Genomic DNA, 236,905 nt, shown 5'->3' with positions numbered 1-236,905 from the left:
TATTTAAAAAAACATAAGTTTGGATCGTTACTCAAATCTCGAAAACGGCAAAGCTACAGAGTTGGTTAAATTATGACAGAATTGCGACATTTGGAGTTACATAAAGTGCCGCTTTAAAATTTAAAAAAATACTTCAAGAGATATCCGAAAAAACGTGATTTATAAAATCATTTGTTTTTATAATTTATTTGACTTGATGAGATAAATGAAATTAAAAGAACACACACTAATATTGCCTAACTTACCTAACTTTTTTAATTTTTTTTTCTAGGAGTTTTCCGCTCAAAATTTTGTCGAAAAACTAACTTTAGTAAGTTACCAAATTTACAAATGTCAGTTAAGTGGCCTAAATTTATAAGAATATTATGTTTAGATTGTCTGATTAGAGATTAACCTTCTAGGGATACTTTTAAATGATTCTAGAGCATTGAATTTGACGCCCTCTGGCGGCCAAACGGGAAAATGTGATAGCCTTATTTATTGTCTATTTAGGGTTCGACATATAATGTTATTGGGTTATCCTATGAACATGAACTGCGGACATATTGGTGTTTACACAACAAAATATTTTTTGTCTTCTTATACTAATTTTAACGATTCTTGTGCTAAAATTCGACGAAATTATCTAAAAACCATATAAGATTTTGATCTGAAGTTTTTGTGACGCAACTAATCGTATAACGCTATAACGTATCGTTTACCAGAATGTTTTTAGATCAACATACTCAAGAAGAAACACTTGTTACTTGTTTCCTTGTTTGAACTAACCTCCAAAACTGTAAAATGTAAAGAGCAAAAAAAATTGGTGTTTATGTTCGCTTTTTAGTAACCAGCAATCTTCACAATATATGTCTAAAAATAAATGCAAATTTTAAATTGTATATTGCAATTTGTTTTAAAATTATGACATAAAGTCCGACTTTAGAGAACCCATTTAAAAAGTTCCTAGCTCCCTTAGAAAGTCTTAAAGCATATTATGTATACAGGAACTTTTTTTTGGATATTTTTTCTAGAATCTGAGATCTGAGAACAGAACATAAGTACTTATTTAGATTCTTCAAGAATGTTATCAATTTTGTTGTTTAATGTATAATCACTTTTACACACAGAACATCTTTAATATATCTCACAAAAAACCTAATATGTCTTGTAGAATTACAAGAGCGAAATAAGTTGCAAAATAAACAGGTAATAATAATAAAATAGAAAGTTCTTAAAAATAATCATAATAATTTTAATTTCAAATCCAATCTTACAATCATTTTTTTATAACACATTAATAACAAAGTGAGGAAGAAGTTTTTTTGAGGAGCAATATTTCTTTTAGTAGCGCTTTTACTCCTATTTTAAATGTTTATACTCATATAAAGGATTCACTTTTACTAAACCTATTTAACAATGGTAACAGTTTATACTTAAAATTAGTAACGTTGCAATTGTCAAAAACTACAAACACATATTAAAGAAACAAACAAACTTATAATATCCTCAATAATATCTAAACAAACACAAAAATAATACAAATATATTCACAATTTTTATTGAAAAAATCTTAGAAGAAAAAATATTTTTATCAACTAAACAAAAAATAACAAACAATGCCGCTGTAATGGCCCGATCTTTTCACAATCAAAATTCATAATTTAATTGTTTGTAACACATAATAAACAAATAAATTATTTTCATTATGCTTAAAATGCAGTCATCATCACTCCGAAACTCTTAGCTTGCTGTTTATCAAAATAAAAACAAAGCTTGTTTAAGTAAGTTAAGTTTCTTAAAACTCTTAGGTAATTGGTACACTTGAAATCACAGAGTCAGAGCCCAACGAAATTTGTATTAATGACTAACAAGTCAGATCTGAATGATTTACGTTGGCCGAAAGCTCTGAACACCTTGCTGAAACTTTTTCTGACACTCTCCTGTGGATCTTAGCTTCCATGAAGAAGTCAAGGGTTTTCTCAAAAACGAATAAAGGTATAAGAGTTGTTGTCTGAAATAAGGGCTGATCTTTGGCCAGAAGGGTTTTAGTTTCTGAGGACTCCCCATTGCTATGTTTAGATTGGTCTCCAATCTCCAAATCAATTCGAGCTTTGACTATTTTACAATCATCACACAACATTTAAAACAAAAATCAACAATTTTAATGCCAGATTGCAAGAACGGTACAACTCTCGTTTCTGGAGAATCCCAACAGTAGGAACAGTGAAAGATTAAAAACAAAATAACCTTTTGACATTTCTTAAGTATCCCAGAAACTCTGACCACACGGTAACATTCATTTCTAAACATTCAAGACTCATAAGTATCCATAGAAAACCCTGATCTTTGTTTGATGCTTTCCTTCAGAATATCCAAAATAGAATTTTCTTCAAATAATCACCGGAAACCCTATTTTCTTTATATCTCTAAATATTGTAATTTTCATCTATTAAATTACAGAACATATATTAAACTTAAGTGTAAAAACATGTTTTATACTTAAGTATAGGTTCTGTAATTTCTTAGTTAATAACGACAATCGTTTGGAATGTAAAGAATATAAAATTCCCTGTAACAATTTGAAGAAAATTTTATTTTAGTTATTCTGAAGAACAGAATCAGACAAAGACCAAAGTTCCCTACGAATACATCTGAGTATTGAGTGTTCAGAATGGAATGTGACCGTGTGATCAGGGTTTCTGGGACATTTAAGGAGTGTGAGAGACTTATTTTGTTTTGAATAATTCACTGCTCTTAATGTTGGGATTCTCTAGAAATGAGATTTCTATGGTGTTGTGGCTTTAAATTCGTTCGTTTTTGTTTTAAGTGTTGTGTAATTGTAAAATGGCCGAAGCTAGAATTGATCCAAAGACGGAAGACAAAGCTAAACATAACTATATAGAGCCTTCAGACATTGAAACCCTTCCGGCAGAATATGAGCCCTTACTTCAAACACAGACTCTAATATCTCCGAGATTTCTTGACAAAACGCTTGACACCTTCATGATAGCTATTGACCGAAGGAGATTGTCGAAAAGATTGAGCAATTTGTTCAGAGTTTTCGGCCAGTGTAAATGCGGTTAACCTTCTTGCTGAGAATGTGGTATGTAATATTATCGATTTCTTGTTATTGATAAAGCAGGGACCGTGAAATTGCTGCAAAGAGATATCATTTTCATAACTAACTACATGGACTATGCGGAAATCGAGTATTGGGGAAAAATAATGTGCATTTCGCAAGCTTTAAGATCATGAGTTGATGATGGTTTTAGATTTATTTGTGAACTAGACTTCGACATACAGGGTGTTTCGGGAGGAAAGGAAAATATTTTGGGAATGCGTTCAGGAGGTTAAAATAAGATAAATGAACCCATATTGTTTAATTCAAACAATTAATTTAATTTAAACAATCCCCAAGCAATTCAGCGTACCACTCGACAGATTAACAAGCGTGCTGCAGCTTGTATTGAAGATGGTGGGGTACTTTCGAAAATATTCTAAATTAGTTTAGTTTTGTTGTTTAGACCATAATTATTTGTTTGTATTGCTTTTAAATGAAAAACAGTCACAAAAAACTTAAGGACCGATTATTTCAGCAACGGTTAAGAATCGGATTAAACAATATGAGTTCATTTATCTTATTTTAACCTCCTGAACGCATTCCCAAAATATTTACCTTTCCTCCCGAAACACCCTCTATATGACTGGAATAAAAAAATTAATTAAAAATGAAGAAGAAGGGAATAAAATACGGCATACTGTTTAGTTGAAATGTAGTTTATGTCCACCAAATGACGAGTATTCGATATAAAATCTGTGGAAATCGAGAAGGCGAATAAGCAAGAAGAGGTAGGAAATAGCACCAGATCTATGTAGCTAGTAGTAGGCAGTACTAATTTTAGTATTTAGTTAGTTGTACGGTTAAATAGTTGGAAATTTTAATAAATGTTTCAAACTAAACAAAGGAAAAGGGTAGTAGTAAATGTCTGACTCATGTAAAAATTCTTTTTTATCTGCTAGTTAAAAGCTAATGTAATTTTTCAATTGTGTTCAGTGGACATTAGTTCATAATAGCTTCCAAATGTAACTCGGTCAATAATAGTACGTTTATAATGTAAGTAGTGGAAAAAATATACCAGGTGTCCAAGAGTACCCTGGACCCCTGGACATAGGAGATTAACATGGGAAAAAGGTTTTGATTTTTTTGCGCCTGTACGGTTGATTTGATTGAAAAATCGTATTAATAAAAATGGTAATACGTATCACGGTCGGTAGTTTTCTTAATTTTTTTCAGATCTCTAACTTGAGTCCTTTCATCGTAAAACACGAACAAAAATGAGAAAATTTAAACTTTTAGCCTGCACTGTCGAGCAACGGATAAACAGGTCATTGTTGCTGATACGGTTGCTCGACAACCGCTTATACAGTGCAGGTAAAAAGTTTAAATTTTTGCATTTTTGTTCGTGTTTTACGACGAAAGGGCTCAAGTTAGAGATCTGAAAAAAATACAGAAAACTAGTCCGTGATAGGTACTACAACTTTCATTAGTACGATTTTTCAAACAAATCAACCGTACAGGCGCAAAAAAATCAAAACCTTTTTCCCATGTTAATCTCCTATGTCCAAGGTGCTCTTGGACACCTGGTATTATTTGAGAACCGAACGGGCACAAAGTAATAATTAGGTTAAAACGTCTAATTCCAAGATTCACAACAACGCGGTTCCTCTGGCAAAGGAGAACTGATATCTAATTCTAGATTATTTTGCTTAATATATTCACTTATGTCCATGTAACGAAAATACATCAAGTCCTCCAAGTTGGCAAAAACTTTTAGCTGAGGACAGCTATCTATAATCATTTCCGCGGTTTTCATATCCATATTGAAAGCAGGCGATATTCTTAGCTCTGTCAAGAACTTCATTGGATTATTCCTTAAAATATTTTGAAAATTTGTAAAATTCACAAATTCGACGGAGTACATATGGACGTATTTGATGTTAACGGCTTTGCTAAGAATAAGATTTAGGGGATTTTCGCAGAAGAATACTCTCCAAAATAGACTTTCTAATTTAGCAAAGGAGTGGGGCTCTGACACGGTGACAGATTCATCTTTCCTAATATTAGTTATGTCATGGAAAACTAAACTTCTTAAATTAGGACAATAGTTTCCAATTTTCACTATAGAGTCGAATGAAATTGATTGAAAGTTTTCCAAATGAAGGTGATCTAGGTTTTCACCAATTACCTTAATAACTTGTGTAAAGCTTTGTGAAATCTGATAACTTCCAAAAAGTCTCAACTTTCTTAAACAAGTGAAATGTATAAGCCGATTGAAATCTACAGTTTTATGGATATTGTTATTGATAGTTAAAGATAAACACTCAAGCTGTGGGAAAAATTTGACCAGCAAGCTTAATGTTTCGGCTTGCATTTCTTGTATAATTAACCTTTTAATATGATTGTACGGTGGCTGATCGAGATACTTAACAATAGTTTTCATGTTGTCACATTTACCGATATCTTGTAAATTTGGCAGATGTGAAATCAAACGAGCATATCCCTCTTCCGATATTGACGTGCCATACAGCTGTATTTTTTGTAATCGTTTGCATTTAAGCAAATAGTCAACACTTTGACAAGTAGTCGACCAAGATGCAGTAATATCAATAGAGCGGATTTGTAAATAATTTTCCGATATAGCCTTAACAATGTCGTCGTTACAGTAAAAGAATATGCAAACATGGCGTAAATTTGTCATAGTTTTAATACCGCTTAAAATTTTTCTTTGACGATCTGCAAAAATTGGGCCCTCTTCAAAAGACGTCAAATTTAGTGCCACTAAACCAGTCAATTTCGATAAATTATTATCAATAATATCATGAATTTCGTAAGGCCATTGCGGTAGGTACAGGTGTCTTAACTTACGATTCAAAATTACCTCAATTAATTTAACCGCTGCTTGAGTTTCGGATAGCCCTACGTATGGTGCCCAGGTGTCTTCTTCATATCTTTCTACAAGCTCCTCAAAAGCCTGTATCACCTCAAAGACAAGTGAATCATATAAGTTTACCGGAACGTATGTTAGCAGGGCGTCGCTAAGATAGTTTAAGAGTTTTTGGAAGCGTGGTTTGCTCCAATTATCCGACCCAATTTTGGATGGCAGGCTGATCAATGAAGTCGTGATGGTTTTTAGACTCATCATCTCCAACCTTGGCACCTCTTTGATTTGCGGCATGGTCTGAAACAATTAAAATCCTATAATTAATGAATTGCTGCATAATTATTGAATCAGTTTCAATACACGTAACCAAACGTTTATTTTCAAATGAAATGAATAAACAGCACAAGTCAGCAGCATGCTAATCTAATTAAAATAATTTCAATGCTCTAGCTCTTCCTGATGTTATATATTATTACATTATGAAAATTCCTGACCCTCATCTAAATTCAACTGTTTTGAATTGAAGTCTAAAAATGAAATTTTCAAAATTTGAGTGCTATAGCTCCAGAATGAGATAGAACCACGAGGTTTGTATGTTTCTATCTTAACTTTTTATTGCTTTTTGCGTTATGAGATTAGCAAGCATTCAGCAAGAGATTATCAATGCCCTGTTTACCAACAAAGGATTACATAATTTCAAAGCAACATAAATTTCTTTTCAAGCCAGTCGGTTTTTCTAAAACAACAATTTCGGTCAAAAGGCGCGTCTAAAAAGTCTGTATAATCAATCCACCAAAACGTTTAATCTCTGGAAAATGCTGTTGACCGCATCAATGCTACATTAACGTTAAATGAGGATTGTGAACTACTTGTATGCATAAGTAAATATTGGAAATGAAAAGAGCAGATGAAACAGTTAGCAATAGATAACGTTCAGTAAGTGCCAATGGTCTCCAGGGAAGAAGGGAGGCCCAGCAATATATTGCAAGAAAGTACTTAAATGTAAGTCTAGAACAAAAATAAACAATTTCTTCATTACATAGTGGGGTGTTTGATATCCCAAGCATATGATTTGGAAGAAAAAGTTGGATAAGTTTTAATAAAGGTAATATAATAAAATGGTTTAAATCTTACATCAATAACAAAAGACAAATGGTCAGAGTGATTTTCTTGTTAATTTTTTCTAATGATATAGGAATTGCAAAAGGTTTTATATTGGGTCCAATCTTGTTCATGGTATTTATTAATACGTTATGGCTGTTAATAAATTCATCCAGCCAGACTATGATTAAATATGCTTATGATACCAACTTAATTGTTGCGAGTAAAACTTTAGAAGAATTAATAACTAAGGCTGGGGAATATTCTTGGAATAAACTATCTTATTTATCTCTATTCATACCAAAAGAAGAAAGTACTTTTTTTGATAAATTCAAAGATTTTACAATTGTAATTAACTTCCATTTTGCGCTAATAAAAACTGGGGTGCAAGTACATTAAATTCTCTATACATATTGAATCTCTATACATACAACTTGCATGCAAGTTGATGTTTACACGTTCAAATTTAATTAACTTGCACAACATAGAAGTTTCCATTGAAGCAATTAACTCTTTAAATGTGTAAACTCTCCTTTTAAAAGGTACCTATCTTATTAAAAGCATTTTTACAGCTGGACTTACCTTCTTTGCGGTAGGAGATTCAGAATATACAATTCAAAATTTCAGATAGTTTTCAAATTCGAGAACAACTTTGCACCAGAACTAGCACTTTTCAGTTGAAAGGTTGTACTAAGACTGTTTCGTACTGTCGTAGTGTTACCTTAAAAGCTTATAGGTAAAGAAACCCAGGATACAAATAATGAATCATGCCAAGCTGTAAATAAGATTGCTCTGCCAGGAAGAACCATAAAAATAAAGAGCCCTAATAAATAGAGACCCTGTTATTCATATTCTGTCTAGAGTAATTATACCATTCATTTTAACATAAATTAACGATGATAACTATATGCTCATCTCCTTAAATATATCTCCACCATAGCAACAAAAGAATTATCATTACGTGTTTGATCGTGTTCCTATCTTATACAGATTAAAGCTAAGTTTAGCCATAAAAAAGCGTTTTTTTTAAATAAATTACCTTTTGGTTTTTACTTCCAAACAACTTCAGTTGTTGTCTGAACTTTAAAGTTTTGAGATCTAAGTGTAAGCACAGACTAGAATACATATGTGACATACATATGGATGTCTCCTGAATTTTTGTTCCAAAATGTGTTAATTAATAGCTATTTATGTAACCAGTTACGAAAAGTTCGATTTTGTGTAATGAATGAATGTTTGTAGGGCGAGCGCAGCGAGGTCCTACAATTTGAATGAGTTACACAATAAGACATTTTCAAAACGTGTTGCATACATAATTTTTTTTAATTTTGAACAAAAAGCTGTGAAAGCCATCTTTTAAAGTGATTTAACACAAATATTCACTTTCATAGCACCTTGTATAAACTGTGACAACGACATGTTATGATGGATGTCGCCCATATGTTTCTACGGAAATGCATAAAAACAGGGAGTGATGAAATGAACTTTTCATAACTAGTTACATAAAGTGATACTTTTCGAAACTAGTTACGAAAAGTAAAACGTTTTGTCTCTAATCAGTTTTGAAAAGTGTCACTTTATATGCCAAAATTACAAAAAGTTATTCTCATTATTACTCTGGTACATTTTTTAAAAACACTCAAAGTCTCATTGAAATTTGATTCATACTGGAACATTTTTTCGGGGGTAATATCCCTAGAGGGATATTTGGTAAGATTATTTCCTGAATTAAATAAACATTTTATTTTAATTAAAACAATAAGAACAATAATTAATAAGAACAATAACTTTCAAGCTAGAAAGGGTAACACTATTCTTTATGTTGCTGTGAGGAGTGTGAAATTTTTTCGAATTTTTTTCCGGAAAAACTGCTGACAGCTAAGTTGACAGTTGTCAAGTGATTTTTCCACTTAAAATTTACATTTGTTATACTAATTCTTGATAGCGATTGGTCAAAATTGATAGGAAGGAAATAATCAAGTCATATACCAGTGTGTAATATACAGGGTGTCCATTAAAACATATACTACGTCAAATTTCTTATTTTTAAATTGACAACTATCATTTTATGTAAATTTGTCTGAATTTTCACGTAAATTTGATATTACATTAACGGATTAGAACTTTGAAAAATTTCGCACTTTCATCAAAATCTTAAATTTTAGTGGTCACCTTTTTCAAAAAATTTAAATGTTTTCTTTTATTTAACAGCATTTGCCATTATTTACCAATGTCTATAACAAAAAGATGATTTTTTGTTTTTCAAATCAAAGTGTCTTGTCAAGAAAACCGTTAGGTAGACTACTAATATTGGCGTTTAATTGAAACACTAGATTTCTGAATTCTATTTGTTTTTAAAAATGGAATGTTGTATTAAACCAGAACAATAAAACATGATTTATGTGGAAATGAATGATAATTTAGATTTTGGCAAATTACATTTAAAATAAGCAAGTTAGGCCACCCTGTAAAGGATCATTCACTATAAATTACCCACTCTTTATCATCGTTATTATTACTCCTAGAAAAAAAAGTTGTATAATTTTACGTACATTTTCTTAAGCTGTTTTTGTGTATTGTATTTTAATGTAACTTGGTAGAATTGTCCAAAAAATTAATCATAATCGGGTGCAGGTAAATTGAGATCAAAACTATTAAGCATCAAAAATCAACATGCATTAATAGCTTTTTTTTTCATTAAAAAGTTGCCCTTTCCAAAAAAACAATAGCATAACTTTGTAAATGAAAGTGTGCCATAGAAAACATGTTATTAACATTTTGTAAGCATTATGCAACAGTGCAAACAACAAATAACGAACAATGAAAGCAGTACAAAAAAGTTATTTTTTGAAAAGTTATACCACCAGGTTATACCAAACTTATAATTATTATGATAATGCTTTGCAACTAGACTTACCTTCTTTGCAGGAGCAGATTCAGAACACAGAGTTAAGAATTTCAAATAATTGGAAAAAGCTGGAACAACTTTACACCAATACTAGTACTTTCCAGTTGAGTGGTTGTACTGAGACTGTTTTGTAGGAAACGGAGTGTTACGAAAAGCTTCTAGGACAAGAAACTCAGGTACAATAACGGCATCACCAAACAATGCAAAAAAAGAAACCATGCAAAACTACCTTTTCTTTATGGAGCCAGTTAAGTTGTAAATAAGATTGCAAGAAAGCAAGCATATTTTGTCTAGACTAGGTATAGTTGGAATTTTACCTTTCTTAAATGACGTCCGTTTTTGGCATCGTGATTTCTCACGTATACCTACAACACGTGAAATGGAAGATTTTAAGAATGGAAGAACATAATTAAATGGCAAAGTTATAAAATGTCGTGCAAGGGGAAAACACCATTCCTAATCGAAAATGTTCTATTTTTTTCGAATACGAAAAAGAGTCAAGAATGATAACTTCTTGATAATAAGAAGAATGATTGCTACAATAATATTATGTACTTTGAGAGTGTCCTACCCTATGTTGACTCAAAAAGAAAAAACGGAAAATGTCGATCAGAAAAACCAAAATAACTATTTTTTTATACATTTATGAAGAACACAATCAGAGATGAAATTTAAATTTTTGAATACTTGTGACGAAATTAAGTATGTTTGATGAGATATTCGCGTTGATAGAGCTGCTTTTTTATGGCGGCACTTTACGTGTCATACTGTATCTGTAACTATAATCAATCGTATAGTATGAAAAAAGGTTACTCCTAAAAACAATCGTCATAAAAGCGATTCTGAACTCTGTAGTTGAAAAAATATTCTATATTTTCATATATGCATCGCCAGAATTGATTATCTTTACGTAGGGATGAAACAAATACTAAAAAAGTCATCAAAGGGTATCATTACAGTTTTTAACATAATAAATTAAAGTTATGGTTTTACAAACTAGAATAAAGTGTGCTGTAGGATAGGAAATTAACTAAATTTTCCAGGTTAAAACTGAAAGTTTCAATTTATAGGTTCAATACAGTAGTCACAATTTAACCAAACTTTGAGCTGAAAGTTTTAATGAAACTCTGTTTAAGGCGGAATATTGATAACAATTCTGCAATCGGAACATGATTTTATCAAAGAATTGCAATTTAAACAGATACTAACATTCTAAATAGTTTCAGAAGAAGTTAATTTCCTAATCACTGAAAGTTAAAAAGTAGAAAAATTATATACCGTTATTTGTTATTTGGTACAAACTTCTGCAACTTTCGAATTTTGAACGCGCACGAATTTTGTATAAAAACTTTTCAATCTTTCATATAGAGTGTTCCACTATGAAATACCTGGATTGATAATGGGAAAAGGATAAATAAAAGAGTTTTCAAAATTGAATTGATGTTGGCATGCCTAATCCACTTTCCGTTGTACCGTAAGTCAATCACATCTTTGTTAATTTAAATAGATTTTCTTTTATATTAACTTTGTTCGCGTTTTTGATTATAAACTGTTTTGAATATGGGTTTGGACTATATGCACGTTAATTTTTATATAGTGCTGTCTATATAATCAGTACACAGCAACACATATCCCATCCATGTAGATGGCCCAAATCAGCTCGAGAACAGTTCCTGAACGGTTCATTGCCATGAACCCGAATAAAGCTGTTATCACATACTAGGATTGATTCAAAATTCTGTTGCATTCTAATACAGGGTGCCACAAATTCATGTGTAAGTATGGGGATCTCAAGGTTGATTAAATTACGGCACATTTGGGGTTTAATAATGTGCCTCTTTAAAATTTCAAAAATTCTAATTACTTCAGGAGATATCCGAAAAAACGTGATTTTTAAAATTAGTTTTTATATGATTTATTGGATGAGATAACTGAAATTAAAAGAACACTTTAATATTGCCACTTTTCCTCATTAACAATATCATAATTTGATATCCGACGTTTCGGTTTTTTGTTACTATCATCAACCTTACTTTACTGGACTATTCCAGAAGTTTGTCTTTTGAAATTTGCACTTATAAAGCTAATTTTAGAAGTCTACCTATTTTAAAAATGTCAATTTAGTTGCTTAAACTTACTGGAATAACCCTTTTGATATATTTTTTGTAGGACTTGCCGCTCAAAATTTGGTCCAAAAACTAACTTAGTACCAGATTTGCAAATGTCAGTTTAGTGTCCTAAATTTACAAGAATGTTATGTTTAGATTGTCTGATCAGTAATTACCCTTCTAGGGATACTTTCAAGTGATTCTAGAGGATTTGGACGCCTTCTGGCGGCCAAACGGGAAGATCTAACATATCGTGATAGCCTTATTTATTGTCTATTTTCCGTTCTATAATGTGTCTATAGAAAATGTTTCAAATAAGCGAGTTAATTTACGACTGAATGGGGAGATTCACAAAAAAGTGACCTCCCTAAGGCTTTCAATTGGGTTATCATATGTACACAACAAAGTTGTCTTCTTATACTAATTTTAACAAATAATAGTATAGCTAAACAAAATAGATTCAAATTCGACTTTTTTTCCGACATTATTGCAAATATCTCAAAAACCACCAAGTTAGTAATCTGAAATTTTTGTGACGCATCTTTACTATCTATGCACTTTAGTCGTACAAAGTACCTACTAGATATTTTAAAATGTTTAAAATGTTTAAAATATTTAGTACGTTGTAATATCTGTCTATTTATTGCAACTTGTTTTGAAATCATCACCTACAGAGAACCCATTTAAAAAGCTTCTATAATAGCTATTTATGATATGAGTGTTAAAAGTGTTTTTAAGGCATACATGTGAAAGTTTCTGCAATTCGCATAAATGCATTAAAATAGCATTTAATTATTTGTTTACTTTTAACAGTGCTTTAAAACGCTTCTTTAAAGCACTAGTTCGTTAAAATTCTATTTTAATCCGTTTGTAGAAAAAGCATTTTTCTAGCATCCATATTATGTTTACAGGAATTTTTGTTGGATATTTTTTCTATAATCTATGATAAAAGGGGGAAGGAGCATACTAATTTAGATTTTTCGAGAATTTTATCAATTTTGAGAACTCTGTCTCACACCGGCTACAAATTCTTTTTCTTACAAAATCCTAGTTTGTTTTCTAGGAATATTTGCAAATTAAATAAGTAATAATATTAAAATAAAAACTCAAAATAAATACTCATAATTATTTTAATTTCAAAACCAGACTTACAATTATTTATTAACGCATACGTTATAAATGAGTTTTTGGTACATTCTACTTAACTTTTTGAGGAACAATATTACTTTTAATAGCGCTTTTACTCTTGATTTAAATGTTTATATTCATATAAAGGATTCACTTTTACTAAACCTAATTAACAATGGTAACATTTAATATTTAAAATTAGTAACATTACAATTGGCAAAAACTACAAACACATTAAAGAAACAAACAAACCTATAATATTCTGGATAATATCTAAACAAACAAGAATGTACAAACATAATACAAATATATTAACCATTTTTTATTAACTATATTTTATTAATTAAAAATATTTTTATTAACTAAACAAAAAATAACAAACTATGCCGCTGTAATAACCCGACCTTTTCACAATGTAAATTCATAACTTAATTGTTTGTAACACATAATGCACAAACAAGTAATTGTTCAGTATACTAAAAATGCAGTCATTATCATTCCGAAACACTTAGCTTGCTGTTTATTAAAAAAAAAACAATTTTTGTCTAAGTAAGTTTAGTTTTTAAAAACTCTTAGGCAATTGGTACACTTGAAATCACAGAGTCAGAGCCCAACAAAATTTGTATTAATGTCTAACAAGTCATAGATCTGAATTAACTCACTCAATGTGACCAATTAAACGATTATACCTGTTTGTATTACTACTTTTCACTAAGTTTCCACCTTTTTTTCTGAGTCAGCAGTCTTTACATAATATGTATCACGCATTACAATTATTTCAGAACTCTTCTTCTGTCATGTCCGTTTGTAACCGGCAATGCGCGTTACGTGGATCTTCTGCATGATTTTTTAAAGTCATTAACCAGCAAAAACAAGAATTCAATTCGATAATAAATATTACTGATTCGTGTATACTTTACACGAAGCTTTACCGCATCTACGTTGAGCTCTGAACACCTTGCTGAAACTTTTCCTGACACTCTTCTGTGGATCTTAGCTTCCATGGAGAAGTCGAGTGTTTTCTCAAGAAAGAATGGAGATATAAGAGTCGTTGTCTGATATAAGGGCTGATCTTTGGTCGGAATGGTTTTAGTTTCTGAGGACTCCCCATTACTATGTTTAGATTGGTCTCCAATCTCTAAATCAATTCGAGCTTTGGCTATTTTACAATCACACAACATTTAAAACAGAAATCAACAAATTGAATGCCAGAACGCAAGAACGGTACAACTCTCATTTCTGGAGAATCCCAACAGTAGGAACAGTGAAAGATTAAAAACAAAATAACCTTTTGACATTTTTTAAGTATCCCAGAAACTCTGACCACACGGTAACATTCATTTCTGAACATTCAAGACTCATAAGTAACCATAGAAAACCCTGATCTTTGTTTGATGCTTTCCTTCAGAATACCCAAAATAGAATTTTCTTCAAATAATCACAGGAAACCCTATTTTCTTTATATCTCTAAATATTGTAATTTTTATCTATTAAATTACAGAACATATATTAAACTTAAGTGTAAAAACATGTTTTATACTTAAGTATAGGTTCTGTAATTTCTTAGTTAATAATGACAATCGCTTGGAATGTAAAGAATATAAAATTCCCTGTAACAATTTGAAGAAAATTTTATTTTAGTTATTCTGAAGAACAGAATCAGACAAAGACCAAAGTTCCCTGCGAATACATCTGAGTATTGAGTGTTCAGAATGGAATGTGACCGTGTGATCAGGGTTTCTGGGACATTTAAGGAGTGTGAGAGACTTATTTTGTTTTGAATAATTTACTGCTCTTAATGTTGGGATTCTCCAGAAATGAGATTTCTATGGTCCTTGTGTTGTGGCTTTAAATTCGTTCGTTTTTGTTTTAAGTGTTGTGTAATTGTAAAATGGCCGAAGCTAGAATTGATCCGAAGACGGAAGACATAGCTAAACATAACGATGTAGAGCCTTCAGGCATTGAAACCCTTCCGGCAGAATATGATCCCTTACTTTAAACACAGACTCTAATATCTCCGAGCTTTCTTGAAGAAACGCTTGACTCCTTTATCACAGCTATTGTCCGGAGGAGACGGTCGAAAAGATTGAGCAATTTGTTCAGAGTTTTCGGCCAATGTAAATGCGGTAAATCTTCTTGTTCAGTATGTGGTAAGTAGTATTATCGATTTCCTGTTATTGATAAAGCAGGGACCGTGAAATTTTCTGCAGAAAGATATCATTTTGATAACTACATGGACTAAGCGGAAGTCGAAATGTTTTACCATCTAAAAAATTTAAAAAATGAACAAGAAGGGAATAAAATACAGCATACTGTTTAGTTGAAATGCAGTTTATGACCACCTACTGATATTCATTTGACTTGAAAATGTCAAAGATTGCAATGTCCTTTATAACCGGTAAAGAGCCATACTGCGTGTAAGATGGATCTGCAGGAATTTTTAACGTTACGATCTTCGGGATAGTAGTCGTAACATAAATTGCATATGTCACATGTCTTAATAGACAAATAATAAGTAGGTTATAACGTGTAATTTCAAGATTCACAACAACGCGGTTCATATGGCACAGGAGAACTGATATCTAATTCGAAATTATTTTGCTTAATATATTCCCTTATGTCGGTGTAGTAACGAAAACCCATGTTCAAATTGGCAAAAACTTTTAGCTGGGGACAGCTATCTATAAGCATTTCCGCGGTTTTCAAATCCATATTGTTAGCACGTGATAGTCTTAGCTCTGTCAAGAACTTCATTTCATTAATTCGTAGAATATTTTGAAAATTTGTAAAATTCACAAACTCGAGGGAGTCTAATAGGACGTATTTGATGTTAACGGCTCTGATAAGAATAAGATAAAACGAATTTTCGCAGAAGTGATGTACTCTCCAAAATAGACTTTCTAATTTAGCAAAAGAGTGGGGCTCTGACACGGTGACAGATTCATCTTTCCTAACATGAGTTATTTCATGGAAAACTAAACTTCTTAAGTTAGGACAATAGTTTCCAATCTTTACTATAGAGTCGAATGGTATTGTTTGAATGTTTTCCAAATGAAGGTGATCTAGTTTTTCACCAATTACCTTAATAGCTTGTGTAAAGCTTTGTGAAATCTGCTCCATTCGAAAAAGTGTCAATTTTCTTAAACAAGTGAAATGTATAAGCTGAGTGAAATCTACAGTTGTATGGATATTGTTATAGATAGTTAAAGATAAACACTCGAGCTGTGGAAAAAACTTTACGAGCAAGCTTAATGTTTCGGCCTTCATGTTTTGTATATTTAACTTTTTAATATGATTGTATGGTGGCTGATCTAGATACTTAACAATAGTTTTCATGTCTTCACATTTACCGATATCTTGTAAATTTGGCATATGTGAAATCAAAGGCGCATATTTCTCTTCCGATATTGACGTGGCATACAGATCTATTTTTTGTAATAGTTTGCATTTAGGCAAATAGTCAACACTTTTACAAGTAGTCGCCCAAGATGCAGTAATATCAATAGAGCGGATTTGTAAACAATTTTCCGATATAGCCTTGATAATGTCGTCGGTACAGTAAGAGTGTAGGCAAACATGGCGCAAATTTGTCATGGTTTTAATACCGTTTAAAATTTTTATTTGACGTTCTGCTAACATTGAGTACCCTTGAGAAGACGTCAAATTTAGTGCCACCAAACCAGTCAATTTGGATAAGTTATTGTCAACAATATAATGGATTTCGAGAGGCCATGGCGGTAGATTCAAATGTCTTAACTTACGATTCAAAATTACCTCAATTAATTTAACCGCTGCTTGAGTTTCGGATAGCCATATGTATGGTGCCCAGGTGTCTTCTTCATATCTTTCTACAAGCTCCTCAAAAGCCTGTATCACCTCAAAGACAAGTGAATCATATAAGTTTACCGGAACGTATGTTAGCAGGGCGTCGCTAAGATCTTTTGAGAGTTTTTGGAAGCGTGGTTTGCTGCAATAATCCGAACCAATTTTGGATGGCAGGTTGATCAATAAAGTCGTGACGGTTTTTAGACTCATCATCTCCAACCTTGGGACCTCTTTGATTTGTGGCATGGTCTGAAACAAACAAAATCCTATAATTATTAATGAATTGCTGCATAATTATTGAATTAGTTTCAATACACGTAACCAAATTATTATTGTCAAATAAAGTGAATATACAGGGTGTCCCACGACGAAAGACATTTTGAAAGAGAAAGATTTTTGAAAGTTTGGAACTAGTCAGCAGTATGCCAATCCAATTAAAATAATTTCAAAGCTCTGTCTCTTCCTGTTATACTTGAAGTAGATATCAAGTTGCTTATTTTAAATAAAACGCCTCGTATATTATTACATTCTAAAGATTCTTGACATACATCTATATTCAACTGTTTTGTATTGACGTCTGAAAACGAAATTTAAAAAATTGCCATAGATTTAGAATGAGATAGAACCAAAAGGTTTGTAAGTACCTATCTTAACTTTTTATTGCTTTTTGCATGATGATATTGCAAAACTAACCGGGTGTGATTTTTTTACCGTTTCAAAATTTTTGTTTGACAATTCTCAAAATGTTTAATTGTTCCCGATTTGGACATGTTGGTAAACATTGTAGGAAAAAGACATGTTGTGAAAAATGTGGAGCAGAACATGACCAAACTAAAGACTGTATAAGTGATGTGATGATGAACATGTTCAAACTGTTCAATTCCAAAACTGAACCCTAAAAATAGTTTCAGGAAGAGATTATCAATGCCCTGTTTACCAACGAAGGATTACATAATATCAAAGCAACCATATTCAATCCACCAAAACGTCCAATCTCTGGTAAATGTGGTTGACCGCATCAATGCTACCTACATTAACGTTAAATGACTAATGAGGATTGTAAAATTGTTTGCATTAGTAAATATAGGAAATCAGAAGAGCAGATAAAACAGTTAGTAATAGATAACTTTCAGTTAGTGTCAATAATGTTCTCAAGGGAAAAAGGGAGGTACAGCAATATTTTGCAAGAATGTACCTACTTAAATGTAAGTCTAGAAGAAAAATAAACAAATTATCAATTACATAGTGCGGTGTCTGATAACCAAAGTATATAATTTAGATAGAGGCTTGTTGATTCAAAAGTTGGAGAGGTGGTATTAATATAATAAAAAGGTTTAAATCTTACCTACATCAATAACAACACAAATGGTCAAAGTGATTTTTTTGTTGGTTTTATCTAGTGATATAGGAATTGCACAAGATTGTATATTGGGTCCAGTCTTGTTGTCCAGCCAGACTATGATTAAATATGCTGTTGATACCAACTTAATTGTTGCGAGTAAAACTGTAGAAGAATTAATAACTAAGGCTGGGGAATTCTTTGACTTGATTACATGTTGATTTAAAACACAAAAACTAATTTTAACCAAAGATAAAACGAAGGTTTTAATGTTTAGAACAAAACAATGTAACATACCAAAGCATTTGTAGATAGTCTTGAACAATCTAGATATAAATAAAAATTTTAAATTTTGAATTAAATTTTTAGCTATTTATATCAATGAACACTTTGACGTTAATATCTCCTAAACGATTGAATATACTATACAGGGTGTTCTATATAAAATAATTGGTACCTACCTAATACCCTGTTCTAGCAGTAATTGATCACTTAACAGAAATGTTTACTTATCATTGTATCTTTGTAATTCAATCTTTAAATTTACATGAAGAAAAATTACTACTAAATGCATTAATGTGTTAATAACTTGATTACACATTTTAAATATTTTAAATTTGACTTTTTTTCAATAATTCGCCATGATGTGTCGTTCTTTGATCAGTTTGTCAGTAAGTAGCCATTAAAATAAAGAATTCCGTAACAGGAATTCTATATACTATATGCAGATATGCAGATATCAACAGATTACTATATGAATCTTTAAACATCATAAATAATAATAAATGCAAATGTATAAACTAACATAGGTCAAAAAATCTGACCAGCAGTTGAAATATTTTGTTCAATAGCGCTTGCTGCCTGCTGTATGACTAAAGTCAGTTCATTTAACATTCTAGTGGTACAGTTAGAATATGTTAGTATCTTCTTAGGCTTTTGGCCAATAAAGTTAAAGTTTATATAAAAATAAAGTTTTCTTTATTAAAAAAAAAACAGAAAATTATTACATTTGTTGTCCTACAACCTGGCCAGTAATTGACTAATAATATCTTAGTCAATTACTGGACAGGCTCAACAAAAACTAGAATTAGCGACTTATTGGGACTATAAAAATGCACTTTTATTTATTGCTTAAATTTTTGTTGACCTGATCGATTAGTGAATAACATATTTTTTTTGTAATTTTCAAGCCTTCTTGTAAGAGATTATCTAAAATATAACTGAATTTTATTTGTAAAATTGATTAATTTGTTCAATTTTGAATGGTAATTTGTTCAATAATATTTTTTTCTAGAACCATCCTAAAAAAAATTATGCATTTTTATCTTTTTCGTCATTGACAACAAATTTTTTTCTTTTTCTTTTCTAATTATTAATTAAAAGAAAAATAAGCAGCCGTAATAAACGGGATCCTATTATTCATATTCTGTCCAGACTAGTTACACCATTCATTTTAACAGAAATTAACGATGATAACTATTTGCTTAAATCTATCTCCACCATAGCAACAAACCAATTATCATTACGTGTTTGATTGTGTTCCTATCTTATACACATTAAAGCAAAGTTAGGCCATGAAAAAGCGTTTTTTTTTTCTGAATTCTATTTGTTTTTAAAAATGGAATGTTGTATTAAGCCAAAACAGTAAACATGATTTATGTGGAAATTAATGATAATTTAGATTTTGACCCAGTTGTCATAGTTGGTGTTTAAGGTGTCCTAATTTGCTTATTTTGATATGGAAACTCCCAAAACTATTAAGAAAATTAAAAATCAAAAAGGCGATACCAAGATATTACTTCAAGCTGAGTCGATGCTACTTTTCCACAATTGTCTTTTGATTTCTTGTACCTGACATATTATTATTATGAGAGTTTGGTGAAAATAACTAACTTACTATATTATGAGCTAGTTTTTAAGTAATAGCTATTTATGTAACCAGTTACGAAAAGATCCATTATGTGTAACGAATGAATGTTTGTAGGGCGAGCGCAGGGAGGTCCTACAATTTGAATGAGTTACACAATAAGACATTTTCGAAACGTGTTGCATACATAATTTTTTCTAATTTTGACCAAAAAGCGGTAAAAACCATCTTTTAAAGTGATAATAATAATAATAAACAATCTTTATTTCATTACGAAATGGGCTATCGACCGAAATGGTCTTTCTGCCCTTGTTTGTGTACATTTGTTGGTTTAGGCTTACTTTAAGTTGGTATAATATAATAATCTAAAATAAAGTATTGCAAACATTTATCTTAACCTAAAATTACATTTTGTAACATTTATTATTGTCTTAGTTGTGTTATGTTTGTAAGTGTTCGAGTAGAGTCGTTTTAAAGTGATTTAACACAAATATTCACTTTCATAGCACCTTGTATAAACTGTGACGACATGTTATGATAAAGTAAAGTAAAACGTTTTGTCACTCTAATCAGTTTTGAAAAGTGTCACTTTATATGCCAAAATTAGAAAAAATAAATTAAACTGCTTTTTTAAATACGAGTCATAATTTATTTTTCCCCCATTAGAAAGACTTTTTTACGTGTGTTTCCAACAGATCTTACTTATGTATTAGTAATGATTAATATGTTATTAATATAACAATAGATAAACCTTTGAACATTTTTTTAATCTTTTTATGTAATCTTTAGTTTACAATTTTTGTTTCACTATTTAAATCCTGTTCTTTGACCAAGCATTATTTCATACAATTAAAATTGCATTTGATAATATTTTTGGAACACCATTGTGTAATTAATTCTGTTCTGATGAATATTTATAAATGTACGCGAACTGTTCCTTTATTATCATATTTACCAAAAAAAAAGTTTTTATTAAAATTATTAAGCCAAATTTATCAGAAGTAATCATTTTAGTAATGGGACCAAAATAAATTATGACTGGCATTTAAAATAGACATGGTAGCATAAAAAATCAACATTAGCATTAATAGCGTCTTTTTTCATGACAACAATAGAAAACATGTGATTAACATTTTGTAAGCATCATGCAACAGTGCAATACACGAATAACAAAAAACAAAAACAGAACAAAAAATTAATATTTGAAAAAGTACATTTAAAAAAAAAATAAAAATTTGAAAATTTGGCCAATAAGTTATACCAAACTTTTAATAATTATGATAATGCTTTGCAACTAGACTTACCTTCTTTGCAAGAGCAGGTTCAGAACACAGAGTTAGAAGTTTCAAAGAGTTGTAAAATGCTGGAACAACTATAAATCAATGCTAGAGGCACTTGCCAGTTGAGTGGTTGTACTGAGACTGTGTTTTGTAGAATGTTGCGAAAAGCTTCTAGGACAAGTAACTCAGGTAGAATAACAGCATCACCAAACAAAGCAGAAAAAAGAACCATGCAAAACTACCTTTTCTTTATGGAGTCAGTTAAGTTGTAAATAAGATTGCTTTGCAAGAAAGAAAACCATGAAAATAAAGAGCTGAAATGAAAGAACAGTCTATGATTCATATTTTGTCTAGTCTAGCTATAGTTGGAATTTTTACCTTTCTTAAATGACGTCTGTTTTTACCATCTTGCTTTCTCACGTAGGTATACCTACAACACGTGAAAAGATTTTTACATATTTACACATTTTTACACGATTTTTACATAAAGGATTGGCAGGTAAATAGGAAGAGTACTATTGCTAATCGTAAATGTTGTATTTTTTTCAAATACGAAAAGAAACAGGGTCAAGAAGTCATCATTGATTGCTAAAATGATGTGTAGGATCGAGAATTAGCTTTGGTGTCCCAGCCTAAAAAAAAAAAAGGAATTTAAAAAAACCGAAAAATCTGACCTTTCCTATTTAGGAAAACCAAAATAACTACATTTATGAAAAACACAATAAGAGATGAAATTAATGTATGATAAAACAGAATTATTATGTAGGAGTGTAAGTGTTTCAAAAATAATTATTGGACCAAATTGGAGAAGATTTTAAAACTTGCAGGGCGATTTCTGCCTTGCAAATATGATACCAGTAATTTTAGTAAAATGTTAAAAATGTTGTTACTTACCAAGCTGTTAATTATGATTATATGTAGTTTTTTTTAACTCTAAAACTAGAGAGAGACAAAAGATCAAAGAGTGTGAATGAACGATAAGTGAACGTATGATCATACTTCTTGATGAATATTATTCAAAATTGGTCATTTCGGAACGTGCAATTATTTCAAAGCATTTGCAGGTTAAAATTTGTGATCTAATTCAAACAATGTGTGTTTTTTACGCACTTAACATCATTTAAAATTGGTAAAACTTTGAATATGCACCATTCATTTCAACTAAAATCCACATTGATAACTTTTCCTCCCTTCCTTCCTTCCTGAATCCCCTATCTAACTAGGGGAATATGGCTTCTGCTCCCTTTATTAGTCAATTTGTCAGGTTGATAACTTTTAGCTCGTCTCTTTAAATCAATCTACACTATAAAAACATTAAACTTACACGTCAAATACTGTATTAGTATACAGAGTGACCATTAAAATAAAGATTTTGAACTGCACACTAGTCTTCGATTCTGTGTGGATTTTAACGTTAATTGGATATTACATGCTTTTTACCTATCTTCGACCGTTTTGTTTTTTTTTAACTTAACTACTGCTCAATGATTAAATTGATGCTAACTTCGTATATACTGAAGTAGTCATAATTTTAAAATTAACAATTGACCTTTTTAACACTATTATTTCAGTTTAAAAATGTATAAGTTTAAACGAAATGTAATCTATTATCTCAAGTTAAGATTCAGTTCATTCTCTTGAGTTTTCAACTGACTTGGTCTGAAACAAACCACATCCTGTAATTTATAACCCTGAATTGGTTTTGAGGTCTATAAAATGTATACAGGGAGTTTTTTAAGGGTTAAAAGCAGAAGACCTAGGTCATACAATCAAACTAGAAAAGTAACATCAAACAGCGGAAATAACTGGACAAGTGAGACTCGCGTGGGTTGCTTTCGGTAAATTTAAACATGTACCTACTGAAGAACACTGACATCTCAATGAAACTGAAACGAGAGGTCTATGATAAATGCATTCTGCTGGTGACAAGTGAGTGCTGATCGTTTGAGGATGGCTCAGAGAGCTATGGAACGTGCTATGCTGGGGATTTTCCTTAGAGGTAGAGTAAAAAATCAAGAAATCCTAAGGAAGACCGGAGTTAAAGAAGTAATATCACATGTGACCGAGTTAAAGTGAAGCTGGGGAGGGCCTGTTGCTACAGTGAAAAATAGACCCTCTGGGTTGTACTTACGTAGAAGTAGAGGTAGGCCATAAAGGCGCTGGATAGGTGATATCAATGAAGAAGTAGATCGAACCGGATTTCAGATAGCACAAAACAATCAGATGTGGAAGAGACACGGAGAAGCCTATGTCCAAAAAACGGATAGAAGAAGGCTGAACAAGAAGAAGGGGTTGATCAGGAGGATGAGGATCTGGTCTGATTTTTGGTTAGAAAATGTTGGAATTTACGGACGAAATACGGGAGACATTAGGATATTCTGAAAAAATACAGGGAGTACGAAGTGGTACGAGAATATACCAGGAAGAAACAGGAAATTATTGAAAAATTTTTGAAAAAGTTTACATAAAAAATTATTAGAATTTTGTACGGAACAGGATAAACTTACAAAAAAGTGGAATTTCTAATTAAAAATAGTGGCTTTGATGGTATACATTTTTTTGGATCACCCTGTATAAATAAAAATTGGTTTCAAAAATCCGCAACCAAAAACAAAAATTGACGGGTCCAAGAAATTTTGGACAAATAAACACAACTTGATTTTTTTAAAAATTATATGCAATACATTCGCTGTATACAGAGTAATTCACGCTGATCGTATATTGGAACTATCTAGAGAAGGGCTCAATATTTTTCGTTGAAATTTGGAGTGTAGAATGGATCCAAACTCTCTTTCTAAAATATTATTTTGAACTTTGCATGCTTCTAGACCAGATTTCATACAAATAGTGGATTTGTCAGCAAAACGCTAGTCTAAATAATAATTAAATTCTCAAGTTCTGAAAGGTTTGCTGATGTGACCTTTTGTCCTCAGTTAGACAGTGGTATTGTCTAAATACCACATGGTTGAAAAGCCCAGAGACTGACAATTAAAAAATCCTACAGGATGGTCCTTTAAGTCAGAGAGATAGAAAAACTGTCTAAAGTTTGTTTTTTTTAATTGATCCATTAGTGTTTTATTAAAACATTAAATTTTACAAAAAATTAAATCGATATACAGTTTTCCTACAACTAACTTCCATCGTCCCTTATTAACAGTTGTTCCTTAAGGAGCGCATAAAATCGTAATCATATAATAATCTGAATACTAAACCCTGTTGGGCTTAATGACTAGCTTTGTTTTTTAAAACTACAACATGTTCTGACAGATATTTGACAAGTTTAACACTTGTTCATACTTAGCACAAGCAGGTGTTCGTATTCAGATGAGTATGGATTACAATTTTAGGTGCATTTCAAGGAAGAAATGGTAATAAGTCAGAAACGGTTGAAGTTAGGTCTAAGAAGAGTATAAATGGATTTCTTCTAAATTTAATGATATTTTATTACAAACCATATTACATTGTCTATCTCGTAAAATACTGACCTAGATATTTTAAATCTTTAAAATATTTCACAAAGTCACTGTCAATATTTGCTGCTTAGAGCATAAATATCCACATTTTAATGTTTGATTTTCTAGAGTGGTAACTTTGCTGTATGTGATACAATTAGGATGCATTCGGTTTAGATACAAACAAAATTTTGAGGGGTGGGGGCCAAAATAAAAGGGGGATCTCATCAATTACGCGAGCACTGTATAATAAATTACCACCATAGATAGGCAAAAGAAGCAAAAACTTTGCGATGCTTTAAATATAAAACCAAAACATGTTGATTAGGCTAGAACCATACAGGATAAAAAAATGGTTTAAGATAGGTTAGGTTAGTACTGAAATGGGGGGTAATTAATAACAGTTAGGTGAAACATAAATTTATAGATAATTATACCATATTAGAGCAAATTTTGCTAAGAGAAACATGGTAACAGCATGAGGTCAAACTCCTCATTTTGTTGACGCAATTTCACCCTGTTACTTGTAACAATTTTGAAAATCTATTCAATCGTTCGGTAAAAACTGTTGTAAAATAACGTTTGTGACCATCTGAAGTGAAAAGTATTGGCTTTCTAGAATCCTTCTAGTAGGTATGTGAAGCATTTGAAGGAGTTTGTATTCTCTTGACATGTACTAAATAATAACTAACACTTATTGGAAAAAGTTGATACTTACTCAGTTGCTTTCAAAGGCTTGTGATTTCACGTTGTTTCACTGGTTTCGGTTTTTGGTTATGGGACAACCTTCTGCTCGGAGCACGTAAACAAAATGACTATAGACACCTGATTGACAAAGGGTCCGAAGTTCGAAGGGATGCATACTCACCACCGGCGAGAACTTGGTAACGGGAAAACCGCCAGGTTCCGACTCTAAATAAATACTTTAAACTGAAACTTATGCTTGGCAATAGAACACCAGGCTGAAGTTAGATTGAGATTCAATAAGATTAACATTTTTACAGTACCGAGGGTACCGAGATCCATTAAAATATCACCTCAAAAGTGATATTTATCAAATTCTCCCTGTATCTCAAAAGAAAACATTTTGAAAGTTTTTCTGACATCATGTTTGGTATGTTTCGTTTATAACTGTAACAAGATTCTTATACTTGAATCAACTTTTCTAGAATCAACGGTTAAAGTAAAACGAATTTTAAATCTTTAAACATCATAAAACCAAACATTAGTTGCCTTTTCAACTTATACAGGGTAATTCAAATTCGACCCTCACCATTGGGATCTCAGAAACCATAAGAGATACGAGAAAGTTTAAATTGGGGCAAAGTTGCGCAAGTTAACTCAACCAAATTCTGTTTTAAAAATTTGAATTTTCCGAGTACTTCCGAAGATATCCGAAAAAAACTGAAAATTTGATTTTTTGTTTTTATTTATTTCTAAACTTATTTGAAGAGATATCCCAAAACTAAAAGCATCTTTTCATTGCCACTTTTTCCTAGCTATTCGATGATGGATTCAAATTTGCCACACGACGTTTCGTTTTCTGTCAGTCATCATCAACTTTCTTTTTTCTTATGGGCGCCATATTGGATTTTTAGCCCACCAAATAGTACGTTTTATTCTGATTTTAGTGATGTATAATAACTTATGATTTGCTTCATAAATAACAACATAATTCAATAAAAACTGTTTTTACTTTAGTTATTGGCTTTGAGTTAATGGGCCGTTTTAAAAAATGTCATTATTTGACAGTACTTGTCAAACTTGTCAATCATAGTTAAAAATGTATCTAGAAAAGAAATCCCCGCAGAAAATGTTATTATTATACAAGCATTGCTGAACTATTTAGGTTAATCAGAAAAAGAGATTTGTTAGCATTATTTCTAACTTAAAAGGCTTATTTATGTATCCAAGAGAAAGATCATCATTTTAGGAACTTCATTTTTTGCCAAATTTCAATTTTTTATAATGTTAAGTGCAAGTTTATAGTTATTTATACAGTAAGTGACAAACCATTTTTTATTCATTCATATTTATTCGAGTGAATAAACCGGTTTAAGTCACGTGTCTTATACAGTATTTTATTAAATTTCGACCTTCTATATTAAAAAAAAACTAAAATTACAGTTCTATTAAATTTGCACCGCGCCCCGTAGATGTAACATTGATGTTTGTTTGTTTACATCTGTAAATAGGCGAATGTCATTGAGAGTGATTTAATAGTTATTTATACAGCAAGTGACTTAAACCATTTTTTATTCATGAAAAGAACAACTAGGTCCACAAGCGTAGCGAGAGGCCTAAGCTCTTCGAGTGAATAAACCGGTTTAAGTCACGTGTACACCTTTGTGACTAAGTATGTTCAGGCCAATTGCGTGTGACAAGTACTACCAAGTAATCTTCATAAAACGTCTCATTAACTCAAAGCTAACTAAGGTAAAAATCTCTAAAAGCTCTAATGATCGTCCGAATTATCGTGTTTGACAAGTACTGTCAAATAATGACATTTTATAAAACGGCCCATTAACTCAAAGCCAATAACTAACGTAAAAATAGTTTTTATTGAATTATTTTGTTATTTATGAAGCAAATCATAAGTTATTATACACCACTAAAATCAGAATAAAACGTACTATTTGGTGGGTTAAAAATCCAATATGGCGCCCATAAGAAAAAAGAAAGTTGATGATGGCTGCCAAAAAACGAAACGTCGTGTGGCAAATTTGAATCCATCATCGAATAGCTGAGAAAAAGTGGCAATGAAAAGGTGCTTTTAGTAGTGGAATATCTCTTCAAATAAGATTAGAAATAAATAAAAACAAAAAATCAAATTTTCAGTTTTTTTCGGATATCTTCGGAAGTACTCGGAAAATCGAAATTTTTAAAACTGCATTTGGTGGAGCTTTACATTGCGCAACTTTGCCCCAATTTAAACTTTCTCGTATCTCTTATAGTTTCCGAGATCCCAATGGTGAGGGTCGAATTTGAATTACCCTGTATACAAATATGAAATTGGGACTCCAGAATGACTGAGTATCTTACTGTTTTCAAAACTCTCATACGCGAGGTTTGTGGGATTTATAGCAATTTAAAAAAATATTTATTTTATTAGCATTAAATTAGCATGTAATGATAGCTATTACTCACGAAGATAAAGTTTGCGACATGAGCCGAGTAAGCGAGTGTTGTAAATCATCGAGTGAGTAATAACCATTACATGCGTGAAGAATTGACAAAATTAAATAAAACAAACTGCACCGTCACACACAAATTAAAATATCATCTGCTCTCAACATGACAATCGCCTGTTCGGTTTGGTACCGAATAATATGACAGTTATTGCAAAAATCAAAGTAAATTGAAATGACGTAATAATGTAATAGAAAGGAAAATCACTATGAACCTCAAGTAAGAAACGTTACATTTAAAACATTTATGTTCTATTAACTGTTTCGACATTTCTTTTTGATTGGGATTACATTTATTGGGATCTCGGTAACTGTAAGAGTTACAGAGTCGGTTAAATGGGGAAAGTTTTAGAGAATTTTATGTGAAACTTATTTCCGGTTTACAAATTAAATTATCTTTCTCTGTTATCCGGAAAATTGGGAAAATATAAAAGGCTGCATTTTAAACAATTGCTTACAGCTCTTTAATAAAGCCAAAGAGAGTTACTAAGACATTATAAGGCACTTTTTTACGTAGAAAACGATGAAATCTATCGTCATTGGTTTCCGAGATATGGATGATACCTTTGTAAATTCTTATGGCCGTCATCTTGAATTTTTGCAAAGCATTTTTGGAAGGCGCTTGAAAAATCCTTTTCAATGATTTACTTGATGATGGTATTATTTAGTTTCTAAAACGTTTTTTAAAGTGTAAAAAAAACTTCTTCTCCCCGTTTAGCCGACTCTGTCGCTCTTACAGTTACTGAGATCCGAATACATGTAGAACCAATTTGCGACACACTGTATATCGCTGGTATCCGACGATGAACTGAACCAAGCAATGATGACTCACCGATTATCTATTAGGGATGGGTGTTATTATCTATTAAAAACTAGTCAGTAATAAGCATATTATTAGACAGTCACAGAAAAAAGTCATTTTTAAAATAAAAAATAGTAACAAAAAAAAACAGAATATAATTGCCAAAACCAGTTTATTTTCAAACCCGGTTTAAATTTAATTATGACAAAAGTTGTAAATGAATTTTTCACAATTAATTTTAACGATGAGGTAGATTTTTTTGAGGCAGAATCTTAGGATTTCTTGTAGTAGTACATTTACAAGTTACGGAACACATCTTTACTACATCTATTTAAAAATTATAGCAGTTAATAATATTTAAAATTACTGACATTGCAATTGACCGCTTAAAACTACAGAGATCACAAAACAACAATAACAAAACCTAATATACATATTATATACAAACATGTAAGTATGTACAAACTTAATAAAACTATTATATTTACATATTTTCTGTTAATTAAATATTTTATGAAGGAAAAACAAGACTATTACTCTAGTGTCGAAATAAACTATGCTGTTTTATGTAGGTAGACAAAAACTGGTAATCAAGAAGACATGTCGATCCGATGGAAGGAAATCTACTAAGGTTTTTTTATAACAAAAAGTATATTTGCCGTAATTTCATAAATAATAATGGCTTGAGGAGCAAAGATAATAAAATTTCCTGTAATAAGATGGTCTTTAAAAAAATCCCTTAGAATTCAACAATTTTTCAGTCTTCCATTATTTTAATTCTAATTCAATTATCTAATTTAATAATAACAACATAAACTGCTCACGAAACAACTAAGACAGCACAATTTTTGGTCATTTTCAACACCTCGGTGTATCCTAATCCTAACTGTATTTAACAGACCAAAAAAGCTGTTTTTTTTTTAGAATAAGTTTTTTTAATTGTCTGGACATTTCTTGCATTTTATTCCACTGCATTTAGTAGGTGGGATAATTAATTCCGAACATTCCTTTTCATGTTATATACCTACAGGTGATATCTCATTGGCAGTTTTCCAATATTTGACTTACAAACTTCTTTATAGCATGGTACGTGTTTGCTAGAAATGTTTTATTATCCATCAACCGATATCTATATCGTATAAAAACGAGTACACCTTTGGTAAACTGTCCCTAATTTATAACACCCTTATATAAAGGGTTGATTTTTGTAATGTGACAAGCTGTTGTGCCTGAATTTTTTTATTTAGAAAGGCTGTTTTGTATTAATTTTTTTCTAGTGCAGTGAAGAAAGGCAAATAAACTCATAAACTCATTTTAAGAAAATGGAGTAAACAAAATAAATAAAAATAAAACATAAATAGGAAAGTCTTGAAAGTTTGACGACATAGTAAAAACAGCATGTCCTCTGCAACTAAAACATTTTCAATGTTATGACACTTCCAGTTTTACCACAAGTAGGTACTACCAATCTATCTGTACATTGTAAATAGAACACCCGGTTATATATTTTTAAATACTCCCAACGATTTCATGTATCATAAGCTACACTTATATTTCACTTTATTCGATTTATTATGACATTTTTATATTTTGGAGTATTATATTCTAGCAAAGTTTGGCATATGTGTCATTTTTCTACTGTTATAGTTTCTACTGTTATTGTTTCTACTGTTTAAGTTTTTGACACCTGCCAAAAAGAAATATTTTACCGGAGTAGAAATCAAAAAGGTAAAATAGGTACTTACATAAGTTATTTTGCTCTGTCCCACTCTGTTTAGAGACTATAACAGTCCAAAATGTAAAAAATGCCAATTTTTGATCTTTCAATATCTCAAAAACAGTTGAATATCGTTTTAGGCTATGCTATACATAAAAAATACTTACTTGTATAATCATCAGCGGTATTCGAAAATTACAACACTGCTAAAGTTGAAAATATTTTGGAGACTTTGTATTTAGTTGATTTTCTTGATATGAAAAATTAATTTGATTTTTTAAACAGCATATTAATCATTACATTCACTTTATATAGCACGTTTTTTTTAATCTGAGACAGCGAAATATTATATTGGTGAACCAAAAAAGTGTAACGTCATGTGACATAGATTTTTTCAAATAGAAGGCACTGTACGGGTATTTACTAGATTTGGTTAGATCGTTTACTTTTTTTAATGTAAAAGTATTGAAGTTGTGAGACAAATTTGAACATTTGTTATATTTGATGTATCTATGAAAATTCAATATTCTGTAACTAGGACACATGGCAGAATTCAGGTAAATGTTAAGGGACAAAAAGAGGAGGGAATTTAATTTTCTACAAAATTTTGCCGCCAAAGGCGTCAAAAGTGAGTATTTCGAAGACTAAGATAAGACATCTGTGAGCCCCTGAAAAACAAATTCAATCTTCTGAATTTAGTTTTTCATGACAGAACTCAGCAAATAGTTAAAGGGAAAAAATCTAGCTAGTTTAATTCTCTATCATAACCTTAGAGTGATAATTTGTCCTGTCATCGATTTGTCAATAGTTAAATTAATAGTTATATTAACTTTTCAAAAAGGACAAAAAAAATCACTTTCACTTCAATCTCTTAATTACTCACTTTTTTTTCACAAGTTTCGGAGAAATCCATACAATGCAAATTTATCTTAGACACCCTGTACAACAAGTTTTTCATATTTCAGTATTTTTTTTATTTACCTCGACAATAATAATAGGATATTATTAACCAAGTTATAGACGAAAGCATTTATTGCCCATATGTCAAGACATAAGACATAAGGTCAATAAAAGCTGTCTAAACCGTGGATAACATACATTGATGGTCTTTTTATTGAACATTTCAAAACTTAGGATAACAACAAAACAACAACATGAAGAGACAACCTAATTTATCTGTGTCTGTCAAGTCAAGTATATTCCATATTATGTCGTACCTATGTCTTAATAGACATTTATTATTATTATTTACCTAGGTCAACGATATTTCCTTTTTTGTTGTGTTTGTGCCAGACTAGAACTAGAGATTATACTCTATTTTTGACCTAGGTCAACAATGACCATTAAGGTAGAGAAAACTAATTTCTCAAGTTATTAATGATATGCTAGTAGTGGAAAAAACATTTTTTTGATTGTAATCTGTAATTATTGAAAATCAATCTGCGGACCGGATCTCCCCTTAATTAAATTAAGGTATTTTGCTGATATAGCGAGTTTAAAAGACCAAAAATGTTGGTGAAAATAATAGAGACAAAGAGGTTAGTCAGAGAGAGTGTTACAACAAGAAGGTGCTTGGTCAAAAAATCCAGCGACAACTAAGTCTAAATTGTTTTTCCTAACGATTTTACTTAAGTCAAAGCAAATATCCGAATACGATATCCTGGCATAATTGGACAACACTTTCAACTGGGGACAGCCGTCTAAAACCATTTGCGCGACTTCCATTTCCATATCATACCTAGAACATAGTATTAGCTCTATTAAAAATATCATGGGATTAATTCTCAAAATATTTTGTAAAAATGAACAATTTAAAACGTTATTCAATACCAAGCTAACGTAATTAATATTAATGGCTTTGGTTAGAATGAGTTTGCATGCATTTTCCCAGTTGTAGTATATCTTGTAGACTAGCCTTTTTAGTTTAGTAAAAGCATGTGGTTCTGACTCAATGACAGGTATACGGCCATCAACGTTATTAATATTATAAAGCACCAAACTGCTCAAATTCATGCAAAAGTTTCCAATTTCTACTATAAAGTCTATTGAAATCGACTGACAGTACTCCAGATGAAAGTGCTCCAGTCCGGGACCCATTATTTTTAGTGCTTGGTTAAAACTTGGTGGCAACGTTGATAAGCAAAAAATTTTCAGTTCCTTTAAACAACGTAAGTGGATTATTTTATTAAAATCCAATTTCGTGTTATTTTTCATAATACACATACCTAAACACTCGAGTTGCGGAAAATATTTCACTAGCAAACCTAATGTTTTGGGCTTCATTTTATATGCCTGTATCTTTTTAATTTGATTATACGGACGCTTATTTAAGAACCTAACAATGCGCTTTATGTTGCCACATCCACCGATATTTTGTAGGTTTGGTAGATGTGAAATCAAACGGGCATGTCCTTTTTCCGATATTTCAGTGTTAGTCAGATGCAATTTTTGTAATTGTTTGCATTTAAGTAGATATTTAACACTTCGGTTACTAACCGAAGAAGAACTAGTAAGAACAATAGACTGGATTTGCAAACAATTTATCGAAATAGCCTTAACAATATTGTCGGTGCAGTAGTATTGTATACTAACATGACGTAAATTTTTCATATTCTTAATGCCGGCTAAAATTTTGTCTTCGTAGTCTGGAACATGCCAAATATCCCTATCCATCGTCAAATTTAGCGAGACTAAACCAGTCATTTTAGGATAGTTATCATCAAAAACTAATCGAATTTTTTCAGTCCATGGCTTTAGATCCAAATGTCTCAATTTCGAATTTAATAATACTTTAATTATCTTAGTTTCTACTTGATGTTGCCATCCGAATGTTGTCCAGGACCATGTGATAGGAAGGTGGTTAACCTCTTCTAGGTGTGGCTTCATAGCCGTTATCACGTGAAATACAAATAAATCATATAAGTTCGGTGGCACGCACATTAGCAGAGTGTAGCTAAGGTAGTCTAGAGCCGAGTTAACCTTCGTAACACTGAGTGACTGAGACCCCCTTCAACTACTAACTGGGGTAATTTTGTACCCCATGTTATTTTTGTTTCTATCTTCGGAAAAAAAGTGCAGACATGTTTTTTTACACAACTAATTTATTAAGATACATTTTTATTAACAAGAAAAACGTATGTATTTTAAACTACTGCAAAAAAACGTCAGTTTAAATTCAAAAGTCATGAGTTTAAAATATAACCTGTGGATTACTTTTCACACTGTGTACAAATGACTTTTTTCTTACTATGTTCCACACATACAAACTTTGCACACACCTCGCATTTATTTCGGGTCTTTCTGTCATTTTTTCTTGTGCAAATGTAACACCGACCACACCATCTCTGCGCGATTGGATTTATTTGGCGGTCACATTCAGGAACCACAGTCAGCATGTGATCACGGATTGGTTGTTGTAATCTATCCTTATTTTTATATCTTCTAATTGTGTGATTCTTTACAAGTTCCTTTCCCAGACATAGCAGAAATGTACGCCTGGCATCCAAATAAGAATCTTTCCAATCGGGATATTTTATTTTCCATAAAATGAAAGAGTTTAGCGCTGCGGTATCAATAATATGTCCAAAAATCACCATAGGATTAAAGATTTTGTACGTTATATTGGCTGTTTATACCAAACAGTGCCATCTTTACTAACAAAAGTAGGCATCGAACTAGAGTCTTCACTAGAATCCTCATTGTCGGTTTGATCAGCAACTTGTCCTTCAATCTCGTCGGGCTCGGAGTCAATTTTGTCCACATAGTCCTCTTCGTCGCTGAGTGACTCCTCAAATAGAGGTAAATCTTCCCCTAGATCGAGGTTTCCGTCGTGATACATTTGTATCTCCTGTTCCGTCAGTCAGTCAGTTTTGTTGTGCGGTTTGACAAGAATAAACAGGAAAAATCTCGCCGAAAGCAGTTTGCCGCTGACAAGTATAGACTGGCTCAACGCACTGACTGGGGTATTTTTGCACCCCAGGCTACAAAAACCGCTGTAAAAAAATAGTAGATTTTTTTTTCAAATATTCCTACATGGCTTTATATAGCAAAATACCTCTCTTTAGCATACCTAAAGAAACTTTAATTTCCTGTATGACAAAAAGATAATATTACAGTATTTAGAAAAAAAAATTTAATTGGGGTACAGAATTACCCCAGTCAGTATTACGAAGGTTAAAAGCTTTTTGTAAGCGTAAATTGGTCCAACATTCGGACACTATTCTGGACCGCAGGACAACTATGGAAGCCACGAGGGATTTTATGCATATCATATGCAACTTTGTCACCGGTTTGAGTTGTGGCATGATCTAAAACAATTAAAATTCTGTAATTAATAAACCTGGATTAGTTTTGGGGTTTGTAATACTATAGGGTACGATTTTTAAAGTGTTAAAAGACGGTATCTCCGAAACACACTGTAATTTCATCTAAATTAGAAGTAAAGTAAAATGCGCTTTTTAGTGCACTAGTTTAACAAAATGTATATGCCAATGGAGCCATCCTTGGATGGAAATTTAAAACTTTAACATTTATAGAAATGGTGAATGAACACTCAACCTTCTCCACAATATATTTATTAGACCCTCAAACTGAGACATAACTGCTCATCTTCAGAGACGAAGTGGGGGGGAACAGCCGCTGGCTGTCTTTCTAAAAGGGGGGGGTTAAATTTGTATAATTTTAAAACATATTAAAAAATTAAAGTTGAATCCACAAACAAATCTATTTTGGAGAACAAAACTGACGCACTAAACTAAACTAAGGGCTACATTGGCCCTGGGTCAAGGCGACCCCCAAAAATAATTTTGCAACAAATGTCCATATTACCTCTTTAGTTTATCATAATTGCGTTAGTTTTTTATGCTTCAAAATTATAAAAATTTAACCCGGCTCTCGCTGTGTTCACCTTTTTAGAAAGACAGCCAGCGGCTGTTCCTCCCACTTTAAGCCCCTGAAGATCAGCACTTATGTGCTCGAAACATGTTGGGCGTTACGACTGTTACCTCAGTTTGAGGGTTTAAAAAATATATTGTGGAGAAGGTTGCGTGTTCATTCATCATTTCTATGCTTTCGCCGCCACTGCGAGTACCATGGACTACTACTTCACTTTTTAACATTTATGCTTGGTTCTATATAGATTTTATTTAACGTCCGTGATCCAGAAAATATAATTTGTTTCACCTTTAATAGTCAATACATTTAAAAAGCTCAATTTAAAATTGAAATCTATTAATTTTCTGATTGGTTGTGACTTGTGACCACTTCTACGTAGTTGCGCCCTTAGCCAATTAAATGTTGCACAAGCCGGCAAAAAAATTCAAAAATTTCGGTTTTTTTCAGATATCTCCAGAAATAGTTGGAACCTTTGAAATTTTAACAGAGCATATTAGTAAACTCCAAATTCCGCAATTTAACCAAATTTGTATCTCTTACCGTTTTCGAGATCTCCATACTTACAATTTTTTAAAATAAAGTCCTTAATATCCGACAGGGCTATTATTTCAACAATAATGACACCTATTAAGGCCAATTATCTAAGAAATAATACCGGAAAAAATAAGGGCGTTATGTTTCATAATGCCCTCAGGTGAGGGCATTATTTTTTGTAATCGAAGGCCCTTGTGTTATACCCTATCGACCTTATGCATTATTGTCCTTATAATGCCCTTAGTATCTTAATTATTATTAGCATTGTTACTCACAACTGTTTTATGCTAAGTTTACATGTGCAGCATTTGCGTATATTTAAAACTGTGATTGTTACTCAAAGTTATATTTAAAAAAATAGAAAAATTTGGTTTTTCTCCTTCAATTTTCGGAAAAATCTTCTTGACACTTTTCGATTTAAGAAACCCTTTTATTGGGCATAAAATTAAAAAGTAGGCATCACCTATTTTATTTATTTTTCTTTTAAAATTTTACAGCAAATATACTTATGTATTAAATTTAACAACATGCCTTTTGTATAAGAGCAAAGAGCAATCATCATCACTAATTAATAATTCAGCAAATTCTAACCTAAAATTCAAAAGATTAATCAATTATTTCATTAAATAAGCTTACAATAAAATAAAAACATTGTTCCAAAATTTCGTATCTTTCGGATATTTCCGAAAGTAATCGGATTTTTTTAAATGTTAAAACAACATATTGTCTCCATATAACCAACTCTGTATCTTTTCCCGTTTTCGAGATCCCCATACGTATACACGAGATTGCGTGTATATGGCAATTTTAAAAAACTGTATTTAAATGAACAAAAACCAAAATACCTTCGATTTTTATAGAAAACTGTAAATAACAAATTTTAAAATTTCCATACTTTCAATCTTGCAGGATACAAAAATATGAAAATGGTATAATGACAAAAACAATGTTGCCAAATTGATAAGAAAAAAGAAAAAAAAAAGCCTTAATAGCGAATATCCAGGTTTGGGACAACTTGCGGCAACTTTGCTTTAACAGGTAGGAAACAACTGTTATACCTACTCAATTGTCTTCTAAATTACCAGAAAATGATATTGAATAAAAAATCAAACTCTCTCTGCTCTTTTTATCACTAAAATTTAAGCTGTTTTATCAAAATTCAACTTTGAATTCAAACAACATGTGAGTATCAGAAATAGGTATAAATAATTAACCAAAAACATAAAAAAAATTATGCATGAAATAGCTATTTAGGTAACCAGTTACGAAAAGTCCAATTTTGTGCAACGAATGAATGTTTGTAGGGCGAGCGCAGCGAGGTCCTACAATTTGAATGAGTTACACAATAAGACATTTTCGAAACGTGTAGCATACATAATTTTTTCTAATTTTGACCAAAACGCTGTGAAAACCATCTTTTAAAGTGATTCAACACAAATATTCACTTTCATAGTACCTTGTATAAACTGTGACAACGACATGTTATGATGGATGTCGCCCATATGTTTCTAAGGAAATGCATAAAAACAGGGAGTGATAAAATTAACTTTTCATAACTAGTTACATAAAGTGATACTTTATGTAACTAGTTACATAAAGTAAAACGTTTTGTCACTCTAATCAGTTTTGGAAAGTGTCACTTTATATGCCAAAATTAAAGTACCATAGAAAACTTTCTCTCTTTTGACTTTCTCTCTTATTTTGACAACTCTAATATCAATTCTAGGTAAAATGTTTTGAAGTATGACACATCATTAGTTTCAGGAGAGGGGTGTAGCTACTAAAAAAGCGAAATGAAGAGTGAGTGAAGGTATATAAAAAACGAAATGTCGGAGCTGAAAACTGGCATTGATTTTTTAAAATAATCTATAATAAAGAGGAAAAAAAAGATATTTGACTTTATTAGTTTCTGTCGGATGTCTCCGGATAGAATGGAAAATTTTTAATAAAAAAAAAATGTATTTAGCAAAAAATGAGCAACTTACTAAAGCTCTATCAACTATAGTTTCTGAAAGAGTGTGAATGCTTATAAATTTGTAACATCCTGTATATGTGTCTCATCCAAACATGTTCTTTTTTTAAAAATCTATGTTTATTTCGATATAAAACAAGTTAATGTAGTTAATGTTAGAAAATTCAAAAAAATTCAAATTCGAACAATTGTGCGATCCTGTATGTGTCCCATCAGTCAAGAAAGATTAGATTATTTTTTATAAGGACCATCTAAACAAATACAGTGTGTCCAGGATAAGGCCGGCCACTATGGAGATCTTGAAAACGGTTGGAGATATAACTTTGGTTAAATGGAAGAAAAGTTGCGTAATCATAACTTTAATAAAAGGAAATTTAGAAAAGATCCATTTTTCCGGTTTATGAGATATTTTGAAAAAAGTTTTTTTTTATTTTATGTTTTAATTTTTCTTTAAAGTGGCATTATCAGTTTTTCATTCCAGCGTTCCAGCATAAATATGGTCCTGATGAATTTATCATAGATTCTGAAAGCCTTTTTTATTCTGAATTCAATGATGAACGTGCGAAAATGATAACATTCTCGCACTAGGGTGCATCATATTCAAAATTAATATTCCATATAATAATTCCTCATTTATTATTAATATTAGCACAAATAGTAATTAGTAGATTAGAACTAATTTATCACATCAATTAATGGTGATCAAATTTTAAGGTTGTAATAAAGTTATTTTTGTACTTAATATGCTATTATATATTTTTTTCCAATTATTGGAAACGCTTGTAGAAAAAATATATCACGTGCGGAAAGTGCCTTCCCCGCACTTTTTATGAAAATATTTGTTTATTGTAGAAACACTGTTTTTGTCTAATTTTTAAGTTTAAATGAATAAAACCATTTAAATAACCTAAACCATTTATTAGCATAGGCAATGATCGGAGCGATTGCTCGACGGCAATGGGTGGGCCAACACGCAAGTTTTTTGATTCTTGATTTGAAAAACCGTTTATTTTCAAAGTTAAAATTTGTATTATAAATATGTCTCGCCAGGACGCAACTTTTATCATATACTCATGTAGAAGTAAGTTTAAAAAGGTCCTATTTAAGTAGAAAATAAAACCTTGTAGGAATTGGAATTTTAAGTATCTATCGCTATTAGGACTTATTGCACAATTTATTGGAAAAGTATTGTATTTCGTTGATTGATTTACTAACTTAGTGAAAATAAACAGGCCTGGTGTTATTAGTATGCATAATCTGTTTTAGTCCTAAAGTCAGTGCCTTTTGAGAAATAAGTGTTGTGGGTGCATTGCGCTATACCTCAAGAGTTCAATAATCAGGTTAGTTATTGTACTCACGGGTGTTTCTGTTTCTATTTCTGATAGTTACAGGTTTTATTGATTGAATAATTCAGGATAGTTAAGAGAGTTGATATTTTAGGCAATAAATTAATAATTAGAGTTAAATGGGAGATTAGTGATCCTATGCGTATGTTTAGGCTTGATAGGGCTAGGGCATTCACACATCTGATTTACTAGAGACTACTTTGTCGGGATAGAGAGCGCAGGCTCTCGCAGACTGGGTCGCCGTAAGGAAGCTCTGAGTAAGGCTCTGCAATAGTTAGGTTGCAAACTTTGGCGCTGTATTAGTTGACTGGGTCGAAAGGCTTGAGTCGGGTAACTATTGTAAAGGGAATGATCCACCATAGATCTCTGGTAGCATGGACAGTTTTCGCCCCAAACGCATGTGGACTTATCGCTGTCCGGTGGAAGGGACAGCGGGGAGATGAAGTAGTTGGTTGAAGACGTCATAGGTTGATTATGACGCACGTTTTGCGATGGAAGGCTTAAGTATTAAGAATGTAAATTGGTCAGATTGGACTATGATTGTTACTAGACGTTAGGAATGATTAATTTACAATGTTCGGGGCATTCAATAATTGATTAATTTAGTACTTCAATTAGGGAATAGAGCACTCACATACATTTTCTATTATAGCAATCAGATCGTGTACCAGTTTGACGTGTCGAGGGTTTGATGGAGCAAGTAAAGTGTCACAGTCACTACATAAATCAAAAAATCAGTATTCTGACGTATTACTATGAACGCCCTCTTCTTTCCAACCTTACACTCAATTGTCTTATAGAATGCACTGTTTGGCTGTAAAAAAACAGAAATTTTCTCTAGTTTTCCTGAAAGTTTTCCTAAAACAAATTATCATATAAAATTTTTTATATCGTTTTAACAAGGCAAATATTTTTCAATAGACGGTTTAATTTAAAAAATTAAATAAAAACTAGTTTTCAGATCCGTAATATGACATTTTTTGTTAAAGTCAAAAATAAACAAAAAATGAGAGTTTAAACCATAAAGTGTCGTACATTATTCAATTCGGAATAAAAAAGGCTTTCAGAGTCTGATATTACAAAATATGAATGAAATTTAAAAAAATGCGGTTGATGGTGGTTACGCCAAAACAAAACGTAGTAATGAGAAACTAATACATAACGCCACTTTAAAAGTGGCTGTGTAGTGTCATTAGTTTTGGTCTAAGTTCAATATTAACGTTACAAAAAAAAATAAAACGTGAAATAGAAAAAAAAATTCAAAATAACTCAAAATGCAAGTTTAACAAAACATTTAAACAAATCTGTACAGTGTTACAAATTCGATGCATTAGCATTGCTATCTCAGAAACTATAGTTGATAGAGCATTAGTTAAATGGAGGCAAAGTTGCGTATTTTATTGCTTAACATTTTGGTAAAAAAAAAATGTTTATTACATCCGGAGATATCCGACAAAAACCAAAAAAGTCAAATTTTAATTATTTTTGTACCACATTATTATTGATTATTTTGGAAAACCAATATGGCACCTTCTGGAGACACTAAGTAGAAATTTCACTTTTTCGGTTTTTGTCGGATATCTCCGGATGTTATTAGAATTTTTTTTGCCAAATTATTTAGCAATACAATGCGCAACTTTGCCTCCATTTAACTAAAGTTCTATCAACTATAGTTTCTGAGATAGTAATGCTAATAGATCGAATTTGTAACACTCTGTATATCTAACCGTTTTCAAGGCCACCATAGTGGCCCTCCTAACTTTTATATTTAAACGACAAAAAGCAATTTTATATACTATTTTCGAGAAACCAGCATAAAAAGTATAAACAGTTTCAGTCTGAACATGTGAAACCTTGAATTATGTTTCCAAGTAAATATCATACTATGGAACCTAAAAACATAGACCTGAACTAATTTTCAATATATTGCCTGTGGAAGAGAAATGGGACATATCCCAGCTAAATTAACCACTTACACTTAACCAGCAGATTTTTGAGAATTTTATTTGAGAAATATTACTCAATATAGTATTTTGACAGCCAAAAAATTGCAATTACAGTGGTTCCGAAAAGGTCAAGCTATGGGTAAAGAAACAAAGTACTGGCTTTTCTAAGGGCCTTCTATCATGTGAGGCATTCTAGTGGCATGTATTAGATAATAACTAACACGAGTTGGTACTTACTCATTTGCTTTCAAGAGATTTCACTTTGTTTGACTGGTTTCGGTTTTTGGTTTTGGACGACCTTATACTCGAAGCACAAAAAACGCAATGACTAGAGACTACTCAGACTACATGCCTTTTTGACGAAGGGACCGAAGGTCGAAGGGATAAATACACACAGGGCAGGACCGACTCTAAGTAATTAAACTGCTTGAGGGCGTTGTCAGTTACACTATTCTACATTGCGTAGAAATTTTGTCAAAATCGGACAGCAATTACGGCCCTGCAAATCTTTCTAAGTGTGATTTTTTGCTGCCCCATTACAAATTTTTGGGGGCTTGGACACGTTATCTAAAAATGTCGTCAAAATCAAACAGAAAATGTTTCTAGAACGTGTTCCCAATATATGAGAAGAATAAAAACAAATTTTTCCGTACTTGTAAGCGTAGAAAGAAAGGCGATTATAAGAATACATCAGAATACCAATTTTTTTTATTTATGTACTAACAGAAGGTCAACTCACCACTTCATTTGCTCAAGCAAACCTTTCGACCTAGTCAACTAAGGCTTTATGGCGTCAAAGTTTGCACTCTAACTATTAAAGCAAGGCAAAGCCTTACTGAGCCTCCTTACGACCCAATCTGCAAGAGCATCGCTCCCTATGTAATGTACCCTCAGGATACACCTATATATTTTTTTGCTATTTGCCAAATACCATTAGAAATCACTTAAGTCATTCAGAACTAATTAAGTAAAACCAAAGGTCCGAATAATGTTTAACTAGATAACCATCCCAATCCGCTACGCAAAGATAAGCTTGTATAACCATTGTACGCCGCTGTTCGGCAACTAGTATAAGTAATCATCGACCATCACAAGAGATCATTATTCCGATTCTAAAATGTAAGCTAACAACAGTGGTCAGCTAAACTCACGAATCCTAGTTCTAATTATTCTCTACTACAAAATCAGCATATCTTCTTGGTTAAATAATAGTGTTGTTGTTAAGTTATTAAAAGCGTATTACTCCACCCCGGTACACTACAAAAGTGGTGTCAGAAATGGGGTATAATAGAGATAAATTCTCTATCCGGTGTCCTGAAAGTGTCCGGTGTGTACGCAAACCTCAGCACTCCAACCAAAAACTAGAGCTAACAGAAGCCGCTGCCACAAGAACCAGATCTCGCAGAACCTCCAGAGACTTCCAGAACCTCCTACAGCTCTTCAGGTTCCGCCGAGAGATCTTTGTAGAACTTCCAAATCTTCTTCAATGCAGCAAATTCATTATCATAATCACGTAAGCGACCTACCTTATATTTTAAAAGTGTTACAACTAAGTTACATCTATTTGTGCTATTTAAACTTACAACATCCTAAATCTCTTAACATCAAAATCTTCTAAGAACCTTCTATCTCATTTACAAATCACACCATTGGGAAAAATGCTCTTACGAAATAATACATGATTTCGTATCAAAATTAAAAATTAAACTATTGTAATGCAAAAACTTGTTTGTAATTAGAAACTCTGGTATAGAAGTGAATATCTTTCATGACGTTTTAACAACACCAGATGATAGTCAGATTCCGACTTTACTGGAAGAAAATCGTTCTAGTCACACACAGTCTAGACATTCTGGTTATCACAAGATGTATGATCGCATTAAATAACAATAATTCAGATGGAAAAACATGAAGAATGACATTAAAAACTTCGTCAAACCCAGGAAAAAAAAACAAACAAGCTATGCAAAGTACTACGACGTCAGAAAAACCTCTTGAAAGGATCGTTTTAGACATCGTAGGCCCTCTTCCTTTAACTACATCCGGAAACACTATCATACGTTACTATAACAGGTAGAGCAGATAAAACTTTATTAGTTTTTTCTTTACAGCATGTAAATGTTATATGCAATTTGTTATAGCACTTCCTGCTGTATGATTATGCCTCTTACAATGATTCTTAATATAGATAAAAAGTATGAAGAACTTGATTTACTTGCTTCATCTATTTCGTTTCTTAAAATCTTTAATTTATGACTGGCTACATTGAGATTTTCGCGATCTAGTGATAATGAATAAAATTGTAAAGGAGTTTCAATGGTTTTATTTTCATAATTATTTCCTTTCTCACAACAATCGCCTTCAGTAAGATTGAAAGTTGGAAGATGGTAAGTTTGTTCGTATGTCTGGGATTTAGTTGCTTTTAACACTGTCGGGGCTGTGTATAATCGACAGTTTTTGTTCCTGTTTTAGTGAACTTATGGTCAACAGGTTGAGAATTTTCACAATTCAAAGTGACGATAGTTTCTTTTGGCAAAACATATAACCAAGAATTTGTTTTCTGAATTGGTTTCCAGGTTTCTACAACTGAGTTGATTACTCGAAGATCGTAGGATTTTGGTATTGGTTGTGGATTTAATAGTTTAACTTCACTTCACAATGGTTTAGTATACGAAGAATAAATTGGCAAGCAGTTTGAACAGAACATTGTACAAGTTTCTAGATTAGTTAGCGAGGTGTAAGTTGTTTTTTGCTCTGAGAAGGCTCACATGATGGTTTTATTCGTGGTTGGGTTGTTGTTAAGTTATTAAAAGCGTATTACGCCACCCCGGTACACTACACCTATCCCGACAAAGTAGTCTCAAATCAAATCAGATGTGCACTAGCCTTATCAAGCCTAACCATATACATATGATCACTAATCCCCCATTTAACTCTAATTATTAATTTATTGCCTAAAATATCAAATATCAAGTGTCTTTAGTTTCTTCACAGTAGAAGAACTTATTCGAATCTACCACGCTCTTTGATGATTAATATCTGAATATTTTTCAGTTTGCCTAAATCCCTTAACTGCAATTTCCCAAAACACACGTGCCACAAGCCACAAATATCATATTACATACCCACACTTACCTATAGCTTAACTAAACCAATGAATCTATTTACAACTAAAAAATAACTTAGCATAAACGAAAGCCCAACTAGATCTGCTGTCGACCAATATAATATATTAAACAAAAGGATAATTTATGAAATAATCGTCGTTTTGATTTCCACGCAAATATTATATTTTACAAAAACGAAGAGATTCGATACAATATCTCGACAACTCTTATGCCGTCCGATAAAGTGTCTGAGATTATATGTTGATCATTAGCCCCATTAGGAATTAAGGATTAGGAACCATTAAGATTAGGCTTTGAGTAACTTGATATTTTATTTTTCTAGGAATGACGACAAAGAAGCTTCTTTGCGCACACTGTTGTATATGCAAAGTAGCATTTTCTCGCACACTATGTGGGAAAGTTTTGTTGAAAATCGACTACGGTAGCTCAGTGATATATCGATGAATCCACAACTTATAAAAAAAGGATTAAGTAACAAGGTTTTAAGGTTTAGCCCTAAAAAAGGTTAAGCAGTTCCTAGTACTTCCAAAGAAGAGTCTATTTCTCCTTTTGCAACGCGACAATACTGACAAACCAAAAAAAATTTGGTTACGTCACAAGAACAAATTGTGCGTCCCTAGGTTTCCTTCTTCCCACCATTTTTAACCAATCAGATCGGTGTTTACCGAATGATGCGACATTAATGGGGCTATTTCTAGATTTGGAAACGCCATTTGTACTTTCTCACAACTCATAGAGTTGAGTACAGATGTTACCATCAGATATTGCACAACGACCATCATTTCTGGCATCCACTTGACTATACTGGAATAAGAGTTTTGTTCTTTGGTTATCAAGCCCTATAGCTTCTCTGATGAGCCGTAATACGGCGAAACCGGTCAGAGGATTGGGATTGATAAACATAAAATAAAACCTCACCATTTTTATACAGTCTTTTATGTCAAATTTGGGTGGTCAAACTTTAAAATGTTCCAAAATACGAGTAATCCTTTAATCCTACAACTTCCTTCTTATAGGGTGTTTGTAAGATTGCTCTGCGCCATTTAAATCCGTCTCAATTTCATCAACATGGCGATTTGATTAAAAAAAAATTTATTACAGCTTTCCTCTCCTTTGTTGGCATATTACCACAAGCATGATGCAAAAATGTATGCAGCTAAAATATATTGATATAATGCCATATTCCATATAGAGCTGTATTCCATATTTCATTATTGTATTGTATTGATGAGGGGGTTTTCTGACTGCCGAAAGATAGCGCGGGTCGTGCCTGTCCATAAAAAAGGCTCTGTGGATGATGTATCTAACTGTATCTATAGTTCCACTAGTTGGTAATTTCTTTAAATGTGCTTAAAAAAACCAAATTAGTAGTTTCTTAGAGAACTGTGGACGTTTTAACCTCCGTCAGTTTGGCTTTAGAAATAATATGTCAACTCGCACAGCAAGGTCAGCTTATCAGCTGCATCCAGGATTGCTTTGAGAGTGGAGCTTATGAACAGGCAACATTTTTCGATTTGACCAAAGCGTTTGACTGTCCCATGGCCTCTTGATACAGAAGCTTTCGAGATATCATCTTGGCACCCTAACAGCGTTGCGTTGCCCACGTCTTACCTGCAGGATCGTCAGCAGTACGTCTCCTTTAATAACTCTCTCGTATAGGAAGCCTATGATGCATGGGGTGCCTCAAGGGTCCGTACTGGGTCCGGTTCTCTTTTTACTTTACATAAATGACATAGGAAACTGTCTAACACCAGTCGGACTATACTACTGTTTGCTGATGATGCTACTTCTATAAATTGCTCAAAAAAGCTCGAACCACTTAAGAGTGTAGACCTGAATGCGCGCACATCAGATGTGCTGATTTGGTTTGGCGCAAATCGTTTCAGCATTAATGCAGCTTAAACACAGACTGTGGTCTTTGGTCTGTAAATACGTTTACAGACCCTGTGAGGTTTCTCGGTGTTCATATGGACTCAAAGCTGACCTGGAAAGAGCATGCCACTCAGGTGGCCAGTAAACTAAACTAAGTAGGAACATATACCTATGTTATTCGTGGTTTGAGGAATGTTGTTTCTTTTAGTGTCCTCAGGAGCGCATATTATGCCTTTTTTCACTCGCATTTATACTCTGTTGGGGGCACTCTGCCCATGCGGATGGGGTGTTTGCTGTGCAGAGGAGATGTGTTAGGGTGATGGCGGGTTTGGGGTAGTGGGAGTGCAGGAATGGTTTTGTGGTTCTGGGTATCCTTACCATGCCTTGTGTTATATAATTAATTGCTTACTGTACATAAAAAAAAATTACAACAACTACAGCCTTAACTCTGACCATCATGATTATAATACCAGAATGGGTAGCCATATAGCGGTTGTATTTGGTAGGACTGCCAGAGCGTGGGATGGGCGAAAGCACTACGGCATAAAATTGTTTAATGTGCTTCCACTTTCCACCACACATAAAAGACCTTACATTTAAAAGCTTTGCAACATAAATTAAACTGTATCTAAAGGTAGCTGGCTTTGTAGGCTTTCTACAGTATGACTGAATACTTGGGGAGTGACTTCTCCGATTTGTAGCCTCAGAGTTGTACTTTCCTGCGCTGATCGTTTTGTCGCCATTGCACTGTTGTGCTATGGGTGACGCTTGTGCTTGACTGTCTTTTTAACCCTGTGACTGTCTAAACAATCCTTGATTTTTAAGTGTGTTTGTATTGGAAACTATGTTTTTGTCTCTAATTTTAAGTTTGTGAAATTGTATTAATATTGGTACTTGACTTGTGAAATTGCTGTTGGCATGTGCTTCACCAATAAATATTGATTGATTGTATTATAATTTTATTGAAGAATACAGCAAAAATAAACTGTTGGTCTCCTATTTGCACCGTCGAAGTTTAAACGAAGCTTAAGTTAAGTGTGGTTCAGACTGTGTAGAATTCAGTAGAAAAAAGGCACAGTCTGGACCATGCTTAACTTAAGCTGAGCTTGAAGTTCAATGGTGCAAATGGTTATGTGTCAACTGCTGCATTAACTTTCATACAACGTGTAAACAAAAGCCCATCACAAATTACGCGCGTATGTGGAAGTGGAATGCAATCATTCGTTTTTGCAAGGTTTCTGAACGTACTCATTAGATTAGTTCTTTAAGAAACTGTCATCGTCAGCTGTTCTGTTACTTCTGTGATGCTGTTAATAGGAAAAAATTAGGTTAGAACTACTACTTGTTTATTCGTTTTAGCAGTTTTTTGTGATTTTTATATAAAAAATTAGTTGCTACGTGGCACTTAGGTGAGACCCTCTTTAAAATAGCTCTCTAGTTGATTTTGCTAGTTGCAGTATAGTGTGTTAGTGCGGTATAATAACAGGTTGTCCTACGTAAACATTGAATTATTAATTGTTTTCTTGAAATGTCAAGCATAATGTAATAACATCAACTGTCAAAATAAAAAAATTTTACCTCCCACCTCCCGGCCACAGACCAACATCAACCCTAATCAACACCCGGTGCAAAGAAACAATATTTTTCAACAAAATATTTGATTTAATTACTAAAAACCTTTGCAGTGTTAGTCAGGCAAGTATAAATATCCACGGTTACTGATTTCACAAGACCAGCGATTCAAATTTTCCGTCAAAACTGTAAATCAGTATAATTTGAGTGGGTGAAAAGTGAAAACTGAAAACTTTAACATAAAAATGGAAAATCAACTTTTGCAAGTCACAAAAGCTATAGAAAAACAGGTGGACGCCACTATCGAACAAATCGACAATTTGGATGTGAATGACCTGGAACAACTGAGAAAGAAAAGAGTAAAAGAACTGCAAAAACAGGAACAGAAAAAGCAAGAGTGGCTTCGAAACGATCATGGACAGTATGAGGAACTCCCTGAAGAAAAGTGTTTTTTTGACATAATAAAAAAGTCAGAGAACATTGTATTGCATTTTTATACTGATTCATCTGAGAGATCTAAGATTGTAGACAAACATCTGAAGATATTAGCTCCCAAGCATATTGAGACTCGATTTACTAAGTTGAATGCTGAAAAGTGTCCATTTTTGACTGAAAAACTAAAAGTCAAGGTATGATTCAATTTTACATTATATAAATAACTCAATAATATTCCAAAAATTGCACATATTATAGGTTATTCCAACTATAGTCTTAATACAAAACACAATTATGGTTGACAAAATAATTGGTTTTGCACAACTGGGAAACAGAGATGATTTCTCAACTGACGTGCTAGAGTGGAGAATTGCACATAATGGAATAATTAATTATGAGGGAGATCTTAATACTCCTCCAGATCAGCAAGTACAGAAAAAGTCAAAAAGTAAGTTTCAGCTGATTTACAGTGTAATTGAGCAAACTTAGTGTTGATTGTTCTACAGGTTATGGCAAGAAAATTAGGGACAGTGCTTATAATAGAGATGATGAGGACTTGGATATTGAAGAGGATGGACTGAGAAGTGATAATTTAAAATCTGAAGAATTGATTGGAACAAGAATGCCCGAACAATCAACTGAACTAACACCTGAAGAGCTAGCAGAACTTGAGTTGTTAGACTGAAAAACATGAATTTTTTTGAAAGTTTTAGTTAACGTATTTTTCATATAATTGCATTTTAATAAATTTTGTATTTTCGTATTTATAGTGGTTGCCTGCACATACTGTTATACTGACACTCACTTAATCACAATGATTTAACATTTAAGTTACAATTTAGTGTATATGAGCAGTGTGATCTTTTTAGCTTGAAACCATTTCTTTTTGCTATAACTTATTTAGCTGCTTTTGATGATGTGCTAAATATACAAAACACCATTTATTTTTAGACATATGAGAGTTTATTACAATTTTTTAAGTCCTATTTAATTTTAGTTGGTCAAATAAATAGCATTTAATTTTCTTGTTTCAATGACATACAGGTAGACGGCAATAAATCGGCCGATACACGTCTTTGACGTTTAACGCGCCAGGATGCCAGATGTTTAGATTTTTTATTAAAACCCTTACATAAATTTTGTTTTTATTTACTTATATAAAAGTTGACGCAGCCTTTTTGACAGAGAATTTTGAATAACAATATTCTAGTCCAGACAACTAAATACCTACATCATCGGCGTAGCATACCAATTAGCTAATTTTAAGTATTTTGAAAGTAGAATAAAGTCATAAACATGTAAAAATACAATAAATAGATATTTACTACAAAAAAATAATGGTTAGTCCAGGCAACGAAAAAGTATAGAGGGAAATGCTTGGAACACAATTTTTGACTTCATTCATAACTTTGTTTGGACTAGTTAGGAGATCAAAAGTCCCCGCCTCTAGCCCTTGAGCCGGGTGGAGGGGGGGAGTATGAAAGTCTTATTTTTCGGTTTCGGTTCTTTGCTTATATCTCGGAAACTATATGTCCTGCCGACGTTTTTTGATATCTTGTATAGTTTTCGAGATATCCGCTCTTGAAAGTCTGTGATTTCTAATTTTTCATATTTTTTTGTTTTTATTTGATCGGATAAAATTTTACCCATGCACCGAAAAACTAAATATATACTGACCATAGGGTTGTAGAGCATGAAAATCTTTTCGATAACGTACATTTCTTTACTACTTCATCAAATGTTAGCAGTTTCAGTGTTGAGCGTAAAATCTAAAGCTTTTTGAGTCAACTGTCGACTAATAAAAAAAAGTTTATTGTCATAGAAAATTAATTTAAAACATTACAACAGTAGGAAGAATTCGGTTAATTTCTGGTTTTCTTGAGGGGGGAAGGACTTTGATCTTCGTGTTCGTTTTCATCTTTTGTTTCGCTATCGTCTTCTCCATCGCGGACCCCTGTAAACAAACGGTCACAGGATCCTCCTGATCCTCTTCATCTTCGGAGTCAACTTGAGGGACCTCATTCAAGCAGTTCCCCTGGCAATTTTGGCATGCTTGGGAACCAGGCTTGCTTTTTTTTGCAGCCAGTCTTTCGTGCGACGGCAGACAATCATTTTAAGAATATCGTCCGGTGCAGGTGCTAACTCACTGTGCACGGGGACTAGGCAGTTGTTCTCAATCTTCCACCCATACATCTGAGAAGGCAGGTCATTTTCTAGCCACAGCTGAACTTGATGCAATGTTCTGAGGGAATGCTGTTTTACTGCTCCTTCGGTGGGAGGAAAACAAGAGATATCAGGTTTGATGGTGGCCACCGATTTCAAGAAGTAGGCATTCAGGAGACCTCTCGCTGGAGCTCCATACCACTTTGACATACAGGTTTCACCTCTGCCTTTCGTACTTGGGCGGTGGTAGAGAAAGGATCTAAAAAAACTTCTGATTCTTTCTGGATCTCTGGCGACTTCAGATACAACTTCGCAAATGCTACCTTGCTTTTTCGAAATGCGTTAGATGTTGTATCGCATCCAGTAAATGCATGCAAAAACAGCACGTCCTTGAAACCTTGGTGCTGAAGCTCTTGAGACGAGAATAAGGAATCTCTCATCATTCCACGTCCAGGCTTGATAAAAATAATGTCCTTATACGCATCAGCTTTAGCCATCAAAAGGACGATGAGGTCGACGTCTTCTCCCACAATGCAGACAGCTGTCGTTTACGACATTTCCACAGCCGTATCCACAATCAGAACGTCCGCACGTTTTGCTTGAAGGGTCCTAATCCCATTGTCCTCAAACTTCATCTTAAGCATTTTAATGAGTCTGCTTTTGTTGAACTGATTTGACAGAAAATCTTCTTGTTTGACGTTTATCTCGGTGTCTTCGCTGAAATAGATGTCTGCAGACTTCCTGAATCGATAGCGCCTTTGGTGCTCTGCTACTTTTGTGATTGAGATGAATGACGAATAACCGTCAAAGACTACAGTACCTACATCTCTTTCCGTGGTAGTTCTTCGTGATAAAGTGGATGTAGCTCTTGCAGATTGTCAATATCTTTGCACCTCTTTGCCAAATTACTTTATGAAGGAGAAGCCCTCCATCAAATACGATTTGTAGCTGTAACATGTACATATCCTTGGTCGTAATGTTGAATAGTTTGGACAGCGCTGACTTAGTCGCTTTCCTCATCCCACCTTCATTTTTTTGATGATGGATATACGTCGGAATAGCAAGAATGGGTCCACAGGAATCTTTTCGTCGTTGATTTGAACCGATGAGTCCACTCTATTGAAAGAGGAAGAGCTCGGTCTTTTCGAGCCAATTTGATGTTAGAAAATGTGGAATTGACGATTTTAGCCATTGCTTGCTTACCAACAAACCCTACAGCCAGCATTCAGCATTTTGGTGCATGGTTAAAGAGTTATCCCGTCAAAAAGAGCGATAATGTGAAGAAAAAAAATTAATTTTTCAAAATTACACACTTTCAAGAGCGGATAACTCGAAGTAGCTCTTGTAGCAAATTTAAGCAGCTTTCATTTTGTTTAGGGAGGTCTTGTCGGTAGGACACATAGTTTCCGAGATATAAGCAAAAAACCGAAAAATGGGACTTTTATTGATATGTTGACCTCCTAACTAATCCAAACAAAGTTGCGAAGTCGAAAATTGTGTTCCAAGCATTTTCCTCTATACGCTTTTTTGATCATTCATTGCCTGAACTATTAGTCAATATTGAGGTTTTTTTGTCTCTCTGTAAGCAGTTTTTAGTGAAGTCATCGTTGACCTTTTGAACTAGCAATCTGGCAACAACGCACACAACTCCTTAAACGTGGAGATCGAGAAGATCACGTTTGTGTAAGAATTGCATTCAGTGTTCAGTTAATAAGCGCCTGTGAGAAAGAAAGCGCTACAGTGTCGCAACTAATCGCCAAGCAATAGGAATGCATTTTCAAAACGTCAAACTCACTGATGACCTGCATCGCTCCCATTAGTGCCGCCCACAATACTGGGGGTTTTTTAATCATTAGGAAAAAATGTAATCATTATTGTTTTCACAGGGAAAAATAATGCCAGCTTGCTATATAGACCATATTTCAAAAAAGCTTTGTTAAAGATATACAATATGTTAAAACTGTTTAAGTTTAATTTTCTTTTAGTTTTTTTCTTATAATTTTAGAACTATCTATCTTATCATGTCATCATAGGATATGCCAACTTAATGCAAAACTCTACAGGGTGTTATTGAGGATAGAGAACAGGATCAATAAAAAAACTTACAAAAAACATAACTACTTTATTTTTGCTGTATACATGCCTCAATAATACCTTTTTCACTCTCACTTTCAGCCACTTCAAAAGCCTTACAAATATTTAACACATCTCTGGCACTGTTTGCATTAACCCAAACTTTACCATTCACCCCAATAACTACTTCATAAGGAAATTTCTTTGCAAGAGTTCTTAGTAATGGATTTTCAACATTCAAAAGTGAATATACTAGTGACAAACTTAAATTCACAAGAAAACCCTCATTTGAGAGTACTCCTAAACGGCCAGCTTTATAATATTGATCTACACACACAAGTTCAGGTTCCATTTCCTGGTGAGCATTCAAAACTCTGGCATAAACCACATCACCCACATTAACATCTGGTTTCATTTTCTTGGTAGCTCCTTCAAAGGCTAACATGGATAAATTTGCAAGTTCTGCACCTCCTACATCCACTCTAAGAGTATCACCCGACTTTTTTGTCACAACTCCTACCACAAAATCTCCTTTTTTAGGGATGTATCGATTTCTCTTACATCCTATCCAATATGTGTTAGGTGGTCGAAAACAAAGGTTTCCAGGCTGAGTAACTATTAATGTGTCAGAGTTTTCTTCATTTCTTCGAAGCCCTGGACCAATGATAATCTGTTTGTCTTTGGCTTTTAAATCCTTGATGATTTCCCCTGGTAAGAAGTATTCGCCCTTAGTATTGGAAGTGGACATTCTTGTACTAAGTTTCAGCTCAAAATTTCGATATTTTTTAATCAATGATAAAAAAAACAATAACTTTTGGCAATATTCTTGATCCAGACAAGATATTACACAAATATTAAATCATAAATAAATAAAATACTACAAAATTTAAAAACTAGAGGTTAGATTATAAGTTAGGTAAAATGTTAGGTTAGGTCAACTGTCAACACAAACGACTTCTCCTCTTCTTACTGGTTTTTGTGGCAAAGCTGCAGAACGGTTTTTTTTAATTATTTTTACATCTCTTTTTCGCTGCTTGGTCAATCTGGATGGGACCTACAGTTTATCATGGGTTCCGAACCACGGTCCTCGGTCATATTACTATGTAGTAAATGACGTATCGACTAGCCCCCATTTGCACCGTCGTAGTTTAAGCCTAGCTTAAGTTAAGTGTAGTCCAGATTGGGAATTTTTCCATCTGTATTGTCACAGTCTGAACCATACTTAATTTCGCTTCGCGTCGGGTCTCAAATTGTTTGCGGAAGCAAAAGTTGCATTTTCCTCCCTTGTTGCGCTAATAACTATTTTCCAGGACTCCTATAGAAAACTTTTCTGAATCATTTGAGGGATGAAAATATCACACCGCCATTTGTCGTACTTGCCAACAGTTGTACTGCTAACTTAAGCTGAGTTTAAATTAAGTGAGGTACAGACTTGTGATTTTTTTACCTGTATTTTCACAGTCTGAACTACCCTTAACTTAAGTTCAACTTGAAGTACGACGGTGCAAATAGGGGTTACTCACCAGAGAGTAAAACTGAAATCAATGCGTCTAACAATTATTTTTAATTCAAATCGTTCTACGTAAGCACCAAAAATATAGTGTTCAACTTTTTGTGAATTGTATTAAATTATTTGATCAAAGAAACGGTTTTGGGAGCACATCACATACTACGAATAATGCTGCGATTTACGTAAATTCCGCAAATGTGGACTAACCATAGTCCTAACTGTAATCATTTTTCTATTCAGGGTGAACTAATCAGTAATTTGAAATGCGTAATCGTAACAGATTAAAAACGGAACACAGCTCTAAACTTACCTAAACAATTTGTAATGACAACCTAACCTCACATTATACTCTGTTCTCTGTTGAGAGTTTGACATTTTTATTGTTGTGATTTGTATTTGTGTATTTTAATTCTCTACCCAGTTTTAAAAGGCTCTAGTATTATTTAATTGTTATGATTTTGTGAGTGAAATGTTAACTATTATATTAGTTTAATTTAACGTATCGATTATTGCAAGATGGGTATAATATTTGGTAAGAAGAAACCTGCTAGTCGAGTTACAGCACAAGATAAAGCAGTTCTGGTATGTAATTTCTGGATATTTAGTTTATTTTCAGTGCTTTTAACTAAAACAGTTTGGTAGTGGTAATATTAATGTAAAGGAGATTTGTGTATCTTCTGTCTTTTCCAGGCATAACTTGTACTTATTAATTATTGCTTACTGCCTGTGTAATTTTGTGTTTTTATCAGGTTTGTATTATATTTTTCAGCAAAAGCCTTTGTTATTATACCTTGCCTTGACTGATTATCACGTGACGGCTCTTCACAAATCATATGTCTAACCTGTAAATTGTAAATTTCATCAATTTCTATATCCCCACATTAACTATTAAAATTTAAGCCAGTTGACAGAGAAAACCCAATTGACTTCACAAAAACTTTATTTTTTCTGTTTAAGCCCTTTCTCTCAGATTTATTTTTTTTTGGTTGACCTTAGGGTTTCTTAAGGGCTAATACATTTTTTTAAATGCCAATAGTCTAGACCACTCCTACTTGTGCCTTGTGCTCATAATTAAGAGAAAGAAAGAAGAAACTTCTATAATATAATCTAACTACTTGTTATCTCATATCATATGATAACACACATTTAATTGTTTGTTTGTAGGTTCAAGTTATATCCTTTTGATATTGGCATTCCATTTTGCTTGTAATTCAAGGAAACATGGTTTTTTCAAGCTTGCATTTAAGTTTATCCTTTAATTATGAATCAAGCCTCTTGTACAGGGTGACCTAATTTGCTTGTTTTTATTGGGAAGGGAGTTGCCAGACTATGAAAATAGAATTATGTTATAGAGTTGCCAAAATTATAACTTTTTTTAGAAAATTATGTTACACTTTTGTTTCCACTTTGCCATTGTTTTACTTTGGAAATATATGCTGTTTTGTGTAGTAATTTTTCAGGTTGGTATTTCCATTGCAACATCAAAATCATCTGCAATAATTTGTCAGTTACACTTAGAACACCGAATATCCAAAATTGCAAAAAGTAAAATAGGTACCTAATTAGACTTATTTTTTAAGGCATTGCAATAATAAGTAAATAGCATAATATCTGGAAACAAATAACAACTTCATACCAAGAATATCTATGCTTCAATTATGTACTTCATTTTTATGAATATTGTCCATATATTCAGGTTAGCATATTTTTCTGCCAGGATTTCAATATTATACAACTATCAATTATGGTAGGTAATGCTGATTTAACACTTTTCTGAGGAAAATTATGTTACAATTCAATAATTATGTTACACTCTGGCAACACTGAATTAGGAAAACTCCCATCCTGTATGTTTTTACAGTTAGTTATATGTCGGAAACAGAAATTCTCTATTATATTTTGTTTTCTTGTAGCTGTCAACATATGGAAATGTAAGTTATTGGGAGAGAGTTTGGGAAAAAAGGTTTATTCTAATTAAACCTTACTTTTGTTGTGAAATACGGAATATGTTGTCCAACAAAAGATGATTTTTTGAGACATTTTTGCTACATTATTAAAAGACATGCTGACCCCAGAATATAGTGTTTTTTTTTAAATGCACGAAAAAGACTAAACAGCTGTTGTTGTATATGCACAAACTGGTTCACCCGTTCGGCCATTTCTGAAGCAAAACCTCAAAGTCACACATATCTTCACAGGAAAGGTTAATAATTGCTTCACAGTAAAGTGTAGTATTTTTTTTATTCAAATCTACAAGCATTCATTGAACATGTTCCAGTTTGTTATCTTTCTCTCAGAAGGCTGCTCTAAGCAAGAAATAGCATGGAATTACATGATAACAATGTAGAAACTTATTAATTACTTGTTATATAAACTTATTTTATTTAAGCAGGAGGAAGTACTTAAGTAGGTTTGAGGTGTACATAAATATTACCTGACTTAAATATAAGCAATCCATTTTCAATAAATCCTTTTTCTCCACCTGCGTGCACTATTATAAGGCGTTGTCCTTTAGAAATTGGTTTTTGTAAGCCTTTAAAACTTTCATCATACCATCCTTTGTCATGAATATGACTACTGTGAATGTATGTCTCATCTGTATGTACAATATTGCGACCTTCTGAGCGGTATTGCACCAATTTTTTTAAAAAATTTATTCGTTTTAAGCGAATGTCATATGATTCACACAAGAATTTTCTTTTGTCTGGTGTCTTCTGCCACCTACAAAAGATAAAGTTATTTTGATGTACATGATTGCCAAGATGTAAAACATACTTAAATCCAATGTTCTTAAGCAATCGCCCTAAGCTGCTTACACTAATGGATTCAGTCAAGATTTGCTGGTCAATAATTTTTTGCAAAATACCTGTAAAGATAAAAAATAATCCCATTTTAGTCTAAATTTTGTTGTTTTAAATTTTCAATTAACACATTATCAAGGTTTATACATATAGCAAACTAGGCTTACATTTAATTGTAAAAAACATGGTAAGTTCTGCTAGAAAAACTCTGAAGACTCTGTAGGTATACCTAATGTATTATAAACTTACCTTTTAATGTTGGAAGTTTTTTCTCAAGAATATAGAAATCATAAATAATTTCTCTGATTCTTTTGATTTCATCAGGTTTGATGTTATCCAATTTTAATTTTTTAATCTGTCCCTTCTTTGTAGGAGTGTGAAATGATGAGCTTGGCCCTCCCCATTCAACATGTAGTGCTTCTCTAGATATCTTCTGCACAGTAGATCTAGACACCCCTGTAGCTGCTATAGTTCTCTCTCTAAAATGATATTTATTATATTATTCAACGTTTTCGTCGTTTTTAATCAAAGACAATACCTGTAGTTATTCAAAGGAATGGAAACTCCTTCTGCCTCCTTCTTCATAAATTCTAAGACGTTACTTACAATTTCACGCCCTTGGCTGTGTATCACAACACCTTTCTTCCCAATCTTTTTTGGAGACATTGTGACAAATTAACGATTTTTACTTATAACACGTGAACTCAAACTGCGACCATCAACAATACAACCAAAACACCAGACTAAAACGGAAACTAACCTAACCTAATTTTTAAACTCAACCTGTCCGCCACTACATTTTTTTAAACTTGGCAACATCGTTTAGAGTGCCGGCTAGTAAAAGCATGTAAAAGGGTCCATCTGTCCCTGGCCGCACCCGCATTTGTTTTAATTGTGCCCAAGTAAAAAACCGTACTACGTTGCCAAGTGGCTTTTTGACCGCTTAAGAATTTATTTTCGGGAATATTTTAATAGGACGCCTCTGATTATATCTAATGCGACGGCAACTGTAGAAGGAGAAAGAAATAGTTTTAAAAACTGCGTCATTGATGATGCGGTGGCCTTTTCTCATCTGAATCGAGCTCTATAAACAACTGTACCACCTATTTTGCGCTATATTTTCTTTCTTAATACATAAAATTTTAAAGGTCTAATATTAATAATCACAAACGCATATTCACAGGTCGCACAGTCACAGGATATTTCACTATTTTCCTATTAAAAATAGGAAGAAAAATACACAATACTTTGCTGGCATGAATATAAAAAGTTAATTTGTATGCAAACTGGTTCTGATCTAGAAGAAATGGCCTTTTAAAGCTTCAGTATTAACAGTTCAATATTCTGTTAATTACAATAAACATTTTTTAATTTAAAAATATATTTGCAGCAACTAAAACAACAACGAGATAAGTTGAAACAATACCAGAAAAGAATAGAACTTACCTTAGCCAGTGACAGAGAGTTAGCTAAAAAACTGCTCGCTAAAGGTCAAAAGGAGTAAGTCTTTAGAAACACTTAAGTTTATTTTTTTAATTATCTTGCAATAATATAGTCGAGCGCTATTACTACTTAAGAAAAAACGTTACCAAGAACAATTGCTGGTGAAGACCGACGGCCAGTTAGAAAACCTTGAAAAGCTAACACACGATATAGAATTCGCTCAAATTGAACTTCAAGTAGTAGAAGGGTTGAAGCAAGGAAACGAAGCTTTAAAGAAAGTTAATGATGCTCTTAATATCGAGGACATTGAAAGGATTCTGGACGAGACAAGAGAAGCCAAAGAGAAGCAAGACGTAAGCAAACTATTTTATTGTATAATACGTAAAAAAGATATAAGTGGTGCCTTTACAGGAAATATCCACTCTTCTAAGTGGTGGACTAACAGCTGAAGACGAGGATGCTGTTGAAAATGAATTAGCCGAAATTTTGAAGGAACAGATGCCAATTATTCCGACGGAAGAAGTTATTGGGGATGGTGAAGCTTCAGAGGCTGAAGACGAAGGTGCCAAGCAAGATGTTAAGAAAGGTAATATGCAAAACAGTATTTTGTTCATTTAATGTAATGTTATTTCTGTTTCTAGAAAAATCGAAAAAGAGCAAAGCTACAGAACGCGTTGCGTTAGAGGCCTAAATAGTTTTAAAGGAATTTTGATTGTATTAAGAAACAGTTATTTTTTTTGGTGTTATTTTTACGTCAACTGAATTTTCACTGACCGTCAATATAACAAGCTCGATAACAAGTCTACTGTAATTAATGTTTTTGAAAATTGTAAATACCAATAATTGTACTTTAATAAATATATTTGTGATATTTATTTTAATAGGTGGGTTTCATTATTTTTATATTTGAAATATTTATGGCTTAAATTACAGATAATGTCGGGCTTGCATTTAAAGACTTTTGTTTGAAATCAAAAAAAAAACTTGAGTTTTAAATAACTAAGGTAGGTATCAATCAATAATAATACAAAATATATACTCATAATCATTTATTTTCTTAAACTTTATACAATAAAAAGTCTTAAATTAAAAAAATATTTACACTGCTTGCCTCGTCATCTATATTTACATTGTTTACTAGTGCATTTTTATAAACGTATACGCAATTAACGATATTAAATGGCAGTGGATACTTTGATTCCTTAAGGCTACTAAACGTTCCAACAGATTCTATTAAATTGCAGGGTCATCACTCATTATAAAGTTGCTCAATATTAAAATAACTGAAAATAATCACTTCAGTGCCTTCTGACTTTATTTGGTATGTACATATTTAAAAATTTAATTTGAATTTGGTTGGATTGGAAGGTTAAGATATTCACATCATTAATCAACACATCGCATTATTACTAATTTTGTGACGATTAATATAAATTTTCTAACCTGCACTCTGCAGTAAAGAATTTACAGTCAAATTGAAATCTGTTTATCCAGTTTATTGGCTTGAATGAAATTTTAAGAATCCTTACAAAACACTCTGTGTTCGGTTCACATTCAACAATTAACGCGACAGAATACAATTTACAGAAAAAAATGTTAAACACAGCTGACTCTATTTTGTCCACAAATATGTTCATTCAGGAAAAAATAATTAGTTTGAGAAAAATAACAAGTATCACCGTATTTCATTATTTTTATATTTGAAATATTTATGGCTTAAATTACAGATAATGTCGGGCTTGCATTTAAAGACTTTTGTTTGAAATCAAAAAAAAAACTTGAGTTTTAAATAACTAAGGTAGGTATCAATCAATAATAATACAAAATATATACTCATAATCATTTATTTTCTTAAACTTTATACAATAAAAAGTCTTAAATTAAAAAAATATTTACACTGCTTGCCTCGTCATCTATATTTACATTGTTTACTAGTGCATTTTTATAAACGTATACGCAATTAACGATATTAAATGGCAGTGGATACTTTGATTCCTTAAGGCTACTAAACGTTCCAACAGATTCTATTAAATTGCAGGGTCATCACTCATTATAAAGTTGCTCAATATTAAAATAACTGAAAATAATCACTTCAGTGCCTTCTGACTTTATTTGGTATGTACATATTTAAAAATTTAATTTGAATTTGGTTGGATTGGAAGGTTAAGATATTCACATCATTAATCAACACATCGCATTATTACTAATTTTGTGACGATTAATATAAATTTCTAACCTGCACTCTGCAGTAAAGAATTTACAGTCAAATTGAAATCTGTTTATCCAGTTTATTGGCTTGAATGAAATTTTAAGAATCCTTACAAAACACTCTGTGTTCGGTTCACATTCAACAATTAACGCGACAGAATACAATTTACAGAAAAAAATGTTAAACACAGCTGACTCTATTTTGTCCACAAATATGTTCATTCAGGAAAAAATAATTAGTTTGAGAAAAATAACAAGTATCACCGTATTTATGGAAGTAACTACATAATTTTAAATAAGTAAATTAATTTATTGAACACTAATATAATTTACTATGTTTATGTCGAAACTGCACCGAGTGCTCTTTGTGCTACGGTATCGGGTATCTGTATATTGGCAATAGATTTCACATTGATGTTTAATTATTTTATATACTTTTTCACTTTCTTTGTTGACTCGCAAATATATAGCATGAACATCTACTGTGTCAGTGTTGCCAGATACATTTAAAATACTGGTAATTTTGGAGTGCAACACAAAATAGTATGTACTGTATGTAGCGCTCGGTGTAGCCGCAAATTTACCCTTCTAAGCCTTATAATTTCTTTATTGTGCTCAAGTTACAATTTTTTTCTATTCATTATCTGCTTCAACAGCGACTTTTAACCTAATACTGTACTTAGATTTAAGTACTTCTTAACATTCTGAACAAGCAGTTTGTACCGGTATATACAAATAATTGAATAAACTACGTAATTCTCTAGTATTCCAAAATAGCAGCACCAACGTTTTAAATATAATAGTAAACAACAAATAAATAATTTGAATAAGTTTATGTGCTATCACAATTTAACAAAACACTCACACTAACCCTAATACGCAAAATCACACATTTATTCGCAGTCACTCGCATTCTTCACACTGATTACGGTTTGCCGAAATACGGAATAGATTACAGATTTTAATTTCATTTATTACGCACAAATGGCCTTGTAATGCTTATTTTTTTTGCCTTGGCTTTCAGGGCGGAAGCAATGACTTTACTCCCTAGGGCTTTTTGATCAGCTTTTAGCCCAATGAGTAAAAAGAACAAGTATCAGGAGGTAACAATAATACAAATTATAACCCGTTTGTGCATTAAGCGAGGGGGACGGAAGTTAATTGCGCATTCGCCTACTGCGCAGTTGAATTGACGCAGTCATTGAAAGTTTGGAGTTTCAAACCCGCAAAAATTTGTTGTTTGTATTTGTTGTAGTATAGTGTTAGTTTGTTTTGTTTGTTTGTGGTTCTTTAACAGTTGAGTTTTGCAAATTTAAATTAAGTTGTACAGTGGACAAGATTAAATTTAGATCTGATAGTGCCAACCGGAAGTTGACGGCCGCCATATTACTCCCCCTGCCTCCCCCTTGTTTCTGTCCCCCTCTTTGATTGCTATTGCTCCTTCCTGCTATGTTTACATTTTTTTTATTCCTTGTTTTAGCCAGTCTCCAAGGCATCAACAATCAGTAAAGTTACAAAAAGCCCGTCGCCATTTACGCCGGGCCAAATGAACCATACTAGTTTAGATTAAACTTTTTCATCCAAAACTCATTTGTGTGTAAAATGTTGTTAAAACCATGAATCGAAAAAACTACTACACTCTTGCTTGCTTGCTTCAGCTATTGATACGTAAATAATCATTGTAGGGAAGGGATTCGTACCATGAGCCAGTTAAAGCGGGTTGCACCGTCGTAATTATGTTGTGATTTGACTTGTGACAGGCCAGGTGGAAACTTGGTTTGCAAAAACAGGAAGTGTTCCGAGCATAGTATAACTCCAACCGACCATTAATCTTGCAAGTTTTAGACATACATAGTGCCTAATAAAAAGTTGTTACTATATTAATATGCGGGAACGAGGGACAAAAATAGAGATAAACATCAGTTCATGATGGCCATTGTTCTTTAGGGCTAACTAAAATTAGAATTAGGCAACATGTAGTAAAACATATGGACCAACCCTACATAGAACTTAGAACTTAATTAGGCGGACAAGACAGCAATATTTAACCGTATATAGACTAACACACTAGATAGACAATTCCAGGAAATCTACTTACGCACAAATATGGGAAAACATCGTGCAGAGACGGAACTCCAGAAAAACCTCCAAAACCATAACGAACCGCATGTTTCCCTAAAATTACTAGCTCATCATTCGCCTACTATCCTTGGTGACAGAAATCATCATCCTCAAGAGGTTAAAGGAGCAACAAGAGGACCTCCACGTCAAAATCGATAGTATCTACTCCAGTAGATGTTACCTCTCTATAACATGAATGTTTAAGATCCGCCTAGCTTTCAGCAAACCGCTTAGCTCTCTATGCAGACGATACTGCGATTTTGACCCGAAGTAAAAGTAGGCAACTTCTGACCCGTCATATTTAAAAAGAGGTCAGAGCTTGGGAGAAGTGGTTCAACAAGTGGAAAATCAACGTAAACGCGGAGAAAACGCAAGCCATAGTCTTCAAAATACGATGGAAAATGAGGTGGCTTCTATAAATAGGGTAATTGATTGGCGCGACAACGTTACTTTGAAAATACTGTGAGTCTCTGACGATGACATCCGACATTCTTCCAGGAACTGTTTGCCATAGAAATCTGCTCCAGGAGGATGATCGAAGATCTTTCGATATCATTCAGGTGGAAATAGATAAATTCGTCGAGTCGGTACCTGTCAAAGACCGCTAGGAGCTGCCATGAAGCACTGAACACTCTTAGTGAAACCAACAGTGTTACCCTAATGTGGATTCCGGGTCATTCCGGCTTCACAGGCTGATAAAGTTGCGAAAAAGGCTTCAGAGGAGGTTTTCTGTTTCCACGGACTAATAAGAACTGGTAATCGGTCTTGTTTCAGTTTACATTCCGGCTCATGTCATTCCAATACTAGGACTGATCCTGATAGAATCTCCTGCAACTCAGCAGACCACACTTAAAGGCTATGACGGCACTGTATACCGGTCATTGCCGCCTAAGGGCCTACATGCTCCAGATTGGCATTGGACAGGATGCATTCTGGCCAAAGGATCTGGACAACATCTCGCCCAGAAAGGTCGTCCGGTTCCTGGAAGAGCTGGATATTCTGAGTGAGCTATGATGAAACAGATGTGTGAGCTACATTAGACCGACGGGCGCAATTGTCCCTTGTCATTTAACATAACATAACTTTGAAAAAACTAAATCAATTTGAGTCAGACAGAAATGTTATGCAGAGTCACATTAAAATATTGCTGTCAACGGGACTGCGCTTCGTTGATTTGAGAAGTTTCTAGCAACTTGCGGATTATCGGACGGTTCGTTTTTTATTGCAACTTTCCTACAAGTCTAATTATTTGGTTACTTTTATGCTACTGATCACATACCAAAGCCAAAGATTTCCATAACATTTAGTAGACAAAGATTACCAGTTACTACAAATTTTAGTTGTGAACCAAAAAAGTAGCTTATTCAGGTTGTTGAGTTTTGTTGCTTTGTGGTTATGTATGTATGTCAAACTATTAAAGACTTTGACCAGCAAAGAAGAAAATTACTCTTCAAGTATCCAAGTTGTAAAACAGTAATGTGTGGTTAAATTTATAAATCGGTTTTATACCGGTTTGAAAAAACGACTTAATGCCTGTTTTGCCCACACTTTTAAGTCAATTTTAAGTACAACTTAAGCTAAGTTGAGGTTTGAATGTGACAGATTAAGTGAATAAAATATATACAGCCTAAACTAAACTTATCTAAGCTGTTCTTAAACTCAACTCATGAAAAATCTCTCACGAAAAAGCTCAAAACTGACTCAAAGTCCGGAACCCGTTCCTGTACTCTTCATAAGCATGAATTCATCTAACAATCATCAAACATTCATTTTCATTCTTAATCACCACCCACAATAACTTTACAATAGTAGTCTTATTTCTGGAGTAACGTATGTCCTTCGTCCGTCGATTTTTCCAAATTTCCACTAAGAGTCTTGTCTTTGGCACGTTTTCTTTTGAAGAACCCACATTTATACAATATCACCACTAACACTATCAGTAACAAAAGACCAGCTATTACTGCAAGTGCTATGATCCACCACGTTACCGGCGTTTTCTGTAGTACAACTGGGTAAACTAAAGTGACTGCCTGAAATTAAAAATATGATTTTCGATTAGTAAATTTTGTTTGAATTATTGCTCAGGCAACTAACCTCTGATAAAAAGGATTGACCTTCTTTTGTCTTAAAACTGGTGTCCATAATTTCTACTGAGGCCCTTGAATATATTTGAACCCAGTCGACGTTGCTGTAGTCCTCAACTAACGTCGAGTTCCATATTCTCGATCTAACTTCGATATACATTGAGTTTTGTTTCTTTAGACCGCTGAACATACATTCGATATCTATGCATTTTGCAGAAACGTCACATTTCTAAAACAGACAAGTTTTATAGAAATAAACTAATTAAAGTAGAGTTTAGTTTATAGAGCGCACAACGCATAACTTATCCCCACTTGCAGCGTCGTACTTTAAGCCAAGCTTAAATTAGGTGTGATTTAGACTGTGAACTTGTTTCACCAGTAGTATTTTCACATGAGCTTGGCTTGAAGTACGATGGTAAAAATGGCGGCTAATACATAACATGAGATAAAAGATCATCAGCATCAATTTTTTGAACGATAACAGTAGTTTTCTGATATCTGTGTTTGCCATTTGTAAGATTAAAATAGTCTGAACACTCAAAATTCAATAAAAATCAATTCGATGAAATAAATAGTACAGTTTTTAACCCATTTAGAATCTTGGTTTACATTTCGCAACGTTGCTCCGTTCCTATACAGTTTACGAGTTTCCGCTTTGCGCCAGATGAAAATAGAATGATGAAGCTTTACATTTTATTTATAGCATTTTTGCTAGGATTTGAAAATGTTGCAAAAAAAACCTTCTAGAAAAAAGTGTCAATTTTGTCATCTGCGGTGCAAAAATTTACTTTTGTCGCGAGCACAAGATCCTCGATTTCAAAACGCTTCCCTAAAAACGCAATATTGTAATAACAATATATCGCAATAACACTGACTTTGAATCGATATGGTGATCTAAAAACGACAAAATTTGCAGGTATTTGACTTGAAATGTGTAGGACCATTTAGAGTTTTCCTTATCAAAAACACGACAGCCAATGGTTTTTTTAAAACCGATATTTTCAAATTTTTGGAAGGGATGAATGCGGTTTTTTACGACTTATTTACATACAGTGGGGTAAATGGTTACGTGTATAAGTTAAGGGAGGTTTTTAAATACAGTGAGGTCAAATCCAAACAACGGTTTATCGGAAATGTGGTAAAAGCTGATTCAACGACGTCTGCGCTGGTGTTGGAGTGTAAGAAGACACTCTTGTCGCTCACGCGGATGGCCAAGGTACGTCTAACTTGGGTTCCAAGGCTCTCCGATGTTAGGGGAAACGAGGAGGCGGACAGGTTGGCCCTTCGTGGCTCCAAAGAGAGACCCGTATCTATTGTAGGACTAGCCGGCGCGGTCGGATCCGCCATTGTGGATCGTATCTTCTGGCAAAGATCCGATATTGCTTGGGGGGAGGCCGGAGGCATGCGGCAGTTGCGATGTCTTCTTTCCAAGAAACAAGTTGAAGTCCCTGATGGAATTATCCAGAGAGGACCTCAGATGTGTGACAGGACTTCTTACGGGTCACTGTCAGATGAGAAGACACATGCACATTCTGGGTCTGTCACAGGATCCGAAATGTCGCTTGCGTCTGGCAGACGAGAAAACTTCGATACATCTTCTCACCCAGTGCCGGGTACTTGCGACGATTAGAAAAGAGCTTTGGGGTAAGAGTGTAATCAACCCCTTAGATATTCAAGGTACCCGGCCAAGGAGGCTTTGCGGCTTTGTCAGGGCCACCGAACTGGAGGGATACTAGCTACTAGGTGATGGGCCCGGCTAGCGGCCTAAGAATCAACTCCGAAGGGAGCCCATCTAACAATATCATCATATCATCATTTTCATCAGGTGCGCCTTAAAAACCGGAACTTTTTCGGCTAATGGAATGAACCCCAACGGAAAATTCTGGTCCTCCAGGTCTTGGGGGTTGAGTGGAAAGTTAACTACCTACCCTCGTAGAAAAAGTGTAAGTTATGGAAACTGCACCTACACTGCGGAATTAGACTGGTCAGCTAAGAGGAAACTAGCAACACAAATGAATGAATATTGGAACATATAACGTGCAAGGCTGGCACAGACCGGGAACTGCTAACAGTGTCATACAATAAATGGAAAAAATAAAAATAGACATAGTGACGGTACAAGAAATTAGATGGCATGATAGCGGACACCTGAAAATAAGTAAATCTATTTTTCAGTGGAAATCAGAATGGATGACATGAGTATAGAACTGGTTTCTTCATAAGAGCAACTTGTCCCATATATCACTTAACATCTAAAAATAAGGGGTAAAAACTAGTTCCCGATAAGCGAACCAATAGCTCAGTGGAAGACCGCCAGAAAGGTAGAAGGCGTATTGGTTCAAATCCAGCTGAATGCGGAACAAAATTTTTACCATAGAATTACGCATCCGTACGTTATCCTGGAGGTTATTTTATTGTCTGGTTTCTAGTTTTAAACACATAGATAATTTAGTTAAGGTAATTATTAACATTATTATAAAAAAATGTATATCTAAGATAAAAATTAACTTACCATAGTCACAACTTGTCTCTCAACACCACCTTTATCAATTTTTTCAGGTTTTACGACAAATTCACTTTCTCGCCGCTTTCGCCTTAATTTAGTGTTATTAAATTGGTCTGATTCGTCTGGGAGCAAAAAATTTTCTGGAGCTTCTACTTCAGGTGTTAAAGGGTGTAAATTTAGTGGATTGATAGTATCGTTAGCGTACTGGTCTACTACATTGCACATTCCATGGGAAACACCTGTTTCATACTTTGATGTTACAAACTTAATTTCACTTTCCAAAAAGATTTACCTGAAATTCTCGGCAATTTTTCCAAGTAAAGCAACCATTTTCCTTGTCGGCCGGCAGTCACCGTTTGGACTTGATATGGCCATTGAATGTTGACTTTAACATGGGGCAAATCCCATTGTCCTCTGTTTTCAATGTGATAGCGATGAATTACTCTTGATCCGATATCCTCCAAATACTTCATCTGCGATTCTCCGACCACTGGTCCACCAAAAAATAGATTGGTCGTCCCTTTCCTTTAGTTATCGATGCTGATCAGTTCATTGACATGTATAAACTATATGAAACTTACCCAGATATTATAAATTCCGCTATCCTTTCTAAAATTACTTTAATATTTGCGTCAGTGTGTTGAGATAATTCTTTTGACGTTGAATTCACTTTTAAATATAGGTTAAGCGACTGCTCTTTAGTATTTTTGGTGATTTCAAATCTTAACTGTAAGTCAGCAACCGCTTTGGCTTGGAATGGATTACCAAGGTCACATACCACTAAAGTCTCATTTTTAAATGAGCATTTTACATTGTTCTGAAATTACAACAGCTGTGATTATTTTGAGTTGCTTTGTAATGTGGCATGCATTTACCTGTTTTCCTTGTTCAGTCTTTACGTTAATGTAGCTCAGAGCTTTGGGATGGAAGACGAAAAGTTTAGCTTCGTACGCGGATTCTCCTTTGTTTGTGATGTTAGCGTTTAAAATAAATTCCTTATCCACGGATTCTACAATGTACTCTCCAAAACCGTCAACTTCTGTAAAGTTATATTTTTGATTAAAATTAGTTTTTTGCTTAAAAATGTATGAAGCCTGTCTGACAAACATTTTTCTTAATATTGCTATAAAAAATTGTTATTTAGATTTACTAGTGTGGTATGACCATTTTTATAGTCACGCATGATATTTTCCATACGACGTGGGTAATTTAGGTACACAATATTTTATCTACTATTAACAATCAAAATAAGAATTTATGATACTTTTGAGGAATTGTGTGGTTTTGACATCTCATACCGGGTGGTATGCTGTTAACGTGTAACGTGTGTTTAATTAATCTAATTACAGAGTTTTTATATTACTGGTCTAACCGTTGTATATCTATTACTTGGTTGATATGTTGAGTGAAGACCAATAATTGTCATTGGTAGAAGAAGTACTTAATTTATTTGATAGTAGTAGTAGTTGAGATATTTATTATTGGAAGATCAGTGTAAAGAAGTCATAGAAGATCAGACACGAGGAGTCAGGGGCACGCAGGAGCATATTTTCCATCATATGAGGATGAGTCCCACGTGCGATGAAAGACGATTATACGCGACAGTGTCTGGATAGCCCTGGCAACTATAGGCATACCGCAGAAAATCAACATTGTCACGAAATTATATAACAGAGAAAGAGAGAGAGATATGGCTATCAAGAAGACGAACATCACCACGGAAGGATGTACTAACCAGGGGCCACAGATGAATTTGGTCTTCGCAGACAACATTGACGCGGTCAGAAAAAGTACTGTCGGAGTCAATAAAAGCTTTCTGAAAACGAGGTGAGATGTAAGAAAGTGGTCCTGAAGGTGAGATGTACGAAAGTGGACAGTTTAAATACCTTGGAGTCAGGATATGCTCACACAACGACAGCAACGAAGAGAATAAAGCCTGTATAGACAGTGGCAACCTATTAATAGGTGTTTCTTTGCTGTGCAAACCCTTATGCAGTCCAAAACGGTGTCAAGAGTGTCAAAACTCAGGGTGTACCAAGCTGTAATCAAACCGATCATCTGCTATGCCTCTGTGAAACCCTTATTAAATACAAAGAATTACCCGTACTAAATACACCGAGTTTCAACTAAAGCAGTTCGAAAGAAAGATCCTGAGAATAATATTTGTCTCCATCAAGTATCCAAACACGGAACAATATCGCATAAAGGCGAATGTAGAAGTTCAGGACCTATACTAATAGCCGGTTATAGTCAGTAATCAGTAAAATTCCAGCCTGTGAGATGGACTGCAAAAGTCCAAAAAGTACCTGACAACCGACTGCTCAAGATAGACTCGCTCTACACAAGACGCTGCTGGGGCGGCCAAGACTTCCGTGGAGGGACATTATTTTAAAAGATTTACAAACTGTGAAGGTACATGACTGGAAAGAGGCCATGATGGACCGGGACCGATAGAGGCAAATCGTTAACGCAGCCAAGACCCACCAAGGGTTGTAGTGCTACTCAGAAAGAGAGAGAGATGAGGGACGATTGATCTTAATGCTAGACTTTTTATAAGCTTTCGAATATATTCAAGGCATAAGGCGTAATATGTGGGTAATATCCAAACAATTAATCAAAAAACACGGCCGAAGATTAACCTCATCTCTAGTACTCCCAGACAGTCAAATACCTGGGATTCATTTAGATACGAAAGTATCATGTAGAGAACACATACATTGTATGGTCAAGAAAGCAGTGTTTGTACCCTTAGGATCGTCATCATCACTGATCGCGAATACTGGGGGAGCGATGGTTCACAATCGGATCTTAAACGAATGAACGAGCTGGAGTGGGTATCTCTGACTCAGTTCCGATTAGAAGACACACAGCTCTGCGATAACACGATACCGTCCTAGCAGAAGTATTTACAATTTTCCCTTGCAACATGGACCTACTACTCATTCCCCAAAGTCGACAAAACAGCAACATTTTTTCAGATACCAGGGGCCTAATTCTTGAAAGCAGGGAACGGAAATCTCTGGAGAAGTGTTGATAGAATGTGACAGAAGAAGCTGACAATAACGGGTTTCTGTCACATTCTACAGGTCTTTCTTCTGATAACTCCCTTCCCTCGTCTCAAGAATACGCACCCAGGGGGCCTATTCTTGAAAGCAGGGAACGGAATTCTCAGGAGAAGTGTTGATAGGATGTGAAATGTGACAGAAGAAGCTGACAATAGCGCGTTCCTGTCACATTCTACAGGTCTTTCTCTTGATAACTCTCTTCCCTCGTCTCGAGAATACGAACCCAGGACTACTATTTAAGCACTTTCTCATTCAATACATTACAAGGCGTTATAGGCCTAGGTGAGCGGAGGGCGTTTAAAACCGCCATTGAGAAAGAGAGCTGATCAGCAGAGGGTATTTCTGGGACTCTACAATGTAAACTCACATAATGTGTGTACAAAGCAATTTCTACAAATAATGCTGACTGTAAAATTGTAAACTATGCTCATGACACAATAACGTTAACACTTACTGCTTTGAATCAATCACACAAAAATATGATAATATGCTACAGATGACCCATAAAAAAACAGACAAAAATTAAAAACAAATGTACTACCTTTTGCAACTTGTACCAATTAAGTATTAGCGGATTTTAAAAAATGATAATACCGCTAGATTTTTTCTCCATAGATAAGTAATAATAACTATCATTTCTGGCATCCAGTTGACTATACTGGAATGAAGGTTTTGTTCTTTGGTTATCAAGCCCTATAGCCTCTCTGATGAGCCGTAATACGGCGAAACCGGTTAGAGGATTGGGATTGATAAACAAAAAAACAAAACCTCACCATTTTCAACCATAGATAAGTATTTTGATCAAATGAATCCAAGTATTAGACAACCCCATGGGTTTTCTAAAGTTTCTTATTTGAACAACATAAACGTTTTTCTCTCTACGTTCCACTGATAGCACAAAAGAAATCAGAAAACGATAAAACGATTTATTAGTTCAGAATCCCAGTTTAAGTAAAATTTTAAGTTAAATCTTCAATTTTGAAACATTTGTATCTCCAACTTCGCTTTTTTTACCTACTACTACTTTTTCAAAATACAGTATGTGTTACCAAATTACCGTCTCCACCTTGTGTAGTGTGTAGTGTATCAAATATTCTAAATATGATCAGATTATCAATTCCAAAGAAGTCTTCTTACATGTTTCGTGTGCAACTTTGTCAGGTACTGATAACTAACATTTTTGTTAAGGTTAATTTGAAGTTGTATCTTTACTCAGTTTATACAACTAATATTACTGTAAAAAATTTTAGTAGTACTATTATAGAGACATAATAAAACTTTACTTAAATTCATTATTCAGTCAATGATAACTAATGAAAACTTACGTTTTCCATTAGTTCCAGCTGTCAGGTACAAATAACTGTCACAAATGTCATCGTCACCGCAATCCTTCTGGAAATTAGCTTCAAACTCTTTCAATGAAGTTGTATTTAGGATGGGGGAATGGAATTTTTGATCGTCTTCCAACGTGTATTTCACTTGGAACTTGATGGGTGAAAGAATGTCGCTTGCTACTTTTACATAGACGAGTTCTTTCTGGCAGTATTCTTGACTTAAGTCCGTAACTTCTATGGTTCGAGTGCTTTGGGGTCGCCTGATGTCAGGATGTATTGGATTGTTAAACCATATTCGTGATATGATTTTTGGTAGTTCAGTGATGTTGTAACTCACGTTGAACGTGGTCATCACATTGCTTTTTCCCTCGATGGTAAAACAAGACTCGATAGAAAAGCTAATAAATGACTGGGGTTATTGGGATAACTTTAAGTTGCTAGGAAAAGTATTACCAAGTGTTGTTTTGATTGTTTCTGTCAGCAGCACAGCCTTTTCTGGACGCGTTGATGTTGGTCATGTCTTCGCTTCGTATGTCAATTTTAATGTCGATTATTGGTCTAGTGAGAAATAAAAGTGCTTTGTCTGATTCGTACGCGCCAACTAATAAGTCTGGATAGGAATTGCCATCCATATCTAAACCACCGCTAAGTGAATATCCAAATGTCTTTAGTGAAGCGAATTTAATAATTTGGGAAGGTTCGGGCTTTAGTCCTTCACTAGATCCTAAATAAATGTAGACAGCTCCGTGGTTGTTATGGTAGGGCGCACCAATTGCAACATCATTATAACCATCTTTGTTTATGTCGCCAATAGAGGTCATGGCAAACCCGAAACGTGATTGTTCAGTACCGTGGAACACCGCATCCCAAGTACAATCCTGAAGACATTTCGTGAGGTTATAATAAACATAAACAGCGCCTCCTTTTTTGTCTGAATAATAAAAGGGAGCCCCAACAAGTACGTCATCATAACTGTAAAAAATATGTTATAGGCAACCTAGTTTGCAGTAAAAATAACCTACCCATCGTTGTTAACATCAACTACTAAAACCTCGTAGCCAAAACTGGAAGCAAATTGTTCACCAGTAATCTGCAGTCTGATATCCAGTATTTCATTAGAAAATGTACTCTGGTCAACTTTTTCAAAAAAGTATACTTGACCAAACATTTCAGACCTCGGAGCGCCAGAAACGTAAGTGAATTTGTTTTTGTCAAAAATATGACCACCCGCTACACTCATACCTAAACAGGAATCGACCATGAAATTCTGTGTCTGTTCTCTTATTAGCAATTTTACCTAAATAACTATATTTATCAATAGGAGTTGGATTATCATTTAAAGGTCCTCGGTAAAGAGTCTTATCTCTATGCAAGAAGTCGCCTTCCACGTCCTGAATAAAAACTGTACCTCTCCAAGTGTAAGGGCCTGGTGCACCTACCAGAGCACTATCGCCTACAAAAGAAGCGCTGGTACCAATTTGACAGAAGCCGTACTGCTGGTGTAACCTAAAAATTCCTTCTGTTAATCAAATTCTTTATATATTTTTTTTACAAAATATATAGGTATTTCATAAAAAGCCAAACAAACGCTTTGAAATATCGGTAAAAATTTGATTGCTTAAATTTTGCATATTTTCGGTAAGAAAATTTATTCAATTTTTAATTAAGAAGACTGACAAAACAGAGGAAATTGAACAGCTGTTTTGTCAAAATAATTGGAGCGACGCGACGTTTGAAAATTGGGAGTGAGGACAGAATCGGTGTACAAGGCTAGAGATGGGAAAAAATAAGTGAGGAAGATAATTAGATTAGAAAATTAGTAACTAAATATCACAATCACACATTGGATAAAGAGAATAAGAGCGAAATGTACAAGAAAGAGAAAACTAAATGTACCTGCAAGAAAGCATCTGGATATAAAAGTATACTACATAAATGCATAAAATACGAATGAAATAAATGCAAATAAGGAAAGATGTCTGAAAAGGAGGAAATTTACCAAGGTTTGGCAAGAGGCAAGAGTGTGATGGTTTCTCAAGTTCAGGTAAAAGTCTTAAAAAGTTGTGGGTGAAGATAAAACGTTGGAGCATAGTCAAGTTTTCATGGTTCACTGAAAAACTTCAAAGAAGACAGCTCCAAGTCAGTCACATATTCAAGATACCTTGCAGAGTATTATAGAATCTGAAATTATAATTTATGACTCTGAGAAACGGACTAAAATCTCACAACACGACATGAAAACCGCTGGATTTAGTTTTGATGAAATAACAAATCTAACCCAAACAGGAATGCAAGAAAAAGAAGCACCATTCAAACCTGGGGAAACTATCCAAGAAACTCGTGTGGTATCAGTTATTCCGGTATAACCATAAATTCAAGCAGATGTTCAGGCTAATGATAACTTGGATCAACTTTCTAAGGTTATTTGAATGAAATAAGATAAATAAGCGTCAGTATTGTTTCCAGAGCTCTAGAATTGAGCCTATTGAAAATTTGAATGGGAAGGTGGAAGAGAAAGAAAAAGTGTACGTTTTGGTGTCATGAGGATAGTTTGAAAATTGTTGTGCGAAAGATTAGTATAAGACGAGGCAGAGCAGAAAGACTATGTTCTATAGTTTGAAAAAATATGTTTAAAGGCTTCCAGTATGAAATCATTAAACTATGTCCCACCTGCATGAATAAATGTCAGGATATAATGTGTGAGAAAAGGTAGACGGAGTGTCACAAAGGAGAAGAAAAAAAGTTGCCTGGAGGATTGGGCAGAGATGCAAGATATAAAAGAGAAAAGAAAATCAGGCAAAAATCAACATATTTGGTAGTCAGAGTGGGAGAAGAGAGAATCGAATGTGATAATTGGGTTTATGTATCAGGGATGTGATTGGATATGAAACAAATTGGAATCCAGCATGAGAAAATGAATGTAGAAGTGGCGTAAGTAACGCAATGAATACAATGAAGATCCAGTAGACTAAGTACCAATAAGAGTAAGCACCAAGTAAGAAACAAGACTATTAGAGTAAACTTTCCATTAAGCCATTACATTTCATCTGCCACTAAAATGCCAGTGTCTCTATTTATATCCAACATTATCTGTTACATAATTTGAGATCTTTTTTGAACAGATCCCATGTTCAAGACCGCAAGCGTCAAGAGGGCAGTAATTTTTTTACAATGTTAGTCGTTTTCTGATTAGTCCATATTTGGGAGAAATGTCCCGGTTGTCGGGAGAACTACTGTTTATTCCTTCTTCATACTTCCTGTAAGTTAAAATTGTCTTCTTGAAAAAAAAAATACTTTTTTGTACGTTCTTCTTTCCCACCCTGCAGTTGCAGTTTCAGACCATGAAAATCAACATAAAACCAATAAATCAATTTCCATGATACTGCAAACCGCATTATGATTCATTCTTTACCGTTTGAAAATGATGAAACTTCTCTTGTGATCTATTGTGAGTGGTCCCAATTATCGTTCCCAGATAGGTGACCTATGCTACTCTGTCTATTGGTGTGATGATCGTTAGCCGAATCTTCTACCAGTTTCTCTACTGATTACCATGATTTTGGTTTTACAAATGTTACTTAAGGTTTGTAAAAACTGCAGGCTTATTGGCTTTAGAGAGTACCCATTGTAACTGTTCAAATGACCTATCAAGCTAATTTGTCAGCTGATGTCATAATCCACACTTTTATTAAACCTTTTTGAAAATCTAACATCTGGAAAGTGTGGGGAGACTTAACGAGGAGTATGGAGGATAGCTATCACATTTTGTAGCCATTTTGTAAAACTAACTAATTTTGTATTATGACTACGACATATTATCCAATATGAATAGAACTTACTTTTCAGTAGGTAAACCTTTGCAATACGTCAAAGGATTTTCGTTGATTACTTTTAAATTGGACTCTATCAAGTAGCAAAGCCCTTGTCCATATTGGAATTTGGATAGATCTGGACTTTGAATATACCTGTGTCCGCACACTATAACTTTCCCTCCTGGTTTATGAGATCGAACAGTAACGCCTAAAAAATAAATTTGACTAAAAATAATATCTTATTTTAATATAATCTTATTGAACTTACCAAGCCACTGTCCATTTTTAATTTCATCAGGTTGTGGCGGTCGTAAAACATCTTCTTCTTCACCAACATCGTCATAATCATAACTTGCTGCAGAAAATTATTTAATGAATATACATTCAAAATTTTAATCTGGATGAATCTAAGGTAATTTGTTGTACCAAATACTGGTAACCATTGTTTAGTTAAACTTGTGGCTGTTATCTTTTTTAATAATCATCCTTAGGTTCATCCGTAAATGAGACTGTTAGTAAGTTCACAAAAAGAAGTTATTTTTTATCATTTAATAAGAAGAATAATTTATAAAAAGAAACTTTCAACTTCTTTTTGGGAAAAATCTGTAGCAAAAGATTCTACAGGTACAAAATGTGAACTTTGATTTTCATAACAAACTGTTCAAAACTGTTAACAACAAAGATCCTTATTCACATTTTGTTTTATTTACAACACTATGCCTTGTATTTACAAACTGATTGCCTGAACTCAAAATTCACAAAACAAAGCCTAATGCTAAAATGTAGTTACACTAGGTGAAAAATAGAATGCAAGTGACAAATGCAAATTAAACAAAAATAAAACACAGGCGAAATATTAATCAGTGATCCAAACAAATCAAAAGAAAACTCGTCAAACTCTTCACTCCTCAAAATGTGTAAAAATATAAGCGCAACCTCAAAAAAAAAACATCGTCGTGGTCTCGTGAGTTAATATAAAAAAGTAGTTATAATTGTTTAATATCTGGTTATTTGATTAAGTGTGCTCGAAAAGCTGAAACCCCAACGATCTACAGCGTTATTTTGGCTGTTATGCTGTAGGTTTTTTTTAGTATTTTCCCTTTTTTAGTAGCCACTCAATTCGGATGTTGTTGTAATATTGATGGTTATTTTCTCACAATACATGACTTTTAATGGATAAAATATATACAAAAGAACCATCAATATGTATGTCATCCAAATACTTTGGTAAGATTGGTAGTTTGTTAAGAAGTAATCGAATTTTTTTTTCAATTTGTCCAAAATAATCTGTTAAAACTAACATTTGTCTATTTTTCCTGAAGTTAATTGTTTAGCATATGCAGGGTATAAAAAAGAACTAAAATCTCCTGCAGTCAATAAAACCGATACTTGTAATATACTTTTTGAATTAAATAAATTTCTTTGAAAATTTGGGAAGATTTCGAAAACGCGAAGATATACAGACTTATTTAAATTCGGACTTGCTCAGTTTTGAATTTAATACATGTCCTGTCACATAATGTTTTAAGTTTTAATTGTTTTGTAACAAACTTTAAAAATCATTATTCAAAAATAGGAATTTCCATATCTGATTTTTGCATAATTCTTTTTGAGATAATTTTTGGAAAATATGCAATGTCTTCCTTTTGGGAAAAAATGTAAATTTTAACATATATCAACTTATTTTGGACAAACTGTATTCAATCAATAACAAATATTAAAATGTTACAGTTATAGCTAAGGTTAAGAAGAGCCCATCGAATATTATTGTATTTAATTTAATATGTATGTTTATTGTGTTTTTGTTAACTCAATCAAAGTGTGTATAAGGCTAAGTAGGAGCTGACAAATATAGTTGGAAACGACAACTCGACCTTCTTCAAGAACCAGATGATGCTGATAATGATATACAGGGTGGTACATCTCGATCGTTTATGAAAAAACTACAATAATTAAGAAAAATCTGAAAATTTGGGTAGCCACCAAAGTTGATCGATGCAGTTCCCGGATGACCACCCTGTATAGTCAAGACGTTTCATGAGTGAAAACACAGGTGACTAATTCTTGTCAATTGTCAGAGTATCCTTTCTAAACAAATTAAACAAGAATAGATATAATTATAGTGATCTCGTCCGATGTTGCCGGTAAAGCAAAAAGTCGCAATTTCGTCTTACCGTACTCGCAATACGATTCATAATTATTTCTACTTTTAATACGCATAACTTAAAATAAAACGAGGATTTTACTATACTGTTTTGTTTAATTCTGCAGCTTGAATAGTGGCGTCACAGTGAAGTGAACAGGTGAATTTGATCAAGTGATTTTGTCGTAAAACTGAGCAAAACTGTGAAGTTTAAGTCATATTTTTCAAAGACATGTGGTACCTATAGGACATTTATTTTAAGTTTGGCAACATTTTCTAATTAAATGAAATAAGTGTATAAAGATTACCTAAAATATTTTAGTGACATATTCATGAAATCAGTGGCAACAAATATAGGATTTTTGTTGGACAGCTTTAGTAACTGATATTTTTATTCTGTTGTATCTAAACAATATTGGTTTTGATCAGTTTGTCTTTAAATGTTTTCGTTTTCATGATATTGACTATATTAAGTAATTGAATTTTCAATATTTGAAACGGTTAAAGATATAACAAATCAGTTTTCATGTTTCCATCTTACTTTTTTGAGATCTACACCATTTACATATGTAATTTATAAAGCGTTATTTGAATTTTAGAAACCATGTGATGGATTTTAGAAATATCACTTGTATTTCAGAAACGGTACATTCAATTTTAGAATAATAACTTTGATTTAGAAATTGCAAATTTTATTTTAGAATAGTTTCTTATATTTCAGAAAAGATCAGTTGGATTTTTGACACGGTTATTTGTAATTTGGAAAAAGTTGTATATCAGAAATGTTCAACATTTTTGTAGTGAAAGGTAATTGTGCTGTTATTGCTACAAAGTTATTAAAAGTTTTAGCAAATTAAAATATGTCAATTCGGATGTAAATTTTGTATTAATTGACAAAGGTATTCTTGTTGACGCTTTGTAACTCGTAATTGTTACTATAGAACAATTTGCTCTTTGTATATTTTATATAAATTAATAATCCAGATGGGCGGTTTTTTTTTTTGTAAGTGATATTAAATTAAAATATGGACTAATAACCAGACAGAAACATAGTAAAATTCTGAAATTGAAATAACTTTTTTCAAAATACACATGACAAATTCTGAAATTAAAATAACTATTATGAAATACAATTCACGCTTTCTAAAATCAAATTTACGATACTGAAATACAATTTTTAACTTTTGAGATCCAACTTATATCTTCTAAAATCTAAGTGATATTTTCTACACTACATGTGTAAATGGTGTAGTATTTTAAAAAATTTTACACATTACAAATTTGTATTTTTTTTTGTAATTGATGAAAATTTCAATGTATAATAGTTTCAATATCTCTGAAATGACAACATTTGTAGAGAAACTGATTAGAACAAAAATTGTCTAGAAGTAGCAAAATGTAAAAATCTCATCAGTTACTAGGGTTGTCGATAAAAAACCCGTTGGTCCCTTTGATTATGTAAGTGAAGTAAAGCTGGATGGATTCGAAAATATTTTAGATGTATTCTATATGGCCATAACATTTAATAAAATTTGTAATTAAAACTTGTATAATTGTTTCAATCACCACGTACAACCGGGCCTTAAAAACGTTAAAAATCAATTAAAAGAAACAGCCGCTCAAAAAAAGTAAAAGTTTGCTATTCTATTTATTTTCTCAGTTTAGTTAAAGACGCAAATAAGTGACCCAAGCAAAACAACCAGAAAAATTGCATTATTTCATTCGAAAGATTTTAGATGATATTTTTTTTAATTTTTATATCGGGGCTTGGACAGGAAAATAGACAAAAGTTTCAGTTACATATTGTGACAAAAAATTTGTTTTGTCTGCCCTCAGAAATCACAAAAATCATTATGTTTTGAGAGATATGTTATATTATAAAGTAAATTTAAACTGAATGTATTACATAGTATATTTGCATTAACCTGTATAATACAGTGTGTCCAAATACTGCCAAAAAAAAAGTTTGCGGACTTATGTTTATATGAAACTTTAGCAATTAAACATGTCAAGGAATCACCCCCTTTCGTTTGTACATGATATTTAGGAACACCCTGTATATTGCGGGAGAGAGATCACTGATTATTTCCTTCCTATCAATTTTGACCAATCGCTATCAAGAATTAGTATAACAAATGTAAATTTTAAGTGGAAAAATCACTTGACAACTGTCAACTTAGCTGTCAGGCAGTTTTTCCGGAAAAAAAAATCGAAAAAATTTCACACTCCTCACAGCAACATAAAGAATAGTGTTACCCTTTCTAGCTTGAAAGTTATTGTTCTTATTAATTATTGTTCTTATTGTTTTAATTAAAATAAAATGTTTATTTAACTCAGGAAATAATCTTACCAAATATCCCTCGTGCATCTAATTTTTCCTGTGGAAAAATTGGAATACTCGTTTCTAAGTAGTTTGTTTTAACAAATTACTTAGAAACTCGTTTTTCAGAATTTTTCCGGAAAAATTAAATGCACTAGGGATATTACCCCCGAATATACTGTATAATTATGAGTTTATGGTAATACTAGCCGTCTTATTATCGGGGTAGTAGGAAATGCACATTGTAATTTAAAATACACATGAAGTATGTCTGGATGATAATACTGTGATAATATGCATATGCATGTTTGATGCTCAGAGTAAATAAAGTAAGTCAGTAAAATTTACACAAATGATATAAATTGACAAAAGTAAACTTTTTTACATTCGACAAACGAAAGTGCCAAATTATTATATAACGCAATATATTATATATATTGCGTTATTTTTGACATGACAGTTTTTCTTATACCTGTGACCATAACTTGGGTATAAGAAAAATTTAAAATAATAACATAATTTCAAATAAAATTGTGTGATGTGCTTTATAATTTACTATACAATTAAGTAAGTATAATGAATATGTACATGATTTGAACAACATGATGGCTATGTAAATGGTTAATAATAGGAAAATGCTTATTTACAGCTTCAAAATATGTTACAGTTTTAGTAGAAATACCTTCAACCCTTAAAACAGACATAACAAGTTTCAAGTCGATGAAGTCTAAGAAGCACGGGTTTTATGTTTCACCATCAAAAGTACCAATAAGTTATCGAAAGTGTTAATGCAGCAGGCTATCAGTTACTTGTCTACTGTGATTGAATACCAGCCTCCGCGCATTGCTACTGCAAGGTGTAAGCATGCAACTAATGAAAAATTAGCAAAAAATACTCATGCCTTTACCGAAGCGGCACCATTATGGTACCTTCCGTTCGGTTCGAGACCACCACTTACATATTTTATACTTCCCTCCGGGTTCTGTGAGTGATTCCCGAAAACAAAAAATGGTAAAATTACTAGTCGTGTTTTTGGTTTTAACGAAAGTTTTTACAAAATAATCAAAACGCTAAATTGCGTCACGTTAATAGAAACATTCATTAAAAATATTTTGTAAAAACTTTAAACACGAAAACTACAAAAAAATCTTTTTCCGCTGTGTAAAATGCAAGTGTAACAGAAACAAAACGAGAGTAAAATATTTATACAAACAAAAAAAATAAACCATATAACGTTAGAATTCGGTTAATTTTACACAATGGCTTGGTACGTAACCGACCAGCTGCAAAATCTAAAACATCAAATCTAATATTTGTGATTACTAAATTAAATACTAGGTCCTAGTGGTGTTTATACAACCAGCTAAAAATCTATTTCGGTTAATAAAGTTTAGATACACTTTTTCTCCCGAATCCTTAAAATCATCTAATCTATAAACACTGGTTCTAGAATTGATACTAAATTAGCACATTACCCCTATTGGATCAATCAATTGAATGACTGCTATGAATATTACGTGAGATTAACGTACCCCGTAGCCCATCGGTTTCTACCTGCTCACAATCATAGTCGTCTTTAGTGATTGGACATTTAAATAAGGCTCCAGAAGAATTGGTTCCTGGTTGTTTGTTTTGGCCTAAAGGAGCACCGACTAGAATCCTGGAAAAAATATTTGATGTTAAAATAGCTCGTCTTCAACTGTTGGCATTTCAAATTATTGTAATTTGGACAACGTTAGCAATTATACGTAAAAATAAAACTCCAGTTTCTCACAAAACTGTCAAGAAGTTTTATATTGTATTAACCACAACACAGTAAATTTTGTCAAAATATTTTGCAGAAAATACAACTTTTAGCCACTTTGTTTTTTTTTAATTAAGTTTATCATTAAGGCTATGACTAGAGTCCGAATTTATAGGAATTTTGCTTTTCGTAAATAATAAAATCAGCCAACTTTTGACATTCAATGTGAACGATTTACGCAAAAACACGTCATTTGGTAGGTTTTTTTCATGCTTTTTTTCTTCTTTTTGTGCTTAATTTAGTTTTTTATGCTTATTGGCTGCTATTTTTTGTATGGTTTTATTTTGTATAGGTTAATTTACAATTGAAGCTTTTCAAGCTATATTGAGATATTGAAGGCTTCTGAGAGACAAAAACGTACCAATTATCTGTTGGAAAATGGGTAAATATTAATTTACAAATTTAAACATTTCCAAATGCTTAATATGAAAAATGTCCAAAATGTCTTGCAAAAATTACAAAACAGTCTAGAAGCTTCTAAAAGCTTTCAAATGTTTTTCAACATATCTATAGAGGCTCTCAAAAGATTTGAAGACAGTCTAGAAGTTTCCGTATGCTTCTAGAGCAGTTTAGTAGCTTCCAAAAGTTTCTAGAACCGTCCACAAGGCTTCAAATGCTTTAAAAGCAGTCCAGAACAAATGCTCAAGAGAACAGAAATCTGGTGTCTGTTTTGCTGTAACTGCCGTTTTCAAGACATGGCACCCTTAAAAATTATATTTTGACAAATGACACTTCACGTCACATTTCTACCATTAACCTTAACTAACTAAGGCAGTTAAAGACAACTTTCAAAATTCAAAAATTTTCCAAACAAATTTATGATTACTCCCTTTAAAAATATCAAAAATCTAGTTTTTTTATTTTTCACGGTCGACCGGTGCGTTGTACGATAAAATGTTATATTTAAGGAAAGTTGCGTCTCTTTGAGAGGCCTACATGAAAAAAATTTCACACTGCTAACTCAAACCGTTCTCGAGATATTTAGAAAAATGTCCGAAAAAAGGTAATCAAGTATGACGCCCTCTAGCGGCCAGACGGGGCAAGTTAGCGGTGCCCGCTCAACGTCACGTGATAGCTCCAATCATTATCTACTTACGATCATTTAATGTGTCTATACGGAACGTTTTAAATAATCAAGTTATTCGCGATTGTTTGGGAAAATGCACCGAAATTTTGTCCAAATGAAGGTTTTTCCTCGCCTACTATACTGACCGTCGCCTGAATTAAAGCGTAATATTTCGAAAACAGTTAGATTTACATAAAAACTACAAGAATGCAAAATTGTTCTTAATAGACCACTAAACCAAACTACGTAACGTTTGAACCTCAATACAGTTGCCTGTATACAGGGTGTGCACGAAATTGTTACTGGGTCATTAATTTTGCTCACCCTTTACACAATTTTTTAGATAGAATTCCTTGTTCTACACCATTGAAAAGAGAAGTTCAAGACGTTTCTTTTGAGTGGTTAAACCTCCCTGAACTCCCAAAAATAACCAAGGTACAGGGTGTTCAATTTTTGAACTAATTACCGGTAAAAAGTGCATCAAAGTAGTTTTTGGAAAATATCTCGAAAGCACTGCAGAAACTCCAAAATGTTTCTCAAGCAGTCTAAAAGCCTTCCAAAAGCTTTTAGAACGCTCTAAAGAATTCGAAATGATCTTCAACTAGTCTAGAAGCTCTCAAAAAATTTCAAGGCAGTCTAAAAGCTTCCATAAGTTTCTAGAACAGTCCATAAGTTTTCAATGCTTTAAAAGCAGTCCAAAAACCTTCTACGCTTTTTAAACTCTCTAGAAACCTTCCAAATGGTCCTAAAGTACTTCAGAAATAACTCCAAAATGCTTCTAAAGCAGTAGAAAGCCTTTAGAACAGTCTAAAAGCTTCCAAATGCTCTTCATCTAGTCTAGAAGCTCTCAAATCATTTCAAGACAGTCTAAAAGTTTCTTATATGCTTTTAGAGCAGTTTAAAAGGTTTCAAAAGTTTCTAGAACTTTCTACAAGGTTTCAAATGCCTTAAAAGCAGTCTAGAACCTTCAATGCTCCTAAAGTAATCTAAAAAGATTTCAAAACACTACAGAAACTCCAAAATGCTTCTAAAGCCGTCGGAAGCTTTTCAAAACGGTCTAAAAGCTTCCAAAAGCTTTTAGAACAGTCTAAAAGATTCCAAATGCCCTTCAACTATAGTCTAGAAACTTCCAAAAAATTTCGAAATAATCTAAATTTTTCAAAAAATTCTAGAACCGTCCAAGAGTTTCCAAATGCCTCTAAATCATTCCAGAACCTTCAATATGCTTTTTAAACTGTCTAAAACATTCCAAATGCTCCTCAAGTAGTTAAAACAAATTTTGAGAACGGAAATTTCCAAAACAGTCTAAAATCTTCCGTATGCTTCTAAAGCAGTTTAAAAGCTTCAATTCTAGAACTTGAATTCAAAGAAAGTAAAAAAATTTGCATTTCTGAAATAGTGCTTTTTTAAAGCTTTTTTACAGATTTTTATGCTTTTTTGAGAAATATTCATTAGCTTTTTTTACGATTTTAGTGCTTTTTAATCCGGACTCTAGCTATGACATTGGGTCTTATCATAGATACCTAACTACTTTTCTTAAAAATCTGCTTACTAATTGCGTTAAATTGTTCAGCAGGGATTACAGACTACTCGATTAATTACGATTAATAACCGCCTGACAACGTACAAAACCGATATCTTGAGCAGTAATTGGCAGATTCCTCTTTAAGAATGGACAAACTCAACAAATAGCTAATTAAATTAAAAAAAATGTTACGTAGAAACCTATAATAGTATATTGCAAACTGACATGGAAGCTTCATTACAGTCGAGACGTTTGTTAGTTTATAACCTCGTTACTAATGAAGCTTCCAACCGCGGTTTTTATACATTTTATTTACAATCACGACAATTTTAGACACAAACTGAATTTATTATCGTAAAAGTTTAGTATCACGATTTCAAAGGTCATTATAATTTAATGCTACTAATGTTTGATAGTAACTAGTTGCTGTAAGATGGACTACCTATTAAAAGTAAATGCGAATGACAGACTATTGAATTTCTATATTGTTTTGTATAACTTGATTTGTAAATTATTCAGCACCAGTAGTGTAAGTTTTTGATATTTCAAAATTATGCCTAACTAATTAAAAAAACGATTAAAGCTAAAGAAAGAAGAAAAACTTTGGTTCAGTCAGATCACAAGTGCCAAAAAAATGACATTGAAATCGCTTTGTTAGACTATTTTGATGCAAATTCAATAACATTGAAGGGTTTTACGAAAGCATACTTCCGCATTACGCATTACCCATAGTATTTTCCATCTGTCAGCATTTAGAGAGAAAACACAGACTTTCAAAAAAAGTGGATTTTTTATGAATTCATCATCCTTAAATCACAGGAAGACGATAATCTTAAAATGTCATCATACGGATAGACGAAGCTAAATCAACACTCCTGAACGTAATTATTCTGATTAATCTCTTTTGGACGGAGAAAAGAATTAGGTACTCCATATCTCAAGTGAGATTCAAAGTTAGCATGGTATATCAGTTTTTTTGACATATTTGCTACGAATTCTAAAACTATAATAGATTTTGTTAAGCTTTGCTGAAACATCAAGAACGAGAGAGTCTGCCAAGAACCACAGTAATTAGAATTCTACGCACAATAAAGGCAAACTGCTAGACCAAATAAGAGGCACCGCAATACGGGAAGAACTCAAGATGCAGGACATCGTTTGGGCTGTACGATCAAGACGCGGCATTGGAGGACGTGGACAGAATGGACAACGACCGATGGGCAAAGTGGGCAAAGAACGAAAAAGCGAATTGAAGACCCCCAGACCTCCCACCTGGCCGACCACCGAAAAAAATGACAGGAATCATGAACGTCTGCATCGCATGAGGCCGGATAAACGGAAAAAACAAGACGTAGTCTTAAAATAAGGAGGAAGAAGAAGACCTTACACACATAGAGTAGTGTGAGTGTGTGTAACCAACCACGGCAAAGCTAAAACAACGTCACCGCTCTCTAGCGGAATGTTGAAAAAGTCGGGTCGGAAGTCACAAGCAGGGAACGAGAAACAGAACTCGGGCGAACCTTTTTCAGTACCTGGTTGCACCATTAGATGGACGTACCTGAAAACCAAAGAACGCAAAAATAGCTTTGATAACTAAGCGACAAATACTAAACTAACAATAGAACCGAAATTTAAGAACTTTCTTATGTTAGCAAGAGACGCAAAAAGATGACGCAAAAATGTAGTAGTCAGGCAAATAGTTTGAATGTGACAAATAGACAACAAGAAGAAGACATTCAAAAGTTTTACCTGCCTCTTGCGTTATCCTATTTTTGCTTGATTTTTCCCATAAATAGTGAACATTTTTTGATATATTATATATTTGATATGTATAAAAACTAAACCTTAATACCAGCATTTCAATCAAATGATTATTGCTGATAAAGAGTAATATCCAAACGCTCATTTTTTGATTATTTACAATCTGCCAGAAATAATCATCTAATAACAAATTTTTATCTTTGACCTTGCAGTAGGATTAAACTGTGCGAAACACGCCATGTTATGCACAGTTTAATCATATTGCAAATATTTGGTAGGATATCGTCAATTTAATCTGTATAGTCAACAAGAAAGTGCACAAAAGATTCGTACATCGTACAACAATAATTCCGTTAAAATGCAACACTAAATCTACAAAAGGAAAATTTGAATAAAACATTGCACTGCATCGATAATCTGAAAATTACAAGCTATTGTTCTTAAACGCGATATTATGCCAAGATAGCAGATAGTTCTTTCGGCAAGTGCATAAAGTTACCGACTGCGCGGTTTCTACAACAATCGCATTCTGACTCAATTAAACGCTTTGCCCTTCGATTCGTGGTTTGTGAGTGGAATATATAAAAACACGGCAAAACTTAAAAGAAAACCCGCTCAAATACAACACAATCATTCCAGGGTGGTGCACAATAGACTAGTATGACCATTCAAATCCGTTTCGTGCTTTCCACTATTTGCATTAAATAGGGCAGAGCTGTCAAGGGTCGAAAGAGAATCATTTCCTTTAGAAATCAATTAGCCAGGGAGGAAATAATGTAGTTGTTGGATTGCTTATTCAGGCTGCACCCGTATTGTATTCAGACGTTTCCATTAAATGCCAAGGCATATAATATCCAGGGTTTACGACTCCCTTGTAAAAATATCCAATTTCCACATGTAATATTTTACTTAAGACACTATTACTCAGAATGGTTATTTATAGACAAACGGTCTGCTCAAAAGTGTATGTACAAAAGGGCCATTGTTCAAAAGCCTTCTGCTAGTTTGGCAAGTTTCATTTACACGGCACCCCCTTCAACTAAAAGCCGATTTAGTTAAACTAAATAGAAGGAAAAATGGGCAGTTAACCGCATATGGCGTTATGGCAAATAAAGGTAAAGATTGGAAGTATTTGGGCGGTTGCTTCCAAAACCAAAGACTGAACAAAGCGGGTTAAACGGCTACTTTTAAAGCAGGTGAGATTATGTCTATCACTCAGGTAAAAATTAGTTAACCCTTTTGACGTTATTCATTAAAGAAACTGCCAATTTGTTAATTTTAAAAGCACTCTATTATTATCTAATATGAGAATTTTTCTTTTAACGATTCAAGTAATTTGTAACTGTAGTAGCTGGAATCTTAACGTAATTGTACCTTAGAAAACTACTAATATTCAGGGTGGCGCAAAATTGTGACAAAGTATCATATTATTATTGATTTTTAATATTTGGATTTCATGTCGAATACTGCATCTAAATCAGTTTTCAGTTTAACATTTTACAAAATATTCAAATTAGGACCAAAACATAAGTATTTACTATCGGCCTAACTTGTATAATAGAATAACCAAAATCAGCGTAAGGGGAGTCAAATTTGTATGTTTTAAAGCTCAGATAGGCTTAGAATACACTGCATCAAACATGGGGTCTCGTACATAACGATCAAGTTAGGAATTTTAAAAATACGTTTAATCGATTCCTTTAAGTAGAACACGCTGTATTAAAGCAATGTATCTTATTGCCCTGTCAATTCACTTCAACTTTTATTATTAAGCTGCTGCTTGTTTAATAGCTATTTTTATTTTTCTGAATTATTGCCTAAAAAACGCATAAAATAAATTAGTTAATTAATTTAAATATCATTTTCAATTTCTCCATAACTACTTTGACAACAGCTGGCCAACATCATCGCCAAGACCAAAGTAGGTAGGTACAATTTTCTAATTCTACATATTTATAAAAAATACTTAAATGAAAGTTGTAGTAAAACATGCCGACTACACTTTAGTAGTTATTTATGTGTAAAATTTTAGTGAGTTCTAAAAAGAGCTTTTTTCTACAAACAAAAACAGTGCTAAATAATTTCTTTCCAAATGCATTTCAAATGTACTTTCTTCTGGTTGTCTTCTCTAGGGGTATAGCTAAAACAAGAGCAAAGATGGGATTAAATTTATCTTAATGAAAGTTGAAGGGAATTGACAGAGGAATAAGATGCAATGCATAAAATTAAGGTGTTTTACAAATAAATTAGAAAAATCGATTAAACAATACAATCTTTGGAAATTCCCAACTTCTGTACAAGACACCTTGTATAATGAAAAGTTTTGTAAGCTTATTTGAGCTTTTACTTAGAGCTTTGTCTTCCCTTAGGCCGATTTTCGTTACTTCATTATATTATATACAAGTAATTAGGCAATTATCGTCAATAACAAAGATTTAAATTGTGCTTCTAATATTTTGTTAAAAAAAGTTGGCAACGCAGCAATTTTATGAAAAACTGAAAACTGATTCAAAAGCAGTATTTGACTAAGGAATCCAAATATGCAAAAAATATTTAGTTAAATTTAGATACGATTTAAATAAAGAAAGTTTTGTGCATCGTATGATGAATAACAATCAGTGTGGTATATGATGTTTTTTTCCTGCAAAAAGGTGTGTAGCAAGGAACAAGCATAATACTTGGCGACACTTGTTTCTGCTTATTGGCTTCATTAGACAAATAACTTAATTTGCATGAAAGGTGGTTTAAAAACCCACTGACAGCTGCGACTTCCACAAAAAATGCTCATCTCTATCAATCTATTGTGAAAAACCTCCTGTTTTGGAATATCTCCCCGTCGAGAACAAAATTATGAAAAATAAACTTTTTTGGTACACTGTATATCGCGTCTCTTTCTAGCAATATATTGCAATTTGAGCAAGACGGAGTATGTCGATGGATGTCACTTCAGTTTTCCAACTTCACTTCAGATATAGGTTATGTTATGTTTAATGTTTTGTTTCGAAACGAAAGTATAGAAATGCACAAATTAGGAAAACTTATTATAATCTAATAGTTTTAGAGTTTTAGAACAAAAAATGTACATTCAATAAAAATTCATAATATTATGTTCATGGAGAGTACGGACAAATTATAGAGTATTTCTGGATAACCTGTGCTACTATCTGGGATCTGCTTTCAAATTTACCGACCTGATAAACTCGTAACTGTTATTTTCCATAGAATTTTAAACTTAAGAATAATTAGGTACTCCACAAGTTTGGGATACTCTGTACAACAAGGAAGGAATCTCGCCATGGAACAGGAGATGGAGCCGGACGACCAACCAATCCGGCACGCGACGTCAGAGGAGCTACAGGAAATCCTGCGGCACACATCACATCTCAACAAGGCACCAGGATAGGACAAGATAGGAAACATTGCGCTCAGAAAACTTCCGAGACGAGGGATAGCTGTCCTGTTGAATATGGTTAATGCAATACTTCCACTGAGGCACACTTTCCTGCTGACTGGAAGAGTTCGTGGACTGGACTGGACTTCCCGAAACCACAAAAGGACCCGCTGTTCCCCAAGACTTATCGGCCCATCAGCCTTCTGCCATCCTTGGAAAAAGTGGCAGAAGTTATCATCCTCAGGAGGTTAAAGGAGCAAGAAGAGGACCTGCACGTCATTCATGACAAGCAATTCGGATTCCGGAGGACACTATCAACGGAACTCCAAGTCCTGAGGATGACCGAGTGCATCACGGAAGGGTTCAACAGGAATGAAGCGACAGGAGCCGTGCTGCTAGACGTCGCCCTTCAACAGGGACAATCAAGATGCTGGATGTCGGCTTTTCAGGGCCTGGTAAAACTAATTGTCTCGTCGCTTTCGAGTTAAAATCGACAGCGTCTACTCAAGTTATAGAGAAATGGAAGCAGGAGTGCCACAAGGTGCAGTACTGTCGCCATTTTTGCAACTGACACTCATCAAGTCTGTTCTTCAACCGCACAAAACATTTCGCTCAGGACAGCAGTGGACGCTCCATGGTACGTCAGAAACGTGGACATCTAGCGAGACTTGAAGTTCATCACTGCAACGGAAAGGATCAAGCAGAGCGCATTGAAGATATTCCAAAAAGCGGAAAGCACCAAAAATCAGTTACTGCGAGAAGCAGTGAACTACTACCCGGAGATAGAAGCACCCCACAAACTGTTCTATTTCAGATAGACGACAATTCAGGACCAACCAGCCAAGAAGAGGACCACAATTCCCAACGACTTTTTTTTTTAGGACCCTTACGTCTTCTTCCATATTTATTTAGACTATTCTTCCTCAATTTCCACAATATCGTACTAGAACTGCATTGACGAGCAGTTCTTATAGTTGGTATTCCAACCTGGTTTTTTGCTCTTTCCGACAATTTTTCTGATCTTCGTGCAGTAAATCGTGACCTTCCACTTTTCCCGCAATTGTTTTATAAATGATTCTGTAGATACTTGTTCTTATTTTTAATTTTTACGACATTTTACAGCGAAAACCACGCGTACACAACAGTAAATAAACATATGTTTCCAAAAACTTTATATTTGTTATAATTTTATGGTTATAATTAAAGCCAATAAATTTTGTTTTAAAAGTTTTAGGACAGGCGTTAAGATACTTTCTTCGGTTTTTTTGGTTTTTAGAACTCCACAAAACCAACGATTTTCTGAAATAACCTACAAACTAAATATAGGTGAAGTCACCGTGAAGAATTAAAGCTTCTATCAGATTAAGTTGGTTTTAAAACTAGTTATTAGAAACTGAACATACCTAATTCGTAATTAATTGTTATGCTTAGATACAAAATCAGATAAAGGCCGTGTAACCAACGTTTAGATATAAAACCGGCTCTTAAGAGGGTTGCTCATAAGCCCAGTTTCATTATGGTTAATTTAAAATTTGACGTGTGGCACGCCACTTTTGAAAGCCACTTAAGGCCCTCATAAACTTATCAGCGTGCGGCAATTCGGCTTGATTTAAATTGATGGGTTTTTATTTAGGCTAATTTTTTTCGGGAGGTTGATGATCCGTAAACCAAATAAACAATTTGGTATTTTAATTGCGCATGCATTTACGTTTGGTTTTTTTAGACTGTACTGATAAAACCGTCACTTTGTAAACTGAACGGAACTGCAAACGTACATAATCTTGAGAAAATACCTAATATGCATATCTGCCCACACGAATTGCACTACATCGTATCTGAACTGAGAAATTGCATAGGTAAATGTATTTCATTAAAAGCAAAGACAGTGACAGATGAAAACAGCATACGTTTCTGTAATGTGTGGTTGCAGTTATTCATTAGGTAGGTTCCTATTAAACCTGCAAGGAGATTTATGAATTGCTTAAACGTGGATTGTAAATCTTACTGGTGTAATAATTAAAATTCAATCTGTAAGTCATTATCTTTTACTAAATTTACTGATGAGATAGGATACATTGTTTTACTCATTAATTAGGGAAAACCCTGGTGACCTCCGGGATAATAAAAGTCCTTCCAAAAATTTTGCTACAAGTTCATTTGCATGATTTTCCTATAAAAATCTTTAATAGTTAATTAACATTTGGCTGAAATTCTTTAAACTAAAAGGGATAATATGATATTTCAAAAGGTGAAATATTAGAACCAAGTAAACGCGATCACAACTGGCAGAGCGTTAGTTTCAAATTGAACTATTTTTTATTGTTTTTTGAACACCCTGTATGTTCAGTCGTTTGCGGTTAGCACAAGATGAAAAAGCAGTAAAATGGCGGACATACGAAATTTTATAAATTTTAATACAATTTCCAAAAAAAAAATTAAAAATTCGAATATGTATCTCGGAAACGGTTAAAGTTAGTTTAGAAACCCGGTCAACACGGTTACAACTGACAGAGCGTGGTTTCTTATTGTTTTATTCAACACTCTTTATATGTATATTCAATCGTGTTGTGGTTTTCATGAAGTGAAAGGACAGTTTAAGGCGAAAATTTTGTGTTTTTTACCGTCGCTGAAATCCCAAAAATGGCGGAGATACGGAATATTCAAAATTTCAGAGCGTTAGTTTAAAGCAAAACTGTTTTTTTTTATATGTTCAATTTTGTTTCGGGTAGCACTAGGTGAAAGAGCAGTTGATGACAAATATTTTGAAGTCGCTATAATTCCAAAAATGGCGGAAATACGAAATTTTCTAAATTTTAATACAATTTCCGAAAAACATTGTAAAAGTCGAATATTACGGAAACGGTTAGAGTTACGGAAATTTTGGTAAAGATTCACACTTAAGCTCCAAATTCATGCTATTGTTTGGATTTTTTCGGTAACAGTTTGTTGTGTATTATTTTGTTATTAATCGAATTAATTATAATATTTTGTTGTTTTATATTATAATATTACGATGACTCCAAAAACACATTTTTATAATCACTAGTTTTTAGTAAATCGACAAAAATTAATACTATTTTATTTGAGCCACTCTGGTCCCCACGTCATAATTAATTCTTAATTTCACTTGCACGTGATAATTCAAATACTATATGACAATGAAAGAGAGCGTGATGTTTCGATTTTAAGGAGAGAGGGAGAAAAAAATACATCTTGCAGCAAAGTAAAGTCACCCTACGTCGAACTAAATTGCCAACTGACAGATACGTCAAACGTAAAATAATAGTTATTTTTTTAACAAGTGCGGAAAGTGATACTTTTCCGCACGCTGACTGAAGTTGCCAAACGAGCGTACCGAAGAAAGGCACTTTCCGCACGTTATAGAAACATCATTTTTTCTACGAGCGTTTTCCAATCATTGAAAATAAATGATAAATTAAAATTGAAAAATATATTTTTAATAATAGTGAATTTAACAAAATATTATTCTTTTATACATATTCATATTATGTGTGCAACTAAACTACAACCGCACATTAAAAATATTAAGTAAAAAAAAATAAAACTTGATTACCATAAATGGGTTATGGATGTGATGAATTACCTCTAATCTACTTGTTACTAATATTATTAATAAATAAACAATTATTATATGGAATAATAATTTTGAATATGATACATAAATTAACATAATTTAATTTTCCCACCCTAGTGCGGGAAAATGATTTCTTTACGCATTAGTGCGGAAATGTTATTATTCGCGCACGCTCATAGGAAAAAATGTGACATCTACTGTCATTGCTATTATCCTACGACGTTTTGGTTCATGCTGCTAGAGCTCTCCTCTTCAGAATATATCAAATGATTCAGATTTTTCATACAAATGCTTTTTTAAACTAAAACGACGACTTGCTTGCAATTTCTCAGACAAATGATAGAACGATAACCAGACCAATGCTAATTGACTTTTGTCGTATTTGACAGATTAATAAATTTGAAAATGTTCTTACATGTTTGAAATGGATAAAAAAACTGGTTCTCGAGATATTCGCTTCCAATATTAGAAGAAGATAATCTATATCTTCAACTGGAAATATTTCACCCTGTAGAATACCTGCTAAAATACTTTTTCGCCTCACCTATCTGCTCAAAAATCACCTGAATAAGTTATCGCTTTTTTAGAGCTGTGCTCTTAAAGAATATACATCAAATAGATCCCATTTTCTAAACGGTGTTTTCAGGGTGACTAGACCCCCGTAGATTTACCATGTACAAAGTGGGAGAAATTGGGTGCTTTTAAATAAAAAATAAGTTTTTTAATGGAAAATGAGTTCCAAATTTAACAAAAAAACGGTCGGATTCTAGTAAGTTCTTGTAGAACCATATTTCCTAAAATGAGAGATTTAAAACGGAGTTTAAAATGTAGAAAAACAGCCTATAACTGCCAATTTTTTTGTCCAATTTCAGTTTCAGATACCGACATAATATTTCGTTTATCTTTATTAGAAAAGGAAGTTTTCATATAAGGAGCCCAATTTGGTCTATAGCGCAATGAGTATAATAACTTATTTGGGATAAATTTATAACAAATGTTTGTTTGGCAAGTTTTCCAGCGTTTTAAATATTTAGATATGTTTTAAATTTTCATAAACCAAAAACCATTTAAAGGACACAAACTGGTCTAAAAAAGTTTTTATTAATTTACATAAAACTTAATTACTTCCAGATCAAAGTGTTTAATAAAACTAGACAGATAAACAAAAATGTTAGGCTCTATTAATAAGTATCAACATCAACACGTGATTACTTGAGCACGTTTGTCATGTGTGTTTAAGCTTTAAAAATCCAAATATAAACAATTGAAGGGAGACTCGTGTAGGTAAAAGTCGATGTTCTGTAGAAATGATCTATTAAAACTAAAATAAACAGCGCGCCACCTAAACCGGGACAGTGATTTTTGTGGGTCATTTTTAAAACCTTGCCATTTCTAAATGAAACGACAGATTTTGATGCGGTTTGGACTATCATTGAGCTTGATTTATTGGCTTTTGGTTGATCGAAAAAACACTGACCTAAATGCACATACAGGGTGGAAAGTAGTCCCCAATTAAATTAAAATTTTTTATTTTTGGGTTTGTTTGAGGAAGGAAGTGTTGCTTAGGTCAATATCTCGGAACGTTTTTGGCCGTTCCCCAATTAACACCCTGTGATTCAAGAAATATCCATTTGACTACATTATAAAAATTACATCTAGATTTAAAAAATTAACAAACAGTTTAGTACGCTATACTAATAATACCATTTGACTATGAACTCATAAATACTATCTGTTGTATTGCGAAAACAACTATTTAAAAATTCCAGAATTTTATCGCAACATTTAGCAAAATAAAAATAATCTGAATGGATATTTCATGTTGAAAACATTATTTGGTCCAAATATGAATTAAGTTTTGTTTACAATTTAAGATATTCCATAATAGTTAATTATTCATAATGTGAACAACTGCAACCTTGGCTTTAATTCCAAAACTTAATTAGCTTGATAAGCTAACTAGCATTATTATTAGTCTAGTAGGACAAGGCATTGAAACTAATGTAACATCTAATTGTGTTTAGTTAAAACTGTTTTAGTAAGAGCGCAATATTGTGAAAAAAGGCAATATGTACAATCTTTTAAGTTGGTTTTGATAACACTAATCGAAGCAAAAATAATATTAAAATACTCTTTGTAGCCATTAGTTAGTTATGGACATCCTTTTTAAAAAAAAAGTTCATATTAAGTAAATTTTTTTTTCTTAGTGTTTTACCATTTAGCGCATTTTCCTGATTTGTAAAAACAGAATAAAACTCATGTATCTGCAGTACCTTGGGCATATAGCTAGAAGATCAGGAACAATGGAACGACTAATCATAGAAGGGAAAGTAGAAGGCAAACGCTCGAGAAGTAGATTTCCAACTAGATGGGTAGACCAAACAAAACCCTTAATAAACATGAGACTGCATGATGCCAGACGGATTGCACAGGATAGGCAAGCATGGAATCAACTGCTGAATCAAATGTAAATGGTGTCACTACATCCTTTGGAGGATAATGGAAAGAGGAGGCGGAGGAGGAGTATAAACCAATGTCCGATAAGAATTCGTTAAAATTTGTTAAATTTCAAAAAAAGAAATTACCTATTTTGTATTTTCATGGAAATTGGACAAATTCACTTTAAGAAATATCTCTAATTATTTCCAAGACATTAAACTCCAGTGGGAAATCAGAACAATAATATCAAAGTCATATGTTTGCAACCCTGTTCCTCCTCCTTTGCAACCCAAAGTCATGTCTGCAGTTCCTCTGAAATTAGTAAGCACCAAGTAAAAAAAAACGTTTTTAAAAACTACTGCTATAATCGGTTGCACTTTTTTGTGTTGGAAAACAAATCAAAGAGGGTGTCTTCTGATGAACAGAACTTAATGTTTCCACGAAACTCTTAGTAAGTACGGACCTGGTAGTGTTACAACGGACAACTTAAAGACATCATCAGTAACTCAAGTATACAAGGCATAACATTTCCACTATCCATAATAATAAATCTGAATAAATCTTTCACTTCACACCTCTGCAAAATCGGCTGGCAAAAATTTACGGCACGATTTTCGCCCACAGGTCGCCATTTGGTCCGAACCGGGTAAAAATGTCCGCTTTAGGCGTAGTTGCAACACATTTTCTGCATTTGCCATGCAGAAAAACGACCGTTTAAACAAATGTTGATACGACACGCATCGGCGTAAATTTACTCGGAAAATTACTTTTTGCGGTCGCAATACTAGCCAGGGTGTGGTGGTGACAATTATACCAGTCTGGGTCGTAAAACAGTTCCAAGGGAGTGCATTCTCCGGGAATTTATTGGAGTTTTTGAAAACGCTATTAACGCGTTTATGGGTGTTCTTTAAAATATAAGTGCTAAAAATAACAATCCAAAAAGGGTTTGGTAGTTCTCTTGGGAGTCATTTTCTTTACAAAGTTCCAAGTAGATTTTTATAGTGTTGTAATCTAATTATAAGTCAAGAAATAACGGAATTATTTTTATTTTAATATATCTTTCATGTTTAAAAAATAAGAACTTAGTAAGATAACAGTAAAGAATATGTTGGTCCACTCCTGGTTAGTAGGGCTGTTTTGGAGACCACCATATGATTTATAAGAAATTTGTATGAAATCCTATATCCTACTCTCTTATTATGGCCATAATTTCCTTTGTAAAATATCACTTACGTGAATTATGATTTTCAATACAAAATCATTGGATCACGTGTAAGTAGATTATACCACCAGACTGGAAATGAGTGGAAAATTATCAAGAAGAAGTTGTGGAAATGTTGTCTAGCACCTAAATTCTGACCTCAATTTTAGTTTTTCAAACTAGTAAGTAATGAGTTTTTCACCATCTTTTTAAATCAGCAGCTGCTGTCATATAACTGTGTTTTTTCTTGTTTAATGTTTTTTAATAAATTATTTATTTTTTATAAGCCGCAAACCTGATGAAATTGGACCGGCATCACCCAAGCAGTATTTTTGGGGCAGCAGGTGTTTTGGAACCGATGTGAATGCAGAATCAAAGGACTGGGTTTATGAATAAACCATAAAGAGTGTATAAGAAAAATCTGAAAATTTGACAACTTGCTAATCGATAGAGGTCGCTCAACTGCAATATTGTCGAGGTGAAAACACTTGTCATACTGGACTTAGGTTCTAACTTAGCAATTATAAAGGTCGTTACTTAGTAATTATTCCTCTAGTCTCATTACTTAAAATGCGCGTTCATTCTTTTTGACGAGCAGTTTAGTATTCTATTGATTTATTACTATTACAAGCAGAATTCACATTGATATTGAAACGATTTATTCAAATTTGAAGTAATTGTAAAATTCATTGGTTCATTGGAACCAAACGCTCCAATATCGGTACAGCAGCTGATAGTGATGGAAGACGCCGACGCATTAGAACCTTGTATTTGTTTACTTAGTTCTCTATTTCATGTCATTCTAATGTCTAATGGCTTCTTTGGTTTGTATCCCTGTGATTTGCTTTACAAAAAGTTCGTTAGTTTGCCATATTTTGAACTGTCGGTTATTTTATAAAGGTGAATAGTCTAGCAAAGCATCGAGTATTTGGTCCATCGTGACGATAGGGCTTATTTTTGTAAAATGTAATGTAAATGATAAGCCTGTACATTTTAATCATCCAAGGCTAAAAACATTTTGAAATACTTGTCTAAGCATTTCGGGACTTTTCTGGCAAAATCTGCATCCCTGCTTCTTCCGCTTCCGTAAGGATATCTTAGAAACGTAATTTTCATCGCTTCAAAAAAGCTTTCTTTTTCCCCAGGAAAAACTAACAAATGTCAACATTTATTTAAACATTTGCTAACCAACAAACAACCAACTTGGATCAAAATGTAAAAAAGTCACTGCCAAATCATTATGACATTTATAGGTTACTGAGGTGCAAGAAGGTTTGCTTTGATCAGAACGTTTATTAATCATTACCTCATAAAAAAACGATTTTTTTCACTTGTTGTATAAAACATTGTATGCCACTCATGTGTTATATTTTCTAAGTCACTTGAGAATTTATAGCACTCGGCCTAACGGCCTCGTGGTATAAATCTTTCTCGCGTGACTTATGTTCAACATAACACGCTAGTACCAAAAATAAGTATTTATTAGCTTTAATTGTAGTTGTAGCAGCGTTTCCTACACATTAACTTTAGTAGAGAGAGTTTTTTTACTTTAAAAGTAACTTTACTAATAATGGTCACCTATAATGACAGAAAACGTTTTACTCAAACGCGAGTCATATTCAATAACACATTTCGTGAAGAAAGAGAGTGATATTTCTATTTTTCTGTATACATTTTTTATCCCTAATACATCTTCTAATTGAATCTTATCAGGCATTTTAGTCAATAATGATACTTGATGATATTTGCTGAAAGATCCAAAACAGTTTCTGGAACGTTGCTGTCCAAAGTCTGGGGTCCTAAAAATTGGAAATAACCATTTAAAAATACATTTTTTAACTTTATATGATATTCCAAAACTTTATCTTTGCGGCTTTCACCTTGTGGCAAAAGGTAGACCTTTCCAGAATATTTAATGACCAAACCATGTAAACTATGCTATGCTATAAGCTCTCAAACCTTACTTCCTTACTATTATGAGAAATAACAATATCTCTTTTTGGTTAAGTATTCTACTCTTCGTAAGAGCGAAATCCATTAAAAATAATAAAACCGCAAGAGACCAAACGAGTTCAATTACTGGACGGATATACAAAATATTACTTGTTGCAAAGTGTTTACCTTTAATGACTAATTATATTTAATATCGCTTTCTTTAATACGTTTTGCGTCTTGACTCACATTATTCACTAAGTGAATGAAATCCCAGTCCCAACAAAAATATTTAACCGGTAATTTAATGACGAGCGGTTTATTTTAAAAACGTCGAGCTGCCTTGATCTTGATTAATCAGTAGACGCAACATGCTGTTTTGCCTCATTGTAAATTTAGACAACATTCAATCAACTCAGCCCCACTTAAAACACTCGGCCGGAAGCTTTACTTCTGGATCAAGATATGAATGCAATACTGGAACATCATTCGCTTCGAGAGGTGGAAGCAACAAGAAAAACGAATGTACTTAGGATTAAGAGCGGGATCTGGTTATATAGAAATGTGGCGGCAATATGGCTTTAATGAGTGGCGAGAAGATACACGTAATGAAAGAGTAATTATTCACTTCGCACAGTGGCGCATCCGGCTTGCTTTGAAATGTTTCTTTGATCAGCCACAGACCACTTTGCGCCACTGGTTATAACAACTTTCAAGTTGATATAGAGGTTCGGAAAACATCAATGGGTAATACCAAACTTGGCATCGTATAAATTTCAGAAAAATTAGCACCTCTCACTGAATTGCACGTAGGAGTTTATCAGATACTCATTATATAGGTCCTCGTCTGCAACGTAAACGTATTATTTAGGTCCCAGTTGTGGTTATACAACAGACAATAATTCTTTGTTTTATAATAAGCGGATGGGCTCGATATAAGAAATTACCTCGTAAACGACTATAACACCTACAACTTCGTTTATTCTGTACTCGGGTACCTTTCCCTTTTAGAAACTACAAACTACTAAAATCAAGGTGGGATGGATATTTAAGTTGGTTGGTTCTTACTTTCTTCTTATACCTTCAAAACTTTTGAGTGTCCAATAGAAAAAAAAAACTATTTACACTACTGGATTCTACGCAAAAAGTTGCTGTAGTATTTTCAGAAATAAAAAATAACGCACCTGGAAGACGCTAGACAGTTTTGAAGAAAAGTGCAAGTTTTGTATCAAATTTGAGCTTCAGACACCGATATTTTTATTAATAAGAGCACTCCCATTTAAATACGTCCAATTTGGCCCACCCTGTACAAACTGTTACTTTCATCACATTTTGTACTTCATTTAGTAAGTAAGTCAAAAAGTTTTAATAACTAATAATCGATACAAAGTTTTTACTTAAAAATTTGAGACCCCCAGGTACCTAACAGAGTGTTTGCTCAATCCTATGTCTAACTCTAACTCCAACATGCATACAGGAAAGGAAAGGCGACATATACGAGTTTCCATGCTCTATAGTGCACAACACAAAACTGGGTCTGTGAATCAGAATAGTGAAACCAGAAATCTCAGAACAAGGATTACAAGACAGAGAGCTGACACTAATTCTCTTTTTCTATACGGAGAAGGCATTTGATAAGGCTAAACTTAGCAATGTCTGCAATGCTGTTAAATCAAAAGGATGGTTTATAGCAAACTGCACTACCAGTGCCTGTCTAGATAGTGATCGACTAAATCGAGATAACGAGAGAGCTGCCTACAAAGCAGTTATCGATAAACTACTAGGGCGACTAGACTGAGAGTGCTTCTACAAACAAGTCTATCCGAATACGGCCAAAGAGCAATTCCTAAGCGATGTCTGCGAGCTAATGCAGATAGCGTATAGGAAAGTAGTAGGTAAAATGGAAATCATGCTTTATAATGAAAAGACAAATAAAAGTAGGAAATACAATTCTTCAAAACAAAATGTCTCTTAGTCATATTCTGTATACGTTTCTCTTGCAAATTGCCAAGGTCTTTATATCCTGGAAACTTGGGGTTTGCAAAAACTGTTTATTGATAACCAGCGCATTAAAAACAGTACCGGGTATTGCTTTGAATGAAGTTTGCCCAAGCGGAGACTGAGTTCAGCTCCACAAGACATAATGTTAACGTCCACCTACGTTAGGGACTTAGGCTCAGTTGTACAACCGCGGTCCAACTTTTAAACCTGGTTCAAGTCAAAAACGTCACTTTGACAGCAATGCATTTCATGTGGCACGGTTCAACTACCAGTCGCAGTTCAACTAAACCTGTCTTTAAACTGTGGCTGTACAAATATAAGAACCATCATGCGCTGGGACACACATTAGCTTGTTTGTACTTGATCCTGATGATAGATAGTGTCTAAAAGCCAAAACGCCACACGTCAAAAACCACAATTTTTATCCGATTAAACTTTGACAGCAGTTCGGTTTTCAACTTGAAACGTATCGCACGTCAGTTTCGTGAGTGCCATTTTTTGTCACTAAGAAACCACGTTTCTTGAAACGGTGTTCAGAGAAATTTGAAGTTGACGACCGAATTCCGCAGCCGGTCGAGTGGAGATGGTGGGACCTCTAAGTGGAAACGTTGATTCCTTAAAGTTTACGGGGAATTGTCTTGTGCGGAGCACTTCCAAGAGGCGGAAAGGGTGAAAACCTAGGAGAAGACCACGTGGATGTGACAGTGACGGTTATAGTTTCCACGAGGAATGACTATATCTTTTGCTCGGATCGTGCCTTTAAGCGAATTTTTAGAACTTTTTGTAGCTATCTGGGGCTCAGGGGCTCTAGACTATCTGAGCCTCTCTCGTAACGAGCTGGCAAAATACCCCTAGCTGGTAATGCCAAAAAAACCCAGAAACAACAACAACTTTGACAGATTTCTAAGCAAAGCTTTCAAAGTTCAACTACAATAACTACAAATGAGGGTCGTCTTTCTTGGTCACCAAAACTGTGAAAGTGATAGGGCACCACCTATTATGAAAGAAAGATCTTGTTGGTTCACTGACGGATGAACAAAATCCGGTCAGATCAAAAGACATACAGCTCTGGGACAACATGCTACTTGTTGGAGAGTCTTCCAGGCAGAAATATTTGTAATTTTGTCCTGTGGGCTCGAACTGCTATCCAGTCCCCAAATTGGACAGAATATCAATATCTGCTCAGACAGCAGGGCAGTCATCCAAGCAGTGCAGAGAAGGTCAGCTCCCGGCTGATGCTGGAATGTAAAACAATTCTCGAGAGACACTTGCTGGAAGATAGCATCCGCTTCATCTGGGTACCAGAACATTCTGATGTTCCTGGCAATGAGGAAGTCAACCGTTAGTTTTGACACCATAGACATCAATATTTGATAGGTAGTGCTGAGGATCCCGGGTGCAGAGGATGCTTAGACGAAGAATCTTCGGAAGATGTCCTCATAAACTGCTTTTTCTCACGCGCGTATGTGCTTTCTGGGACAGCCCAAAGACATAAGGAACTTGTGCTCCAGCAGGCTGGTGGCCTTTTTAAAGGACACTGGGCTGCTGTAGCTCCCATAACGGCAACACGCAACGGGCCCATATAGGAAGCTTATACGTTTTTTCCGTTTTTCCAGGGCAGGAACCATCCACGTCTCCCTCGTTCATTCAACTACAAATGATGTTTATTGTTATGTTATTAATATTAGCAAAGCGGTTGTGAATGTTACGTTACGTTAACATAGAATTAGGATTCACGTCCACACATTCTCTTAGTAGAACATAAACAAACTGGATAAGTTCGCGTGTACTAAAATTAAACATCTTATTATGATTTTAAAACCAACCAATTCAAGTTTTAGGTTTAATTTATCAATACTTCGGTAATTTTTACCAAAGAGATTATTCTCATGATATCGATAAAGATCATTTAATGGGCTAAACCTAGTTTCCGTCATTGCAGTTAACACCTTGCTAAGTTTACCAGGATGTTGATAAACTGGGTCTGTGGCAATTTGTCTTAAAACCGTTATTCACTGACATTAATTTCATATGTGGGCATATATTGATTTTATCGTCTTTCATAACTCACTTGTTTAATCTACAAATAAATAAACGTCTAGCTTATGGCCCTCACATTACATACAACCTAGTACGTAGAAGTTATTATTAGCAAACAGTTGGCAATAGTCTTCTCGAAACGAAAACTCCCAGATCAATTTATCGTTACAAACCACGCTGCCATTTCGATCAAATTAAAATCAATCTAATAGTGCTGCATTTATCAATTCGGTTTGGTTTTAATCAAGTTTCGGGACGTATATGGGTTAGGTTAATGGAGGTCAAAGTTAATTTACACTAGTTCAGGTTAAATTATACTGTAATGTGCGAGTTACGATTGTATTTTGCTTTTGCGTTGCTTTCCAATAATCCTATAATTAATAGCATGAATGTTTTGCCAAAAATTCCGATACTACTTAAAATAAAGCGGTTTCCACCTGCTAGTGATCGATTGAAAAAGTTTGTTTCTTTCCAACATAGCGATAGTTAACATTAAATTGTGAAATTATTGCAAAACAGTAGTAATAAAAGAAATATGTACAGCAATGCACTAAAACACATGGTGTCACGTTGAATAAACATCCCGCCAAACATTGGTTTGTAATTATGACACAAATGTGTCATTTTCCTAGTTAAAGGCCTGAAAACCATAACATTTGATTTGTTCACCGATATTTACATAAGTAATTCACACTTCGCATTGATACTGTAAAGGAGGTCAAACATGTGTTATCGAGTACCAATTTACTTATTTTGACGACATACTTATACGCATATAGATTTACTCCTGAAAACACTATTTTAAAAGTAGATATTTGGTCTGGTCTATTATTACTATAAACAAGCTTAATAAAGTTGTTCAAAGAACCCCATGCAGCCGAAATAGTATAATGTTTACGTTCTCGGTTGAAAGTATGCATCGCACATAAATAAAAATTTAATTACGCTTTGGCCTGAATGAAATCACGCTGTTCTAGTGTTAACGATAACAAACTGCCGATAGTAAACACCATAAAGTGCCTACATATTTTGTTATTCGATAAACTTTAACCCTACAAGCAGACGATTGGAAAATCAATAAAGGTGTCGATATCATAAAGCCATTAGAAAATCTAAACGAGAATTGTGACTTACGCTAACTTAATTTAGTCGTTTATGCACGTTTACGGTCTTACATGCTGTAATGGCAAACATGTAACTATTTTATTGAAATGTCTTTATTTGGATGTAAAATTACGGTCGGTAAGTTTCTCGGACAGCAAACGAATTTTGTTTTGATATGTTTATGAGCTTTTAATATTGAAATAGATATTAACGGTTTGATTATTTATTGTTTATATGTTTTATTTGTGTTAACATTACTATCCTATACAGAAGTTTTGATTGAAAAAGAAAAGGGAAAATATTATGTTTCTAATACAGTGAAACTCACAGTAAAAAAATTATTTATTTGTCACATTCAAAACGCTTACATTGTTACGTCATTCTATCTATTACTTTTATTTTTGCACCACCTGCAAATATTTGCTTAAAATGCATGGATTAGTAATATTTAAGGTAACTAATTGGAAACAAAACATTTTCCTTTGTACAAGTTTTACTTGTTTTCTTTTATTTTTAAGGTTTAACATTATTGAAATTGCTTAAAAATACTTGAGAAAATCGAAACTATAATTGCAATAAAGATGACCAAAAAACTCCAGTGTTAGGCCAAAACTGCAGTATTTAAAAAATACAGTTTGGTAGCCAAAGATGGGCTCTCCATCCATGTTGATGTTCAGAATTCTCCGGGACAGCCTGTATGAACTTGATGAGGAAATTGTAGTGGAGTATTATGAAAAATAGGTCGAATTTAGAAGTGGAGTTAGACATCTCTGAAGAGATCCTGAAAAAAGCGCTTGAGTGAGAAATAGCTGGTATTATGGTCAATAGAACGCCGATTAACAACATCAGATAGGCGGACGATACAGTTATATTTGCAGACAGTCTAGAGGACCTTCAGAGACTAATGAACAAAATAGTTGAATGAGGTCAGGAATATGGGCTAACAATAAAGGTCAAAAAACGAAATTTATGAAGATAACAAAAAAATCAGTCAACAATCGGGAGCATCTAACAATTAACAACAGGACTTTTGAACAAGTAGACAACTACAGAGATTTAGACACAATGATCAGTTTTACCAACGACAACTCTAAAGAAATCAAAATAGAGAGTGTTCTGTACAAGAGATTTGAAGCTGGATCTGAGTGGAAATCTGGAAGCTCCAGCAACTGTTAAGAAGCCTGAATCCTTTGAGATGTGGGTATATAGGAGAATACAAAAAAAAACATGTGACGGAACACGTGACGAACAACGAAATCATCAGAAGATTAAGCAAGGAGCTGGAGATTGTGGAAAACGTCAAAACCAGAAAGCTGCAGTACCTGGGACACGTTATATGGGGAGAGAAACGTCACATTGAGATCACTACAGATTATATAGGGTAAAAGGCAAAAGAAGTTTAGGAGAAGGATTTCATGGCTGCGCAACTTGCGTGAATGGTACGAATGTAAATCAACCGAACTGTCTAGAGCGGTCGCCTCCAGAGTCAGGATCACTCTGATGATTGTCAACCTCTGCCGCAAAGATGGCACGAAAAGATGAGAAATGTAGACACTACAAGAGTATTTAGATTACTAGAGTGATAGGGGGTAGTAGGTACAAAATGCCGATCTTATAATGGCAAAGTGTATGTACCATGAAGTAGCCTATGCTTCCAGGAAATTTTTATTATATTTTTAATTATAGAACCTACAGATAACGTATGAAATCTTAATTTGGAGAAATCCTCTATACTAAAGTTTCACTTAAAAATTGAGAGAAAATCTGACTTAACCTTCTGCGGCCTAATTTTTGAAAGCAGGGAACGGAATTCTCAAGATAATTGTTGAAAAAGCTAACAATGGCAGATTCCTGTCACATTCTACAGGGTTTCTTTTGATTATTCCTTTTCCTCGTTTCAAGAATACGCACCCTGAAGTCACTTACTTAAATAATACCGAACAGGTTTGGAATTGAGAGTAACTAAGCGGTGTTGCATAATGCCTCTTAGTTGAGTGCTAGTTACAATTCATTTACCTGAAACAAAAAAAAAACATTAGAATAGGGTACCTGAGTACTATTCAAATTTAAATATATCCTTATGTATGATTTTCTCAGAAAAATCAAGCGTATCATAACTGTACCAAACTATATTTTTTAAGAGATTGAAAATCGCCTTACCTAACTTTGACCTAACCTATCAATTCCAGAAAGTGTACTATGCTAGAAAAGGGTGAAGAATAATGTTTTAAAACCTACAGTCTGATTCTCGAAAGTTGACCATCACGTGACAAAGATAATTTCTAACAAATCAATACGTATTTCTGAGATTGATGGCTAGTACTTAAATGGTACTGACAACACGATAACTTGCATTTTACATTAGTCATATAAAGATAATTATTGAGCTCACAAGTTTCTTTGGTGACGTGATGGTCAACTTTCGAGAATCAGACAGTAGCAAAATTGATTTGCTGCAAGTGGAAAACTTTTATACTGATAGGTTTAATTATTCAGTTACTTTTGTTGTTTTTCATCTGTTATACCTAATTTTTGGTGGTCAACAGCTTATGTAAGTAGTAAAAACTTTTTATTTGATAATCACGATAGTTTTCCGTTTTGTGCAGGTTCTGAAAATATTCGGTGGATGAGGTTGTAACGTTCCTGATTATCTATTGATCATATGGTATTCTGATCATATAATATCACAATAATTTATTTAGTGTCAACTATTAGACTACTAAAATGTATTCCGAAAAATAATTGTTGTCGAATACGTTGTATCCCTATTTCAATGCAATTTTATTATAAGGTGTTTTTTCTTTTCTTTTAGGACACTTACAAGTAAACATGCTTTTCCAAATCATCTTCTCAGCAAAGCAAGCAAATCAGTTTTCATCTTTTTTATCAACTTCAAATCTATTACTCCTGACTCCGGTAGAAGTCCAGGATTTTCCTGAAAGTTAAGGAGACTCCTTCTAGATACTTTAACCTTTGACAGAATTGCGCGGTATCGGAAAGGATTCGGTACACCGCTATTCCCGTCTTTTTCAGGTGGAACGTCAATGGCTTGTGATCACCCTTATATCTCTTTTCCTCTTCTCTCTTCCGTATTTTTTGGCTTTTGTTTTGCCTGTCGCAAACTGGGGATTTTTCCCCATCCATCCATCTTCTAGTTGTGTTTTTTCCCCATTTCAGATCCAAAAATACAGTTCAGGTCCGTAAAAGGAAGTTTAGTTTTACCAAATAGACCTGTTTACTCCGAAGCAATGTTGAGCACACAGGTCTTTTTTTGATTGCATGAATTTCAGCGTGAAATATTGTAGGGCTTTCACCGAGGGACTTTAGAGAGCCTATAGGTTGGCCCATATATCCTATTACTGAATGTTGGCGACAATTCTGGCATACTCGTTCCCGTCTCGCTCTGCGGGTCTGAAAAGTGCATGCGGAGGTTTGACCAGTCTCTTATGTTCTTTAACCACGAGTATTTTTTTCTCCCGATGCCTCTTCTTCCTTCAATCTTTCCCTCTATAATCAGCTTCAAAAATTGGTAGTATTATTATTCGTGCAGCAGTTTTCTTTCTCTTCCCATTAGTTTAGTATCTCAGCGTTGGTGGTATGATCTGTCCACGGGACACCCACATTTCGAAGGCTTCAAGACGGTTTATGACGCTAGCTTTTATTGTTCATGTCTCCACTTCATACAGCAGCACTATAAGAAAATATATCACCTTACAAAACGGTACCGTAGCTTTAAATTAAGACTCTTGTTGCTGAGCATAGCTCTCATATTTGTAAATGCCACTCTACTCTGGCCTCTTCAATTCTGCTGCGTAAATCCGTAACCGGGTCGAGGTCCTTAGTTATCCAGCTTCCGAGATATCTGAACTTGGAGACATGATGGATATTATAGTTGTTGTGCAACATCTGTACTCAACTCTATGAGTTAGAAAGTACAGATGGCGTTTCCAAATCTAGGAACAGCCACATTAATGCCGTATCATTCGGTAAACAAAGATCTGATTGGTTGAAAATGGTGTGGTTTTGTTTTTTTGGTTATCAGCCCTATAGCCTTTCTGATGAGCCGTAATACGGCAAAACCGGTCAAAGGATTGGGATTGATAAACAAAAAACAAAACCTCACCATTTTCAACCAATCAGATCGGTGTTTACCGAATGATGCGGCATTAATGGGGCTGTTTCTCGATTTGGGAACGCCATCTGTACTTTCTAACTCATAGAGTTGAGTACAGATGTCACCAGATGTTGCACAACAACTATCATTTCTAGCATCCAGTTGACTATACTGGAATGAAAGTTTTGTTCTTTGGTTATCAAGCCCCCATATCATAGCCACTATCATAGCCTCTCTGCAACAAAAAACAAAACCTCACCATTTTCAACCAATGATGGATATTGTTACCATTCACTTGGATACTTAGATGTATACTTGGTGTTCTGTTAACTACCATTACTTTCGTTTTGTCTGCGTTAATTTTTAGACCAAGTCGTTCTCCTTCGGTATTTATCCTACCGATCGGACGCTGCTTCCTGGCTATCAGCCAATAAGACCGTGTCATCGGCATAGCGAAGTTTATTAACGACCTGCCCGTTAATCTTTATGCCATCCTCCGTATCTCTCAAGGCACTCTCAAAAACTGCTTCAGAGTAAAGATTGAATAGAGGGACCAAACACATCCCTGTCTTTACTGGGAAATGCTGTGTAGTATCATTTTCCACCCTCACCGCAGCCGTTTGCATAGAGGTTCTGGTCTATCATTCTTCGCCGGAGCAGCCTTATCATCTCTGTATGTGTGACGCAGTCGAACGCTTTCTGGTAATCTATGAAGCACAGAAAATAGTATATTCTATATTAAGAGCGGAAAGTAGTTATTTGCCGCTTGCACATGAAAATTGCAGCTTGAGGCGAAGCCGAACGCTGCAATCATGTAAAAGCGGGAAAAGTACTTTCGGCTCGAAATATAGACGATATTTTTTAGACGACTGCTGTCGCGCCATCTCAAGAAAACACCGCTTTGATGAGTGGGCACAATAAAACAACCCGTTTCAAAAAAAACACTGGTTTAATAACAAGAGTCCTTAAAAATACTCGGAAAACCCCAAAACGTGTTACCTCCCCCTTCTTTGGTTATATCAACAACAACTCTCCTCTTTTCTTAACCTCACTCCCACCTTTTGCGCGCGATACACACGCCGTCAACTAATCGACGCGCCGCCTACCGTATGAAAAATGAACTGATAGCTGCCACAAACAACGATATATTCTTTTTGAACAATAATTTGCTGGCTCCGACAACTGTTGTGGGGTGGAGTAGAAGGACAACTCACATCATTTTCGTAGCTCGAACTCATTGTCACCGATAAATCACTTTGACGGAATGGCTTTATTTCAAACAGGTATGTCAAGCGTTGTTATGAAAACGCCGAAAAAGTTGGTGGGTAGATTGTTAGTACCAAGCGAAAACGCTCTAGGATAGAAAATGATATGTACACGTGCGGCAAATAACCACTTTCTGCTTTGAAATGGAAGCGTACATGAGGTACTTTCAAAGTCAGTAGTCGAAAAACTTCTTTTTGGATTATTTTAAAAAAGTAGATTTTTCTCATTTCAGCTGAGGTGGTCTTCTATAACCACTTCGTAGGGAATTTTTAGAAGATTTTCCTTCCGTTAGGGTAGTACGCATGGTACCTGTAATCCCCAGGCAGGCAAGCCGCTGAAGATTTTGTATGCGATTGTAAGCTCCATAGTTCCACTGTCAGGACTTTTCTTAAGTTTAGAAAGAGAAGGAGAGAGAGAGAAAGTTTAGAGTTGAAGATTACCCTTCCGAGAATTTAGTTTGGCTACCAGTTAAGGTGGAAGCTTTCAATTCTAGCATCTTCTTTTTTGTAAATGTTACAAGAACGAACGCACACACAAATACTGTTATTCGTCCCATTTGACATTAGTAGAGTATTTTGAATTGAATTTTAAAATCGACATTTAAAACAAAGTCACGACATACTAAAGATATATACTGCTTTCTATTTTTATCTCAACATTGACTGTGTGGGATAGAATATATGCCATTAACTAGTATCTAATCAAAATTTTTGCTGCATTTAACTGTACTGCCATTCGAAACCACGCCAAACCATTCCTATTTCCCTACAATCCTGTTTCTTAATCGATATAGCCTTATCATATTCACATTTATTAAACGACTTTGCTACCCACCAGTTCACTTGCACAAGCCATAACCGTCTTTTTTTCTTAATTTGGATGATGTATCTCGTTAGGACATTCGAATGCGGTTTTATTACACTGGCCAATTTTAATTCTTAATTAGCTTAATGATAAATGTTGATTGCAGTTCAAGGTAATTTTAACATTTACTTAACTCGTTAGTGCATACGCTTCTAATTGTTTATTTAGATGTGGCCATTTTTATTACGTTTTGTTTACTTACACCTTGCAACGAGTGGAAAAACTATTAACATGTAACATTTCCGTTGTATAGGAGAATATAGCGCCTTAACAAAACCAAAAAGGGAACACAAAACACCGCGTGGGATAAAGATAGCATATACTAATTAAAAGCTTGTCAAATTTGGAGACATGCTGTAATTAACTTTTGTCAACTTATAAGGACTTATTTAATATGGGTTTATGCAACAAAATTAATTTACTCGTTATTGATTTTGTCTTAATTATGACATTGGGATTGTACTTGCTGCTAAAGTAAGTTTGCAATTAGCTTATAGTTTTAATGTGTAGAGCATAAATCTACAATGACAGCTTCCGTAGTCGTCAACTAAGTGTAAACAACCTATTACTTTAGTTTCAATTTACTTGTCAACACCCTGAGTTTGTCTCGGGTTATTTTAAGAAAATTAAATTTTCTTTTTGACTAGACATTGCCTTCCCCTCTGCAGCTGCATCCAAACATTAACATCTTATTTGGCTAATACACATTTGAGCTTTATTGGCACTAGCTGCATATATGATTTGCACTACAATGGAAGATTAGTTATCGCCAAAATAATGTATACATCTGTGGTGTATCGTATCAGGCACTGAGGGGGTGAATCATTCAAGATGTAAGGGGCATTTAAAGTGACACGCAACCCTATAATTTATGGTACTAGACAAATATTTGGGTGACGATTTCTGTATTGTTAATGGATTTCTTTGAAATTCAGTTTTGACAGTATGAGGGTTTAATTTTCTTGTTAAGTCTAATATAATAATTATTAAGAAGGGTGGTCGAATATAAATAGTTAATTTGGGTAAGATATTGCACAGAGTTCAGACTAATTGAGGTTAAGCAAAGCCTTTTAGCATTGTTTCAATACTAACTTAAAATTTAAAGGGTTTATTATACTGACAATAGAGTATTGGTTTACAGTTACACATTGTTAACAGGCAGATCATCACAATTTAGTTTGTTTTGAAACTTTATCAATTTCGACTTCAAAAGAAGTTTAAAAATCATAAAGAGAACAGCAATGTTGGTCTACCTCTTAGTAGCTGTTACGAACTGATTTGGGCCATCAACATGGATGGGATATGTGTTGCTGATTTACAGCACTATATAAAAATTATCGTGCAAATGGTCTATACCCATATTCAAAACAGTTCAGAATCAAAAACCCGAACAAAGCTATTTTCTCACTCCAAGTGGGTTTCGCCAGCGATTTTGTCCTTGACTGTCTCTTGAGACTGTGTTTCTGGCAGTTCAAATATTGACACCGCTTTTCTCCCTGACTGTAGTAAATTTTATACGGTTTTTTCAAGATATTGAATAGGAAATTTAATGAGGATTTCAAAAATGTGCTTAAAATAGTAATTTTCTTGCTACAAGTGGGTTTTACAAGCCATTTTGTCTCGCACTGTACTTTCAAACTGTTTTTCTGGCAGTTCAAACTTTGACACCGCTTTTCTTCCTGACTGTACTAAATTTTATACGGTTTTTTCAAGTTATTGAATAGGAAATTTAATGAGGATTTCAAAAATGTGCTTAAAATAGTAATTTTCTTACTACAAGTGCATTTTACAGGCGATTTGGTCCCTGACTGTCCTTTCAAACTGTGTTTCTGGCAGTTCAAACTTTGACACCGCTTTTCTACCTGACTGTACCAATTTTTCGTGTTTTCTCAGGTTATTGCATAGGAAATTTAATGAGGATTCCAAAAATGTACCTAAAATAGTCATTTTTTACTCCAAGTGGATCTTACAGGCGATTTTTTCCCTAAGTGTCATTTCAAACAGTGTTTTTGGCAGTTCTAACTTTGACACCGCTTTTCTACCTGACTGTATCAAATTTTGTAGGGTTTTTTAAGTTATTGATAGGAAATTTAATAAGGATTTAAAAAATGTGCTTCAAATGATTAATTTCTTACTACAAGTGGGTTTTACAAGCGATTTTGTCTCTCACTGTACTTTCGAACTGTGTTTCTGGCAGTTCAAATTTTGACACCGCTTTTCTTCCTGACTGTACTACATTTTATACGGTTTCTTCAAGTTATTGAATAGGAAATTTAATGAGGATTTTAAAAATGTGCTTAAAATAGTAATTTTCCTACTACAAGTGGGTTTTACAAGCGGTTTTGTCTCTGACTGTACTTTCGAACTGTGTTTCTGGCAGTTCAAACTTTGACACAGCTTTTCTACCTGAGTGAACCAAATTTTGTAGTGTTTTTTAAGGTTATTAAAAAGGAAATTTAATGTGGTTTCCAAAAATGTGCGTAAAACTGTTATTTTCTGACTCTAAGTGGGTCCAGCTAAATTATCTTCTAAAACCAAATTTGTCGAGAATCTGCAAGTATTTTTATTTTACACAGTTTTTGAAAAGAGACGTGTTTCTGAGATTTATGCCAGTTATTTTAACAATTATCACGTGACCTTTTAGCTAAATCTAAATTCACGTGACACAATTGTCACTGTAACTTGCGAAAAAAATGACAGAACTGACTCATTTACTACACTCCTCTTTAGCTATACCAAAACTAGAATTTCTTTCATAAATTTTCCGCATTTGCTTCATGATTTCCAACAATCTGAATGCAAGCCGTAGATCTTCTACACACCTCGTATAATCGTGCAAAGCGTAATAATTTGCCACATTTAAGACATTCCAATATGCAACGCATACAAAAGGTACTATCTTCTTAGGATCTCTCGCAGCATCGGCGGTTCACGAGCGTAATTAATAGGCTCTTATTGTTGTAATAAATTTATTATGTATGTCGCTTCGACAGCTATGAGAGGCCATAAATCGGACTTTAATGAAGAAAATGCTTAATTAAAAAAAATTGAGTTCTACTCGGTTGGCTGCGGTAGAGATTCGTAAGCCTAATATGGCAGCTTATCTAGGCGCGGAAAATAGTTTCGAACTAGAATTCATTTGATTTGCTACGGCAAATTACATACGTCTAAAATATGGAAGTCGTCAATAGACACTTGAACATCGATTTAACGCTGCAGCGACTACCGTTAAGTTATGTTCTAAAGGATTGTAATAATAATGAAGCAATTTGGTTAAGTGGAAATAGAATAATGATTCCCAATTAGTATTAAAAATAATCAACAACAACACACATTTTATTAAACAATAAAGTTAACCAAAAATTATTAAAAACAAATTGTGTATCTGATACTAAGGTTGGTGCTAGTTTTCAATACAAACGACAATTACTAGAATCCGGATTAAAAAGCACTAAAATCGTGAAAAAACGGCATACAAATCTGTAAAAAGGCTTTAAAAAGCACTAAAAGTCTTTCAGAGAGGCAAAATGTTTTACTTTTTTTCCTACTCAAATACGGTAAAGTGCACTTTTCCGGTAAACAACTTGAAGCATTAGATGTGGTTGTATAGATGAACTGGAAATCATGTTTACCATCAAGCGCAGAAAACTCCAGTACCTGGGACACGTCATGAGAAATCAACACCGATACTCCCTACTGCAATCCATGATGCAAGGGAAGGTCAAAAGAAAATGAGGACCTGACAGAAAAAGAACCTCATGGCTGCGGAACCCTACAACCTGGTTCGGGAAAAAACCTCATCGGAACTATTTCGAGCCGCCACCAACAAAATTATAATTGTCAACATTCGAAACGGATAGGCACCCGAAGAAGAAGAAGAAGAGGGAGAGAATAAAAATTAATAATTTAACAGGAAAGAAAGGTCCATTATCAGCTAAATCGTTGATGTAACTTAACATTTTTATTTAAATTGTATAACTTGAGGGAGTTGGTCATCCAGGGAAATGCTACTGAGACTAGTGCTCATGCGGGGAGAAACTGAGTCAAATATTACTAACAGGAGAGAAGGTTGCCTAAAAATATGATCAAATCAACTAATCTACAAATTACAATTTGGGTAAGTTGGTATGTTTTCTAACTGTCACTGCGACTCACAGATTGTCTGTGATTGATTGTCTATTTGATCAAACTCTAGAACCTTGGCAGTGGTGGGAAATATACTTTGTGGCTTATGGTGTTTTTAAACAGTTGAAAAGGCGTTTGCAGTGGCACAGCACAAAAAATTTTATCCTCTTCTTGATAGAACCAAGATTTGAAGTTTTCCTCCACTACCGTTATGCTATAGTCTATGTGACTATAAATCGACAGTTTGACTAATGGACCTTTCAGAAAGAAAGAAATGCTCTTACCTGTCTACAGTGCGTTTTTTTTAACGCGCAACATAGGATTTCACGTGTTAAATTTTTAAGCACATGTCAGACCATGTTATTTTGAAACTACAAGTATAAAACTTGACGGGAGGGTGTTTCGTACCCTGAAGCTTAAGTAAGTTTACCAATTCGGCCTAAAAAGTGATTAAAAACTTGCAAAAAAACATCTTTTTTCGAAAAGATTTTAACTTTCCATACTCCCTGTATGTATTATAGGTGCTTGTTGTTTTTGATACTGGCACGGCAGGTAGCAGGTAAAATTTGACGTAGAAAGTAAAACAGGATGATCAAAATGCCAATAATAACTTTATATCAAGAAAGTTAAGAACAAAAGAAGTATTTTTATAAATGAATTGTTCAAAGTGACCTCCGTATGAAGCCAAACAGTATCCCAAACAATCATAAAATGCCCTTTTGACGTTCAAAAGATGTCGGGTCGTGATGCAGTCAAAATATGTCACTCTACCTGCTACCTGCCCTGCCAGTACCAAAAACAACAACAATGCATACAGGGAGTATGAAACGATAAAATCTTTTCGAAAAAAAATGATTTTTTGCCAGTTTTTAATTACTTTTTAGACCAAATTGGTAAACTTACTTAAGCTTCAGGGTACTAAAAACACAGCCGACAAGTTTTAGACCTGTAGTTCCAAAATAACATGGTCTAACAGGGGCTTAAAAATTTAACATGTAAAATCCTATGTTGCGCGTTAAAAAAAACGCACTGTATGTCCCGTCATGGTCATCTTCCATTTTCAGGCATCTTACATACACATTCTTCTTAATGACTGTGTTGGCAATCAGCTTAGCTCTCAACGAAAATGTTGCTTGCTGCAAATGTGGGCCTGAGTTTGGACCTTTAAACGTTTCTCAAAAAATTACTCCGGAAGAATACTGAAATATTTACCTCATTCCAGTTACCATTTACCAGAATAGCTCATAGCAATGGAGTCTTCTTTGAATTCCAGCCTGTTTATACCATTTAGAGCTTATAGTCTGTTTATTTTTATATGGTTGATAAGCATTCCAAGAGAATAATATTGATGACAACTGACAACATTAAAGATGCCTAAGAAGAAATAATAGAAAAGTGTGTAAAGATCTTCAAAGGGCATGATATACCCTTATTCTAGAATTACCCTTACGAGATAGGCCAACCTGATGACTTGTGATAAAAAAAAACTAGATGATCAACACCTGTCCAATTAAATTTAGAAAACGCTACAAGTGTTTTCCGTTACTAGGAACTGTCTCTTGGACTTTGGAAAGAGTCCAAAAACGATTTGTGCAGCATCCTCAAGTATCATGTCTAGCAGATAATAGATTAAGTTACAGGAAGACTCAATAAAAATACATGCCAGATGTGTTCTGCTAGAAATCCTCATGTTGAGCTGAGTAAAAGGATATTTGGTATGATGCTGGAGTGTAGCTAACATGTAACTACTATTTGTGCATCTTAGAAATAGAAAGAACAGTACTTATATATTAAGCAGGAACGGATAACTTTTAACCAAAAATTTGGAAGAAGAAGTTGCAGCATATAAATCTCACGCATTCTTAAATTAATATCAAAACTTTAAAAAGATCATGCAGAAAAACTATTTCTCAAAATTGCCAGTGTTTTAAACCTTTTACGAATTTTCTACTAATAATTTCCTAATAACTGTCAGATATTTCTAGAGTAATTTTTGATGTGCCATATGATTCTAAGTACTACTGAAAGATTTGCTGGCGGCCTACAAGTTTCCTAAAGTTTTAACACATTTCGTAAAAGCCGGATCTCTTTAGATTTATTTTGAAAGTATCAAGCTTTTAAATGCTACTGAACGCGTCTTAAAAATTGCCAGAAACTTTCTCACGTGTCCTAAACCTTCAACAAATTTCTTAAATACTACTGACATATTCTCAAAAACCGACAGAGAACATTACAAATTTTCTAATTGTTTTACAAATTTCTTAATATTGATTGATGTCTCTAGATTCATACTGGGAGTGTCAGAAGTGTAAATACTACTAAAGTCTTCTCAAAAAATTGTGTGGCTAGGAGAGACCTCCCTTTTCGACCATATGAAGGTAGTTATTGCTTCATTTGAGCGAGAGCCAAGGGTCCTATTCTTTCAAAGGATCCTAGGAGAAGACTGAAACAACTAAGTTTCGTACTCCTACCAAAAACTCGATAAATCTCTATTAGTATTAGGTATTAGGTTTCTTTTTAAGTGATTTCCTTTTTTTATATTATACTTTGAGTCAGAAAACTATCAGTACGTCTGAAGGTTTCTGATGAGTCAACAAGAAGTTAGTTCACTGAACCAAAGGGTTTCATATTTAAGATCTCGTGATCTGTTAGTTTTGCAGGTTTTTCTGGATCAGTTCCTGGGAGGTGGACTGCCAGGAACTGTGTGTGGTGTCTCTCTAGATCGTCCTCCGTTTCCGCGAAAATAGCTGCATCATCGGCGTAGCATACCATGCTGATTCTTTTATTCTGTCCCATTCGGTATCCCAAATTTAGTGACGATACTAAATAATTTGATTTTAGTATTTACTTTACTTTTTTCTATAATCTCATTCTCAACTTTACGTGTAGCACACTGTTGGATGCCCTGTATATCATCCAGAAAATCAAAATTTATGTAGTGGAATTTTGTCCGTTTATCATCACATTTTGTTGAAAACTGAACTTAACATATTAGAATGACCATATGAAATCAACTTAATCCAAGAACAGAAAATTTTTAAGTGCTTTCAGAAACTTACACTAATTAATTTACTCGATCGCTTTCAAACCTGACAAGTTTGCTTACTTTCATTTAAAATTCATTGATGATCATGTTAATAATCAGTTTCAAAAAACACTATTTGTGTGACTTTTTGACGTTTTAATGTCCTATTAAAACATAAATTATCTGATTCCCACTAGATTACTTTTTCAACTTTTCAGTTCACGTTATAGCCTATGCAAGCAAGTCTAAGTACCACGAAAAAGCATTTTACCTTTATATTACATCATGGCATTAACATGCAAATTTCATTAAGCTTTCGGTTTACAGATAAGCGAATAACCGTAACATTTGTCCCATTTTAGGCCTGAAAGAAGTAATAAATGTGTTTGTTTTCAGGTCTTTGCCCTTTTACGTAAATCGATTTTCGCTAAAGTTCAGCAAAATATCAAAAACAAGAACGAAAAAATACTCCGGAGAATTGGACGGTTTCCAACCAACTTGCGTTCAATCACATCCGATAGTTTGGTGTTGGTTCCGATAGAAAGTTTTTATTGATTATCTTTATATTCCAAATATTTCTGTAGTGTCATTATACTTCTAGAACTCTTATTACTAAATCAACTAGCATTGTTGATAGTAAAAATAATAGATGTATTTTGAATCATCTTTCTCAGGCTCTCAGTACTAAAAATAAGTGTGATTCTAACCTTGTCACCACTAGACCGATTTGTTTGTTTTGTCCGTCTGTTCCCATTTAATGGTATGAATTGAAATTCTGAAATACGATCGTGGAACCATTTGGGTCTTCGCGCTAAAATTAAATGGTTCTTTTGATACATTTGTTTAACTCAGTCATTTAGAGATCGTATCATTTCATAAAGTAAGAAGGAATTTTCCCACCAAATTTTTTTTATTCGAAATATGTCGGTTTCCATTTCGGCCTGACATATTCAGCAGTATTTATGCAGCCTCCTTTTCCCGTTATGCGGTTTCAGTTTACATATACGCAACATCTCTACCTTCGGATCCCTAATTTTACCTGCCCAAATAATTGGAGTCTTTTATTTCGTTTCGTGCACAAAGACCCACAAAACTGCAAACCGTAAAAACCATACACACTTTAAAAGTCCCACAGATTTTGATTGGCCATTCAGTCCTAAAAAGGAGCGTGGCGAAAGAGGCTTTTGAGTTATTTTAACGAGACTGTTTTAAGACCCTTTAAATATTTTGGGTTTCAAAAAGGAGCCAATTAGGAGACTTTTGGTTTTCTGACAATGCTCGTTTTGTACTTGAAGAGGACAATGTGATGGTAAGACGTGTTTGATGATTCGCGAATCGTATATGCCAGTGACTTATGCATGAGAATGCATTCTTCGAACAACTGTAATGATACTTTTACTGTAAAATTAGTGTGCTAGAGTTTTATGTGTTAAACTTATCAGGACTATTAGCAATTTGTCATTTTTGCAAAATAGCAGGAAATCATATCAAAGTAGGGTTTTCCAAACAACCACTGTTGATAAGATGTTATAATAAACGTTCCGAACACTGTTGCCAGGTCTACCGTTTTCGTGGTTTTTCTACCGTTCTCCTGTTTTTTTTTGTATACAGGGTGAGTCAGGGTTAAACGGCCAAACCTATACCATGCCTAGAGAATTGAATTTTACGCAGAAAGTTGTGTCCGAAAATGCGTTGTTACCGAGATACAGGCTGATAAAGTTTCAGACTTTTTAAAGGTTTTATTCTTTTTAAAGGGTTAACTTCATTCATTCTTGACAAAGCAAGATTACATTTTCTACATACAATTCTCTTTAGGATCTCCACAATTACAGTGTACACATTGTAGTGAAAATGTACAGGGTAAAAATGATCGGTGGCATACTACAAAAAAGTTTAAGAAGATAAAATAGGGATTGACCCCTGAAAATACCCTGTACATTTGCACTACAATGTGTACACTGTAATTGTGGAGATCTTAAGGAGTAGTGTATGTAGAAAAATTAATTTTTCTATGTCAAGAATGAATAAAGATATGTAATAAAACCGTTAAAAAATCTGAAACTTTATCACCCTGTATCTCGGTAACAACGCATTTGCGGACACCACTTTATTACAACTTTCTGCTTAAAATCCAATTCTCTAGGTATGGTATAGGTTTGACCATTTAACCCTGTATAATCTACTGTTTTAATAACATTGCCATTATGTGGGTTTTGAAATATTTTATATACTGCAAATTGCCAAATCCTTGAGTTTTATTTTGTAGTGTTTTTACAATTGGATAGGAAATTTGATGAGGATTTTAAAAAAATGCTTAAAACAGTAATTTTCTGACTCCAAGTGGGTTTGGCAGGCGATTTTGGCTCTGATTGTCCTTTCAAACTGTGTTTCTGGTAGTTCAAACATTAACACCGCTTTTCTCCCTGACTGTACCAAACTTTGTAGTGTTTTTTCAGGTTATGGGACAGTAAAATTAATGATAATTTCAAAAATTGTGCTTAAAACTCTCATTTTCTCACTCCAAGTGGGTTTTACAGGCGATTTTGTCCCTGACTGTACTTTCAAACTGTGTTTCTGGTAGTTCAAACTTTGACACAGCTTTTCTCCCTGACTGTATCAAATTTTGTAATGTTTTTTTCTTGTTATTGGACAGGGAATTTAATGAGGATTCCAAAAATGTGCTTAAAACTGTAATTTTCTCACTCCAAGTGGGGTTTAGAGGCAATTTTGTCCCTGACTGTCCTTTCAAACTGTGTTTCTGGCAGTTCAAATTTTGACACCGCTTTTCTGCTTGACTGTACCACATTTTGTAATGTTTTTTCATGTTATGGGACAGTAAAATTAATAAAGATTACAATTCCAAAAATGTGCTTAAAACTGTCATTTTCTGACTCCTAGTGGGTTTTACAGACGATTTTGGCTCTGTCTGTCCTTTCAAACTGTGTTTCTGGCAGTTCAAACTTTAACACCGCTTTTCTCCCTGACTGTACCAAAGTTTGTAGTGCTTTTTTAAGTTATGGGATAGAAAAAATTATGATAATTCCAAAAATGTGCTTAAAACAGTCATTTTCTGACTCCAAGTGGGTTTTGCAGGCGATTTTGGCTTTGACTGTTCTTTCAAACTGTGTTTCTGGCAGTTCAAATTTTAACACCGCATTTCTTCCTGACTGTACTACATTTTATACGGTTTCTTCAAGTTATTGAATAGGAAATTTAATCAGGATTTCAAAAATGTGCTTAAAATAGTTATTTTCCTACTATAAGTGGGTTTTACAAGCGATTTTGTCTCTGGCTGTACTTTCGAACTGTGTTTCTGGCAGTTCAAACTTTGACACCGCTTTTCGACCTGAGTGAACCAAATTTTATATTGTTTTTTAAGGTTATTAAAAAGGAAATTTAATGAGGTTTCCAAAAATGTGCATAAAACTGTTATTTTCTCAGGTTGAGACAATAAAATTAATGATAATTCTAAAAATGTGCTTAAAACTGTCATTTTCTCACTCCAAGTGGGTTTTACAGGCGTCACTGTCCTTGACTGTCAAACAAACTGTGCTCAAAATTTGCAAAAATAGGGTTTAGAAAATATTTCTTGCAGTATTCGCCACAAAACGGTTTTCTGAGATTTATGACAGTTATTTTGGCAGTGGTCACGTGACGGATAGCTACAATATTCTTCAAATTTCACGTCAAAATTCAGAAATTCTAAGAAATACAGTTTTACACAGTTTTCGAAAAAGACGTGTTTCTGAGCTTTGTGACAGTTATTTTGCCGATTGTCAATAAATTACAAATTATTTCAATAATAATATCTTCAGATTAGCATTATTTTTTTATTTTGTCTTAGTTTTTCATGATTAAATTTTGACAATAATGACCGAAAATAACTTTAATGACAGTTATGATAGGAAAATGATATCTTTCAAACAAGATTCAAGTAAACCCACAAATTTACTGGAGAAAATTGGGGGAACTTACGCCCATCACTAATTAATATTGATTTTTTTCTTCAAACTTATTAGCTCTTCAAAGTCTAATCAAATGAGATATCATCAAAAAGCCACCGAAATTCAATCAAATCAACCAGCATTTATGAGGTGACTTATCATTCCGTTTTTAGACGCATATATCATGACTTGTGTTAAATTGCCCTTTTTGAATCCCATTATAGGTAAACAAAAAACCTGAGCTAGTTCGTGTTGCCCATAAAATAAGACGTTTAATTGATTTGATGATAATAGAGTGTTTCAGCAGTGATAGATGCTACCATTATTAATTAGTTTAATGGATAGTGTCATACATACGGAACAAAATAGTTTGCAATCCAATTCCCCTGACGTAAAATATGTCACGTTCCAGCCTTTTTATACTGTTCAAATGTCCTATTTATTAAATTCAAGCGATATTCAGGGAATTCACATGTGTCACCGAGAAATTCCATAAAAACACGCCTTGCCTCGTTCAGCTATTTCAAATATAGGTCAGAAAAGACATATTTATCCAGACCAGCACAATATGTGTGTAAAATGAATGTTTAATGGGTATTTTAATGGTTGCTGTACAAGTGTGACATATTTATGTTATTTTGGTCCTAGTGGACAATGACTACCCTGTCAAAGAGTGCAAAACAATTAATAATGAAAATTAACAAATGTGAGTGCCAGTACTTTAAAGTTCAGTGCGTAATTTGTTTCAGGAGTTAATTGGACGGGTTTAAAGATATAATAATATGTAACGAACATAATTTAGAAATGCAGTTTATTTTTGCTTAATTTGTTTCATTTACATTTCTATGCTTAAAAATTGCATAAAAATGATGTATTTTTTAATAAAAATACGATGTAGCTTTTGTCTTTGACTGTGGTTGGAAAGTTATAGCACAATGAAGGTTTCTATTTTGAAAGAAAACCCTTATTTTCGACACTGAAATTTAAGAAGTAAATAATTATTAAAATTTGTATAAAAGAATGAAAGTAACTTTTCTACAAAATTTCTTAAATCTTCAATTTTTGTCATAAAACAAACTGGCAAATACAAATCAGGTAGCTTCTAGAGGATGATATTTTTACACTTTTGTTTTTTTATGGACGCAATATTTTGAATATTGGCAACGTTGCAGCTGTCACAGCAAAGCGAATATCAGTTAGTTCAAATACTATAGTCATAACCAAATCAAAAGTTTGTGACGTCATAATTGATTAATATATTTTCTCATATTCACATAGCGTAACTTGTCTATTAAACTTTCATATTTTCGTAACGCTGGATATGACAAAAATGAGAGACAGAGATATGTCATTGATATGCCTCCTAGATCTCCCGATCTAAATGATAATGATTTTTACCTTTGGAAGTGTCTGATTCAACAGAAGTCAATATACTCGAAGAACTTTTAATAATAATGATGGTCGTACATTTTTACCGGTAAGGTAAAGTAAAATTGGAAAAGTAAAATCTAGTGAAAAATAAAGACTGAATAAAGAGCTGATTTGATTTGTTATTTATTGTTTTAAAGATTCTGGTTTATCAATATTAAAATAAATGAATTAAAACTTTTCTGACAAAGTGATTCATCTATCAAATGAGTTCCAATCTTTAACTTTTTTTTGTTACCTTATGTTTCATTTCTGACCAATAATATGTTTATGAGATGAGAAAAATTACGCCAAAAAGAAGATATTATTATTTATTACAAACTGACAATTTCAATTGTCAAAATAACTGTCATAAATCTCAGAAACAAGTCTTGTTTAGAAAACTGTGTTAAAATGTAATTCTTGCAAGTTTTAGTCAAATTTTTACAGTTTTGACATTAGTGACAGGTATCAAGTGGGTTTTGGAGGATAATTTAGCTAGGCAATCACGTGACCACTGTCAAAATAACTATCATAAGTCAGAAACAAGTCTTGTAGTGAATATTGCAAGAAAACTTTTCTAAACCCTGATTTTTGCAACTTTTGAGCAGAATTAGACAGTTTGACAGTCAGAGACAAAATTGCTTGTCACACCCACCTGGAGTAAGAATGAAATCCTCATTAAATTTCCTATCCAATAACCTGGAAAAACACTACACGATTTGGTACAGTCAAAGAGAAAAGCTGCGTCAAAATTTGAACTGCCAGAAACACAGTATTTGTCATTTACCAGTAATTTACTGGTAATTTACTCATCACTAGGAAATAACGTTTAATAATAAACGCCATCTAGCGCCGCAAACTGACAAGATATCGAAATACGGTTTTTGCCATTAATCTTTTCTCAAAAATTTACCTCTAGACATGTATACTAGTTTTTCCTATCTATCCGGGAAATGGGGTTTTCCTGTCAAAACACTCTAAATCCGGACACCCTGTACAGTAGGTATAATACTAAATATGGAGGCTAAGGCTAACAAGACTAACAATGGAGAACTCTGAAAACCGGGTGAAGATACAAGGAAACCTAACAGACCCATTTAAAATAAACCAAGGCCTCAAGCAGGGAGATGGACTCGCCCCAATGCTCATTAATCTAGCATTAGAATATGCAGTAAGGAAAACCACGGTAGACACCAACGCGTCGCTGCTACACAAATCCACCCAACTAGCAGGATATGCAGATAACATAAACATACTTGGAAGAAACCTAAAATCAATGAAAGAAATCTAAATACTCAGACCCGAAGCAATAGGAGGAGAGGCCAGAACATGATAATAGGCGACCAAAACTTTGAGGTGGTCAATGACTTTACTTACCTAGGCAATCCAAGCAACCAATCCAGCAAACAGGACGAGATGAAGGAGATCCAACGAAGAATCAGTAATGTCAATAAAGTATACTACTACATTTCGGCGATAATCAGATCAGGGAATGTCCACAGGAAAACAAAACTGAAACTTTATAAAACAATAATACGCCCAGTGTTATGCTATGGAAGCGAGACCTAGACGGTCTCACAAAGAGTGGAAACAATGGTGAACGCATTCGAAAGAAAGATCTTAAGCAGAATATATGGACCGCTCCAAGAAAACGAACAGTGGAGAATAAGATACAACCACGAGATCTACCAGCTCTTTGCAGAAGCAGATCTGGCAACAACAATAAGATTACAAAGACTTAAATGGAAGGAAAGGGATGGAAGAGTCAAGAGTAAACAAACCAAAAACTGGAAGGTAAAAGACCGGTTGGAAGCCCAGGGGCGAGATCCAGGGGGACGCTCGATTCATGCTAGGAACTTCAAACTGGAGAAAGGCGGCGGAGGACAGGGATGGTTAGAGGAAGAAAATAGAGGAGGCCATAGATCGATTTGGACTGTAGCGCCATTGGATGGATGGAGTGTTTCGTCTAAGGAATTAAACAAAACTAGCTGAAAAATATGAATAATTAGTATCTCAAACTGTACGCCATTTTTTCAAATAAATTCATATAAAAATTCTTGAATTTCACATATCAGCACCAAAAAAATGAGCCAGACTACGTTCAGAGGAAAAACGTTCACAGATAAATTTCTCTGCTCAAAGACGTCTAAATAGGCACATAATTTATTCATCGTGCAACAACCGTTTTTTTCTTCTTCAAAATGCCGGTTTCCCCGTTTGAGGCATTAAATTTCAAGAAACTCGTGCGACGTAAACTGTGAAATTCAAATTACGCGACTTGAGCGCACCAAGTGCCAACGCATAGTAAATGGATGTATCAGTTTTAGACACGTTTCCACGTTCTCATGTATTAAATCACTAGATGCCAACTTTGTTCGTAAAACAGAAAGGGGCAAATTACGTGTTCGTAATAATGAACGACAATAACAAAGTTTAACGCCAGGAGGCTCCTTAAAATAACTGTAGTTTAATATATGCAAATCGTTCTTTGGGCTTGGGTTGTAATCTGTAAGGAAACGGGGTTATTTATGGATTTATTGAACTTGCTTCAATAAGATTTTGTTATGGGGTCTTCTCGACTTCCTGTTCCTGTAAGAAGTTTTAGACACTCATGAACAATTATTATCATCATACAACTACCTTACTGCAAAAATTACTCAAGAAACTGAATTACAAACTATAAACAAATGAATATTTCAATCAAAATGAAAAGGTGACAACTACATTACAATGTATGTATTTGATTTTTGTTGCTGTGGACAGCAAGTAATAAAGTACTCACAAAAAGAGTAACTGTTCGATGAGATAATAATAATCTTTATTGTGCAGTATAAAAAATTTAATACACAAAATGCAACCATTCGCGTTTCCGTTCTTCCATGGTCTCTACAGGTACATATGTATAAACAATATAAACAGATCAGAATCGAGATTATACTAAGCTAATACCTAATGAAAGGTCGCCTAGAAGCATACTAATCACATAGTTCTTAAGCGCATTTTTTCAATTCGTGCGATTTCAATTCTTTCATATTTTATTAGAAATTCATACTTGGGGAATTTAGCAGGCTGATGCCAACTGTGGAGAGCTGTTGGAATAAAATCAAATCATATATCGTAGAGGCAGCCGAACATACAGAAGTGAGAAACAGAACAGAATCAAAGTCATAAAACGAGATTACTGGGCAAAATTTAAAAGCGATATGGATTACGACCTATACATGGAGCACAGAAGAAAGTCTAGAAGATGCTCAAGAACAGAAAAAAGCCAATAAATGAGTTTGTGCAAACAAAAGGAGTCACCAAAGATGTATGGGAAAAGTACTTCTAAAAACTCTATAACACCGAAGAAGCATCGAAAACTACGAGACAAACCATCAAATAACACTGAGCGAAAAAGAGGTAAATGCAAAAATAAAAAAATTGAAAAACATCCGGGACAGACCTCATCCCAAACGAACTTCTGAAATATGCCGGACCTGAACTAGGAAAACATCTAAAAATCCTCTACAACAAAATTTTAGAAACCTCGGAACTACCTACGGAATGGTACAAAAGTATAACTATCCCTATATTCAAGAAAGGACAGAAGACGCACCCAGACAACTACAGGAGCATAACGTTGCTGAACACAAGCATGAAACTCTTTACCGGCATTTTGAAGGAAAGACTTGAAACACAAATAACAAACAGGGAAGAACAACAAGGCTTCAGACGAAACAGATCCACGACCGACGCCATATTCATTATCGAACAACTAAAAGAAAAATCAATCGAATTTAATACACCAGCATAAGTCTGCTTCATCGATTTGACCAAGGCATTTGACAGAGTTCGCCTCTCCGACATCATAAATATACTGATAGCGAAAGAAACGCCAGACACCATCGTAAGAGCAGTCCGCAGTCTCAATATTAACAACATGACTAAAGTAAAGACAGGAGAGTTACCGAGACACTTATACGGAAGAGTTACCGACACCAGGAGGCATCAGATAAAGTGACAGCCTTAGCCTATTTCTGTTCAATCTCTTAATGGACAGAATTATGGAGGAAGTATCATCACTAAATATGGGATACCGAATGGTACAGAATAAAAGAATCAGCATGGTATGCTACGCCGATGATGCAGCTATTCTCGCGGAAACGGAGTACGATCTACAGAGACTACACAAACTCTGCCAGGTCAGCCAAGCGGTGAACATGACCATATCTATAGAAAAAACGAAAAGCATAACCTTTGCTAAAGATTCCGTAAAATGTAAGCTGGTAGTTCAGGACAAAATCATCGAGCAAGTCTCCCAATTCAAATATCTGGGTATGGATCAGTCGAGTTATCACGACCCATTGAAGCACCTAAGAAGCCAGATCAACAAAGCGACTGCCATGTCGGGCTGCTTAAGGCAGATAATATGGGCGAACCAATACATGCGAAAGGATAGGAAGGTCAGGATCTATAAGACTTGTATCAGCCCAATCATGACATACGGAATAGAAACCAGAAAGGAAACCAACGAAACGAAAAGAATGCTTCGAGTAGCCGAAATGAAAACGCTCAGGACTATAATGGGAAAAGCAAGAATAGACCGAATCAGGAACACTGACATTAGGGAACAATGCGGGGTGCAAGACATCATAAGATGGGGGAGACAAAGAAAAAGATATTGGTACGCTCACGTGAGAAGAATGGAAGAGGGAAGACTGCCACGCATCGCACTTGAAGGGAAACCAATAGGAAAGAGAGCACCCGGAAGACCTAAGAGATGGAAGGACAGCTGGCAGTCAACCTCCCAGGAACTGATCCAGAGGAACCTGCAATACTAACAAATCGCGAGATCTTAAATATGAATAAGAAGAAGAAGAATACTATTTACTCTACTTTTTGTCTATATTCTCATTCTCAAACCAACTTTACGTGAAGCAACTTATTCCTTCTTGTAGCGCGCTGTTGACTTTGACATCTGACATCTGATGAGTCCAATGACTGCATTTGGCAATATATTTTGGAAGCAAATACTTTAACACATTTTGTAATTGCTAAGTTTAATGCGGTTGGCAGGGAATAAATGCAGTTTTTGGAACCAGTTTGTTGTTACACCCAATATAACAACAAAATTACTCAGAAGTTTCACAGTATGAATGTTTCGTGGAAAAGTGAACTCGGTTAGTCACATGGACGCCTATTTTCTAGTATATGTTGCATTGAACATGAATTACTAAATGAGTGCAAAATCGTTATTTTCTTAAGAAATAGTTTCATTACAAGACAAGCAGTCTTCTTCCTAATAAGGAAGAGAAGGAGAAGGGAAGAAGTACTCTGAGAAAATACTTCTGAGAGCACTAGTGACAACTGACAAATAAATAGATAGTAGTAGTTTTTGCAGAAGTATACCAAAAATGGTATCATGTTTTCCATTTTAATAATTAACGGCAAACTTGAGACACCGTGTATTAAAACGAGATTGAAAACAAACAAAAAAATCTACCTCATAAAACTGCGAACGGCACATAATGACGACATGCCAATTTTCTTCGGGCACAGAAGCGTTCAATTACGCGACGGAGCGCTTTTTATGCAAAAACAGAAGCGATTTCATGAATATGTAATTGAAATTAACAGGACGAAACTAATTGAACGTCAAAACGTTTTGAGAATCACGCTGTCTTACAGCTGCACCCGGAGTTTTATTAAGAATATAAATGAGATGAGCCGTTCAATTCAGTAATAGTTCATGCGTACTTACTATAAACTTGCAATTGAGAGGGTGAGGTTGGAAAATAATCCATAAGGAAATTTGTGCTGATTAATTTAGAGGAAAATACCATTACTACGGTGTAAATTGACGTATGTAAGATAGTGGAAGTAATTTGTATGCAGTCACGCTTGTAAAAGAGAGATTAGATATCAGGCTATCAACACAGTCAAATATTGACTCGCTAAACATTAAAAATGAGTAGGTACCTAATAAAAGCTAAAAGTTTCCGAATGCAATAACGAAAAATTCCATGTATATTAACTCAAAACCACTATATTTGCAAATGCAATCGTGAACAAATACTCAACAACAGAATTATGTAAGAATATACTTTTCTGCAAAATAATAAAATTTACTATTAATATAAGTTTACCTTTCGACATTTCGGTTTTTTCGGATATTTCCGGAAGTACTAAGAATTTTATATTTTTAAAAATAATCTAATAATTTTAATCGACCTTTTAATTGCTCAATTTTGCCCCAATTTAAACTTTATTGTATCTCTTCATTGTGAGGCTCGTAAAACTGGCACCCTGTATATGCATTGCCAGAATTGATTCATACGGATGAAACAAATACAAAAAACAAAAACAAAAACTGCAACAAAATAAATGAGAAGTATGAACATTTTCAGTTTGCAAACTAGAATAAAATGGTCTCTAGAATAGGAAATTAACTCATTTTCTAGGTTGAAACTGAAAGTTAACCAGATATTTGTTTGAACTTACAATTTAACCAAACTTTTAGCTGAGAATTTTAATGAACCTCAGTTTAAGGGCGGAATATTGATCAATGCATTTAAAACAAGTTCTAGCATTCTAAATATTTTTTAGAACCAGTTTCCTATTCACTGAGAGTTATAAAATAGAAAGAATAGAAGCCGTGATTTGGTACAAACTTCTGCAACTTTCGAGTTTTGAATTTTGAGTTGGAGACTTTGTATTTACAAACTTAATTTTATAAAAATACATTGCAGCAAACAAAACCTATTGTGCAGTAATATCGTGATAACATAATTGAAAGAATACATTCAAAAATCAACAAATACGATTATTAAAAGTATAACTGACTTCCAATGTCGTGTACGATTGAAAATAAGTAGAGTTAATATAACTGATCACAAATTTACGCAAAAGGCTTACCTGCTTTGTTCTTACAATTGGATCAGAAAATTGTTTGAAAAACTTACCTGAAATTAAAAAAAAAACGTTATTAGATACCCAAACATACTGAAAAAACAGTAGCAATAAGTATAATTATTAAATAATATCATCAAATAACCATTTTGTAATTAATTTCTGTGTAGAAAATAATTAAAAATAATTATCACATTGTAATAAGTATCTTTGCGGCTTTAAAGCTCTTTGAAGAAACTTTATTCTTCAACACCCTCCGTGCATCAAAATTACTCAAGATTTCTGTAATATACAGGGTGTCTCTAAAAAGTATGGACAACGTTGTAGCACAGGTATATGGTACCAAAATAAGACGTTTTAGTGCTAGTACTTTCACGCAGAGCTGAGTAAAAGTATTTGAATTGCCAATTATCAAATACCGCCTAAAGTATTTCTATCTTCAAATACCAAATACTCTATAAGCGTAAAAGTATTTCAAATTTCAAGCACTTAGGAAAAGGATTTGAATATTCAAGCAATTACTGGTATTGGAAATATTTTATGGTATTTGAATTACTTTTTTACTTTTGGGTTTTAGGACAATGAAAAAGAACTCCATTATTTATTGAGGAAAGTGGCATTTTCCTCCATAACAGTGGTTGTTTTTCAATTGTTCTGAAATCCGCTACTACTACTATTGTCAACTAAGGGCGCTTGTCCACCTATATGTATATGGCGCATCAGTACCATATACTTTAGTACCTATCAGTACTAGCATCGTTATGCTTCAAATTTCATATTTTGATTGAGGTAAAAAGCCATCATTTATTTACAGATAGCAAATAAAAAAAGGTCAAGAGAAAATTCTCGTTAAATTACTAAGAATTTAATTAAAAAGAAATATTCAAAAATGTTGAGGACATTTGTAAAAGGAAATTTTCGATAATTTACAGTTTTCCGTAGATTCTTCGTGATCAACATCTTGGGTCATCTTTATACATAAGATTAATAGTTCTGTTACTACTAGATTACCTGATCTAAATTAAAATTACCTTTTTCCTTTCTGAGTTCGATTACAAGCTGAAAGTGCTTTGTTAGATGTCATCCGAGTTTCTTTTATCAAGAATACAATTTTACTTTTTGACAATGTAATTATCTTATCAACTTATTGACTAATGTAAATGTGATAAAATCTATTTATTTTGGCACCATCTACCTTGCTAGAAAGTTCCAAATCTTTCAAAGACACCTTGTATAATGTAAAATGTATTTTTTTAATGAGACCCCATGTATTTTTAGTAGATTTTGATGTACCTTGAAGCTCTCACTTGGACCTGAAAATTTGACATATTTATCTGTAATAGTTAAGCAGTACTAATTAAAAGTCACAATCGAGAATGTCTGTTTTATTTAAAAAAAAGGTCTGTGACAATAACTTGAAAAAATTTAAGAACCATCTTTCTAAACGACTTATTCCACAAAGAAAACGTTTTTAAGTTCACAAAACTCTAAAAGCATTTTGGATGTATTTTATTATATTTTTTGGTGTATTCTAGATACTCTGTTGAGGTGGATACAAGAAGAAAATATAGAGGCATTAAATTTGATGGCAGTCCACGAAATAGTCCGCCACTTATCAAGTGCTCTATAATAGTAATTAATTTGTCGTACTGGTACAAGTAATTTCAAACTTTCAGGGCAAACTAAAGGCCATAAGATTTAGCTAAATGTAGTAAAAATGTTTTTGGATCACTCTATAGACTTAAAGATATGTTCCTCAAAATAGGCTTTTCGGTGTAGGTTGGACCAAAATTTTGTTCTCTATAGGTAGCTCAAATATCGCTCTGATTGAAGATAAGACAAGAAGAAAAATACCATCCTTTATTTAGCTTGATAGTAGTTTAGTCTTGACGTATTAATTATAGGACACTCTGTATATGCTGTAACCAACCGTTGCAAAAATTCTTGTAGAGGCGCCTTGCTTAAGTATTGTAACATCATTATTATTCTGTTTCTTCTAACTACACCTGATCAACTAAAAACATTTTTTGTATAATCGTCACACTGTATATAGAATCGTCAAAACAAACTTCTGGTGTTTGCATTCCCCGATGCCGCTAAGGCTTTTAAGTTGGTGTTTCAACATTCTTAAGCTCCCTCGGTATTTTAAGACAAGACTTCTGGGGGATCATTTAAACAGTCAACATATTTCTTTCCTCGGCTTGAATTTGCATATCGGGTTATTCTCGTTTGTGCCTTTTTATTTTTTCTGTGCGGATTTTAAAATGACGTTAGTAAGTTGATGAGAATATACGAATGGAATTTTGCAAAACAATCACGGGTTTTTCATTATTTTTTTATCTTATCTATCGATTTGGCGTAATCTACTCTCTTTTAGATTAGGTAATGAATGGTTTGGGGTCAAACCCCCTTTAAGGATTAGTAATTTAGTCACAAAAAATTTAAAATATCTATTACTTTACTAAAAATTTGTAATCTGGTGGGATAATGGCTTAATGCAATCTGGTGATTATGATATTTCCAACGTAAAAGTTAGTCATCTTTTCTTGTTTTCCTTTAAATTAGCTAATCAAATAGGTACCTATGTCAGCAGTTCCTTCTTTACAGCAAGTTGTAATGTCTTTAGTTGTTACGTACAAAACAGGGTTTTGAATTTCGGGTTTTATCCAGTTTCTCTCTCTCTAGTCAACTTCACATCCTGAGCCTAGATTATTGAAACGAGGGAAGGGAGTTATCAAGAGGAATACATAAATTGACAAAAACCTATCAGTGTCAGCAAGTTCTGTCCCATTATATCAACACTTTTCTCAACAATTACACTTTAGGACCATGGTGTTCCATTCTCTGTTTCTATCTGAAACCCATCTTATGCTTTCTTGTAGTGGTTTCTTTGTGAATTGCTTCACTTGGCCCAACCAGCGTTTGCAATCGTTCCCAAAGTCTCACTCCTTCAGCTTTTTCCCGGATTACAAGTTTTTCAAGATTGTCATCACTTTTTCTGTCATTACTTACTATAGTTGACATCTTTAACTTTCAGCTCTTTCAACGTTGACGTATTCGATCTATCAGCAGTTCAAGGAATTCGCAAGAGCTGTTTATAAATCCAGATCGTAAAACTATCCAGTTTACCAGTGTTAGAAGCCTTTAAGGTCTTCAGCTCCATAAAGCGCAATCAATACAAGAGTTTACGTTTTGTTATTGGAGGTATTTGCTTGTCAGGTCTCAATATGCTGATTACAGAGTCAGCTGAATCGTGGGGTCATCTCGGGGGCTGGGGGTAGACGTTGATGGAGTCCCCGGAACTGTTGATAAAGCAGGATCGGGTGCCTTCTGTCCAACGGACCTCTAAAGTTTGTAGTACCCGAGAGGACTGGGAATTCTCTCGAAACTCTATCCTCCCGTCGCATGGAGACGTCTGGTTTACAGATCAATCCAAAACCGTGACGGGGATAAAGGCAGGTGTGTATGGTGCGACTTCGGGGACGAGGCTTAGCTTCCCTCGAGGCTGCCACTGTACCATCTTCCAAGCCGAGATCTTCGCGATCATCCGATGCGGGGAGTTTTAAACTCACCGCTACGCCGGAAGGATATATTTATTTGTACGGACAGCAAGGCAGCTAGGGCTGTCTTAAAAGCTGATTCAACGACGTCTGCGCTGGTGCTAGAGTGTAAGAAGGCACTCCTGTTGCTCACGCGGATGGCCAAGGTATGTCTAACTTGGGTTCCAGGGCACTCCGGTGTTAGGGGAAACGAGAAGGCGGACAGGTTGGCCTGCCATTGTGGATCGTATCTTCTGGCAAAGATCCGATATTGCTTGGGAAGAGGCCGGAGGCATGCGGCAATCGCGATGTCTCATCTGCTTCTTTCCAAGAAACAAGTTGAAGTCCGTGATGGAAATATCCAGAAAGGACCTCAGATGTGTGACAGTCACTGCCAGTTGAGAAGACACATGCATATTCTGGGTCTGTCACAGGATCCTGAATCTCGCTTGTGTCTGGAAGACGAGGAAACTCCGATACACGTTCTCACACAGTGCCCGGCACTTGCGACGATCAGAAAAGAGCTTTGGGGTAAGAGTGTAATCAACCCCTTAGATATTCAAGGTACTCGGCCAAGGAGGCTTTTCGGCTTTGTCATCGCCACCGAACTGGAAGGGTACTAGCTTGTGATGGGTCACAATGAGCCCGGCTAGTGGCCTAAGTGTCTTCTCCGAAGGGAGCCCTAACTTCCGAAGGGGAATCTAACATTATCATCAAATCGTCGATCCCTGATCCATATTTCTTTGCCAGTAAGTTGCACTTCACTTTAAATATTTCCTACATCGTATGATAAAATATCTTTTTATACCGGCATTAAACTACGTCATTGATAACGTGATCGCAGATGGATACCGTTAGCTTGTCTCAGATTGTCGTTCCAAGTAATATACATTTTATTAAAAAGTAAATAAAAAAATAACCTTGAACTTCTTGAACACTTACGTATTTATAATACAACATGCAATATGATCTATTAGGGACGCTTTTCCGCCCAGACTGTAATCCATGTGTGCATTATTCGATACAATATGGTTTGATTGTAAGTATGAAATAAAATACACACATATGCATGGCTCCAAACGGATTAATATTGTGTAAATATGATGTATGAGCGATACTTAGTGACAACCAAAAAAAAATGTTATGTCGTTGTAATGTAGTGATGAATTTGGTACACAAAAATAAATTCTAGTTAACATCTAGGTTAAATAGTACCTATTGCTTCAGGTTAGCTTTTGTTGCTTAATATATGCACTGCTTCAATCAGGCAAAGTGAGTACATAGTTATTATGCTGAAACTGTAAAGTAATTTATTAATTCAGGTTCTAATATTGTACCCAGTACTAATCAATTTTCAAGTTTTGGCACCACAAAACTAACGCTTATTTGACTGGATTGAAAAGAGCAATCTCGTGTTAATGATTGGTTCAAAATTGGGTAACATGCAAAGATGGTACAGAATCGATTTTGAGCCAAATAAAATGAACAGAACATACTGCTACGGATTTCTTCTGTAAACTATTGGACAACACAGTAAAAGTGTTAAAAAGTAGGTAAATCATAAAAATTCCCAGACATTTTTGTCTTTTTTGGTTATAATAGTTATCTACAAACGTCGTAAAAACAGCTTTTATAACTGTAGATCGAAAATAAATCTTGCAGAAAGTAACTAATAAATGCTAAATTAAAAATAAGTTGCCAATACAGGCCACTGTTATATTTAATTCAAATGTATGTGGGTAGATTTCTGCTCTTGCATGTCCACTGCTAACAAATAGTTATTCAAGATAAGGGCTGATGATCATATTGGCCGGATATTCCCTATATTTCAATTTTTGAATTAGGGTTCTGAATAATCCATTTGCAGGGTGCTATAACAAATATACATTAGAAACGGAAACAGATGCACGGTTAGGCCCTAGGTGTGACTATTTCCGCCGAAAAAAAGGGGACGCGAGACTGAAAACTGATAAGATGACAGTTTTATCAATAAAACCGCCACTTAAAAGCGTCTGAAAAAAAACTTGCAGCGATAGAATAGATATAAGATACAAGTAAACCACGGATTTCTAAAGGTATTTTTATGGGCGCCCAATGCGACACATACCAGCAACCCACGTTTTTCTTCATCGGGGTACCTACGTAGACAAAATACCGCATATACCGGGCGTTTCGAACAAAGAAAATAATAAATTTTAATTGTCATTTTCACAGCGAGGTGTCGCACCGACAATGAATTCATTTAAAGGGGATGCCTGCATGAAAACAAGGGACTATGGTTGACACTGAGATATATGACTTTAACTTACACAGTAATATTATAGATATAATACGATTGGAGCAGTGCAATTGATGATGATGGGATTGTGGAATCTATTGTGATGTACTAAAGATATTATTTGTAACAGTGGTACATTTTCAGTTACGCGGTTTTAAGGGGCAGAATAGCTTTCACCCAGTGAGATCTGCAGTTAAGTCGGAAACTGATCGAATATTGTAATTTCTTTAACATTGTAACTATATTTTCTAATCGTAGATACATTTTTACAAGAGCTAACCTTTTATTAAAGGAATTATCGAGGGAATTATACAGAAGAGTTTTGTTGTCTACAACTCTAAAAATATTTAAAATGCGCTTACTATCACAAAAAAATATAAATTCTCTAAAAACACATAATTAAACTAAAACCGAAATTCATAAGATCTCGATGCCTCGTTGACTCCAATTTTTCTGTATCTTCCACATTCCAACTGGAACAGATCAAAATTGGCAAAACAATTGCCATGGATAGCTTACATCTGTCTGTTTTTTCCAAGGAACCAAAGATTACTGCACAAAGAACTTAAAACAACAAAAATAGTGGTTATTTTGAAGCCTGCTAACACACCTCGAATTCAAAAAGCTAGATTGGGACCAAAAAGGTCTGAAAATAGACGGCCAAAGTCTGTCAGACTTACGGTTTGCAGACGACATTGTCTTACTAGCTGACAACCTGGAAGATACTAGAATAATGCTACAGAAACTTCAGGAGGTATGTGCAATAGTAGGTCTAAAAATGAACATAGAAAAAACAAAATGTATGACAAACCTCGTCCTTAACAACAACCTAATTATTGAAAACTCTGAGGTAGAATGGGTAGATAAATACACATGTTTAGGCCACGAGATAGACATATCCAAAGCCAACCAAACATGCGAGATAAACAGAAGAACTTAGAACCTAGACGTTTTCAAAAACGACCTTCCAATATGCTTGAAAAGAACAGTTTTCAACCAATGTGTTCTACCGATTATGACCTACGGCGCCAAAACACTAACCCTTATCAACGCTTCTGCTAAGAAACTAAAAGTAACACAGCGCAAAATGGAGAGATCGATGCTTGGTGTTTCGTTACGTGACCATATTAGAAATGAAGAATTACGCAGAAGAACAGACGTGACTGATGTGGTCGTACATGCAGCTAAACTCAAATGGAACTGGGCAGGACATGTGGCGCATATGCAAGATGGCAGGTGGACAAAACGATTACTTGAATAGAGACTTGGAGACCCAGATCCGATAAAAGAAATAGAGGAAGACAGACAGACATTACAAAAATTACAAAAAACTGGATTCGTAGCGCGCAAGACAGAAAAGAATGGACTCAACTAGGAGAGGCCTATGTCCAGCAGGGGACGCAGAGGGCTGATTGATGATGATGATGATGAACACACCTGATTTCTTATTAACTTGTTGGACTACTCGCTTTGCTGTACATACAAACTACTGGAGAGACTTCTACATAAAAAAACCTTTCTACCCAACTTAATAAAAACAGAATTCTGCTATTAACGAAAATAATTCTTACAGAATTCCATCTTGATTTCTTATGACGATGTGAAAGTTAAACTGAATATGTGCATTTGATTTGAATAATCAACAGACTAATATGGTGAATGGTTAAACAGTCGCCATACTAACTTCATTTATGTCCAGATGAACTACAACATAGCCACGATAACTACGACCATTCTATTATTACCCACCTTTTGGCTTGCTTTGCTGAGCAATATCTATTCACCTGCAGTCTGTGGAACACAGACCTTGATTAGAAAGTATCCTAGGACTAACCCAGACTTATAAGTAACCCAAGTACTCACAGACCTATTTCCTTAGTCCCGGTTCTATCTAAGTACATCGAAATCAGCCTAAACAATCTCCTGACCGCTTTCCTGGACAGAAGTAATCTTTTCTCGGTGAGAAGATCTACTGCGGAAGCGTGGGTCTCATAGATTCAAGGGGGGAAAATCTGTGATGGCGATTTTGTTTGACTGTGTGTCACACCGGGTCCTACTAAGCAAACTTGTATACTATGGCATCAGGGGTAACTCGCTACCACTTATTCAGTCATACCTTTCAGACTGTTTTCAGCTGGTGGATATCGCGGGCAGCAGGTCGGAGGCTCTCCGTATAAGCGCAGGGGTCTACACTCGGACCCCTATTATTCATCTTGTATGTAAATAAACTTTCTTCCACCTCCTCTCAAATCCGACATCGGTTCAATATGCAGATGACACAACCCTTCTTGACCAACATTGTAACAACGCTCAGCTGGCTCCACGTAGTAGCTGCCTTCACTATTAGGAAACTAAACACCTATTTAATGTAAATCTTTCAAATTTTTAGGAGTAATCCTTGACAGCAGATTAACTTGGAAACACCACATCACCCAGTTGACAAAAAGCCTCTTCTCAAACCTATTTTTATAATTCGCTCATATGATCCAGATTAATGCATTTCAATTAGCCATAAAAGGGATTTATGGCTAATTGCACCGACGTTAAGGTTCACCTAGGCTAAGTTGTGATTTGACTGTGACAGATCATGTGCAAAATGTCATAGTCAAATTAAAACCTAGTCTAGGGTGCCCTTAAATATGTCGGTGTAATCGGCCCTTAGGGTTAATATTTGACAGGAAATAGTTTGTTTCATGCCATTTTACAGGTTGAAGACTAGCAAATAAATCCTATTTAAATACAACCTAACCTAATAACAATAATAACTATCAATTTACAAAGAAGCTACTGACATTCTAGGTTTTCATAGAATAGAAGCATTTTATAAGCTCAATTGAGGTACTTTTTAAACAATTAATCTAGGATTTGGATTTTACAGGTTGGTTTTCGAAATAATACTCCAATCCGGATTAAACGTTAATCTCAGATGTTTATTTCACACTTTCCAATCCTCTTGCTGAGCATAATCCTAACTTAAAAAAATAAACAGTAAATATTATGTGGTTTCACCCTTTATAGGTAAAACCTGAGCTTAGCGGATAGAGGCAATCCTATTCAATCATTTTTAATCAAGTAATAATGATGTAACTTGTCAGTGGTAGGAAAATCATATTTTTACTTCATTAATGCCAAGTGTAAGTAATCCGTCATTCAGTTCATTGAAGTTTGAGATTAATGTAGCGAATGCCAAAAATTAATTCAACGGTTAGAGCGTAATCATCAAAGTGACGTAGGTTTTTGGTGAACCATATTTCTCTCAGCAAATTACTTAAAATAAATCAGAATCATAATTCGACTGAAGTAATGTAAATTCCAATTTGGCGTGGGAGCATTTCATGAAACTAAATTTTGAAAAAAATTACTGATTCATAAATTCAAATAAAGTGAGTTATTAATATGATTGATTATTTAAAACAACGGTCTTATAAAAAGTGGAAAATGTAAAATTTGCAAATGAATTAATAGGGTACCAATTTTCTTGTCATAAGCTGGTAAAAGCCTTGCCAGCAATGTATATATTCAAGCCATTACAAAATAAACTTATAATCTGACGAGGCGCATGATGTAAATTGATTTCTCATTAGCATACCGTAATTAAGGAAAAATTGCTCTCTTACCGGTTTTACTCCCACATTTGGTCTTATACCGGCTTTATGGGACTGGTATTGCATAAATTAGAGTCGAGTTAGGCAGCTTAAGGCTGTTTTTGCGTTGGACTCTTTATTAAGCTGGCAATAGTGCAACAGTGCATAGAATCTTGAAAAGGTTTTGTATTCAGAAATTATTCTTTAAAGAAAATGAATTTACTGTTGATATCAATTTGTATGAACTCTATAACGTACTTGATGACTCAAAAATCATATTTATGATATAAAACAAAATAGCGCTAAAACTCTCTAGTATTTATGGCCTACAACCCATACTCCGTTAATGCTAATATCAAAATCTTGCAGCACTTTTGGGTCATGTTGTGTCAAGTCTGTAAACGTACTTCATTAATCTGAAAGTTATGATATGTAACAAGTCTGATTGCCACAAATTGTATTAATAAATTCTTAAATTGAAGTGTTGACAAAATATGAGGCACAAATGTCTGTCGACTAAATAACCCAAATGCACCACTGCTATCGGATTTCAACCGATTCATCATTCTAATGGCAGAGAACATTTGCTGATGGTAAATTGCCCCCTAAACTAGTTCAGACAGTTTCTTAATTCTGTTTGATTTTGACAGTGGTAAAACCGCACCTTCAGTGTCACTTTACCCAAAGAAATGCAGTCGTTAATCAGCCCAACCACTCCCGGCTTCGTGTTTAATTCTTGCAGGAGGCAATAACCCTAAAAATGTATTGGACCAGACCCTTTTTGTGGATTTAGGTCGAAAGACTTGGCTCGATTGATATCCAGCACATTATGGTTTAAATTTCTTAACGCCTACATTTAACGACAATTGCACGAACAAACAATACTGGATGTTAGATGCAAGTTAAATTTATAATTTGTACTTTTCTGTAGTGTAAAACCAGATTTTTTTTTTATTAGAAGTTTTTTAGATGTCGTAGTTAGCCAAACATATCATCTTCTGTAAAACTGTAAAATTATCAATAAAAATAATATGATAGTTATTAATTATAGATATAAGGGGATTAACAAGCAACATTTTTGTGAGAAGATTAAGGACCGTTAATCCCAGAATTTAATTCAACGTTGTATCCACGACCACGGCTTAATTAGGAGTGGAAAAGCAGGCAAAAATTCCTGGTTTTGAAAAATGTCTTGAGCTTCCTGCTGAAATCTAGCAAGAAGCTCAAGAGGCAACTTTATATCTGCTATCAGCGAAAAGTAAAAGTGTATACGAGAAGGAAATGGTGGATTTCAACAACTGGAGAAAAAAAAGGGGTATAGCAGAAGGAGCAATTACAGAAGAGGTTCTATTATCTTATTTCTTAATGTGAAGAAAGGGTTTGCTGATTCTTCAATGTGGACAAAATATTCGATGTTAAAATTTATGTTAAAAGTGCATAAAAGTATTGATATTTCGAAGTATGGTAAACTTAAGTCATATTTAAAATCCGCATAAAGAAATTACAAACCGAGGGCAAAGATGTTGTAGAGAGAAGAATTTTTGAAAAAAGCACCGGATCAAGAATATTTACAAGTTAAGGTAGGAAATTCACGATGTTAATATTTAAAAAAAAAAAAAAATTTACATATGAAATGTTTTATTCTGAACCTTTTACAGGTGCTTGTCGATACAACGAATTAACCTTTTTGGATATCAGCCAAGGGTAAGACAACGGCAGTTACTTCCATGAGCTGATTTCGAATACAAAAACAAACATTTCTAGAAGCTTCACGATAATTGAAGAAGCCTTTTCAATCAATGCTCTTGACGAAAATACATAAATTTGCGACCTAAAACTGCTGATGGGAGAATGTTCTTGCGATATGTGGATGGAAAATGTACTAAACAGTACACAACCTATAGGCGTCAATACAATTTCGAAAACTTTTTCAAAAGTGACGTCGTTCCTTAGACTCCCTGATCTAGAAAGTTTTACCGGATATGGAATGAGGCGCTCTTCAGCAACATTATTGGTCAATGCTAGAGACGATATTACCATTCTCAAGCGCCACGGACGTTCAAAAGTTGTTGGCCTTTCCAGTTCTTCAGAAACTCCAAATCAAGTGGATTCGAAAACTGCTGACCAAAATAAGTTTGTTTTTGACATTAATGTTAATGTTAATAATAATTCAAAATAAAACACTGTAAAATCGAAGAATGGTATTTATGGGGATTCCGACTACGGTCAATTAAGAAAAGCGGAGTGAGAACAGGAAAAAAAGCTTTGCAGGAAAGCGTAGTGTTTTGAGTTTAATACACGACAGTGTATTAGCTCGATTACATTATCACTGACCGTCTAATGGTCATTTTAAATGAAAACTAATAGGAAAAAAATGAAGAAACAACCTGAATTAGAGTTGAATTTACCTTGAATTGTTTTTGCTCGGGGTTTTGTACGTATCATTGTGGTTGGCATTTTAATATCTATCATTGAAAATCTATAACAGGGATCAGCTGTTTTGAAACGCCTGACTTCATCATTTCTTACAATTGCTAGTTCTTTGAGTGGTTACTTAACCTGCTGCGTTTTTAGGTCGTCGCGTGACTGTTTATGCCATTTTTGTCGGGTATAATAATGCCATTTTGCGGTAATATTTTAGAGGAAGTGGAAGTTGACATCTTTCTCCCTTTGGATTATTTATTCGTCTCCCATTTCAGAAGTTTGAACAAACTCGAACAAACCAAAATTATTTACAGGCTTTCTTCTTCATATGAGGCTAATTTTAAACCAGTAAATCACTCAAATAAGGCCAGTACCTTACTGTACAAATTATTGGTAGAATTTGATCTATGTAGAAGATCACGTTGGACAAACCTTCCCTTGCACGAGCTATCAAGCCATTTTATCTTGTAGTTAAATTGTTATTTGAATTTTGTAAACGTAGCTATTTCCGACTTGAACGTGAAACTTTGTAAGTGATTTTGCGTTTCAGAATTTTGTGGAATAGCTGTAGCACTTGTCGAATACCTCTGGACACCTTTTGGTTGCCCGGAAAGCTATTTTATAACTTTTTTTGGTGTTCTGTTCTTAGGTTATAGGCTACCAGTACCTGGACTACATTTCCCGTCTTGAATTCAGTAGCGACCGTTCCTGTTTACTGACGATTGGATATTGGATGTCTTAGATTCCAGACTCAGAACGTGAGGTGTCGCAGCAAAATTGCGGAAAAAGAAAACTTATACATCCATAAGCGTAATGGATACCGTTGGTAGGATAGTAGAAAAGATTTCCGGCAGAATTGGAACTGTTCGAAGATAATCACCATTTGGGTTTAGCGAAAGTATGAGCACTTTAAATGCGTTGCGGATAAAAAGGAAGTTCACCAAAGCCAAGAAGTGTGCTTCGTGATAACACTCGACATATAACATGCTTTCAATTCCTCTCCGTGGAGCAAAATTGCACGGTCACTTGTCAAGATAAGCAAATACCTTATTAATGTTTGGACGACTTCCTTGCCAATCATGCTTATTTTGATTGGAACTTCACTACAAATAAGTTCCAGTAATCAAGTACGATGAAATCCGGTGAACATCTAATTCTCAGCAAGTTACTGATTTTCAGTATTTAATAAAAAGGTCTAAAACCTCGTCTTTTGCAATGAGACAAGATTTTGTTGGTACAGAGACAACACTTGCACCTAGCTGCAATTCTCGGGTCGACGCCGCGATTGTTAAAAAGCTAGGATAGTCCAGACTGGCCTGGTTATTTCATATTGCAAGCCGCATTAACTACCAAGAATGTTGGCACACATCAGCATTTAAAGAAAATGCATACTGAATACTGAATGAGCATCGAGACGATCGTAATCGTCACATTTTTCCTGGTGGAAAAGACTTTCCGGTACATGATTATGTAGTGCGCTATCCTTGAATTATTTATTGTTTGTAAAGAAACTCGAGTTTTTTGAGTTTCAGGTCGAATTTGCTTGGAATATATTTTTTTTAATATCAGTCAGGAAAGTTTCACTCCCACACTTTCCAATTGAGTAAAAGTAGGTACACGTAAACGTGCGGTATGTATGTTGTGTTGTAAGTAAATCATCTAAAATTATTTCCAAGTTGCTGTTGTTCAACATTTACACAGTTCAATATGAAGAAGTCCAACCGAATTCCAAGCCAAGTGAGAGTGAGACAAGTGGAAGTTCTTAGTAAAAAAGTATATTTTAAAAATTTGCAAGCATTTTTCGTGTGTTACTCACTTCCTGAAGGTGGAAAGTGTTTAAACCTTTAACAAAAGGCAATAACCTTCATTGTTACAGTGGATGTGGCAATGACAATTATATTCAGGAGTGACCTAAAGAATGGGCTAATACATTGTCGGCCACAACTCTAAAAGCACCAAAAATAGAGCGGTCATTCCAATAACTCGAAAAGTCTCAAATCCTATGTACGCTTTAGAATCCGACAATACCCAACAGCATGGACTGTTGTACAACCCCACTAATCTGTCTCGTTATCGTTAAACACCTGGTAGATAATATTCAACTAATCTAAAGCAAATAAGGTTGCTTTTCTAGCAAAATTCTGTTTGCGCCTTTCAAAACCCACATTTTGTTTGTTTTTTAATAAGCTCCACCATGGCGCTAATAACCGTTTATCAAACAGTTGATAACCTGTTTTATAATGATGGGAGTGTCTTTTGCTATTCTATATTTGAAAGTTTTGAGTGTGTTACGTCGATTTGTTTTTATTCTAGTATGTTTTCCTCGCAAATTTGACTCATGCCAAAGGACTCTTGAAATTATGGAAAACTTGATGCTATGATGAAAATAAGCGTTCATTTAAAGCTCTCGTGGTATAAGCTAATCTTTTTGGCTAAAATTGGTATATAACGTCACCTAAAAACATTTTTTCTGTTCCTAGAAAGATTTGTTCTCACTAGTTTAAAAAATGAATAGGTAGGCAATTGCAACTGCATACCATCACGAAATTGCAGGCATAAATAAAAATTTACGTGGGTTTTTCCAGGAGCAAAATGACCATTTTGCAGTTGTTAGTGCAAAATGCAGTATTTGCGTGACACTTTCTTGCTAAAACTGTACTAACTATACTTCCTGAAAAGGTCTTCTTATTTAAAATGCATGATATTAGGTAATGATAACATTCAGCGTGCAGTAGCATACCTAACAGTAGGTATCCAAATTTGGAATGTTATAAATAAAATGCACATCAGCTAATTCTTATTCAACTGAGTAGTTTATTACTACCACTAATTAGTAACTGGTTAAAGACGTGCATTGAAAGGTTAAATGCTTTTATCTTAAAAGATCGCTATCAAGATATACTCGATAGGATTTGCGTTATTTAATTAAACTTACTGCGACACACGACGTTTATAAAAACGATTTTTATAAGAAGTTTGATGAAGAAACTTCAAATGGCATAAATAAAACTGATAATAATTAAATTGCGAAGCTTAACTGTAGAGAATATCTCCCTCTCTAGTCGTTAGCTTCATGTTTGAAGCGTCGTGATCCTATGTTAGTCTCATGTTGGGTTTTTAGCAGTTTTCCTCCATTCCTCTCTATCTGACGTGCTTCTAATGCTGTCTTGGAAAGATTTTCCTGTAAACTGCTTTACCTGGACCAGCCATCGTTTTGGAGAACGTCCTCTAGGTCGTGTTCCCTCTACCTTCCCTTGGACCATAAGTTTTTCGAGATTGGCATCTTTCCTCCTGCTGACATGTCCAAAATACTTTGGAAAAACGAGGGTGTTTACTAATTTGCATTTTGTTATGGTTGTTATATGTCGTTAGTAGAGAAGCCGCGTAGAGAATATACCTATACCTATACCCAGAGTAATAGAAGAAAGTTTATGGTAATTTGCAATGAAACAAAGAAAAGGTAGTAACAATAATGAAACATTACTTATTTTTAAACTATATTCCTCACTATTTTAAATAAGTTCACTTTCTTCTATTTTTCAGGACAGTAGTTTTTTCAGTACTTTTCTTCTGGCGGATATAAGCAGATCTCATAAATAAATGATTGAGTAAGTATGGCGACTTTGGTGACCGTACATTGATCTATTATTTTGTAACAATTTTTCTACAAAAGCCGCATTTAAAGGTTTTACTGTAATGTGTGTTTTTTATATGACAGGTTGTTGAAAATATGGCTCAACCAAATGACCATAAAATTAAAAACTACCTATTTTATCACACGTGTATTCTAAAGTGGTTTTTATTGTCGATAACGTAGTGTGGGTTCTCCGTTGCTCAATAACACTAAACTTTGCAACGATTGTTGTTAAAACGGCTCCTAACTGTAGATGGTGTCCCAATATTGACTTGAAGCATAAGAATCTCAGAATCTGAGAACAAAATGTATGACACTTGTTGGTTTTGTACAGTTTTGGGGGTCATGAGAAACAACAAGAACCATATAGATTCTAAAGCATTCATGATAAACTGAAGAGAATAAGTAAAATAATCAATCTCGTCTAAGGGACCTACCCTTGTGGGGTGACTGAGAAAGCCTTCGTATTAAACTGAAAATGGAAAAATGTAATTCAAAATAAAATAGTTTATCGTCTGTATAAATACGTATACTAAATGAAAGGAAATAATTGTTAACAAATTAAGTGTAAACAAAACTTTTTTATCTAATTTTTAATTCACATCTCAATGCCAACAATTATTTCCATTTATTGTACATAATTAATTTTTTTAGAAATTGACTTATCTAGGAAAATTTAATCAATAGGCGAATCGTCTAGATACTTTAAAAAGAGTAAACTTGTGAACTTAAGAAAATCTAGATGGTTAACCAGGTAAACCTTCTAGAATTAGCTTTGGATAGGATATTTATTGGATTTCTGCCTATAGGGATATTAGTTAATTTATTAACAGTTTAGAAAACGGATAAGCAGCCAATTGTAACAGTCTGAACGGATATTGAAATACAGTCTTTTATATTTTAGCACAATAATACTTACAACATTATGACACAACTCATTTGAGGATATAGGAAGCGCAAAAATGAAATCTACAGATTTCTCGAGGGGTAAACCGCTGAGTACAATTTAGTACACTAATTCCTAATATGTCAGTAATGCCCACTAATTTCTTGTAATGCCCAGTAATTCCGAATAATTCCCGATAACTAACCTAACCTAGCCTAACAATACCCACTAACTTCCTGAATTACCACAACTGGAGAGTCTAACAAACCCTTTTTAATAAAAATAAGAAAATATGCGTGCAACGATTTAACCGGAAGTAGATATCAACAGCTTATTTTAAATGGGACACCCTGTATACTTTTTAATTTTTGTATTCTACGTCAAATTCTAGACATATTTCGTGTATTAATGTCATATACCTATCGGTATCCGTTTCTGTGATATTTACCATTTTATGTGAAATTTGATATTTTCGGTCTCAAAAAACATTTTTAATTTAGTACGCATATCAAGAAAGGTTTTTTCTTGGTTTTTGTATTTTGTCATGTTAAACAAGGTTTGTTCTAGGAGTGTGTGCAGAAAAACGTGAAAATATATCATACAGTGTGGTCAAAATATCAGTTCTAAAAAAGGACAGAAAGTCAAGTTTTTCAAACGAAACACTCCTTATTCTTATAATTCTGTCTGATTCTCTGTTCAAAATTAAAAGAAGGTTGTATTACGCCATTTATTAAAAAAAATCATTTTTTAAAATGATACATTGAATCACCCTGAAACTGTCAAAATAACCGAATTAATGAAGGTTAAAGTAGTAGTTGTTAAATTCAGTCAAAACTGCCTTTATTGTTACACACAACACTTTGTATACACTTTTATATGTCAATGGATAGAAAATCAGGGATTTAAAAAAAATATGGCCGCCTGTGTTGATAGGTTGCTTTGTTTGACCGCCAGAGGGCTCCAAAGATAACTAAATGTATTCTTTAACTGTTATCGCTCTAATTTCTTTAAGGGATTATTTTTTTTAAATCGGGCCCTTACAGCCCCTGATATTTGGCACAAACCTAGCACAATGATTGCCAAATCTTGGGTAGTAGCAAAACTGTAGAAATACAATCATTAAGGTCGATTTTCGCTTGTACTAAACGGGCCAACATAATGCAAAACCCATTAGGATAGTGGCGGTGTTTCAGGCAAATTTGACCCTTACAAAAATTGTCATTTGCAAAAACAGTTTTTCAAAAAATTTGTAAGCAGTACGTCGTGGTAGACCTAGTAAGTCACGTGACTAATTTTTTTAATGTCAATTTAGCCTTTAAGTCAAAAAAGTTTGTGGTGCACCCTGTCATTAAACCGTAAATAACACGTGTATTTCTACCACTTTGTATATACTTTTATATGTCGATCGGCAGCCAATGAAATTAACTTCCCATTGACGTATAAAAATCGATTGGTTAGTGGTACCGTTTGCCCGCTAGATGGTGGAAACGTTGACTAATTTTATTGGGGTATCCTTTTGTTTAATCCTCAAAAACTCGCTTAATTGCACTATTTTTGGTACAGTTTTATACGTTAATGGACAGCCAATGAAATCAGCTTTCTAAAAATATCCCAACCTGGGTTAATAGGTTGGACGGTTTGGCCACTAGAGGGCGTCAAAGTTGACTCATTTTTTCATGACTTTTTTGATTCATACTTTTGTTCACTCTTGAATAACTCAATTATTTGTAACATTTTAAATAGAGTTTTATACGTCAATGGACAGCCCATGAAATGAGCTTTCTAATAATATCCCCTACAGTTCAAGCAGTCTCTCAAATGCATTTGAAACAGATAATATAAGAATCTTTAAGAAATCTTTAAAAAAATAAATTAATTTATTTAAAAACTTTCTAGAGTAAATGAGCCAGGTTCTGTAATTTATGAAAACCTGGAAAAAGTAAATTTGGATTCAAACTTGTAGCTTCAAACATCTAAAAATGTATGACAACTAAGAAAGCTTGTGGAAGAACACTTAGGCACTCTAGAAGAAGCAAATTTTAACCCTTCTATAAGTAGAAAGTCACCTAAGAATCATTAACACAGACTAGAAGCTTCTAAATCCACTAAGGTCCGGTTGTACATAGTTCAAAGACTAGTTCAGTTGAACTGCGACTGGCACTTAAACTTTTCCATATGAATTGCATTGCTGTCAAAGTGACGTTTCTGACTTGAACCAGGTTCTAAGGTTGAACCACTGGGACTTATCATCTAGTCCATTCAAACGTTTAATAGTATATTATAAACCAAGGTTTAGACAGAAGCTTTTATTTATAAAAGTTGTCTAAGCCGTGGATAATATAGCGTTTTTTCCATTATTAACTATATTTTTGATGGTCCTTTTATTAAAAGTTTTAAAATTTAAGATAACAACAACAAGAGAGAACCTAATTTATCTGTCTCTGTCAAGTCAATGACATGTCCCATGTCTTAATAGACATTGACAATATTTTTTATCTAGGTCAATAATATTTTCTTTTCTGTTGTATTTGTTCCAGACCAGAACTAGAGATTAGACTCTATTTTTGACCAAGGTTAACAATGACCATTAAGGTAGAGAAAACTAATTTCTCAAGTTACTATTCAGTTAATAATGGTATGTTTATCATGTTAGTATTGGAAAAAACTTTTATTGTAAAAAAGGATTAACTAGGAAAAAGTACTGAAAAACTTAAACTACTGAAAAACTAGTACTGAACGGAAAAACTGGATTGAAACTTCTATTACATATTTTAAAAAGATCCAGAAGGTGTAAGTGTGCATTGAATTTCCTAGAAATTTTCAAAAATCAACTAGGGATTTTCTAGAAGAACAAAGAGATTTTAAACGTTAAAGAAATAAGAAAAAATAGGAAATAAACCGCAACTTAACTTGAATACAGGGTCGTAACTACTGAAATTTATTGTAACAACAACCTAACTGTAAATTTTCTAAAACTAAGAGGAGAAAATCAATGCATGATAAAGCGATGATAATAAATCAGTAGTAAAAAGGTGATTTCTAAAATGAGAAGCTCGAATTTTGAATTTGTCAGCATCCCATGACGTTCAGAAATAAAAAAAAACAAATAAAAAACAATAAAAATAAAGCGAGTTTGACATTTGTATGTCGTCTGCTTGGTATCATTGTAGGAAGTTAAATTTATTGATCAACAACTAGTAAAACGCATTTATTGCTTCAATTTGCCTTGAACTGCTAATCAAATAATACAACTACTCAATGCCTAAGCAGTCAATAAAGTAAACCAGGACAAAGATTTATAAACCTCAAAAAATTTAAAAATGTATCCTTTCAAGTTTCAAGAAACCATGGCGGTTTAAAATTGTTCATTAGATAAACGACTGAACGAAAGATAATTTAAGATTTATTATTCGTCAGAGCCGTTTAATAAATCAATAAGTGATAAATGCAGGGAACAGATATCATTTGCAAATGTCGTTATGTTAATGATGGGAATGTTTTCTTCTAAAGGCGAGAGCAATAATAATTATTAATTCACTGAAGCAGAAAATTTTTCGAACTGCATCAGCAATAATAATATTTTCAGGAATTTGTCCTTGTAAGTCTCGCAGGGCTCAAGGTTTCACTAAATACACAACATCTCTGAAACCAGTATCTTCAAAATTTATTTAAGAAGAAGCTCAATTAAGCTAACTACAATGGGAACTTCTTGGGAGAGCATTCACATTTAACTGGCCGGGCGTGTTTGCTTTAACTGTTTGCTCATACTTTGTCAACTGAAAAGTGTTTGTACGTCGTATATTTCCTTACATTATCACCCGGAAAACAAATAGGGCCGTTATGTACCCGCTGCGTCTTATCGACCGTTTATCACAAGAACTAGAACCTCATTTCGAACAGAAATAAGCCTCATTTTGAGACAGCAAAGATCACGAACGCCGATGTTATCGAACGGCTGTCACCTTTAGCCAGACATTATTTAAACAGTAAGTCCCGATTCTTAAATTACTTTCCTTGAAGCTTAAATAATAAGTCTGCTATGCTTGAACGCAGAACGTTTTTAGATGTAGAAATGTGATTTAGTACAATCTGCACAGTAATTTTTGTCTCACTAAATGAACGACATATTTATTGCTACACCGCCAAAGAGAATAATCACAATAAGTTGGTATCATTTGGTTCAAAAAAGTAGAATTCCTCGACAATAGCCGACCATAGACGGTTGAGAAATAAAGTTAAAGAGCAATCAACTTAAATCGGCGCCTTAAAAGTCACTGATAATAAAAACTAAATAAACATAATAAAAAGTTTTAAGTGTTTAAAGAGTCATGATTGGGAGTAATTGCTAATAGACTCTTTAATAGTATTGCAAATAAACAGTAAACGGGTAAAAATAATAAACAAAAAATATTGCTTTTAGAGTTTTATAACCGAATTACAAAAAAATGCAACTTATACTGTTAAGTAATTCGGTTTTGACATGGTTATTCATAGCTTTCTTATAAGGTTTAGCTCTATATCTGACGACTGAAGCATTATTTAGGAAGACATTTAAGGAGTTGTTAATCCCAAAACACCACCACATCATACACCAGAAACACGTTCAAAAAGATCACCAACCAAATGGAAGAAGATGTAGAAGATTACATAAACTGATTTTCTTTATAATCGTCACAAGTGTTCTTTTGTTGTAATAAAGAATATGCAAATACAGAGAAAAATGATGTCCAAAAAAACGTCAATTTTCACTCTAGCAGTAGCTAGACTACATAAGGTTACGTCCAAAACAAAAATAAACCCAGTAATGGTACTTATAAAATCAGATAGAAGTAACACTGAAGGTGGGGATTAGATCCTGCTTACTGGGACATAAAAAAATCCATATGCACTGAAATAGAACAAAAACCAGAATTACCAGCTGTATCCTAGCGTTGAGATATATCCTCCGAGCTCTGGAGAGAAACAATGATAACTTTTATACCAAAAATAGGGAAAGATGGGACTGACTCCAATGCGTACCGTTCTATTAGCCTCAACATTGTTTCTGGTTAAATCAAAGTGGTAGAAATTCGTAAACCACTCCATCGGAAGGGATATAGAAAACACCTTTACATCCGTGTCAACACGCATAAAGGGCAGATCTACTGACATCGCGCTATCTCAACCGACAAAAATGATTCAGAATTCTCTCGAAAGCAGAGAATAGTAAGTAAGTTCATCGACATCTGGGGTGTATTTGATAACACGTCCGGTGGGGCAATCAGAAGTGTTCTACAGAGAAAAAGTATGGTATGTTTGCGACAAAGTCTGCTGAAACTACAGTGAGGAGTAGCACCGTTGCAGTTGGTATGACTCGTGGAGGTATGTTCTTTGACGAGTTCCTCACGTCTGATGCGGAGCTTAGTATTAGATGAACTACTTCAAGCAAATAATAACTGGCTTATATTACATAGGATACGCAGATGACACCATCAGCCAAGGGCAAACATGAAAGTACTTTATGTGAACTGAGGAGAGGAGTCACTGAAACATGGTTCACAATAGCGGAGCTGACTATAAATCCCAGTCAACATCACTAGTACCATTCACAAAAAGAATAAAGTTGATGAACTTAAAAACAAGTCAGATATACGGAGATGTAGTCGAATTCAAGCATAGTTAAGTATCTAGGAAAAACGCTACATCACAAACTTTCCATAAAAAAATAAGTAAGAAATCAGAGTGTAAGAATAGAAACCCTGCAGAAAAGACCTGTAGTCATATCCTATAAGCATTCTGAGATCGGTGTATATCGCCATGATTATACCCATTATTACATATGTGGCTGCTTGGTAGAATAAAACCAAAGAAAAAACTGGCTAGAATACCATTAGCAAAGTAAAAAGACTGGCAGGCTTATGCATAACAGGATCCATAGACCATGCCTTTTTTGACCTCACACCTTTGCATCTCACGGTGAGTAAGACAGTAAGTTGGAGGGGAAAAGCTGGTAGTATATTTTTATCGGACATATCCGAAATATGAAACCATTAGAAAATCCAACTTTGAAAGAAAGTGTTTCACTAAGTTAACCAACAAAAGAGGCTGGACAGTGAATCTATTATTGTTTGAGGGAACAAACTATCATATGGTATGCGGATGCCTTCAAAACACACGAGGTAACAGGAGCATGAGTGTTTGAGCCAATAACCAAATGCTCGTAGTCAATGGGAAAATACTCCAATATTTTTCAGGCGAACATACATGCATCATTGACAAATAGTTATTGCAATTCTAACCGATAGTCTAGCAGCTATAATAGAGCTGAGCGCATCCATAGTCAGCTCTAAATTGTTATGGCACTGCCCAGATGAACTGCAGTCGCATTGCGAACGCTCGATTCTAAACGAGTCGGTCTCGAATCATGATTGTAAATGCTGTTTTGTAATACTCTGTGAACTCGATACAAGTCAAATACTATAGAGAACGCTATATCAAATATTTCAGTTGGTTTGATATCATAAAACAATATTTAAAAACACATTTAGATACGTTTGAATCGAGCGTTTGCAATCCGGCTGCTGATCAAAAACGTTAAGATTACCTTGCTCTGAGTTTCAGGACACAGAAAACTTGAGGGAAATGACAAAGCCTCTACCTAGACAAAAGACCGAAGTTCTATTTACAAAACGAGAACTATTTGTGGCTTGGGGAAGATCTACAAATACGAGCTCAAATTGAAAGATACGAGAGAGTCCAGCTCTGGGACCAACTCACCGTTTTGGATGAAATTACATAAAGGTTTCAAAAAGAGTAAAGACTTTGTCGCATTCAGCAAAACGAACCTATATTCAATCACAGATTTCTTTTAAGGACTCTTAAGACTCACCTTAAAGGGAAAAACACAGAAAATGCAGATTCTGTGGGGATGTGGAAGAAACACAGTGTCAAAAATAAGGACCAATCGGTTTGAAAGCAGCATCATTGATTAATGAGAAGAAGATTCCTTCTCTAAAACCGACTCAACTGCTTGATTACAGTTTTGCAGTTGGAGAACAAACTGTGATGAAACCAGACTCAGCCCAGATTCTAAAAAGCACTGCAGCCTTAATGCTGCAGTGCATTGTCAATCCGAGATCTACAATTTGCAACTATTCTACGTTTAGTAAAATTTGTCAAATAAGTAATGATCATGATGATGTGGACTACTAAATGTCACCTAAAGTTTCTTACTGTACTTTAGGCAATTCTATCAGGGATATCAAGCAGCATTTTTGTTTTGGTAAAGATAATTTATGTCTGATAATTTATGGATATTGTGGGCTTAAATGCATTAGTTGGAGACGTCAGAAAATTCAATTCAAACAAAACTTTCGTCAGAGGTGACAGGATTAGTGTACTTGTTTTCAATTATTTTTGCGTAACTTGCCAGCATAGAAATAATACCTTCTTTTCCGGAATTTATCTTTTAAAAATCTTTATTTTTAAATTATAGGAATTCTTCTGTTTCTCCTCCATCTCAAAATTAAATTTTCTGTAAGCATTTATGCGCTTTTTTAATTTTTAAAACAGTTTATAGTTGCATAAAGATGTCTGACAATAATAAGACAAGTTACTGATCATTTAAAATCATGAATTAAAAGTGCAAGTATGTAGGTGAGGAAAGTTAAAAAAAACTGTTTTGAGGAAAAAATGTAAGAATGTGGTGAAACACAATTTTAGCAAAGCAAATAGGTATTACTTCAATTAAGACAAATGTTACTTTATTACTCCCTTCTTAAGATGTTTGCTGTGGAAACGGACATAGAAGTGAAATCCACAAATTAATTATTGTTTTCTACCTTTAATCGAAGTTTTAACGCATAGTTTTTAGTAACGTTGTAAATTCTGATTAGAAACTAATGAAGGTAAATAAGTCTGCTACAAGTTTGCCACTCCATAATAAATCTCATGTTAGATATAACATGCAACTACTTGATACTACATGAGCACCGTAATTTATTACCGTACATTACCAGGAATTAAACTTCATGTTAACATACCACACTTACTATATTCCACGCTCATCTATCACCATCTCGGATATTGATATTCCCTATCTACGACTCAACACTCCAAGCATACCTCTGACATACCTCTGCCTTTGCATAGAATTTGTTTAATATTCCTGTAATGTTGCGCTTACCTAAAAAAAGAGAAAAATACATTATTAGACTTTGAATAAATATTTAAAAGGTGATTAGTTCTAAGTTTATGACACGTCTTAAAATAATAAATTAACGTGAAATTATCGTGGCGCTTGTCTGAAACGACCGCCTTATCAGGAGCTTTCCTAACGGTCCTATTTTAATGTGACATAAAATTTAAATTTTCATCATTTTTTTGAAATGCAAATATGTGTAGGAATTCTTGAAATGATTGCCCAACTGGCACCGACATAAAATATTTGAATATCTAACATCTCGCATGTCGCGTCATGGAAACGAATTGACTTGCCATCCCATATCGCCACTTTCGTGACCATCTGTTTTATTTCATCAAACCTAACTGCATCGGTAGCAAATCTGATTTCACAATACGGTCGACGTGGGTGAATAACACAAATTTATTACAAAATTCAATCTTTCCGCATCGCGGCATCCGAACAGAAATTCTTCTTATCGAACTCGTCGATCTTAGCTCCGCGGGCGTTAATGCACCAAGAGATGTACCTACTTAAATTTTATTGTAAAATCATGCTTTTAGCGCTTTACCCAACAAGAACAACCTATTGAGCGAATAAACGTCATTCGACTGGAACTACAACTTATTTTACCTTTAAACGACAGGTATTGCCATACAAATATGCAGCTTAGTTGCTCCGTACCGAAGAAAGCATGATATACTTGTAAAACATTTTGATTGGATTTATTATTTTATATACATTCCTAGTTATATTCATTCACCTGTCTTGCTATTATGATACACGTAGTGAAAAATTATTGTTTGCACTGAAAGGCATGACAAAATAGATGTTTACATTACTAGTGTGGTATGAGCATTTTTATAGTCACACGAGTGGAAGATATTGCCGTGATGGTGAGCACACAAGACTATTAATTGGTCAAACTACACGGGTAATTGGTCACTTTATAACTTTGAGTATGTTCTTTTTGTATCTTTTCAACACAATTAACTAGACACAATATGATGATTAGGGAACATTCTTAGCAGGTTTTGATAAAAACGTTCCACACCTGATAATATATTTAGCTTAACATTGTCATATAACAATGTAATATGCTCCTTCCTCTTCAAGTGCCTATTCACTCCAAATATTAGCGATCATCCTGGCTATGATGACCTTATTCACGTGTTTTTAAGTTTTTCAGTCATGATACCCTTCGCTTTTCAAATCCTCTCTTGCCATAGACCTTTTTCCTGGAGAATTTTCTTAAAAAGCTAGCACTATATGACCTACATAAAAAGTTTTCTTCTTTTTATAGTGTTTATCACGTCCCTTCCTTTGATCATTCTTCGCAGTAGAGACTCATTAGACACCCTGTTTATCTCATGTATATCCACATTTCAAATGCTTCAAGTCTTTTTTAGGTCGCTTCTGTCGATCGACTCGAAGTTTAGGTTCAAATTGTAAATTTTAAAAAGTTTTCACTTTTTGATGAAGGTTTGTCTTGCTTTCTTTATTCTAAATTGAATCTCTTGAAAGTGGTTGCTCATTAATCGTTCCCAAATAAGTGAACTTGTGAGTTCATTTTTAGACCATATTATTCATCCTGTTCATTAACAAGTCAATTAGACAAATACTATTGTGTCGTCCGCGTAACGAATGTTCCATGTGATGAATTGCATGGTCGGTGTTATCTAAAGCTTTGGTCAATATTTCCTCCGAGTATTACTTAAAGATGACAGGAAAGAGAATAATCCCTGTCTAACTACACGCTGTATAGCAATGGTATTACTCTGTTCTTTTGTATTGAGCTTTATGGTGGGTTTCAGTATAACGTCGGTATGATTCTAACATCCTTATCTAATCCAGTGTTCCTCATTACTTGCATCATCTTTTCGAGCTGTACCTTATCGAACGCACTTTTGTGGACAAAAATGTAAAGGAGTAAAGACGAAAAACAAAATTTGGATCCGTCTACCCTGATTTGGTCGAAAAACAGATATAAAGGAAGTAATGCATGAGCTTAAAAAAGATGATAGCGGTCTCTAAATTGTAGCCTAGCATTTAGGGAAAGCTTTTAAATTTTTTGTACAATCAGTGATGCAGATTCTGAATATCCATTAACCCTAATTGAACGAGCCGCATATTGGCGTATTTTGGGTTGGAGAAATATGTACCAAAAAGTCAGGATCTCTCACGGCAGTCAAACTTTACTTTTTAACTCAATTTATTGTAAAGGTTCTTCAACGAAAACATTTTAAACAAGAACTTCTTAATTAAATTTAATGCAGAAGTTAATGAGTACTTAACAAATGCGTAGAATGTTTTTGGACGAAGTAAGTAGATTAGGAGTTACGAGTTGGAGGGAAGCTAAATTACAAAGAATCTTCTATATTAGCCAGGCGGCACTGCTTACGTGCAAAACATGGTCAAGACTGGTAGATGAGTGTCTACAGAGAATTACGGAACTGGCAGAACATAACAGGGTAAAACTTGTATGGGTACCAGGTCACTCAGGCATTCCTGGAAATGAAAAAGCAGATGAACTTGCCAGGCAAGGCTCAAATGCAAACATGATTGGACCAGAACCATCTGTAGGCATACCTAGATGCTCAACAAGACGGGTCACTGGAGAATGGATCAACACAAAACACCTGGAACGCTGGAAGACGTACCCAGGAAATAAGCATGGGAAGCAAGCTATTGCAGGACCAAATAAAAATAAGGCTCAAGAACTGCTAAAGTACAACAGGAAAGAACTGAAAGACCTAACAGCGCTTCTCACAGGGCATGGACGGAAACTATTCGATGATAACCTGGACTGCAGACTATGCGGGGAGGAAATCGAAACGTTTGAACACATCATATGTGAATGTGAAGCACTTGGTCAAAGGCGACAAACAATCTTCGGGAAAACTAAGTTAGTACTGAAAGAGATACAAAGAGCACCAAGCAAGGACCTTCTCCACCTCGTACGGGAAACAGGGATAATGGACTGGTGTAACTAAAGTACCACAAACATGGGGACAGTACAATAAGCCATTAGGCTTACGTGCTATCTGGAGCTGACAGCCGACAGACCCATGGAGAAAGAAAAAAAAAAAAAAAAATCCCATTCTATTTTCCTTAAAATATTACGTAACAACTTTTATTCTAAAAACCGAACATGTTCAGTTTGCAGATCTTTTGCACGTTCGCATGTATGAGACCAAACATCGGTTTTTCCCAAGGTTTTTTTGTTTATATGCAAGATGATTTTGCAAGCCCACTTTTCATTAAATCTTCTTGTTTGAGAAACGCCTCAATATTGAAATGCTATTCTGTTCTAAAATGTTTAATTTTATGACAACGAATGCTATCTATATTGAGGTACTTTTGGATCTTCCAACCTCAGCATGACTTTGCATGTATTTGACAATTTGGTTGATTTGGTTTCCATCTGTCACTATTCGGAATAGTTGTTTTATCGTGTTCAGGAGTTCTCGATCCTTATTCAGCTGTCTGAGTATCTCTTCATTACAGATATGTACAGTCCACGGGATCTTGAAGATTCTCCATAACACCACATCACTCAAACGCTTTTATTTCATACATGATGTCCACTTTTATGTCTCATCCGTACAAAAAGATGCTCTTAGCTCTTTATATGTCATTGTTCAGCCAGCTAATCAAATATTTGAAATGTGATACGAGTTCACTGTTGTGTCCGTTGATTGTAATCGGAATTGGTTCTATGTTTATTCTACCTACAGTCATTCATTTCGTTTTCTTAATGTTTATATTAATCCCCAGCTTCGACCAGCCTCATGCACTCTAGCCAGCAGCATTTGCAAGTCTTCCATGTTTTCTGTAATCACCAGCGTACCTTACGTTGTTTACAATTTTGTCACCTATCTTTACTTCCTCTGTTCTGCCATATAAAGCATCACTACATATGTTCTCTGAATAACTATTGAACAAAAGGGGTGAAACAAAAATTTTAAGGTAAATTACTACATCATTTTAAGAGATGACAATGTCCTCTTTGTTTCATATATCACAGACTATAAAGATATTTCCTGGAGCATATGGTAATATTCGTGTGGTTAAGGTCAGAACTTAAAATGGTACTTTACTAGAGCGATTACAAAAATATGTCGTGTACGTACAGAATCAGTAAAAATTGACAATCAAAGATGGATCCGGATCAAAAATTGTTTGTTTAAATTTTGACAACTAGTTTTAAAATCCAATTTATTTGTTTTAACTTGTCATTACGTTTTATTTGAACACACTGCGCGTCTTTTTGGTCATATCTGGGAAATAATAATTTCAATGGCATTTAACACACACAATTTTTGAGATATTACTTTGTATGAAAAGTTTGTAACAGACTTTCATAAAGAAATTCCTCTGAAAAATAAAGCTGACTTGTTCAAAGACTTTCTGAAATATTAACTTATTAGGTTCTAAGGTAATTTTGTTCTAAGGTATTTTGTTCTATATGTATTTGATCTTACGAATTCTCATAAATACAAATTCTTATCTACTACAGGGGAAAATACATATGTGAAATCTATATGAGACTCTAAATAAATATTAAAAATATTTAAGTTTGCTACTGAAAATATTTAGTAGACTACCCAGTACGAGTATACAAATAAAAGTTTACATTATTCTTCACTGAAAAGAATAGAGAAAAATACTTATCAGAATTGGATTTAAAAAAATATCATCTCAAGCTTATTTCCCAACACAATAAGTTTTAAATAAAACTCATAATACAGAATTTAGCTTAAGAGAAGATTTATTTGTAGATTTGTTTAAATCATTGACATGAAGAACAACTAATGTGACTGTGAATTTTAATAATGGTCTATACAAGATGTTTTATTCTTCTTCCACCAATGTTCACTGACTAAAAAAGTCAAAACAGTATAAGACACGGATTCTTCCACCTACAGATGATGTAGAAATTAAATATTGAACATATTCATTACTAATGCAAGGAAATCGTATTTAAATGTCCTAGTTAGTATTCACATCAGTGAACAAGGAATACCTTTTACGAGCTCACTCTGACTAATGTACCTTTTGTTATCATCAATAATAGTGCATCATTATTCATATCAATAACCCAGTAAACTGTAAAATAGCTTTTTATTCTAATTACACTTTGTTAGGTAACAGATATTTTTAACTTTATTTTACACACAAACGAATGTTTATACAGTTACATTTTATCAAACATAGTTAAGAATGACAATTTTTCTTACAATTTCCTCCATTATTGTACTAACATTAACTATTGTTACCCAATTAACACAATAAAAAGCAGTAGTGTACATACTTGTTTTGAAGGTCAAAAATTAAATTAAAATTTCTACCACAAATGTCGAAAGGAGTAAGTTAAACCGCGTTTTAAAAGAATTTTAATGGTTTCTAGTTTACAAGGTGATTATCACAATAGATGTAAGATAAAACACACCGTATAATTGTAATTACACACAGTGATAGCAATGCAAGAATGAAATTAATTAATTTAGGAAAGAGAAAAAATGCAAACCATCCTACTTTCAATTTACAAGTAATTTAGTAAAAGCTGATGCTCTATGTTAATAGATTGTATTATTATTCAGCCAGCAGTAAACCGGTTTATAGATACACAATTGAATTAATCAAAAATCAATTTGATACTAATCTTTAATAACATCCGAGCAACAAGATAACCAAATTGAATTTTTAAATCAATCAGTACACTTTGACGTTCGAAGCTGATGTATTCCTGTAGGTGCTTGCATAATCTCTGTATAATAGAATAATTCATTCAAATATTTATAATAGGAAGCTACATTCGATTGTGGTTGTTAAACGATTTGATTTCTTCATAGCAGGTTTCACTAACTCTTCTTAAACGGACTGCATTACAAGAATTTTAAGTTAGTGGAGACTTGACTTCATTTATCGCATACAAAAGTTATTTATTTACGCCTACCAGCTTTCGATTTAATGATAGGTTTTCATTTAACTCGCTTGGATTAATTTAATAATAAATTGGTAAAATCATCTCATGTTACAGCCGTCATGTTCGTATTAGATACGGTTAGTAGGGCGAAATATTCTTAATTTCTCACACTTCACACTTTAATAGAGTTCTTGATAAAGGCCCAAACTGGTACTGTCCTGACATGGTTTTCTGAATTTTGTTCGTTTTACTGAAGGTATTGTGGTTATTCACGCACTGTAGAGTATTTTATTCGTCTTTGGTAATTTTGAACTTAAGATTTAAAAAAAAATAAAAAATATGTTTCATCATTGAATTAAAATATTTGATGCACAGGCAAAATGCTTAATTGCACTGTTTTCGAGGTAGTATTGTACCTGTCACTTTTATCCTTTAGGAATGTTAGAAAATAATTTTAGTAGACGTTCCTTCTCAGTAAGTAGTAAAAAAATATTTAGATATCTATCATAAAACGAAAATAATGAAGTACAAATACAAGAAGAAATCATGCAGCCAAGCAATTAAATTCCATTTTATTGACCTTTCTTGACTTCTTTTGACTACTACAGTTATGAATTCTACCGATTATTGTTTACTGGTACGTTAAAACTTTACAACGGTACTAAATTTGTTTTAAATAAACGTACAATTTGAATTTGGAGATCCCTTTTGCCTTCATTCGGCTAATGTTTCTTTCGGCCTCTATACTCAAATAACTACATTTATTATCCAACCATGTCATTTATGTGCAATAAAAATTTTATTATCCCAAATACTAAAATTAATTTCAGTAAAAAAACACTTAAGCATTCTGTAAGAGAATACTAAAAATACATAATGTAAAGACGAGGAAGAAATAACAATACCGCAGGCAATTCGAGTCGCCTGCCGCAGTTGCTAAACCCACAATTTCCAGTCGCTTTATCGATTTTGAAACCGAAATAAATTCAATTTTCCTAAACTGAAGTAAAAACAATAATAACTTTGAAATGTAATTCAGTTTATTTTCAACCCTATTTGAAATCCTGATATTACTGAAGTGTTGTTGGTAAGTTTGAAATTGCATTACAACACGCAGTATGCAGGTACTATAATTTAGGTAAAACTTACTTATAGAGTGGTCAAATATGTATATTTTTTAGTGATGGGTAAATATTTTACTATACCAGGAAAGCCAGTAATTCTGTCACAAATTTTGACACTGCTTTTCTCCCTGATTGTACCAAATTTTGTAGTATTTTTTATGTTATCGGATAGGAAATTTAATAAAGATTCCAAAAATGTGCTTAAAATAGTAGTTTTCTCACTGCAAGTTGGTTTTAGAGCCAATTTTGTTCCTGACTGTCTTTTAAACTGTGTTCAAACTTCAGACCACAACTTCGATCAACAGATTAAAATATTTGTTGCACCAAACCAGTTTTTCCTAATTAACTCGAAAACGGTAAAAGTTAAAAAAAAATAGCAAGAGGCCAAAAATGTTTCTAGTCAACTGCTTATCATCACCGTAAATTTGCAGGACCGTTTTTGCTTCCAGTATACAGGGTGTACAAGAAAGTTATGGTGGTTTACTGTTTTTGTCACCCTGTACGTAATTTTTAAGATAGACTTTTTTACTCTACACCACTCAGAAGAGCAGCTCAAAACAGTTCTTTTAAGTGGTTGAACTACCCTGAACTCCCAAAAATAACTGAGTTACAGGGTGTTCAAATTTCAAACCAAAATTGCAACTGATTTTAAAATTTGTTACATCAAATCAGTTTTTGCTAAATAACTCAGAAACGATAAAAGTTACGAAAAATTTGAATGAGAGCAAAAATATTCGTAAAGAACGGCTAAACTCATCCCTGAAAGTTCCATAGTCCGTCAGTGCCGCTACTATATAGAGGGTGCATAAAAATTGTAGTGATTCCAATTTTTTGGCCACCCTGTATGCAATTATTAAGATAGAATTTTTTCCTTTACACCATTGAAAAGAAGAGCCCAAGACGGTTAATTTGAGTGGTTCAACCTCCCTGAACTCCCAAAAATAACCGACTTACAGGGTGTTCAAATTTCAAACCACAATTTGAACTGATTTGAAAATTTGTTGCATCAAACCAGTTTTTGCTAAATAATTCAGAAACGGTAAAAGTTACGAGAAATTTGAATGAGAGCAAAAATATTCGTAAAGAACTGCTAAACTCATCCCTGAAAGTTTGACAGTCCGTCAGTGCCCCTACTATACAGGGGTTGTATGAAAAGTGTAGTGAGTCAGATTTTTTGGCCACCCTGGATGCAATTTTTAAGATAAAATTTTTCGTTTACACCGCTGAAAAGAAGAGCTCAAGACGGTTAATTTGAGTGGTTCAACATCCCTGAACTCCCAAAAATAACCGACTTACAGGGTATTCAAATTTCAAACCACAATTTCTTTGTTGCTAGTTCGGTTTACTGTCTCACCACAGAAAAAAGATTGGTTGGGAAAATGGAATTTTGCACTATTTTCAACTAAGTTGAAATTAGTATTAACCTAGTCGTCCCAACACAAGACCACTGATAGGCTCGGTCTTGATTCCTCAAAACGCTAACGTTTCGGTGGAAAGCTTACCACCGTCATCAGAGATGACAGGGAAATGCAGACTAGATGAAGCCGAATTAAAATAAAAAAATAAAAATAAATACGTCAAAAACACAGTATATGACAAATTTGGTATCAAGCCAAAACATTATATTTGGTCACGAAATACAAATAGGACAAGACAACCAGATGGGCGATATTGGACGACGTATAAATCTGGAGAGGGCTGCCTTTGGAAAACTGAGATATGTTTTTAGAACAGAAATCCCAGTCTATCTTAAACGGAAGGTCTTTGAGCAGTGGATACTCCCAGTTATGCAGTATGGTGCTGAAACACTAAAACTCCGAGTTACCTAAAGAGATATGGAACGTTCCATCCGGGGAGTAAGCTTAAGAGACAGAATATCAAACGAAATAATACGACAAAGAACCAAAGTTGTAGACGTAGTCGAAAGAATAGCTACTATGAAGTGGGTTTGGGCAGGTCACTTGGCAAGAACGAGAGACGAGAGATGAACAAAAGGAGTGATTGAATGGCATCCCCGACACGAGGAATTAAGAAGTCAAGGAAGACCTCCAACTCGTTGGACGGATGATCTCAGGAGAGTGGACAGTAATTGGTTAAGCGCAGCACAGGACCACACTAGATGGAAAATGCTAGGGGAGGCTTATGTCCAGCAGTGGACAAGATTAGCTGTTTGATGATGATGATGAGTCAAGAGAAGTTAGTTATTCTATGAAAAACGTTTTTAATTTCATGTTATTCCTAAATTAAGAACAGACTATTATTACCCAACCGGAACAACAACATGTTTAAATAGAACCGATATTGAATTTACATTTTCTGAAAGGTCTAACATTTTTCCTTATTAAAACAATGAAATTAGGCCACCGCTGCAGTGATATGCACCTGAGTTGTAAACAAATCTGGCATCATTTCGCGCTCAACAAATTTAACTTCTGGTGTTCTGGTTAATGCGTTTTCGCGGTTGTTGGGCAAGTTTAACTGGCTAGTTTCGACGCAACAACTTTTTTCCCGATTTTATTAAGTCTTTGGCCACATCAGCTCAACATTTAGGTTATAAGCAAAGATGAATGAAAATAAACAGGTAAAGTTGCTGTCTTGCATTCGTTCGCCAAACTATCCCACCTCAGTGTAAACGGAAGCTGGAGTTTTTGTTAAAAATAATCTGTAATCACACGAATAAAATATGAGAGAAAACAGGTTCAGACTCTAAACTTGCTGAAGGGCGGTCTTAAAGAGATCAAAGGAGAAAGGATGTATTAATAAATTAGTAAGCCAGTCATACCAACTGAAACCATAAGTAAGCAAATTCCCTAAATAAAATAATTGAAACATTTTGTACTCGAAAGAAAAGAAGTTAGTGAAAGGCAAAGATATTTTTTTAGTAAGCAATATTGTGTTTTGTTTTAATAAGAAAATATAAGAAGACAGGCTAAATCAGGTATTTGACCAGGTATTTGATAAGACAAATCCACATACCTTTAAAAATTAAGCCAACACAGTCACTAGAACAATTCTCATAAATCTGTTTACATAAAATGTCTATTTTCGAACTATTTTCAAATCAATACTGCTCAATACTGACAAATCTAAAAATTAAATCAATTATTCTATTTCTATTTTCTCTTTCTTTATATTTAGTAGGTAGCAAATTTTGATTTGGTGACGTAGTAGTGGGATCGTGGAATTGTCTGAAAATTCAAATCTGTTTGAAGGCAACTTGTGTTTTTATTTGTCACTTTTATCTCATTCGATGAGTATTAGTGGTATAGTAGGGATACAAGTATGGAAATTCTAAATTATACGCAGGAAACCAATGATAGATGATATAAAATATTGATTTTATTCCATCCAATTCTGCTTTGTGATTCATGAACATAATGATTAGAAATGGCAAAATAGTCGTTAACTTTATGGTAATGACCCTCCATTTGTTCTGAGCGGTTTAATGACTGTGATTGTTTTACTTTAGCGAATTTTAGCGATTACATTGTGGTCTTAAGTCTATCCAAAACTTTTTCTATCACAGATATACATAATTATTGAATATACGGAAATTTATAACAAAAATACTATATAACTTTGTTGCGTCATCCTAATTTTGTATAAATTTCATATTTTTTTTAAAGAGAAACTATAAATATACATTTAGAAGTAAATAAAATAAATGCTATGCTAAAGATTGCTTGATGAGTAATTATTTACAAACTTACAAAGAAAGAAGAGGTGAACAAATCTGACCATAAATTAAAATGTAGATTCTGATTGATCAAAATACGTGTAATTGGTAGTTATAGTCAGTTATATCACTAAAAATTAGAAAACCAGATGAATTGTCTCACTAGCGGTTTTATAGAATTAACTTAATTAAAATTCTGCACAAGTATACGAAAATATACATTAACAGGAAGTGCTATACTAATTAAAATATAGACACATCCTAATAAAACTTAATTGTCAACATCGGGGGTCGTTATTTTCGTAATTCCTACAAAAAGCTTTAGTGGACAAAAATCCTTGTTTCAATGAGTGAGTTTCATCTTACGAGCACTAATTTTAACTCAAAATGTATTTGATCTTGAAGAAGTTTACCATTATTATTTTAGATGGGATGGAACAACAAGTAAGTATAAGTAGTAAATTAATTCGAATTCGATTTGCATTATAATATGTGACGATACTACATAAACCTACAACGTGATTAAAATTAAAAGGTACACTAGATGAACGTTTCTATGTCTGCCATCTGTCAATACTTCAAAACAAAGCATTTTCACATTTACATTACAATTAAGTACGGTTAATTTTTAAATTAACATTGTCATGAGCTGACACAGGGCCTCCAAGATCACTTGATCTGACTTCTCCCGAAGTTTAACTCTAAGCGATGAGCCAGTATTCTTGGTTTTTTATTATGGTCATTTTGGTAGTTTTTGATATTGAAAACGCGATATTTTGGCACATAACGTTGATTCTGCTCTGTTTCAGCACAATTCTATCAAAATAGTCTCTTAAAGTAATTTATAATTTTGAATCTTCGAATGGCTGAAACAGATGTTTTTCTAGTCGGTTCGTGGGTCAGATCATAAAACTTGGTTGTCCATTTGTAAAACGCAGCACAGCTTGACTGGTCTGAAATACTGACATGTTGACCAACCAAAAAGCTCCTTGTAATAAGTGTTGAAAAAACACCACCAAGGGTCAGTTTAGCGCCAACACTTTTGAAGTAGTTGCTTAAGTTCTAAATTCATATTTTTTGTATTGAACTTGATACTTAATTTGCAAGTAGACTTTCTATAACTAGTGTATTTTTGCTGGGTAACTTTAACACCTATTTGAGCATATCCAGACACCTATTTAGTTACCAAAAAGAACAAGTGCTTAAAGTTGTGTAGGGGTTTCCTTTGGTCTTTTCCTAGCTTTTCTCTGCTCGTAGAGCATCAACAACTGGCTTCTGGACTTGGATTCCTTCACACTAACGTGGCCACGGACTTTTGCTACAGATTGGATTTGGCGAGTTACATATTCCAGATATAACATATGTATACTGGTAACAGTTTAAACCAGTTTGGCACCAGGATAATAAGTTGGTGCGGCCTTGGGACAGATTTGTTAACTCTCATACTAAAATAATTGTAATCCTTTGTACTATTACTAATTTTCAATTTTTCGTTAATTTCCTACTAATTTTCAATTTTTCTTCATTTCCTCATCGAAAACCAATGTGTCTTGAACAATTTAAAAACTGTAAGTTTGTAAACTGCATATTTGTAATTTTTTGTAAAATACATATACTATTGAGATTGTTTGATTCTCTGAGATTACAGACACAGATGATGGTGATGATGATTACAGATTACTCTGAGTAAAACAAAAAAAAACACATCTGCAGTAAAGGTGTTTTAACACAAATTTAACGTCAACGAGCGATCATGTTATCTTATGTAGAAAATTTAGAACTGGTTGGTTGTTGTCCAATCAAATTAGCTTTGCTGTTAAGCAGTGCAACCTATTTGACATTTCAATTTTGCTCTTCCATTCACTATTATGATCTATGTGACTAGTACCATGTATATAATAACTCGTATTGCAATGTCCTTAAACCAATAAAACTTCTCTAATAATACCAATAACAACAATACATTTTTCTATTTTGATAGGTCACAGATTAGTCATTTGTCTTGTACAACTTTCTATCAAAGCTTGCTAGGTACATACATACCGGATATTATTTGAACTAAATAGTTATGCTAGGTATGAATAAAAGTGTTAAGAAATAGTCTGTGTCGGTTCTAATATTTTACAGAATTTTCTAATACGACACCTTCTGCTAACTTTTGTATTCCTAATGGATTGACAGTTTAAACGTAAACATTTTGAGGTTAATTGCAGGTAAACAAAAACCAATTGAATTAGTTAATTTTAAGTATTTTGAAAGTAGAATAAAGTCATAAACATTTAAAAAATCGATAAATAGATGACTCGAAAAAATACTGATGTATGATTTGCTTCTTTCTAAAAGCTTGCCAATGTCGAGCTTGATAAAATACTTGTGATCTCGTGATGAGTGGTAACACTGCCAAATCAATCAATTGGTAAACGTGAGAAGGCTAATAACAGACAGAACTATGTTGGAAAATGGCCAAAAACGAAACTACAGGATGATGTTTGACGTACAAGAGTACACATCAGTGTCCTAAATGAGTCTTAAAACTCTTGTCTTAGTTACAGTTTAGTACCCTTTAGGCCGCGTGTCACTTTGTGTCAAAGGCGGTCCTGAACTGTCATGAAGTCTTTAACACTCTTGGAAAATCCAACAGGCAAAGCCAACGAACTGGCTAAGCTGGGTTGGGAGACGGCCAGTCATAAACACTCCGACCAATGGCTGAGAACTACAGGGTTGGTTCACTCTAAGGAGTTCATTAAGGAGCCCTCTAAGAACAGGACCAACAATCTCCTGCAACTCAGCAGACCACACCTGAGCTGCTAAGGGCTCACATTCACCGGATAGGCCTGGCGGAAGACGCCGAATGCCGCTGGTGTATGGAAGATGACGAGTCGGGAGAACTCCAGATCTTCCATATTTGAACGGGCGGAAGTACGCCCAGGAGACCTGGACAACCTCTCATCCAGAGCAGTTATTCGGTTCCTCAGGGAGTCGACTATTCTGGATGAGCTCTAACTTATGTGTGAGCCACAATAGACCTGCGGTTGCGGTGGAGCCCACTCACGGTACATAACTAACTACGGTTTAGTACAGTAAGTATTAGAACTAGCTGACCTTCAACACGACAGTCCATAGCAATACAATATAAATCAACTTCCGAACACAGCAATTATTTTATTAACCTTCAGGCTAAGCCTAATCTTTTTAAATAACAGTAATATTTCGATCGCAAAAGCTTACATCGTTTATTACTTCTGTCGAATCTTAGGTGAATTAATCTTTCCTAAAAATGATGATGTTTTATTTTGCTGCTTGTATCATTCTATTGCTATTTATATCTTAAAGGTGTAAATAAACTTATTTGGAAGCTGGACTATTGCGAAACCAAGGAAATGAATTTCTACTCAGACATGAATGGAGAATGAAGTAATCTTATAATTTGCATTGATAATCTTGAACGTGTGGTATGTATGACATCAGTTAGATCGGTATCTGGACAACGCCACTGCTTTATTTATATCTTTTTAGCATACCAGCGTCGTTTTCCCAAGTCTGAATTGTGTGATTACATTTCTTCCAGCACTTAAACTTGTTCCTCCATTTCTTTTTCAATGTGTATTGGTATGGAAAATCATTTACATATAGTCAGCATTTCTCCTTAAAGCGACCGGCACGCCATTTTAATAAGAGTACAAATAAGGCCAAAACGTTCGGAAAGCCAATTCGATTGAATATCGAAAACCACTTAAATCGATAATGGGCAAGGCGACCGCGGATCGAACGGCATCCGATTCGTTATTCAGTTGTTTTGCATGCTGATTTACCAATTAGAATAAATCAAGTAGCGTTTTCGATAAAAACAAATGACAGCTTGAAACAAAGTACCCAATTAAAGGCACAGTTATGTAGAAGAGTAGCGGCGAAAAAGAAGAGTCGGGATTTTTCCCGGACCTAACCTAAGCCTTTTATGGATCGGGCTTAATTTAATTGGTACAGGGGCCAACAAGGTCGAAACAGAAGATGCATTTTAATGAATCGATAACTCAAACCATTATTGAACTTGGTAGTTTCTTGTTAACGCTATTAGTTGTAATGACTTTAAATTGAAAAATACTAATCAACTTAATTAATCATTAAAATATATAAATAGGCTTTGTACTATTTACATTTCATTAATAACAATGACTCCCAAATAGTGTCACAACTGTAGATAAACGTGAGTTTTGAGATAAGTATTTTGAATTTTCTTGCTAACTGATAACAAAACTCCCAGAATAGCTTTTTAAAATGCCGACCACTTAGGGCTACCTTTTTCACAGCTCACCCGTACAAGAGTTTATTTCTTTAACGGTTAAAAGTTTTTGACATTATAGTGAATTCAGTTCACTCAGTTGGTATCACTTCTAGTAGTATGCTCTAGCACCAAAACAGTTCCAATCAAAAGACATTTAATAGCATTTTGTGACCATAAATGTCTTTCTGGGCCTTTTTGAACATCATTTTATCATCAATCAAATCATCTTCATTGGATGAGATTTCTAGCTTGACGCCTATCACGACGAGCAGTGGGTTATTGGGCAAATCTATGTGGTACTAATGATTTTGCTGCAACATGACTAAAGTAAAGGCAGGAGACACTTATACGGAAGAGATACCGACACCAGGAGGCATCAGACAAGGTGACGGCCTTAGCCCATTTCTGTTCAATCTCTTAATGGACAGAATTATAGCGGAAGTATTATCACTAAATATGGGATACCGAATAGGACAGAATAAAAGAATCAGCTTGGTATGCTACGCCGATGATGCAGCAATTTTCGCGGTAACGGAGGACGATCTACAGAGACAACTATACAAATTCTGCCAGGTTAGCCAAGCGATGAACATAACCATATCTATAGAAAAACCGAAAAGCATAACCTTTGCTAAAGATGATGTAAGCTGGTAGTTCAGGACAAAATCATCGAGCAAGTCTCACAATTCAAATATCTGGGTATGGATCTGTCGAGTTATCACGACTCAGTGAAGGATCTAAGAAGCCAGATCAACAAAGCGTCTGCCATGTCGGGCTGCTTAAGGCAGATAATATGGGCGAACGAATACATGCGAAAGGATAGCAAGGTCAGGATCTATAAGATTTAATCAGGCCAATCATGGCATATGGAATAGAAACCAGAGAAGAAACCAACAAAACGAAAGGAATGCTTCGAGTAGCCGAAATGAAAACGCTCAGGACTATAATTGGAAAAACAAGAATAGACCGAATTAGGAACACTAACATTAGGGAACAATGTGGGGTGCAAGACATCGTAAGATGGGGGAGACAAAGAAAAAGATATTGGTACGCTCACGTGAGAAGAATGAAAGAGGGAAGATTGCCACGCATCGCACTTGAAGGGAAACCAATAGGGAAAAGAGCACCCAGAAAACCGCCTAAGAGATGGAAGGACAGCTGGCAGTCCACCTCCCAGGCACTGATCCAGAGGAACCTGCAAAACTAACAGATCGCGAGATCTTAAATATGAATAAGAAGAAGAAGAAGCTACATTGAGATAATGAAGAAGAGTGAAGCTGATGTAAAATGACTAAGTTGGTATCAATTTATACATTAATGTTGTGCCAAAGTTATATTTTTATTGTACATGAAAAAAGAACCATGGGAGAATTCAAAATTCCTTTTATGAGTTTGCAACTTTTTGCGCTAGTTATACTGGGTGTCTAGTACGCACATGATCAAAAAAGTACTGTGACTAGATCAAAAAAGTACTGTTTTTAGACGTCGAAAAGTCCTGATCGTTTTTGTAATACAATCTGTTGTTTGCAATATCTGCAAAACATTTTGATAGATCTTAATGAAGATGATTTTTTATTCTTCTTCATCCTTTTGGTAGGACTATATTCTGTTTTTTTATAACTCCTTATGCAATATCCTGTGAGAATAATGTCCAGGAGTTAGCCCATCTTTCTGGTGGTCTTGCTAAAGGTCTGGTAATGTTCAGTTTCTACTTATATGCAACCTTTGTTAATCTTATCGCATAACTGCTTCGCTGCTTGTCCCTCAGTGTGACGTGATGACGATCGCTGGTAGAGTCCTCATTTCGGTCGTTCATAGTGCGCTTTTAATCCGTTTGGTGTCTGCTCTCGTTGGCCTCACTGCTGTTCTGTAGATTTTTGCCTTGCTGTTTATCGACATATGTTGGTTATTCCAAATAGTACTATATAGACACTCTTGATGCTTTATTTGCTTCTGTTTTGACTACATCATATGTATGAAGCTATTATCTCCAGGTATTCAAAGCTCATCACTTGTTCGATTGGATGGTCGTTTAGTGCCATCTTGCATCGTATCGGTTTCTTGCTTATGGTCATAGATTTGGTTTTCGGTATCGAGATGCACATTTTATATTTCTTTGCAACCTGGTATAGCTCGAATAGCATTCGTTGGAGGTTGTTATCATTTTCTGTTATAAGAACCGCACCGTCTGCATAGCATTTAACATTTTGAACTCGGTTTGTCCCATTCTGTAACTTCGTCCTATACCTTTCACCTGGTTTATGATGCGGTCCATTACCAAGTTGAAGAGTAACGTCTTCCTCTATGGTCGATGTGTCTGACTCTATCTTTGTACTGTTGTTGGTACTGAGTTGTTTTACTACTTGGGTTACATTGTTGTTGGTTTCTTGATCTTGCAGGATTTTTAGCACAGTCTAGTTAGCAACACTCTTTAAATTGCTTCAGTTAGGTCACCAAAACAGAGGAACGCAGGTTTGTTAAGTTTTAGGGACTTCTCGATGAGTTGTGTCGCAGAATAAATATAGCGTTGATATCTATTCTGGCCTATGCCAGAAAGCCTTGTTGTACTTTGAAGTTGAAAGATGTTGGTTTATTATTTTGGTGATGCGGTGTTGAGGAGGCTTATGCGGCCTAGTTCCTTGGATCTTACTTTTCTCCCTCCTTTTTGACCGGTATTATAATGCTAGGTTTTTATTCCTGGAATACTTCTCCTGTAGACATAATCGTACTGTAAAAGTGTGATAGTCTGTCATCAGCTCATCGGCTACATATTTGAGCATTTTGTTTGTTACTTTATCTGAACCTGATGATTTTCTGTTCTTCAATTTGTTGGTTGTCGTTTTGATCTGATCTGTCGTTAGATATTGGACATAGTTCATAGATCCGCATGTTCTTTGGCGTGATACAGACGCTTGAGGTGGCTTGTCTATATTCCTCAGCGATAATATTGACCGCGATGTGTTCGTTAACTGGCTTCTTCTGCGATCTAATAAAGTTCCATATTAGAGGTCATGTTGCATTATCAGTGGAAAACTTTTCTCAATTCTCTTTTTTGATATTGACTTTGTTCTTTGATGCTTTGTTGCTGAGGTACTTGATATAAGCTGCTCTTTTCTTTTCAGCGAGGGTTTTTATTTCTGGAGTAAACCATGGATGGCTTTTGCGTTCACGTTTATCTTTCTTTAGCCAATGGCTTCTTCTGTCTCTGTTACAATATTAAATATAATTTTGGACCAGGCCGTATCTAGTTTATTCCCAGCTGTTATTGGGTTTGCTGTTCACATCCAGAAAAATGTATACTTCAAAAGCAGAGAAATGAAAAACTCAAAAAAGCTTTACTCAAATAAAGTTTTTCTTCTTGAACTTTATAATTGGAAAGAAGTAAAGATTATTACTCATAGAAAAAAACACTTTGATAAACTACGTTACTAAATCAATAACAACTAAACCTTTCGAAACTTTCCTTACGTTGGAGGTAACTTACACTACTCCAAAATAGCGTGCATAATATAAGAATGTTAAATAACAGAAACCATAAAATAATCAAAACAAATGTAGCTTTACTTACATTATATAAAATAAAAAATAACACGTCTAGTCACTGGACAAGTCAACAGTTAAGATTTACATCTGATTCTGATCATCAATTGGATAGACAGCGCACATTTTTTTCTTTTAGACGTTGACTTGAGAATCTTAACTAGACTTGACCTGTTTATTTTTATTCGATAATTTTTCAGATGTCTGCGAGCAATCGATCAGATAACAGACGTGCAGATAAATTGAAAAAGGTAGGTACGTACAATTCTTAGATAAAATCTTTCGTAGCCAATAAAGCTCACATGGTACAGACGGCGTTGATGCCGCCGCCAAGTGATGACACGCGAATGGCAAATGATAAGATAAATGTCAAAAATGCTGAAAACAAATCAGAAGTACATTGTAAACAATACAGGGTGTCCAAACTCTAGAAAATATGATCTCTTTTGTATAAGTATATTGCAAAAAAGTGGAATTTCAAATTTAGTGACTAGAACATTTGCTACCTACTTTGATTAAAAAATGTATCATTTAGAAGAAATTAGTAACTTTATTAGCAAGATTGAAGACTCATTGCGCATTACATGCCAGAGGATACTTAGATTCTCGGGATGGCAGGGGAGACACTATTGGATAGCCCTCACACTCACCAGATTTGCCATCTTTGGAATTACGTAAAAAACAAGAATTAAACAACACAACCGAACTCACCTACCTATCTATCTAGTCAACCTTATTTCACAAATAGCAACGAATCCTGGTAAAAGAAAGTTTAACAGAAAAAGTTGATCAATTCCTTGGGACCGAATGACAAAAAGTTGACTTTACTGTAAGTGTGGAAGATATAAGCACAGTTCATGAAGTGAAGCAAATAATTAAAATATTTTCACATCCAATTATTGATTAACGAGTTCTTCATTGGTTTAATAACATGTTTTCTTCCCACAGACATGTTAAAATAATGTCACCTCAATACGTTAATCCTCGATAAAAAAAATTACCAATAAAAACACTATTTTCTGATTTATATGAACAACTTTTTTGTGTGTAATTAAATAAGTATTACATATTCTCACATTTTGTTATAGCAGTGTTGGCCACAAGACGATTTTAAATATAACATTTTTGCTTAATGTTGGATAGTCATGTACCGGGTGACCCAATAAGACTGTTCCTCGGCTATATCTCAAAAACCGTTTGTCCTATGATTTTGGGGTAAAAAAATGGGTAAATCAGTTATGAAGAATCGCTGGAAAATATTTTCAAGTTATAAAAATTTCCACAATAAAGGCGTGACTGTCACTTAAAAATTGCATTTTCTATAAATTTTGCATAACAAACTAAGAAGTTTTGTTACATTTTTAAAGAAGACAAGTTTATCTATCGATTTTGTCAAACAAAAATTTCAGTTATTTCAAGAAAAAAGATGGGGGGTGTTTAATTGTTTTTGTAATAACCTGCTGTAACTTCTTAACGGCATGATCGATTTTAACAAATTTGGTATCGTTGAAAAGAGCATTCCTTGGGCAATAAGAATAAATCAAAATATAGGTAATTTGCGTTGAGTGGACATCCAGCGAGATTTGAAGTTCACCACCGCAACGGAAAGGGTCAAGCAGAGCGCATTGAAAATATTCCAAAAAGCGGAAAGTAGCGAAAATCAGTTACTGCGAGAAGCAGTAAACTACCACCCGCAGCTAGAAGCACCCCACAAACGACCCTGATACCAGTTATTGGATAACGGGTAATTATTAATAAGTTTTTCTTTTTGTTTTAGAAAGACGATAATTCAGGACCAACCAGCCAAGAAGAGGACCACAATTCCCCCCAGACCATCCCCCGGGTGGCGAGAATTTTATTCTCAAAATCTCGGTAGGAGAACCTTTCCGCAGTTATCCCGGTGCTAACTGGGCTCTGACTGTACTCCTGGCACAAACCATCCCCTACTCACCAGACCCTAACTCCCCAAAAACCTTAGGATTCAAAAACAGACGGACGAAAACCGGCTGTTTGGACATCCTATAGTTTGCCCGGACCACCCGAGATGGGCGAGCTGGCGAAGGAAGAAGAAATGGAGGACAAGAAGAGCGCCAGAAGAGCCCCTCCCTCAGCGGGGGCAGCCTTTTCCCAGGACAGAGGAAGTCGATGACACTCTGGGAACTTCCCGAAAGGGAAAATTCTTAGACTTGTAGCGACTTCCTTTCCAGACCTATCTTTTTGTTCTACAGCGATGGGAGGGTAAAAAGCAGTAGTTTTGCTTGACCCATCTATCTGAGGCCGCATTCCTAGCCGCAGAATATTGGCGCGTTCATGGCTGATTTGCCCGATAATCCAACAGTCTTATTGGGTAACCTTTGTGATTATACATACTATACGACTATCTACATGTGTGATTTATGAAGAAAATTCAAATAGTTAATAGTATACTACGTGGCTATGAGTCTTTGTACATTTCTGAGATAACTTACTTCACCTACAACAAGTTTAAAAGCAATAACTTGATTAAACGGTAGTGCAAAAGGGTAAAATTCTAACTACTGACAAAACAATATCCATTCAGAACAACTGTTGTTAATGATGAAGGAACTAACCTCGAACTGACAAAAAATGCGGTTTATAATAGCCCCAGGTGAATCGACAAGAAAAGTTATAATTGCTGTAATTTACTATACATTAGATCATCATTACGCGTAACGCAGCCTAACAGGTTATTAAGTGTTTGCGAAAGGACAGTTTTCAAGAAGAGTAATTGATTTCCTCCTACGTGGTTAAAGGTTATAAACATAATTTTGTTATTATGGGAAAGTCCTGTGCTTTATTTACTTTTGAAATGAACAATAATTATTGTTAACAAATAAAATGTAAAATGACAATGGTGAGGAAGCAAGCATCATCAAATCATTTGTCAGTTCACTGCTTACAGGCTCTAGTAAATCCAAGCATAGAGCGTATCATCCTGATTTATCAATATTATTAATCGTCCATCATCAGACAATACTAGGGCAGTATTCGACGTTCACGCAACTTGCTCGCTTGTCGTATTGTTCTGTAGGAAAACGGAACGTACATATTTTTAGCCAACGCAGACCTTAAATCACAACAAAGCCTGTTTATGAAACCAACCGTGAAGGAACTAACTATCAATCTCAAACAATAACCGCTCAGGGTTCATGTCCGCACGTCACTGTGGCAATGGCCCAGAGGACAAAAACAGATGACGGACGGGAAAGGTAAAAATCGAGAATAGAGACGGTTTTCTTAGAACAAATGACTGCTGACAGTGGGGATTGGTTAATGTACCGAACGGTACTACTTCATGCGCGAGGTGTAGAAACGTACAGTCATCCTGCATAACTAATGTGAGGTGGTCTGCGCCATCAACCACTTGAATTTCACTCGAAGATGTAATCTTTCATATTACTTCTTTTGATAGGACAGATGTTATATGGTGAAAAAATAAACTAGATATGATAGGTATTTCGTATCGAGATTTGTGAACTTAACCGTGAATGAATTCCACAAGCAATAGATGCTTACTACACATTAGTAGATAGTTGGAACATCTCATTTTCTAAATTTCTACTATGTACCATACTTTTTTATTTTGGTGGTGCTTCTCTGAAAAGATGGTATATTAAATTTGTCATATCAGTCAGAATGGTTACGTTTTGGTTTACCAGAGCTTGATTTTCTATACAATTTAACACTGATGGCGCATTCTCATCACATTGGATGACAGATTCTTTCTTTTTAAAGAGTTTGTGCAACTCAAAATATTTTATTTTTTGTTTGGATTGATTGATTTCACTTTGAAAAAATTGATTTTGTTTTCGTACTTATACGGAACATCATATTTATTTTCTGCACCGTGTTGCGTAAGAGAAAGTGCTGATGGTGGTCTTCCATGATTTGGGACCAGAAAAAACACAAAATAATGTATAGTAAGGTAAAGTTACTTTTCTGCACTGAACATGCGCTGTATATTTTGAGTAACTATTGATTGGTAGGTGTTGCTGTTTGTTACACATATTTAGCAACAAGCATCAATTAGACCTTTCAAAAGACATGATAGTTTCTTGTTCTGTAGTTCTATTATTCTGAAAATGGATTCATTTTACGACGAAATTCCTCAAGAAATCATTGACGAAGCTACGGAAGCAAGCAGTCACTTAGTTCCAGAAACGTCGAGGGAACGGTACCACAAAGAATTCATGGCCTTTGACACATGGTGCACTTCAAAAAAAGTCAAGTTTTTGCCGATGAAAGAGGAGGTATTTCTTGCATATTTTAATCACCTCTCAAAAAGATAACCTTCTACGTTATGGTCTAAATACTCAATGATAAAGCTGGTCTTAAAAGTCAATCATAACATAGACATAAGTAAATTCTATAATCTAACAGCGTTCTTGAAGAAAGCCAATGACGGATTTAGACCGAAGAAATCAAAGGTTCTCGAAAGAGAGGAAGTTGAAAAATTCCTGTCTGAAGCGCCCAATGGTGTATATTCAATGATGATGATTTCGGGACAGCAGGAGCTTATCGCATGGAGGAACTCAGGAAGCTTACCTTAGATAATATTGAAGAAAAAGATGATGTCTTGATAGTAACGATTCCAAACATAAAGACCCATCCAAACATCAGAAGAAATTGTCAGACTGCGAAATGATTTTTTTTAATGATACAGATAGAAAAACAGTTCACACAATAAAATAATGCTCACATGAGTTATTATCAGAATAAAAGAAGGAAGACTTGTTTTCCAAAATTCACTAGCCACCAAATCATCGTTGATAAATCTGTCCAACCTAACTGATTTTTCATTCATATTTATTAACTATTAACATGAATTAACCTTTCATGCTTATTAACTTGAAATTGCTCACCATTTTCTTTCTACCTGTTAAAGATCTGAACAAAACATTTTTTACTTGTCCTACCCAAATGGGCCCAAAGGTACCTGCTAAATCGATTTCTAAAAAGGATGGGTGTTAAATCAGGTGTCAAAATTTGAATTTTAAAGCTCTTTCTACCTGTTGCCCTGTAATCCGGGGTTCTTTTAATTTGTCATGCACGGGCTCATAGAAAACAGGCAGCCTAGAAAAAAATCGGTGCGTTATTAGTTTGACGTTGTGGGGTATACTAACGTGAAACGTGAATAGGCGTTATTGCCACCCTGGCACGCATTTTAGCTTAGGGTAGAGTCATAAAACTCTGTTTTAATTTTAATGTTGGTAGACAGGTTGAAATAGCAAGTTATGATATTGTTTTCATCTGTATATGTATGTTTTTATAGTTCAATCTTATTTCCCGTTTAAAATGATGCCAAGTTTGTATTATGTTACTTATTTGAAAAATTTACATTCAACATCTCTTCTCCTTCTTCTTCTTGAAATAGGTTTTCAGCCTGTTTTTCCAGCTTTAAGGAGTTCCTTGTGACGTCGACATCCAGCTATCCCTCCACCTCTTTGGTGGTCTGTCTGGCGATCTTCTAGAGTGTGGTTTTCCGTCTCTGGCAATTTTAGCAATTCTATTGTCTTCCAGTCTGTTGATGTGTTGATTCCACTCTCGCCGTCTCGTCAATCTTACAATGTCGCAGATTCGTGTTATTTCTTGGTTGGGTATTCTGTCACATAGCGTGTGTACTTCGGAGCATTCTCATCTCTGCCGTTTGGGTTATGCTCTTGGTTCTGCTGGTGTGTGCCGTTGTTTCTGCGGCATATGTGATTATTGGCCTTACGCATGATTTATATATTCTGGTTTTTGCTTCTGTTTTTAGGAACTTTTCCATATAATGTCTTTCAAACATCCGGCTATTCTAGAGGCCTTATCTATTTGATTCTTTACCTCAGATCTCCTGTCTTAATGGGCGGTTATTTCTATCTCTAAGTATCTGAAGCACATCACCTGTTCTACTATTTCGTCGTTAACAACTAGTGATTTTGTCTTGTTTATCGCAATCGACATATTGTAGTGTTTCGCTGTCAGGTAGAATTGATGAAGTAGTCTCTGCAGCTCATCTTCGTTTTCTGATATAATTACTGCGTCATCCCCGTAGCACAGTATTGTTATTTCTTTCAATATCTCATCACTCAAACCAGTTTGCGTTATAATATTGTTAGTTTCTCACCTATAACATTTTTGGTTCTGAGTTTTCAAGAATAATGTTTGTACATCTGGTATAACAATAGAACTTGCGCATGCCATTAAATTTATTTTCAAAAGTAAAGAAAAGTTTATTAACATAAATAGTTTCAGTCACGTATACAATGTCCTTACGTATTGCTTGTCCAATTATTTACAATTAGTTCTGCGAGAAGAAAATTTAGGCTTCCAGCACGGCCGGGCTCATAATTTACCTTTCTCCATTACAGACCACTCGAATAAGCTAATTGAATGGTGTTTTTGTCTGGAGGTCAAATTGGTTGCAATCAAATTAACTTTAATTTAGTTCCCCTCATGGTCTGTGGAAAAGGAGTATCGATAAAGTAACTAATTCTCAAAGTATATTTACGTTTTAGTGAATAACTATTTCCGAAGATCTTGTTGAGCAGACATTCTTAACTAAACAGAACAAGCAAAATTTCTGAATCCTGAGAGTAATGTAAAAAACGTGTAAATTTGATTTCCGAAAATATCAATATCACCGTTCACTGGAATCCATATCTCTTCTTTTGTTCTTAGATGCTTCCTAGACTCCATTATTTTCATGTTGTTGCTTCCATAGAAGTTCTAACGTCAACATCTTCAGTTTTAATACAACTGCATGCAGTTGTCAATTCATAGTAACGTGAAAAATGGGAACAGAAAAATGGAAAGTTTGCAGTAAATTGTAAATAAAATGAATGAATATCATCAAGCAGAAGAATGTCAACAGCCACATTCATTTACCTATTTAGTAAGGTTAACATATTCTAAATCAGACTGTATCCTCAATAAATATATTTTTTGTCGATGAGCTATTTGTAATTGATTATTGAAATACTTTATCAATAGATCCTTTACAAATTCACATGCTATATTAGAGGCTTTTTGAAGAGAATTATCATCAGATATGAGGAAAAATTACCTATTTTTTCTATTAACTGCGTAATTTAAGCATGAACATTAAAAAGCATCTCAGTTAGATCGTTAATTAAATGAACCAATGTCTGTCTCTGTGTGTCTCTATTTAAATTAATTTTACACTACTTTTCAAACTACAGTATTCTTATAAGGTTTCTATGTACGGTAGAGATAAAGTATAATTCCAAAAAGTATAAGATTTGCAATATCTTACAACAACAACGGAATATCACGTATTTTAGGAAAAGTACGTGACAATATTTCCTCGACAAGCCTCGAGAAGGGTTTATTTGTTACACTATACTTAGATGTTTCACTAACTAAGTATGTATTCGTTCATTACTCAAGTTTTCTGACAAAATCATGTTTATTTTACAATAATTCTGCTGAAATTTGTCAGCCTTGAAATGGTTACGTGTATTATAGAAGAACAGTAATTGTGTCAAATAACCCTTTATTACTTAGACATTCTGACTAATTCTGACGATATTTAGGAAAAACTGAATTTGGAGTAAACGTTTTATTTTTTGGCTGATCTTATTTGAAGACAATAAAAAAAAATTGACATATTCCCATGACAACGTTGGCGTCATCAATTTTTTTAATTTTTATCAGATAAATTTAGTACCTATAGACTACTCCTAATACAACATAACCTAAATCTGTTACACTCAAGTAAGTAAATCCAATTTTTTTCTAAATTCACTAGTTTTACCTTATATCATAAAGAATATTTTCCTTATGAGTAAAGTAAGACTATTGAAAAGGGTTATGGCATTGTTGTTGTTTGTTACATATTAACAATCTATGTCTTATGTACAAAAGAGGTAATTTTATGTAATCAAAAATGCATTATTCGAATAAAAATGTACTAATTGCTTCGCAAAGCTACTAAAATTATTATTTTAATTCATTTTGTTCATCGACTTTTTAAATTTTGTATTAGGTAAATAAGTCCTTTATAATATTATTTGGGAATTAGAAAAGGTTTGATTTAACAATATTACTTAGTTGCGCTATCAGAAACTTTGAATAAAATGGTTTGCATAAATTGGAAAAATATAATTTTATGGTTATAAGAAAAAGTTGGTGGTGGTTGCCGAAAATCGATTAGAATAATAACACCGCCATTATGTAAGAGTAAAGGTTGTCAAGAAGTTAATGCATCAATTGTTTTCGATTATCGTTTCAAATAGATTAATCTCTACTTTCGATTATATTGGAAAGTAGCCGGAATTTCTTATGTTTTCTAAAAGAAATTTAAAAAAGGTTAAAATTTATCCTTTTTTACTTCTTCTTCGTCTGACTAGGATATTGCTTCTGTTTGTTTGTCTCTCATTCTGTTTCTGTTGTTGTTGTTATCAGTAGGTTGTCCTTCCATCTTTTCTATGGTCTTCCTGTCAGTTTTTTTGCTGTAAAGTTTATTATTTTTGCAGATGTTAGCTAATCTGTCAGGAGCCATTTTATCAACATGACTATCCCAGTCTCTTCCTTGCTTTTACCCATTTGTTAAAGCTCTGGATGTTACAGTATGTTTTTATAGTATAGTAGTGATCAACAGATAGATTTAGATTTTAGATTTTAGATTTAGATTAAATTTGTGTTTGTGTGCAGTTTTGATATTGATTCCTTTATCTTTGTATGTTAGTGATTTAATGTTTTGTTCTCTTAATGCGTTGAATTCTTGTATTTTGTACGTGCTTAATGAATTTCAGTTGTCCATAGATATTTCTAAAAACTTACCATTTTTGGAACAGTTTTTGGATCATCTGCTATAATTGTCTGGTGTATTTTTGTGGTTAGATAATAGCTATTTATGTAACCAGTTACGAAAAGTTCGATTTTGTGTAACGAATGAATGTTTGTAGGGCGAGCGCAGCGAGGTCCTACAATTTGAATGAGTTACACAATAAGACATTTTCGAAACGTGTTGCATACATAATTTTTTCTAATTTTGACCAAAAAGCGGTAAAAACCATCTTTTAAAGTGATTTAACACAAATATTCACTTTCATAGCACCTTGTATAAACTGTGACAACGACATGTTATGATGGATGTCGCCCATATGTTTCTACGGAAATGCATAAAAACAGGGAGTGATGAAATGAACTTTTCATAACTAGTTACGTAAAGTGGTACTTTATGTAACTAGTTACATAAAGTAAAACGTTTTGTCACTCTAATCAGTTTTGAAAAGTGTCACTTTATATGCCAAAATTAGAAAAAAGATCATTTTGGAAGTCTTTAACAATTTGAAGTAGGTATTTTGGTGTTTTAAGATCTTGTAGACTGCACAACAGTCCTTTATGTTAAACACCTTGTTAATGTCCAGAAATAAACATGTTTGCCATCCTACAGCTTTGGATGATTGTTGTAGTTCTTTTATCATAATGGATAATTCTTTAGTTGGCAAATCTCAGGTTTTTTCAATCAATTGAGATGCTCTTATCCAGCCACTGTAAGTAGCTTAGTGGAGATCGTGTTCCCCTTGTCTTCTTTTGTCTGAATAGGGGGAAAGCTATTTATTTAAATTTTATCGGTGATCCCTTCCTCGTCGACCCTTACTTACAAAGTGGTATTTCTATACACATGACTTATTAATTTAGTGTTTCTAGAATCGATCCTAGTATTATGCATCGCCTCTAAAACCGCCCATGTCTCCACAGAATCAAACTTAGTATTTAGCCCGATTTTAAGTAACTACTTTTGTCTGCATCGTATACCTATAAGATAACAAGTTAATAGGGCGGTAATTCTCTAAGTTAGTGGCATATCCCTTCTTGAATAGAATAATAACTTCATCGTTTACTCAAGTTTCCTGATTTTTTTCTTCTTCGAGACATTTATTCAATATCGAAAAGTAGTAGTCCATATGCACGCAGTGGAGTAGTGAGTGTAAGTGACGTGTAAGTGGAGATCGACTCTGAGTTTTGCTTTCACTTACATTTATTCAATAGTATGAAGATGGCTCCAATTTTAGTCTTTTCTCCGATTTTCAGCATCTCGCTTGTAATTCCATCCCCTGCTGGAGCTTTACCGTTTTTCAGCTAACTTATTGCGTTTCTTAGTTCATTTATATTTATTTCAGGTAGATCCTCAGATCGAAAATTTGACATGGACTGTGCGTGTCTTTTTATGTCGGCTATTGGTGATTGTATAGTGTATTGCTGGTGTTTGTCCCTTGATATGGGTTTTTAAGGGTCTTACTTTTGATGATGCCTTTTCCCGGTGAACCGGAAAACTGTCATTCTAGTGCTAATAACCGTATATTTTAAAACATACCATGCGGTGTACTGCATGTAAGACGCGGAAGTACACGACATGGTAAGTTTGGAAAATATGCCACTACCTGGGCTACAGAGGCTAACTGACAACGAGTAGAGGCTCAGAAACGCCGGCGTCTTAGCAGGATCTAACCGAAATTGTCATTATCGACCAATTTTCACCATACAATAACAAAAGTTGTTTTAGTCAAAAAAGATCATTTAGATCATCAAAAAGAGAAAGAAAATACCTTTTAATCCTCAAAAAAACTATCGAGTGACTCAATTTGAAGAAACAGCAGCTCAAAAAAGACCAAAAAAATGTTGCTGTCCCATTCTTATTGACGAGCAGTTTAGACTAGTTAAAATAGAATTCTGAAATGGACAAGCCGTAACTTCACATTTAGTCCGTTAACTCTCCAACGGTCTTACCACAAAATAACCTTGCTTTCGCAAAAATCCGTTCTTTCCCAACCTGGTTCGAATACAAGACGTATCATTTTTTAGAGCCTTGTGTCACGAAGAGACGCTATACCAGACAGATTATAATTCGTTTCGAATGCATAAACAGAGCGAGCAGACCTGAAAAAATAAAATTCAGGCTGGTTGCGGGTGGTCCGGCCGTTGTAACGTTTTATATCTCGTGGGTGCCTTATCTTCATTATTTTTGTCTGAGATCAGTTTATATGACACCTTATGGAAAACGCGTGAAGATCGTATATTATTTCGGCGTGTATGACCAATGTGGGAAGTTACGGATAAAATAAAACTTGGGAAAGCTGCTAGTCAAATACTTCTATCACCCCTACATTTGTCGATTCGTTGTAGGCCGTTGAGTTTCTTATAAATCTTTTAAAGTGGAGGTACTACAAACACAAAAGGAAACACACTCAACGTCACATTTTGATCTGCGACCGATCGACGAGCACCCTTCCCGTAAATCCTTGCCAATTAACGTGTATTAAGGCTGGCAGAATTGATTGCCTATTGTGTCGGTCTTTTTGTTCCACAAGCAAGGCAAGAGTGGCATTTTTGCTTAATAAAGCTCCATTTAGACTGATAATGGTAGGTAATTCCTTAGTCTGACTACGAGTCCGTACGTGAGAATCTTAACTTTACGTTGGTGGATAATGTACGGGGTGTGACGGATAATTGGATTGTTACATCAATTACCGGTGCCATGACTTTGTAGAACTTGAAATATGGTTGTGTAGCGATTGAATCCCGATTAATGTCGTTAAACTGTAACGGAGTAAAAAGCATTAAAAAACTAAATAACATGCTTGTATCGAACACCTTTGATCCGAAACTAATAAATAAAACACTCTCTGGTAACATTACACCCAAAGATACTTTATAAGTGTACCTTGATGTAGTTCGTATAGAAATATACCCTAGTAACATAAAAAGCTGACCGTCACAACATCAAACCGGTAATGTGGGTATCAAATTGCGCATCGAGGAATGTGGACTCTAAAAACGTTATTGATAGCGATGTTAGTGTTTATTACTTGCTAATGGCTTTTTGTCAGTTTGTAGATTCGATCGATTACGAATGATGGTTTCAAAAAGAGTTATATTGACACTCGATAACTACTTTTTCGTGTGTTGTTTCAGGTACTTAATTTTACCCCTGAACATTTTATAGTCTCTGCTTTTAAGAATGTACTTTGATCGTGTGTGAGATATGCGGTCAGGGAAAAAATATTACCCTTAACTTCTACGCTACAAGAAAAACAAAAAATTTACAAAAACATTTTGAAAATAGATCATCAGTTATTGAAAAAGCGTAAATTTTAAAAATTCATCATTTCAGGAACGTAGTTTGAGAGAAAAACTTTACAATAATAGTACACACTTGCTCTAGACGGTATTTGAAGCGAATTATAGATTAGAAGCAGCAACATTTGGAAACAAAAATCATAAAAATGGATTTAGAAATCACATACATTATACATCTTTCTACCTCTATTTCAGAGGTATTCACATCCCTCTAAACCACACAAAAACAACATAAAACATTAGGAAAAACATAGGAAAGTATAAAAACACATTACTAATAAAGTTTCAACAAAAACGCCACTATTTCTGATTTTTTACAAATTCACAAATTGTTTGAAATTGAAATTTAGAAATGAGTCAAGTAGATCAAGAAAAATGTTTAATCAAAAAATCAATTTGACAGTAGAAAAAATAGTAGAAGTTCTTCCTAGTAAAGCCTAGTTTAAGTTTTTTTAAATTTGTTGTTGGTAAAATTGAATTTTTAGGTTAGGAACTAGTGATAAAATGTAATTCGACATGGTCTGTGGTTGTTTGTCTAAAGTAAAAATTAATACTATTCCGCGTACTTACTTAGTATTTGACCATTTAGGTAAGTGTAAGTAAATACCACTTTCAATTTAATTAAATATCCCTAAAAGACCAGAAAAATATATACGTGACGTTAGAAGCTTCCAAATATAGGACTTCATAAATTTACACAATCGACTTACCTGCTTATTTCAAATGGAGCATAAATAAAGTATGAAGGAGACTTACCTAAAACAAAAAAAATACAATTAGAAACGTAAACTTGGTGAAATAAAAGAAATAATTTCACAAATAAACCAGTATAAGTACAAGAAGAGAACCTGCACGTCATCCCCGACGAGCAATTTGGATTCAGGAGGACACTAGGAACGGAACTCCAAGTCCTGAGGATGACCAATACATCACGGACAGGAAAAAAAGGATCAAGCAGAGCGCAGTGAAGAAATTCCAAAAAAAATTCAATTCAAAATCTTTTCCCAACCGATCATTGTTATGATGTCAGAAGTAAGAAAGACCTAACCCTTCTATTATGGCAGACTAGTGCAATAGATTTAAACTTCATAAATAAAAAAATGTTTTTATTTAGAAATCGCAACATGAAAAACCCAAGATAGAGCCTCACCAGTTATAGAACTACTTACTTTTTTCCATGATCACACGATTTTAATTGTTATCACAATTCTTGTAGGCCAAATATTAATTTCAATATTATTTAACATATTCACACATCGTTTTCTTCTAGAAGGTCAATTAATGTGTAAAAACTTGATAATGAACGCAGTGACGTCAGTCATTCCTTCAGAAACTTAGAGTCAATTTTGACCTACAAATATCTCAAAAACGGAAAAATTTGTCAACAGCTTTTTTTGGATCACTGTGTAGCCCTGATTGTGCTCAATCCACTGATCTAAAAAAATACAGTGTCATGTTTGAAATTCTTGACTTTGAATAGCACTTTGAGTGTCATTTCAGGAAGTTAAGGTCAATTTTCACCTAAAATATTTTGGATACGGGACACTTTTTCTACATCACTTTTTGGATCACTGTATAGCCCTGAGTGTACGCTATACATTGATAAAAAATATACAGCGTGTTCCATTCGAATTTCGTAACCTTTGGCACTTTAAACGCAGTGATGTCACTTTGCAAGCTATTCCTTTAGGAAGTTAAGGTCAGTTTTGACCTACAATATCACATAAATGGTAATAGAAGCTCACAGAGCAACATTCTACAGGGTCCTGTCAACTAAATAGCAAAAGGTTGGCCATTTTGACAACAAAAATTAATTGGTTTTTATTTTGCATAACACATCAACATATCGTTTCAGCTTGGTCATCAATTTATATAAAGTTTGCAAAAACTAGCAAAAACTGGTTTGCTTCTTAAAGAATTGAGTCAAAAACATCACTATTCATAGTGGTAGTATTCTAATAGTTCAACGACGTTTTTATAAAATGTATTATTCCTAAGTGAGTAAGTGACACAAGTCATCCGTAAGGTTTAATGGTCATAAATTACAAGCAGAATAACTACTAAAGAAGGATTATATTAACAATTATAATAAAAGTTGGCTTTTGGATATTGCGAACATAATTCAAAATAAAAAAAGTTTTGAATGTCCTTTCTACTACCATAAAGATACTTGGCCATAAATATGTAGAAAGTGTTATTAACTACTGTGAAGAACATGATTTATGACAATTCGTTGTGAAGTGTGTTATTATTCCCACCCGATATTTTAATTCTGTCTGCAAGTAGTTTATAACAAAAATTAATACCGACATTTACAGTTTATCGTAATGCTACAGGTAAGATTAACTTGCTGATGTCATCTGGTAACAAAAGACTCGCAGTCTGAAGGAATTTTTGTAGCAAACACCGGATAACATGGTGCAATTATGACGGTTCGCGGTATTATCTGAACTATTCGCTTTGTCAACTATAAATAATCGCAAACAAATCGGAAAAAGCTGCATAGTCGTTAAACAACTGTCGATTAGTTGTCTCGACCTCAGAATGAGTCAGGTCAACATCTTGTATAGGCGCCCAAGACCAGTTTTGCTAGTCTGCACTTTTGCCCATTAGGAACGATTTTTTCAGATTGCGTCTCCTTCTGGCATTTAATTAATCTCTATTTTATATTAAATTTTTAATTGCATATCTTGGGTTATCCTTTCATTAAAAACGTAAAAAATGTTCTACCTTAAAACAATGCTATAAATATGGGATGATATTTTTAAAAGTGGCAACGCGGTCTGTTGTATCTGGCTTCTTTCACGTGCCATTGTGGTTTATCGTCCGGCGAAAGAAAAGAAGAAAAGCCGTCTTTGATGGAGCAACGTCACCGCAATGGTCTCTAACAGTTAGAAACGGTTATTTACGGAAGTAAACGTGAACGTTTTCCATGGAACTGCGTAGATTTATCGGCGAGATGCTGGGATAATCGTAGGACGTTTAAGTACTACCTACAACACGGAGAATAAAACGTAAAAATTTTAAGAAATTATTTAGATGGTTCCAAGATGGCTTTGTCTCTGTAACTAAAAAGAAAGTACCAATTTATAAAATAAAAAATATTTATGAAATATGTCTACAAGAATGTGAAAGATACATTAGGGATGAAGTATTATCAAACCATCCACTTCACCCTAATCAACATGCTTATATCCCTGGGAGATCAACGGACACAACCCTTCATCTGGTGGCAGGGCGTGTTGAAAAGTCGCTGGACAATAAAGATTTCACCCTTGGTATATTTATTGATATCGAAGACAAAATAACAACCTTCAATAAAATTACCACTCGATAGCTGTGAGGAACACTCCAGAAACAGTAACCGGGTGGATATTCAAGCTGATACGTGGTGATGATTCAAGATATACAAGAGCTGATAACAGCCCTCCCTGCCCGCAGGGCAATGTGGAATATCACATCACTAAGAGAATACAAAAAGCATACATCTCTTATGAACAATGTAATATGCCGTGGACCGTGAAGTGGTCATGTGGACCTACAAAGCTATCATAAGACCTATGCTAACTTATGGGGCTATTGTCTGGGGGACATAAAGCCTCCCAGTCCGTAAACAGCCGGAAATTAGACCATGTTCAAAGAATGACATGCCTCAATATAACTCAAAATAATCAAGAAGACGAGACGATGGAGCATATTCTCTGTGACTGCTCTACACTCTCGCGGTACTACTCCAAACGTAGGGCCAATCTTTCCCATCCCTTGAAGAGATCAGAGGCACCGCCCTTGGCGACGTTATCGCCTACGTTGTATCGCTAAGCTGGATGACGAGCAGAGGATGACCTCCTCTCTGGAGCGCACAATGGGCCTACTTTGGCCTAAGAGCTGTGGTACCACCACCCTCCTAAGTTACAGATACAGATGTCTACAAGACAGTTCAAACTATGGGGTCGTGGGACTAAGATTCGTTAAGTTTCCAAGAAAAGTACGGGATTACATTGGCAGACTGCTCAATTAGAATATTCAAATTAATTTTAAAGTAGTTTAGACATATTTCAGTTTTCAAAAATTAGTAAGCAACTCAATAATGATGTGAATGTAGTAATGATCTTAGGAACTAAACATAAAACTAAAAATAGGTAGACTTTTTTGGCAAAACGGTTATCGTTACGGTTAAACATAAGATGAAAAATTATAACGCGAAATTCTATCCAGCTCTGGCCTAGAGCTTTACAGACAGACTTTGCTTACAGTGTGGTACAAGCTCCTCTAATTTCTTGAAAGAAATTTCAGCAAAAGTTTTGGTACAGTTTGGTTTGGTAGCAAAAGTATGTATTATTGCCTCTCTTGCTCTATTGTTCCTATACCTCCCTACTAACAGTTTGATTTAAGCTATCCTAAACCTCCAGTACCTTCGGCTTTACACTTTGATTCTTACTTTTTCACTATTCTCAAACTTCAACTCAACAGATTCAGAACTTATGAAATGATCAAGAATAGAAAAATTAAAAAATTGTTAAATATACTACTATTATTAAGTAGTCAAAAAAGTGTGAAATTATGAGCAAAATTCCATACAATCTTTATCAACTTTATTGTTATAAATTTCAGTACCAGGTAATTAGTTTGCTCTTAGAAACACAATAAAGTTAATGACCAATTAGGCTTGTAAGATTCTTAACGTTCTACACTTAGCTGTGTCCGTGCTTAAGCCTTCAAGACAGGATATCCAGGTAAGTAGTTAAGTCAAGATGAAGCTAGTTGGAGTCCGATAAAAATCAAATTGAACTCTGCACCTTAAAGATTGAAGAGGCTCTAGCAGAATCGATGGTCTCAGACTATTTTAACAGGAAGCTACGATAAACGAAATGTGAAAACCCGTTACAATACACAAACACTATAAAGCTTCATGTCCATACGACATTACTGCAGAGATTCTCAAGGCAGGAAAGAGTTTGAAACGGTCAACACCATCATGAAAGGGCTTATACCAAACTAACTTTCTGAACCTGTGGAAACTACTCGATCTTATATGTAGAATCCGCTATGACAATCCGTGTTTGCTAAGTCCTACAAACTACATATATGCGTTATAGAGATTTTTGAAAAAGGTAGTAAACGATAGATTACTATGACAAGCTTGAAAAACTGATAACCAACGTCTAATAAACCAGTATGATTTTAGAAGGGACTAGAGTACTATTGAAGTATTGAAGACGTAGTCACATTTTTCTAAAGTTCTGTCATCTGTCAAAAACATTATCTATTGAACAGAAAAGTAATACTTCCACAGAACGAGTCTTTCCAAATGACCTGTTGAGTACCTAAATGATCTGTTTTGGCCCAGACTCTCTGAAACACATACCATAATAAATCCCAGCACTAATAACAGAAAAAGGCCAAGGCTAGTGGTCACAATACTTGATATATCGTAAGGTAATATAGGTAAGGGCATAAGATCAAAAATTGAAGATATACGGTAGTGAGTGCGTATATTCATTGAAGCATATGGGTATCAAGAAGATCTAGACAAGATCTAGAGCTTCTTTTCATATTCGACATTTTAAAGTCAGTGCTTACGACCCACTGAGAAGACTAGATAAACTAGCCTCAAAGGAAGGTCTTATAGTTATGGTTATAGTCTTTGCGAGGGGCCCTGACCCTGGGTTATCATCCTTGTTTCTTTCTACTTCACCTTTCTTTTATTGCAGAATAACCACTTTCTTTGCTTTTAAAATCCGCACTAAACTATCTTTGTACTTCAGCTAATGATAATCAAAACACAGAGGCGTCATCGCATTTCGTTCCTCTTTAATATTTTTTACAAATTACATCACTGGACAAATTTATGCAAACCTAGTGCAGTACGTACCATGTTTAAGAACACCGTCTAACTAACTGTATGATTGTACCTTTCCCCAACGTGTTAAAAGTTATCAATGTTATTAGTGCTTATTCCTTATTTCGTAATATTGCAAAGCACTCATAATGGTGATAAAAATAAGATATATCTTTTAACAAATATTTATAATCGAATATGTACTCAACGCTAACGAAGAGATATGAACAGTCCATCCTGATATGTGATAATATATTTATTTCTTATTAACTACGTTATTTGATTTATAATTAAAATTATCATAATTGCATTAATGAATTACGTAATCGTTTATCTTCAATTCGCAGACTACTTATAAAACAGAATATCCTGAAAAATAATGTCGTAAGTGAAGAAAAAGGCACAAAGGTTCAAAATTAGACTTTAAGGAGGTAAAATAAATCTAAGCAATCATGAGGATCAAAATTGTTTTAGAGAACTATTCACTCTTGCAAATTAGTAGACATAACTTACATGTGTAACAGCAAATAACATTTTTGACACTTGTATTAGTACTAATTAAAAAAAACACACAAATGCCTCTCAAATTGTTCTCTGCTTTATTTTTTAAGTTATTACCATATTCGTTGGACGTCACATTTCCCTAAAAGCAAAGGCATACTCTTATTTAAATGGATAAACTCCAGCATCAATTCTTTGTAGATTTCGCAAAGATAACTCATTTTAAGACAGTAAAAATTACCAAATCAACTTGCTAAAATCGACGCTGCTACGTAAAGACGGCGGTTTTCTTCCTGTTGGTAGGAAAACCGACGAGAAATCAAACTGATTTGACCGTGAAAAAGGAACAATGTCTATGAGTCCCTTTAGACCCTCTTTGTAAAAATATAATTTTAGTTATATTCGGTAAACGGTAACTCTAAACAAAAACATTTGAAACATCACAGTACTCCGAACAATTTAAAGAGCTAAAAGTCAGTTACCAATCTTTTGTACAGGAAGAAAAATGAGAAGGGTAAGGATCATACAAGTGATTTAAAGTAGCGGTATCTAAAGGTCCGTGCAAAAAATAGAATTGTCGAGCAATAGAAAAACTTTAATCTGTTGAAAAGATTCCTGAGAAGTTCAGAAGCCACAGAAGCAGCCAATCCAGTTTGGAAGAAAGGAAAATGGGCTATGCTACAGAAGTCATGTGAGGAAATATAAGACGTTGTAAAGCTAATAAACAAATAGTGTATTTAATTTATTCATTTAGGATTTTTAACATATTTTACACTTTCTGTCTTCTGTAATTTATTAAATGAAAGGAATTAAAATTTTCATCCAAACATCATTTTAGTACTCTAAAACGATTTATCATGTTGTTGTATTTATTTAATTGTTATGTTGAGTAGTCTTCCAAATTCTTATAGTAATATATCTAATCAATATAAGTATAATTTTAAATTGGATACTTCTACTAAACTAGTAAAAATTTTCAAACTGATTTTCTGAATTTTTCAAGTACTTGAAAGAAAAACTACTTGATTTGACTGATATTTATGCTCTCAAGCTTTAGGTGAAGATATTGACTAAGTTCAAGTCCAGCTCAAGTCAAGTCAAGCTACTTGAAATTCAAGTTGGGAGTCTCTGTTAAATAGTACCACTAAAAAAATCAATAATTTTTCAAAATATCTAAAACAATCTGAATGAAGAAATCTGATCATGTAAGAAATCGGAAGCAAATGTCCAGGATGATCAAAATTGATCAAAGAGACAGCTAACCTGTTCACACATAACTTTATTAGAGTTTTATAAAGAAATATGTCTTCCATAAATGGAGTTTCTAATTGCCCTTCTTAGGTGCTACGTTTTAAAATATCTTCAACAACTTTCAGTTTTATTATACTACAATACCATAATCTTCTGTCTGTCAGGATTTTATCGATATAACACTAACATACTCGTTGAACGAAGTATATATCAAGATAAATGATATATTACAGACAAACGCGACACAGCATCGCGGTCCAGCCAATAAATTAATAAAACATGCGACAATTGAATTGCAGACAACAAGCAGACATTACACACACACACATCGACCAATCCCATTTCGTCTAAAACAATTTCAAGTCTAATTCTGAATGAAGCCGGTTCATTCATAAGCGGTCTGCGAATTTTACGCAAGTTCAAGGCAGGAATGACGGGTCAGATAGTCAACCGTTTTTGAACACGTCATTAACATACAAAGAGTCCGTACGCAGCAGTAATAACTTTATGCCGACGATAGGGCTGTTGGCTTTTTCTACGTAGGTATCAGTTTTTGACGATCTCCAGAAAAGAAAGGGTTATAAAACAGCTACTCATGGTCTTTTTATCTTTACGGAAAAGGAAACAAAAAGTTCGTTTTGTCTCTGAACTGAAGATTTTAAAACATGTTGGCAGCATTGCAACATACCCAGCTGTAATCATGAGACACAATCTCAGTTCGCATTATATCGTAGACGCGTGTACAAAGACCATTATATGCATCTGCAGATACCTCTGATGCATTGTAACGCACCTACAGGTTTTTTTTCATGTATTGTGGAAGTAGCGTACGTGAGTAATACAAAACTACCTTGACAAAAGGTGTTTGAATTAAAGGTCAACAAATAGATCAGCTTTAAGATACCGAAAAATTTTGATGACCATAAATGCTACAAAAACTGTTAAAAGTGGAACGTTTCAGAAAAGTTTGTGTGACACTTTTTTCCACTGTCCGAATTGAATTTATATACCGTTTTCCGAAAAAGTGAGAAAACGTCAGAGTTTATACTTTAAAGATTTGGTTATAGCTGCACAACCAGGTGAAAGATAGATTTGAAAGAAAAACCCTTAAAAATAGTATGAAATAATTAGAAAAACATTTCTTTTTGAAATTCTTCTCTTCTTATTTTGGGTGTTACCTTGTTACGAATACAGGGTGGTTTTCCGAGAACTTCATTAACCGATTACGGAAAAAGTACAAAACATGAGAAAATTCTGAAAATTTGGCAACCCATTAAAGTCGATGGCAGCCGTTAATCTAAATTGTTTTCAAGATGGCAGATGGCCCATGGCTAGTAATGCCTGAAAGGGAAACCACGCTGTAAATTTAAATACAGGGTGTCCCACAAGTAATGGTACATAACTTAAAGATTAGGTAATAATGAACTAACTATTCAAATAAATAGTGATAGGTAAATTACCGTTAAAGTTAATGTTTTACCAGAAAAATTTGACCAGTAAATTTCTGGTAAATTACAAATACTGTGTTTCTGGCAATTCAAATTTTGACACCGATTTTCACCCTGACTGTACCAAATTTTGTAGTGTTTTTTCAGGTTATTGAATAGGAAATTTAATGAGGATTCTAAAAATGTGCTTAAAATAGTAATTTTCGTACTCCAAATGGGTTTTACAGACGATTTTGACTGTTCTTTCACAATGTGTTTTTGACAATTCAATGACACCGCTTATCCATCTGACTGTACCAAATTTTCTAGAGTTTTTTCAGGTTATTGGATAGAACATTTAATGGGGATTCTAAAAATGTACTTAAAATAGTAATTTTCGTACTTCAAATGGGTTTGACAGACGATTTTGACTGTTCTTTCACAATGTGTTTTTGGCAATTCAATGACACCGATTATCTCTCTGACTGTACCAAATTTTCTAGAGTTTTTTCAGGTTATTGGATAGAAAATTTAATGGGGATTCTAAAAATGTACTTAAAATAGTAATTTTCGTACTTCAAATGGGTTTTACAGACGATTTTGACTGTTCTTTCACAATGTGTTTTTGGCAATTCAATGACACCGCTTATCTCTCTGACTGTACCAAATTTTCTAGAGTTTTTTCAGGTTATTGGATAGAAAATTTAATGGGGATGCTAAAAATTTACTGAAAATAGTAATTTTCTAACTCCAAATGGGTTTTACAGGCGAATTTGTCCCTGACTGTTCTTTCAAACTGTGTTTTTGGCACTTCAAATTTTGACACCGCTTATACCAAATTTTGTACTGTTTCTTAAGTTACTGAAAAGGAAATTTAAAGAGCATTCCAAAAAATTAGTTTATAACAGTCATTTTCTCACTTCAAGTGGGTTTTACAGGAAATTTTGTAACTGTCCTTTCAAACTGTATTTCTGGCAGGTTAAATTTTGACACCGCTTTTCTCCCTAACTTTGTACCAAATGTTGTAGTGCTTTTCAGGTTATTGGATAGGAAATTAAATGTGGATTCGAAAAGTGTGGTTAAAACTGTCAGGTTTTTCTGTAGTATTCGATGCAAAACGTGTTTCTGAGATTTATGACAGTTATTTTGACGGTGGTCACGTGACAACCTAGCTAAAGTATCCTCCAAAAACCACGTGATATTTGTGACTAATGTCAAAACTGTCAAAATTTACTTACAATTTGCAAGGATTACAGATTAACACAGTTAATTCTTACAGTTTTCAAAACAAGACGTTTCTGAGATTTATAACACTTACTTTGACAATTGTCAGTAAATTACTGGCTGATAATACCATTTTTTTAGAAAAAAAAAGTTATAATATTTGAACTCATTTGATACAAGAATCACTTTGTCAGAAAAGTTGTAATTCCTTTATTTTATTATTGATAAACCAAAATTTCTAAAACAATAAATAACTCGTTCATTAGATCTTTATTTTTTAAGATTTTATTTTGAAAATATTGACCAAAAATGACTTTAGTGAAATTAATGACAGCCATGACATGATAGGAAAATGATATCTTTTTTACAGTTAAATAGTATAAGTTAACAAGGTAACAAACAGAAAAGTTTCGATACAACCTTAAAAATGGCTAGACATTTATTGACAATGATATCGTTTATCTGGATTATATGTATAAGCTAGAAGGGGATGGGTCACACTCACTGTACAAATCTGGCTCAATTAGCTGTTTCCCTATCTGCTCTACAAATGTTACTAATTGTTACTGCCGTTCGATTTCAGGCGTAAATTAAAACCAAATTGGGACATACTGTATACGATTCCTAAAGCAAATTTGCTTTTGCAAGAAGCAGGTATAAGAAAGGAATCGAATGGCAAACCAAAGAGCTTAATTATGTTCTAGATGGGCTTGACCTGATAGAGTGAGCAACTATCGCAAAACGTTCCTCTAGTCATCTAAAGCTAATTCTACGGTAACAACATCGACGTAACATCTCTATCCAATGGCATGATTTAGATCGGCCTAAAGATGAATTAAATTTTGTTCTCTTGTGGTATTAAAATCGACAATTATTTTCAGGTAAGTAGATTTCCCTTTTTTTTTATTTCAAACAATGTATGCTAGAATAATTAACACACCCTGACAGTTTGTTTTGTGTGTCTACTAATATCGGGCGTCCCACGTTCCGGGACTGTGGTTCATTGTGTTTTTGAGCTTGTAAGCGGAGTTCTTTGAAATAACTGACTACAACAGGTAATTCAGGCATTAAAACGCCTATACGCATGTACAGTGAGTTCTCATTAATATCGTGATTCTTAAGAAATACGAACACCTGGTTGTAAATCGTGCATTTTTATTGATTGCATAAATATGAATTCGAAACGAGCTACTGATAGATATTCTAGACATTTTTTAAAACAGGTTCCTTTGAGAGGAATACAATTCTTAGTTTAGAATTAGTAAAGCAAATAGCACAGCAATTTTATACAATTGGTATAACCCCCCTAAATAAAGGACTGCATTGGTACTAAATTATATATGTAGTTTATTAGCAGTACCATATAAATCTTTTTTTTTTCATAATAAGTACCTAAAGGCAACAAGATGTTGACAATGTTGAAACATGCAAGAATAGGCTTGTTGATACTCACAGGCCTACACATTTCAGTTGATCAATTTAATGTTATCGATCTTCACATTACATTGATTGATGGATCACATGATGGTTCCTGAGGTGATTTGTATCATGAACATGGTAACAATATTAAGCAAATTGATACACGTATAGAAAGAATAAAACGCAGAAAATATTTAAAGGTATTGCATTTAAAAATTATTGGAATCCGTTCCAAAAGAGTGGTTGTTATTGCTTGGTTACTTACAGGAGAAGAGTTATTAACAAAAAACGCTGTTCAATGATATTAGTTAGTAAGTTGTAGCACTGTTCGGTAATTGCATTTGAATTATTCGAACCATCGAACCAATTTATATCTTCTTCTTCTTCTTATTCATATTTAAGATCGCGCGATCTGTTAGTTTTGAAGATTCCTCCACTTCCATCTCTTAGGTGGTCTTCCGGGTGCTCTTTTACCTATTGGTTTCTCTTCAAGTGCGATGCGTGGCAGTCTTCCCTCTTCCATTCTTCCTCACGTGAGAGTACCAATATCTTTTTCTTTGTCTCCCCTATCTTAAGATGTCTTGCACCCCACATTGTTTCCTAATGTCAGTGTTCCTAATTCGGTCTATTCTTGTTTTTCCCATTATAGTTCTGAGCGTTTTCCTTTCGGCTACTCGAAGCATTCATTTCGTTTTGTTGGTTTCTTCTCTGGTTTCTATTCCGTTTATCATGATTGGCCTGATACAAGTCTTATAGATCCTGACCTTGCTATCCTTTCGCATGTTGCTGCTATCGTTCGCCCATATTATCTGCCTTAAGCAGCCCGACATGGCAGACGCTTTGTTGATCTGGCATCTTAGGTCCTCACTGGACAAATCCATACCCAGATATTTGAAATGTGAGACATGCTCGATGATTTTGTGCTGAACTACCAGCTTACATCTTACGGGATCTTTAGCAAAGGTTATGCTTTTCGTTTTTTCCATAGGTATGGTCATGTTCATCGCTTGGCTGACCTGGTAGAATTTGTGTAGTTATCTTTGTAGATCGTCCTCCATTTTGGCGAAAATAGCTGCATCATCGGCGTAGTATACAATGCTGATTCTTTTATTCTGTTCCATTCGGTATCCCATATTTATGTTCATTAAGAGATTGAACAGAAATGGGCTAAGGCTGTCACCTTGTCTGATGCCTCCTGGTGTCGGTATCCCTTCCGTATAAGTATCTCCTACTTTTACTTTAGTCATGTTGTTCATATTGAGACTGCGGACTGCTCTTACGATGGTGTCTGGCGTTTCTTTCACTATCAGTATATTTATGATGTCGGAGAGACGAACCCTTGACTCTCAAATGCCTTGGTCAAATCAATGAAGCAGACATATGCTGGTGTATTAAATTCGATTTATTTTCCTTTTAGTTGTTTGATAATGAATATGGCGTCGGTCGTAGATCTGTTTCGTCTGAAGCATTGTTGTTCTTCCCTGTTTGTTATTTGTGTTTCAAGTCTTTCCTTCAAAATGCCGGTAAAGGCTATCATGCTTGTGTTCAGCAGCGTTATGCCCCTGTAGTTGCCTGCAACACGAACACGAATCGACTACCTGATGTTTTAGTAATAAATCATGTTTTAGTAATAATCAATTAAAATTTCAGACAAAACATGCAAATTTAAGTTGTTTTAGAGTGGCTGAAAACGTCGTTTGTAATTACATCCCACAATTCATTTAGCTACAACAGTCATTACATTACGATTACCTCGAGACTTATTTAAATTATTGCCTATCCAAATAGTTAAATAGTAAGAAGAAACCATAGTTGGCATTTATTTAGCAAATAAATATTCATGTTGTCCAAACGCATGTGTTACATTAGAATAACGGTTCGGACTCTTCCACGCCACCACTTTTAAAATCTGCGTGATTACTGAGAATGTCCATTAGCATTATTGGCAATTTAAGTTCTCATTAATACCAGCTTTCAGCCAGATTATCTTAGTTGCAGGGTTTCTTTTAGTGTGATGTTTAATTAGGTATATAGCAGCATGTTTTAAATGCGTCGTTTTGCATTCGTCTATGTGGTTTAAAGTAGATTAAGAGATTAATTTTATATTACGACATGGAAGTGCTCATGGGCTTTAGTTGAGATTACATGTTGAAGAAATGATTAGGAATTCAATGATAAAAAGGAGAACTATTGCAAATAAATGCTCTAAACAAAAATGAAGAAACAGTTTGTCAGTTAGTTGAAATGGATGTCACTTGTTCATCAGCAAAATTGATTGTGATTTCGTCTTTGTTAAGAGATTTTTACTAGTATTACAAAAATTTTGACTCTACTTAATGTGTCTATTTTATTTTTTATTTGTTTCAGTTTAGTTTTGAAGTTGTAGGTCTTGTTTTTAACAACAAAATAAGTTTTCGAATCTGTTTTTCTCCTTTAAATTTTGTGGTATATATTTTCGACATTTTCAGGCTTCATCACATTAAAATAGGTAAATTAATAATTGTTTTATTTTTTCCCATTTCTTTAAGTGTCTTTGTTTTCCCTGCCTCAGTCATCACCGGTAAGAAGAGAGAACCAGTACAAGTCTATGAAAGTATCAAAAATGGCAAAAAACGTAAAATTCACTTTTTACCGATTCTATTTGCAAATTTTCGTGCCTGTTTGACCTAAAAACGAATGAACGAAAAATATCTCGTTGAAAGAGTTGAAATGCAAGCAAATGGTACTGCATTCGTCACCACTTTGTATATTTGGGAAAAAACAATATTATCCCTTCTGATTCTAGAAGAACAAATCCTTTTTTATGAAATTTGGAGTTTCTGAGTTACTTTAAAAATAACTAAAAATTGTGGTGCCTCAATCTTGTCAGTTACCAGTTTATATATTAGTTATACTAATTACACAATTACAGAAACATAACAGTATTTTTGTGTGTTTGATATTAAATATAATAAAGAATTATACCTGTCATACAAATAATGTGAGGTGAAATTTAGAGGAATCAATCAAACTTTGGCAATCATTTGCGGGCAGAAGCAGAGAGCAAACTGAATAGATAATTATTTATAAATTTAACGGTTTTCATTGAAGCTATTTTATGTAGATTTGGGCAACGTAGGTGTGACATATAAGAATTAATCGTCCGTCAACCAAAATGAAAGTTAATCTAGAATACAACCTAAGACTGAGATAAATATCCATTTATACTGCAGGACTTAAAAGAGTAGGTATGTTACAACAAAACACTCATGGCTTGTGAGAAAAGCAGTTATTAATTTAAGTTAGTCTACTGCAACAGAAGAAGAGTTACCGATTCATTTGCCTGGGCAGCTGCCATAAAAGTAATAGAGAAATGAAGTCGATTCGATGACTTAACATTATTCTCATCTAGGTTTAATTAAGTGCAGCGTTACTAATCAAGTTTTTGTTTGTAATGATGAAACACCCACTATAAAATGATTATTGTAGCTTATTTAGTCTGAATCTACTCTATTCATGGAATTTTCTCTGTTGTGGTATAAAATCACTGGATATATTAGACAAAAGTTAGGAAAAGAATACAATTAACATTATTTGGTTGAAGGCAAATCAAACAGTTAATAAACTCTGTGTTAGTAAATAAACAAGGTGAGGACACAAAGTTAATTGGGAAAGAATTAACGTTATTCATAGTTTTGCATGTATAATATAAATGTGGATTTTGCGAGTCACCATTTGAAGTGACTAATAAAGGCCAAGACAGATGATACATATGAAATCTTAGGTATCGGATGGGTGGTGAGTTTCGTGCAATTTTAAAAAAGTCCACCCAGATAGCAATGCTGGAAAAAAACTAGTTTAGGTAGATTGAACAAAATTAATTAAACACATTTATAGATCTAGTAGATCCAGAAATATTACTGACGAGTGACGTGTTGTCTGTACAAAAAATGAGAACTAAAAAATGTCAAATTAGGAAAACACAATAAAAAAATTAAATAAATCAACAAAACCAGAAAATGTTTTCCTTTTTTGAATTTAAACGAGCAGAATAACATACCAAATAATTTTTTATGCTTGTTATCTGATAGAAGGGTTAAAAATACAACAAAGATGAAAGTATTGTGGTTCACACGTTGTAATAAAGCTAAGCTAATCAGGAAATTGAAGAGCATACAAATAGACTGTAACATTGTACCTACAACAAGAAGTTGTAAGAAGTTATTCAAAAGAACCATAAGCCCTAGTGTTTCTAAGGATGGAGAACATCGAACAACAGGAAAAGAAACTGCTGTAACAAGGTAATAAGACATTGTTTTCCTGGATGCTGAGACTTTTTAGAGCCAGTTTGGTATTTCAACATATTCCCAAGATACTCGTATCTCTATCTATCTAAACAGCCCTAAACTTCCACGTTTGGATATAGGCCTCCTCTTCTTTTCTCCATGTCGCTCTATCGTTGGTCTGTGCCCATTTTACTCCAGCGTCTTCTCTTTTTACGTTTGTTACTCCTCGGTCTTCACTGCAGAATAATTTTATTCCATCGGTCGTCTTTTTGTTTTATTCTATGTTCAGCGAATTTCAATTTCAGTTTTGCCACTTCTGTTGTGACCTTTCTCACTTTTGTTTTGTTTTACCACGGACCTTTCTGTTTTAGCTATTCTTTTCATGTTTTCCTTTGTGAAAGTCAGTATACACTGATTAAAAACTCGTGTTTTTGGTACTCGAGTTATTTTTTGTTCTTTAAGATAGTTTTCCGAATGATGATACCCAAGCCAACCTTATCTTTCTTTTTACTTCTTCAGTTTGGTTTGATTATTTGTCCCAAGTTTCTTGCTTCGTTCTTCCTGTTGGTTCGTCATGGTTTTTGTTATACATTTTCACTCCTACCTTTGCCGATTCTCTGTCTATTTCATTCAAGATACTAGTATATGAAGATTAATTAAGAGTGTTATTTTACTAAAGCCTGGTAGAAGAAAACCCAGGCAAAATAATCTCTGACACCCGTAATACTTAGTCGTTTTAACCTCAAAAAGAAATACATCAGTCAACAAAATGTTGACAGAAACGGCATTTTTCGGGTTTGTGCAAAAAGTGAAACATTTGATTCAAAAAGAGGTAGAAACATCCACACTGTTCAACTTTATTAAACATTTTCGATTTAAGATAAGTTGCTGTGCTATATTTACGTGCTATAAGTATTTTAGTAGTAGTTTTCCTAACAAGTGTGCAAAGTAAGTCTTGTACTCACGATGGATATGCACCGCAGTGCGACACCAGGCAAGTGCGGACAAGACACTTTCCATAAGAGTTAAGAACAATATTTTTTTTATGAGGAACCCCAGAATTAATTTATTTTGCAACATAAATATAAGTTCCTCTTTTACACACGCTTGTCACATGCACAGTTTTTGTGTCAATCAATTATTAATTTTCATTAAATTTAACGAAAATGTTTAGTAAAATTACTAAAATAAAAGCCTCTGCAAAGATGATTAAGTGTATTCTTAATTGAAAATGTTTGATTTAAATGTTTTTTTATCTATTTTGCGCACTATTTGGTGCACTATTCGCACCATCCAAGTTGAATTTAATTTTCCGCACTCGCACCCTCAAAGTTCGTATTTAGGAATCGAAACACCAGTCGTAAAACTTGTTACAGTAACATTAAGGTTAAAATATGACAAAAAAACTGTGCATGTGACAAGCGTCTGTCAAAGCGGAATTTATATTTATGTTGCAAAATAAATTAAGTCTGGGGTTCCTCGTAGAAAAAACATTTTTCCTAACTCTTGTGCAAAGTGTCTTTTCCTCTGGTGCCCGACCTCCGCTCGTACAAGATTTACTTTGCACACTTATTAGGAAAATTACTATTTTTAAATAAAATGAGTGCGGAAAAATAACCTTACCGCACTCAGTGCTGGAAAGTGCACTTTTCAGCACCCGAGTAAGAAAAATAGCTTCTTGGCACACGCGAGTAGAAAAAAATAATTTCATCTTTCTATAATTTTTGATTTAACCGGATGCTTGCTTATTTTAAATGGGCACTCTGTATAATTTTTGGATTCTACCTGATATTTCAGAAAAATTTTTGAAAAATTCGGCGTTGAAATAAGAATTCGGTTCTTATAGTGCAAATTTAAAAATGGCGTATCGCCATAGTTATGAAAAATATACCTAAACAGTTACAATTATACAGAGGCTGTCTAAAATGCAGCTCCAAAAATTCATATTTTTTAACTTAACAAAATAATTAATTTTTAACAAATAAGCTTATATCTTTAAGCATTTTTAGATTTGATTCTCTATCGAAACTTAACCATTTTTGATATGATACATGTTTATGATACCTTTTCTATTTCGGCAACTACATCATTATTCTAGAATATTTATATAGTGGAAACACAATTAAGCTGTTTCTGTTGTTCAGTTAGTAATATCGAAGTAGAAGTGAACTTTTTAATAATGGTAGAATACCCAAATGCCGATATTCTCAATTTGTTTTGTACTCACGGTGAACGTCATAAGTGTATGAAGAGCACTTGTCCAGTTTTTAATGAACGACATTCCGGTTTGTCGCTAATTAACAAGCCGAAGTTCAAGCAAATAGAAACGAAGTAAAGAGGACAATGAAATAAATGTACTGGCTTTTTTCTACAGAATCCCTCAAAGTACAACAACGTCTGCAGAAAAAGATTTAAGTGTTATTAGACGAACACTTAAAAAGCATCACATGTTTGCGAATTTATAATGTTAAAAACTGAGAAGACCCGCAATTTACTTCAAAAATACTTTAGACCGATGAATCAAAGTTTCCTAGGAAAGAAGTAACTAATAGGAAAAGCAGTATTTTTGAGCAAAGGAATATCCTCATGCCCTACAAAATGTATATTTTAAAGACAAATTTTGTTTTTACTATATGGTACCAAAATCGGGTGCGTTATTGTGTGAATGGCTAAAATTTAAACAGTAAAATATTTGGACAAATTTTGAGAAACCGTTACTCAATTTATTAAAGAAGTCCCATTTGCTGAGTGGCTCGTATCAGTTAGATCGAAGTCCTGCACACAGTTCGTGCGAGGAATTGTCAGAAGTGTTTAAGATTTGCTAGACTGGTCTCAATGGTCCTTAAAAATGACCTCTTTGCTCACCCGACTGTGTGGTTAGGTGTTACCTATAGATTTAGGGGCTTCAAAGAAGATAAGGTATATTATTTACCTGTAAATACCATCGAAGAACAGCTAGAAAAGCAAACAGCGTTTGAGGATCTAGATGCTAATCAAATTCAACTAGCAACTTTAGTAGCGATAGAAGGTGAACTTACTTATCCCTTCAAGAACAAAATATTTCTGCTTTTCAACAACCCTATTACACACTGGTGAAGCTATACTATTTAAGTTTAAGTATACTTTATCACCCTACCACTTTGATTTGTTGTAAGCATTTTGAACGACAAGAGCGAGTTCAAAATGCTTACAACAAACGAATTACGTTCAACGAATTTTGCCAAACTGCTTGTTGGTTCATACTTAACGTGACTTAAATTTAAACTTCTGACTCAATTTTCTTAAGTAGTATCTGATGATTCAATTGAAATTCTGCTGCTGTATCACCATGTAATGGGTGATAAACTTATGAGTCTTATTATACAAAATTACACAGAGAAAATAAGAAATCAAGTTGATCCATGCTATATAGTCTGGAAATTGGATGTAGAATTTCCTAGTACATAAGTGGATCTATTAATAAGAATCTAAATTTGCCGTGGCGTTAACTCTCTCAATTGCAGATTTCGTGATATTTTTAGATGGTTTGTGTGTATTTTGCGGACTGGTAATGTTGCAGCAGTGTAAACTTGAAAAGTAGTAATAGTGAACAGCAACGAACTGCCAGGCTATATTGTCTAAACAATAGCTACCCGGGACGTTAAAACTCAGGTCACTTGTTGATTAATATGTAAACATACTATTCACAGTTATCTATCTACCTACCTGCTTCTTTGAAGACTAACGCCTCGTCGAGTACTATAGATTTAAACACAAGTGTAATATTTAAATCAGGTTTATTCTTATTGCTACAATTATGCTTAAATTTCTGAGATCATTTACCTCCACGTAGCCATTAACCAATACCGTCCATATAATTTACATTTATATTTTTCGACGCCCCTATTGTATTTATTTTGTTAATTTGAATTTTATGCAAATATCCAAAAGCGCATTGTGCATTAAGAGATTGTGGTTTGTAATTTTGCTTTCCTCATCACATAAAATAACACCTGCGGATGTAGAGAAGAACGTGACCGGATTTGAATTAATCGGATAAAATGGAGATTTGTGGGTGGCAAAAAAAATGGTTGTATCCATTACTTAAATGTTATTCGACTATTGATTTAATACCTGCCCTACACGCTATGTGTATTAAATATGTTTTGTATTCTACCTTGATCACATTATTTGTAACAGACGGTTATATTAACCAAGCTTAGTACTCTAAGGCAGTGTGTTTTTCTGAGATATTAAGGAAAAATTAAGGAGATATTTAAACCTTTTTACTCCATCATTCAACTTTTGAAATAAGCCTGCAAGATCCTTTTGCCTGAAATAGTTATACCTACCAGGTGAAACGGAAATTTGCCGTGTGATATCAAACTTGTGAAAAGTTTGTTTGCTTTACTGTTGTTTTGCCCCCATTTCTTCAACTCCGTAATTCCTACTATTTTTAAATCTGGTTTGTTATATGAGAACACTAATTTTAAGACTAAAGAATATATGAGTTTAGAGAAAATCCCCTCCATGGTTGTAAAACTAATCAAGTAAGTTGTACAAATGTGACCAAATAGGCCACAAATTATCAACTTATATCTTGAGTCATATGAAAAACGCTAAACTACACCTTACGCTAGACAGGATAACATAAAAAAAACAACAGAGGAGAAACATAATTTTATATATTTGTAAAAAAATACCTTTCTCAAGTGAAAAGCTATAGCAATTACCTACGGAGGGATCTTCATGTGATATTAGTAAAAGTTAACGAAACTTATCGGATATGAATGTCTTTGTGGATATGAACCAGATTTACTTTCGATTAGTCATTTTGCGACAGACAAGGTGACAGCCAGAATGTACAGAATTATAGAGGTATCATCACTAAATATGGAATAGTGAATGGGACAGAACAAAAGAATCAGCATGGTATGCTACGCCGATGATGCAGCTATTTTCGCGGAAACGGAGGATCGTCCTACAGAGACAACCTCACAAATTCTGCCAGGTCAGCCAAGCGATGAACATGACCATATCTATAGAAAAAACGAAAAGCATCACCTTTTCTAAAGATCCCGTAAGATGTAGCTGGTAGTTCCGGACAAAATCATCGAGCAAGTCTCACAATTCAAATATCTGGGTATGGATCTGTCGAGTTATCACGACCCAGTGAAGAACCTAAGAAGTCAACAAAGCGACTACCATATCTGGCTGTTGAAGGCAGATAATATGGGCGAACGAATACATGCGAAAGGATAGCAAGGTCAGGATCTATAAGACTTGTATCAGACCAATCATGACATACGGAATAGAAACCAGAGAAGAAACCTACAAAACGAAAAGAATGCTTCGAGTAGCCGAAATGAAAACGCTCAGGACTATAAGGGGAAAAACAAGAATAGACCGAATTAGGAACACTGACATTAGAGAACAATGTGGGGTGCAAGACATCGTAAGATGGGGAAGACAAAGGAAAAGATATTGGTACTCTCACGTGAGAAGAATGGATGAGGGAAGACTGCCACGCATCGCACTTGACGGGAAACCAATAGGGAAAACAGCACCCGGAAGACCACACCTAAGAGATGGAAGGACAGCTGGCAGTCCACCTCCCAGGAACTGATCCAGAGGAACCTGCAAAACTAACAGATCGCGAGATCTTAAATATGAATAAAAAGAAGATTAACAAAGAAACATTTTATCAATATTTAGGCAGACCAGTCTGCAACTTTTCTTCCATGTAACCAAAGTTGTATCTATTACCATTTTTTAAATCCTCATGTAATTACTCTTATGGAAGCTCTGAATATTCCAATATTGAAGATAAAGATAAATAATAAAAAATATACCAGTAGGTTGTTTCGTCTGTTCTACCTACCAATCAGTCAAAAGTCAATATTACGAATACCAACAGAAATTCGATATCGGTCGATTCATAAATTAATTACTTAGCATACCTGAATGTTTCTCTAGCAGTTTATCTGATACTATCTGAGACATGCGGCAGGTATGTAGATACTTGTTGAGATAAATGATTATTGTTTCATATTAAAATTTTAATATTTTTACTATAGATGATCAAATGTTTACACATACGAGTAAGTTTCCTGTATATTGCTAGTTTGAAAATTGTAAATCTTCATAAGCCTGTAAAAAATAAGTTGATATAAAAGCCGAAGGTCATAAGAAACATCCGAAACATATGTGGTAATTTCAGGGCATATCCAGAAAAGTGATGATTAACAGATGAAATTCATGAAACTAACGACACATGTTTAAATCCATAAAAAGGTTTTACCAAATACTCGCATACGTTCAAATTTTTAACTATGCTGAAACGTTTAAATATCGACATCTAACGATCATAAAATGGAGTTTTAATAACTGACTTTGTGATAATTATTAAGATTACCAGTTTGTCAAAGTAAAACACTTGTATACTATAGTAGATCCAGCCAAATCCACACATATCCATAGAGTCCAGACTAAGTTGAACATGTCCTAAAAAAATGGCAATTTTTGAGCTATTTTTGAACCAAACACTTTGTTTGGTTCGAACAAAGTGCAACGAACCCGAACTAGTGCTGTAAGAAGCATTTTAGTGTAATTCCATGAGTGCGTAAAATGCCATAGAGCACGTGTAACGTACTATACTTTACCTACAACCGAGTGTAAAGTCCTGACTTTCGCAACTCAAATAATTTAGAATATTTATATAAAAAATATTTTTTCAACATACACCGAGATTTACACCTACTTATCAAATTTGTGGGTGAAAAACAGCAACGGTAAATTAACTATTCAAGGCACAACAAATAAATAATTATTCTTTCAAATTGTCTAGATTTAATAGCATTCCTGCTACCTCGAAACCTATGCACGATTTGTCTACAATTCATGATAGATGATTTCAAAACCGGCAAAATACTGACTCATCAGAAGAAAATGACGTCAGCACCCATCACCATTTTCGCAAGGTACAAATCATTTGTTGTTGACGTCATTTAGCTGGTTTTTGATTTACAGGCGTTTTTAAGAAAATTAAAAAAAAAACATTTATTAGCTTAGGATTAGATTAGATTAGCCTTAGTAAAATTATTGACAACATTGCATAACCCAACAACAAGAATAGAAATGGATCTTTGCGAAGGCTATTACAAACCAGGCTACCAGTTACCCAAGAGAAATTAGAAAAAAGTTGTCCTTATCCTACTGAAGGAATTGCTTGAGAAGTGACAACACTGCGTTTAAAACGTCAAAAGTTAGGAAATTCAAATGTTCTGTATATTTTTAGGTTACTGGATTGGGCGTACTCAGAAGTACCCACTGACCTAAAAAGTGATATAGAAAAAGTGTGACGTTTCCGATATATTTCAGGACCAAATTGACCTTAACTTCCTGAAGGAATTTCAAAATGCCAAAAGTCAAATGGAACTCCCGCTGCTACACTTCTTCTTCTTATCACGCTCTCTCCTGCCGAAGGTTGGCGATCCAAATGGCAATTGTAGCTCTGGAAACTGCAGCACGAAGGATTTCTGCAGACGAGCGGTCGAACCATCTCCTTAAATCTTTTAGCCATGAGTTCTGGCGTCTTCCTACTGATCTTTTCCCCTGTACTTTGCCTCCCATTATGAGGCGTAGTATTTCGAATTTATCACCTCTCATCACATGACCCAGGTATTGCATTTTTCTTTCCTTGATAGTGCTCAGTAGTTCATTTTGTTTGTACATGCGCTGGAGTACTTCATCGTTGGTGACCCTTTGTATCCATGAAATTCGCAGCATCCGTCTATACACGTACATTTCGAAAGCTTCTATTCTCTTTTCGGTCTGTGGATTTAGTGTCCAGCTTTCACATCCATATAGTAGAACAGAGAAGAGGTAGCATCTGATCATTCGAGTTCTGAGTTCCAAACTGAGGTCTAGTCTTGTAAAAAATGATTTCATACTTATGAAGATTTTTCTCGCTTGCTCAATCCTTGAAAGTACCTATTTCCCTTTTTGAGTCGCACTGGCTATTGATGTTAGCTCTTAGATTGTTTGTTCGTTGAAACGTAGGTCTTGTTCGTCAACTCCTGTTGTTCTTAGAATTTCGATCATCTTCTGATGATTAACACAGTCGAACGCCTTTCGATAGTCTGCTACACAGTGACTCAAAAATGTCCATAGAAAAAGTGTCAAAGGTTCAAATTGACCTTAACTTTCTCAAGGAATTTCTTGCATTCAAAGTGCCAAAAGTCAACAATAATGAGGCACCCTGCATGTTTTAGATCTGTGGATTGGGTACACTTAGGACTACACAGTGACCCAAATAGTAGAAAAAATATCTTGTTTCCGAGATATTTCAGCTCAAATTTGCGTTTAGCCTCCTGAAGGAATAGGGTATCCATTAGTGAACAACCGAAATTATCTTCATAAGTACAAATATTATTAGACACACATAGAACTGATAAAATTACGTTTAGAATTACAAAAAATAGAAAAATTATAGAAATAGCTTTTAAAACTAGAAATATTACGTAAATTACAAAAATTTTTTTTTAAAAATGTTTGTGAATTAGTTAAATAATTTTAGGAATGCTGAAAGGCGTTCTTCGTAGATTATTCATTAAACATTATCAAATAAAAATCGAACCAACACAATATGAGAATCGAGGAAAGAATTGACATTTTATTATTGATAATATTCCATGTACAAATATACCTACAGGCTGTTAAGTTAACCTGTAAAAAAAACAGGAGCAAAAATACATTAAAATTTTGAATTGTCAGGAAAACATTAATTAAGCATTTTAAAGTTAACATTTTATTATTGATAATATACCAGTGATTTTTTAATAAGAAAGTATAAAAAAAATCATAAAAATGTATGTATGAGCCTCCAAAAGGCTGTGTTACAAATATTCAGCGTGTTAAGTTCAATTTCAAAAACACCCTGTATTTACGTAACAAACAGTTTTTGACTACAGCAAACTAGAGTTTTGTTGCAGTCTAGGTGTGACCATTGATGTCCTGACTCACCCTGTACGTCTATGATTATGATACTTGGGGGCATTTGGCATTCGTATCGTATCATATACTATACCCAATTTTATTGTCTGCATTATGTACAATGAGCATGACTAACAAGTCTTTTATAGCAGTAAGGGCTGGTTTGGCCTCATCGTTAATCTGAGACATTTACAATGCCGCCACTACCCTGTCATTAAAAAATATTTGCAAAACAATTTGGACGTTACAATATTACCAGTATTTCTATATTAATCCGGCTTTATGTTCTCTCATGTTTACTAACATCATGACTAAAATTAGATGTAATTACTCTTCTTGGAAACAGAATAAACACTAAAACATATTCTTATGTCTTATTTCTAATGGCACAGAAAATAAATTTTAACAAATGTGGTGAAACAAAGTCGTATTCTTAAAAACTGGCTCAAGAATTTTGTTTATTGTAGTGTTTACTAATACATCACCCTCAGGAGTTATTTTTAAAATATTTTTTTTCTATTTTAATACCATAAATTATTTACTACAGTATCAATACCCTTCAAATATGTTATCAATTACTAGTGTAAACAACTTTGCCATAATCTTAATTTTTTTTTCACTGTCACTTATCATCGATGAGTTACATAATGTTTGTTGAAGGGATCAAGTTATTTTTTACTTTAATTCAGAGTTTTTCAAGGTCTTTAATTTAATTAAAAAACTTTATATAGGGGACTAAGTATCGATTGAAGAAAATCAATAAACCAAAGTGTGCTAGAACTATTACTTTGTCAGTAATTCTACGAGATACTTAAAATAAAGCTGCCAGAATTACATTATTTATAAAACTGTTTTTACTTTTGACCGTTCCAGATGGAAATCGTTGAGGGAGGCCTATGTTCTGCAGTGAACAGAGAGGCTACGTGATGATGATTTACTTATTATATCACTAATTATCTTAGGTTTAGTATTGATTTTACCATTGGCATAATGGAGCATAATTTGTCATTGGATACTAATGAAATAATCTTCATTTACCGAATTTAAGATATTCTCTAGTAAAAGAGATTCAACATAGCGTTGGTATAGTAAATCTAAATTCAATACCAAGTAAGTAAAAAAGACGTCTAAATTGGACAAACTCGTATATCAAACAGGTGTATGCTTAATATGGCTTACTTGAATTATCAAAATATTGAATATACTGGGTTAGCCACCCAAACCGTTCATTAAAAGTTTATCAGGATAGGATCCATTATTTATGGAAATTTGAAATTTTGGAAGTAAGATAAATCCGAGGGGTAGATCGACGAAGTAATTTGGTGTACACACTCGAGGTAATTCGAGATATTATGAGGCACGTTCCCATTATTACGAAGCATTGTCAGGTATTATAAGGCATTACGAGGCATTTTGAGATATTTATAAGCCATTTGAGAGTGTTTTGAGGCATTGTCTGTATATTTCAAAATGTAGTGTACTAATATAACAAAATTGACTGAAAATTGAACAAAACAGCATAGGCACATGTAATTATTATGGTAAAATCGTTATTACATGGTATTGAATTGAAAATTGAATTATTATAATACTTTACCAATTTTTCAACATTTAAATTACATTTTAAAGCCACGTGACTATTTTTGACAGGTGTCGGTTGGCTTCGACAGTGTTGTAAACTCTAAAATGACATAATCAAAGTCACGTGATGTGTCTCTTGCAAATGTAAATTTGCAATACCAAATATTTAAATTTTAAACCACATTTTAAAGGTCACGTGACTGTTTTTGACAATGTCAACTGGCTTTTACAGTGATGCAAGTTCAAAATTGTATTATTAACGTCACGTAAAGCGTATTTTACAATATCAGCTTTTACAACTGTCTAAATTTAATTTACCAAATGATGAACATTTAAATTTCATTTAAAGTCACGTGTCTGTTTTTGACAGGTGTTAGTTGGCTTTGACAGTGTTGCCAGCTCTACAATGGCGTAATCAAAGTCATGTGATGTGTCTCTTGCATCTCTTGCAACAACTGTCTAAAATAGTCTAAATTTAATTTACCAAATTTTTTAATTTTAAACCACATTGTAAAGGTCACGTGACTAATTTTGACAGATGTCAACTGGCCTTTACAGTGTTGCAAGAACATGCAGCATTTTCAACGTCAAGTAACGTGTATTTTGCAATTTAAATTTTTACAACTGTCTAAATTTAATTTACCATTTTTTAAAGTTTAAACTGCGTTTTGAAGTTTCCGTGACTGTTTTTGACAATGTCAACTGGCTTTTACAATGTTGCAAGCTCAAAAATTGAATTTTCAAGACACGTGACCTAGTTCTTACAACTTTACTACTATCTAAATTTAAATTACCAATTTTTCAACTGTTTCTTTTAAATGATAAGTGTCTTTATTTGATACATGCTAACTTGGTTACTATGACAGTTAGAAGATTCGTGAAACGTTAAAGTATAACCCGTAATTTCAGGCAACCATACAAAAAATATTTTTTGTTTATCAGAATTTGGAAAAACAGTCACCTGTCCTTAGAAAATCAATTCAACTATTGGGTGGTCAAATTATAAAATTTGACAAGTGTCAATTTTTTTACTGATTTTTAAAAAAATTTGACACCTGTCAAAATTAAAAATATTACCAAATGATAAATCTCAAAAAGTTAAGATAGGAACATGCAAGCCGTTTTGCTCTATCTTATTTTCGTTAAGAGATATGACACTTGAAAACCTGATAGTGTCATGTTTCAAACGATAATATTTCGAACTCTTGTAGATAGATACATGAAAAATATTTAAAAACGATAGGACTATTCAAAAATACAATAATATACAGGGTTTTCCAATAAAAATATGCAAGTTGACATCAACTTCCGGTTAAAGTGTTTCAGAACTGATAGGAGTGAAAGGTAAAGTAAGAAATTCAAAAATGAACATAATATTCTATAGACAAATTTTGTCAGAGTTTTTGAGAGAAAAAATAAATATTACGATGAACAACAAAGTTGACGTCGATTGAAGGCAAACTGGAAACTACAGATTGACAGAGAAGCAACTATTAAAAACGAATTGTATCACTGTACTTATGACCAATGCCCTTCATTCATAATGTTAAAATTTAGTCACTTCTATTGTTACATTGTTAGATATGTTGAAAACCATGCGCTACATAAATTATCTTTATAGAAGAAGCTATCTACTGTTAATGTCACATTGGCATTGAACTTTCATTGAAATTATTTGGTAAAAAAATTGACGACATGCCCACAATCCACCTCTCAACTAAATAATTTATCATTACGATCCATCATACTTATCATGTATACTACATCTATGACTAAGCAAAACTATTGCACTGATTTCGATAAAAAATAGTACTTTTTTCAAACAAAATTAAAACAAATTGTATCTCGAAAACTACAGCTTTTTGTCTATAAAATATCTCCTGATTTTTTTGCCGTTCCTACATGCCCTATAATTTTGTGATATTCTGTAACACCCTCTGTATTACCTAATCTTTATTGAAATGTAGGTTTATGAAGAGGTTTATATCATAAAACTATATATTTTAAATTTGCACCTCTTTCAAAACAGCAATTCAATTTCAATTCTCTTTGGGACTACGGGAAATTATTTTATTTATGAATAGCACCTGAAATGCTTCCTCAGCATCTCAGATAGGGGATATCTGTAGTAGATCTGAAATTCTCGATGGCTAAGAGCATACACAAGTTGATTAAAAATATTGATAATCATTTCAATTCAAGGATGTCGAGTGAATTAAAGGATAAGGTCATCAGCCAAATATATTACAGAAATTGAAAACCTCCTCTAATATAAAAAAAAATCCTAAAAAGTATTAACAATTTAACGATTCTTGATTTTGCAAATTAAAAAACGCTGGATTCAGTTACAAAAATCAATAATATCAATAAATGATACAGATCTTCAGAACGGTCATAACTTATAAAATCTACAATATTATAACATTAAGGAAATATTCTTCTATATATTTACAATTACTTACAATTACTTAACATTATTTACAATTCATACCAAATAAGTTTGAGAACACTTACCATTTTTCGTTATTTGCCGGATTTTCCCTAACATGATGAAGTGCTACACTAAACCCAAAATAAGAATTTTCCTGATTTGATGGAGATTTTTTCACATAAGGATCGCGATTTTCTATGTTAAAACCAAACACTGTTGTTCTAATGTCGCATAGAACATGTAAACAAACCACTGCTAAAACATAATTTGTGTTCATTTTGGAGGAAATTGATTAACCGGTATTGGATTTCACGTAAATAACCACTATTAAGTAATAATTTTTATTTAAAAATACAAAAACCTAATCAACACATTGCCGCTTTTCGAAATTCGTATTCGAATCGGGCGCGCTCGTATATCCGACCCGTCGACGTAGGTTCCTTTACCAAGATGAAGCATTAACTGCTGGACTGAAAATATTCAGAATTCACATAGTATAGAGGAAAGGAATAACGGGTGCTATGTTGCCAGTGGACGCCAATAGAACTGAAATTCAAAGAAAATTGTATACTTCAACACCGGTCCTTGCAACTAGGCCCTTACTAAACTGAACAGTATACAGAATGGCACAAAATCAGACAGATGACCAGATCCTGAAATACTTAGACATGCAAAACTTATGCACTATCTGCGCTAATTTGCCCAAGTTGTGATAAATACCGTCGACAGCACAACACATTAAAAATTAAACAAAATAGTTATTTTCTTAACAAGTGCGGAAAGTGATACTTTCCCGCACGCTCACTGAAGTTGTCACTGAATTAGTCGAGTTCGGGGAAGGCACTTTCAGCACGTTTTCTAATAATTGAAAATAAATGATAAATTAAAATTGAAAAATTTAACAATATGGTTCTTTTATACATATTCATATTATGTATGTAACAGCACATCAAATTAAGTACAAAATTAAAACTTACTTAAAACCTACAATCTTGATTAACATAAATGGTTTATTGATGTAATGAATTACCTCTAACCTACTTGTTATTAATATTAATAATAAATGAACAATTATTATGTGGAATAATAATTTTGAATATGATACATAAGTTAACATAATTTATTTTTTCTCTTTTCGCACTAGTGGGTGAAAATGATTTCTTTACGCACTAGTGCGGGAAAGTCTATATTTCGAGAACAAAAATAGAGCAGAAATGTTTATCAGTCGCGCAAGCTCGTAGAAAGAGGATTTGTTACGTTTTACTATACACGAATAGTAAAACAACAAACAACCTTACTTAACTAAATCTTATTAACTGAAGTTTGGGAATGGATCAGTTCATACTAGCAAAACTCTGATAACATCATTTTACGTTAAGATCATATAAACGTACAACGACGAAGAACGTCGACCAAGAAAAATAACATATGTTTTGAAAATTTGGCAACATAGTGAAATCACCTAATTTGCATGCTCAATTCAACTATTTTTCTATTTACTATTTTCCGTGTTATGCCACTTCCGCTTATATCGAAAGTAGGTACCAACTAGCTTATTTTAAATGGACACTCTGTATATTATCATATTATTTTTTTTACGACCCCTAGGGAGTGAAAGTGCCACCAAAAACACTGAAAGTATTTTCCTCCCTAGGGAGGAAAAGTGCCACCAGTAAAACTCACACTTTCTAAAGACAGTTTTCTTGACAAATTGACAAACATACCTTTAACCTTTTTTTTCAGCCAGGTATTAACATAGTACTTAACTGCTGCTTTTTTTCATAATACATTACATTGGTCGTAGAAAAAATTAGATGCGCAACTCTGGAGTAAACTGCTTTTTGCACACTTAAACTTTGAAACCCTCCGCTTTGCGGTTCTTCAATTATTCGCGGGAGCTAAAGTTGCACTTTCCTCCCTAGTTGCACAAATAACTATTTTTTGACGACTTCAAGTATGTTTCATATTTAGCATTATCTGAAATCTTAAATTAACGATTTTTGAGATATTGAGGTTTAAAAATTACATTTTCATACTTTTAGACTATAACGTGATGATAACGCCCGCCTATAATACTCTGAAACCTTTTTTAATAGTAGCAGTGGCAGTTTCATTATTACATGCTTTAAAAACTTCGTATTTTCTATCCTAGGATGCTCTTGACTTTTAGGTAATAAACTTTCATTAGCTTGTGCTTCATTTTCTTTCAGATTTTGTAAAATTTCGTCTAGCATTTGCCATTTTCTCTAAAGCCTAGTTTATAAAACAAAATTTAAATTTAGTAAAAATATTACCTAATATTAGTACTAAGAATAGAATTAATGCTTATGGCTAGAGTCCGGATTAAAAAGCACTAAAATCGTAAAAAAGCGCTTAAAAAGCAAAACAGAGAAGAAGAAAAAGAAAAGAACAAAACTTTTTCAGGCATGCAAATTCTTTACTTTTATTGAGTGAATGAAGATTTTAGACTGTTTTGAAAACATTTTTTTGAAATACTTAAGCAGGATTTGGAAGGTTTTTGGATAATTTAAACAGCATATTGAAGGTTCTGGAATTCTTTAAAAGCATTTGGAAATTCTTAGACAGTTCTAGAGTTTTTTGGAAGCTTTTAGACTGTTTTGATACCCTTGGGGAGCTTCTAGATTAGTTGAAGAGCATTTGGAATCATTTTGGCCGTTTTGGCCTTCTTGAGAAGCATTTTAGAGTTCCCGTAGTGTTTTAAAACCTTTTGAACTAATACTTGAGGAGTATTTGGAAGGTTTTTGGACAGTTTAAAGAGAATATTGAAGGTTCTGGAATGCTTTAAAAGCATTTGGACATTCTTTGACAGTTCTACACCATTTACACATGTAGTTTAGAAAGCGTCAGTTGAATTTTAGAAACCACAAGATAGATTTGAAAAATATCACTTGTATTTCAGAAAAGGTACTTTCAATTTTAAAATAATAACTTTGATTTTCGAAATTGCAATTTGTATTTCAGATTAGTCACTTGTAGTATAGAAAAAAGCAGTTGGATTTTAGATATGGTCATTTGTAATTTGGAAAATTAAAGGGGACCAAAAAAAATTGTGTCTTAGGTCCAGTTAGGTCCGGCCTTTCGAAGACGAGATACCTGGTTTTCATGTCAAATAAAATGTTTCATTCGATAAAACATTAAACCTAATAATCATTACAATATACAAAGTGTTTCAAAAGTTACGGCCAAGAACGTTAATTGAAAGGCAGTTCTTTGGGGCTCGATATTTCCCTTAGGAGTGACTTGAAAAAAATTTATTATATGAACAAATCGTATTATTTTGACCTCCCCTGTATTCCCCCGAGAGATTGTCATATAGTTATGGGACACCCTGTATATTTTATATAAATTAATACTCCCGATGGGCGGGTTTTTTGCTTAAATTGATATTAAAAAAAAACAATGAACTAATAACCACATAGAAACACAAAAAAATCTGAAATTGAAATAACGCCTTCTAAAATACAAAGCTTTTAGACTGTTTTGATACCTTTTGGGAGCTTCTAGACGATTTGAAGAGCATTTGGAATCTGTTAGACCCTTTTGGACTGCTTGGGAAGTATTTTAGAGTTCCCGTAGTGTTTTAAAATTTTTTTAAACCACTTGAGGAGTATTTGGAAGGTTTTTGGACAGTTTAAAGATAATATTGAAGGTTCTGGAATGCTTTAAAAGCATTTGGACATTCTTAGACTAGTTCTAGACGAGAGAGAGTTTAGTTAAGCTTCTAGACTAGTTAAAGAGTATTTGGAATTTTTTCAGACAGTTGTAAAAGCTTATGGAAGCTTCTAGATTGTTTTGAAGGGTTTTCGACTGTTTTAGAAACATTTTGGAGTTTATTTAGTGTTTTGAAGTCTTTTTAGACTACTTTAGGAGCATTGAAGATTCTGGACTGCTTTTATGGCATTTGAAATCTTGTAGACGGTTCTTGAAACTTTTGGAAGCTTTTAAACTGTTCTAAAAGCATACTGAAACTTTTAGACTGTGTTGAAATATTTTGAAAGCTTCTAGACTGTTTTAAAAGCTTTTGGAAGGCTTTCGACTACTTTAGAAGAGTTTTGGTGTTTCTGTAGTATTTTGAAATCTTACGGAAGCTTTTAGACTGTCTTGAAATCTTTTGAGAGCTTCTATAAATAAGTTGAAAAGCTTTTGGAAGGTTCTAGGCTGTTTTGTAAGTGTAAGTGTTCCTTATAAATTTAACTATTTATAACTATTATTATTTACTGTTGGTTCCTTCAAGTGCAATGACCTGACTTTTTTGTTTTTAGAGTTTATGTTATACAGTTATTTTTAAGAAATTTACTTAATTTTCTATTATTTATCAGTTTTATCTTTATTTCTATCATGTCACTTGTACTGGTGTGATTCAAGTTTATTGTAACCGGTTTTTTGGTAGGGTGGTTAGCTGAGTAGCTTATGCTAAACCTCGCCACCTTTTACTGTGTTTATATTTTTTTTTGTTAATGTCTATGAACGAAAAAATAAAGGCATATTATTATTATTATTATTACGATGTATACCGTAACTAGTACCAACACGGGTTTGACAATCTGACAATATGATTGACTGATAAAAAGACATAATATAAAGACAAGGTTTAAGTGAAGTTCAAAGTACGATTGACTCTATACAACTTTCGGTTTATATCAGCCAAGCATACCAAACTAACTTCTTGATATCGTTGTGCTTGTGAGCTGCATGATATGAGTCTCTTTACGTTCATTACTCTAATGAAATAAAATAACCATATATTTACCATTCTAACAATTTAAAACTTTATTTTGACATAATCATAATGTTTAGCTACTTAAGGTAAGACAATTTAAACATTTTTTAATTAAACGAAAAAAATGTCTGCATTCTGATCGTTGACATACTTAAAGGTTCAACAAATTAGAGCAATTTTTACACTTCAAAACTGATTATTAAAAATGTTTGGTTTTCTTAATGAACATAATATAGAGATATTCCTTCACCACGTTGTCTAAGCAAAAATCTGTGACAATGTTGCTCCGGCAGAATACTAAAGCCTGGTTTATAAAACAAAATTTAACTTTAGCATTAACTTTAGTATTAGCATTAAGAATAGAGGTAGTGGTTTTAAATTGTGATGTTCATAAACAAAATTTAACTTTAACTGTAAATTTAGCTGTAACTGCTGACCTTGGTTTTACATAAAATTCTAAATTTTCTTACAGCTAATACTAAAGTTAAATCTCCAATGTTTAAAGTTCCTCTAATATTGAATTTTTGCTTTATTTATGAAATTTCTAAACAGAAATTCAAAGAATATCCTTTTGCTATTGACTTAGTGCAGTAATGTGCCATTAGGCAACAAAACTTGAAAAAAATAATATTAAAGTTAGGTTACCTTTCAGAAAACCATATGGTTAAATTAAGGGTTTTATAAACACCCTTTTTTTTTTAGGGTTAATACTAAATTTATTACTAATGCTAAAGTTACAGCTAAAGTTAAAATTTCTTTTATAAACTAGGCTTAACGTAACTGCAAAAAGTATAATTTTTCAACAGAACCAAATTGACGAAAATGGAATTTTATTATTTGTCCCTAAAACTTTGCATACATTATGCCTTTAAACGCCGTGTTAGTAAATTAAATATGGAATACTTTAAATAGCACTTTTGAAGAAAAATGTTAGGCTTAACTCAATTGTTGAAAATTTTGTAGTTACGTCACTGTTGACAGTAAACAATAACGAAACACAGGGGTATAACAACTGCCACAGGTACTCTGCCCTAAGTGACTTAACCATACTCCAGTTCAAACTGCCTGGTCACTGAAAAGTACCATCTTCTTCCGGGAGTGGGTGCGTAGCGGTGCTGTTGAAGTTGCGGATCTGCTTGGACCATCTTGAAGCTGCTCTTGATGTTCTTGGACTGGACTGGAAAGCTTGCTTAAGCCGCTCCGTTGATACTGTCAGGGACTCACTTTGGACCTTAAAAACCACGTTCTAACTAACCTAACTTTGTTGAGGCCTTCATATAGTGTTTGCAAAGGTTTCTTCACGGCATCAACTCTAGGAAAAACATGAGAACAAGTGAACAAAATCGGTTTTCTTAAGTTTATGGATGGCAGGAATTGAACGAATTAACTACATGTGTTCAAATTTGTCAAGAAAATATTGAGGATCAGGGAGCATATCGACTTACGTGAAGAACTCTCCAGGAAGTGTGTAAAGCACGGTGTGCCGCAGGGTACAGTTTTGGGTCCATTGTTGTTTTTACTATACATCAATGATATGGTAGGGGTGGCTCATAAATGTAAGATTGTTATGTTCGCGGACGATACAATGCTGTATATGGTGGGCAAAGATTTGACTGAAATGCAAGTTAAAATGAATCACGAACTTAGCAATTTATTTAGCTGGCTCTGTGATAATAAATTAAGTCTTAATACTAATAAATCTAAATATTGCTTATTTGCGAAAAAACTAAAGTTGAGTTCAGTGAATATTAATAACATTCAAATCACCGTAAATGGAGAAAAAATTACTTATGACAAAGAGATTAAATATCTCGGGGTAATATTAGATTGCAATCTAAATTTTCATGCACACGCAGAGACTATGTTATGAAAAAATTTTCAAAAAAAGTTGGGTTTTTAACTAGAGTAAGTAAGCCACTGTCACTACAAACAAGATTGTTACTTTACAGCGCCATTGCAGTACCCCACTTGCAGTTCTGTTCAACTTTGCTATATAATTTGCCCCAATATAGGAGAAACCAGTTAGAGAAAATCCAAAATAGAGCCTTAAGAGTGATTTTGAAATGTAGCTATTATACACCTATTACATAGATGTTGAAAGTTTTAAATATGTTGTCTGTCAGTCAAAAAATCATGTTTAATGTTAATTTGTTTGTATTTAAACTAAAACATAACCTTTTACCTCAATATATCTGTGATAATTTTAAACTTTTTAAGGATGTACATAATTACAGCACTAGAAATTGTACAGATTTTATTTTGTTAAATAGATGCAACACCATGCAGATGTTAAACTCGGTATTATACAGGGGATTGATCGAATTTAACAAACTACCTGTGAATGTGAAAAACTCTAACAACTTGAATGAGTTCAAATACCACCTAAAAAAATATATTTTATCCGGATGATTGTATAGTAATTAGTGTTTCTTTGTTCTTTTATTTTATAACTCATTGTTTTGATCGAAACATGTGATTACCCGTTGAGTATTAAACTGTTTCTTATTTAAAATCTTATATAGGTAGTATTTATAACTTATATTTGTATATTGGATGTAGCACTTATGCTAAATAAATACATTATTATTAAGTCGTAACGTGGTCCCATACACCAACTCCGCAGCTGTGCTTTGTAGGCCCCTCCTTGAAGCTGGTTCTGAGTCCTAAAAGAACGGTGAGCAAAACGTCAAGGTATTCATCTTTTCCATGGCACATATTAGGAGTTTTCAGAGAACGATGCCACCGTTCCACCATTCTACTGGTAATGTGAAATCCAATAAGTGTAAGAAGCAGTGAAGTCCTTAATTGGCATGCCCTCTGGCCAATCTGTGAAACGATCGATAACAGTTAAACAGTGATAATGGGCCAACTAAATCAAGATGAATAAGAGAGCAAAACGACATGTGGATATGATAAAATGTCCAACAGGGTTTTTGGTGTGCTTGTAAACTTTATACTTTTTTGACAAGTTCCTGCTCATTCAGCAATATCTTTGTTCATTCTTGGCTAAACAAAGGGTTTTTGAATTAATTTACGCGTTGCTCGACCACTTGGATGTGATAAGTTATGAGTTTTCAAAAACCTTCCTGTTCAGTGTAACGGTAACGTAAGGAACCTCTCAAGAGTTGATGTGTCACTGAAAATGGATGGTTCTCTGAATCATTAAGTTGCAAACGTTACAGCTTCAATACAATTTTTTAAGAGTCCAAGAGGTGATGAAGTTCTGGATCAGTGGTTTGCTGCTGTAAGAATTATTCAAGGAAAAACCAACGTGAACTTAACTGCAAAAGATAACCCTACAAGGTCCGACGAGTAGGCCTTAAGGCCCTTTTCGCCGTTTTCTCTTTAAACCTCCCCAGCTTACCACCCCTGATGTACGCCACCCAGACATACCGTCTCTCCGTCGAAGGCAAGGATCCGTCCCCATTCCAAAGAAGGCTGTTCCCTGCAGGAGAGTGTGGAGGCTCCAAGAAAGCGCCTCCTGATAGACGACCAGCGATGGCAGACTCCTAATAAGTGATATGATCTGTATCCTCTGCCGTTCCACATTGTGAACAAACGGGGCTAAAACCAATTCCTAGTAGATGCAAATGTCTGTTTAGGCCACAGTGACTTGTCAGAACCGCAACCAGTGTTTTTAAGGCCCAGCGACTCCTTGACATCAACCATTTGGATTTTGCCTTGGTGTCGCCCCCTTCCCTACCCATCCGCCCTTTCCACGTCTCTGTGGTATCTTCAAGCGCCCAGTCACTTGCAAATAATTACGCCTGAAAGATGGTCGTCCACCCCCCCCAGAGAAAAATATGCCCTCTTGTTGGTGTCTTGTCGGTACACTCCCGTCCCGGACCATCCCGTATTGGGAGATTTTGAGCCGTCGGTGTGCCAGCTTTGCACCCCTTCTCGAGAAGTCACTGACCTACTATCCCAACTTTCCCTGGCTGGGATTTCAACCTTAAACTTCCTTTCGAACCTAAGTCTTACGTCAGGTGCGACCACCTTTGCCCCCAGGATTGGAATATTCCGATGCATGGCGGCCGCTATCCTTGTATGTCCTTGACGCAGGTGGTTGTCATGCCTTGTAGATCCGCATTCCATCCTCTGCGCCGCAGCGGCCTGCTTGCGTATCCACAGAGGTAACTCAGGAAGGCCCAGAAGAACGTTTAATGCGAGACTCGGTGTCGTCCTCATTGCGCCGGTTATTTCCAGTTTTTTCCCAGAGCCCGGCGCAAATCCCACATAGTGACAGTGGCTTTTTGTATGACTTTGTCTACGTGAGGTTTCCACGTGAGTTTACTGTCTAAGCTTACGCCCAAGTACTTAACCTCTCCCACAAATGTAAGAAGTTTTCCGTACAAGACTGGCGACCTATAATCCTTAATTTCTCTTTGTAATGAGCATGATCTCCGTTTTACTAGGATTAACTGATAATCCGGCATCGGTGCACCATCTCTCTATTATCTTATAAGCCATCTGCATTCTCTCCCTTTGACTAGGATTTCCCTTTGACTAGAACTAGGCCGTCGTCCGCGTAGGCTTGCGCGTAGAAGCCCTCTTGGTCTAACCGCCTCAGGAGTTCCTCAGGAGATAATGGGTTTACAAAAATTTGGTTTTAATTATTTCCTTTTATACAAACACTCAGGCCGCAAGATATTTAGAGTATTTAGATGTATTTCCGGAAATACAGTCGCAATTACCACTTACAGCCTTTTCAAGCTAGTTTTTGAACTATTTAATAAACTGCTCTAGTAGATGTTAATTAAATTATGTAAATGTACTTGCGTGCATTCCGGACGGTTATGTTCTATAGCTGGCTTTACTTTGCATTCTTACTTGAAGCTCATTAAGTTAAGATGGTAACCTCTAACCAGTTTGTATCAGTCTTCGAACATAACAACATTGATTTTATTTATTGTTCTCCAGTAATATCAATAATATGCCTTAAAACGGCAAATAACGCGGCTCGTGATTTCAGTTGTTATTTAAAGACCTACACGTACAAAACACGATAAAATTTGAAATATTTTCAGACTAATACTGTATCTAAATAAATTCGTTTTGATGGAAATGATGCACGAGTGAACAAAGTTAATATGTTAGTGAACAATTTAATAGTTTCGTTTGTTTTATGTGCTATCCGAACAGTTATTTGTTACGATGAACCTTTAGACGGTATGTATAAATGGTATTAAGTTTCTTTTAAATTTTCAGAAATATAATAATAATAATAATGATATTTATTTAACACATAGGCTACATACATACACAAAAACTAAAAATATTCATACTAGTGCTATTATCTTAAATCCGAGCTTAACACATAACTTTTCACTAATTTTTTAAAATTCCGAGTATTATCTTATAAATAGTTTAACATGTCATTCATGTAATTTAAACTGCATTTTCCTACTCGGGTACGGTAAAGTGCACTTTTCCGCATTGCAAGATCAATTTACAATAAATGTATAATAAACATACAATTTTATATGTGTAGAGTGAAAATACTTGGAAAATACCTACTTGCACCAACATTTTTATGAGATGTTCAAGGGAAGAAAATTAAATGTAACCTGTAGAGCTTAAAAGACATTTGTTACACATATTTAGCAACGAGCATCAATTAGACCTTTTAAAGGCATGATACTTTCTTGTTCCGTAATTCTATTATTCTGAAAATGGATTTATTATACGACGAAATTCCTCAAGAAATCATTGACGAAGCTACGGAAGGAAGCAGTCACTTAGTTCCGAGAGAAGGTCGAGAGAACAGTACCACAAAGAATTGTCGATGACAGAGGAGGTAATTTCTTACATATTTTAACAGCGTTCTTGAAGAGAGCCATTGATGGAAAGCCATGGTTGAAAAATTCCTGTCTGAAGCGCCCAATGGTGTATATTTAATGATAAAAGTCGCAACAATTTTCGGGATAGCAGGAGCTTGTCGCAGGGAGGAACTCATGAAGCTTACCTTAGATGATATTGAAGAAAAAGATGTTGTCTTGATAGTAACGATTCTAAACACAAAGACCCATGTAATCAGAAACTTGGTAGTGCGTAATTATGATGATTCTGATACAAGGTACAGTGACCTCTACAAACAAATTGTTACGTCTGCACAATACTACACATCGCCGCTTCTTTGTAGCATACAAGGATGGCAAATGTACGAAACAATGCGTAAATACCTTTGGCAAAATGCCATGCAAAATAGCTGTATACTTGGGCCTTCAGGATCCTGAAATGTACACCGGCCATTGTTTTCGTAGATCTTCAGCTACAATGCTGGCGAACTCTGGATCCAATATCACCAACATTAAGAGACACGGTAACTTAAAATGCACATTTTAAATACAAGCAATTCATGATCTTTTTGAATCTACTTTATCTGAATCGGTTTTTGGCGGTTTTGAGACGATTGGAATCAGTTGGCCCGAAATGAATCCAACACAGCGTTCAGTTAAAACAACACCCGAGTTGGTATTGGTTTTGAGACAATTGGAATCAACTCAAAGGAGAGATTGGACACTAATTGAGTTCAGTGCGGTCACAAAGGCCATAAATCGACTCAGAATTTCCAATTTGCCGTAGTTAGAACAACACCAGAGTTAGTATTACCAGGTTTTGAGATTGGTATCAATTGGAAATAGAACACAATTCAGAGTTCAATGCAGTCTAGCTAGGGCTATAATTCGACTCAAAAATTTTATTTGTGTAAGGCAGAACAACCGGAGTCGTTATTTGAGCGGTTTTGCGACCATTGGAATCATTTGGGGAGAGATTAGACACAAAACAAGGTGAATTCAGCAAGTGCCCTAAATAAGCTCAAAAATTTCTTTAGGTCAACTTGTTCAACCTTTGAATCTGGTACAAGACAGAAACGTCACTTTGACAGCAATGTATTTTATATGGCACAGTTTAACTAATAACCGGTTATTGATCTGTTATCGTACAACCGGACCTGATATAATGTTTTTGATATTTTAGTCGTTAAACGACTTATCATGTGGCTATTTTGCTTGTAAACGTCAATAATATCACTAGGCCCCCTGTCAAAAGACCGGGCAATGTGTTCTTCTCTCCTATAAGTGCTCATGCTGTACTATCAGTGGCTTACCAAGAGGCCCAAGGTCCAACCCTTGAAGCTTTTGGCAAAAGTTTGGATGTTCCAAACCATCCTGCTGCCGCTATTGGCTACAAAGACATAATTAATCATTTGATCAATGTTTCTGATGTTCAGCTTTTGAAATATATGTCATGCAAGGATACGCTTTTGCCCAATCAGAGAAACGGTATTAAAGAGCTTGAAAGAAAACTCACGGAAACAGATCTTTCTAAGGTAACCGAAAATCATCAAGGCATCGGTAAAGCAAAATGTCTTATGGGAGATTCAAGGAGCATTTTATGACAAATCTTTTAACCCAAATTAAAAAAAAGCTATGCTAGATATTGTATCGCTGCTGACCGTTTGTGATATCCATTTTGTTTTGTCCATCCTTTTCCAGTACAAATGGAGTTACATGCCTGATGAAGTCAACAAGCAGAAACACGTGTGGCATCTTGTTATCTAGTTGTTATATATTCTATATGTTATATATTCTTGTTCCTTTCTGCTTCACCTTTTTTTTGCGGAATCATCCATTAAGCCACCTTTATATTTAAAAATATGTTTTTTAAACGGAACAATAATAGAGTTATAAAATTGCTGTATTTTCTAATATAAGTTTTCTAAAGAGCAAAGAGGAGAAAAGTCACAAGTTGTTTGTGCTCAAGATGTTTTAATGAACATTTTTTTGATCGGACACATTCACAGCTGCTTATTCGACTATATCCCACCATTATTATTGTAAATCGAACAAAATATATAAACAATTATCAAAAATGTGAAAAAGAGGTACTTTTTACTGCCGTCATGTGCAACAACCACTTTTGTCCTCTGTTTTGGTCCCTTTTGTTCCTTCTCTTGCTATGTTTACATTCTTTTTAATCATTGAACTAAACCTAACAACTCCGATAAATGTATACACATAAAAATGTGTATTACGTCAGTTTTACAATTGAACTGAAGAGGTCAAAATACCCGATTAAGAAAGCAATACATATATACAGGGTGTCCCATCGAATGCAAGGCATTACAAGGTTGGAAAAAACTTTCCGACAAATTTCAAAAACCTGCCAAGTTTGTTTGTCACACATTATAACGCAAATTGTTTTCACGCTCCATGTAACATCTCGATGACGTAATTTGGCAAACCATAATTTGACAACCGGTCAAATTACGTCATTGTGATGTCAAATTGCTCTGGTGGCTCCATGGAGCGTTAAACCAAATGCGGCCAAAAAGGATGGTAAAACATTCAACCTTTTAAGTAGGGGTGTCATAACATAATTTTTTTCAAATGGAAAGGGGAAAGGGGGTTATATATCATTAGAAGAAGCTTGTGATTCGCTATGCAGGCCACTCTGATAGTTACAAGCAATTATATGAATAACAGTACTGATATGCATAGACAGGACATAATGTCTAAAGGTCTCAATTAATCATAAATATGATAAATTGTCAACGTAATTATAAATAATCTTCGAGAGCGATGTTCTGCTAATTTTAGCTGTGGCAACCAAGTTTAATAAGAATAACAACATACCTTTGCAATTAAAGAAAACAAATAGTTTCTTGTGTAACTTTTTTTACCAACAAATGGATCCGTAATGTTTGTGTGCCTAAGTTTCCATAGCGGAAACCATGGCTTTAGACCCTAAGAATTTCCATCATTTCTGGTGGTAAAGTTACAAAAAAAATGTCCGTCGTTTTTGACAACGTGCGACAAAGTAAGTTAGTTGTTGAAACTTTTTCATTCAATAGTTATTTGCGCTACAAGGGAGGAAAGTGCAACTTTTGATCCTGCGAACAAACAGTTTTCCAGTGTTACGCATCTAATTTTTTCTTCAACCAATCTTATATTTTATACAAAAAAGGAGCACTTAAATACGATGTTAATACTGTTGGATACCTGGATAAAAAAGAAGGTGTTGTAACCAGGATATGTTTGTCAAAAAAGTGTCAAAGACACCGCACTAATTTCATTTTTACTGTTAGACACCATTAAACGTCGAAAAACGTCCATTAAACGTACAACGAGAGGTACCAATTCCTGCAATTGATAATTGAGGGGAAGATTGAGGGAAAGAGAGGAATCGGCAGGAAAAATATGTCATGGCTCCGGAACGTTAGGCAGTGGACAGGACTGAGGACAATGCAAGAACTAATGCATGTAAATGTGATCGCAAACATCCATTGGACACGCAACAGAAGAAGAAGAAGAACATTCACCTGTATTTTATAAATCCTCCTTTTCCTATTAGTGCCAACAAAAAAAAATGCAGGTCTTTTATACTCTCTGCCATTATTGCTGTATCGTCTGCGAATCTTATGTTATTTATGATGGTCCTTCCAATGCTCACGTCAGAGACACCGCATTTATTTCATTTTTACTGTTTGTAGACTTCTGTTTCTAGTGGATTACTGTTTGACTTTTACTGCCTGGAGAGTAAAATATTGCATTTTGGGACACAAGGCATGTTCTTCTAGTTTGAATTTTATTACTGTAGAATTGAGACCACTTTATTATAAAAAATACTTTCTTAATTGGATGTTGTTTGTCGCTAAACGTAAATTTCTGATCCCTATCTGTGATAAGAGCGTCCATTGTAGGTTGCTTTGATTGCAGAACTCTTCTTTCGTTCTTTTCTGGTTACAAAGATATAAACTTACTACGTAGCTAAATTCCGGTAGAAAAAAAGTAGTAAAATGTTTTAAGATTTCAGGCGAATGTTTTAAACAGCTTCTGCATAATAAAGCACTAACTATAATAATGTTGTAATTTAATTACTTTGAAAGAATATCTTTGAAAGCGCTTCTGAAATAACTCCTTGGTAACACTTCAAAAACTCGTCGCACCCTGTATGATATAGAATTATTGTAGAGGGCGATTCCTGTCAACAATTGGGACTTGGTGGTATATGTCGAAGATACGATGACTGTCCTGTGGCCATACACTCCGTAAGAAAAAAAGGACGACACAATCTTCGAGTATGTGGCTTTGCCGGACTGCAAGAAGTTAGTATGTAATATTAAATTTTTACTGTGTAAGTTTTTTTATTATTTCACTGATTTTTTTATAAATGGTATGTATAGGTTTTGTTTTTGCTCTAGGTGGTGTGCTGTCCAGGCGAGTCTCCGTCCGACCGACATCCTACGCTTGAAACGAGCACGATTGATAATTTGACAGTTTGGATAGGTGGGAATACTATTCAATCTAACAGTAAAGAGAAAAATAAGACCAATAACGATGGACGCATAAAAGGCAAACGGCGAGCAGAAATAAGTAAGCAAAGCGTATTAAGCATTTTTTCTTATGGTAAAAACATAGCTAACTTAGTAGTCATAAGACATTCTTATTCCAAGACGCTCCTCACTATCTGAATAAAAAACACTTATTACACATAAGTCTGCTAGTAGCTAAAGCTTTTCCTCATTGTACTTTTCCGCTAGTATTAACTCATCCTTATAGTTTAGTTATCCGGATGGGTATTCCTTCTCTGCTCTGTCTCTTTGCTTTAACGTATGTTTCACAAAGACGTTATATCGGGCCTCATGCAAATCTTTTCATCCAGTCTATAACACTTTCTGCCTTTAGGATTCGGATCTCTTCCCACTTGAGAGAAAGGTGCCAGTATTCTTGTGATGGGGACTACCCAAGTGAGACAGTTTTCTTGCACTTTCTATAGTTCTTCCTCCCAAAAACCCCACGCCAGAAAGTCTGTGTGATGTTGTTTTCTTAATTCTTCTTGTTCTTTATATTTTCCATTTTCTATAATGAAGGTTGGCGATTACTTCCCCTAACGCTTTCCTTATCCCTTGCAACGTGAAACAACTGATCAACACTGAGGCTAGTTCACTCTTTGATATCCCTCAGCTAAAGTTTATTTTTTCTCCCAATGCCTTTTTTCCCTCTTCCCTGCATGATTACTTATAAGAGAGAGTACTTTTGTCATTGCAAAGTATGGGCCCCAATATGCTGTTTTTCTACCGTGTTCAATTCTGACTTTTTTATTTGTGACTCTATCAGTGCAGTCCAAGGAGTTTTAAGTATGCGTCTGTAAAGTCACATTTCAAATGAATTGTGCTGCCTTCGTTCCTTTCTGAATCCCCTATCTAACTAGGGGAATATGGCTTCTGCTCCATTTATGGGACAATTTGCCAAAGGTTTTCTTTCTGCCTAGGATTTGTCTGACTCTAGGCCATCCCCAGGCAGGCCTCTAGGTGCCTCGGTATACAAATCAATGGTTGTCTTGCGTGGTTTCTGAGCTTTGTTTCCTCCTTGATTTGGGCGGTGCGTACGGTGCTGAGCGTTAGAAAAACGAGAGGTACCAATTCCTGCAATTGATAATTGAGGGGAAGATTGGAAGAAAGAGAGGAATCGGCAGGAAAAACATGTCATGGCTCCGCAACGTTAGGCAGTGGACAGGACTGAGGACAATGCAAGAACTAATGCTATACAATACGTAATAGGGAAGAGTGGACAAATGTGATCGCAAACATCCATTAATAGACACGCAGCAGAAGAAGAAGAAGAACATTCACCTGTATTTTATAAATCCTCCTTTTCCTATTAGTGCTATCAAAAAAATGCAGGTCTTTTATACTCTCTGCCATTATTGCTGTATCGTCTGCGAACCTTATGTTATTTATGATGGTCCTTCCAATGCTCACAATTTCTGTTCTTCCCCATGTAGTGCTTTCTGAAAAAATAGCTGTGAATACACAGTAAAGAACTGGGGTGAAAGCTCGCAGGCTTGTCTGACTTTTTTTTTGAATTTCTATCGGTTTTGTTTCATTATTATCTACCCGCGTATAACAGTTTTTGGCTATAGTATAGGTTTTTGATCAGACATCTTTGGGATCTAATAAATTTGAACTCGTTCGAACGCTTTTTGGTCATCTATGTAACACATGAATACAAATAATTGGTCTGTGTATTCTTTTTATTATGTTCTTTTGTCTTCTTTTGACAACTAAAGTTCCCCATTTGAGCATCTTATTGTCAGTGGCATTCTCTTCCGGGTTTGCCAGCAATCTTTCAATTTTTTGTGTACGTTTTCTGAGTCGTGTTTCAAGCTCATCTATTTCTTGGAAAGCCAACGTCCATCCAGCTATAGATAATCTTTAGCCTTCTTAATCATATTGTCACGTTTGAATTGTAAAACTCTTTTGGCTTAACAAGTTAATCCCCAAAAGTAACAACAATAACTTTTACAAGCACAAATTATTACAATTATTAAATTACTTGCGGGCTCCATGGAAGAACGCTATTGCGAATGGCCAGCCTTTTGTGTAAGATGTAGATATATTTTGCACAATAAAGATTATTATTATTATTATTATTATTATTAAATAGATTGTACCTACTTATATTTGTTAAACGATAAGGGCAGCTTTCTGGTGGGTTTGGCACACGCCAAATTATTATAATTTAGAATGATTTACTATTTAATTAATTTACGAACCCGGTGCGGGTTGCAGAATTCAGCACGACTACATACAGTGGCACGAGACGGAGCCTTCTGACCATCTGCTTTACTAACGGATGTCGAGCTTTATTTATACCAAATTGGTTCAGTGACGAAATCTATTGTCGATTTCATATTCAGTTCTGTAAGGTGATTGCACAGCTCCAATTGTTTTGCACACGTAATTGATTCATTCGAGTCCTCCTCACACAACCCTACAAAGCAGAAACATACACACATACAGTGCATACTGAAGTCAGTATGTTGCACAACGTCTCTGTGGATGAATATTATCAAAGTGTGTATAGCGTAAAACAGCGAACAGCGATTTTGAAACCTTACTGAGCTGAAATCAGCTTTCACCGATCAAATAATCATCAGAATTAATTCGCAGACTGTAGTCTTGGCAAAAATCAAACGTCTAAAAAAACCCTTTAGTTGAGATGATTGATAATACAATTTTTACATATTCCCGTAGTGTGCGAGAAGTTTCTCAAAGAAAACAAAGTCACAGTAGAAATTGACTATCATGTGTTGAACGGTGAAGATGCCGCAGAAGGACAATTTCCTCATATGGTTGGTAAAATAATAAACATTTGAATATGCATTATATTATGTCCCAACTAAATTTTTAGGCGGCCTTGGGCGTTGAAGATGATTTCGGCAACATAGAATGGGAATGCGGGGCATCTTTGATTGCTCCACGATTTTTACTAACAGCGGCGCATTGTAAAATTTGCACCTCATGTAGACCTATTGTCAAAGTTCGTCTTGGAATTGTCGATCACAAGTAAGTATATTGTATTTTCTTCTTCTTATCGGAGGTTTGCTATCATCACAGCAATCCGGATTTTTTTGACTGCATCAGCTCTGAACAATTGCACAATGCTGCAGTTAAACGAATCCCTTAGGTTCTTCAGTCAGAACGCACGGCGTTTGTTGAAGTCTCGCTTTCCACTAATCTTTCCTTGGACTCAATTGGAGAAGTGTGTATTTCTGCCTCCTCATTATATGACCCAGGTATTGAAGTTTTCTTTTCTTTATGGTGTTATTGACTTTGCCCTCCTTCTGCATCCGGTTCAGCACTTAAGTGCGGCATTAGTAATTCTATCATTACAAAGTATACGCCACAATCTACGGTAGCACTACATGTCGAATGCTTGTACTTTGTCGGTGAGATTCTTCTTGAAGGTTCATACCTCAGCTCCAGCGCAGAAAAAACGTAAAAATGCATCCTCATTCTAAATTATATTTTAATATACCAACTTGTAAAAAACGTAAACGTTGATTGGCTATTTCTGTCCTTGTTCTTATTTTTTTTTTTTTGACTGGTATTTTGGCTCCACCAACTAGGGTATTTCGCCAGCTCAAAACGTAAGAGGCTCAAATACTCGGGCTAGAGCCCCTGAGCTCCAGATAGCTACAAAAATGTCTAAAAAATAGCTTAAAGGCACGATCCGAGCAAAAGTATATATATATAGTCATTCCTCGTGGAAACTATAACCGTCACTGTCACATCCACGTGGTCTTCTCCTAGATTTTCATCCTTTCCGCCTCTTGGAAGTGCACCGCACAAGACAATTCCCCGTAGACTTTTAGGAATAGACGTTTCCACTTAGAGGTCCCACCATCTCCACTCGACCGGCTGCAGAATTCGGTCGTCAACTTCAAATTTCCCTGAACACCGTTTCAAGAAACGTGGTTTCTTAGTGGCAAAAAATGGCACTCACGAAACTGACGTGCGGTACGTTCCAAGTTGAAAACCGAACTGGTTCTTATTTCTCTTGTTTGATCACACGATTGTTCTATACAAGTTCCTGGTTATTTATATGTTGACACATTCTCTATCGTGGTGTTTGCCACCGTCAAGTTTGCATGGTTCAGATCTTGTGAGAATTTTGTCTTCTTCTTTCTTTCTAATATGGGTGTCCCATATAGGTAGGCTAATGCCTGTTTTGTCCTATTATGCCTCTTCGGACGTTGATGTCCAGCACACTTTCCAGCGTTTTGGAGGTCTGCCTTGGGTTCATTTTCCGACAGGATTGTTTGTTTTTGCGATTTTTACAAGTCTGTTGTCTTCCATTCTGTTTATGTGTTTATTCCAGTGTTTTCTTCTCTGTCTTACCCACCTTCCTATGTCCTGTATCTCACTCCGTTGTCTAAGGTCATGGCTTCTGATTCTGTCGTGTAGTGTTTTTCCGTGTATATTTCTTATTATTTTCATTTCAACCGTTCGCATAATTTGTAATGTTTTCGATGTGTCTGGTCTTGTTTCGGCTGCATATATTATATATTATGAAGTCTGATTGTCAATTTATATACTCTTATTTTACTGTTTATGTTGAGGTATTTGTTTTTCCAAACAATGTCTCTTAGGCATCCTGATATTCGAGAGGCCTTCATAGTTTGTTCTCTCACTTCATTCTGTAGATTTCCATAACTTGTTATCTCAGCTCCTAAGTATTTGAACCGATTTACTTGTTCTACAATTTTCTGGTCAATCCAGTTGGTTCTTTCAATGATACGAGACATTTTGTTTTGTTCGTGTTAATGACTGAGAATTTTGTAACTACCATTAACTCGGTTTTCTTAACGTTATTTTTTAGTTCTATTCATTACAATAATTTTTCTAAAAAGTGTTTTGTGTCTTCAAAATTGCTCGTTCACAAGACGGTGTCATCAGCGAATCTCATATTATTAATTACTTCTCCATTAATAACTATTCGCAATAACTCATCTTCTAGGGTTTCCCTTAAAATAGCTTTGCTATAGAAGTTAAATGAAAGCCGTGATAGAATGCAACCTGGTCTCACACCACGACGAGTCTCCATTTCTTCTGTTGGTTTTCTACCATTGTTTCAGCCTTTTAGTCCCAGTCCAGTATATTTGACTAATTATTATAACGTCGTCAGAGTAAAAGTAAAAGTGTTGCTGACAAGCAGCTGATGTCGTCAGTGTAATAGTGTTGTCAAAATACTTCTCCAAATCGATGTAATTACCTTTTGGTTTATTTCGAGCCAGCCAGTATTCTTTTGCAAAATTCAAATTGTGTATTGCTTATGTTTGCCTTTAGTCTTTTGTGCATGATCTTTAAGAACAACTTTAAGGTGTGGAAGTGTGATGGTTCGATAAACGGAGCATTCGCTTAAGGTTGGTTTCTTGGATTTTAGCACAAAAGTACATGATAGTCATTGTTTAGGAATTTCTCCCTTATCATAAATGCGGTTCGAACCAAAAGAATATCATTTACCTACATTATCAAATAGTTTGATAAACTCTATGGTTATCTGATCAGGATCAGCAGGTTTAGCCGTCGTCCTTAATACCTAGATGTTCTGGGCGTCCACTCAGTTGTCTTTCCCGTCCATCTCCCATCCGTTTTTTTCCGATTTCCGTTTTAGCCTTAGCACCTGTTCTGCAACGTCCATCACTTGTCTGATCCATTCGTTTGTCCTTCCCTATTTTTCTTTGAGCAATCCTTAAACACTCCTTAGTTCCCTCATTGAAGCTCCATGTTTCTGAGGCGTTCGTTAAGGTCGGTAAGACGCATCGGTTAAAGACCTGTGTTTTAAGGTATTGTTAGAACTAAAGACATCACTAAATTTTTCATATGCTGTCCATCCAAGCTGAATTCTTCAGAAGATCTCCGTTTTCTGATGGTCCTTATCAAAGGATATTCATTGTACGAGGTACACGTATTTTTCTAGGACCTTAATTTTGTTGCAAAGGTCAGCATCTGACATTACTTTTGTTTTTACTGCGTTCATCTTTTTAGAGCTTACAAAAAATTTGTTATCATCTCTAACTTGACAGAACTCTACCATTCGCCTCCTCTTACTATTCCTTTCTCCCAGACCAAAACTCTTCTTTGCCGATAAAATATCTCATAAATACTGTTATATCATTATTATTTATGCTTTGAAAACAGTCATTAAACTGGACATAAAAGTCTTCAACTTCATTGTCCTCTTTTGTGTTTTAAGTTAAAGCATCATGACTCTGTCTGAGCAAAGTGTACAAATTCCAAACCAAGCCTATTCCCAGAGTAATAGAATGTTCCGTTACTTGCTGGGCAGCCTTAGCATTTCCATTTCCTACAATATTGTCCAATTTAACTGGTGCAAAAATACTTCTTGCATTCCATGCATGTTTTGATCTTCATACCATTTTGCGTTTTATATTATTTAATGTTATTGTTCAAAATTGTTTTGTTTTAGCCACCCTAATTCGGCACAAGATGTAGACGTAAAACGGGTACTACAAGCTGATTATCAGATCAATTCAAAACACAATGACATAGCTCTAGTCGAGTTAGTCCAGGATGTAAAAATGAGCAAAAATGTATATCCCGCCTGCTTATACACTAGATCGGATAATCCTATTGGTCTCTTGGTATCTGGTTGGGGTGAAACTAGTAATACAAGTTTGTTTTTACCATTTCAACTTCTCAAAAAATGATAATTTTTAGAGCCCTACGGGACCAAAAGTAGCAAACTACAGTTCGCCAGACTGGAACCGGTAGAAGTTCAGAGCTGCAATACAACTTGGTTAAAGAAAAATGGTTTTACGTCAGTCAAAGTTATTCTGAATACTCAGATTTGCGCCAAGTTAACCCAAACTGATACTTGTCGGGTATGTGGATTAACTATTAAATCAAATTAACAAATAACTATATTAAATAAGTCTGCACAATTTTAGGGTGATTCTGGCGGTCCCCTTCAAATAGAAAGGAAAACTGGAGGTTACGATATAGTAGGAATAGTGTCGTATGGAACTGAGTGTTCCGTAGGTGAATCGCCTGGAATTTATACTAGAGTATCGGCGTATCTAGATTGGATTGAAGATAATGTGTGGCCGTAGTTTTATTAAATCATACATAACTACTTTTCATAATGGTGCAGTTTTATTAGATGAATTTTTTAACTATAAGTTAATTTTCTAGTTTTCCAATCTTTATAATGTATCAAATTTCACATTATGGCATTTTTACTTTTCTCTTCTCGGTATTAATTTATAAATTGTTGTCCTCCCCAAATTTTTTTCTGTAAAACCGTATAAAGCTTTTGGTGTCTCGCTATTTATCGTTTGTCGCGTTGGACTACGAACTTGACAAAGAATTCACTAGGCCATCGATCATATTGTTTCTTTTTGAAAGAACGTGTGACATTATTATCATCCACTACTGAACTATTCCGAAAATTGCTGGTTATTTTACACGATATTTGCGTCATCATAATTTTTAAGTTTGAATAAAGTTTCCGTTTTTGAAAATTTTGAGAACGAACTGCTACCGCACTCATACTCAATATCTCAACAACAATTTACATTGCTACACAAAGGTTCACAAATCCCGTAGGTTTTAACAAAAAGGTTTTAACAAAGGTGTTCATTTCACCTGTTCTCATCATTTGTAGAGTTCGGTTTCTATCTGGTCCTGCTTCTGCTGAGTATGTTATTAGGGTGTAACATTTAACTTGAGACATCTCAATATCTCGAAAAATAAGCACTTTTCGAAAAAATGTTTAGTATCAAAGTTGTATTATTCCGCGGGGGAAATACATTGATGACAAAATTTGTGTTTCTCTGCCCCTCCATGTGGGGGGGAAGGAGGGTAACTTTAATTTTTTAAGTGGCACCCCAAATTTTTTATTGCAGATTCAGATTCTGCTGCTAAAAACACGTGGAATTTGTTTTGTTTCTCTGTGGTATCTTCAAGCGCCCAGTCACTTAGTGCACTTTCTACCTGTCTGTTGCTTAAATCGTATGTGAAGTTCGGCAGTTATTGGACCCTCAAAACATCCGAGCCGGGCCAGTGCATCGGCCCGCTCGTTTCCTCCCGCAAACCCTATACGTGCCGGAATCCACACTAGGTTTACCTGCTTCTGCTCTGCCACTTTGTTCAGGGCATCACAGCATTTCTGAATCTCAGTCTGTTGCCCATCCTGGCACTACAAAGTGCCTTTAGGACAGCCTGACTGTCGGAGTAGATCTCGATCACTCTCTCTCGTCCTTCTGTAACTTCCTTGCTTGTGGTGACCTCGAGGATTGCAAATAATTCCGCCTGAAAGATGGTCGTCCACCCTCCCCACCGAAAAATATGCCCCCT

General features: G+C 34.2%; 6 protein-coding genes and 4 long non-coding RNA genes across 12 annotated transcripts; 5 read left to right on the top strand and 5 right to left on the bottom strand.

The window, feature by feature from the left end:
• Positions 1-1,099: 1,099 nt before the first annotated feature.
• On the top strand, positions 1,100-10,215 carry LOC145738327 (uncharacterized). Its single transcript, XR_014180715.1, has 2 exons — positions 1,100-3,085; positions 9,954-10,215. It is a non-coding gene; the product is annotated as an uncharacterized LOC145738327 (long non-coding RNA).
• An 18,862-nt stretch (positions 10,216-29,077) lies between these two features.
• LOC145728156 (uncharacterized) lies at positions 29,078-33,469 on the bottom strand. The gene is made up of 2 exons (XR_014178015.1): positions 33,232-33,469; positions 29,078-32,377 (listed from the first exon to the last, which is right to left on the bottom strand). It is a non-coding gene; the product is annotated as an uncharacterized LOC145728156 (long non-coding RNA).
• A 14,287-nt stretch (positions 33,470-47,756) lies between these two features.
• On the top strand, positions 47,757-49,363 carry LOC145726157 (phosducin-like protein 3). The gene is made up of 3 exons (XM_081975123.1): positions 47,757-48,531; positions 48,596-48,785; positions 48,844-49,363. Exons 1-3 carry the CDS (start codon positions 48,148-48,150, stop codon positions 49,020-49,022), a joined length of 753 nt encoding a protein of 250 aa, XP_081831249.1. The 5' UTR covers positions 47,757-48,147; the 3' UTR covers positions 49,023-49,363.
• A 3,244-nt stretch (positions 49,364-52,607) lies between these two features.
• Rrp40 (exosome complex component Rrp40) lies at positions 52,608-53,506 on the bottom strand. Its single transcript, XM_081975126.1, has one exon. It carries the CDS (start codon positions 53,319-53,321, stop codon positions 52,623-52,625), a length of 699 nt encoding a protein of 232 aa, XP_081831252.1. The 5' UTR covers positions 53,322-53,506; the 3' UTR covers positions 52,608-52,622.
• A 931-nt stretch (positions 53,507-54,437) lies between these two features.
• Vps20 (vacuolar protein sorting 20) lies at positions 54,438-59,208 on the top strand. The gene is made up of 5 exons (XM_081978118.1): positions 54,438-54,665; positions 58,275-58,384; positions 58,440-58,680; positions 58,739-58,913; positions 58,969-59,208. Exons 1-5 carry the CDS (start codon positions 54,600-54,602, stop codon positions 59,016-59,018), a joined length of 642 nt encoding a protein of 213 aa, XP_081834244.1. The 5' UTR covers positions 54,438-54,599; the 3' UTR covers positions 59,019-59,208.
• On the bottom strand, positions 56,306-57,961 carry LOC145728096 (uncharacterized). Of its 2 annotated transcripts, XM_081978104.1 has the most exons (4): positions 57,423-57,961; positions 57,134-57,363; positions 56,859-56,949; positions 56,306-56,804 (listed from the first exon to the last, which is right to left on the bottom strand). In XM_081978104.1, exons 1-4 carry the CDS (start codon positions 57,548-57,550, stop codon positions 56,486-56,488), a joined length of 768 nt encoding a protein of 255 aa, XP_081834230.1. In that variant the 5' UTR covers positions 57,551-57,961; the 3' UTR covers positions 56,306-56,485. The 2 variants fall into 2 exon arrangements, with proteins under 2 accessions (XP_081834230.1, XP_081834221.1); XM_081978095.1 differs by having other exon boundaries at positions 56,306-56,949.
• Positions 59,209-59,363: 155 nt separating the features above from the next.
• mew (multiple edematous wings) lies at positions 59,364-214,035 on the bottom strand. 2 transcript variants are annotated; one of them, XM_081977989.1, is made up of 15 exons: positions 213,578-214,035; positions 81,453-81,580; positions 80,879-80,902; positions 75,726-75,812; positions 75,485-75,665; positions 72,943-73,151; positions 72,668-72,887; positions 72,099-72,617; positions 71,637-72,043; positions 68,122-68,285; positions 67,828-68,063; positions 67,539-67,771; positions 67,253-67,485; positions 64,751-64,969; positions 59,364-64,686 (listed from the first exon to the last, which is right to left on the bottom strand). In XM_081977989.1, exons 1-15 carry the CDS (start codon positions 213,769-213,771, stop codon positions 64,471-64,473), a joined length of 3,270 nt encoding a protein of 1,089 aa, XP_081834115.1. In that variant the 5' UTR covers positions 213,772-214,035; the 3' UTR covers positions 59,364-64,470. The 2 variants fall into 2 exon arrangements, with proteins under 2 accessions (XP_081834115.1, XP_081834124.1); XM_081977998.1 differs by lacking the exon at positions 80,879-80,902 and having other exon boundaries at positions 213,578-214,025.
• Positions 104,088-153,916, bottom strand: LOC145728128 (uncharacterized). Its single transcript, XR_014178003.1, has 3 exons — positions 153,794-153,916; positions 105,706-105,795; positions 104,088-104,560 (listed from the first exon to the last, which is right to left on the bottom strand). It is a non-coding gene; the product is annotated as an uncharacterized LOC145728128 (long non-coding RNA).
• LOC145728133 (uncharacterized) lies at positions 105,810-106,565 on the top strand. Its single transcript, XR_014178004.1, has 2 exons — positions 105,810-106,330; positions 106,386-106,565. It is a non-coding gene; the product is annotated as an uncharacterized LOC145728133 (long non-coding RNA).
• A 9,059-nt stretch (positions 214,036-223,094) lies between the features above and the next one.
• LOC145728077 (venom protease-like) lies at positions 223,095-235,692 on the top strand. Its single transcript, XM_081978067.1, has 8 exons — positions 223,095-223,404; positions 228,213-228,346; positions 228,443-228,614; positions 231,278-231,375; positions 231,435-231,589; positions 235,017-235,213; positions 235,268-235,431; positions 235,498-235,692. The coding sequence occupies exons 1-8, from the start codon at positions 223,326-223,328 to the stop codon at positions 235,657-235,659; spliced, it is 1,161 nt and encodes a 386-aa protein (XP_081834193.1). The 5' UTR covers positions 223,095-223,325; the 3' UTR covers positions 235,660-235,692.
• Positions 235,693-236,905: the final 1,213 nt, after the last annotated feature.

Source organism: Ips typographus, linkage group LG1, assembly GCF_016097725.1.
Source record: "Ips typographus isolate SLU linkage group LG1, UJ_Ityp_2.0, whole genome shotgun sequence".
Taxonomy (NCBI): domain Eukaryota; kingdom Metazoa; phylum Arthropoda; class Insecta; order Coleoptera; family Curculionidae; genus Ips; species Ips typographus.
Note: the sequence above shows the minus strand (reverse complement) of the source record. Positions and strands in the feature narration are given on the sequence as shown.

Bases quoted from the DNA above. Each gene is read 5' to 3' on its own strand.
- LOC145726157 (XM_081975123.1), top strand. From the start codon at position 48,148: ATGGAAAATCAACTTTTGCAAGTCACAAAAGCTATAGAAAAACAGGTG. The intron at 48,532-48,595 runs GTATGATTCAAT...CACATATTATAG, and splicing joins CTGAAAAACTAAAAGTCAAG to GTTATTCCAACTATAGTCTT. The intron at 48,786-48,843 runs GTAAGTTTCAGC...ATTGTTCTACAG, and splicing joins AGTACAGAAAAAGTCAAAAA to GTTATGGCAAGAAAATTAGG.
- Rrp40 (XM_081975126.1), bottom strand. From the start codon at position 53,321: ATGTCCACTTCCAATACTAAGGGCGAATACTTCTTACCAGGGGAAATC.
- Vps20 (XM_081978118.1), top strand. From the start codon at position 54,600: ATGGGTATAATATTTGGTAAGAAGAAACCTGCTAGTCGAGTTACAGCA. The intron at 54,666-58,274 runs GTATGTAATTTC...ATATATTTGCAG, and splicing joins CACAAGATAAAGCAGTTCTG to CAACTAAAACAACAACGAGA. The intron at 58,681-58,738 runs GTAAGCAAACTA...GTGCCTTTACAG, and splicing joins AAGCCAAAGAGAAGCAAGAC to GAAATATCCACTCTTCTAAG.
- LOC145728096 (XM_081978095.1), bottom strand. From the start codon at position 57,550: ATGTCTCCAAAAAAGATTGGGAAGAAAGGTGTTGTGATACACAGCCAA. The intron at 57,364-57,422 runs GTATTGTCTTTG...ATATCATTTTAG, and splicing joins ATTCCTTTGAATAACTACAG to AGAGAGAACTATAGCAGCTA. The intron at 56,950-57,133 runs GTAAGTTTATAA...TTATCTTTACAG, and splicing joins AAAACTTCCAACATTAAAAG to GTATTTTGCAAAAAATTATT.
- mew (XM_081977989.1), bottom strand. From the start codon at position 213,771: ATGAACACAAATTATGTTTTAGCAGTGGTTTGTTTACATGTTCTATGC. The intron at 75,813-80,878 runs GTAAGTGGTGGT...AATTTTCTGCAG, and splicing joins CGGAGGGAAGTATAAAATAT to CAAGTTATGATTATGACGAT. The intron at 73,152-75,484 runs GTAAGTTCTATT...AGGAATTTTTAG, and splicing joins AAAGGTTTACCTACTGAAAA to GTTACACCAGCAGTACGGCT.
- LOC145728077 (XM_081978067.1), top strand. From the start codon at position 223,326: ATGTTAGTGAACAATTTAATAGTTTCGTTTGTTTTATGTGCTATCCGA. The intron at 223,405-228,212 runs GTATGTATAAAT...GAATTATTGTAG, and splicing joins TTACGATGAACCTTTAGACG to AGGGCGATTCCTGTCAACAA. The intron at 228,347-228,442 runs GTTAGTATGTAA...TTTTTGCTCTAG, and splicing joins GCTTTGCCGGACTGCAAGAA to GTGGTGTGCTGTCCAGGCGA.